The 288358-nt window shown below is 36.2% G+C and overlaps 11 protein-coding genes, 1 long non-coding RNA gene and 3 other non-coding genes across 18 annotated transcripts in view; 8 read left to right on the top strand and 7 right to left on the bottom strand.

Annotated features, from left to right (window-relative positions):
- Positions 1-1688, bottom strand: part of PpV (Protein phosphatase V) — a 1934-nt gene extending 246 nt beyond the window's left edge. The window contains exons 1-6 of the mRNA XM_028317288.1: positions 1437-1688; positions 903-1048; positions 649-790; positions 386-540; positions 129-241; positions 1-48 (exon numbers count right to left, since the gene is read on the bottom strand). The exon at positions 1-48 is cut by the window's left edge and continues 246 nt beyond it. Of these exons, the coding sequence (XP_028173089.1) occupies positions 1-48; positions 129-241; positions 386-540; positions 649-790; positions 903-1048; positions 1437-1601 (769 nt within the window). The 5' untranslated portion in view covers positions 1602-1688. The remainder of the gene's footprint in view (positions 49-128; positions 242-385; positions 541-648; positions 791-902; positions 1049-1436) is intronic.
- A 760-nt stretch (positions 1689-2448) lies between these two features.
- On the bottom strand, positions 2449-13090 carry LOC114362030 (60 kDa SS-A/Ro ribonucleoprotein). Of its 2 annotated transcripts, none has more exons than XM_028317281.1 (12): positions 13008-13090; positions 12434-12734; positions 12128-12302; positions 11705-11863; positions 11395-11606; positions 10844-11049; positions 10369-10505; positions 9850-9981; positions 9133-9297; positions 8137-8270; positions 6725-6972; positions 2449-5613 (listed from the first exon to the last, which is right to left on the bottom strand). In XM_028317281.1, the coding sequence occupies exons 2-12, from the start codon at positions 12626-12628 to the stop codon at positions 5478-5480; spliced, it is 1899 nt and encodes a 632-aa protein (XP_028173082.1). In that variant the 5' UTR covers positions 12629-12734; positions 13008-13090; the 3' UTR covers positions 2449-5477. The 2 variants fall into 2 exon arrangements, with proteins under 2 accessions (XP_028173082.1, XP_028173081.1); XM_028317280.1 differs by lacking the exon at positions 13008-13090 and adding an exon at positions 12897-13001.
- Positions 13091-17660: 4570 nt separating this feature from the next.
- Positions 17661-18566, top strand: LOC114362038 (uncharacterized). The gene has a single exon (XM_028317290.1). It carries the CDS (start codon positions 17831-17833, stop codon positions 18446-18448), a length of 618 nt encoding a protein of 205 aa, XP_028173091.1. The 5' UTR covers positions 17661-17830; the 3' UTR covers positions 18449-18566.
- An 11-nt stretch (positions 18567-18577) lies between these two features.
- On the bottom strand, positions 18578-22321 carry LOC114362037 (GATA zinc finger domain-containing protein 14-like). The gene has a single exon (XM_028317289.1). The coding sequence runs from the start codon at positions 22138-22140 to the stop codon at positions 19621-19623; it is 2520 nt and encodes an 839-aa protein (XP_028173090.1). The 5' UTR covers positions 22141-22321; the 3' UTR covers positions 18578-19620.
- A 1211-nt stretch (positions 22322-23532) lies between these two features.
- LOC114362029 (dynein-1-alpha heavy chain, flagellar inner arm I1 complex-like) lies at positions 23533-41067 on the bottom strand. The gene is made up of 22 exons (XM_028317279.1): positions 40922-41067; positions 40043-40341; positions 39609-39785; positions 39389-39412; positions 38876-39010; positions 38645-38700; positions 37984-38214; positions 37455-37586; positions 36993-37063; positions 36841-36916; positions 36451-36557; positions 35778-35955; positions 35481-35627; positions 33870-33962; positions 33134-33324; positions 32540-32738; positions 26138-26385; positions 25582-25726; positions 25344-25457; positions 24568-24748; positions 24062-24165; positions 23533-23547 (listed from the first exon to the last, which is right to left on the bottom strand). Exons 2-22 carry the CDS (start codon positions 40338-40340, stop codon positions 23533-23535), a joined length of 2922 nt encoding a protein of 973 aa, XP_028173080.1. The 5' UTR covers position 40341; positions 40922-41067.
- LOC114362043 (5S ribosomal RNA) lies at positions 34148-34266 on the top strand. Its single transcript, XR_003656648.1, has one exon. It is a non-coding gene; the product is annotated as a 5S ribosomal RNA (ribosomal RNA).
- Positions 35330-35448, top strand: LOC114362042 (5S ribosomal RNA). The gene has a single exon (XR_003656647.1). It is a non-coding gene; the product is annotated as a 5S ribosomal RNA (ribosomal RNA).
- Positions 41068-44385: 3318 nt separating the features above from the next.
- Positions 44386-46069, top strand: LOC114362028 (acetylcholine receptor subunit alpha-like). Its single transcript, XM_028317278.1, has 2 exons — positions 44386-44397; positions 45567-46069. Exons 1-2 carry the CDS (start codon positions 44386-44388, stop codon positions 45759-45761), a joined length of 207 nt encoding a protein of 68 aa, XP_028173079.1. The 3' UTR covers positions 45762-46069.
- A 1882-nt stretch (positions 46070-47951) lies between these two features.
- LOC114362039 (putative uncharacterized protein DDB_G0286901) lies at positions 47952-60302 on the bottom strand. The gene is made up of 4 exons (XM_028317291.1): positions 60216-60302; positions 51952-52122; positions 50725-51692; positions 47952-49293 (listed from the first exon to the last, which is right to left on the bottom strand). Exons 1-4 carry the CDS (start codon positions 60235-60237, stop codon positions 48013-48015), a joined length of 2442 nt encoding a protein of 813 aa, XP_028173092.1. The 5' UTR covers positions 60238-60302; the 3' UTR covers positions 47952-48012.
- A 1652-nt stretch (positions 60303-61954) lies between these two features.
- LOC114362040 (uncharacterized) lies at positions 61955-67349 on the bottom strand. 3 transcript variants are annotated; one of them, XM_028317293.1, is made up of 4 exons: positions 67095-67349; positions 66482-66720; positions 65780-66237; positions 65386-65475 (listed from the first exon to the last, which is right to left on the bottom strand). In XM_028317293.1, the coding sequence occupies exons 1-3, from the start codon at positions 67302-67304 to the stop codon at positions 65838-65840; spliced, it is 849 nt and encodes a 282-aa protein (XP_028173094.1). In that variant the 5' UTR covers positions 67305-67349; the 3' UTR covers positions 65386-65475; positions 65780-65837. The 3 variants fall into 3 exon arrangements, with proteins under 3 accessions (XP_028173095.1, XP_028173093.1, XP_028173094.1); XM_028317294.1 differs by lacking the exons at positions 65386-65475; positions 65780-66237; positions 66482-66720 and adding exons at positions 61955-62522; positions 62748-62992; XM_028317292.1 differs by lacking the exons at positions 65780-66237; positions 66482-66720 and adding an exon at positions 64409-64810 and having other exon boundaries at positions 65231-65475.
- A 340-nt stretch (positions 67350-67689) lies between these two features.
- LOC114362027 (glycine N-acyltransferase-like protein 3) lies at positions 67690-70240 on the bottom strand. Its single transcript, XM_028317277.1, has 4 exons — positions 70096-70240; positions 69466-69666; positions 69146-69378; positions 67690-68149 (listed from the first exon to the last, which is right to left on the bottom strand). Exons 2-4 carry the CDS (start codon positions 69664-69666, stop codon positions 67741-67743), a joined length of 843 nt encoding a protein of 280 aa, XP_028173078.1. The 5' UTR covers positions 70096-70240; the 3' UTR covers positions 67690-67740.
- A 10609-nt stretch (positions 70241-80849) lies between these two features.
- Positions 80850-252004, top strand: Ptp36E (protein tyrosine phosphatase 36E). The gene is made up of 17 exons (XM_028317276.1): positions 80850-80993; positions 167681-168185; positions 203990-204013; positions 218512-218630; positions 229900-229987; positions 234417-234493; positions 237189-237323; positions 239459-239596; positions 240255-240421; positions 241265-241400; positions 242021-242270; positions 242802-242878; positions 243508-243639; positions 244473-244601; positions 245968-246155; positions 251673-251808; positions 251981-252004. Exons 2-17 carry the CDS (start codon positions 167984-167986, stop codon positions 252002-252004), a joined length of 2022 nt encoding a protein of 673 aa, XP_028173077.1. The 5' UTR covers positions 80850-80993; positions 167681-167983.
- On the top strand, positions 83384-83455 carry TRNAP-CGG (transfer RNA proline (anticodon CGG)). The gene has a single exon. It is a non-coding gene; the product is annotated as a tRNA-Pro (tRNA).
- Positions 252005-252647: 643 nt separating the features above from the next.
- LOC114362023 (uncharacterized) lies at positions 252648-254010 on the top strand. Its single transcript, XR_003656646.1, has 3 exons — positions 252648-252727; positions 253190-253321; positions 253915-254010. It is a non-coding gene; the product is annotated as an uncharacterized LOC114362023 (long non-coding RNA).
- A 2901-nt stretch (positions 254011-256911) lies between these two features.
- Positions 256912-259602, top strand: LOC114362025 (uncharacterized). Its single transcript, XM_028317275.1, has 2 exons — positions 256912-256916; positions 257802-259602. Exons 1-2 carry the CDS (start codon positions 256912-256914, stop codon positions 259600-259602), a joined length of 1806 nt encoding a protein of 601 aa, XP_028173076.1.
- The last annotated feature ends 28756 nt before the right edge of the window (positions 259603-288358 follow it).

Here is a 288358-nt window from a genome sequence, read left to right as displayed (position 1 = left end):
GTGCTGACCAGACTGTGACTAATCGTTTATCAAACATATATTTGTACCCTGAAAAAAGAAAAATATGAATTAGCTAAGTCTTTCGAGTGGACTAACTTTGCTGTTTAATTATGGTATGAGAAGATTACCTTCATTCACTAGTTGATGTGCTCTGCAAATCAATGACAATTTATTGTAATCCATGAAAAGTTCTGTGACAAAGCTTCCAAATAACCACCCAGCTCCTCTAGGACTCACTGACCTGAAAAATCATATTTGACCATCAAAAACATACACTGCAGAAATAAAACTAAATAATTTTAGATTTCAAGGGTACAAATTGACAGTTTTTTTATTTGATTGAATCTATTTGTCCAATTTCAATTTGGAATGTAGTTTAACTCACCACATCTTAACATCAGCAGGGTCAGACCACAATAGATCACAGAATGCTCCTTTATGTGGTATCTGCTGGTTCCTGTCTATGCATCGGATCTGGTCTAACATGGATATCTCTGGTGATAGACCTCCATGGACACATAAAACTGTTTCGTCTATCAACTGCAATAATAACCATAGTTGAATAAACTGAACAATCAACTGCTATCATAGAAAGATAATTCGACTAGGAAACTGGGTTGGGGAAGAAACGAACAAAAAGTAACTTACAGCTGCCACTGTCAAAAGGTCAAACACCCTACAACAGTCCTTCCAAGCATTGGCATTTCCATATTTGTTGAGGCATTCATCATAAAAACCATATACTTTTGTTATTTGACAAGTTTCATGGTTTCCTCTGAGTAAAACAATTCTGAAATGATATTAAAAATCTATTAATTTGTACATAGCTTAAATAATTCTAGCTTGATTGAAAAAAATTCAAGATAATATTTACAAAATCAATTATGTATATTTCTGCTCACCTATCTGGATACCTGGCTTTGAGTGCCATGAGCAAAGTTAATGTTTCTAAGCTGTAATAACCACGATCGACATAGTCTCCCATGAATATGTACTTGGTGTGTGGAACTTGTCCCCCTATGTGAAACAATTCTTCTAAGTCATAGAACTGAAAACAAAAACAATTTTATTGGACACACTGAAAAATTATCAAGATGTTTGTTAACTAATTAGATAATCATTTAATTTTGTTTTTGCAATTTTATTTAATTTGATAAATGTTTCAGGTTTTGTTACATTAATTTATTTATTTATCACAAGTAAAAATATTATTTTTTGACAGTCACAATTCTAATTAGGACAAAGAGATAGACTCAATGTAACAACAAAGACATAGGGCTAGTAATTAACTTGATACTGGAGCGATACATAAATCAAATCAGGTGAAACGTGAGTGAAAATGAGTAGTAGTCACATTTCACAGACTAAACCCCAGGGCACCGTTGTTATTTTTGCTAGAGAAGATAAGTGTTCTATTTAGTCTTTTAAGACGTTACCTGGCCATGGATATCTCCACACACGGTGACTGGAGTCTGAACCGGCTGTACATTGGGCTCTTCCAACAGCAAATCGCACACGATGTTGCACAATTCCCGTAAATCATCTTCGGGTAAATATTTACACCTTTTAGCTATTTCAATCCACTTATCTACGTCACTCATTTTTAATAATTTTAGAAAAAGGCGTTTCTTGTATTTTTTTCTGTAAAAACCTTTTGAAGAAACCCAAAATGACGTTTGTTTGACGTTGACACATGACCTGACATTAGGTAGGGATGCCCGGTGATAACGATATTCGATGAACAATACTCATGCTCAGAAATAAACCATTGCATTGATATTGCATTTCAATCTTTGTAAAACTAATTGTTGTTGTGAACATTCACAGAGTACTGCGAAAAAAGCATTTCACTCTCAATTGTTTTTATCTTAGATGTTTTATTGTCATATTTAAGTCTTAATTATATGACGATTGCAAAAAAATGTTTTCTTTTTGATTCGATTTGAATTCATACCGTAATCGAGGTTTTTAATAATTCGAGCATGCCTAGCTTACATGTTTTTTTTTTAATTGTGATTGTGTTTTGCCAAGCGTGAAGTATTCTAAAAGAAAAAAAAGTATGCTTTGATCGAGATTGATGAGATTATTGGAGGAGACACTTTATGGCAAATTTAATTTGATATTTTTTTTGATGCACCTATTCTGCAGATTTCAATCATATAAGTATTGTTGATTTTATAGTTCGTCGTTAATTCCTCTATGGTTCTTCGGCATGGTTGCCGGAGGAAGCCACCATAGCAACGACGAAAGGAACTAATCGGGTACATATCAGTTGCGAAAAATATCTCACCCTTGTTTGGTGCGGATTTCATCACAGACGCGGGATTTCCGCGCTTGCGTTCCCTTGGTGTGTCCATAATGTCCTTTTCATACAAGTATTATTTTGTAACGCTCCGCATCTGTGTTTCTATTCAAATAAATGGGATTAGTAAATAAATAAAAAAGACATTTTATAGACAAGAGTTTATTAACGTGAAAACAAACATGCAAGTACATTTTTTAAATGTTATTACACTTTGTTATTCATATAAGGTGCTGTTGATATGCTGCTGTGAATGGGTTAAACATAATTATTATGACTACTAACTTAATGCTAAAGCATGTATTTCCAAAAACCAATTGCAAAAGGACGGATCTAAATTCGTTTTTTATTTAAAAAAAATGCACTAGCAAGCTTTTATTTTCCGCTGAAAAACCTTTATAATGAGACAAAACATAAAAATAAAACGTAGTATTTCATTGATAACAACAGATTGTTTTGCAACTATAATGATAGTGGGTAATGATGATATAATACTACGCTACAAATACTAAATCTAAGCTTGGCCGTTTACACAATAGGTGTCAAGCGGGAAAAGGAAACTCAGCCCGTTTTAACATAATATCACTAGGTCGAATTTGCAAGGCATCACCAAATCACAGAACGATATTTTAGACATTGGTACAGTTGGTACTGCGACATTACATGAAGTGACCAATTTACAAAAACATTCAACCTACAAGTCTCAAATTACTTTCGATAGGCCATCCAAATTAATCAAATGCAATAAAAAGCATTAAAATAAATTATTCTCGCGTGAACAAGGTAATAATACTTAAATAATTGCTATCCTAATTAATGATTCAACAAAACAACAGTAAAAAGCATGCCTTAGCAATTTCGAGTTATTTTGTCTAAGTTATGAAAATTTTCATCATTTTCAGCTATAAAAATACTTAAACCCGAGAGAGTACCAAGTGATCACAGATTCTGAAAGTCCGTTCATATCAGTACAAAAGTAACCAACACTTTAAAACGGATTAACCTATTACTACGCACAGTATGAAAGCTGATTCATGCCCATTCCAGGAGTCACATAACATTGGTGCACTTACCTACATTTATAGCTTACTCTCACAATATTATTAAATAATAGTCTATGTTAATAATCTACAACATTATTTCATTGTTAAATTGATGAGCATGTATCTGATTTCATTGCCTGTCATAAGGAAGATATGCTAATATTATATTGCTATGCTAACGACAGTCAAGGTTTGTCAGCCAGTACCCTGAATAAAAAAAAAACAAATGCAAATTACTTTGGCAAATAGAAAAGTTAATTTATTACACACAACCTTTCCCTAACTAACGACTAATTTCGATAGTTAAAACAGTAATAAATAAAATTTGAAACACAACAACTATTGAGTACTGGCGTTTAAACTCCGCGGAGGTGAAATGACATACTGTATAGAAATACGTTCTTTTATAAGATCTAAATAAAAGAAATATCCCCTATTGTCAAATGTTTGCCCCCCTTTTTATCGTCACAAAGAACACATAGCAGTGAATGAGCGCCAGGTGCCAAGTTTTGAATAACCAAAAAGACCCTGATAAGAACATTTCTAAGCTACGCATAATAAGCTTATCTTACCTAGAGATACACACTTTATACTTACGAATAAATATAAGCAGTACGAAACTACTTGCCAAAACTTATTTAACAAATCAATTGTGTACTGTTTACAAAATTCTCACATAAAAAATACATTGTATAATGTTAATAGGTAGATTGCAGAATCAGCTAAACCGTATAAACTGGATGGTTGCCTTGATTCTAAAACCTTCCTAAAATTAAGAGGTAATTTTAGACGCTGCCGCTTAACCCTGGTAATAATGTAAACTAAAATAATTGTCAAAAAGCTGTAGGCGTAAGCACGTATTAACGTGTCAAATGTAATCGACACCCTGTCACCTGCGTGGTAGCCTCTGTATATCCGACTATTGTGACCACAAGCAAAAATATGCAGAAACTCAATGGATTTCATTTCGATGCCGCGTTAGTTCATTACGCCTCGGCTCAACCGAAACTGATGAATAAGTTAACAATAATAAAAAAAACTACATTATTAACGTATGTTAAGATTCTAAAACTCCTCAACCATCAGACGTGACCTCAACGAGAAATGTACGTATAAAAACCGGCCACGTCCTAATAATAAAACAATCAAATACAAGCGGAGATCCGGTATTATAAGGATGATTAACAATCCCATTATATCGTAAGCAAAACGCTAAGCCTAACATAAAACTAAGAGAACATTTAGATTTTCGCCGTCAAATCTAGAGATGTGACTCAGTCACTAGAATTACGATTTTAAAATGTTAGTCAATATCGTTTTCGAAGTCTCTTAATGGAGGTCGGAACACATTTCGGTTACATCTATGAAACACTTCAACAATCAAATTATGAGGGTAGTAATAATTTTCGATTCGATCGTAGGTATTTGAAGTGAACTATTCACAGCGTAAATTTATAATACTAGACGTAATAAATAAAATGAGAAGTTAATTTTATTATTCGATGGAAGTTAAGAGACGTACTTATTTTCCTCTTGCAAACAAAAAAACTGTAACAGTGTATAAATACAGCACATTCTCAAGCAGTTAAAACAACAAAGTATGCAACAAAATTAACTTACAAATAAATAATTGTCTTGAATATGATATCTATACCATAGATTCTCTTACAGATAATAATTGAAGGTGTACGTATGTCTCCTAGCAATATTATTGACAGCTAGATACAGCATGGGTTGCTTAAGCCTCATATTTTTCCCAATGTTATGTGCGTAAATAGTTGATTTGCCAATCAAGCAAGCAACTACTATCCAGTAACGAATATTCACTTTTCTTGCGGTCTGATCCAGTGGACTGACAATCAATGTGAGCTACTTCTAGGTATTTTTTGATCTCACCATAATGACGGTTAAACTGACGCACACCCAAAAACTGACCGGGTATGCGAAATCTAAGTTGAAATTCATTGCACACGGTCAGTGATTTGATGTGCGTCAATTCAACCGTCCTTGACCAGAATAAGTGTATGACAATGTCAGCCCAAAAACCCACAACAAAGAGAGTATGAGGTTAAAAAGTATATGAATCAGTTTACGCTGTGATCGTAGTCTTTAAGTTTGGTCTTACGGGGGCCTCAGAGGAACTGGCCAAGCGTGAACGCGTCCAGCACCTTGGGGACGTGCTCGTCGATGCCCACGATGTCCAGCACGCCGGAATGCGAGCCGTCTGTGGTGCCCACGCGGTGGGAAGCCAGCGAGAGGACCGCCAATCTGAAAATATACGGGTTTTACATAAATATTTATAGTAAATTGATATATTTATAATGTTGGCCACATCATCGTAAAGGAGAATCAAAGACAAGTATTTTAGAAACCAGGACTAACTTAATCCAACCAGGAAACCAGGATTAACTGGATGGGTTTGATTCATCATCATCATCATTTCAGCCATAGGACGTCCACTGCTGAACATAGGCCTCCCCCAATGCTTTCCATGTTGATCGATTGGTAGCGGCCTGCGTCCTGCGCATCCGACGACATCGTAAAGGGTTTGTTTAGGTTAGAATTTTCTAGTTCCTTGGCGGCCACACTAGATCCTGGCTATGATGAGTGGGAATAAGATTTAGTATTAAGCACATTTTCACCATTAATCCCTATTTTTTCTGACCCCTATGAAAACAAAACACCTATTATGTGTTACCATAGAGGTCACTTCAAAATTAGGGATTGATGGTGAAAACGGGCATTAGACCCATCGACTTACTTGGCATCGCCGACGCCCTTCTGGCGGTATCTCTCGAGTAATGTGTATCTAATGTGGGCTATGTTGTAAAGGAGCAATCGGGGTCGAGTATTTTAGTAATCGGGACTATTGAACCATCACTGGATGGGTTAGATTAGGTTAGAATTTTTTAGTTCGTTGGCGGCCACACTAGATCCTAGCTATACCGAGAGGAAACAAAAGTGGAATGTGTCCCGTTAGGCCGTTAGGTCAACTTACTTAGCATCGTCAACACCCTTCTGCCGGTATCTCTCGAGCAATGTGTATCTAAATTTTGGCTATGTTTTAAAGGAGCAATCAGGGGCGAGTATATTAGAAATCGGGACTATTCAACCGTCACTGGATAAGTTAGATAGAATTTTCTAGTTCGTTGGCGGCCACACTAGATCCTGGCTATGATGAGTGGGAACAAGAGGTAGTATTTAGCACGTTTTCACCATCAATCCCTAATTTATAAGTGACCCCTATGAAAAGAAAATACCTATTATGTGTTACCATTGTATTTAATTGTAATGAATTGTATCTTAGTTTTCTCTATAAGTGGATTTTGTAAATGTCTTTAGCCGTAAAACGAGCATGAGTCCCGTTAGGTCAACTTACTTGGCATCGCCGACGCCCTTCTGGCGGTATCTCTCGAGCGCGCGCACAGGGCAGCGGTCGGCGAGCCCGCCGGGCGGCGGCGGCGGCCCGAAGCGCCCGCCCGGGCCGCGGCCCCCGCGCTCGCTTAGCTCCAGCTCCATATAGCGCGTGCATCGGTCCACCATGTTGATGAACACGTCCGCCTTGTAGTTGTTCTTGATCGCCCACTCGATGGGCGCGTCTAGCTGCACGCGGCCGAGGTTCGCTTTCTGTGATTATGGATTTTGGTTAGCATATTTTTTTTTTATGTGATAGAAGGCAAACGAGCAGACGGATCACCTGATGGTAAGCAATTTCCGTCGCCCATGTACACCCGCAACATCAGTGAAGTCACAAGTGCGCTGCCAACCTTTTAAATCCCATTCCCCCCCAATTGGCAGGCTATATGTAGAAAAAAATGATTTTTTCTTCTTTCTTTATTTCGGATTGCGCCGGTGCAAGCTTGTGCACTGCCTACATAAACTTTCTTATTGACAGAGTTGAGGTAAGGATCTTTAACTTTGAAAAAAAAAAAAACAGTGAAAAATGATTTACATAGGACCTGAACCCATTTTTTCAAATGCTGGGGGATAATTGAGCTTCAAAGATGTTAGTGATTGTAATCTTACACTGTAAGTCAAGTGACTTCGCTAGTTATTGTTAGTGTTAGGCCCAGTTTCAGTTTCGTTGCAGTTGCGTTTCACCGTCTGTTCTGGGCCTTACAGTTACTTCATCATATTTAGTAAACGTTAGAATTAATTACTCTTATGTAACATAAACTATTGTATGTTATTTTACCAAATAAAGTAAATTTTAACACTTATAAGTGTTCTACATCCGCCATTTGATTTCCGGAAGGCTGCTCTGCAAAACTATTTAGGCTTATGACTTAGCTTCAAAAATATTTGTATTTTTATTTATGCTATGAATAATTTCTGCACCTGTGATATGAAGTGCCAGGCAACGGTTTTGCTGGTGGCGCTCTTGGCACACTCAGACAGGCAAATTTTGAAATAACATCATCTAAATTTACCTTATATTAAGTATTATCATCTCTCCACTTCCACACTGATCCGTAATCAGTTACTAGTAGCTGAGAAAAATTCAAGATATTTGGATGAAATGGCTAACTATTTGTGCGGTGAATGATTTTTTTAAATACTGTTAAGCCATTGGAACAAATGGGAAACTACGGCTTTGATGAGCGCGTACACGCGATAGCGAAATGACTTATGATGACGTCGCAATGCAGTGTAATTTTTTGTACTAAAGATTTGTTGAATTGAAGTACCCATGATCTTTTTTTGTGACTGAAGAACCACGTTAAAGCGCTTTTCAAAGTGTTCGGGGCATAGTACCTACAAGGCCAAGCAGGTGAACATTATAACACTTACCCTGAGGATAAACTCTGCTTCATCCACACTGCTGAAGTTGCGTTCGAGATTCACCACTTGAACTCCGTCTTCACTGAACACCGCAATCTTCACGTTCTTTTCGCGCTTCAGAAGTTGCAGCGCCAATATAATAGCTGAAAATTTTTTATTCTTCAGAAAATGCCGAAGTACATAAAATATTCTCCATCTCTTAGTGGTTAGAACCCCGACGTTGTTAAATTATTATGGTTAACCCAAAAGTAACACAATCTTAATACATTTCGCTTATCATGAGGGGTTTACGGGACTATTAGTCATTTGAGCAATATAATTTATATCAGGGGTGGCCAACCGGTCGATCGCGAATATTAGTCCAGTCCTAGTGCAGTCCAGTGTACTAAATATGCTGTTTAATTTAAAATTTCAAGAAGTTTGTAAGTGATAGATCGCCCAGGGTTTCGTTAGTAAATAGTAGATATGTCTAATTAAGTCGACTACCCCTGATTTATATTCTTAAAAAAATACATTACAAAAAGTAACACAATTATTATCAATATATTGGAGTGATACTCATAATATGTTTTTATGGAATTGGTTTTTGTTTTATTAGTTAGGTGTTTTCATAAATATTAATCAGATTTAATTGTCTGTGAAGAGTTTAATCATATAATTAATAATTAGGTTAATTGAATTCATCATTAATTTAATATCTCTGTGATTAATCTCCTTAATATTGTATTCTCTCTCCATTTCAATCATCTAATGATTTATTATTTCACAATTATAAACCGCTGTATCCTAGGCTAGACATACATAAATAATTGAAAAGGAGACTGGTAACACCAGTCCATTAGATTTGACGTCTACTTGTAGTCTATCTATTTTTCGAAGTGACTTGCTGACTGAATGATTTTCAATAAATAAAAAATCGAAAATAAGTACGTTTACTACGTCTGTTATTATTTTATGGATTTTTTAACAGCCTCCAATTCCCTATGGAATATACATGTGACTCACCAGCGTGGCCCGGCGTGACGGTCTTGTGGTGGAAGCACTCCGCATACAAATGCTTCTTGCTTTTCTTCTCAGTGTCTGTGTCGCCGCCAGCGGCGGGCGCGGTGGGCTTGGGAGTTGTCTTCTTGCCCTTCTTCGGTACTGTATAGCCCTTGCAGAAGTGACGACCTGTTTGAATAAGAAAAACTTTTGACGCATGTATTTTGAGGGTACACATTACTGGATGACCCAGAAAGAGTTGATAAATAAATCAATATGAACAAATGAATCACAGCATTATGTTTAATTGTACACTGCTATACACATACAGTACATTTTAGAAAGACAAGTGAAAGACATTCATTTTAGTTGGAGAAAGCCTTAGGTACTTTCAGAGACTGATTTTTATCAGTTCTTTGAGTTTTTATCAATGAGGGTTTTCGCGATTGAAAAATCCGCCAGATGGCAATACGTAGACGTGAGGACCAAATGCTGCATGATTGGTTATTTTTGACATGACATTGACAGATATGTCAAAATCCACCAATCACGCAGCAGTCAGACCCTACATCCACGTCCCGCCATCTGGCGGATTTTCCAATCGCGTATACCCTCATTGAATGTGTCTCAATAAACACTGCTTATACAGATTGCAGTTACACCCTTGATAGACAACCGCGAAAGCAAAAAAATATATACAAAAAGAGAAACAGGTTTGGCACAACAGGATCGTAAACTGACCTTTGAACATATGGTGTCTCATGTCAAGGGTGATGAGGTACCGCTTATTGGTGGGCGGCGTGAGCAGCCACGTCTGGTCCATCAGCTTGCTCAGAGCGGCGATCACGGCTTGGTTCGGCGGCTGGTCAATGCCTGCAAATTACGTTTTGTTACTTTCAAGCAGTTAGGTCACTTTCTGGTTGAACAAATTAAGTTTGCTGCAATTACATTACTGGATAGATATTCCTTCTAGCTAAATAATGTTAGGAGTGGGTTTACAACTATAGTTTGGCTGTCGACGAGGACTGCACTAGCGACTCTCGAATCGGCTGTTCTAAAACAAAACCGTTGTACTGTTATCTATCTTCAATCACGCTGTAAGATGTAGGGACACACATTAATTTTATTGCCCAATATGTTAAAACACAGGTTTGAAACTGGTGAAATCTGAATCACGTTTTCAGCTTTATCCAATAATAGGTTTTCTCTGTGTTTATGTGGTTCAAGAATAGTTTTAAGCTTTAATAAATAATGCCTTACCCCAGTACTTGACTTCCTTGGGATGCCTTCTGGTGACGATCCACTCCCATAGCCCAGTGTTGGAGTCAAACATCTGGCGCGCGCGGCGACGTGTCTCCTTCTCACTCGCCACTTTCACTTTCTCGAACTTCATCGGCCTATAAATGTACTTTTGTTATAAATGTGTCTGCTTTGTTGTTCTTTATGAACGGCAGATTTGTTACAATCAAGTCTTCAGGAAAATGTTGAGAGCATATTATTATAAAGAAAATTATTATCTGCTATGAGAGAAGCTGTATGTTTAACAAGCTATAAAACTATAAAATTGTTACTATATTTTTCTTCTTTTTTTACAGCCAGGCTTGGGGTAATGGTCCACACAGTAACCTTCGCACTGAATTCCGCCAGTCACATTAATTAAAATCTACACAGTTAAGAAATTGAAGCCAAAAAAATTGATTATTACATTTTTATTGTGTACTGTTTTTAAACTTACTTGTACTTCTTTTTGTAGTTGCACATAGTGATGTACACTTCTAGCGGAGTGATGTTTGACTTCTTGATAATGTCTTGGTTGTTCAGCATTGACAACAGAATAGCTGTGGTGGTCGAATCATTTGTGAGGAAGCCCATATTGTGGATGCGCTGGATGTTGTATAGGAGCTCTTTCAGCGAAAACTGAGGTAAGACGGCATTCCATACCTGTGAAAATTTGTTTGTTATGAAATAACACAATGATAAAAATTACAAGTGGATTTTTATGTTAATAATATATGCTTTTTAATTTAACAGCAGCTGATTAGGTGCCTAATCTGAAATTGGGTGTACTTTTTTTTGTTTTTTTTTTTTATCCACAATGAGGTACATTAACTCTATTCAGTTATCAGATCCAAAATATGGTTCAATGAAACTGATTATTCATATTAAAGTGGCATGCAGAGGGGGGAGTTTCATAACAGTAGAACAGAAGTTTTACACCAGTCAACTTACTTTTTAAAAGTAGAAGTTTTTTTTTATTTCCTGCCATTCTATATTCAAATAACTTACTTCTTGTGACGTAATCAGGTGGCCAGGGATATGGTCCAGAGTGAACTGATGCTGCGTAACCATCGCCGCGGCCGCGACGGGATCTTCGCAGTGACGTATGTCTTCCACTTTCTGGATGTAGTCGAACACCTCCTTGGTTCCTGGCTTGTCACCCACCAGCTGTTTGGCCCGCTTATAGCCAAAGATTGCATATTTCACCACAGCGTCACGGGCTAAAATATGCAGTTAGGTTTTAGGTTTATTAGTTCAACTTGGTTCATAAAAAAGTCATTTTTATCTGAACATTGGGTAGAAAAAAAAAACAATATACCTTGATCAGTAGGTTCAATTTTGAGATGACATTTCCGCAGTAGAGTCTTATGAGAGCGTCCATGACGTGCCTTCACTCGGCTCATTTCCTTGGCCAACTCCATTGGGTCTTTCTCACTGTACCATTTCTTGAGATGCTTGCACCAACCTCGACCATTTCCTACACATGAGTAATAATAAAATAAATCAATCAGAACATAATTAATTATTTCAAAGAAATAAGTTATCCAGTTCCATGTTGTATGAAGCCAAAATGATAAAGCTAGTATTTTTTTTTATAATAAATGTTCCAAATCTACAAACATAATTTATTTTTCGTACCAGAATCTTTTGTTGGATCCATGTAGGTATGTAGCAAAAATATAAAAAAAAAAATTAAAACTATTTAGTAATAATACAAAAAGTACAATCCCAGTTCACCTACCAGTTTTCAGCAGTCGGGTGAACTTGTTAAATAGCATCATTTGTTCTGAAGTTCGGCACACCTCAGCGGCAGCCTTGTACGTGGCTTCTTTCACAGCTTGAGACCCTAGCATCAAACATTTGCCTAAAGCAAATGCTATCGTCTCAAAACGAGTATACCAGCCATCTTTATACGCCTGAAATTAATACAAATGTAGGGTATCTATCAACAACAACAAAGAATTTTATATAGCTATCACATCAAGCATTCATTGAGATGATGACCTAGAATGGTATTCTTAGGAATTTCATAGTTTAATTTTATTACCTTGAGTATGATGCTGACAACTTCAACATTGTTCACTCCATCGGCCAGGGCTACATTGAGGGCTGTAAGCCTGTCGGCTTCAAAGTATTTCTGAGCGCTCCAGCATCCAGGGAAGTACTTCGGAGCCTCATTGCCGGTGTGAAGGAAGCGCGTGATCTTGTTCCGCACACTGGTGTTGAGCGTCGGCGTACTCATTTTCAACAAGCAAAATATATTTGCTTGTCCAAATCAACTATTTAGCGACGCCTTCAGACGGCAATTTCATCAAGATCCACTGACGATACAGCGAAGAGAACACAAACTGAAAAGAATACAGTCAAAGGTAAATGCACCGCACGAGAAAGCTATTAATTTTTTGTCGGTATTCGAGCGAAACATGTGCCACAATAAATTGAGGATGTGGCCAGAAAAAATAGACAATGGAGGCCAATAAAATACCTCCCATAATATGTGTATGACTTACTGGTAAAGTTTGGATTTGTAAAAAGCACGGGTTTAATGTACAGTTATAGTGAACAGTAAAATAATTCTGGCGTGAGAGAGAAAATAGGAGACAAAAAATTCGTAAACCTACCTCGTTTCCCAAAACTTGTTTGATTTGACAAGTAGGGATGTGCTGTGCACAGCACAGTGCTGTGATTCCACGATAAGTGTATTTCAACAACGTTTTATTATAGACTAGGTTTTGGCCACGGCTTCACCCGCGTGAAATTTAGTTTGTCACATTAATATCGGCATAAATTATAGCTTATATGTTATTCTGGATTATAAATAATAATACTGTAAAGTTTCATCATAATCCGTTCAGTAGTTTTTGCGTGAAAGAATAACAAACATCCACACAAACTTTCGCATTTTTAATATTAGTAGGATAAAATATTGTTTTATTAGTATGACAAAATTAAAAAAAAAAATTATGATTTTCGTGGGTAAGTTAAGATCCCACCAAAAACAAAAATGTAAAAAAGGAGAGCCAAGTTCAATACAAAAAATATGCTTGGTTGTGGTGTGGGCTTCGCCGCAAAAAGAATGGAGATCTAGATGAGTGTCAAGTTCTATGCAAAATTCAAATAAAATATACACCACTAAATTTTTATCACCGAAAAAATTTTAACAGGTTATGTAGAAACGTGTGAAAAATTTAAAGCAAAAGAAAAAGAAATGTTTTTCATAAAGTTAATTTTTTTATTAAATTTTCTTTAGTCCGTATTTTACACGTCACAGCTGGGTCACTCCGCTGCTCGCTAGAGTAGTCGTACGCGCTCGCACGTTGCATCGATCTGTCTGTCTCGCTCACGCCTCGAACACGCTTCCAGTGTTATTATTACATACTTAGCTAACTTAGACCATTTTGAATTCTAATAAGTGTTACATTATCGTACGTTAATAGTGCTAGCGACGCGTGAGTCAATAAACTACCAATTTTAGGAGGATATTTTGAGTCACTTTATTTTACTTTTTTTTTTGCACAAATGGGATCAGTATCAACAACTCATTACCCAGAATTTTTTTTCCGGTGATTAAAATTTAGTGGTGTATAAAGATCTTAAAGGAGGTAAGATTTGACTTGGCCAGTTTTTATCAGAATTAAAAAATAGTAATTACTGATCGATAGGTGACATTATTTTGATGAATAAATATCATTAAAAGTTTTTCTCTAAAACTGATAGTTTGGCTGGGAAAGAAATATTTTCCATCCAAATATCCGTTACCGCGCCGGGCGGTCAGTGAACTTTTTTTTAGTAATTTGGCCATCATTTCGTCAATTTTTGTCGTAGAATAAAACATTTTTGACTGTACATTAAGGCAGGGTTTCCCAATTTTTTTTTGCCAAGGAACCCTAATTGATTATACTTTTCCTAGCGGAACCCCCGTACTACTCCGCCCGCACGCCCTGCCCCTCGCTTGTGCGTAAACGAGTCGGTGCGCGCGAACAACGTCGGTCACGAAACGTGGGATAATATTTTTACGGACCCTTGCGGCCTTTCCACGGAACCCCAGGGTTCCGCGGACCACCTTTCGGGAACCGCTGCATTAAGGATTTCTTAGCTCTATAAATCTGCATTAACAATTAAAATCGTAATGATGCTCATTATGCTTGGTAAAGACCAATAATATAATAATTATTATCATCAAATACAAAATAATGTTACAATACAGGGAGCATTTTAAAGTACCTAATTAAATCATCTAATGGAAAGAAACTTTTTTCATAAACGTGATCAAATTATACAGTGTGAGTCACGATTAAGTGTACATAAGAAATCAGGTGAAACTAGACCTATTTTTATCGACAAAAAAGAGGTCAAAAAAATTCTGAGTCGTTTTTTTAATTTTTTAGAAAAATTTTTTTCTTCCTATTATTGTAAAGAAAACGTAATAACTTTTAAACTAAGATGTATATCCTGATAAAATAAAAACAGTAATAATGATAAATAACAGGCAATTCTAAAAAAATACATAAAATACTCAGAAAATGCCAACAAATAATAAAAAATTATACTTTTTGAAAAAAAAAAACTGCTTTAAAATTCGTGTTTTTTTTTTGTTATTTGATTAATTTCTCCAAAAAATGTCCCTATAATAGGTGGTTTTTATTACTTTGTATTATTCTCTATCGTATTACCTTCGTAAAACCAAAAATTTCATGTCTCTATCCCTATCACAACGTTTGCAATGATCGTTTGCACTAAGCCTCTCCGGGCGCGCCATTCAACGCTTCGTTAACAACGAAACTGAAAATGGCTCTAGATTTGTAATTTTGATAAAGACAAGTTAGATTTCAAATAAAAACAAAAGATTTCGAAGTAAAATATAAGAATTTTAGTCAAAATTAAAATTGTCCCTACCTGTAGCCAAGAATAATGTTGTGGCAAGCCTTCGTTCAAACGGTCATAGCAAATGTTGTGATAGGGATAGAGACATACGATTTTTAATTTTACAAAGATAATACGATAGAGAATAATACAAAGTAATAAAAACTACCTGTTATAGGGGTATTTTTTGGAGAAAAGACAATGCCGGAAATTGGCGTCTTTTTTTTTCGCGCGGCCATCGACCAAACCTTGTTTTATGATTACAAAATAGTGTAATAAACCAAACTTACTATGACATGTATACCTCCAAACTCAGTCTGACTGAGTTACGAGTATTAGAAGTTTGATGATTTTCATACTATTGCGCGCAAGTTTTGTAAGAAATTGCAACAAAATAGTGACATTGTATGTATAAACAAACAATACCATCCATTAAAGGCTCCAGCCATCAGTATGGAGCAGAATCAGTACAATAAAAAAATAGCGCAATATTTTGTTGCAATTTCTTACAAAACTTGCGCGCAAAAAGCAAATCTAGTATGAAAGTCATCAAACTTCTAATGCTCGTAACTCAGTTCAGACTGAGTTTAGACATACATATCATAGTAAGTTTGGTTTATTACACTATTTTGTAATCAAAAAACAAGGTTTGGTCGATGGCGGTGCGAAAAAAAAAGAAGCCGTGCGAAAATCTGGCATTGCCATTTATCAAATAACCAAAAAAACACGAATTTTAAAGCAGATTTTTTTTCAAAAAGTATCATTTTTTATTATTTGTTGGCATTTTCATAGTACTTCTTGTATTTTTTTAGTATTTTCTGTTATTTAGCATTATTACTGTTTTTATTTTATCAGGATATATCTCTTAGTTTAAAAGTTATTACGTTTTCTTTACAATAAGTAATTGGAAGAAAAAAAATTCTATAAAAAAAGAAAAAAAAAAGACAAAAATTTTTGACCTATTTTATGTCGATAAAAATACGTCTAGTTTCAGTTTTCACCTAATTTAATATGTGCACTTTATCGTGACTCACACTGTAGACAATAAATATTATGTCGATAGTCGATATTTCTTGGTTTGCGCACATTTATTTTTGAAAGATACACAGACAAATCACGATGTTGCCAGAGTTATTATAGGCGGGTTAATAGCATGAAGCTACAGATAAAAATGGAGGCCACACTCCGTATACCTACTTGAAGCACAAACTAAGTATCACTATCTCGCTCTCCGTGGGCAGACTCGCTCTTTCTAAATAAACAAAAAATATAAAATTGCTCAAATTCAATGAAACCAATGTAAAATCTTTATTTCTTGACATAGGTATCATTAAAAATGATAAGTGTAATTACTGGTAAAACGTTTTAGGATGAAATTACTGTAAATAATGTGATTTAAATGTTTACAATGATCCAATGTCGGAAATCACGAAATAAACACTTACCCGTGGAATCTTATGTCACTTCCAGGATACCACGTACTACCGCAACCACGCATTACAAAATTTTGCACCAATTCTTGTGATAAAACAATGATTATTTCCTGTAAACAAACTCAAACGAAATTAACTGCTTAATAAACAAAATAGTAAACAACCGCCATGATGGGCCGGATTGGGCCGATGTTGCCACATGGTACCGATTACCCNGGGATTGTGATTCCCTGATTCGCCAACACATTAAGCCTAAATGGCCGACAATTTTGTGATTTTTTATTTAACTAGGTAATCTTAGTTTCAAATTTTAATTATTTATTTGTTTAACTTCTGATTTGGTTAGTGAATTGGCTATTTCGAAGAATTTACAAGGAGATTTAAATCAGAAGATAGCAATACTACAGTTCACACTAAAAAGAGAGGTATAAAAGGGCCGCAGAGAGCGAGATAGATATAAGTAGGTATTTGACTCAAGTTTGTGTTCCAATTTTGCCCTCCATTTTTATCTTTAGCTTCATGGTTAATAGGCATGGCATGGCCTGGCCACAGAGCGAATATTAAATCATGGAGAGGTCTTGTTGTTTTGGGTGTTGTGGGGGCGTTTGGCTGAATAGTGACGTTTTTCATACATTTTTATAGCAGTGATAGCAATTACCGCACATCGATCGCAATTTTTCATTGAAATAAGCGCAAATGAAGGTTTTCTTTCGCGATTGAAAAATCCGCCAGATGGCGGGACGTGGATGTAGGGTCTGACTGCTGCGTGATTGGTGGATTTTGACATATCTGTCAATGTCATGTCAAAAATAACCAATCATGCAGCATTTGGACCATGAAGCTACAGATTTTGGACCTCGCGTCTACGTATTGCCATCTGGCGGATTTTTCAATCGCGAAAACCCTCATTCATTTTCGGTTTTCGGCCACTTTGAGCAATAAAAAAAAATTGTCACTGTCAACTGTCAATGTCAGTTATAATTTATTTGTTTTGTTGTATTTCTCTCGAGTTCGAGTTCACGACGTTTTTTGTTCGTAGGTTTGTTGTTTTGAAAAAGAAAGCTGTAGAAATCAAAAGGACTAAACGCAGTAGAATTTATCATTTCATTATAATTATTATAAATGATAAACTTTTGAAACCTATCTACATGAGTTTAGATTTAGAAGAAGCTAACGAGACGCAGCAACTAATGCACAATGAGGGTGACGAAGAAGAGCAGAAAGTATCTCAAGCAGCGACTTCGCCAGTCGCCAGCAATAAAATGTCCAGTGGCGCAGCCAGTCTCACCTCTAAGACGCCCGGTCAGATACTCACAAGCACTGGAAACAATAGCGTGAATGACTCTACTAAAGTATCGTATGTCAATGAAAGACGTTTACACCGAGACTTGATGCGCTCCAATTATAATAATAGGCCTAAACACATTCCAAAAGAGGCTCCAGATGTGAAGCACATGGAGAAAGCATTGCTAGAGTTGTTAGATGATTTCCATACAGGCAAATTGAGTGCTTTTGGTACAGGATGTAGCATGGAACAGATGATCAATATAAGAGACCAACAGGAACATCTAGCTAGACTTCATTTTCGGTTGTATGCTGATGTAGAGAAACCCACAGATGATAATTTTGATAGTTCAGCTTCAAGAGATAAAATGGCTCAATTGGTTCAAAGCTTAGAGCAACTTTCTACATCTATTGAACACTTGCAGTCTGATGAAAATGTTAATGTAAGCAGTAGTGATAAAGCCAGTAGCCAAAATGTTTGAACCCTAATTTTATATAACAACATCCCTTTTTGTGTAGATATTATTTTTTGTATTTATCAAATCAATGTAATATTGTAATTTTAGGAATAGGTGAATTAAAGTCATTAAACAATCATAAAAGGCAGTTTTTATTTATAAATCTAATTTGAGTTTTGACCACAGTTGATGTGTTACCTAAACTTACCCTACATTAAAGTTATGGCATCATGAATCAATTATAATAATAATTATTTATTAATAAACATTCTCAATACAAATCAATAATAGAGTTCAATACAATGAAAGAGAAAAACCTTTCAAAGGTATTCTCATAAAAATCAAATTGGTTTACATAAAATACCATACATTTTAGGTTTGATTAAAAATTTAAACCTTTATTAGATTATAACTAAGTACAAACCACATTAACATAATATTGTCTTTGGTTGGATTGTTTAACAAACTATTAATATGTAAGAATTGGAATACATATATTGACCTTTATTTTGGTATAATCAACATTCACTGGGACTTATACCTACCTAATATTGGAATTTTAGCAACACTTTTAGTTTCCATACCAGTGTGATTAAGAGTTATTTTTAATTATATTAAATTGGAATGTATAAGACTAACAGTTTAAAATTACGAATAATAGATTTCAATTGACCAAATTAAAAAATTGTATTACAACATGTAATAAAAAGTCATTAGTGACTAAAGAGTCACCCCCAGCACAGGCACAGATCATAAGGTGCTGAGGATGACCTTAGGAGACTTATGATTGAGAAGTTGACATGTGCAAAGCCAACTCACTCAGGAACTGTGCCACTTGGTGTACCTATCAGATACAAAATTCACACACATAACACACCAAGTAAAATTAATTGTTAATGATCTTATAAAAATATAAGTCTCACTCATGTGCTGTAAATTTTAAAATCCCACAAAAGAAATATATTATAATTAATTTACTGCAACCAAAATAGAATACTGAAAATTGAAGTAGCGTTGTTATTTTGTAACCGATAAAAATAATTTGAAATTGCTTATAATTTTGTGAATAGAGGCAAAACATCTAATCACTGAATTGTTATCTCACTAAATTATTTAAATATTGATACATTTCTTTAATGACAATAATCTAAATCACAGATTGATACGTCAATACAAACAGAGCATTATTCAATATTTTACAAAAATATTTGATGGAAGCCACCCTTTTTAATAACTTTCCTGCAAGTAGGACATTTGCTACCATTTGAACGTATAGATAACTTAAGACAATTCATGCAAAATACATGACCACATATAGTTGAAGCTATTGGTTTGCTTGATAATGAGTCCATACAAATGGGGCAGTCACCAATTCGTTTACTAGGTTTATCAGGGGTATCATTATTTGATAATCCTGGACTTGGTAAATCATTATGTGTCTGTGTAATATTACTCTGACCATTTCTTGAGTTATCATTATTTGTCATAGATTCTAACCATGTCATAAAATGCTGAGACATATTTAGCATATTATTACCTTTTCTCCCCCTACGTGGCCGTCTGCCACCACGATTATTATCACCATAATCACGCCTCCTTTCAAAGAATTGACCAATTATTTGCAACTGTTCTTGAGACATAGGATTGTCATAGTCAGTGCTGGTTGGTGGATTATGACAATAATCACATCTGTCCCCTGGTGACCTGAGTACAGTTGTAAGTTGGTGTTGACATCTATTTTGTGATGCCAGAGGTCTTCTATTGTTATCAATAGTATTTATATGATTTGGTGCAGTGGTCCCTGATGGACAACCCACATTGTCATGGTTGATAGTGATGATAGTCTCATTTCGTCCTGGATTTCGATGAACTTCATCATTGGCTTGGTTTGGATAAGTACCAATAAACTCTAGTTCGTTATCAAACTCTTTATTTCTATTTCGAACAACTGTTGGTCTCTGTGTTACAGCAGTATTTGGAACAATTACTGATGGCAATTCAGAGTTATTTCTATTAGAGTTTGCATCATTATTATTTTGAGTAGTACTATCATTTCTATTTCTTTGTACACTACAATTTTTTTCATCACGTTGGTTATTCTGTGCCGCTGGACTCTGTATATTGGTTACATCAACCAAAGTCACAGTATCATAACTGTTGGTGTTACTGTATTTTTTAAGTATTGCATTATTTTGAGCTATAATGTCATCTACATCAATCACTTCATTGTCATTATCATCGGATATATCAATCTCAATATCAAGATTACCGTAGTAATCATCGACTAGTAGTACACTATCATCATCAGTGTTGGCAGTTGAATTATGAGTAAAATTTGTATCTACCACTTCCACATTATCATCATCAGTGTTGGGAGCTGTATTAGGAGCAGGATTTACATCTACTATTTGCACACTATCATCATCAGTGATGGGAGTTGTATTTGGAGAAGGATTTGCAGGTACTATTTGCACACTATCATCATCAGTGTTAGGGGCTGTATCAAGAGCCACGTTTACATCTGCTTTTTGTGTACTATCATCATCTGTGGTAGAAGCTGTAATATCATCAGTGTTAGAAGCATTATTATGAGCAACATTATCATCTGTTACTTGCACCTGATCGTCAGCTGAGTTAGTTGTGTTACTAGAACCTGACTTGTCATCTAAAATTTGTGTGGAGCCATCATCTTTAATTTCAATGATACTTCCATTCAAGTTAGAAGCTCGATTTGAAGTTGTTTCAATTATTTCAATTATCTCACAGGGTGCTTCTAAAATTTTTACTTCATCTACAGATTCTGTATTATTTTCAGAGATTAAGCTCTCATTAAAACGTTGATCGTTTTTCACAATCGTCTCATTGTCTGTGGACGTGCTTGGTAGTGGGGAAAATGACCGTGGCCTACCATTATTAATAGGAGTATAATATTCATAAGCAACAGTCTTATTACTATCTGAACTGCTATCACCATCCTTTTCACACTCTTTTAGACGTGCAGCAATTTCATCACTTTTAGCATTGAAAATTGATTTTGATAAATTTATCTTCTTGCCTCTTTTCGCCCGCTTTGTTGGAATATCCTCTTCACTCTCACTTGAATCTGGTCCGTATTTATCATCACCTTTGCAGAACTTTATTGTAGGTTTTTCTGGTACTCTTGGCCGGTCTTTGCAACCCACAATATAGGGTTCATCAGGCTTCTTTCGTTTCTTAGGTTTAATTACTCGTGGTGGAGGTGCATCTTCAAGCAATTCAGTGGGGTCCGAAATGTTTGATACTAAATGTAACATTCTATTTGCAATTTCAGTAATAGTGGTTGGGGACATGAGTTTCTCTTTGAGTTTTGGATTCTTTTTAGGAGTTGATGGTTTGACAATATCATTCGATGGAGTATCTTTGGTTGGTTCATCATCACCATCAGAGTCTTCAAACATTTTTTCTAGCTCGGATAAGGAAGGCATAGGCATCCCGTTGCCACAAAGTCTGGGTTCGTCATCTTTATTGGCGCTGCGAGTTTTTGGCCGGCCGTAGCTACTGGATCTAGTCGTTCGCAGTTTCTGTGCAAGTTGTTTCGATTTTGCGATGCCATCGTCAGGAACCCTCTTCGCAAATTTAAACTTTTTCGGAGGATTCACATTTGTGTTGTTGTTATTTGTAACTTTACGTTTAGATTTTTTGTTTTCGGGTTTTATTTTCTTCTTTGGTTCGGACATGATAACACAAGTATCAATAGAACACCACGAGAATGTTTGTGAGATTGTGTTAGCTGTTTATTTGATTCATATTTCATACACATGAATGTTTTTATGGTTAGAGGCAGGGATAAAAAATTCAGTTTTCCGCAAAAGAATCGCAAACTGAAATACACAGAGGCACTGAAAAATACGAAATCAAACCATACTCTCTAATCTGTGATCAAACCACAGACGGCACGGCGGCACGGGAAGCTGTCAATGTCAAACTTTTTTTTTAAATAATGGATACCTGCGTACAAAATAGCATTAAGTTTTATATGTCCCCCAGTAACTTCAGTCTTCACCGGAGAATCCGTTGCAATATTGGAGGCTATTCTGTACTCATTCTCCCATCGTTTTAACAGCTCTTTGATTTTCACCGATTCTCTAAGCTGTCTTCAATCTATTTTAGCTAACCCCTTTAAATCAAAAACCAAATTCCCTATCATCTTTAAAATCAGAGAAGCCCTTTTTAAATGTAAACAAGAGGGTTTAAATATCGTCTTGGCGTGGATCCCTAGCCATCGAGGTATCCCAGGCAACGAAACGGTTGATTCTTGCGCTAAACTTGCTACAACAACTGGCTCGCTTGAACACTATAAGTTATTTGCCCATGATGCCTCCTCTCTCCCACGTAACCACTTGCACAAGTCGTGGAACACCCATTGGGAAAACTCCAAAAGAATGGTTGGCAAATATTACGCGGATATACAAAAGGAAATTCCTTCAAGACCCTGGTTTTTTAAACATCAGAAATTACCAAAAAGAACCGTCTCCATCATATTATGTCGCCTGCGTCTTGGTCATGCGTGCACCCCTGTCCACCTTGCGAAAATGCGCATTAAAGATAGCTCCATCTGCGAGTGTGGCCTGGATGAAGGAACAACCAACCACATCTTTTTTAACTGTCCCAAAATTGGATCCTCACTGTTCGATTTTCTCCCTAAAACTATCCTCCGTCCCTCTAACATCAAATGCGTACTTAACACCAATAACTCCCCTATTTTAAATTCCCTTGTTAAATTCATCAATGTTAACAAAATTAATTTGTAGGTACTTTTAACTTGTCTTATCCAAATCTCTTAGCCTCTCCCAACAGTCCCAACCCTTTCCCTTATCCCAATCCATGCTGTACAAAATTTTTGTGTTTTGTTTGTTTTGTGATGTCTTTTTGTGATTGTGTGTGATGTCTTTTTTGTTTTTGGTACGATAAGTCCGCTTAGTTTTGCAGTATTGAATTATTATCTATTTATTTTTTTATTCATAACATTGTGTAAAAGCTGCGCACGTGACATTGGCGGAACAGTGTGCCCCCAGTGGCGAAAAAACACAAGTCCATCGCCATCAACAAATGAAGAAGAAGAAGAAGTTTTACGACTCTGGCCTCTGGGGGGCCCACAGATATGGATTAGAGTAGATACAGCAAGTTGCTAGTCAAAGCGTGCCATTCCGATATGTCCAAATGGACATACATGGTCGAGTGATGTTCATGTAATCCGATTACAACAATCGGATACGATGATTTTACGAGGACAGTAGTACGAACACGGTAGAGAGAAGAAATTATTTACGGATTGAGAATTGTAATTAACAGCAACGAGTAACAAATATGTAATTAAGGGCTGATTTTTCAACCGTCGGATAACTTTTATCTGAAGAATAAGTTTGGCACATTGACAGTTTTTGTATGGGAAATATGTCAAAATGACAAGGTTATTCTTCAGTTAAAAGTTATCCGACGATTGAAAAATCGGCCCTAATTAGAATAAAGTAGCAGTAGAAGAATTATAAAACAAGTTAGATCAGTGATCGCGGAAGACAGAGTGCACTGTATAACGTCGAAATATACAAATCAAGAAATTAGGTCAGTGATCGCAGTATACACTGTTACTAGTCTNACAATATCGGCGGGATGCAGCGAAGCCAGCGACGCCTTTTTCTTGGCCATGTGCGCTCTCCCCGCTGCCGTTACTTGCATGCCCCGGCCGCCGCTGGGTGGCGGCTCTGATATTACAAAAATTGTATTAAAACTTACAAACTAATTAAGATTGTCCGTATGTAAGTGCTATTGTGCGGTAGGTCGCCCATGTCCTGGACTGACCAGGTCAAAACCGCACTCAATGGTCCACTCCACGAGTGCACAAGAAAGGCTGCAGTGCGGGAGGAATGGCAACAGATTGTGAGGCTTGCCACCGGACCGGGTACGACCCAAAAATGTATGTGCCACAAATATAAAATAATTAATGCTTTTTATAAAAAGTGTAACTCACCTTCTACTAATTGCATAGATTGCATGAAATAAAACACAAATCAATTAAATAACTAAAAGAAGTTTAAACATTTTAGTAGACGACATTATGAACTTTTGCTAGTAAGTAGTTATTAAATTATTTTAAACCTACTAACCATCCTCCTTTTTGAACATGACCTTCAAAATGTTCCTCTTCATCATGTTATCTACGAATTCAGACGCGGTCTGCACCCATTCCTTGTATTTGTTGTCTTCGTACTCCTTGATGAGTTTGGAGAAAGCCTTGTATTGGATGAACGCTTCTTTCTTCTGTTCACATTCGTTCAGTTCTGGGACCTGGATATAAAACACAAGTTATAACTGAATGACCGAAGAAAAACTGGAATTATAAGGTATAAAGTTGTACACTAAGGTCTTATAAGACTCGTTACGATTAATGCTCATCCTCCTCACTCTTCGGCCCGGTTTCCACCAAAATCGGATCGGAGCGTTCAATTTTTCTATAGAACTAGCGGCCGCCCGCGACTTCGTACGCGTGAATCCCGTTTTTCCCGCTAATTCCCGTTCACGTGGGAATTTCCGGAATTCCTTTCTTAGTGCACTTCTACGGTGCCTAAGCTACGTCCCTTCCAAATTTCAAGTGCCTACGTTTAGCCGTTTAGGCTGTGCGTTGATCTGTCAGTCAGTCAGTCAGTTTCTCCTTTTATATATTTAGATTTGACAGCGCGCGGCGGCGTGGCGCAGAACGGAGCCGTGCGTGAAATCTGATTGGTTATCAAAAATACTTCTCCGCTTCGCTCCGCCCTGCTCCGCCTTGATGGAAATCAGGTCTTATGTGGGCATAATATGATCCAGTTCGGTACGCCATAAGAAAAATTTCTTGGCTTCACAAACTGCCACGTGACTAGATACTAAAATTCTCAGGACTTACCTTCTGGAACCTCATGATAGGTTGTTTCATCTTGTTGAACAAAGCTCGAGCCCAATAGATGGCGCCAGCGACCGGTGGGTGGTTCCGAAGTAGAGGTGGGTTTTTACGAAATCGCTGCAAAAACACACGATGTCAGAATAAAGACGGATTGTGAAATACTCCTTTATTGAAAGTTGATTTTTGATCAAAGATCAAAATAGTGGGATGGTCTTGTTATTGATAAGAAGTTGGTCCTTACTGTAAACTTGTCTTCGATAGCAGTGATCTCCTTGATAAACTGGCGCATGACGAGGTCAAACTTGGTTGACAGCTGCCGACGTATGGACTCGCGAGTGTCAAACTCCAGAAACTTGAGCAACACTGTCAAAGCTTCTTCTGACGACCTGAACAGAGTATTGTTTGGTATGGTTATGTATATTTAAAAAGACAACAATAAATAACAGGGAGTTATATTGCCAGATGACATTAAGAAGAAGGAATAAATATGCAAACATCAGGGTCAGGCCTCCCCAACCCATCTGGCCAGTGAGGAAGTGTAAGCTAAATTCTCTCTTTGCTTTTGCTAAATTTGATTTAGGCTAATTTAGGCACCACCCAACTTTGACTGTAACTATAACGATAACCGGTGGTTTTTGTATGGAGTTTGACAGATATTTGACGTTTGTTAAAGTTAAAGTAAGATGGTGCAACCCAGCCATAGTCATCTGATACATTTAGATGTCTTATGCAAATAAACTATTATCATTATCATCCTTTTGCATTGGATACTAAATAACCTAATGATGAAGGCTTACCTTAAGTTGCCGAAGCTTTGGTTAATATAATTCTTCGCTTCCTCCTCCAAATAGCGCACTTCGCTCCAAAAGTCTCCCATAATGACGTCCCAGTTTTCTTTATTGTCGAACACAAAGACGCTGAAGTCTATGGTGCGTATGGGATACACGAGGTTCTTGACGCGTTTGCGCACGTCATCGATCTGCGTTGGATCGCTGATGATCGATTTAAGTTCGAGACCGAAAATGCGCTCGAAGTCTATTAGGACCTGGGAAATGCCAATTTTTGATTAGGTGATGGGTTAAAGAAATAAATCAAGAGAAAAAAAGAGAGAGAGAGAGAGAGAGTCAGAGAGAAAAAGAGAGAGAGAAAGAAAGAGAGAGAAAGAGATAGAGAGAAAAAGAGAGAGTTTGTAAAGGGTGATAAAAACGCGAAACCACACTTCTAACTAAAGTTTTAGTGCACACTACGAATACCAGTGACTAACAGAATTCTCTGCGGAGGAACACGAGAGGGGGAAGCGAGCGATAGAAAGAAATAAAGAGAGAGAGGTAAATAATAAACCATTAACAAACCTGAACGACATCGCCCAAATCCCTAGCAACAGTCCCTATGTAGTCGGTACGCGTTGGTCGAATTCCCAGCGGGCGCCTTTTTCACTGAGTTCGATGTTCCGCCGGGTCTCTTTGTAAAGTATAGTGTCACATTTGCAACGTGTTTGAGAGAGAAGAGACTAATAATAGGTTAACAAACCTGAACGACATCTCCCAGGTCACTAGCAACAGTCCCTATGTAATCGGTACGCGTGAAGAGTAGTGGTTGGTCGAATTCCCAGCGTGCGCCTTTTCCACTGAGTTCGATGTTCCGGCGGGTCTCTTTGTACAATGTAGTGCCACATTTCCAACGTGTGTGAGAGAGAAAAGAGGTAAATAATACTTTATTTTCAAACCTGAACGACATCTCCCAGGTCTCTAGCAACAGTCCCGATGTAATCGGTACGCGTGAAGAGTAGTGGTTGGTCGAATTCCCAGCGTGCGCCTTTTCCACTGAGTTCGATGTTCCGCCGGGTCTCTTTATACAGTATGTGCCACATCTCCATTATTTTCTGACCCGCTCGTGCTAATGTTAGCACTTCTTCGTTTGGCTTGCTGAAATAAACAATCGAGTTGCTTATGAATATTTAATAGCTATTGCAATCATGTTTATAGTAAGTTGCACTTTACACTTTGATCTTAGCCAAAAGTCCAAGAAGCGGTTTTGTAGTAAGTTATTAGGTAGTTAAAATTAAATTAACGGTGATAATCGTTGTCATTCAACGCGCAAAGACGGTTTCCCTATTGCAGCTGCAGTTGGCGCCACTAGCGAGTCATATAGAACCTTACTCGTTACTTATGTTACTAGAGTGGTGCCAGTCTCATGATTGCAAATGCAGTAGCCCTCTTATCGATTAATTAGCAGACTTAACCACTGTCTTAGCCATAAGCAAGTGACAGTACCTTACTCGCCAGTGGCGCAGTTATTTTTTTTTTCTCTTTATTTGGGACAACAAACAATTACATTGAGGGCTTATGTAATAAATCTTAATAATTTGAAAATTTTGTAACAGTTATTAGGGAAACCCTTATAAAGTAACACACACACACACATATTGTTATTACAAAATCATACTCACTCAAACAACTTATGCACATTCAGGAACCGCTCAAGCTTGTCACAAAGAGCCCACGAGATCCTCGATAGAAGCGGCACCATCGTCTCATCGGTGCGGTAGCCCTTAGATAAGACCCACATCATGTATATGCTTTCCACCAGTTCTGGCAGCATTTCTATCACTTGCTGTAGAGGCGAGTCATCTTCGATTACCTGTATTGGAAAGTGAACTTTATGATATCTGTATTAAAGATGAAAATCAAAAACTAGCGATGCCTAAGAGTCATCGGTGCGGTAGCTTTTAGACAATACCTACATCATTTAGATGCGTGTTTAAAACATACGGACGTTGCTCGGCGTGCATCATGTAGAGGTCCCTCGCCATTACACCCTAGTATTATCACCCTAGACTGTGCGATTGAANAACCATTTTTCTTTCACGACTATAAAAATATTTTAGCAATTTAATTCATAAAACCAATTGCGCACATTTAAAATAAACTTTGTTTACACTTTGATAGCAATAGACTGACATGCAAGGTGACATGTCAATGAAGTTTTCAGTTACTGTTGCCATTAAAAGAAATTAGTACCATTAGTTTTCCGCAACATGGCGAGGGTTTTTATGTTCCTGGTCAGGCTATAATACAAAACCGTGCCGATTTTCGTCGCCAATTGAACACGGAAAGGGAAATACGCGGTTCGAAACAGATTCTTATGCCGAGAGGTGGCGAGTTCCAAATAATTATAATTCTATGTATAATAAGTATGTAGGTATTTACAAAAAAAAGTATTTAAGTACTAGTACCTACCTATTACAAGCTTTGCTTAATTTGGGACTAGAGGCCAAATAAAATATTTTCTTTCTTTCTCTCAATGTAAAATGTCGAAGGATATTAATTTATTTTATTTTAATTGAATTTAATTAATCACTAGCGGCCGCCCGCGACTTCGTACGCGTGAATCCCGTTTTTCCCGCTAATTCCCGTTCCCGTGAGAATTTCGGGAATTCCTTTCTTAGTGCACCTCTACGGTACCTAAGCTACGTCCCTTCCAAAATTCAAGTGCCTACGTTTAGCCGTTTAGGCTGTGCGTTGATCTGTCAGTCAGTCAGTCAGTTTCTCCTTTTATATATTTAGATTAAATTGACCTTTATATTATTGAATCCACGAAACGTCAAGTGGGAAAACCAAAAACTTCTCGTATTGATAGTAGCGAAAACATTCAACAAAATTGCCCACAAAATATTTTACTTATTTATTATAAGTTGTCTATTTACTAATATTAAGTACTTAGTAACACCCAGACCCGTCACATAAATTAAAATTCATAATTTCAATTTCTTCCCGACCGGGAATCGAACCCGGGACCTCTCGGCATAGTAGTCCGTTTCCGAACCACTACACCAAACGGCCGACAAATGAATGTTGATTGTGTAAAACAAAACAAAACACCCGCTGGATGGGGCTTTAGCTATGACCTAAGGCTAGTAGGACGGTAGTGTTGGACATCCTCACTCGACTCTCTTTCGAATGAGCGTTTCTGTGAGGGTTTAAGTAGAGACACTGGTCCTAACGCAACATTTTTAATGAGTTACTTACTTTATGTACTCACGGCTTGACGTTTTGGCTGCTGTGCTGCAGCCGTGGTCACAAGCAGACTGAATGGCGGCTCGTGGCGTCGTCTTTCTATTTAAGTCGAAATGGAAACGCGAAAGTTTAAAATCATAAAGTTCAAATTAAGTAGTTCCAAAAATCTGCTTGCCACACCTGGGAATCGAATCAACTAAAATCTGTTAAATATTACACCCTGTATGTATTTGAAATATCTCTGACAAACTTGGTAAATCAAATTAAAGGAAAACCATGAAAACTTAAATTATTTTAATTATTTACAGAAAATTTAATTGTGATTTCCGATAGTAAAAATATATACGTCACCGTAAAATTGTGATTTCCGTCAGATTATAATCTGACGTAGTTAAATTACAATCTAACCTATCCTAACCCACTGTTAGTTTACAATCTAACGCGTTATATTATAAACTGGCAGAGTTCACAATTTCACGTTGACATATATAAATAAAAATAAAAATAGGGGCGGAGCATTAAAAAAATGTTGCAAAAATGGGAAATCTTAAACTATTTTCACGCGTACCTACGTACAAGTCGCGGGCACAGCTAGTGAGTAAATAAAGTAAAAATGTACCGAATATTATCTGTTTTACAACAATTTACAGCAAACGAACGTGTGGTAGGTATGTTAAATGCGAAAGTAACTCTGTCTCACATTGACCTTTTTATACTTATGTACCGATTTAGATGAAAAGTAAAGAGTTAAGAGATCATTTTGACACCCAGGAAAAAATATTATCCCGATGGAGGAAGGAGGCTAAACAGAGGGAAAAATATCGTAGGTTTATCAATATAGGGGGATACACTCATGGTACACTATAGATACAACATAGTACCTACCTACTTACTTATGCCGCAATAGAATCGGGCAATATTTCAACATACCTAGACTTATAAATTTAAATAATACCTACTGTGATAATACTGACACTAAGTAAAGCTATTTACCTACTCTTTTAATGTAAGTAAGTATAGCATTTTGGACCTACGACACTCATAATTATGCAAAATATAAAAAAGGAAGTGTCATGTTTTGAATCGCTAAAATTATTTTTTTCAGCTGATTTAAGTGGTCACTATTTCATGTAATCTAATTGAATGTCACATCATGTGTTGCTGAAAGTTTGATGACGACGTAAGTCGATACCCGGCACGAAGTGGCTTATGTAAGCGAGGACACGGTGCTGTGGCGAGCGAGAGACCGCGGGCGCGTAGCGGCTACGGTTAGTCGCGATCTGCCTCGCTCTCTGTGTGAGCGTTCCCCGCGTTACGGCACGCGTATCCGAACGCATCCCGCCCGCGAAAAATAGAAAATAAACCAGCTGGTAACTTTTTTTTACTTTCAAAATTCGAATAAAAATATTTTTCTTTCATCTAGCCAGTAACAAATTGTTTGTTTTTTTTTTTGAACTTTGGAAAAGTTTTGAATATTGCATGAAGCGCGAAAGCTACAATCGTGGGAAATGTTGAATGGCCAATACGGCGAAAAGTTATCATACGGTGATACGGGCATTTAGCATACGGGTCGCACAGACGGTAAGAGGTTCGTTAAATTTTATTTGAATTCGTTGTTGACACAGAGACAATAAGAACGGTCGATTTTATTTGGCTGTATAATAAATTGCAGATTAATTCCGAACAAAAGATTGGCTCCACTGGGAGGAGAGGGATTTCGTTTAATCTTAGTGGAAGACGACATGAATACATTTCGTAAAATTGAAATACGTTTTTCCAATTCTTTACTTTTTGGTAGATAAGTCTTTCATATAGAAAAAAAAAGAAATCGGTCTGTGAATTTAGCTTACGATCAGTTTGTTTATTAAAATGTAATTAAAAACAAATAGATACATAAGTACTTATGTTAATTAAGTGAACACTGACACTAGATATTTTAATTAACCGCCTCTGTGGTCTAGTGGTAAGACCACCTGCTTCAGACGCAGAGGTCCCGGGTTCGATTCCCAGTGGGGGCAGATTTTTCTGTTCGGTTTGGTTGGTGGTAGGGCTTGTTCTAAGTCCGCCTGGCTAGCTACCACCATCTTACCTAAGTCTATCGCCATAACAACAATGTTAACAGCATTGTTGTGTTCCGGCAGTTAGAGGCAAGATAGCCAGTTCCTCCGTGATTGAGGATTCCGGGTGAAGCTCGCTTCCACCTTCGACCTGATCGTCATTTACCATCAGGTGAGATACAGGCCAAGAACTTCCTCGTTGTGGATAAAAAGAAGCGAGCTTCAAACTTATTATGAAAAAAGCAAATATTTAAGAATATTCTTCAGACTACTTCAGAAGAAGGGACAATGCATTTATAAGCTTTGAAAGGGTACTTATAAAAAGTTTGCCTTACTACCAAAAATATACAATATAATCTTAATGCAACATATAAAAACATGTTACAAAAATATTTTTCAATGAAAGCTAAAATAAATAGGTCCGATAAATACATAAAAGAAAAAATCTAGCATAAAGAAACATTAAAGCACGTTAGTACTACGAATTTTTACCAATGCTACGAAGTGCATCTCGTAGAAATCGTACTCGTAGTATATCGCTACTGNTCAATTTACAAACCTGAACGACATCGCTTAGGTCTCTCCCAATGTAGTAATGTCAGTAGCGACTGGTCGAATTCTCAGCGGGCGCCCTTACAACGCGAGTTTGGCTTTTCAGCGGGTCTGGTGGTACAGTATAGTACCACATTTCCAACGTGTGTGAGAGAGTAAAGAGATTAATAATAGGTTAACAAACCTGAACGACATCTCCCAGTTCTCTAGCAACAGTCCCTATGTAATCGGTACGCGTGAACAGTAGCGGTTGGTCGAATTCCCAGCGTGCGCCTTTTCCACTGAGTTCAATGTTCCGCCGGGTCTCTTTGTACAGTGTAGTGTCACATTTTCAACGTGTGTGAGAGAGAAAAGAGGTAAGTAATACTTTATTTTCAAACCTGAACTACATCGCCCAAGTCTCTAGCAACAGTCCCTATGTAATCCGTACGCGTGAACAGTAGCGGTTGGTCGAATTCCCAGCGTGCGCCTTTTCCACTGAGTTCGATGTTCCGGCGGGTCTCTTTGTACAGTATACGCTATATTTCCAATGTGTATGAGAGAGAAAGAGGTAAATAATACTTCATTTCCAAACCTGAACGACATCTCCCAAGTCTCTAGCAACAGTCCCTATGTAGTCGGTACGAGTGAACAGTAGCGGCTGGTCGAATTCCCAGCGGGCACCTTTTCCACTGAGTTCGATGTTCCGGCGGGTCTCCTTGTAAAGTATATGCCACATCTCCATTATTTTCTGACCGGCTCGAGCTAGGGTTAGCACTTCTTCGTTTGGCTTGCTGAAATAAACAATCGAGTTGCTTAAGAATATTTAATAGCTATTGCAATCATGTTTATAGTAAGTTTCACTTTACACTTTGATCTTAGCCAAAAGGCCGAGAAGCGATGTTATAGTAAGTTAGTAGTAAAATTAAGTTGACAATCGTTGTCGTTCAACGTAATGAGGGTTTCCTTATTGACCTCACCTGCAGTTTGCGCCACTGGCGAGTGATAGGACCTTACTCGACAGTAGTGCCAATCTCATGATTGTAAATGCAGTAGTCCTCCTATCGTTTAATCAGCAGACTTAACCACTGTCTTAGACATAAGCAAGTAACAGTACCTTACTTGCTATTAGGAAAACCCTTATAAAGTAACACACACACACATATTGTTATTACAAAATCATACTCACTCAAACAACTTATGCACATTCAGGAACCGCTCAAGCTTGTCACAAAGAGCCCACGAGATCCTCGATAGAAGCGGCACCATCGTCTCATCGGTGCGGTAGCCCTTAGATAAGACCCACATCATGTAGATGCTTTCCACCAGTTCTGGCAGCATGTCTATCACTTGCTGGAGAGGCGAGTCATCTTCGATTACCTGTATTGGAAAGTGAACTTTATGATATCTGTATTAAAGATGAAAATCAAAAACTAGCGATGCCTAAGAGTCATCGGTGCGGTAGCTTTTAGACAATACCTACATCATTTAGATGCGTGTTTAAAACATACGGACGTTGCTCGGCGTGCATCATGTAGAGGTCCCTCGCCATTACACCCTAGTATTATCACCCTAGACTGTGCGATTGACCGTTTGACGGATAAAGCCATGTACCTATTCACTAGACAACATTTGTTGATAAACACTGTTTATAAACTGTTCATAAACAATGTTTCATCATCTCTGTAAACAGTTTATAAACAATCCATAAACATAGGTGATGAAACATTGTTTATGATACATGTTGCCGTGCTCCCCGCTATGAGTGGACGGCCAAGTTTCAGAAACCTGTGTTTATGGTAAACGTGTTTCACACTAGTCATAAACAATTTATCAACAAATGTTGCCTAATGAATACATGGCTTAAAAATCATGGAAATATCTAAAAATGACTTCAATAAATGTACATGGCAACGATTACTTACAGTAAAAAATCTCATCAAGGTCGAGAGGAACTTCAGGTTGTCCCCAGCCAAATTGTATTGCTCTACAAGCACCTCTTTATAACTCCTAAACTCCTGCAACATGACAAATAAACACATTTACAAATAAAAATAATTAGCATACACAAGTTCAGGCATTGTAAATTAGGTTCGTATAGTTCGCCCCAACTCACAGCGCAAAAAAGCCACCTAGTGGTTTTCTCGCACAATAACTTTTGCTATCAAACATTATTGTGTACACATATTTCACTCATTCATTCGCCAACGTCCATACCACGTTGAAAACACCGGTTCTCGTCCGATCACCGAAGTTAAGCAACGTCGGGCGCGGTCAGTACTTGGATGGGTGACCGCCTGGGAACACCGCGTGATGTTGGCTTTTTGCTATCTTTTTTTCATTCCACACTAAATAATTGAGGAATACGATTTGAGTTCGAAATAAAACATACAATACGAAAAGTAGATTAGACAGAAAGTTATTTGCCAAAAATTTCCCCTGTTCATTTCTACGTGATGGAGATTGTGTGTTATTTAATATTATGGTGTCAATAAGTCGACAACAAGAAAATTGGCAATCGCAGTTATTTTACCATAATAATCTCCAAGTATAAAGCAAATGCAAATAATTGACATTATTGTAAAATTAATTTATTATTTAAACACCTAAGACGCTAGCGCCATCTACACAACATCAACTAAATCATTACCTATGTCATGTTTTGGGTGTATAAGGTTGAAGAAATTCACGGTGATATAATTTATTGAATTTTTACGATAATAGGTAATTTAGATGAAAATGCTATAATGTAAAAGTATTAAGCGACAAAAAAATAAGGAAGAGCATTTTACTCATTATGCAACACTTATGTTTATGTTACGGTTAATGTGATAAATTGAAAATTATTAATAATAACCGGTTATTATGAATAATTACCGACAGTCGCGGTAAAAGTGATAAATTAATCACATTTAACAGTGATTATTTTAATAATTCAACCTTAGTACTAACAAATTTCTTATAGGAGAACAACATCTTGTGTACGTGCTCGTGTACAGCCAAACTTTTGAACGTTTTGATATCATATATTAATATAATTTGGCATAATGAGTTTGGAATGTTTCTTGCATAATATTACTTTTCCATGATGCCTATAACATAATGTTTTGATTTAAAGTGAAAAATAGGTTAAGGTGCGGCGGGGGTGGCCCTTGGGCCACCCCTAAGCCGCCTATTTAGTTTTATACACACATAAATGACCTCATATTAATCACATTAACCAAATCATGCGGTAATTATTCATAATAACCGGCGATTATTCATAATTTTCACATTTATCACTTTGACCGTAACATTTATACAAACGTGATAGGCCACCTACCGACTTACTGACAAACTAACTTATTTGCTGCGTATTGTGTACGCATATTTCGCTAATCCATTCGCCAACGTCCATACCACGTTGAAAACACCGGTTCTCGTCCGATCACCGAAGTTAAGCAACGTCGGGCGCGGTCAGTACTTGGATGGGTGACCGCCTGGGAACACCGCGTGATGTTGGCTTTTTGCTATTTTGTACAATAATAATGACTTACATCCAAAGCGGGCGAGCCGGTTTTTTGCAGCATTGATAGTATTTTGACGACCATGGGTTGCTTTAGCTGTTCCACCAGTAGCGATATTTCGGCGTCTCTTTCACGCCAGTACTTGTATTCGGCAACAGGACCTTCGCCTTCTCGCGTCTAGAATAAAATAAGAAATATTTTTACAAAAGTTATAAAATATTTGTATTATGTTAAAGCAGAAAGCATTAGGGTGCTGACAATGCAGGGCGGTTGTCGTATAAATAAATCCATGGGTCAGTGGTCGACATGAAGTCGAAACGAACGTACCTTTCCCATCTGTTGCGTGAGGATGCCATCGATGTGCGTCTGCCACATAGCGACCGCCTCCTCAAGCTGAGCCGTGACCTCTGGGTCAGCGAAACCCACGTGGCCAGGTTGTTCCTCCATAAACGAATCCATATTCGGCATGGGCAGCTGGATTTCACCTTCTATGTGTTCTATTGTCCTGTAAACATAAGCATACATGAAGCTGTACCTAATAGGTAGCCAATTTTGTTGAGAAAAAAATGCATTTAAGGTTTTACCAAACTTAGTAAGTTCAGGTTCTCATAGTAAATCCAAGCTGTCTGTTATAGATCGTTTCATCCACTAAGACGCGCCCCACTAATTTTTGGTCGAGGGAAGCACGGGGTGCGGGGTACGTTTGATCCGAGCATCATTATTGCAGTGTGCACAGTGCACACTCATGGATATTATTTAGCGTGTACCGATAACACTCAAACATTAGCCGAAGAATGGTGGGGCGCGTCTTCGTGGATGAAATGATCTATATTTTAATACTTATTTGAAGTCAAGCTCTGGCTACACAAGAGTTACAGCTGTAGGCATCAGAGGAGATATTGCCAAGTAGAAAGAAGTGAATAATAGTCAATATACAAACACATTTAAATGCATTTTTTTTCTAAAGTAATAAAGGATTTAAGGCAGTTATTATACATACCAATCAACGATGGAAACAAGTTCTTTGATGTCAGTGGTGACTTCCTCTGCTGTGGATTTTTGTTCATCCGTTTTCACTACAGCACTATCAGGCGCCATGGCAAATTCCTGGAATAAAAAAGGATTTTATGCAACGAACCAGTGTTTCTTAATATATGTACAGTGTGTAGTCTACGTTAGACACCTACAGTAAATGCAATTTATTCCCGTATTCACAAACATTACTATGTGGTCTCACAGTGCGCGTGGACGCACAGGCTCACACGAACCAATCACAGAGCTCTATTCAACGCTGTGCGTTCGATTTGCTGCTTCACTTAAGCAAGCATCGTTTGTGAATACATACGAATGTGTGTTGCAGGTTTGAAGACAGATATATAAATATTAATACCGATTCAAACGCAGACGTCGGTCTCTTTGGTGATTTCCGCATTTCCGTCGCAGAGTCAGAGCGCATATTTTTAATTCTGAAACAAAACATTATCCCATTTTAAAATTAGGATGAAAGGTCAGACAAAAGGGTTCTATCAGAAATAAACTGACCTTTTTTCGGCATTTTCCCCTCTTGCTATATTTGACATCCGGCGGTAGTCAGACGGCCGAAGATAGTTGACCTGGTGGGTTCGCAAAAAAGGTTAAAAAATACAGTCCGCACCAATAAAATTTTACAGATTTCTTACAAAAAATATTAGGTATGATGCAATTATAACAATAATACACATAAGACCCGGGCGTCGTATTCATGCGACAGTGACCCATTTCTGTTATTGGGAGTTTGTCTAATCTATCTATTATATAAAAGAAAGTCGTGTTAGTTACTCCACTTATAACTCAAGAACGGCTGAACCGATTTAGCTGAAAATTGTCAGGGAGGTAGTTTAGAGCCAGGAGACGGACATAGGATACTTTTTATCCCGTTATTTATTGCCATTAAGGCGGAACAAAGTTCGCCGGGTCAGCTAGTAACATATATTTTTTAATGTGGATGAACTGTAGTTAGCTTACTTGAGAAGCAGTCTCGTCCATTTTGTGGTGTTTCCCGGCAAATGATATTTGCCTGGACAGCACAGACTGGCTGGAATCCGGCTCCCTAGCCGTTACCTCCCGGAATTGATTCTCAAATAGTGGTATAAACGACTGAAAATAAAAATGTGATCAAATATAGTCTTATTTATTATTGTGTATAAGGTTCACTTTATTTTGTACTATTGAAGATATTTTTGTTGCAGGCCCGTATTATCAACGACTTCCAAAACTGGATCAAACTCGAGCAAAGATTCTGTTCTATGATGTATTGTTATGATTGGTCGATATCAATATTTGGACCAATCACAGGAATCTATGACTGAGGTTGAATCGAGTTTGAGCATTGTTTTGTAATACATAATTAGAGATTTGAGAAGAGTAAAAGATATTGCTCAAGCCAATTTGAAACTTTTAATGTTTCGAGTAGGAAACAGTAGGTAACAAAAGAAAATAAATCAAGTCATTCTCATTCCGCATGCAGTAGCTAATTATAAACTTAGAATCTTACCTCTTTAAGTCGCATTCCCAAGCTCATCAACACTTTCCCAGTGGTGGACCCGATGAGTATAAACTTGGACATCATCAGCTGAGTGATCTCATCATTCTCCAGCAGTGGTATTCCGTCTTGCGTCTGCCTCAGAAAGTATATGTAGCGACGGTTGCGATGGGTGTTCTGAGGTGTGAACCCCCCGAATACCGGTATCAGTTTTGGGTACTGGATTATACGGGGTATGGAGCGCTGAAATAATTAAAGTAATATTTTAAAGTCGACCTTGAGACGCTAGAAATAGGCACTTCTTTCCCACTGGGCGGTCTGGGCACGTGCCCCTAAATGTGGGTTTCGAAGGGGGCTCCCGTCTCTTGCGCTCTCAAGTTTTAAACAGTGATTTGAACCTAGGGTCCAGGGCACAGAGGGCTCTGGTGGATTTTGTATTTACTGACTGTAAATGAGATAAGTGCAGTAATATGCGTGCATCACATTCTAGAAGTGCATAGGAATGTCAAATATTACCCATGAGAGATCAAGCCAAACAATGTGGTATCTTCTATCGCTGTATTAGGTGTCATTATTACACTACGAGAAGCCTACTGTGTGCTGGAAAGATGTATTGCCTAATTATTTTATTTTACGAATAGCTACAATAACTTATTATGGCGTGTGCTCTTACAATAACAGTATAGAATTCCAAAGTCCCGTCGACATCAGGATCCAGATCCTCAGGAGCTGAACAAATTAGACATTATTTTAAAAATATTTTCAGACTTAATATGGGGTCTTGGATAAGTCCTATAGATGTTACACACTTTTCAAACAAACGTAATGACTACTGAATGGCGTCAATTTGGTTTAAGATGATCTAGAACCATGGAATGGCTTATAGCAAATATAAAATACTTACGAGGCGGAAATGAATACTTCTCCTCTGTGATACGAGGTTTCTCTTCTTCCTCGACGTGTTCCAACTCATATGTACTTTTAGGGTCAACTTCCTCTTCCTCTGTTATCGTTCCCGCCGCAGTTTCAATGTCGAATTCTGTTGGAAACAATTATATTAAAATCTATCTGAGGATAAGAAGAATTGTACTAGTCAAATATACAGTGGGACAGAGCTAAGGGCTCATACCATACAAGGGTATACATAAAAGAAGAAAAGAGCAAAATAATAAATATATTTAAAAGTAAAAGAAAATAAATAATAACCATTTGGCAATCCACCATGCCATGGGATGCAACAGGAGTGGGTTAGGAGATGTGGATAAGGTAAATCCCAGGGTCAAGGTCAGGATCAGGATCACGATGAAAAAAGTTGAAATAAAACAAAATCAATAAAATTATAAATGGACAAGGATAAAATAGGAGTGGTTGTAGCTATAAAAATTACATCATCCGAAATATTTTAATAATTAATTACCTTCTTCCACTTCAGGTTCCATGTCTGTGAAAATAAAAAAAAAGATTTAATTTAAAAAACAAAAATAGAGGGATTTATTTGCAGTAAACTTTTGTTAATTTAATAAAATATACAAGTGCTACTCAGAACTACTACTACAGTTGAGTTGTTACAAGCGTACCCAGTCTCCCCTACTACTTTTATATTTTATTTAGGTAACGCTAACTGTATAAGGATTTACCTTTGACACTTTTCATACTTTTCATGCTTTTCATGCTCTTCATACTTTTCATACTCTTCATGCTTTTAGCGCTTTTCTTTGATAGTTCTTCTTCTGGCTCTGGAGGGGGTGGTTCTTTTCCTTTCTTCTTCTTCTTTTTAGGTGGAGGCGGTGGTGGTACAGGAGGGGGGATGATTCCTGAAGTCATAATTAGTTTTCACATCAAATAAATAGGACTCCCACCTTAGGCAGTTCGATTTTTTCAAGATATTTATAATTTTCAAGCTTAGCTATGGCCTGAATAATAGTTAAGTGAAGGTATCACTATATGACTTCTTCAAGTTATTTATTCTTATGATAATGTCAGACGTTTATGCAGGAAAACCTCAACACATAGATGTAGTTGAGTACTTGACAATTCAAACTTTGTAACAAATAATATAAAGAAAACTTACTCCATTCCGTAAATTCTATGTCCTCATGAATAAGTTTGTCGACAATTATCTTTGTGACATAAAATGTTCTTTTGTCCAACGATTGTTCGTTAGGCTTCAGCGGCTGAGTGAGGAACGTAGTTAGCTTCTCTTTAGCTTCGGGTGTGTCCATCATATTGTAGAACAACTCGTCATCGTCCATGCCAATGTATGAGAGGACTCGTTTCTTCAGCCATAGTACTCGAGGGTCGGTTTGGAGGTCCAGCACAGGCAGCTCTTCAGCTGTAGCATCAGACACTGAATCGACGTCTGCATCCATTCTAATTGGAATATAAATTGCTTTGAAAACTTGTCACATAGAGAAAGTAAAGAAGTAAGTAGGTACCTATGATAGTAAACAGTAATAATAACTAACGTAATTGAATACTCAGATTACCTACTTATTTGTATACTGAATCTTGTTGAAGAATAGGAGGACAAAGTAGTATACAATACATACCTTACTTATGTTGCCTACCAGATTGATCGCGTCCTCAGAATGTTCTGTATTCTGAGATCGCGTCTGAACATACAAATACAAATACAAAATACAAATATTTTATTATGAAACACATGTTACATTGTCATTACAAATTAGCCTTATCCATTTAAGTTTTTAAAAACTTGTCCTAGGATAAAGCTGCTCTTCACAATGTTTAAAATTTCTAACATGAGTAGGTAACTAATAATTTTACGTTTAACAATTCCACGAAGCTCAGCAATACATGTATTGTGAATAGCATGAACCTATGTTAAGTGCTAAGTTTTTGCTCTTTATCAATCAAGGTTACTTTCAACATTGAGTATGAGCTGCTGAAGTATTAAAACTTCTGCATGAAATTGTAATGTAAATGTACTTACTTGAGCAAATCAGTATTCCTTTGAATTGAATTCACAAGACTTATCACCTACTTTGCCATTTATAACGTAAACTCTAAATTAATGTTATTAAAACTAATCAATAAAATTAAGTTTAGTAGTAACCAAGTAGCAAAGAAACAACTGAACCGTTTATTTGTAAACAATCAAACAAGTTGTGGATGTCATGGAAACAATGTGACCACAGATATGGATTAGAGAATGTGACAGCTGTTTTTGACAGCTTCAAAATTTTGCGGTTGTTGTAATGATAGCACGACAGAGTGCACCACTGAAATAATTATTTGTTGAAAACTTTATTAACTTTATTGCATAATAATCAAGGAGTGCAAAAGACGAACTTAATTCCGTATGACATTATCTTCCAGTCAAACTTTGGGCGGCCAAGTAGATAGTTCTGTTCGCGGTGCATTATATAATATGGGTTAAGTAAAGACAATTTGTTTTTGTTTAGAACTAATAGATGGCACTGTATTATGAAATTAATGTTTCCGCTCACCAGCTGGCGCCACCGGCGAGTGATCATAGTGGCGCCACCTGATGAGGGAAATAAAATACCTCAGAAATTCAGAATATAACAGGAACATAAAAACCCTCGCCATGTTGCGGAAAAGTAATGGTACTAATTTCTTTTAATGGCAACAGTAACTGAAAACTTCATTGTCATGTCACCTTGCATGTCAGTCTATTGCTGTCAAAGTGTAAACAAACTTTATTTTAAATGTGCACAATTGATTTTGTGAATTAAATTGCTAAAATCTTATTATAGTCGTGAAAGAAAAGTGGTTTACAATGTGTTAAAGTATTTGTCGAAGAGAAATACTAAGGGTTCGGACAATATTTTCATTGAATAATGTTTCCGACAAAGGTTGTCAAATTGACTGACATGTTTATCGCATAGTACAGTCCACTATGAAAATTAGCTGTGGTTTGTTTCAACTACCTGTTTTAAAATTTTTTGTCAATTTAAGTGTTGAATTTTATGGAATTGGGAAAGAAGTACCGAGTTTGAAGCGTTCATGAGCAAAGTTCAAGTATTTCAAATCTATGGTTGAGAAACAGAAAGACAGGAAGATCCAAACTATCAGGACAGACAATGGAGGTGAATTCTGTAGTCTTGAGTTTGAGAGGTACTTAGCAGAGCAAGGAATAGTGCATCAGAAGACCAATGCTTACACACCACAACAGAACGGCTTGTGTGAACGAATGAACAGGTCAGTAGTGGAGAAAGCAAGGTGTTTGCTATTTGATGCCGGTCTTGACAAGAAGCTTTGGGCAGAGGCCGTGAACACCTCGGTTTACCTCAGAAATAGATCTGTTGTTTCGGGATTGAATGACAAGACACCCTACGAGATCTGGACAGGCCAGAAGCCAAACTTGAGCCATTTGCGAGTTTTTGGAAGTACTGTGATGACACATATCCCAAAGGAGAGACGCAACAAGTGGGACAAGAAGGCGAAGCAGCTAATTCTCGTCGGCTACGCTGAGAACGTGAAGGGATACCGGGTATATGATCCAGCTACTAACTCTGTGACCACAAGTAGAGACATCATTATCATGGAACATCCAGAGAAGAACACCGTGGACATAGTAGTTGAAAGTAAATCTTTACCAGAGGACGTGCCAGTAATACCAGAGTGCAGGCCAGATATGTCAGACGACCAGATTAGACCAGAGACTTCATATTCTGAAGAATATGACAGAGACAGCTCTTATGTACCAGATCTAGATGCTTCTTCGGTAAGTACTGAAGATGATTTTCATGATACTACCCCAGAAGTAGAGATGATACCAAGTACTGCATGTGAGAGACCAAGGAGAACTCGAAGAGCACCAGATAGATATGGTTTTAATAATCTGTGTTTTGTAGAGGACCAAACTGAAGTTGATGCAGGAGACATCACACTCGAAGAAGCTCTCAATGGACCTGAAAGCAAATTCTGGAGAGCAGCCATGCAGGAGGAGCTGAAATCTTTCGAAGACAACGACGCGTGGGAGGAAGTTGATCGCCCATATGACAAAACTGTGGTTCAATGCAAGTGGGTCTTTAGAAAAAAGTGTGACAGTACTAACAATGTGAGATACCGTGCAAGGTTAGTTGCCAAAGGATTTTCTCAAAAGGCTGGTATAGATTATCATGAGACATTTTCCCCTGTGCTTCGGTATTCCACATTGCGACTGTTGTTTGCACTTGCTGTAAAATTAGATTTAGATGTGTGTCACCTAGATGTGACAACTGCTTTTTTAAATGGTTTTCTGAAAGAAACAGTGTACATGAATAAACCTATTATTGCTGATGATTGTAAACAGTTAGATAACAAGGTATTAAAGTTAAAGCGTGCTATTTATGGCCTAAAGCAATCTTCCAGAGCTTGGAATGATAGAATTGATAATTATTTGCAGAGTTTAGGTTATAAAAATTCAAAGTATGAGCCATGTTTGTATACCAAATTTGAAGGAAATGTAAAAGTTATAATTGCTTTATTTGTAGATGATTTTTTTGTGTTCTACAATTGTAAATCAGCTATGGATTTATTGGTAGAAGAGTTGAGTAAAAAGTTTAAAATTAAAAATCTTGGCCAGTTGAAACAATGTTTGGGCATGAGAGTCAAAATTAGCAAAAATGTAATATCTCTTGACCAAGAACAGTATATTGAAAGTTTATTAGAGAAATTTAATATGTCACAATGTAAAAGTGTTTGTACTCCTATGGAGATTAATCTTAAATTAGATAAGGCAGAAAATGATTGTTATAAATGTCCTTATCAGCAACTTTTGGGTAGCTTGATGTATTTAGCAGTAATGACTAGACCTGACATTTCATACAGTGTGAGCTTTTTAAGTCAATTCAATAATAATTATAATGAAACTCACTGGAAACATGTAAAGAGAGTACTAAAGTATTTGAAACATACTAAAAACTATGGTCTTGTGTTTAGTAAAGATGATCTTTCTATTAAAGGTTTTGTAGATGCAGACTGGGGTTCAGATGTGACAGATAGGAAATCATATTCTGGGTTCTGCTTTACTCTGTCTAACTCAGTAATTTCTTTTGAATGTAGAAAGCAGAGAAATGTAGCATTATCAAGTACTGAAGCTGAGTACATTTCAATGTCAGAGGCCAGTAAAGAGGCTATTTATTTAAAGAATTTGTTGGCTGAAATTGTAGGAAGTTCAGAACCTATTATGTTGTTTAATGATAGCCAGAGTGCCCAAAAATTGGTATCGAATCCAATTTTCCACCGAAGGTCGAAACACATCGACATAAGGTACCATTTTGTAAGAGAGGCTGTACAGAATAAGATGATTGCTATATGTTATCTTCAAACAGCAGAAATGCCCGCTGACATTTTAACCAAAAGCTTAGGTACGATCAAGCATTACTATTTTATGAAAAAGTTAGGCATTTCTCCTGTTTCTTAATAGTAATTTAGTTTTTTAGCATAATGGTGTACTTGGTAATGTGTAACAAAGTGCCTTGTATGTATAGTTAAAGGTTTCTATTTTTTAACTTGATTATTTTGTTAAGGGCAGGTGTGAAAATAACAAAATAATCTATGGTCATTGTTTATTGTTTTTGTCTATGGCAATAAAAGTTAGTCTTAAAAAAACCGCCAACTGCGTTTTATTAACAAATATTATGTCCATAATAGTACGATAGTCGCTCACTGGCGACATATCCAATGAAATTAAGATATTTTACAATTGCAATGTGAACTGTAAAACTTTTTTAAGAAAGACATTTTAAATTATTTATCTTCATTGAAGACGGTCTGGTAAGTTATAGTTGGACAAACGTTAAAACCATTACTCGACGTAAGAGCATGTTGGCTGTCTGGCGTATATTTATTTATCCGTTCTTATTTACTCGCAGACACGGCATAAATGTTTAATTCTGTGGCCAACTGTTTTGCGGCACGTCGGATCTGCCGAGATGTGGCAAAATATTTATTGTTATAATTCCTATTGTTGGGAGATGAATTTTAAAATGCGTAAGGCTTAAAAGTACGAATGACCGGACAACTTATTTATTGTAGGTGTTAATCCATTTTACCCTGAATAAATAAACCGACCATGACAGAAAATACAACGCATTTTAAAATGTGTACCTACAATTAACCGCAGTAGATTCATTTACATTAATTCAATTTCATTGTTGGAATTATCGTATCATTTATTCATAGCATACAATGAGTGCAGTATCCTTTGCCATAATGTAATAGCTATTGTAATGGCAGAAATAAAACACATTGCTGCTCAAGAGCTTTGTATCGTAAACAGTAAATAGCCATAACGGGAAAGTAGAAAATAACGAGCGACAATAACAGTTACCATTACACTCGGGGCAGGCAGAAGGCAGTTTTTATACTCTTGACTTCACATCTCTCCTCGCTATCTTAATTTAATTATACTCACTGAAAACTTTTAGGGGTGATCTCTAATCTGATTTTGAAAGAAGCAGTAGAAACGAAAGAGCAGGGTTATTTGTTAGAGATAGAAATGAAATAGTTTATTCAGTAAATAGGCCCTTTCCAGAGCACTTATACGAATTCTTGTGGGTAAAGATTAGGTCCTAACTTTTCAATCTGGTGGTGACACCCAAACTCATACTTTGCGATCTTAACAGGTAAAAGAAGATTGGAAATACGTTGCAATGGTGCTCGACAGATTATTTCTATGGATATTCACGCTGGCCGTGCTAGTGGGCACGGCCGGCATCATCCTGCAGGCGCCCACGCTCTACGACGACCGGGTGCCCATAGACAAGCACTTCAACCAGTACGCCACCTCGTCTCTGGTGCGATGTCCGCCGCCCGCGTAATACCATACTCAAAACCCGACGATGCACTATGAACCAAAAGCCCAATCTAGCTGGACAAAAAGGGTCATCGCATATCTTTCATTCGTTTAGCAAAAACGATAGCTTAATAACCAGAGGTTACGATTCAGTCATTATTTTTAGCAACTATCCTCTGATAATTTAGTAATTTTAAGACGAACTTGAACAAGTGAGTATTTTACGATCAAATTATTCACTTTCTTGAGGTTGATATATCAGTGTCTCCTGATTAATTCTAATACAATTGTGAAAATTTTTGTTATGGATCGTGAAGTAGAAGGTACGTATTACATATTAAACCAAAAAAATGTTCCTAAAGCCTATTAATTAATTAAGATACATGTAGAAATAAAATGAAAATTATTATTTTTTCACGTTTTTCTGTATTTGCGAGACCAGGAACTACATGGCCCCTCATGTCCCCGGGCTGGATTTTTTATATGAAGTAGCCACATATGTGAGCTTCAAAAAATAGTAGGTTGTAGACAGCACACTGAAGCACAACTTTGATTTTTTTGCAGAAAACGTAGTGGCGGTGACCAGAAGCNGATATTAATTTGGACTAGCGATCCACCCTGGCTTCGGACGGACTTTTATGTGGGTCTTTTTAAGAAGAAAAGCCCCACAGTAACTTTTTTCTTATATCTCAAACAGATTAGGTAGCGTCCTCTATAAAAGGATCAAGACGGCTTAGTTTTTCCGACATCTTTAACTCGTTATATTTCAACCAATTAACACAAAAGCTTATCTATTTACCTGCATTGAAACCTTCCTCTTAAAATGTTTTATCTGTTCATGAAATCCACACTAAAATCCGTTGCGTAGCATACAAAAAGACGGAGTGATTTTGTTTTATACTTTGTAGAGATGATTTAATATAGAGCGGAAGTCACAAGGATATAAATTTCCTAAAGGTTATGCGATTTCACTGATAAATGAAAGTTAATTACTTATGGATTAAGATTCTTTAGTCTTTTACATCGAGTGTCCTAGAAGACAAAGCTATTAGAGGATGTCTTGGTTACTCGTANTGTTTAATGATAGCCAAAGCGCCCAAAAATTGGTATCGAATCCAATTTTCCACCGAAGGTCGAAGCACATCGACATAAGGTACCATTTTGTAAGAGAGGCTGTACAGAATAAGATGATTGCTATATGTTATCTTCAAACAGCAGAAATGCCCGCTGACATTTTAACCAAAAGCTTAGGTACGATCAAGCATTACTATTTTATGAAAAAGTTAGGCATTTCTCCTGTTTCTTAATAGTAATTTAGTTTTTTAGCATAATGGTGTACTTGGTAATGTGTAACAAAGTGCCTTGTATGTATAGTTAAAGGTTTCTATTTTTTAACTTGATTATTTTGTTAAGGGCAGGTGTGAAAATAACAAAATAATCTATGGTCATTGTTTATTGTTTTTGTCTATGGCAATAAAAGTTAGTCTTGAGAAAACCGCCAACTGCGTTTTATTAACAATGGAAACAATTGTGACAGCTGTTTTTGACAGTTACAAAATTTCGCGGTTGTAATGATACCACGACAGAGTGCACCACTGAAATAATTATTTGTTGAAAACTTTATTAACTTTATTGCATAATAATCAAGGAGTGCAAAAGACGAACTTAATTCCGTATGACATTATCTTCCAGTCAAACTTTGGGCGGCCAAGTAGATAGTTCTGTTCGCGGTGCATTATTTATTATGGGTTAAGTAAAGACAATTTGTTTTTGTTTAGAACTAATAGATGGCATTGTATCATGAAATTAATGTTTCCGCTCACCAGCTGGCGCCACCGGCGAGTGATCATAGTGGCGCCACCTGATGAGGGAAATAAAATACCTCAGAAATTCAGAATAATTATTGAATATTAAAATTAATTTAGTATAATATCGTTACAGAAATAAATTAATCCTTGGACATTACACTGTCCCATCTAGTCCCAAACTAAGCTGTACACCATTTTGTATTGTTCGGGGATTGAACCCGCGATCGACCGCGACCTTTTTAGGCCAGACGGCCCCGTTTTAAATAAAAAAAAGTTGGTGCTTACGAAAAGTTTTATGCACTGGAAACTTATACATGAATAGGAATTTGAATAAAAATACAATGAATATAATGATTTTTTAATATTATCATAACTTACAAAACTTAAATAATTTGATTTTATTTACAATAATAAAATATGTACTTATTAGATATTTTCTTAAATAAATAAATTGCTCACAACTATGTCTTAAAAAGTAAATTGGCGTGATGGGACAACTTTAGAATAACCATTGTTATTTTCTTCAAGCTCTAATCTCGCATTAACGTTGTCCTGTCTCGACTGTAGTTTCCCAACTGATGATTGAGGAGCCGAATATGACGAAGGACCGGCATATAAATTATTTACTTCATTAAACTGCCTATCAAATTGCTTAGCTGAAGGCGTGTGATCAACAGAATAATCTACACTAGAAGTTTGAACTAGCTTTTGCTTAGGACTTCCAAACTCATCAATCTGGAAAGCATTTAAAATTTTTTGTTGTTCCTTTTCATCTTCTAACTGATAGCTAACTGAAGGAATAAATTGGAATGCAACGACATTCGGAAAATCGTTTCCCTGAGTTAATTTAGCACTCTTTTGACTACCGTCAATATTCAGTTGCACTAGGTTTCCGTTAGTTTGTATATTTTGTGGAAATGAGTTGTCTAGTTTTGTATAGACATAGTACGATTCATCCTTTTTATAGGTCACAAGTTTATTGTCTGATAACGGATGGTTTATCGTCCCTACAATTTTATCTTGTAACTGAGCAGAGATGCCATTATTTGTACTTATGAATTTACTAAAGTTCTCTTGACTGTTAAATTCGTCTAATTCAGTTGTGGGAGATGCTTGTAGCTTTCCAGATGTGATGGGGATGGACTGTGATTTGATAATTTCCACATCACCATCAGGGGCTCTATTATTGTTATTACTACTTACAACATTGTTATTTTGGCTGGAAAAGTTTTCCTGTTGTTGGATTTTACTAGACTGTACATTTCCATTATTTTGTCCATTGTAATACTGATTAGTCACTTCGGGAACTGGAAGTTGGTATAACTGGCCACTGTATACTTGTTTAGAATTAGACTGTACTGTGTTATATTGCACGCCTGTGCCGCTTTGTAAGCGCGCGGACTGTGGTTGATTAGTGGTTTGTGTCGACCCATAATTATTCTGAACTCTTTGGCTTGATTGAATTTGGTTTTGTGACAAATTATTTGTTCCAGAATCTCTATACTGATAACCCTGATCTTTTGTTGTAGTTTGAACTGTGGATACAATGTTCGCAGATTTATATGCCTGATTATTTCCTGAATATTGTGAGGATGTGAGTTGAGATATTTTATTTGTGATATGCGCTAAATCATCATTATTAATGTTTTGAATTGGTGCTCGTAACTGTGCTGACTGTTCTTGATGTGCTGTGTTGCTGTATTCTTTGGCTACGTTGATTGAGTCGGCCAGGAGTGAAAACACCAGTGCCTGTGAATTAGAAATGTTGGTTGGTTTATCCACGACTATTTTTCCAATAGGTATAAAGCTTGCACCATTTTTCTTTGATTCTGCATTGTTAGTTAAAACTAGATAGTTACTGCTGCCAGTATTTAATATTTCAAGATGATCAAAATTGTTTTCGCTCTGATTTTTAAACAAATAAGTGGCAATTGTTTCGGGTATTGAAATTTTTAATGAAACAGTTCTTTCGATAGTGTTCGTGGGAACTAATGATTCTTTATAAAATGGCAAATTTGAAAGTTGATTAGAGTTTTGATTTTCGTTATTAAATGTTTCAACCGGAGGTTCTAGGTCAGTGGCTGGGGTAGCTACCAGACGAGCAGTTTTAAGCTCCGTTGTAGGAAGCTGAGAAGTTAATTTTTCCCCACTGTCAGTACTAGTAGGTTCGGGTGGTAAATAATTTTCATCAACATAATCTACGACATTTATATCACTTCGGTACTCCCCAAACTGGGGAGGAGATGCAGTTTTCAAGAATGTTCTAGTATCTTTTACAATATCATTGACTGTAAGATCTAATTTTTCTTTAGTAAGTATGTCAGTAAACGTAAGGTTTTTATCATTAGTAACGGTTTGAGATTGTTTTGATTGTGGGAAAGCTGAACTGTTTAATACTTCAGCATTTGGAACTGCATAAGTTGGCGATGGTGTAGTGGGAGCGGCTCTTAACTGCTCACTTTGATATGACTCTGGCTGCTGTAGAGTAGGTGGTGCTAGATATTGCCGAGATAGGACAGGTGAGCTTTGTAAAGGTGGCAGGTAAAGTCTTGAAGAAGGATTGTATGTTGTAGGAGCAAGGTAAAGTCGTGAAGCTTGCGTAGGTGGCAATGATGTCGGTGTTAGATATAAGCGAGATAAGGTTTGACGGGGTGTGGTCGGTGTTAGATAAGCCCGTGATGGTTCCTTAGATGGCGAAACTATCTGTTTTGCTGCTGTCGTAGGTTTATTATAAACATAAGGCTGTTCTGATTCTGTTACCAGTCTTGCTGTTGGCTTATTGTAAACATAAGCTTGTTCTTTTTCTGCTACAAGCCTTGCCGTAGGCTTGTTATATACATAAGGTTGTTCTGATTCTGATCTTAGTTTTGCTGTTTGTGTTGTTGGTTTATTATAAACGTAAGGTTGTTCAGCTTCTTTCGTTAATTTTGCTGACTGGCTAGTTGGTCTATTGTATACATAAGGAGTAGTGTCAATCAGCTTTTCCGCTGGAGGCTGCGTAGGTTTCTCATAAGTATAAGGTGTAGGGTTTATTAATTTAGCACTTTTAGATGGTTTCACTATCCAAGTCTTAACTGTAATTCTGGATTTAGGGCCACCACGTTTCGGTTCCTGAATGACTCTTTTAAGTGTTAGTGTTTTAGTAATAACTGTAGAAGGTATTTCGTTGTCTGCACTTACCAGGTTTTGTTTCGCCTCATTACCAACTTTACCATTAATTTCATTGGAAAATTGCAATGGTGGTTGTTGATATGTGTAGGGTTGTCGAACTTGATTTGAATTGTACTGTTGGTTTGTTAAAGGTTCACCAAATGACAATTGTTTCCCACTATTCAATCTAGCAGGATTTTGATAGTTTGTGTATTGTGAGTTTAGTTGATTCAGCTGTCCTCTCTGAATGTTTATTGCGTTTTGTGTGGAAATTGATGGAGTAGGTCGCGTATTACTTAATTGTCTTTGCCCGTATTGTACGATTCCATTGTTATAGCTCTGAGTAGGTCGCGTCGATAGTAGATTAGCGTTACTTATCATTTGTGTAAATTGTCCTGCATGCCCGTTAGAAATAACAGTTCCTGGAGCATTTTGGAGTCTTTGGTTTTGAGCGTATTGACCATATTGCCGTTGCCGTTGAAATACTTCAGCATCTCTTTGGCCATTATTGAATGCTGCGGGAAGGTATCGGGGATCAGGAGTGGAAGCAGCAAATGCGATATCATTGCCTCCGAAGTTATTTTGACTGAATTGCACTTGCTTTGCTGGCACGTAAATATTGTTGGGAGGTCTTTCGGGACCAGCTATTAGAGCTCCATTGGGGAACAATTGTCCAAAAGGTGGCTTGTAATCTTGCATCACGACAAGATTGCTCTTCATCGCAGTTTTATCGTAAGGATTTCGCATTGGATGCGTGAGCATTTTCTTGATGTCCTTCATGAGCTGGGGACCAAGTCTTAGGTTTCCAAATTTCTCATTGTTGTTATTGAAAAGTTGCGCTGACTCCTGGCACTTCACGTTCATCCACCAGTCGCAGACGAAGACAGCTTGGTTGAAGAGTGTTCCGTTCGGGCAAAGAAACGACTGGAATCCGTAAGTAGATCCGAGGGTGCAAACGCGGAACACTTGGCAATTGGTTTCCAAGTCAGCGTAGTATCCTGAAACAGTAGATATTGATACTTTTAGGTGTAGGTAAGTCACTTGCAAAAGGTGTAAAACAATACTAACATGGTGACAAAAACAATTTGCAGATTTCATAAGAATTAGCTTTATTAGGTTAACACGCAGTGGAGCTCGAAGGTGGTAAGGTAGTATAGCTAAGCCATTATTATTCAGCCACACTTTATTTGGTAGATTTAAGGTAACCATGAGATAATAAAGATCGACGACGCTAAATTGAACTCTAACAATACAAACCTGGTGCCTTTCCAGCGCAAGAGAAGGATGTCCTAGGAATAGCGCCGAGCGTAGGGTAGTCGCTTCCAGGTTCACCAGGCACCGCCAGTCGGATGTCCCAGCCATGCCCGTGCTCCTGATGAGCTGACGTTCTGCCGTTCTGAGCTGTGGCCCAGGAGATGGGTAGACACACTGGAAACAACACATCATCATCATTTCAGCCATAGGACGTCCACTGCTGAACATAGGCCTCCCCTAATGCTTTCCACGTTGATCGATTGGTAAACAACACAATCAAGTTATTGTATTCTTTCTAATTTATTAGTTCTTGATGTGATGGTCGTTCTAAAATGAGGTCAAAGTCTAGTATCTCTAAACTTTGGGCAGTTGTTTTGATATTCCTTTCAGGACGTATTTGTTAATAAGTTTAACTAGGTACCTACTTAATTAAGATCATGATAAAGTTAATTACGTCATTCTTAATCAAGTAAAGTAGGTTATTCAAGAACAGCGAAGTTCTGGGAATGAGATTTACCTACTCATTATAGAAATTAGAATTTGCGGAAGATAAACATCATTGCCTCTAGTCTTGCTCAAGAATAACAAGTAAGTAAAAAGTGCTCAACTCGCCTTATAATATAATCATTATATTAATTAGTTTGTCCTCAAACATAGTTCAATATATCGGCACGTAGTTTCCACAATGCGTACTATGTTGCAAACATGTGCCAAAGAGATAGTTCACATGGTTTTTGTGCGTTCAGTAATCAGGTGGCAAAAAGCGATTCAATATGCTACTTGGATACTTGCTTCGTGTCTTGGTAGAAAATCGTAATTATGGTTAACACTCAATAATATACCTACTTGGTTATGACTTTACCTAATTCTATTCATACGTAAAACGGGAAATCCAATGATAAATAGGCAACATAAACGTTTTGTTTATTTTAAAGGGCATAATAACCCATTGTTATTTATTGTTGCTCAAGCCACTTTATCCTAGGATTACAAGCTTCCCGAGGGTGTTGTGACAAATCATCATGTATCATCATAATGATGCTGCATGAAATGTTTGTTTTTGTAAATAGGAAGAATGTTTGTATTAAATTATTTCGCTAGGAAAATCATAGCAGAACTTTTCTGAAGTGTTAACTCACTGCCTGGTTATACTTATTCGTAGAAGTTTATAACTGACTTTAAATCTTAACTGTATGCATTTAGTACCAAGGGACTTGAGTTTTAAGTTCAATATCTTGTATTAAACTTGAAACACAAACGAGCAGAAGGGCGGGCAAATGTTAGCTTTCTATAGGTACTTAACTATTACTAAATCATTGCGGATACTTTCATAAAGCTTCAGCACTACCTACTTCAGCGCTTTTCGGAGGCTCATTTCTTGAGAACAATAAACGCAAAGCTAAGACAAATGGATAGATTTAGTAAAACATATTGTAGCATAATGTCCTAGATAGAAAGTAGTTACTTACGATACAATATTTCAGTGTTCTTCCAAAGTTTCAGCCCATATCGCTTGTAGGCCGGTAACTTTTATGTAGCATGATAGATAGCTGTAGTAACTTCGTATAGGGTGCGATTCTGAACTACATATTTAAGTACATAATAGATAAACTTCATGTGGCATTTCCTTTCTTTATTTACCTATACTTTTATACCTCTTTTAATCCAAGATCATTATTGTATTTTAACTGTATATGCCAGTTTTCACTATTAAATTAGAATGGTAGAGCTACTCATTCTAATTTAATAGTGAAAACTGGCATATACAGTTATACACATAATTTTACACTAGTATCAACCTATAGCAATGTACCTACATAGAAACAGTCTGGCAAATTGCATCAGACAATAATATTTTTTGAATAATCGCACGGTTTACAAAGTCTAGGTTATTTTTGAACTTGATGTGTTGATGTCCATATTATTTACTAAATACAAAATAGTGTTTTATGTAGACAGTAAAAATTCCCGGAATTGTTTCCCGTTGTTTGATATCCCCAAACGAATATTGAAAACGTGCTGTGCGGTTATTGCTCCATAGATTGGTTGTTGTGTGTAAGGTAATCCAATCAAACTAACTACAGGGGACCGTTGATGCGATCTGAAACCCGAATAAGCCATTTAATGAGGCTTTCATAGGATATACTGGGTTTAGATTGAGTTCGTGGAAGAGTTCACTATAAACGCGTTGTGCGTAGGTACCTTACACATCATCATATTGTTGTTAGGGATTATCTAAGTTCTGAAAATATGTTGCTATCCTGTCAAACTANATTTCGTTGCGGGTCCAATGACAGTTTAACTTTCCCCCGGGACAAACTTGACCTTCATTGGTTGGGTTTTTGTGGCGGTCAAGCTGTAGATCCTGGCTACACAGGAGTTGCAGTGGTGGGAACGAGAGGTGGGAATAGTCCCGTAGCAGTGCCCGCGACTTCGTACGGGTAAAAATCATTTTTTGCTCTGCACCTTTTACTCGTAGCGTGATGGTATATAGCCTATAGCCTTCCTCGATAAATGGGCTATCTAACACTGAAATATTTTTTTAAATCGGACAGGTAGTTCCTGAGATTAGCGCGTTCAAGTAAACAAACAAACAAACTAACTCTTCAGCTTTATTAGTAAGTATAGATTCCTTTCTTTATTTACCTATACTTTAATAGTTACCTCTTTTAATCCAAGATCATAATAAGTAGCTCTACCATTCTAATTTAGATAGCGTTTTAATAGTGAAAACTCTACACATAATTTTATACTAATATCAACATAGGTGATAGGAATGTATGAGTACATAGAAACGGACACAGTCAAGCAAATTGCAGCAGACAATAATATTTGTTGTATAATCGCACGGTTTATGATATCCCCAAACGAATATTGAAAACGTGCTGTGCGGTTTATGCTCCATATATTGGTTGTTGTGTGTAAGGTAATCCAATCAAACTAACTACAGGGGACCGTTGCCGTTGATGCGATCTGAAACCCGAATAAGCCATTTAATGAAGCCTTTATAGGATAAACTGGGTTTAGATTGAGTTCGTGGAAGAGTTCACTATAAACGCGTTGTGCGTAGGTACCTTACCTTACGCATCATCATATTTCATTGTTGTTAGGGATTATCTAAGTTCTGAAAATATGTTGCTATCCTGTCAAACTGTCAACTACTTATCTACTGACACGAAGACGACGTGAAAATCCTCTATGTGAAAATCTTTTAGGCCTAATTAAGAACTATCAGCACTTTGTAACTAAAATTCAGATACAAAGAATAAAAACTGGGAAAATATATTTTCACATTTACTATAATGCTAAAACTAGTAATTACCAGCATTACACTAATCTAGTTTGTAAATAAACAGAAAACACAATTTGTTTAACGTATTTTGCACTTTATTAGAAGCGTAACATTATGCGTATTGACCTACACAAGTAGGCATAACTATTATGTCTTACAAATTATGCCTATTATATTTTACGACAAATTCCGGCTATCTGTATTCATTTAATTACATAAGATGCGTAAACATAAACAGGCTCGGAATGCATTCATAATATTTAGTATTCATAGAGTGATAGACGTTTATTAGCCAGGTGATGGCAGCCACCGTGACCTGTGTCGACACAGTCACACCTTTATCTGGACCGAATTCTTAATTGTTATCTAACTTTGTCACAAATATGACGTAACGCTACAACACAGCTCGAAGAACTGATGGCTGTTGGGGTAGAAAAGTTCTCGAGTGGTGACCACGGGGATAATACACTAGGTAGACCGACGATCTGGTGAAGGTCGCTGGAAGAATCTGGATGCGGGCAGCGCAACACCGGCCGTTATGGAAATCCTTGGGTTTTGTCGAGATATGGATGTAATTTGGCTGAAACGACGTCAACGACGATGACGTAACGCTTTCCATTAATGACGGTGTGCAAACTCTCGCTCTTTAACAGTTTTTCTTGGCTATTGAATGAAAACAATTAGCCTTCCCATGAGTGTGGGCCGATGATCGCTTAAGCTGCTTTCTTAACGGATTAGGCTATTATTGACTGATATTTTTAGCACAAATTACGAAAAAATAAAAGCTTAACAAGAGATTATTATTATTGAAGATTTGTTGAAATAACACGTGTAAAGAACATGAAACAAAATAACGTTAGACCAAGCCGTTTCATTTGTATAATATGTACACTTGCAACGTTTTTGGCATAGCAGAATCAATTGGAAACCATAAGAAAAACAGTATGGTACCTATTAACTTCTGTTGAAAAGTCATAATGTAATAATTTTGATATTATTTAAAACCTGCATTCTGGGTTTTTTGTGAGTCGTCAATGTTCTAATTTAATTACACCTACTTGAAAAGCCACGATAAAAAAACTCTACTTAGGTATCAAGTAAAGCACGTATCGTTTTTAACACTTTCGCTGGCAGTACCAATAACACTTCTATTGTGTCTGGAATCTATTCCACAAATAAGAATAATTAATTGATTTGTGCATATCATTAATCAAATGCCATATGCCGCATATTTCAAAGATGGCGGCGATAAGCTAGCCTTTGTAGGTGACATCCGACTTTCGCCCAAACAACAGGCCTATTCGTTATTGTAATTTATACAGTCCACATTTCTTAATGGCGTGTGTTTTCGTGAATCACCCGATTATTTATCGGTGACGTAACAGTTCCTCAAGTTAATGGAATTCTTTTGATGTTGTTGCCGGTGGGAGTGCGTGATTTATTGGACGCGAAAAGTTTCGGTGTTAAGCACCTCCGACCTATGGATTAGGATATTAATTTTGACTAGCGATCCGCCCCGGCTTCGGACGGGATTTATAAGAGGAAAAGCCCCACCGTTACTTTTTTCTTATATCTCAAACAGATTTAATGCATCAAGCCGGCTTAGTTTTCCCGACCTCTTTAACTCGTCGTTATATTATTTCAACAAACTAAGCGGCCGCCCGCGACTTCGTGCGCGTGAATCCCGTTTTATCCCCTTAGGGGTGGAGTTTCGTAAAATCCTTTCTTAGCGGATGCCTACGTCATAAGATTTACCTGCATGCCAAATTTCAGCCCGATCCGTCCAGTGGTTTGGGCTGTGCGTTGATTGATCACTACGTCAATCAGTCAGTCAGTTACCTTTGAGTTTATTTAAGTAGATTAACACAAAACCTTATCTATTTACCTGCATTGAAACTTTCCTCATAAAATATTTTAAATAATTTATCTATTGATGAAATCCGCACTAAAATCCGTTGCGTAGCATACAAAAAGACGGAGTGATTTTGTTTTATACTTTGTAGAGATGATTTAATATAGAGCGGAAGTCACAAGGATATAAATTTCCTAAAGGTTACGCGATTGCACTGATAAATGAAAGTGAATTACTTATGGATTAAGATTCTGTAGTCTTTTACATCGAGTGTCCCAGAAGACAAAGCTATTAGAGGATGTCTTAGTTACTCGTAATTTATGAAGATGATTGGTTTTCTAAAACTGAAATTCACACGATAAAGATCTATTGTTAATATGATTAACTGGTTCCTATGCTGGTACACTGCCCGTTAGGAAGCTTTGATTTAACAACTTGATTTATCTTATTTTATTGAGTTATTTTACTTTTAGGCAATGTTATCCCCTAAGAGTAAGTTTAAGTGTTTACAGTTCAGTGTCAAGTTAATCTATATATAGGTAGGTACTTATAATAAATCTGTAGAGAGGTCAATTCTGTACATTAAATATATTTTCAAAATAACTATCAGGGTGTGATTAGTGATCGATACTGATGCCAAAAATGCAATCAGTAAAATGTTTGTCTGTCTGTCTGTCTGTATGTTCCTTATAGAAACAAAAACTACTTGACGGATTTTAACGAAACTTGGTACAATTATTTTTCATAGTCCTGGGCAGGTTATAGTATACTTAGGAATTCCCATGGAAACGGGAATTAGCGGGAAAATCCTTTTGTATGAAAAATCTAAACCGCTTAAATTAGACGCTTGAAATTTGGCATACAGGTACCTTAGTAAACTTAAAGATTAGTTACAACACGATATTGCAAAATTCCTACGGGAACGGGAGTTAGCGGGAAAAAACATTTGTATGAAAAAATCTAAACCGCCTAAGATAGATAAAGGGGGTAAAACGGGATCCACGCGTACAAAGTCGCGGGCGGCCGCTAGTTTCACATAAAGCTTTAGGAAGCTAGGTCTGACAGTTGAATACAGTCAGTATACAGTGTCAGCACAATTTAAAAATATATTTAACTAGCTTTCCGCCCGCGGCTTCGCACGCGTGAAATTTCGTTTGTCACAGATCGTCATAAATTATAGCCTATTATGTTATTCTGGATTATTAATAATAATACTGTAAAGATTCATCAAAATCCGTTCAGTGATTTTTGAGCCTATTCATTACAAACATACAAAAATAGGTAGGTACAATTCTTTCCTCTTTATAATATTAGTATAGATTAGCACATTAATTTGTAATAAGCCTGTGAGTACTTTATCATATTCATTTACCTATCTTATCTCACATAGCGGAGAACAATAAATTACATAAAAATATTCAAATAAGTAGGTCACATTAAACAGTGAAGAATTCCCTTTGGAATGGTATACATTCTTTACCTTGACAATCTCTGTGCCCCGGGCCACTGCGTATATTGATCAAAAGTTACTTACGAAATAATATGATTTTTGGCAGAAAAGATACGCGCATTTTCGTGTCAGTCGCAAATAAAGAAAATAATGACTTCCCTTTGAAGTTGATGAGCTTTGTTTATTAACTTTCGTTTGAACTGAAAGAATGATTATCATAATGCGGCTATATTTGATGTTTACTGGTTACTATTGATTTTATTTGATTTATTTTTGTGTTGCATAATTAGGCTATTAGAAAAAAACCAAGCAAATGTCTGGTATTAGTGGTAATCAGTAATTTGAATTTGGTATGCCACTAAACCAATTTCCACCACCACCAGTCCACCTTGTGGGTGGACCGACGAACTCATAAAGGTAGCAGGAAGGCGCTGGATACAGGCCGCTAACCAACCGAGCGATGTGAAAATTATAGGGGGAGAACTATGTTCAGCAATGGACATCCTGTGACTGAAATGATGATTATGATGCCACTAAATAAACAGCCTAGACTTGACACAATTCCGCAGATTGTCTGCAGATATAAAGAAAACTCAAACAGATTTTTTCCTGTAAAAATAAACAAAAACAAATGACGAATTTTGACTAATCTATTTTTGCAACTTGCTTCATATCGGCCCTTGTTATGTTGTTTCGGAGGCGTTCCAGGGCAAGCTTATTTGAAAAAGAAGTAAATAATGATACCTATGCTTAATAATATACCTACGTAGTAACATATTATTTAACATTAAGGCTTTGGGCCCGTCTAGTTCGGCAAAGTGCCATTCTTTCAGTTCAACTTTCGCGATAATGGTGCTTATTTACAGTTACCAAGACCCGTACGGGAACATACATGTATATACATAGGGTGCAATAATAAGATACAAACTTAACCCGTAAACTTCCATCATGTAGAGTGTGTAGAGAATGTGCAAACTTTTAATGGTATCCTTGGTAGAATCTTAGACTATTTTATACACTTAATATTTTTCGAATAATCAAGAAGAAATCGCTCTTTGTTTTACTCGTTTATATGATTTACGCTTTACTGTACAATGACTGTGAATTTTTCATAGGTTGTACCTATATTTGGGTGTAATTAAATGTAATTATTAACTAACTGTAGGAGTATACAATTCAGAAACTTGGAATTTGGTTTTTTGAATTTACGTAGTGAAGATGACATATCAACGCTGGTTCTAATGATTGCTATCTATTTTTCTACCCTAGTTTGTTCTGTTCAAGTATTCTGCTATCAAACCCTTTGCCTTGTTTGCAGTTGTGATTGTGATTGTTAGTTCTGTTAGGTAAGTTTAGGGAAGGGAATCAAAAGCAACAACTGTGCCAACAGAAACTGGACATAACAATCCGTTTGAATAATACCGGTAAAGTGTGAAGTAGTTATAAAGCAGATTTTATTTGTCCAAATTGTCTCGTGAAGCTTTTGGCTAGGCTTTGATAAAAATCAATACGATTGATTGTTTCGAAGCCGTGGTAGGGTTAAATACATTCAATACAATCTTTTTGCTTTTCATAACTGTTTTTTTTTTATTCGGCTTGAACCTTACTTATTGACTACTTGAACGTACTTTTTTCTAAAAATAAAGGTAATAAAGCTCCAATATTGAACTTACCGAAAACCACGTACTTCCACATTTCAAATGTCCATCCGGATTCCACAGCACACAAAAATTTTCAAAGTTTCACTGGCCACTGAACACAAAAAACAAAAAACTCAAAGGGGGTGCGACATAGTGACGCGAGCGTCGGCGTCGCGAGTGTTAGCGTTGCGCTGGCGCAGCTAAAGTCTTTCGGCAGCAAAACCCTACCAACGGGCGTGGGAGATGGTATTGCAAATTTCTGCTACGATTGTCAATTGTACGCTATCGGTAGGCTATCATCAGGAATTTTATGACGTTTAGTTAGGTGGGTTAGGTACTTAACAAAGATAATAGCTGGTGTCTTTGTATCATAGTAGCACCTACTGGGTTAATGCGTTTTCAAATTGTTATGACCGTTTTTGTTAGTCCAAGATACTATTGCATTTTGTAACGTAGACACTGAGAACTAAATCTTGCTGAAAAACACGAGTCTAGAAACCTTTGAAACACTTATCCCTCTCTCTTGACTCTCCCCATCATAGAGATTTAAGTATGCATTTTTCCTCCTGAAATATCGATTTTTAACTTCCCATTGCCTTCTTCAATAGATCAAAACTGATACAAATCACACACTCAAGAATCACATAGAAAAAAAATTGGTATTATTGTTTCCTATTAGGACATTGCATAATCTTGATTGTTTATTGAAAAATCTCTTAGTACATGTTGTTGCGGAGAGTAACCATTGTATCAACAACGCACGGTGTGGCACGGTGTAGCTGGAGCCATTTGACCGCGTCGTCCTAGTAAAGCTATAAATTTTGACAGTGTCTAATGCCCGTTTTCATCAACAATCCCTATTTTTTAAGTGACCCCATGAAAACAAAAGTCCTGTTGTTACCAAAATTAGGGATTGATGGTGAAAACGAGCAATAGCCTAGGTCTATGTAGGCCTTCTAAAATATGTAAAATATGTAGGTAATCTATGCAAATCACATCAAAATCAAGAATTTTACGTAACTTACCAACCTTTTTGCTAATTTACATGTCTAGTGGCGAAACACATTCCATACTATTATTTAGCGAAACCCAATTATTCAGATCAGCTAGAGTCGGTAAAAAGTGACGATCGGTAGTATAATAAGGCATACTTCAATAGGCAAGTGCGTGCGGTGTAGACCGATTTTGATTGTCATGAGAACTGAGGGAAAAACTCTTAACCAACGTGTCACAGATCTAGCAGGTGTGTACAATGTACATGACATAATTACATTAGTGAGATGTAAGTTTGTGCAATGATCGGCGTTTACGACACAGTGAGATGACGTGTAGGGAATATCTGACATAGTTTTAGGAGATTTACTATTTAGTCGCTCCACACAATCCATAAAAACTATAGGTAGAGTTCCATAATAATGGGTGCATTTTACCAGCTAGGATCTTTATAAAACCTAGCCAAAAGAGACTCAGAATTTCGCACCTTTTTCATCCAATCATTATCATGTGATAAGACTTCTTGCGATAAATTATTCAAAATCTTAATACACAGGCTCAGGTCCGTGTGAAACTGAGACGACAAGGCAGTAAATATTGATTGTGAGAATTTGATAAGATACACACGTAGAATGCACTGACAGAAAGCTGAATGAGTTATTCAGCCAGGCTTTTTACTCGGTCCATTAAGTGCCATAATGGGAGGTGACGAAATTGAATCCCTATTTCTAGCAACAACAGAATGAATGAGAAATTCTATTGATTATTTTATTTTCCTTGCCCGTTTTAAAGCATGAACATTTCCATGTTTTCTACTATGGAAAGCGTAAAAATGAAAGAGCTCTAGGATCAACTCATCGTTAAAAGATTATTCCCGTAGAATTAAAAATCTTATGCGGATGCAAATGGATCTAAATGGTAAGTTAATAAAACATGCTATTGATGTTGGCGGTTTATTTCGGCTTAACGACAGTATATCGAATATAATGAAGTTTTTCAAACCCAAGCTTTTCGTATAAGTTTAAAGCTTTTACATTTCTACTCTCGCAATATCCAAAAAGATCTCGTTTCTCTTCTAAAAACTTGTTGCAAAGAAGTTTTAGTAATAAGATTGCATAGCCCTTTCTTCTATATTCTTCAGGGGTGTGCAAATGGGCCATGTTTCCAACTTCACTGATAAAGATCCATGATATTAAAATATTGTCTTTATAAAGGCCATAACTAAGGTCAGCTTTTACCAAGAGCCTGAATAGGCTTTTCGAGCCATCGTAGCGTATTATCCATTTTGAATCAACCATATCGATGTCCTTTTCTAAGACCGACTTAAATTGTATGCCATCTGGTAAACTGCAAGGGAAGTTAATTAAAAGTAGGTTAGTTCGATAATAGAGCTGAATAAGGCGTACTACTAAATAAAGCAATTTATACTAGTAAGAAAGAGAGAGAGAGATTCAAATGATGAGACTGAAATTTTTTTTGTTGCTTTTGGAGTTAGGTTGCAACGTCATCAAGCCTACTATAAAATGACTGACTCATGTATCATTAGTAGTTATGTATACTAATCTATCTTACCAAATATTTTCAAAAGCAGGCTGTGTCTTTTGATAAATAATAACATCCAAGGTAGGCCAGTTTTCCCCTTCAAACACCACTCCAAGCTTTTTAGTCACTCTCAGAAGCATGTCATAAAGATGCTGAGGTATAAATGGCACTGTCATTTCTTGTGTCCAGTCTATGACATTTGTAGTTAAAAGTGCATTTTCAAGCGACTCTGTATCATCTTTTGGGCACTGAATCCAAACTTCATTAAAGTTGTGCTGAAACAAAAGTATCATATTTATTATTGCGTATGATTCAATTTTGCTAAACAGACGACCAGCACGTTAAGGTACACACCACATAGATCTTATGTAGTTGTTATAGGGGTCAATATGCAACAGAAATGTATAGTCTGATGTGTCTGTACCTACCTAAGGTAAACCGACTAGTACGCATAACCAGACACCCCGTATTTTTATGACATCAATCGGCTGTAGACAATGATAAGAATATTATTACCGACACTCGATCCCTGAAATCCCCGTAATTATTTACCCAATGAGCTGGAAAATGGAATGTAATTTTATACCTATCTGTTCAGGAGCGCTTCAGTTTCTTATTTTAGAATTAGTACCTAGTTACATTCGATTTATTGGATTTAGAATAACTGAAACTGTAACAGCTAATACCAAAGTAGTATAAATGTATTACAAATAGTGCTCACTTTGATATTTAAGGCGACCATACCGTTGCTAACGTCACCATAGGGACAGTATACTTCGAAGCCGTAGTTCAGTCCTTTGTCCAGTAGATTTCTTTGGGTTCGTAGTGCTGTGTAGGCCGATATTCCTCTGGGCCAGTCGGCCTCAAATACCGCTTCGAGGTCCCCCCATTTCTCCGGAGGTAGAAATTGTAGTGGGTCGCTTTTGCTATCCATTTTGCGACAGTAAGTAGTAATTCAACAGATTCTACTAAGGTTAATTGGTTTTATAAGTGTTATTTTGTTGTCATAATTATTTATATGGTCGTGATATCTTATGAAATTTATTTGTCAATGGTATCATTACGGCCTATCATAAGTTACGAGTATTTCCAAATAATGATAAGCGTTTATCTGAACTGCATCATCTTGGGCATCGGAACTGAGCACTTAAATGTATTTCAATTGGTTCTAGTATAATGTACACGAAGATTGTAGAGATGTTAGATAACTGCGTAAGAACAAATTAATTGTTATCACGAAATAAATAAAACTGTGTTATCAGTAACTGGCAACAGCTGGGACTGCATTATAGGTAGGTACAACAGGATAAAAACTGCGCTGTCTTCAACGTTTACCTCAAGTTAAAGCAGTATTGACTGCCAATCAAACCGCTTGCTAGAAGCTGTGTAGTACATAATAGTGTGGTTGATGTAATGATGATGGCCTAAATAGTGCTCTGCCGTAGTTTTAACTAATTATTACCTTGCTACTAACTACGTAGGTTCTATTATTGCGGTTATTAGGTTGATTTCAAATCTCAGGTGTTAGATTATTACTGATTTGTAACTAAGTAGGTTTGCTGTTCTCATTCTGCTTTTCTCTACTAAAAAATCCAGCTTTCCAGCAGAAATTAAATTATCTTGATGATGTTATTTTTATGCATACCTACGAGTAAAAAGTGAATACGAAGTAAAAATGCAATTGTTTTTTTAATAAGGTTTATTTTGGCGTTAACATGGTCCAGTTTACATGATAAAATTTCTCAAAACCTAGACTTTCGTACAGTTTTTCGGCACTAACATTTCCCCTCATACAGTACCCGAAAACAGGTTTCTTTTCTTCTAAGGATTTATTGCAAAGCAGTTTCATTACTGTTTTCCCGTATCCTTTATTTCTGTGATCGTCGTGAGTGTACAGATGTACCAAAGCACCTATTTCGTTGATAAAAACCCAGGCAAGCAATTCCTTGTTCTTGAAAAGACCGTAGCCGGTTTTGTTTTTTATTAGCAGTTTGAAAACCCACTTGGAACTGTCATAGCGGTTCGGCCACACGGCGTCTATAGCATCTACTAGGTCTTCTGTTAGAAGTTGAAAGGTTACGTCATCAGGTAAGCTGCAAAAAGATTATAGGTACTTGGGTATTTTTACAGATTTCTGTATTTGTCGTGCTACCACAGATTACTAATAAGTTACTTCTAATGTACGCAAGATGTCAAAAGCTGAGTTGTACCATCTTCCTTTAACTTTAACAAACGTATAGGGACAGTCAATCCATCCCAAAAAAAAACAAACGTCTAAATCTGTGAAACTCCATACAGAAAGCACCGGTTTTCGTTATAGTTACCCCAAAGTTAGGTGGTGCAACTCAGCCTACGTGTTAAATTACAAAACTTGATGGATTAACAACAATTGAAGACAAAAAAAACAAGAGATTTAACTTTCGTTTTTAAAGAAGATCGAAACAAAAGAAGGTGAAGTAGCTACTTACAACAAAAAGTTGTTCTTTTATTTTCTTTCTTACTGATGAACTTACCGAACATCGAATGCGGGCTTGTGTACATCATAAAGCACCAGATCATGAGGAGTGTGTTCATCATCTCCCTCGAAATTCAAGTTTAGTTTTTGGGCCACTTTCTTCACACATTCGTGGGTATGCGGGGGCAAGCAGGGAACTAGGATGGGTGTGGACCAATCTATTATTTTTGTTGATACTAGGGCCTTTTCAAGCTGGGTCGTGTCAAGCCGCGGACTATGAATTATAATCTCGTTTAGTGTATCCTGAAAAACCAATTATAAAGGTGTAATTAATTTCGAATAAGAGGAGGAAGGAAGAGATGTCCTGAATGACTTTTGTTTTAAATATGTATGAGAATATGTTACGTGCTATTTATTTATTAAATGCGCTACAGTGCCTAGGTAGGTAACTGTTTTTTTGCCAGTAGGTAGGTATGTTTATGGAACTCAGGCTAATTATAAAATTACGAGTATTTTTTTATCGAAGTTTTGCTATATCGTCTGGACTGCATTTCGATTTAAAATCGGAGAATAAAATGAAGGATGAAAAAGAAAAAGAAATCATTACCTTTAAATATTTATTATGGTAACCTTACATTTGATTAAAATAAGCAACACGATTTTTCCTAATTTTGTGGTTTTATAAAGCACCATCGCACTTCGTGGAATTTCTCGAAACCTAATTTCTCATATACTTTACAGGCACTTTTATTTCCTTTCCTGCAATAAGCGAAGACATCTTTGCCGTTTTTCAAGCAAAAGTTGCACAAATATTTGAGCACAATCTCTGCGTATTTATTATTCCTGTGTTCTTCTAAAGTAAAGAGATGAGTGAGAGCTCCCACTTCATTGAGGAGGACCCATGAGACTAGTTCATTGTTTTTGAAAAGTCCATAGCCGTAACCAGCTTTGATTAGAATTCCGAATAGCCAGAGAGAACCCTCGTAGCGGTTCCGCCAAGTGGAGTCGACGGTGGAGAGATGATCTTCCAAAAGTGACTTGATACCCAAGTCAGGATTTGAAGGGCTGCAAAATTACACGAGAAATAAACTATGCAGTCAATAAATAAGAAGAATTGAGTGAAACACGAGCCATGTGAATAATAATAGTTTTACATTTTGTACTAACATGTAGGTTCTTTCACTCGATGGATCGACGATCTGGTGAAGGTCTTGAAAATTGCCTGGATACAGGCAGTGCAGAACCGTCCAGCAGTTTGTCTTTTAGTTGAATGTAACGAACGTGTATAGACTTAGATTCTTCTGCTTACCTGGGATACATTGGTGTATGTTTAGGTAACAGAAACAGCTCATTCGGTTCCGTATCTTCCGCTTCTATATCTAAATTAAGGTTTTCTGCTATCCTACGAACACTTTCTAGAATGTGTTTTGGCATGAACGGAACCATTATTTTGTTTTTCCAATCAATGATCTTCGAGCATAATACGGCTGTTTCGAGCTGCGCAGTGTCATCACTTGGACATTGTATTATAACTTCATTGAGTGTGCCCTAAAATTGATCGGAATTCGGAATGATCTGTTTTTATGATTTTTATAAAAATTAACATAACAATAAAATTGTATTACATTCAATGTTTGTTCGCTTTGATGTCACATATTTTCCTTATCGCAATAAACAAACAGATGCTGGTACTTATCTCTTGTTGTATTCTTATTTGTCGTGTCAAAGATGTGCAGGCAATCACTATTTTGAAGGAAAATATTTTCATAATATTTTACTGGCATATGTACTTATTTTTCCGTTTAGAATGAGGTAGGTAGTAGGTAGGTACTCATAAGTCAATCAACATTCTCGTACCGTGTACAACTATTTCGCCATATTTAACGTCACATATTCAAACGATGAAACAAAAACATACTCACTTTCTTGTTCAAGGCCACCATACCGCTGGACACATCGCCGAAGGGGCAATAAACTTTGAATCCGTAGCCCAGTCCGCGGCTGACTAGATCCCGTTGGGTCCTCAATGCGGTGTAACCAGATATACCCCTTGGCCAGTCGGTCTTGAAAGCCTCTTCAAGCTCCCCCCATCTCTCCATTGGTAAATATTGCAAGGAGTCTGTATCACTCATTCTTGTTTATGATACTAAAATACAGTGCAAACTTTTTCCTGTTATGTCACGCTCACGTCGACTAAACGCAGTGGACGAGTCCGCCCGCTTTGTTATGATGCGCATGAGTCACCGAGTATTATTAAAATGGCCGATGTTGCTATATCTATCTGGTCAATATTTTACTGCTATAATGTTGCAAGTGTTTATTAAAATGTAATCTTATCTGTAATGTAACTTTGACTACGTGCTTTTACTAAGGCTTATAATAGATTTAAAAGTGCATAATTTAAAAAGTACCTTTTTACACTAGCGACATCTAATAAAGAATCAAAGTACTTTTCAAATCTTATTTTGATACTCTTGCATCAACAGGGTTTTTAAATAAAAGATTATTGTACTTTTCACTATTTATTTACACTTTAGGTACTTGAAAACATAACGAAGTACTTAGAAATTAATTTCCTTTATCCTTCGTCAAACGGATCCACCACACGTATCCAAGAAAATCAAAACCCAGCTTTTCGAATAATTTTTGAGGTTTGACGTTGTCCTCTAATGTGTATGCCAGTACATCTTTTCCTTGCTGGAGGAGGTCATTGACAGTCACCTTGGTAATATATTCAGCGTAACCCTTCCTTCTGTAAGCATCTAAGCAGTACAGATGTGTGAAGGCACCAGCTTCGTCCACAGTGATCCAGGAAAGAGGAGAATGGTCCTCAGAGGAGTACAGCATGTAGGTGAGACCGTTGTTCATTAAGGTTTCAAACAAGCTGTAAGAACGATCACTGTAGAACGTCCAAGTTTCATTCACTAGTTTTAGGTGCTCACGTTTCATAGGACCAACATATGTGTTTACTGGGTCACTGGAAGTAGGAAAATAATTTTAATAAGCACTTAAATTTTTTTTTTCTATAAATTAAACGTTAATGTCTTTTGATAAATTTAATATACGTCATTGAGACCCGAAATTCAACTCCCTCAAGGAGGAGAGCGTCTCCTCCTTGAACCGTGTAGATTTTTTAGTTTTCACAACAGTGACGTCGCGTCATCTGGATTAGATTAAACTTATTCGGCCTCAACATTAATTATTTTGTTTTTATTNTGACCAAAAATTCTGAGGGATTTCAAACCTCTGGAAAATGCTCCTCAAAGCGATTGAGCCCTGTTTTATACTGCTCGACCACTCAAGTGCAACTCCTAGTTTATGGGAATCAGGCGTGGGTGTTTGTATTGTGCGTTGTTTGTGATATAGGAGCACAAAAGTAAAAATCACGGAATTGAGGCACACACGTCGGACAAAATTTAAATGTGTTACTGTATTAAAACCCAAGGACTTACGATAAAGAAACTCATTTATATAGCTTTATTAACTATCCCTTGTTCTGTGAATGTGGGTTTCATAATGGGGAAGTTATTATTTCAAAAGTTATGAAGCAAAAACGAGTAAATTCTGGAAACCGGACACTCCATTTTAGGCCAAATTTCGCCCGTTTTTGAACTTTCGGATTTTGTCAAGGCGAGATGTAAAACCTGGCGGTCTTCTAAATATGCTCTCGCCTATCCATCAAGTCAAGAGTCCTATAAATACGTGTGATTTTTTTCAAGTCCGTACTTCAATTTTAAAGGTACTTTTTTCGCCCCAGTAGGTCGATCGGTCGTCCCCGTAGAAATGCCCATAAATGAAGTTTAGTGCCTTTAGAAGAAATTTTAAAAGTGCAAGAATAGTTGAGACCCGAGTGGAATGTCTTCTACAATAATTCCCGTATTGTACCGAATATTGATGTCAACGTAACTGTAACCTCACCACGTTAGATCTCAACTAATTAGCATACAAAAATTAGTGCNGTTTTTATAATTACCTTAAATCAAATGGTTTATTATCTCTGTCAAGTAGATGTTTACAGCATCGGTTTTCGTATATAATTTTTAAATCCAATCGACTACAAAGCCTTTTCAGGGCTGCCACAACATTGGCACTAGCTGAAGGCACAGTGACAACTCTATTCCAGTCAATGACAGATGTTTTATACAATGCATTTTCCATTATAGATACATCTTCTGTTACAGGACAAATATACACTTGGTAGTATTCCTAAAAAGATGAAATTAACTAGTCGTACGTAGATCTAAACAATGCAGCAATGTATGAAAAAATAATTTTTGAATGTCAGGATATTACCTTATCACTAATTGCAACCAATCCATTAGCAATCTTGCCGCCTGGGCAATAGAATTTGAAACTAAAAAACTCTGTAAGAGCAGGATATAAAATATTGGCGTTGAGGAGGCAAAAGCCCTCTACTCCATGCGGCCAGTGAGTTCGAAAGAGATCTCGTAGTTTTGGCAATTCACTGTTTGGTACTTCTAGTAAGGAATCCATCTGTTGAGGTACAATTTCTAATGAATAAGAGCATTAAGAAAAAAATAACCCTTTATTAGAAATATACAAACTTAAATTTTATTTGATTATAAAATTAAAACAATTTTTTTAGATCATAATTTATTAATTTATTCAATATTCTATTGCAAGCGGTTTTCTAATCTTAGGCAGAGACATCTACAGAATCTACACTGATGCTTATAAACGATTTTAGCAAATGGTACCAAAAGCATCCACCTTGAGTGAGCGCGCTACTGTGCGCAAACATAATATCAACAAAAATTCTCAAATATTATGTTTCTAAACAAAATTATCGTTATCATCACATAAAAAATAGTTACATGTATTATAGAATTAAAATTATTGTATCCAAAATAGAAATCAGGCATAGGAAATATTATAACACAGTATTTTTAATTTATTACTTACGGTAGTGAATACACGATTGGTTTAGTTTCACAATAACAATAATATCATTATAGAATTAAACTTTGATAAGTATTCTTATGCGAACATGACTAGTTTCATTCACAATTTTCTCATTTAAGATAAACTGATAAAAATAATCCTAGCTATTCATCAACCTACTAATTTAACAACTACTATTTTAACGTTTAATCGGACTCGTGTAATCGATTCTCCAAATATTTTTGTAGCGATAAAAGCTTAGAGGAAACAACAAATGTTAATTTTTTAAAGATCTTTGTGATCATCATCATCAATGGGTTTTCAAGCAAGGTAATTTTGTTATCTAATGTGCAGGGCAATGAAAGATTACATTCACAGAGTTATTTTTTTAAGACCGCTCTCATCGTTCACTAAACGTGCAAATAACGAGAACATAATCTGGAATAGGCGGGATATTTGATATTCCCGCGCTATTTTAAGATAGATAGTTTTCAATTCTCTACAAATAGCAATATTTTAACATACCTAGGTAGTAGGTATAAGGTATGAAAAATATACTTGTATTAGTATACTAGGTAGTGTAAATACGTTAGATTGATGTTGAGAATGATAATGAAAAATCGTCTAGACCCTCGATGAATTGGAGTTTGCTCACGTTAATGACATGACGTCACACAACTGGAGGGTGATGTCAGGGCTACGAAATTAAGATTAGGAGATCGGGTTGACCAAGGGCAAATACATAGTTGGAAGCTTGGACACGCGTTGTTAATTATAGTCATCTACATCTAAAGATTTCTCGATTAATTGACCAATATACATAACACAAAATACTTAACCCGACTGAAACTTATGAAGTTTATCATTATTTGATACGACGCGACATGGAAATATCTCAATTCTGTTTTCTGTATGATTGTAAGTTATTTACCTACTTAAAATCTATCTATGGACTGATAGAGTCATTGTAAAGTACCTACTTAAAAGGTTTTAGACAAAGTTACATGTATATAAGTAGGAGTCACTGAAAGTTTTTAACTAAATGTAATATACAAATTATAATAGAAAGCTCTATTTGCTTATTACGCATTATGCTAATTGGATTTGTAGTGTACAACTATGTTAATGAAAATGCTTTGACTCTGAAAATACAGCGTGTTTGTGGTTTTACGAGTATACTAGTTTTTTAACCTTTCAGTGTAAACATACTCGTTTTATAGCATTTAATTTTAACAGCAGCTGCTCGACAATTGTCTATAACGAATTCATGCTAAATGCATAACTACAAAATGCACTCAATAGATGTCATACTAACCTATCTAAAAGAAAACTATTCCATAGATCTAGGGCAATTATGTTGTACCTACTTAATTAGAGCAATTAGTTTGCTGAAGTGACATCGTTTTTTGCTGAAGTTATTTTCAGTTTTCATAAGAAAATATGAAACGTGTAAATTATTGTTCCAAATATTTACCTAACTAGTACCTATTATGTAATTTGTGCTTATAGCTTGCTATATAAAATCGAACTTACATTGCGCTAAGAATAAACTACCAAGTGTGCGAGGTCTGAAGTTAGTTCAATCAGACTCCTACATTTTTGTTTCAAAATGGTTCTATTATACTACTTGTATGACATGGTGTAGCTTAAACTGAGTTGCACCACCTAACTTAACGATAATCGGTGTTTTTTGTATAGGGTTCGACAGATTTTTGACGATTGTTAATGTAAGATGGTGCAACCCAGCCTTAATGTGCCGTGTGCTGTACTTTGATTAACGTCCAATTAGGAAGCCAGATGGAATGCTAATTTATTGTCCCACTTAGAGCAGTTTTCCTTCGTTCAAACTGCATACGGCACTACTGTGATACTGAGTTGTGAGGTCTTTGCATTTAAATGTAGCATTAAGGATAATTGTAGTAGCTTGGCAGAATGCAAAGTGGAAGCACGAAACAAATACCAAGACGGCTGAAAAAGGCGTTAAGGACGCTTTTTACTTCTCACTCGGATAGCAATGTGCGTGCAATCTTACCTACACGTAGCTAGTAGGTCAAGGATGGCGAGCACTCAAACTGATTCTGCAAAACGACTTTCTTCTCTGAATATTCAATATTTGTCGTAAGCATACCGATTGCTGCGATCATTGGCGACGGTCAAAGCCCTAATACTTAAATTGGAAAAAGATCAAGTTACCTCTACCTTATGCACATTCTGTCCCTTTTGTACAAGTCAAGTTACATTGGAAATTGGCATTTTTATACACTACATACAATTTAAATGAATGACTGTACTTTAAGTAGTGGTTTTCTGAATGCTGTCAAAACAAATAATTGGTCTGTAATTTTATTTGGTAAATAAATGAAAAAAGAACCATCTTTATTACTGCTTGGCACGACAATGTTAAGATCTTTCATCCCAACAGTGTTCAAACTGCCCGGTTCGTTGGCCCGGGCCCTCGGGGCGTATTCCCGGGAACACTTTACAGCAGGAAAATTTCCCAAACTAATAGCAGTAGATGACCCGTGAACGAGAAACTTTAATGAACATACAGATTACTGGGGAACACTGAGGACACTTTCGGCAATCGACTACAAAACGATGTAAATTGAGCCTTTGAGTGCTTATGGAACAATTTAAGCGAAAACTTTTGACATTTTGAGCAGGCTTGATTTTTAAATGTAAAGATCTTCGGTCCACCGATTGTGAAGCCTTGGACGTTTTTTAACGGTCATTAGTTTTATGATGGCATTCGGGAAGGAAGGCCTTTGTCGAACAATTAATAATATCAACGTAAAGTATCTACCATCGTGAATACACCATAGAGTAATGATTTTGGAGGTTCTGGAGTGGAGGCCACGTACCGGAAAACGCAGCGTAGGACGTCCACCCACAAGGTGGACCAACGACCTGACTATGTAGCAGGAGGGCGTTGGATGCAGGCCGCTACCAACCGTGCGATGTGGAAGTCATTGGGGGAGGCCTATGTTCAGCAGTGGACGTCCTGTGGCTGAAATGATGGTGATGAAGATGATAATGATTTTCAATATAAAATAACATTCTAGGCATCAGTCTAATCCTAAGTAAAAGTGGTAGAAAATACAGTTTGACTAGCAATACCCAAAAAATAACTTGACTATTATCTTATACAAAAAAAAGAGGGTCTTATGTGCTACCATAGGAATTCTGTTCATTGATTTACCTTGTACCTAACACGGATAATGTGGTCTGGCTGGATTAATTCCAAGTCGGTGCAATATGCTGGGGCTATGGTGTCGTGAGTCTGACCTACATTTAATTTTCTGAGACTAGCGATTTGTAAACTGCAAATGTAAACAGCAGCCTGTTTTTTTCGTAGGTATCCCATAAATCAAGCTGATCATAATATCATTTTGAATAAAAAGGTCGGTATTTTCGTACTTGTTAACTTATTCTCATAACCGCATCAATTGCAAATTATAAAGGCGTTTCAGGAATAATGAGAAAAAAATAATTTTGGTGTGATCAACACTTTATAACATTAGCAGATAGCCGAAAGATCGATGGCGATTGAAGCCCTGATTAAGCGATACATGCAAGAAGGAATATAGCTTCACTCAAGAATACTTTAAAGAAGCCTATGGATTAAGCCAAAGAATTTAGCCTATTATAGACTTAAATCTACAATTATCTTTAGGTAGGTTTTGAGCTTCGTTTCTAATTACAGGCCTGAGACTGAACTTTGAAGATATTTTAATAACGTGAAATAGTAGACACCTAGAACTTTTAATTACAAAGCTGGTTGATCTTGAAATACAAAATTGGCGTAGAAATTGATGTTACTTTAAGTTACTTGAATTACATAACCAGACGTCATAGTTTATCTTTTCTGATATAAGCAAATAGTGACGTCAATAGATGCAGTTTCAGACTTTAATTAGCGATTGCAAGCACTTTATGTAAATTCAACTGAAGTTATAAATTGAAACGAAACTTGTGAAGTAGGACAGCAAACTTCTTTGACGGCTCATGATCCGTTGCGATCGAGTTTGATCCTAGTGAGTAGTGAGAGAGACGTCGTGAGAACGGGAAAATCTATCTAAATGGGGAGAGGAACGTCGTCAGAACGGGAAAATCTATCTAAATGGGGAGAGGAACGTCGTCAGAACGAGAAAATCTATCTAAATGGGTTCGTTCTGAGATACAGCGTTATCAAACTATGTAAACGGAATTGCATACGAGTAAGTACAACTAGAGCTGTCAATTAAGAGCGAGATGCGATGTAATGACCTATACAGAAGACAAGATAAAAAATTACGAGAACTGTGTTTGCAATAGAAACTTAACTGAAAATAGTAGTATTGTGAATCAGTAATTAGACAGTGTTAGCATTATGTAGGATAAATCTTCAAAAGGAGTCATAAAGCTTATGGCAAAACGATGGAGGTGATAGTATAGATTGTACCTACTGCTCTTTACGTGAACTTAGGTACTATTAATTAATATTTTTGCTATCCTGGACTTTAGGTCTACTACTCAACGAACGCCTTCCTCAATAATTTCTCAAATATCGTAGCTACGCCGTGCTACGTGGTACTACTACGGCCGCTACATTGTCCGCGTAGCTACGAAAACTTTCAGCTTTTTTCTTGGTTACCCAGTGTGACCACCAATTAGTTTGAAAATTTAGTACAACTCTATTGTACAGTCGCGGAATGAAAAGGTTCGTCAGTTTTCAAATTGATTCCTTCAACGAATCGCGAGCACATATTACCTTTTCAAACTATGTTACAGAATAATCTCGAGTTAGAGAAAATAATCTTCGTTGTAAACACGTTGTATATTATAATTTTACGATGATGATTAGAATTGTAATTGAAGTCACATTTTAAATGGGTATGAAAATATTTTAATACTCAATCTCACATTAAGTAACTTGTGCCTTCTTCCATCATTTAGAAGGTATAAAAGGATGCCCCGCGAGGGTCAGGACAGCACGTGACGCATAACCTCGGCAATACAAGCGGGAATATGGTAGCCATCAACATGAAATATGGGGCTCGTGAACTCATTTATAAGCAGGAACTGGATATATCAACTTACGAGTAGAAAATGTATGTGAAAGTCAATTTGCGACCGCAATAAAGGTGTTTCTTACGATTTTTGGAGTGGGAAATGGTACGAGTACAGAGTATTTGTTTGAAAATGTCTCTGAATTATCAGCAAGCGTTGAAAACCTTTAATACAGGCACCTTTAATTGTCTTGATTCTGGGTCATAAGTGTAGCAAAATTATAACATGGATAGTACCAATTTGAAAGATTTCTATTCAGAGTCCTTAATAAATATTGGACTGAGTATAGCACCTAATTATAGTACTTTTTATTCGACTGTACGTACTCGTAAGTAATGTAGTAGGTATGCAGGACAATCACATATGAGGAAATGAGCAGTAACTATTATTTATTTAATCTTACGTTATAAAGCAATTAAGGCAGTCTCGGAGAAATTATCGGCGGGCAGCGAATTCCAATCCCTAGCTGTATGCAACCGAAAAGAGTGGTAACATACTTCACGCACTGAAAATTTTCCATCCAATATTTTCCGCCCTACCAATTTTTATAAACGCGCCATCCAGATTAGAGATTGATCATAAATTAGGTGTTCACATAAAAGGCTTACCTAATCTGTGGACACATTACGAAGGTTGCCATTCCCAAAAACTGCAAAGTAGGTTGGAAAAGTATTGAGTCACGGAGCATTAGGCAGCGTGTCGTGCCGCGTATGATATTTTAGCAAGCGTTAATCTCCAGTAAGGAATACGGGCAAAAAGGTCAAAGGGCGAGTGCAGGTCAACCGCAGCGGGCGGTCCTCTGGGTCCAAATTCCATAAATGGTATCACTACGAAAATAGCATACAGGGTGAGCTATCTTGGAGGGCGTGGTTGGTCAACAAAACTATTAGAAATCACGACAAATTGTTGAAGGAGTATCAGGGCCCTCGCCCACTGCAACTTTTTGTCGCGCGTTTCGTAAACAACAGCATCGCTACTAGCACGCGTTAGTCGCATTTGCAACGCACTACAGAAGTGATGCCAACGCGCTACTAACGAGTTACAGCAGCGCGGCTGCATCGCTACAAAAAGTCGCCGTGGACGAGGGCCCTCAGAGCCAGTTTTGGTCAATAACAATAGTACGAAATTGGAATTCCATAAAATGTTTTAGGTACCTACTTACTCAAACCGAGTAGAAATTATTGTGAAGATAGAGTCCTGGAGAATAGGTGTACAGGTAAACTAAAGAGCAAAAATATTGTTTTGGATTAAGGCAACAAAATAATTCAACTGCGTATTCAAGATTCTAGGAACGCTAGTTCAATCCCCGTCAATTACTGGACTATTGCGGTGAACCCACTCATAACACAATACATACTTACGTACACATTATTGTTTGCTTAGAGGAGTTAATTTGATTCGACAAATTGCTTGTTACACATTTGGTTGCCTAAATACGTATGGGATGCTTTTATGTATTTGCTTTATTGCGTAAAGGAGTAACAAATATCCTCATAAATACTCCTTTATACTTATTAAGCCACGAATACTTGAAAGATTCACCCTGTATACTATACACACTTGCTTATTATGGTAGCGTCTAAGTGCGACGGCCTCGCATCAAAAGGGACTCTTATAATGACATGGACATACTTACGCGCATTCTTCGTAGCGTAACCTTTTTTATTAGGTTCAAGATGTAATAGGTATTAGTATTTTTAGTTCTGGTGCTTGTCTGCCTGTGGGTAAAAAATCAAAATTTGATTACCTTACAACAATAATTGAGGTAAAAACTTCACTTAGGTTCTCTAGGCTTCATTAGTGCGGGAAAATTTGAGAGTCGAGGTCGTGAGGAAAAACAAAAGAAAAACGTTTTCGTAAATAAAAAAAAGAATGACGTTTCTCGGTGGCTAGTGGCCAAGGAATGCAGCTTTTAATGCAATAAAATCACAACCGTACTCATGAAAATTAATAAAACAAAAGATTATAAAAACAAATGTTTTATTTGAGTAAAAATTAATAACCAAGCAACTTTAAACGAAACTGAGCGAAATAATAATTAATTTTGTTCTGTTATACTAACACCAAACTATTAAATGGAAAGTTGGAACATGATTATGTGGAACAGTCCGTTTTGAAGGAAAAGTTTTAATGAGCAAAAGACGAGCTATTGAACTAGTCTAGAAGAAGGTACATACTTGTACACTAAACAAAGGTCGTCAAACTTTTAGATCTCATGAAATAACCAACATTTTACTAATTTAAGATTGCCATTAATACTTCCTTCACGCCCGTTTAATTTCCACAACTATGTCATTGATATGGATGTTTTTTAACGTAGGAAATCTTACGCCCGTTGTTAGCGACGCGATTAGCAAANCGATCTGGTAAAGGTCGCGGGAAGAGCCTGGATGCGGGCAGCGCAGGACCGTTCATTGTGGAAAACCTTGGGGGAGGCCTTTGTCCAGCAGTGGACGTCATTTGGCTGAAACGAACAACAATAATTGAGGTAAAAACTTCACTTAGATTCTCTAGGCTTTACGAGTATTAGCAGGCCTGTTCATCTCCGCGAGTTTACATCGAAAACATAACACGCACGATGGCCCACCTACAGGATACTATTCGACAAGGCCTCACATACGAGCGAACATTGACTCACGCACACGTATTCTTGTGTATGATGGAAGAAAATAAAGAAAATAGTGTATTAAATACTGTGCAGTATTTAACTGCCTAAATAATAATAAAAAAACACAATGTACTTTTTTAAGTTGCCTCAAGACACTGAGAGGTAAATAAGTAGTTTTATTCATGATAATTCATGCTAAATCATGTATTTCCTCCGCCATTTTCCGCAGTTTGGCACCTCACGTCACATCATTTTACCGAAGTCAGCCCTATAGCTTCGGCGCAGTGCCGATCACTACACCATATTGTTAATGACATTGAGCATACATTTTTTTAAATACCTTCGCGAAGTAAAACTTCTGTACGTAGTAGGTAGGTACCTACTTATTATTATTCTGTGGTATTAGTGCGGGATTTGAGAGTCGAGATCGAGAGGAAAAACAAAAGAAAAACGTTTTCGTAGATAAAAAAGAATGACATTTCTCGGTGGCCATAGTGTTGCGTGGCCAAGAAGTGCAGCCTTTAATGCAATAAAATCACAACCGTACTCATGAAAATTAATAAAACAAAAGATTATAGAAACTAAGCGAAATAATAATTAATTTTGTTCTGTTTTACTAACACCAAACTATTAAATGGAAAGTTCCGATTATGTGGAACAGTCCATTTTGATGGAAAAGTTTTAATGAGCAAAAGACGAGCTATTGAACTAGTCTAGAAGTAGGCACATACTCGTACACTAAACAAAGGTCGTCAAACTTTTAGATCTCATGAAATAACCAACATTTTACTAATTTAAGATTGTCATTAATACTTCCTTCACGCCCGTTTAATTTCCACAACTATGTCACTAATATGGATGTTTTTTAACGTAGGAAATCTTACGCCCGTATTAACAAAAAATACTATGAGGTCTCACAGTGCGCGTGGACGTACAGGGTGACACACGAACCAATCACAGAGCTCTATTCAACGCTGTGCGTTCGATTTGCTGCTTCACTTAAGCAAGCATCGTGAATACGGCTATCCCGTAGTACCCTAAGCATGAGACGGTCGCATGAGACCTTAGTAACAATCGATTTCTATTGTGTCTCGTTTCACTGGTACTTGAAGGGTGACATGTCTAAACAGGAGTAATTAAGCATGTTAGTATATCCGTTGACTAATATAAAATGTCCTAGGATAATTATTTAAATTGGCATCCATTACGATCCATTAGCACATTTTCTATGTAAGATACAGTTACCTAGATCTTCTTACTTAATCTGATAACACCAAAAGAAAAAGTCTACATAGAGTCTATTTTGGCTTAGACATCAATCGCAAGTCGTATCCAAAAAAGGTAACTAAGTACTCGAAACACATTAACAGTGATAAAACATGCAAAAGGTAGAGAAGTATAGTAACAATTGTGTAATAGAGCGACAGACAAACAAAAGGTTTCAACTAATCGTGGGTAAAACATTACTTTCTTTTGAATCATTTATTGACCAAAAAGCTCGTAAGTCAAGTTCTTTTTAAACTTGGACCAAAATAATACTACGACAATTTTTTTTTCAGAATATAAACTGTTTAATATCATTTATATAAAATATGCATTCATTATCATTGATCTTCAACTAATCACAGGACTGCAGCCATGCTTGAGTGTGAGTCGAGCTTTTATAATGTAACGACATAATAATCAACCTATTTCCCTATTGCTTATAAAAATAACTTTCATATACAGTTTCGTGATTGTTTTGATACTTTTTTGTGAACCCTACCTTATTCCACCGCCGCTATCAATCGATTAACATAGAATCATTGGGGGAGGCCTATGTTCAGCAATGCATGTCCTATAACTGAAATGATGATGATGATGATGATGACCTTTTTCCACCACGTGAAGCGATCACTAAATTCAATGGCACTTTGTTTACAGTGTGGACTCTACACTGTAACTTCCAACAAACAAAATGAAAAAAAAAAAAAAACCATTAAATAACAGTAGGGTAAGGACTGGTTGTAGATTCTAACTTGTACCCTTTATTTTATGAAAACTGAAAACATCACCGCATCCTGGGTGAAACGAGGTCGTTCAGGATATAACGAACTCTCTTGACTAATGGCACGCATTTTCATACAGAAAGTGTTTTGACCTTTTGCCTGAGATCTATACATGGTGTTAGGTAAATGGGTACATGAGCCGACACTAGCCCATGTTAACATGGGCATATAAATGGTATGGTGAAATTGGTGAAGTCAGAAATTTATTATCATCATTTATTTTTTTAAAATTTTCATACAAATTAATTTTTATAAAATCCGATTTGTATGAAAATTAAAATGAAGATATCAATTTTCTGACTTCACCATACCATTTATATGCCCATGTTAACATGGGCTAGTGTCGGCTCATATACCCATTTACCTAACACCCTGTAGAGGTAATAGTATGTCTACCCACGCCCTATCGTAGTAGCATCTACGTCTCAAAGGTAGGTAGTCGTAAATAAGTAGTAGTAAAAGATTTAGAGAACTATTTTACATGAATTTATAGCAGTGCAGGGGGAATGTGAGCTTAATTAATTATGAAGATATTTTAATAGCTTAATCTAAAACGAGATATTACTGTAAAATTTTCAGGTTGAGTAGGTACTTCCTAATAAATGTAAAATGAAATAGTTTCAGTATATTGAAAAATAATCTAATAAGCTCATGTTATTTTAAATCAATGTACCTAGTCTACCTACTTATTAAGCCTACCTCATGGTTTAATGTTCTTGAATTTGTAGGCATGAAAACTCTTGGCTTATGATTAATTTATAACCTAAATCTTTGTGTGCTGCTCTAAAGCAAAAATGCGGCCGATACCAAATTTCAATTTGAATTCAGCAATAAACGCCGTAGGCAAACACCCGTCCATAATCATAAAGGGAACGGATCGGAAAAAACATGCCAAACACCACTTAAGTCATTAATAATCGCGTCGTAAAACGGGAAAATTTCAATGGATATCCCATCGTCGGCCGGTTATCCATTAAATAAATTTTATTCGTGTGATAAGGCGCGGGGCGGGCGGGCGGCGGCGGCCGGGCGGGCGCCGGCGAGACGCCCTAGTAGTCTTCGGCCGTCGCTCGCGCCGCGACCACGCTCCGCGACAACGCGACAACGCGCTAAATTTACACGCCAGTGACTCTGATACACCACCGCTGACCCACTGATAGTGTAGTGCTAACCCAGTGTGAGTGACCCCCGCCCATTGCGCCCGCGACACACCAGTAAGTACACTCTCTGATCACTCTGACATGTTGTGTCTTAATCACCCGACAAGCTGTTACGGCCATTTTATAGAATGCGAACGTTCAACCTTGAATGTGTACAGTATTTTGGTCATAGTAACTTCTGCTGATATCTTCTTTCGTATGATTTAGTTTCGTCAGTTCAGAAGTTCGGATCGCTTCCGTTTTAAAAATAGCTGGGGAATTTCATTTGGTATGCACTTAGCTGTTGTTTGGATAAGGGCAGTGAGTCTGTTAATATTCTTGGAAGAACGAAAACAAACCACGGAATGATGTCAAGGTTTTGACACCTTGTTACTCACTTACTACTCGGTTTCTCTGCGACTCCGACTATCGTGTGCAGACGCTACGTCGCACTACAATGAGACGTTCGAGCGATTAAAAAACATTCGCCATTGCCAACAGAAGCCAATAAAACATGTCTAAGACTAATTATCTTTGAATGATCTAGGTTTAGGGCATAACATGTTTGCGTTCATACTGATCCAGTTAAGACGGAATCGATGCTTTAGAAAAGCTTTTTTATCATCTGCTGAATCTTAAACTAAAAGCATCAATATTATTTTAATTAATTTACACATAACAATAAAAGTAGGTACCTACTTAAAAGTTCCTTTATCTTCATCCTTTGGTAGTTAACTGGTAGATATTACACTTTAGCATCAAGTTTGAATTGCTATTTTTTCTTCGTTCATGTGCTTTAGATAATTTAAATTATTTGATAAATAACAATCATGTTCATTGATAGAAGAAGTGATCATCAGGTACCAAATTTTTTTTTAATAAAACGTTTAGAAGCCGTTTGTCTGATTTTTCTTAAAAAGATCACTGCCTAGCGATAAGATCGCCTAAATTGTATAATTTCTACTGATTGTCAGTACAGTGTGGTATACAATAACGATTCTATCTATAACAATTATACTTTACAATACGGACTTTAAAACTAATTAATATTCACTGAGGTTAAATACCAATTCGAAAATGCTCTCAAACCTCTGCTTTATTTCAAAGCTGAATAATTTCTTATTAATATGTATCTCGAATTAATTTTCAACCAAGTTCCTTAGAATTCGCTCACAAAGAGAATTAAAATATATTTTACAAGTTGGATTAGGTGCTGTATCTCTTTGTTCAAGTGTTTTTTTTAAACCTAGAATCGAGAAATAAATAATATTTTAATACAATTAACAATCCCTGAAAAAGCTCTGCATTAAATTAATTTGCTATAAGACTAGCTTTTGCCCGCGGCTTCACCCGCGTGAAATTTACTTTGTCACAGATCGTCATAAATTATAGCCTATAATGTTATTCTGGGTTATAAATAATAATACTGTAAAGTTTCATCAAAATCCGTATAGTAGTTTTCGCGTGAAAGAGTAACAAACATCCAGACACCCAAACTTTCGCATTTATAATATTAAAAGGATAGGAAGTAGGATTATTAACATTTTTATAATTTATCATTTCTTACTAAAATTAAATGTAATCCTGTGGATTACTATACTCGTACTCTCTATAAGGAAATACTACTGGTAAGCTTGACTTGATTGGTGGTAGAGCTTGATTAGTCCTCCTACTTATCATTGCTTTTATACAGGTGATATTAAAAACCTAATTCAATACTACGTACCTATTNTGCGTTCACTCTGATCCAGATAAGACCGGAATTGATACTTTAGAAAAGCTAAGCTTTTTATCATTTGCTGAATCTGAAACTAAAAGCATCACCATTATTTTAATGAATTAAGTAAATAATGCAATCCACATAACAATACATTACTTACTTAATTATATTTCTTTTATAGTCATCGTTTGGTGGTTAACTGGTAGATATTACTTTTTGAAATAGGGTTTGAATAATTATTGTAAAACGTTTAGCAGCTGTCTGATTGAGTTACGTTTTACAATACACTGTCAAAGAGATCACTGCCTAGCGATAAGGTCGCCTAAATTGTATAATTTATACTGATTGTCAGTACTGTGTGGTATACAATAACGATTCTATCTATAACGATTATACTTTACAATACGGACTTTAAAACTAATTAATATTCACTTTGAGGTTAAATACCAATTTGAAAATGCTCTCAAACCTCTGCTTTATTTCAAAGCTGAATAATTTCTTATTAATATGTATCTCGAATTAATTTTCAACCAAGTTCCTTAGAGTTCGCTCACAAAGAGAATTAAAATATATTTTACAAGTTGGATTAGGTGCTGTACCTATCTATTTGTTCATAGAGTATTTTTCTTATTCTTAATACGTAGAATCGAGAAATAAATAATATTTTAATACAATTAGCAATCCCTGAAAAAGCTCTTTGCATTTGATTAATTTAATACAAGATTAAGCTTTTTATAATTTAACCGCCTCTGTGGTCTAGTGGTAAGACTACCTGCTTCGGACGCAGAGGTCCCGGGTTCGATTCCCAGTGGGGGCAGATTTTTCTGTTCGGTTTGGTTGGTGGTAGGGCTTGTTCTAAGTCCGCCTGGCTAGCTACCACCATCTTACCTAAGTCTGTCGCCATAACAACAATGTTAACAGCATTGTTGTGTTCCGGCAGTTAGAGGTAAGATAGCCAGTTCCTCCGTGGTTGAGGATTCCGGGTGAAGCTCGCTTCCACCTTCGGCCTGATCGTCACTTACCATCAGGTGAGATACAGGCCAAGAGCTTCCTCGTTGTGGATAAAAAAAAAAAAAAAAAAAATCATTTCTGACTAAAATTAAATGCAATCCTGTGGATTACTATACTCGTACTCTTTATAAGGAAATACTACTGGTAAGCTCGACTTGATTGGTGGTAGAGCTTGATTAGTCCTCCTACTTATCATTGCTTTTATAAGAGTGTTTTATAACAGCATAGCTATTACTTGAACTACTATACAGGTGGTATTAAAAACCTAATTCAATACTACGTATTTTCCATCTCATTTCGCACCAAATATCATTGCGAGTGGTAAATTAATTACTTACGCAATAATTTTATTCTGAAACGCAAAACGAATATTTATTTTATGGCTTCAGCCATTGTTATCCATGAAAATATTTGAAATGAATATGGTTTTCCGTTTTATGTAATGCACATTATGTTTTTGTAGGTATGTGGGCAGTCGGATCTGATGATGATTTTTTCGGAATAACCCATTTTTCCGCAAGAAGAGCACTTTATTTTTGGAATAAAATTATAATTTTTAGATTGACTATCTCCTATCGTTTTGGTGACTGATATGACCCTGATAGAGGTATGACCCTGGAGTCAAACTCTAGACTAGAAGCCTCTGAATGCGTCTGATATCAGACAGTTTAATGTTTTTCATAACAAGAAGTTATTTTTTTTATTCATGCCTAATCTAGCTTAATTAAATCTACAACAAGTACGCAAATTTTTAAATTTGTTTGTTCCACCTGGGAACCGAATCCAGAGCCTCTCAATCGAGGAATTTAACATTGTAATCACTAGATCATGGAGACACCTCTTGAAGTGCCTTGGACCTTGAATCAAAGCTGAAATGTAATAAATATTTCTCTCTACATTGCTTGAAAGCCTTAATAATTGAAATGATTACTTGATTCCGTTAAATTGCTTTTAAAAGAGGGCGAATAAGGCTCTCTGTAATGTTATGAATAATTTATTCGTTCAAAATAATTTTATTTTATTTTATTTTTCTTTATTCAGAAAACCACAGCTCTTTATAATAATAATACAAACAGGTACTTTTGTTCTTACAGCCAATAATGGATTCTATATATTATTACAATCTCGTAAAAAACAGTCAAAGGGGCAAAAAAAAAAGAAACAGGCTTGCATGCAGGTTGTGTGTGTGTATGTGTGTGTGTGTGTGTGTGTGTGTGTGTGTGTGTGTGTGTAAACAAAATTTGTAGAGAATTTAGTATTCTACAATATTGATAATAAATACAAATAGCAAAAAACCCATAGGAAATGAGATATTTCCAAAAAAAGCGCAAAAAACCTATTTTTGTGACCTTTGACCTTAAAATTTAATAGTTGCTTACACCCTACCATATGTAGGTTTTGAGACAACTTTTAGGGTGTCAATATACAAGTATTTACAGACTTACAGCTGGGTATCTCTAATTCCGAGATTCTTACCTAATTTAAGCTTAAATGACTGGACTAATCTCATTTCGCACCAAATATAATTGCGAGTGGTAAATTAATTACTTACGCAATAATTTTATTCTGAAACGCAAAACGAATATTTATTTAATCGCTTCAGCCATTGTTATCCATGAAAATATTGAAATGAATATGGTTTTCCGTTTTATGTAATGCACATATGTTTTTGTATGTGGGCAGTCGGATCTGATGATGATTTTTTCGGAATAACCCTTTTTCCATTTTTTTTCCGTAAGAAGAGCACTTTCCTAATGATAAACTAACGCCCGTATTCACAAACATTACTATGAGGTCTCACAGTGCGCGTGGATGCACAGGGTGAAACACGGACCAATCACAGAGCTGTATTCAACGCTGTGTGTTCGATTTAATACCTACGGGCGTATTTTGGAACAAAATTATAATTTTCAGATTCACTATCTTCTATCGTTTTGATGACTGAGACGACCCTGGTAGAGGCATAAGCCTGTGTCAGACTCTAGACTAGAAACCTCTTAATGCATCTGATATCAGACAGTTTACTGTTTTTCACAACTCGAAGTCACATTTGATTGTTTCAAGCCTAATCGAGCTTAATTAAACCTACAATAAGTACCTACACAAATTATATTTTTTCGTTCCATCTGGGAACCGAATCCAGGGCCTCTCAACCGAGGAATTTAACATTGTAACCATTAGATCATGGAGACATCTCTTGAAGTGCCTTGGACCTTGAATCAAATCTGAAATGTAATAAATATTTCTCTCAACATTGCTTGAAAGCCTTAATAATTGAAATGATTACTTGATTCCGTTAAATTGCTTTTAAAAGAGGGCGAATAAGGCTCTCTATAATGTTATAAATAATTTATTCGTTCAAATTAATGATTAAAGAATTCTTTCGCAAAATATCAGATAGAAATACGGAGTAGATTCTTTATCTCCATAGAACATTAATGTAGTAGTTAGTTAAGTGTTTTTACTTTTATTTTTCTACAATTTCGTATTGCTTCTGGAGAATCCTTCCCGTATTAGATGGAAGAATCCGAATAGGTCATTTGGCGTATCGAGAAACCTTCAAGGAGAGTGTGATAGTGTATCTCTAGCCATACGTTACATGAGCGGCAATCCTGCTCTATCTCTCCACCAATCTCTTATCGGGCCTGATCAGACACGAAAAGGGCAAAGTACGACCAAAGAACCCCTCAGATAAACAGATCCACAAAAACCCGTTACGGTTTTTTCATGAGACGACTTTTCCCAAACTGAAACGGTTTTTTCACGACACGGTTAGCGGTTGTTGATCGAAACCCATTTACGACTGTTTTATGTTTTTCTACTTTCAAAATGAAAAAAACAATGACAATCGATAACTCAATGTCGCTTTTGGGAATGCTTATTTGGTAACCAAACTTTGCATGTTATTTAACAAACAAAAATATTTTTCAGCTAATGCATGCAAACCATCATTTCACATTTCCTTCTCTGTAACGAACCTCCGTTATTCTACGTATAATATCAGAGAGTATTTACCGAATCTCAATTACTCTATTAAATTATTATTCAGTTATACGTGATCAATTAGAAATCACTTGTACTATCCATCATCGCCAAATAAATTATGCATCCTCGTAAAGATTACAAGGTGTGATATATTGATTGATAGTCTAGGCGATTGCAGCCCGAAGATCGTAATTGAGTTGAGATTTTAATATATGTATACTTTCTGCAGTAATTTTATTTTCGATGCACTTGGGAGGTAAATAAAACAATAATTACTGTTCACTAATAAACTGCGAAAAATTATGGGATGTTAATGCTAAGTCAAAGTACATACCCAAAAGTCTGGTGGTGTAAATGCTTCCAGTTATTGATGGGTTGCAGGAAATTACCGAGCGGCGGCCGGCACGACTCTTCCGACCGCGGGGCCCGCTTAGTCCCGCGTGGAGGTCAGGCGCTGGGTACACGAAAGTCATTCATTACCCTTTCGAATTATATCGAATCAATAAATAGGTATTGTTCTTGGACATTTTTACACAGCGCCATTTAGACCTAATCTAAGCAAAGACTGTAGGTACTATGAGTATAATGGCCATACGTAATAAAATATGTTTGTTAACCATATGTGTAACCATTATGTTTGTTTTATGTTCTCATAGTAAGCGAAGTTTTGTAATTCTTAATGAGAATAAAGATCTTAAACCAGCTTATGCCCTTTTTTATAAACGTAAACGTTTATTTAAACGAATGTTACATAGCTCTCAAATGATATTTAATTTGAACATTCTTTTTGGTAGCAGTTTACATTATTTAATTGTTATGGTTAGATTAATTACATTTAATCAATCAATAAAGACCATACCTAAACACTATGCTAAGCTTTCTTTGAGAATCGACAGATCAACACCTTTGTTCTTCCACCGCCCGGCCTATAACCCACTGACTCTTATTTCGTGATATATAAAGCTCAAATCCTACCGACAGTCAGTCGGTGTAAAACGAGAACGGTTATCGTTTTACAATGACATTGGTGAGATTTTATTAGTTGGAGGTTTGGGGAAAAGTCGGGGATTGATTGAGAGGCTTCAGTCGGGTTGTTTGTTCAGGTTTGAGTTACGGATGTTGATAGATGGATTATACGGTCGACAGCACACCTGCTGACTAGGCATGAAATGTGTTGCAAAATTAGGTACTTACTATAACTAGATAACCTAACGTTTGTCACCTGTCATCCGCTTTGCAAAGGAGGGAAGTCGAACCTTAACTTCGAACTCCTCCTATGTGCTTCTGATCAATTTCGTTGCGGGTCCAATGACAGTTTAATTTTTCCCGGGACAAATTTGACCTTCACTGGTTGGGTTGTTATTGGCGGTTAAGCTGTAGATCCTGGCTACCCAGGAGTTGCAGCGGTGGGAACGAGAGGTGGGAATAGTCCCGTAACTCGATAACATGCCACGGATGACTTGATGGCTGTGCTGTATGTAGGTACACCACAAAACAGATCAATATATGTAGGTAAATTTTTGGTAATGTAGAAAATGTATTTGTTTGAATTGAATTTAGGGAAATGCAACCATTTGTTTGAAAAATCCAAAGCTCTTCAGAAATATCTTAACAATTCCAATAGAGATTTTCTATAGTATTTAATATGACATTAGGCCATTGAGCCCAAATAATAATATGATGTTTTATGTGCACGTGTGTAACGGAATTCGAGCTCTGAATCTTGTACGAGGAAGTAAAATATTTTACGCGTAGGCATAAAAAGTAAAAGGACAATAAATTCAAAAATGGCTACTTAACTCTGGTTATGGTGACATTAAAAATATTACCAGGTCTATTTCTAAAAGTATGCCTGGAATATAACCTACTTTTATCTTTGATAAATTATTTACTCGTATTAACAACTGTGAAGTAAATGTTATAAAGAGTGGATTCTACTAACTCTTACAAAGAAGTCCCAATCCTGTCTACGAAATCCAATCGAATATTAAAAAATATATTTGCCTTTGAAAAAGATCTCTCATAAAACTGGCCGGATAGAAAAAATATGCTATGAAATAAAAATAATTCACTTTACGACAATGAAAGTTGGGTAACCATGCTAACTGCAGCCTTATAACGCTATGATGAAATATTGTCAGGGAGAATATTTGGTTAGGTTCCGAATCACGTTGGTGTCATGGGCGGAGATGGACATTTATCAAGCGCGTAGAGCCGACATTGTTGGGCGGGCGGCGCCAATGACGACGCGATGGGCGGAAAACATGGCCGGGCACTGAAAGCTTTTTAGTGTGTGCAAATAGTTTTCACCCGACGGTAATACGAAACTAGATTCGAGTTCAGTGAATATTGTCGGTGATATTTACTGACAGTGTAATGTCTTGGTGTGATAAATTCAGTGGGATACCTTTTTGGTCGCTTAAATTATCTACGACGAATAATTCCATTTACGGATTAGTTTTTTTTTGTGAAGCACATTTTTATTTAATTTTTACATACATTTTGAACACACTGTTTCTTCATTTAGTTACAATAAATATTTGTCATAATTTAAGGCTAAGTCCTTCACCTATTCAAATGAGTTAAGGTGCGAGTATGTAGATAATTACAATCTTAATAAAGCCCAGTTAATATTTGGAAAGGGCCTAAGTACTCAATAAATGATTTAATTTGATCATTTTTGTCATTACAAATATTCTAAATTACTCACAGGACGTGCCCTATTCAGTAGACAACAGAAGTTTACAATCATTAATCATAACAGTCAACAAACATCTGAAACAATCACGACCGTGATTGTAACGTCTCACGTAGGTTATTTAGTAGATACCAGAATCATAATTCGTATATCAAATAGCAACAGGACGTAACCTATATTGAAGAGACAACAGAAGTTAACAATCATCAATCAAAACAGTCAACAAACAGCTGGAACAATGACGTTCACCGCCGTGATTGTAACGTCTCGTCTCACGTAGGTTATTTAGTAGATATCAGAATCATTTTCGTATAATAAATAGCTACTTTAACTTTCGCCACCCTAATTATTGTAAATTACTCGCAGGACGTGCCCTATATTCAATAGACAACAGAAGTTAACAATCATCAATCAAAACAGTCAACAAACAGCTGGAACAATGACGTTCACGGCCGTGATTGTAATGTCTCTGGATCGGGCCTAGCAACGACGCCAGTCGATATCAGCTGATACGCGGAATTAACTTGGTGAACGAAAAGCCGTAGAAAATGCTTTGAAAAAAGGTTTTGATTTTATAGCACTTATGATGCCAAAATGTTTAGCGTTTCAATAGGAACTCATATGTTTTACACAGCAACCAAACGACGTTTAAATAATCGCTTTACGTCTTCTCATTTAATATAATTAAGAGAACTTAAAATTTTATTTTAAAGCAAGAATCATTGGTTTAAAAATGTGTATACGTACTGCTGAGGTAGGCATACATAAAAAAATAGCAACACTTGTTCAATAGGGTACAGAAAAACATTAAACAGCTCATTAAATTAATTGTAAAGAAGCCCACTCCAGAGGTGCGATTGTGTAAAGTTGTTCATGGATGGACAATGAATACAATTGATCATCGATCGTATAACTAAATTCGAAGTGTATAGGCGTAANTAGTTCGCGGTAAAACGTCGCGCGCTATAAGTGTGTAATTTTGTCCATTCTATGAAGACCGAAAAGTAACCGGCCTTACACAATCGCACCACAGATTGTCGTGATATCAATTACGTTTGATTATTTTCTTGTATGCTGAGGATCTTATCTTCTTCTGAATTTATTTCGTTCACCAAATTAAAATGTCTGCGTGGGCGTGCCATCTGAACACACGGAGATGTTTCGGCGTTCACCTACTAAATTATATTTTATTAGTTGAAGCTGTAGAATATGCATTGAAAGAAAATAAACAAACGTGCGACATTTTACGATTTAAAAAGAATTGAGATAGGCCAGTTTTTGGCCAATTCTATAGTAGGAAATTTTTGTAAATAGAGCATAGAAAGAGAGAGCGCGTGAGAAACCATTTATTGTCACAACTGAGGATAATAATGTAGAAACCTATTTGTTGACAACCCATTACCTACCTGACAAGATATTCGGTGAAATGGAAGTTTCACCATTCCATGGTACCTATGATTTCGCAAACCTTAATTAATTTGTGGCGCTATAAAAATGCCATTAAAGCGGGCGGTAATTCCAGAGTCTTCATAAAAATGTACATTTATATTAGTTACGTGCGTTTCCTTTTTGCATTCGCTTTTGTTATTATTTTTATGCGTCATAATAAAACGTGATTAAGGGGTTATTTTCAGAACTTAAACGAATATACACACAGCGGTTTAAATGACACATCTTTAAAAAAGCTGAATATGGCTTTTTATGATCAACAACATAAGTGCCACTTGTGGTCTAAACTGAATAAATATTTTTGATTTTGATTTGATTTTTTTATTTTGAACATTTTTATCACCATTTCTGTAAAGTGCAAAAAATAAGTTGTATCATTGTACAGCTGTGTGTGCGGAATCCCTAAATAAGTAAAGGTTTATTTGGCACAATAACTTTAAGAGGATTTACCAAATTCAAAATTTAGACACACCAAGCGAATAAGTGGTTGGGAAGGGTAAAATTTATGACAATCACTAACTTTACATAATTCAAGTCACCCCAACCTGGGACGCGGTTTAACCACTATCTATCTATTCAATAGTTTAGATTTCGTGCTGTATTCGTTTTTTCGACAGTTTACTATAAAGAAATTGGATGTAGCTGATATTTTAAGTAAAAAATAACCTTTAAATCAGTGACGCTACCTACAAACAAACGGTCATGTCAAACATCAAGTTTGTATATTAATTTCATACAATTCCAATACTCCCATAAAAAGCTTTATTCCGATTCATCATTTGATTTTATAGACGTGATATTGACGGGGGCCCTCATACTGCATTTCCACTGCAAGTATGAAAAGTGCGATGCACCCGCAATTAAATGCATGCTTTCTTAATATTCATATCGCGAAGTTATTTGAGGCGTGAGTCTATTCTTCACTGCGCCGGCCATTATTTAGTTAGAGCGCGCCCTAAATTACTATACTTTGGGACAATACGAATTTAGATCTGACAATTAATAAGACGGGAATCGAGGGCGTCACGTCAGGATTTGGTTAATGTGCCGCCGGAATAATTTTAATAGCAAATTTTGTTTCTTGCTGTTAATTTCCACGATAAATTAAAATGCTGGGTTTAGTAGCGCATTGCCAAACAGTATAATTTAAATTAAGCTGACATAGGATCTCACACATCCGTTTAATGTTTGTTGGTTTCATAACGTAGCTTGGAGTAGGGTATAGATAGGTTAGTACCTAATAAACATCTACACTAGACAGACACGTAGATCTGATAAATCAAAACTAGCAAAAGAAATTGGATTTTTAGGCTTTCTTATTGCTGAAATTGCTTTTATGTAGATGAAAAAAGAAAAGAAATACAGATGTCTCTCTTTTTGCCTAAAAAAGTAAGGTACAATATCATAATATCTGACCAATGAAGGAGGTGCACCTTTATTAACGTTGTTTATGCCAATCCTTGAGAGGTAGAATCTAGCGCACTTTCTGCGAGAGAAGCTTCCTATCTTTGGATTAATTTTAGCCACTTAAGAGGCAGTAGAAAAAAAATTGGTTTTCATATTTGGTGATGAACAAGACGATTCTAATGAGTTGTACACGAGTCGTTATCAATTACTAAAGTAAGAAGATAGATAGTTAAGATACGAAAAAGTTTGTTAGCCGTCAGCAGTAAACTTGATACTGATGGAAATCGAAGCTCTATATCTTTCTACCTAGAACCCCAAACCGCTAACAGACAAATGTAGCAACTGTAGTGATCTACACCGGCCTCTGTCCAATTATACCATTCGCAGATACGAACATTCGGCATAACTCATGTTCGAAATGAACGAACGACTAATGTTCCAAACTATTTAGGAGTGCGCACTTGAACTATATTTATATTTTTAAGAAGCGTCTGAGTTCAGTTGAGCTTTGTTTTAACACAAAACCAGCGTTTGAAAACTTTTAATAATACTTATAAAGTGTTATTCAATCAATCTAATTCTAATTAAACATGGAGAGATGCTAAGAATTTCTAAGCTATCGTTGAAGTTTGGGGTCAAGTCCATTTTCCTTCGATTTCTGAGAAGTAATAAGTCTTCGCGTTCTTATCCAAAGATTGTGGTAACAATTAAGGTTATCCGAGAAGAAAGAAACTTAGCTGTCGAAAGACGGAAAGATAATTGTGGCGTTCCCCGGCTTTTTTCTTTGCCCAGCAGAGATTGAAATTGGGCAACTTGTGGTGTGTGATACATACTTCAAAACCTTAGTACTTAATTCATTGTCAACAAGCTCATGACTTATTTAAAGCACAATCACAAGGGCGAATAAAGGAAACAAGCCATGACTGATTTGATGATCCCAACTTTTATACAGGTTTGAATAAGTATTTCCTCCTTACTCAACAAAATTGCATTTTTTAACTTTAATAAAAGAAGCAAAGTTAATAAAAAATAAATGGTCGAATAAAGCGCGAAAAATTCACAAATGACCAGTGTTTTTCAGCTAAGACTGGTTTATTATTATTTTTTTATGAATAAGTAGGTCACTACCCCGCCTCAGATTAGTGATCTGTAACAGAACAGTTCCTCTGTGGCTCATCCGGCTTAATTGGACATAATCTGTGTCTGTAATTGAAATCGGCCATCAGAGAATACTCTACGCGTCCCTCCGAAGGCAACATCGTGTGAAGCTCAGAGGGACAAGGGATTAGGCGATTTGGGTACTCTGATTGAGGTTTAGTGGCTTGTCTGTGCTCGCCCGCGTCACAATTAGTCCCTCCGATGTCGCTAAAGACGTACGTTCAGATTTCAAGAGAGTTTTGCTTGGACTACGAAGCATTTCAGACAAGTTAGTTCTGAGGTAACAGTTAACATTACTCACGTGTTTCCATTATTACAGCGCTAACAACGACAGTAAAGTACCATACACACAGTCCTTTGACATAGATATTACAGGACTTTGATTTATCAAAGCGTAATATTATCCAGAACAATCAATACGATTCTCATTAGTCAGGAGCATATACTTTCATAACGAGATTTCTAAAGCTTTCGCCTTTCATCTTGACAATAATGTTCGTATATTAACGATCTTGATGCTACCCATACGTAGAGATACTTCGTATACATTTGTGTGTTTCCGTGCATTTCTCAATGGGTAACATATTTGAAATGGACTCGAGTTTTCTTTTGTTAAAGGCAACGAAATGTCTTTTAAATAGACTTATTTTTGCCAACGTTGAATTATAGGTACTTACAATATGTATTCATAGCGTTTGCACAACAAGACAATCGACCCTCGATGCACGTTTGATTCTAAAAACTCGATTACTATTGTTTCTCTAAAGTTAACTTCAGAATAAGTAGCGGCTTTGGTAACCCTAACCAGACGATGGTTAGGGTTAAATTGGAAGGCAGCTGCAAATACTCGTATCATTCGCACCATCGCTACAGCAGTCGGCCGCAGATGCTAGCTACACTGGCTTGTTCTGGACATTGATATCTTGATAAGCGTTTGGATAACATTCCAGTTGGATAATAATATGGTATAGGTACTATAGGCGATATGGTAACGACATTGTCAAAAGTATTTTACTAATAGCATTATAATGCATACGTACCTATAATGCATTTCCACACAAAAAGGTAGATACTAAGGCTGGGTCGCACCATCTTACTTTGACTTTAACAGACGTCAAAAATCTGTCAAATTCCATACAAAAAACATCGGTTATCGTTATAGTTACGGTCAAAGTTAGGTGGTGCAACCCAGCCCAACTAAAAAGCGTGAAGAGTGACAGTCTTAGGCTGAGTTGCACCATCTTATTTTAACAGTAACTATGACAATAACTGGTATGTTTTGTCCAGCCTTAATATTTCGTCTATTTTTGTCACATAAAATGACCGCAGTCTGTGGAGGAACACTAAGATACATATGGTCGCGATCATCATCAGTGAGGGGCCGAGGAAGAAGAAGAAACTACTTCTCGAAGGGCAAATATGTGAACATAAGGATTCTCTAACCCGTCTGACGAGGGTGCAGATGGGGAGTGTAGGACAAATCCTCCATTTGCCTGGTAATTGAGTTATGATTGACAGTGGAGACCAAGTGACCTGATGACAATAATGATGCCATTCTAAGTAATGTGTACGTAGCAGCCATCTGGTTAAATTAGCCAAGTAATTAGATTCCTAGGTCGATAGTTAATTGAACTAGAATCACTCAAACGTTCAGGCGTTGGCTTCCAATTAACTGGCAAATATAAACAGATGGCTGGGACATATACAATAGCATACAAAATTAATCTATAACATTAAGAGCGTTTACGTCTAGGGTGGCATGTCAAGTTTAGGTAATTTCGATGCTATTTTTATTCACACTAAAATAATTGTGACTGTGTGCGTGTTCTCACGCTCTATAGTCAAACCAAAATACTTTGATCCACCATCGTAAAAGTGTGCCAGGCTGTCAAGTGACAGCCCAAAAAAAACTATAAAATCTTCAAATCTTCCAACACCGACTCTATAATTATAAATAATGGTATAAATTAGTCCTAATCAATAATAAATACGTAAATTCTTTATCAAATAGTAAATTATCAAAGGTTTTTTACTATTTTGAGAATATTTTATACAGCCTATGTTCAGCAGAAAAAAAAAAGAATTTTAATGGTGAGAGATTTTTTCAAATCGGTTCTATTCAAAACAAACTTTTCCTGTTTACTATTCTTTTTTTATCCGGAAAATGCATACCATTTTTTTTATCCGGAAAATGTAAGTAAGCACACTATACCATAAGATTATTTGTCTCATCATATATTTTATACCTACTAATGTAGATATTGTTTCCGAAAGCGAGCAGGTTCATTCCGTACCTGTACGCTTCATGCGTTCTCCAGCAAAAGCTGAAAATCAGTGTTCTGCCCTTTTGAGGGTAGTGTTTATACTGAGCTCTTTGCTTTTTGCATCGCTGCGGCACACATCACTCTGACGCAGGGAATTATTTGAAACGCTAGTCATCTTTATCTTATGTTGTTTTGTCACTTTTGTTATGTTGCAACTGTTGAAATTATTAAAAACCTGTGTAACAAAATACCAGTGGTGTCACCTAGTGTGTTTCTTGACTAACTTTATTTCGATATTGAATTGAATTTCAATAGCAACTATACATAATGTGTGTGTTAAAAGCATTAAAAAAAGTGTGTTACAACAAATAAACAGTTTATCTATNGTTGCGGGTCCAATGACAGTTTAACTTTCCCCCGAGACAAACTTGACCTTCATTGGTTGGGTTTATATTGGCGGTAAAGCTGTAGATCCTGGCTACACAGGAGTTGCAGCGGTGGGATCGAGAGGTGGAAATAGTCCCATGCCAGAACAAATTATAGTAATACCAATTTGCGGTTAGCCGCCTCGCTCGCTCGCACCTCAGAAGGCCCTAAACACTGTAGTTGTGCGGACTTTGTTGTACGGATTTATGTTGTTGGTTCGTGTTTAGTACTACTATATTGTTCCACGAAACGTTGAGTCAAAAGTAGTTTGCTTACGTTCAGTTTATTGTCCCACAAAAGGTTGACGCAAAAGTAGTTAGCTTTCTCTACAAAGGCACTCTTGTCATTCTCATGCTTTTGTGGTTGACACTATCCTTTATATTTTGCTTTGAATTTGTACATAACTTATAACTTTCAGAATTTTACCTAAGTACCTAGGTATGCTTTTATTGGTATCTTACAGAGTAAGGTACCTAAGGTACGAGTATACAGAGTATAATGACACCCTGAAATACAAGCGAAACATTTCTCAATAACATTCTTTTATTATTAATGAAACATCAAATAAAAACATGTAAAGCAGTGACTTCAGATCGTGTCGAAAGAAAGTGTTGTAACTCTGACTCATCCGTTCTGAAGCAGCTATATCTCTGATATATCGCCTATTTAAAACAGTCACATTTTGTCGTGACTCGAGTTTGATATGTTTCGTACGTGAAGAATGCGAGTTCCGTGCCTTTCCGTTGCTTTTTCCGTTATTTTTGTTTTACAGTGGCATAAAAAAGTAAGTGGTCGTATCTTTTAGGGCTCTCTTTGCAACTGTGGGCCATAAACCGTTAGGTACTATGTTCCTGTTACAGCTAGAATTATGTGTTATGTGACGTATTATCCGGGGTTTAAATGATAACGGCGAACACTCAATACGGCTTTACATCTGCTTTTATATGGCTTGTTGTTCTTATGGCGTCCTTGAAACGTGTTATGAGAATGAATCTGCTTTTGGAGATATTAAAATCCTTTTTGTGGGCTTCGTAAAAAGGCTTATTAAGGCGCACAAATTCATTACTGTCCCTTTTGTGACTGCAAAGTAAGCCTTTATGTGTCCTATTGAATGACACTGGATTTACCCTTTACTAGGGGGTGGCTTAGGTCATAGGCACGTGGGTCTAGTACTTATTGGTAGAGTCGGCTGACAGTATGATTGAAATTAAATACTTTCAGTCTAATTATTTTTTTTATCTCATGGTATTTTAAAACAAAATTCCTTATTCCTTATGTATAAAAAATGTGTCACTGTTTTCTAAATATCTAGCTCCTATTCGTACTTAGTATGATTAAGTGATATTTATACAAACATGAATATGAAATATGTAGTAATCATTTGTCACGTCCTTATGTAGAGCTTATGCAATGTTGAAATCCCGGGAGCACTTCAAGTACGTGACAGTTTGTGACGAGGGGCGATAAAAGACTAAATCCTAACCTGAGGCTCTACACTTCACGATTTCAATGTCTTTCACCCTACTATCTCTCTCACTTTGAAGGGAAAGAATTCCCCCTTTTTGTTGTGCAATTTATTCACATTCATAGGATGAATCTCAATAAATTGCACAAGGTTGTTACAGCCCTTATAATGCGGTTTAATTATATTAGACGGAATCTGGAAAAATATTTCTACAGCAATTGGTGATGTAGTATGACGAAATTTTTCTTTAGTTTTGATGTTGGTATAATAGGAGGTTGCTGTGTTTTTCCATAATAGCCCACCTATACACATTTCGTTTGTGTTCTTTAGACAGAATATTATGTTGTGTGGGAAAGAAGATGGATGAGCCTCTTTATCTAAATTTTTCTAGTAGACCCTACGAAACCATTGTACCTAAAAGAGCAGAATATTCCTATCTAGATACATTAGTAATTTATGAAATTGTTTCAAAGTTTGACCACCACATACATTGTCCCAAACCAGTAGGTTTAAAGTGTACCCATGTCGAGTTCACTCACTCGAAACTATCAAAAAGGTTTTTATTGAAGTCATAAATACGTAATCGTATTAGGTAATTATGTTCATAAAATTAACGTAGAGTTTCTAATTCTTTCTAGATTCAGAAACAAAGGATTATGTCTGAAAAGCATGCGTGAATATTATATTGGTACATACTAGTTCGCAAACTATGTACCTAGTTGTTTGAGAAAAAATGCTTTCAAATCTCTTTCTATTTGAAATTTTATTCTTAATAATAATATAAAAGAGTAATTGAAATTCTTCTGTTTTAAGACAAGGTTAACAAACATAAACTATACGAAATCTCATGTTTTTATATTACAAATGAATTTTAATTGCTTTTTCTCACAGAAAAGAGCATTAATCTTGCAGTGGCAATCGGGTAAGAGCTCACATTTAAAATTAAATCAGTTGGCAAATGTAATTATTGTAGTAAACATTTCCACTACTGCAGCATTATTTGAAGAACAAAAACAAATTGGTACAGTCACAAATGAAAATACATAGATACAATAGATCCAAGTCACATTGGTTAGTTGGCAAATGATATAAGTGAATAACATTTATCTTTGAGGATTCCGTAAGTATGGAAGATTATGATTCAGTAAACCATGGATTTGTATCATGATTCGAGGGTTATTTTTTAGGCATTTATCCTAGCCTTTTTATATAATATTCAATACAAAATCTTAGTAACTACTTTTGTTATAGAATCATGTTTTTTAGTTACATGAAACTATGGTCGTGGCGTGGAATAGTTTTTAGAGTTCTGTTGCAAACGAAAACAACCTCCTAGAGTTCTTGTAAGAATCAAGTACTATATCACAGTTTGTCTTTATAAACCTATTTTTGCAGCGTAAAAAACGTTGGGGAGGGGTAAGAATACGGAACCCTCTGAGCCCGGACCGACTCGAACTTGACCAGTTTTTACTATCTACGAGTAGCATACAAAGCCTTGAATACTGCGAAATGTTGCAAGTCCTAGTTTCTCTTTGCCCTGTTATTCATTATCTTTTTCCCCTTCAGTTAATTTAAGATAAAAATCTCATCTGTATTCAAGAAATTCCTCTTCACATTAACACCCACTCGTTTCACTCATGTTTTGGGGCGTTTGAGATATTTTTATTATACGAGTACTCCAGAGCGTATGCATAAGATGAACGCCATCAAAATGTATTATTTAGACGCAGGGACTGGAATTTTCCCAAAGGAGAAAAGCGTAAATGTGGTGATACGAAATTATCTCCTTTTGTGTTGTCGTCAGAGCAGAGTGACGATGAATACTCGTAAAAGACTGTCTTCTTGACTCTTCAATACTCAATTCTTTATTGCTCCACAATTCGGAAAAACTTAGTGATATTGAAGTGTTTATTTACATCTCATCGCAAAACCTAAAATTTGATTTCTTTTAAAGAGCCTGCTTTAGTTACACTATTTGTATTCGTTAAAGACATAATTCACGCAATACGAATATTTACAGCTGAAAAGAAGCTACAGAATCCGCTGAAATTGCTGAAAAACAGTGTTGGAGTATTCTTTATGATGTCTTAATAACTAAGAGAGAGGCTTTCTGTGGGCTTTCCATATGGCACATTAACTTTTTATTTTCCTTCTGTTATTTGTGCAAATGAAATTACTCTTGCTGAGGAAATACGAGTATAACCTACTTTTATTATGTTACCTCAAACTATATATAGAAATCTATATCCTTCCCTTAAGTCGCTACAGGGTTGCTTGGTGTTACTCCAATCACAACAGTGTGGTGTAGCGTTCAGCAAAGTTTATTATACCGATACCAAGTTATGCCGCGAGCGACCGCGGATTTTGAACTTCGTCACAGTTCCCCGTTAATTTATGCTTAGCTGATAGTTGGTTGACTTTGGCTTAGAATATTAAAAGTGTGCTTAATTGGGTTCTTGACACCATATTATACTTAACAAAGAGGACTATTAAATCTAAAATTTTTGCGTACTTTTTCTTACAAAACTTCTTGCTTGTTAGAAGAAAAGTAAAGAAGCTGTTTCTTTTTATTTTTCTTATCAGATAAAAAATGACGAAACGCAATTGATTTTAAAACTTATTGAGAGTTCATATTTCATTGGGAAAATTAGTTTGGTCGTTTCATAGACCTGCTTTCGACTATTAAATACCTACAATAGAATCGGATTTCTTATCCTAAACCATTTTTAGCACGAATAAACATTAGTAAATATTATCACTAAGTGATGAACTTCTGTGAACTAACATTTATAAGTTCCAGACCTTTGATAACAAACTGAATTTACAATATTAATAGTAAAAGTTTTGCAATTACACAAGCAATTTCATCTTCGTTTCGCCTGCGGGCTGTTAGCCAGTGGAAAACAATACTCTACCTTCAAATAAGGAGTCGGAAGTTAGAATTTGAACACACTTTAGATTAAGTAAAGGGTAAATAATGATTGTTTGCGATATAATAATATTTATTTTTTGAATTGTGAAGGCCTTGGGGGATGCCACTGTCCAGCTGGCAGTGGAAGTATTTCGGCTGAAACGAACGAATGAACGAACGAATTGTGAAGGTGCTTTAGGGTTCTTTAACTATCTAACAAACAATATTGTTGTATTTCTAGCGAATTAAACTACTATTATAGCTCGTAAAAATGGGAATTAACTAAACAATACGTTGCTTCGTTTTCAAATATAATAATGACATGTATATTTACTCGTAATTACATACTTTTCTTCAAAATCTTGAAATTATTTTAGGATTTGTGTTCAACAGTGTTAACTACGCATTGCAGGTCATGTCGTCTAGTTCTATCGCAAAGAATCACCATTTGATGACAGCGAGAGCAAAAACGGAAATTAATAGTTAACACTATGCCCGTGTGTACGTCAAGCTAAATTCTGTGGTTTCTAATATAGTTGTAATAACTAGGTACTATTTCACAAAAATGTGTCTGTTATGCTGTCGACTGTACTAGTGCGAAATGTTCTACCACTAATCAAAGTCGTATTACAAGTCACAATGAGTAAAAGATAGCAGAGTAGGCTGGAAGTTTGATTAGAAAAGTATAGCAAATGAATTAGGTATCGGCAAAAGTTCTCTTCTGGGATTATCTGATAAGTAATCGGATTAAATGACGATCACTCACAAAGGATAGTATCATTTACTTACCTAGGTACATATAGGTATTTAAATTACGATATTTTAGGATACTGAAAAACAACAATTTTAAATAAAATATATTCGAATATAATTAAGACACAAATAATTTAAACTACCGTCCTTAGGCAAGAAAATATATGAAAGGTATCATCACTTGCTGATAAAGTCCCTGACGCTTGAAAATTATCTGTCAGATAATCTACATACAACTTATCTATTTGTGTAAGAAATCCCTGCCCCCTAGACAAAGTTACATTACGTGACGCTCCGGCGGTTTTTTTGCAGTTACTTCACTCTAGGAAACTATTTCGAAAATAAAACTGACACAAATGTTACTTTTTCTAGGAGAGTCTTGAATATAGCTTTTTAATTTCTTAATACTTAGACAATATTACTACAATCGTGTCTGTGCGCGGTTGAAACTTGGACCTGTACGGCTGTAATGTTATTCGTGATAGCACGACTTGCTTAAGCAGTAATTAGTTTGCACAGTGCATGTTCAGTGCTGTTATCAGTACCAGTATGAGGTTCCTGGAGACTTTTCTTGGAAATACAGACCGACTGATATTACATAGTTTTATGTTCAGTCTGCGATGACTTCTGTGGTTAAATGTGTACCTTCGCGTCACTATTCGTAAAGTCTTATTATACATGGGATGATAGTATAGATAGACTACTAAAGAGGTCAATTCTTACCAACGTAGATGAATACTACTAGATTACATAAAAAAGTCATAAAAGTCAATGAATGACATACATTAAAAACGGCAAGTGCGAGACGGATTCGTGTCCTAGAATTCCATAAGTAGCATAGAGCGGTCGTCTGATGTAAAAAAAGTAAAAATATGTTTTACATAGGTAATTGAATAAACCACATCAACAAAATTACGCTCTATATTGCTATAACGTTTGCAATATAGAACTTTACAACTAGGTACGTACCTCTACCAGAAATTAAGCTCCCTGGATATCTAATCGCACTATAGAATTATAGAAATCTAGAACCTATTCCGATAACAAAAGAGACCGCAGTTGTCGGAAGGCTAGACCCACTTTCAGGCCACACGCCCGATCTTGGGCGGGCGGAAATTAAACGAGAAATTAAGTTTCAGTGGATGCTGTAAAACTGAACAAAGGTACAGCAGACCACTGAGGTATCTTATTCAGTTGTTATAAGTGCGATTTTACAACAAACAGTTTAGACTATGGACTGTACGTTATAAACATTGGAAATAGGATTTGTACTAAATACTGCGAACATTTGCCACTCGTATTGTAGGTAGTGTAGAGAGATTATTATGTTTGTTTATATCCAGTAAATGAGATAAATTTTGCTAGAATTGGTTTTGAAACTTTAAATTAACAACTTCGTTAAGTCAATATGAAGTGGAAGGAATATTGTAGGAAAATGATTTCTAATAATTTTATGAAGCTAATATAGCTTAAAGTACTGAATCATAAATACGAGTATGTATGTATTTAAGGACTACGAGTATTTCTTTAGGGAAAATCATATGGACTCAATTCAGACTTCAATATCAAACCGGGAACGGATGCACAAAGTGTTATGTGTATGTCTTTCGGTATAAAAAAAAAATTAAAACCTTACAATATAATCACCATTTACAGCTATATTTTTAACGATAATAATCTCTCGCTCTTACTTTTTTGCAAAATTATACTGAAACTATCGTAAATATTGGGCAAATATTTTTCGGCTCAGTGATCCAAGGAGAGGCGTTGGGATACTTGGTCTAGTTGGCAGCACCGATTAAACATTATTCGAATGTCCAAGCTTCAGAAATTTGGACACGATCAAGTGTGAATTGAAATATCGACGGTTTTTGAAAACACCTAAAGCCTGGTCCGTGAGCACGTAAAATTTTGTCCAATGACCCCAAGCTACCCATCCTTATCACTCGCGCGTAATTATGTTGCTATCGCGCTCGCACACTCACTGCGGGTGCCAGTCGCACAGTCGCGACAGCAATATATTTACGCGCGAGCGATAAGGATGGGTAGCTAGGGGTCATTGGACAAAATTTTACGTGCTCACGGACCAGGCTTTAGGTGTTTTCAAAAACCGTCGATATTTCATCGATTGTTCTAAAATAAAATGGTACTTTAGGTATACTACTATAGGTAGTTGTCTAAATGTGCTTCAAAATCGTACGCGGATGAAGCATTGTCTTCAGAAATTTTACAGTGGTTAACTTGAATCGCATGGTTAGGGTTAGATTCTTTTAAACAATAGGATAAAAGAAAGAAGGAAACCGGATACGACCATCCTGACGCCTGCGGTGGCTTAAAATGTCTAAGAAGAAGTTGTTTCCCAAATAAGAAAAAATAATTAGTGAAGAACATTCATTAATTTTGTGTGATGCAGTGCCAAATTCGTAAATTCGTGGTGTTTGGCAAATGAGAGATTTGTTAAATAACAGACTTCAAAGAATGGAGGAGGTTCTCAATGCAACTGTATGTTTTTTGTATCTTTAAAAATGTAGACCTCTCTGGAAGGATACTTTCTATATACTATAACTATACTATTCTTGACCTTGACACAGTCCGAGAGGACATGATATACTGAGATAGCGACATATTTAGCAGATTAATTAATTATGAACATCCGTTGTTCGCAAGGCTCTTGCGACTTGCTTTCGTGCCAAATGAAGTATCTATTACTTAGCAAAACAGAATCTGACTTATATCTGATAGTTGGCGACAGACCTTCTTTTACTATTTTACTTTTACAGTTTTATACTGAAAAAAATCTACATTTACATCTATAACATAAGTAGAACCTACTCTAGCTTAAAGATTTAAGGCTCGTGAGGAATCATCCATACAACCCATATAACTGCATAGCAGTACACATTGCAATAAAGGACACGCCTGGCGTCCTCGGAGATTCCTCCACTCCTCCACTTGTAATCAAATAAACACAATAATTATTATAAGTTAAAACATACCTCACTTTTCTGCAGTCAGTTAAAAAAGACCAACGTGTCTTCACGTCACGCAGTGGCGTGACAAAAGACAAACTACAGCATGGTACACGTGCGTTGCAATAAAGGGCACGCGTGGCGTCCTCGCTCCTCGGAGATTCCACTAGACTCCCATTACATATCTTAATTTCGGTCCGACCTTGCATCGGACGTGGTCCACTGGTAGGGGTGGCAGAAAGGAAAATGGTTTTGTTACAATTAAATACCTATGTCAACCAAGAAAAAGTTGGTTCATACTCACACTTTCACAGTTTTTTCATCATTTATTTAATGTCATAAAACTTTTTTGTAAACATTTCTTCGTTTCTCTAGTTGCAAATCGAGAAACTAGATAGATTAAAATTGGCTGCTATCTACCATCGGAGTGGCACTGCGTTGCACTTGAATGTCAATTAGCTTTGTCTCCAATCTCTTATCAAAGAAACAGAGTTTGTTGCTGCGCTTCTCAGCACTTGCAAATGTTGGTCTCAAAGCGCTGCTAGGGCAAAAAGATTATGAGGCATGTGAAGGCTCTAAAGAGCAAAACTTTTTTTTTTTTAATATTTGACGATTTGTAAGCACTATTTTTAATAGTCCATGCAATTAAAGGAATTTTGACTTTGACTTTGAACAGTTTTAAAGTCAAAGTCAAAATTGCACCCAAGCAGCAGCCCTGACCAGAACGTGCCGGGACGCCATCTCCGGCGGGACACGATCTCTTTATTACACCCTCATACATAAATTAATCGGCTTTCTTTGCCCATTTGCAGGCGAAATTAGGGTTGGCTTGAGTTGCTTCACATCTGTCTTCTACGATATAGATCTGAAGATCAATCAAGCACGTTGCATGGGGATAGAGTTTTTTTTACAACTCTTTTTATTACACAAGGAGGCAAACTAAAATGTTCCGAGTCACGACATTTCAGCTGAATTTTGGTGATCGGGTAACGTCACCAGTTTTTATTAAAAAATACTATACGATTCAGTCGTGCTATGAAGCTATTGATTTAACTTGGTTTTTGAACTGCAAATCGTTGACCGTAAAACGAAAAGAAAACTGTAACTTCAGATAGGTCATAGGTAGATGCTATGTGCAACAAGTAACAGACAACAGTAGGTAGATACATACCACATATTTATTCTGTAACTGAAAGAAATTAGCGGTAGTCGTTTGTTTATGAACATTTGGAACGCATAACCGCAGCTGTAGGCTTTGGAAGGTGTACTATAGATTAGATGCTTGAGGCAATAAGTTTAAAAGCTTTGCTCATTGATAATGAATAGATTGCACCGCCTTAAAAACTGCCATCCCTGACTACGATAGAAAACCCAATCAGCATCGCATCCATATTGACCATCGCGTAATCCGCTGCAGTCAGTCAGCGCAATACAGCGCAATCGAGTTATTGACAGCGAAGAATATTCCGCTTTGTAATAAAACCCGATAGCCGATGGCCGCTCGTTTGTCGCTGCCAGGGCTGGGGCTTCAAAAAACACACTTTTCGTCTGTCAAAGAGAATATTGCGAACTTGTCAACTATATTTTGGTCGGACATTTCACTAAAATCAACAAAACGTTGAGAGATGTTAGTTTCACATTTTATTGGAATTGAAATAAAATAACATGCTCAGGAACAATGAAAAGTGAAAGAATGATAAAGTTGTTTACTGTTTGGGAATATTTTATTAGTTTGAGACTCAGAAAAACGTAGGATAGTTCTTATGCCGGTTTTTTATGCGGGAAAAAGTGTAATTACGAGTAATGTTTCAAGTACATTAACAGCCTAGTTGCTCTTACAGTAATTCTGCTGTAATCCCGCTAATATAACTGTTACTGGGAACNGTGTAGATAGGTTAAAATTGGCTGATATCTACCATCAGAGTGGTACTGCTTTGCACTTGAATGTCAATTAGCTTTGTCTCCAATCTCTTATCAAAGAAACAGGGTTTGTTGCGGCGCTTCTCAGCACTTGCAAATGTTGGTCTCAAAGCGCTGCTAGGGCAAAAAGATTGAGGCATGTGAAGGCTCTAAAGAGCAAAACTTTTTTTTTTAATATTTGACGATTTGTAAGCACTATTTTTAATAGTCCATGCAATTAAAGGAATTTTGACTTTGACTTTGAACAGTTTCCCAAGCAGCAGCCCTGACCAGAACGTGCCGGGACACCATCTCCGGCGGGACACGATCTCTTTATTACACCCTCATACATAAATTAATCGGCTTTCTTTGCCCATTTGCAGCCGAAATTAGGGTTGGCTTGAGTTGTTTCACATCTGTCTTCTACGATATAGACCTGAAGATCAATGAAGCACGTTGCATGGGGATAGAGTTTTTACAACTATTTTTAGTACACGTGAAGGTACTCTACTAAAATGTGCCTGGTCACGGACACGACATTTCAGCTGAATTTTGGTGATGTCGGGTAACGTCAACAGTTTTTTTAAAATACTAGACGAATCGTGCTACTAAGCTACGAATTTAACTTGGTTTTGAACTGGGAATCGTTGACCATAAAAGGAACAGAATACTGTAACTTCAGATAGGTCAAAGGTAGATGCTATGTGTAACAAGTAATAGCCTACAGTAGGTAGATACAGACCACATACTTATTCTGTAACTGAAAGAAATTAGTGATAGTCGTTTTTTATGAACAATCGGAACGCATAATCGCAGCTGGAGGCTTTGGAAGGTACTATAGATTAGATTCTTGAAGCAATAATAATGGTTTAAAAGCTTTGCTCACTGATAATGAATAGATTTCACCGCCTAAAAACTGCCATCCCTGACCACGATAGAAAACCCAATCAGCATCGCATCCATATTGACCATCGCGTAATCCGCTGCAGTCAGTCAGCGCAATACAGCGGAATCGAGTTATTGACAGCGAAGAATATTCCGCTTTGTAATAAAACCCGATGGCCGATGGCCGCTCGTTTGTCGCGGCCAGGGCTGGGGCTTCAAAAAACACACTTTTCGTCTGTCAAAGAGAATATTGGGAACTTGTCAACTATATTTTGGTCGGATATATCACGATAAAATCAACAAAGCGTTGAGAGATGATAGTTTCACATTTTATTCGAATTGAAATAAAATAACATGCTTTAGGAAGAATGAGAAATGAAAAGATGACAATTAGGATTATGTTGCTATGTTTCTAATAATCTCGGAGGTATATTTTTTAGTTGAGTACATATAGTTTGAGACCCAAATAAAAACGTGCAATTAGTTTTTATGCCGGTTTTAGGAAAAGCGATAAAGCATTTTTATTACAGAACGAAATTCTTGCTGACAAAACCGCGGGGAAAAGTGTAAATACGAGTAATGTATCAAGTGCATTAACAGCCTAGTTGTTCTTACATCAATTCTGCTGTAATCCCGCTAATGTAACTGTTACTGGGACACNCTGGGAACTTTGCCAAAATTAACAAACAGTATACAGTTTTTTCTTATCTCGAGTATCATTGGCAACCCTGTGCAGCGGTCGGCAAGCTGTCACTACGTCTGCTTGGAGACCGCATTTATTTCCTCGCTAGATTCTACATTGGGGACTACCATAGGGGACTACACACGGTCCAGTGCCTTGTGTGGTGGATTATTAATCCTACCCTGCCTCCCTGGGTACAGATTTTCATTGTACGATCCTCGTGCACAGTATTTTATTAACGCTCCATATGACTGACTTTTACTGTAGTTCTTTGTTTATCCGTCCCAGATGATAATAAATAAAAGTGCTTTTGTTCCCATTGATACATGGGTTTTGTTCTTCTGTTGCCCTATTTTAAATAATTGCATTTGTGTTCCTACACGATATCTATTCATAGTTACTTTATTGTGTAGGTGTGTGTAGCGTTTGTCAACAACAACAAACGAATATTTGCATTTTGGCTATCCCCGCTCCGTTATTCGATGCTATACCAAATTACCGAATGTGCAACGAGTAACAGAGGTGATAGAATAACCATCGTTTATAATTTTAAAAACAGAACGAGATTTTATTTTTAAATGGAATGTAAAAAATATTTACCAGTACGAGTGAGTTCACTTACTTCCAGACTCCAGTACCTCTAGTACGAAAAACTTTCGAGTTCGTTTCGTTGCGTATTCAAAGTGTCATCGAAAAATTTTGTATGAAAAATTAAACAGCGCCCCCTATATTATAGCCGCCCTAGGGGGCGCTGTTTAATTTTTCATACAACATTTTTCGATGACACTTTGAATACGCAACGAAACGAACTCGAAAGTTTTTCGTACTAGAGGTACTGACCTAGTAATGATTGAGTAAGGTTCGTGTACCTACCAGATTACAATATTGTAGAATCGATTCCCATGGCATGATAGTTTAACGAGCACGAGAATGAACTTTACTTTATTTGATGGTAGATAATATTTTGTACGCGTATGATATACCAAAAAAAGTTCACAATATAATGAACTCACATCGCAATGTTACGAATGATCACACAGTAAAAGAGGCCCGTTGAAACATTTGAAACGATTTGCCTCACCCCCTAGAAACTGATTTCGTTTCATCACAAAATGCTCATCTCCATGACAAAGGGTAGATACATGTTTGCAGAATTTCACGGGGATCGATCCGCAGCCGAGCGAGGACAGATAATATACTCGTACAAACAAAATGATTAATATATGCTAAAGGTTTGTCTAGCTGTCTAAAGCTCAATTTTGAAGCATTTAAATCTATTGGTTTTCGAGGTCTATGCATTTCAGTTTAATTTTAATGTCCTCAGATTCAATGCCATCCAAACTTAATATGCCTTTCTAAGGTACCTGATGTCAGTGATTCGACGCATCTATCATCATCTATCTTTTCATAAAGGTTACTAAACCTTTGTTTGTCACCTGTCATCCGCTTTGCAACGGAGGGAAGTCGAACCTTAATTTCGAACTCCTCCTATGTTCTTCTGATTAATTTCGTTGCGGGTCCAATGACAGTTTAACTTTCCCCCGGGAGAAACTTGACCTTCACTGGTTGGGTTTTTATTGGCGGTCAAGCTGTAGATCCTGGCTACACAGGAGTTGCAGCGGTGGGAACGCGAGTTGGGAATAGTTTTTGATGTCAGCGATTCATCAAAATAATTTTACTTTGCTTACAAAGATATAGAGAGCAGAGTCTTAAAACAGTTCAATATTTACCTCATTATTAAATATTTTCGTATTAGCTTTCCTATTATTTTCGTATTATTTCAACAAATAGAGTAGTAAAATCCAATGATCTTTTGAAACATCTTCTACAAGATTAGATTAAGCAACAATACAATTTTAATCATACCAAAAGCAAAACTCATTTATTTTGTCAAGATTATTATTTTTCATTCGTTCATTTTCTAATAGCATTCCATGAAACCTTTTCATTATAAAATATAAATTTTACAGTCGTAACATTTGTAGCACTCAACAATAAGTGCGGTGACTTGAAGCATTTCATTTCATTGCTTTATTTTGCTGGGACGTCGATATCGAGAAGTGGGTACTCAAAAGGAACTTACAGCTCTACTACATTGTCTTTTGTTTTAACTACATTGTTCGTTATGGGTTGTTTTTATCGATATTATGAGATGCGACTTCGTAATTTTATGTTTCAACTGAATATTATGCCGCAAGAATTTTATGTGCGTATAAATCTTAGAAAAACCGGTTAGGTATTTCACAGGTTTTTCTAAGGTTTTTTAATAAACGAAGTAGGTACTTAAGGAATCGATTCTATGATAAGTACGATTAATTTATTGTACAAAGTTTGTAAGAGGTATTTCTAACGTTTCCGTTGTTACGCGGACACGACAAAGGTTTCAAGGCCATTTACGACGGTTAAAATTATCTTTTGTTTTCATGATCTGATAAAACAAGATGACAATATTAAACAATGTTTTTACTTGTCATATTTTCTCAAGATTTACTTGTTGCAGAGAACAGGAATTACTGATACAAATCCTACTAATATTATAAATGCGAAAGTTTGGATGTCGGGATGTCTGGATGTCTGTTACTCTTTCACGCAAAAAGTACTGAACGGATTTTGATGAAACTTTACAGTAGGTATTATTGTTTATAAGCCAGAATAACATATAGGCTATAATTTATGACGATCTGTGACAAACGAAATTTCACGCGGGTGAAGAAGCGGGCAAAAGCTAGTTACATATCTATATTTATTAAGATCATTTAACCATACAGCTTACTCATAACAGAATTTGTTAGAAATACATTACACATTTCATGAATGCCCAGGCAAAGCCCCGTGTGTAGGCACAAACATAGGTGAACTAAAGCCTGGAGGTACGAGTAAATACTAAATCCTCTATGAAGAGATACTGAATAAGCTTCGGGCCAGTCGACCATACATAACTATAAATCTTAACATTATGCCATCAGTGTGCTTACCACGAGTTTACGTTAGGTGTTTTCGTTAGCGAGTACGTCAAAAATCTATGAAGATTTTATTTCTTGAAAGTAGCCGCCCTAGGGGCGCTGCACAATATGTCATTAGACTGAGTTGCACCACTTAACTTTGCCCGAAACTATGACGATAACCAGTGTTTTTGTATGGAGTTTGAAATTTTTGACGTTTGTCAAAGTTAAAGTAAGATGGTGTAACCCGGCCTTAATGTCATTTTTTCACAGTCGCTAGCGAGCACACCTAACGTAAACTCATGGTAAGCACACTGTACGACGGAACGTGTCGTATTTTAGCGGTATATTGGTAGCGTTTGAGAGGCAGCGGCTGGAGAAAGCACTCGAGTGCCGAGAGACGATTCTCAGCTTCGATAACACGCTATTCCTTCTAACCATAGGTACAAACGCATCCAAGGATTTTAGAAAAGTGATATTTGTAGGTTCACTTAAAGAAAAAAAGGTTATAACTCAATTTCAGTCATCATACCTACATTCTGCCGTAATGTCAAATAAGTATGTACTCTCATGTACCCAAAGTAAAAACTAGTTAAAATATTAGTAAAATTAATATTATTGTTTGAGTTTACTGATTGTGTCGTTAGAATTAGAATTTATAATAGAGTTGATCAAATAAACCCATTAGGTGCTGTAGGGGAACCTGTTGTACTTAGGCCAGTTTTTCGAATTTTGATTTTTTGAGAAATAATGGTGATAGTTAAACTTGTCTAGTGCACTTATATTTAAAGATCATTTAATTAACTACATAATTCATTCATAAAATTGTGTATAATTTTAAAAATTTGGGCATACTAGCTGCTAGAAAAAAAAAGGGAAAACTGTCCTAGGTACAACAAACCAGATGTACCTTGGACCGTGTACGTTGTACCTATTTAAATTTAAATAAATGCTTATATTCGTTTCAATTTGTTAATTTTCTGTTAAATTATTATTTGAAATACCAATTATTACAGTTATTAGCAACAATATCTAAGTAAAAGTATTTTTTTAAAAAGATCCTCATCCATATTTTTTGTACTAATTATTTTTCACAATTTTTTGACAACAAATCACTTAAGTTTAAGCCGGCTCTCCAGTCCATGTTTAGCCTTACACAATCAACAAAAATATGACAATATTCAACATTTTTTCTAGAAAATTTTGTTGAATGTTGATAATGTTATGTCGTGTAGAACAAAATACGCGCTGGAGTGGCTTTAACTTGCAATCTAGTTTTTTTTAATTCTTATCATTTAACATAAATTCTAGCAAAATATCCATTAAAACCGCTTTATCAACAAAAATAATGTTAAAAACGTCATATGATAAGTACATTAAACGTAAATTTAAAAAATATTAGAAATTAAAAAAATATATCAAAAACAGACTTTAAATTGCTATTTTCAGGTCTTCGGGGCATTGTTTCTATAACAGTATAACATGTTTTTTTTATTACAATAAAATTATCATTAAAACGTAATGAAAATCAGTGACCAAGGTACATCGCTAGTTGGGTGGTCAAGGTACAACATTACGACTACTTCACTTAATAAGCATAATAAACCCACTTCCATTTGAGCTTAGGATCTGAAACTCATATCGTCCAGTAGCTAGATATATAAAGATTATGTTCTAACTATAACCGTTTTGTCAAACATGCAACATTTTTCATAAATTGATATGAAGTAAACCTCCAAAAGCTCACTGCGTCAGTGTAAAATATTAAATTACCATTTTTTCTTGTACTTGCACGGCGTCGGCGAATCTTAGCTAACTTCACGTTAATGTTGACAAATAACGTATGTAATATCCTAGACAAATTTTCATAAAACCGCATAATTTAAAAAATATATACAATTGTTTTAGGTACAACTCTGTCCAAGGTTCAACAGGTTCCCCTAATAACGTCGGTTTGGCTGACTTAAGGTGAACAAAGGTTCGGCATTGTTTCTAATGTGTCGCCAGAGTATTTACGCGTCATAACCCTTTAGCATTTTGTCCCCATTTGTAGTTAGCCTTCAAACCACTATATGTACTTAATTTAATGGCACTATATAAGCGACTTCCTTCAGCTAACCTACAAAGTAAGATTCCTTATTTTATTACAACCAGTGTGCCTACCATGAGTTTACGTTAGGTGTGCTCGCTAGCGACTGCGTAAAAAAATGACATTTAAATGTATGACATATTGTGCAGCGCCCCTAGCGGCTACTTTCAAGAAATAAAATCTTCATAGAATTTTTTGACGTATTCGCTAGCGAGCTCACCTAACGTAAACTCATGGTAGGCACACTTGTCGAGTTAACTGCGCATCTGGCAGCCGTGACGTCACATGGACGGTCTGGTACGGACAGACGAACGCGGAGAGATGTGAGGGAGAGTCGTATTCCAACGAGGTGCGCAGTTAGCTAGATGGGGTTGTAGTTAGCGGGTCTAAAAAACATCACGATGCAGAAACACGCCCGTATTCACAAACATTATTATGAGATCTCACAGTGCGCGTGGACGCACAAGCTGACACACGAACCAATCACAGAGCTCTTTTCAACGCTGTGCTTAAGATTTGCTGCTTCACTTACAAGCATCGTTTGTGAACACGGGCGTTAGTCCCGTTGGAATGTACATAAGTTGTATATTTTTGTTTTAATTAAAAATTGTGATAAAATCCCAGAATGTATAACAATAATTCCCAATACATACTCAATAGATGAATCACGAGCAAAACGTTTCACCTTGGTCCGGGCTAAGCGTATACATTCCTGCTACGAACAATAAACCCACACGCGGCTACTAGGTATGGCTTGTTTACGAGTTTTGTACTTGTATAATTATACTATGGTAACGTCTCTGCCTGAAACTACGGTAGTAACATTATAAGCACTTAATTTTCGAGAGAGGGGTTTGGCGCAGAATTTGCACTTCGCAAAGTGAGCACTAGGCAAAATGCGTACTTTTTTTATGCCAAATGTAAGTATTATATGGCTTTAAATTAGTATGGAAAAGTGAAGATTTTGCGAAGTGCACATTCTGCATTAGTCCCGAAGAGAGGTCCAGTCATTAATGATGGTCCTACTGGGAAGTTTTAAACTATGAATTTATGCTATGCATTGTGTCCCATTAGACTATACCTACTTTTAATTTAAAAATAAATATCTTTGACATCTAGGTACATCTCGATATGCTTTCTGTACTTGACAATTACCATAATGGTAACAGTAACACAGTTCGAGTAATTAACTTGTCGAACAAACGTGCCGGTGTTTTATACTAATTAGCCAAACGATATTGCTAAGGCCGATCTTCAAATCCCCAGTCTCCGAACGGCTGTTGGAATGAGAATCGACTGGCATTTAGCAAGGATAGGGTTGTCGCTTCACAGGCTCAATTTGTTAACCAAATTATGGAAAGTATTTTTTTAAAGAATATTTATAATTTGTATTGCATAATTTACTAACAGTGCCGTTAACCCCTCGTACTAATCTAAATACGGTCGAGCGGCGCGGTGGTTATCATTGTGATTTAAAAAATAATCCTAATCTTTACGAGTTCAAAAATAATATTTTTTGTGACACCATTCTCTCAAGGTTAATAATAAAATTACTTCAACTAAGTATTGCTATGTTATGTCTAGCTAGCAATGCTTTTTCCAATTTCACGCTTCTTCAATATCTCCTTTTAGGATCACTATTAAAGTCTTAAAAGTAACAAAAGTTACATGCCATGTAAAGATTTTCCTAAATGCATTGAAAACAAAAATATGAACGGAATTGAAAAATCTCGGAAAGCGTATTTATAAAATGAAATTCACGTTATCCGGATATACTCGATAGCAACCCTATTCAAATGCATAGCCGCTTGGCTTTCATGAAGTCTAATGTGAAGTTTGAAATAAACGTGGCGTTTGCTTCGTTTAAGCGGTTTTAACGGTGGCTTTCGATTGTATTAAGAGTCACATAGAATTGATATTTAATGAAATAACTGACGCCACAAACTGATGGCGACTGACTGACTTTTTCATGTAAGCATCTACTCGTATACGATACTCTAAAGTCCAAAAATGTATACTATTTTTAGTCTTATATGCTGTTGACTGTATATATACTCAAAGTAAAGGTACAGTGGTTAAAATGAATAATACTTAAGAATAAGACTCGATTCACAGAATAGGACTGAAGTACAAAATTTCATTTTCAATGTAAAAATAAATAATTATACATTCCATTTCATTGATATTTAGAAGACATAAAACCTTTTCAAAAGATCTTCAAATTAAAAGAAGCAACTCAATCTGCTTCATTTTAATCAGATTTCGCTTCTTACAAAAGAATCAGTAGAATCATTATCGAGTTTCGGGTGATATTGAATTTTTGAAGCCATCTCGATGGTCTCAATTACAGATCGGCACTCAATACGCCAGAAATAATTATCTCAGTTCAATGGATTTGTTCAATTGGAGCAGCCATGGCGATGATCGGTTGTGATGACGCATTCATTTTACAGTAATTTGTTTTAAGAGGAATCAGGTGGTAGGTTTCAAAAATAGACATGTTTTTGTTACGATTATTCCAATTTATCTAAGAAATCTCAATTGATGACAATGTGAGTAGAAACTATGTAATACTTACTCGTAAATATAGGTACACACATTCTAATTCAAGCTTTCAGTGTTACTTTTTCTGTGCTTAATGTAACTAACTATATATCTTTTTTTTTCAGGTAAGTTTCCTGAAATATCGAACGTAACGTAACCGGGTAAGAATTTCGACTTCAATGTTCTTCTTAGTACAATTTTTCTAGGGTTTCTTACTTTCTGAAATAATTTTCATTTTCTTTTCTTTACTACAGGTTATTGAATTTGCATTAACTTTTAATTCCGCGACAGAAAGTCTAGTTTCCAACAGTTTTCTGCGATGAAATTGTGAAAAACGAATCCAGCTCTGTAGAATAGTTTAACATCTAATGGATTTTTCCACAGTATCAGTTTCTTGGTATGAAATTGAATTACAAGAGACTGAACACTTTTCGCTTTATCTGCGAGGATGACGCTTACACCGTTTCTTTCATTTTGCGTTTTACTACTGCTTTTACTGCTTTTGATCAAATAATCAGCAGAACAGAAGCAATTTTAGAAAATTTTGATAGATGGGACCTAGGAGACGGGTACGGGACCTAGATACAATTTTTGTATAGGAAGACCTATTATATAAATGATAGCGATATGAAAAATTAAGTATTTTTATATTTTAGTGATAAATGAAGTGCATTTTATTCGGAGGCTGTGGATTTTCGGTATCAAACTCAAATAGCAGACATATTTTTTTCATGAGTTATTTCCCTTATTTAAAAAGAAAAACGAGTAGGCACCATTGGTCTAGTCAATTTGTCAAAAAATAAATAATGAAGCTTTTTTTAATGCATAACAAGGCAATTGACCGCAATCGCACCTGGTGTTAAGTGAGATGCAATCTAGGATGGTTCATATCTACCCTAAAAGTGCCTATTCACTATCGCCTTGAAAAGTTTTCAGTTACTCATATTATAATATTACCTTTCGATCACAATTTTGGCTAACACCTGTTCGAATTTAGCTCTATTATACCGCTCTGTTATTTTACGTCACAATATCGTTACGTTGTGACACACAGCCGCTGCAACCAATATCATGGCGGGGTTGTTATGCAAATAGCCCCATTTGAATTCCCGCTAGATCGGTTTGCGTTGCGCGGTCGACCGTTGTGGCTGTATTATCGAATTTTGATCAATCAGTTTTTTATTGTTGAGAGTTTAAAATGATAAAAAGTATGAAGAATGATGAAGCATATAGCTATATAAAATACACAAATTGTGGGGGTAAAAAAATTTGGAGGCTTTATTACACTAAAGAAATCCTGAAACTACTTGTTATTGTTAAAAAAAAAACAAAAGAGCTTAAAAGCTTATTTGCAGGAAATAGTTATATTTTTTTATTATTTTTAAATTTTCCACGTGAATCATAAATTTTTCACCGATGTAACTCAATTTAATTATGTTTTGATATGTAAATACTAGGTGTCGATTATTTTAACAAACATAGCAACTTTGCAATCATGTTACTTTTCTAACTGCTTTTACATAAAGATGACTCGGTGAAAAAAATATCAGATATACCATGACACCTCAACCTACCACGTTTTCAATAATTTACTTTTAGAAACTACCTATTAATAATTTTGTGTGTATTGTGAATTCAAGTGGCAGTGGCAGTGGGCGGGGCACATAGCTCGTAGAGACGATGGCCGTTGGGGCAGGAAAGTTCTCGAGTGGCGACCACGCGGGCTGGAAGACGTAGCGTGGGCAGGCCTCCTACTAGGTGGACCGACGATCTGGTAAAGGTCGCGGAAAGAGCCTGGATGCGGGGAGCGCAGGATGGTTCATTGTGAAAAACCTTGGGGGAGGCCTTTGTCCAGCAGTGGGCGTAATTTGGCTGAAACGACGACGACGACTGTGAAATTAATTAGAGATAAGCAATTAATTATATAGCAATAAAACACTCACTCATTCACTTGATTTTATTTGCCAACTTTTTTCGAACTAAGATGCTATCGAAAATCTATCAAAAGCAACCTTTTGTGAATTTCAAGTAGATGTTTGGCATTCATGAAAAACGAAAGTTTTATTGTTTACAGACTAGATTTTTCACTTACTCAAGTTTACTGTATTAATGCTCTATAAACATAAACAATAATACCGTTAGGCAAAATAAAACTCTATTTAACTTACACAAGTATCTGAAAAAAATGTTTATTTTTTTTACTAAAAACTTAATTAAACTTATACGTTAAAGGTCGTTGCTCCGATTAACGTTATACCAGTTCAAGTATAACTTTGATGAATAATTTCATCAGCGAGCGAGAGAGCGCGATTTATCATTGACCACATTTAAAAGTGCTATTAAATTATCCTCCTGAAACTCCGGATCCGTCCTGCGGGAATGAAAGGGTGAATTATGAAGGATTGTCAGCGGCACTTCATTAACAGGAGAACATTCCTATTCGGTTGGTAAGGATGTCTGTAGAGTGCTTAATCTGTGTTATTTTTAAGTGCCTATTTTGTTATTTGAGTGAATGGCGACACACTCGGCTGCCTCCTTGGCCGCGCGACACTGGCCACCAAGAAAACTACGTTCTTTTCTCGACGACTAATATCGATGTTCTTTTGTTTTTCTTCTCTTGCTCGTCTCTTGATTTTTCTCACGTTTGCAATTCCACGACTCAAAATTTAAGAAAAACATCGTGGGTTCAATTCCCGCCTTAGGCAGATCGATTTTTTCAAGTTATTTATAATTTAAAAAAAAACCTTGTATCTCGAATATAGGTATCTACGATACCACGAAGCACATTTCGTAACACAAGACTTTTTTTTTAAAGATGAATGGGGAAAATGTCTATATCGGTATCGGTAAATCGGCCTTAAACAATACTTCAGGATAATATTTTTAATACGCCCACATTCTTCACCTCTATGGAACTTGAGATGGTTCTGTCTAGCGGCAAATAAACGAGACTCCTTTGTGCAATTCAAAACAATGCTCTGTGGTGAATAAATAGTTTCAGCAGACAGTCCTTTAAAGTTTCCGTTCTTGAATCAATCTTCAGTTTTTTTCTCATAAATCACTATGTATTGGTGAAAACTTCATGAAATTTTATCTCGACACTGGCAAGAGGCATAGCGTAGCTATAAAAAAAACTTCATGAAAATTCCTTTAGTAGTTTTTGAGTTTATCGCGAATAGACAAACATATGCGGTGGAGGACTGTTTGATGTGTTTAGGTAGAATTTTCCCTATTCAATTTTCTTGACGATGGTAGGTATACCCCTAGTTGGATTTCGGGTAATTTATCTCTTTCGAACACAAATTCGTGTTTCACCGGATTAAAAAAAAAAACAGATATTCAAAAGGAATTTCACGCCGCTTTTTAACAACTTAACCCGGCGCCAATGACGTGAAAATAATTGCAAAGACGATGACCCCGGGTCATATTGACCCATACTTCATCGATCATTTTTCAGGAAATGGTACAAGTAATCTTAATTTTAATTACTGTCTATGTTTATAGGGTTCTTTACTGAGCTAATTAAACAAAAATAAAACTAATACATAATATAAATCAATTTTTTATTAATTTTTAAACAAAACATGAAAAAAACATGTATAAAAACACAACGAGTCTATGTTTTTTGTTTTTGGTAAAGAATTTTAGTATTTATATGAATCAACAATGTTATATAGTGAAAAAGAGATAAAATCAACTTCTTATATGCAGATACAATGAGATCAGTCTTCTACTTCATCATTCAGAGCCATGGAACTGCTGCAACTGGTGCAGTATGTATTCGAATGGTCTGGGCATGTAAATGTGGCATGACGCACTTGCCGGCGTCGTACTAATGCAAGGTTGAGATTATCCGAAGACTGAGTCCACATAACTTGCGTCTTTTTCACATTCGTTGCCATTTCTAAGTTCTGGCTATTACAGCCTGAAATTCTTCAATCTCGGAATCCGACTCTTCTAGCAGCGCTTCATTCTTGCTGGGTCATTTAACAAAGACATTTTGACTAAAACTTTAAAAAGACAACATAAGCTAGCACTAATCACAAAATAAGCGAATAAATGTAAGCCACATAATCACCGCGCCACCGATGACGCCGGGTCATAATGACCCGTTTTAATTTGAAGCCTGTGTATCTTGCTACGCAAGCGGAGTCACACTGAGTTAACTAACGGAATGGACTTAGGGAGGTTGTATCTCCAGCTATACGAACGGTCGAACCACAAAATGGACGCAAAAAAAAATTATGAACGTTTGAAAATGCCTCGGGTCAATATGACCCAGCGTCATTGACGCCGGGTTAATAACAAAATAAACACATTACCACTCTTTTTCGTCGCGCAGTCGGGTAATAAAGAAGCAACAATCGCAAGTTAGTTTAAGCGGCTAAAAATCCGGTTATAAATCCTTTGCTTATCGGTGCCATATTCCGAATAAGTCATAAAATGTATTCAATAACTTATTGACTTAGAAGGGTTAACAACGCAATCCGTGAAAATGTGCGCAATCCCTTTTTATCGCGCGAAATGATTCTATCGATTCGAAATTAACCCCCATTCGAATAATGACAGCGTTCACAACAGACCGGCGTCAGTTATAAATCCTGAGTTCCATCTATCATCGGCGATAATGGGGTGAAGAGTGCGGCAATCAATGTGGAGACCCATTAGACGGGAGGTGGGAGATTTACCCCAGATTTACCCCATTTGGTGGCTCACACGAAATGGAAAGAGGACAAATCCAATTTTACAGCACGCGAAATCGGGACGTTTTTGAAACATAATAATCGTAATGCAAATATTGGATGTGTGAATATTTAACTCCTTTTGATGAAAAATGCTTTGCTGAAAAGCTTTTTTGGTGGATAAATTTTTAGCATAATTCGCACAATATGATCGAATTAAACTGTGTTTCACTTCCTAGTATTTATTACAATTGCGTGTAGACAGAATCAAATATGAAATACTTTTTGCGCCCTGGGGATTTTCAGTCGTTCATAAAGCTGGCTATAAGTACTTTTTTAAAATAACGTAACATCATTCTTATTATACCTACTGCAGAACAGAATTAACCCCACAAAAGCCTACTTACTCATCATTGTTGTCAACAAATCGATAGTGCTGAGTCGCGTATTTCCTATCTACGCTAAGACAAAAGCATGCTCTCCCGGAGGCACGTAAGCTCGAGTGGCGGGAATTTGTTTAAACGGGACAAGAGAGCATCGCCAATTACGAGGGCACAGCGTTGAGTATCTTAATTAAGGACCTCACTGTTTTATTTGCTTCGATGTATCGGGAATCGAGGTCGTGTTATTACAGGTTGAGTAGTGCGATGTAGCACTACTTATTACAGTGGTCTTTACATAACTCTATTTTTCTTTTTCTTTGCGAGAATTTTTATGTGTCTTTTACATCCTTTCTTTGTGACTCCAATAAGTTTAATGATTATTAATGCGTTGAATAAGAAATTGTTTGTTTATGGGTATAACAAGAGTGTTCCCATTTAATTTTAAAACTGTTGAATTTCACAGGAATTTGTTCATAAATTAGGTGAAGGTTATGGCAGTATAATTTGGCAGACAGCACTATACTATTTTGTTTGTTTGAAACTTAGATTAAAAAATTGACTAGCTCAGCAACAGACTAGCGCATATTAATATAAAAAATCAGTTACATTATTACATAATGTGTCGCTGTAATACGAGCAAATTCGCAAGCAAATCCCGAGAGAACTCGTGAAATAATACGGGAACCATATCCCTTATTGCGCGGTGATAAAGGCGATTAGGACGTGGCAAATTGTGATTTCATTCGACATGAAATCTATTTTATTTTATCCTTTTGATGCTCGTGGCCCAGTTCTCGTGTTTGAACATTCGTATGGATAAGGTAGTAAACAATTTCGTACCAAGTGTCTAAATGAAAGTAAAGTTATCAACACTTTCTCTTGAGATAGACATGTTTATTTCTTTATTTTGTAAGGAGGAATATTATAGCGTGTAAACAAATCTTGCGATAAACACGTTTAAGTAAAGTAAATAAGGCTACTTACTTCATAAACAATCATCATTTTTTTATTATTATAAGCATGTTTTTTGGATCAAAATCAGTGGATCAGTCACTTCAGTCGTTACAACTTACGCTACTAATGGAATGGTTAAGGTACTTATATGTATAAACAACTACTAAGTAGTTCTAAATGTGGGGACCTATGGATGTTATTAGTATTTTAGTTCCAAAGAAACATAAGTGTAACATTAATAATTTTATTTTGGGAGACCGAGGAGAGTTGAGACATTAAACATTTTTTGGAACTTATTAACTACTAGCGGCCGCCCGCGACTTCGTACGCGTGGATCCCGTTTTACCCCCTTCAGCTATCTTAAGCGGTTTAGATTTTTTTTCATACAAAAGGATTTTCCCGAGAATTCCCGTTCCCTTGGGAATTCCTTGTTGTAACTAAGCTTTAAGTTTACTAAGGTACCTACATACCGAATTCCAAGTGTCTAACTTAAGCGGTTTAGATTTTTCATACAAAAGGATTTTCCCGCTAGTTCCCGTTCCCGTGGGAATTTCGGGAATTCCTTGTTGTAACTAAGCTTTAAGTTTACTAAGGTACCTACATACCAAATTCCAAGCGCTAACTTAAGCGGTTTAGATTTTTCATACAAAAGGATTTTCCCGCTAATTCCCATTCCCGTGGGAATTTCGGGAATTCCTTGCTGATAGTTATTTTGGAAATATATTTCATGTACAGAATTGACCTCTCTACAGATTTATTATAAGTATAGACTAGCGAGCTCGTAACAGTGTGCGCTTTTTAGTTCAATTATATGTAAATGCGAAAGTGACTCTGTCTGTCTGTGTTGCTTTCACGCCTAAACCACTGAACCGATTTTGATGAAATTTGGCATAGAGGTAGTTTGAGTCCCGGGAAAGGCCATAGGATAGTTTATATCCCGGTTTTTGAAACAGGGACGCACACGATAAAGTTTTCCTGTGACAGAAAAAATTCCACGCAGGCGAAGCCGCGGGCGGAAAGTTAATAAGTTCCAAAAAATCGTCAATGTCTCAACTCTCCTCTGTTACAACTCTTCTCGGTCTCCCCTACATAATAATAAAATATTAATTTACTTTTAGAACATGTTCAGGTAGGTAAATAGCGGTTTTATGGGATTTAATTTTACAACGACAGCAAATAAATATGAATACGGAAAGCACTTAAGCTAATTGGTATACTTCAGATGGGAAATTATCGTAAAACACGATGAAATTCAATTTCCACGCGCAGGTTAAGTGCCACAAGTGATATTCATGATAAATATTGTGTTTTATTTCCCGTTTCCGGGGTTACGTTGACGGGTTTTGTTCTTTTGACAGCGTTGAGCATACTCCGTGCCAATAGACACCGGCAATTTTTGAAACAAATTAAATGGAATAATGAATGATCCCACCATAGAGATATAGAGAGATGCCAACTAATGCGATTCGAAACTCAGTGTCGCATTAAAAATTGACACAAACAAAGTAATCAAAATATGTGCTCATTATCCAATGCGGTATGAGTACTCGCTCAACGTTCGAATAATCTTTAGTAGGTACTACGCAAGCAATGACTTCTGCAGCAATGTGATCTGTTTTGGGAATATTGCTGCGAAACCGGTCCCGCCCCCTTTTTACATCTTCCTTTAGTTTGTGTAATATGTGGATCCCACCAATCATATTTTCATGTAAAATGTTGTCAAGAAGAAACCACATTCTTTATATATCTATAGAAAAAGTTAGTCAGATCTCATGTAGAAATAAGCTTCTAACTACAAGCCCTAACTAAACAAACTCTACGACTTAGTCAAAATATGTGGCACAGTCGTTTCGCTATCATCATTTTTGGGCCTAAGGTGTAAAATTATTAGTGACCGACCGAATATTCGTTTTCGTTTTCGTTTTCGGCCATTTTCGGCCAAAAAATAGACATTCGGCCATATTTTCGTTTTCGGCCAAAAACCAGCCGAAGCTTCGGCCAAACCGAATATCAGAAATACGTGAATAAGATGGTGACGTTTATCGTTCCGATATCTTCGGGAGTGAATCTGGTGCACTCATGGTTCCAATCAGACTTGAACGGACGCGGTATTGTCACACTCTTTTGAAGTTGTGAAGTGAGGTTACGTTGTAAAGGGTGTCCAGCGAGAATTTTCCAAGTTCAAAATTGAATACAAATAAAACCAAAGAGTTTTCATTAAGTTTAATTGTTTCAAAATAGAGTCTAATGCGGATTTGAAATACGTCATGAGTGGTCGGGAGCCTACGCAGAGCGTTCGCAGTTGAGCATTATTAGAGTATTTGAAATGTATTGTCGAATGATCAATGAATGTCTGATACCACAACTGCAACTGCATCCCGGTCAACTACGTAACTCTATTTCAGCAAAAAGGTGTCTCACCACACACGGAGAGTACCTCGATGGAGACACTGAGGACTATTTTTTTTTTTCAAATAAATGATCAGCAAGTACTGGGATATACCCTAGCCGCCTCGGTCACCAGATCTCACACCATGCGACTTTTTCTTGTGGAGATATCTCAAGTCAAAAGTTTACAGCAAACAATCCTTAAATAATTCAGGTTCTGTAAGAAAATATCCGCCGTGAAGTTGCAGGAAAATTATTAACGCGATTTGCTCTCGCATAGTTGCGAATGTAAGGGTCCGGCTGTGAGAGTGCCTATAGTAAAACGGGCATCATTTAAAAGACATTGCCTATAAAAAATTAAATCCGCATTGTTAAACTTCAGTTTGCATTAGTAATAAATAATAAAAAATCATTAATTTATTTGTGTCTTAATGCCGGTTTTCTTTAGTCAATCCTTATCAAAATCAACTGTAAAACGTCATTATGTTTTTGGTCAAAACATTAACGGTTTTCAAAGTTTTTACATAATTTCAGATTGAAATTTGAGAGTTGAAGGTCATTTTCGTTTTCGTTTTCGTTTTCGGCCGAAAATGAGACTGCAGCCGAAGCTTCGTTTTCGTTTTCGGCTGAAAATCCATATTCGGTCGGACACTAAAAATTATATGCACAGGTTGGATTACTTTGTTGTATAAACTATTTCTTACAGTAACAAACGGCCACATTTTTTTACAAGGGTTTAAAGTGTTTTTAGTTAGGTCCCCAAATATCAAACTGTCTATCTGTACTGAAATAATTAATGTTAATAGGGGTACGAGAGGGTTTAGTCTCTCTTTATAAATATGACAAAACTGTCAGTTTCTATGGGCACGGTATACGTTTCAGATGAGTGAGTTTTATTCTGTTTGAGATCCTTTATGAGGCAGTCTAGCATATTTTTATGCGGATGCTTGCTACGAAACAATACATTAAATTGCTTGTGACTACGGAGGCAGCCTGGCAGGTTGAGTGTTACAATGAACAAGGGTCCCGACACCTCACAAGTTATGATAACCCTTCATTTTTTATTTAACTGTTTATTTGGTAAACAATAACCAAAGTTGTAATACACGTTAAACAGTGTATAAAAATAATTAATGTTAAAAGCGCGTGTAAGTTTTATTAGTAACTTTCTTTTGCTTTTGCCAGGGACTTCGTCCGCGTAGAAGTCGAAAACGTTCTCATAGGATTTTTAAATGATTTTTTTTACACGCGGGGTTAATCTAACGTGATATCTATGTTACATCACACGTTTTACAAGCTTTTATTCCTAATAAACTTTTTAGAAGCATCATCCTCTAAAAGATCTATCAACCATTAGATTTATATCGGTTTTCATAATTACCAATCTAAGAAAATTTAGTTTCTTTTTCTTCAGCCAAGATGGCTGTTTATTGGAAAACAATCATTAAGTATTTTATAACTACCTACAACCCTGCTACCGACGTAGGCTAACTAACTCTAGATACTAATTCTAACAATCCGCTAAGTTCTGTGATGACAGCTCGAAACTTAGTTCTTTGAGTTTCACCTACTGCGAGTGTGGGTTAGAGGAACTTCATCGCTATTAAACCTTAACTCTATCATTTAATTAAATTTTGTGTAAAACGACAGACAAATACTTTTTTAATTACCTAAATTTTATTATCAGACTCGTCGCTACGTCAATCAGTTTTAAACCTGAGAGACGTAAATAGGTATAACTTTTAAGGTTTTAAATTTTTGCGTTCCATTTCAATTAAGTATAAAGTAGAGAAATACGGGTCATAACGCGACATTTTTATATGAGTTACATGCACTCACGGCTTGACTTTAACTTTATAACTTTTTATGATGAACCATCGTGTGTGGGGTCGTTCTAAAAGCCAGTTATCTACAAAGACGGGGCAAATTGTGATTAAAAAGGCAAAGCAAGTGACGTTTAATTTTTCAGCGCAGTTCACCGATACAAATAAGGCAATTAGCCGGTGCAGTCGCAACGTCCCTCCCAATCAGTTGACTTTACACTTAAATCGATACACTTGGCGCCAGTAAACTATCATTAATTTGAAAATTCTTTATCCAGTAGAATGCTAGGTTTTACGTGTGTGGCGTGTTGAGTATCATTCTGAGATAAGCTGAATATTAGCGGACGAAGCCGCGGGTACAAGTTAGATATTTACAAAGACAGGGTTAAAAGTGAAGATAATTTTTTTACTTCAGTACACAATACAAATAAGACTGGTTTTAGCCAGTACAGTCATGATGCCTCTCCTCCTCCTCCCAATCAGCCCACTTTGAACTCAAATCATTTCTGAATCGATTTTAAGAATTATTTCACGAAAAGAAAGTTACAATTGGCTACGTATATCTTTCTATGTGAGACCGAAATGTTCCCGTGCAAAGCCGCGGGTTAACAGTTATTTACAAAGACAGGGTAAAATTACAGAAAATGCTGTTTTTCTTAGCGCAAGGCTGGCTTCATTACCCGGTGCAGTCGTGCCGTCGCTCCCAATCAGTCCAGTTTACACTGAATCGATACACTTGGCGCCGACGGGACTGGGACGAAGACAGTCAAACGTTTAACGGCTTTAACTAAACAACTTTCAGAGTAGAAAGAGAGAGAGTGGTCCTGCCACTCTTTTCGTGGACGCCGTAAAAGGCATGACTAAGCGAAAGATATTGGAACATTCGAACGAAGGCATTATTTACTGAGCCATATCATTCTAGTCTGCATCTCAACATGAGGTGTGATTGCGGTCAAATACCTACCTGTAATAAAGTATTGAGTGTTGCTTGCATTAAAAAAATAATACACCATTCTCCCCAACTGGTCTGGCCTATGTAGCAAGATAAGCTTCTGCTTCTGCACTAAACCTGACCTGCAAGTAAAACACATTCAAACAAACAAAGCACGTAAATTCAGGTCGATTTAAGAGTAAAGATACTAGAGCTAGGAAATGACTCTCTTAAGTAAACATTAATGAAAAAAATCTATATTTGCTTAATATTCAGGCGCTATAAATAGTAAAGCGGTGACCGCACTAATCGACGTGAGAGCGAATTAACGACATTATTTTGACGACATTTTCGTTTTGGGATAGCGTGAGGCGCTTCACTGCAAAATTATCTTGATATTTTGGATCAATCTGTCTTTTTCACTCCCCTGGCGTCCTGACGTGAGCCAGATCGACAGATAGGGCAAAAAATGTTTAAAGGAAAAGAACCTCTACACTTAGATGGTACCATTATAAATTTGACAAATATTTTATTTGAATTTGATACGTGAATAAAGTCGCAAATAGAAAATAAATCCCACCAAAACATTTTCATCATTACATGTAGAGTCTAGCATTTAACTCTGCTCAAATATGTAATAAATAGTACAGTAATGTACCTAGTTTATGTCCATCTGAAAAAATAGTCCTTTTGATGAAATAATCTCCACGTGTTATTAATCTCCCTCACACATATCCACAAGACACTTAAAAATTCTTTTTATAATATTAGTTTCACTAGGTAGTAATTAATCTTAGCTGTTCAAAGAAAAGCCAAATTATCTCCACGTCCGCATCCACGAACGCGTTACTAAACCGTTTTTTCCCGTAAACTCGGGTTTACAGGTTCCAAAGCGGGGATGTTCAAAGCGCAACCTACGAGTATATCCCATGGCGTCCCAATTACCCAATCGTTTGTTCCGGCTGAGTGCATGCGGGGGAATTAGGAGCCGTGTGCCAAGGGACGTAGCTAACGCCGTATCAATGATACGGGGCCCCGGAATACAGGGGCCCCAGTGCCAGACTTTTTGAAATTAGACTTCTCGCAGATTATAGACTTTTAGTCCGATTCTAATTTGTATGAAAAATCGGCCGATACCAATGTGCGCACTTTTTACATGTCCATAGTGATTAACAGCCCGACCCAATGAGGGCTATCGTTTTTATACTTAACAGTTGGCACCCCTGGCGATTGACAGGACCTTACTCTACAGTGGCGCCAACTTGATGAGTGCAAATGCGATAGTCCTCTTACCACTTTAGCACTCACCAGTTGGTGCCACTGTCTTCGCTACTAGCAAGTGACAGGACCTTTACAGTGGCGCAAACTGGTGAGCGCTAAAACGATAGCCCTCATTAAAAGTCTGTTCTGCGGCTAGGCTTAGATAGAGTAGGCATCTACTAACCGCCTCTGTGGTCTAGTGGTACGACCAACCTGTTTCAGACGCAGAGGTCCCGGGTTCGATTCCCAGTGAGGGCAGATTTTTCTGTTCGGTTTAGTTGGTGGTAGGGCTTGTTCTAAGTCCGCCTGGCTAGCTACCACCATCTTACCTGAGTCTGTCGCCATAACAACAATGTTAACAGCATTGTTGTCTTTGTTGTGTTCCAGCAGTTAAAGGTAAGATAGCCAGTTCCTCCGTAGTTGAGGATTCCGGGTGAAGCTCGCTTCCACCTTCGGCCTGATCACCGCCAAGAGCTTCCTCGTTGTGGATAAAAAAAATCTCTATGAAAATTTTATAATCTTGCAATGACCTTCTTAGATGAATAGGGTCCTTTGATCTAATAGCATTTTTTACAATATAGAAGGGGCCCCCAACAAATATTTTTGCAGGGCCCGTAAAGGCACGCTATGCCACTGCGTATGTCTGAACAATGCCGCCGTGGAGGAGAAAATTTGAACGAGATTATCTATCGGGCGAATTAGTGTTTTGGCCTTTGAGGCGTTCTGGATACGATATCAAACCATTTACGAACGGTTACTTTAATGTTATGTCTAGTGGTTAGAGAATCGGACGATAAGTTTTGAATCAAAGTTATAGCAGAGCGGTAAAGTTTATAATATCGTAAAATTTTTGGTTTATGAGTTACCTAAAGTCATAATAGGAAAAATTTTTAAACTTATTCTGGTTGCACAAGATTAAAGTGTGTACAAATTGTGAATAGGTTAGTAAGTATTTAAAAATAAAGACGTTTTTTGAAAAGATGTTTAGTAGTAGGATTTACCTACATAAGTCTACCAATACCTCTATTGATGCTTACCTCTTTTAAGTAGAATTACTCAACTATGGCTGAGTTGCACCATCTTGCTTTAACTTTGACAAATGTCAAAAATCTGCCAAACTCCATACATAAAGCACCGGCTGGTATTGTTACGGTTATAAAAATAAGGTTATGCAANTATAAAAGAAAGTCGTGTTAGTTACTCCACTTATAACTCAAGAACGGCTGAACCGATTTAGCTGAAAATTGTCCGGGAGGTAGTTTAGAGCCAGGAGAAGGACATAGGATACTTTTTATCCCGTTATTTATTGCCATTAAGGCGGAACAAAGTTCGCCGGGTCAGCTAGTATTTTATAACTACAACCCTGCTACCGACATCGTCTCGGTCGGTGTTGACGTAGGCTAACTAACTCTAGATACTAACTAACAATCCGCTAAGTTCTGTGCTGACAGCTCGAAACTTAGTTCTTTGAGTTTCACCTACTGCGAGTGTGGGTTAGACGAACTTCATCGCTATTAAACCTTAACTCTATCATTTAATTAAATTTTGTGTAAAACGACAGACAAATACTTTTTTAATTACCTAAATTTTATTATCAGACTCGTCGCTACGTCAATCACTTTTAAACCTGAGAGACATGAGTAGGTAGAACTTATAAGATTTTAAAGTTTCGCATTCCATTTCAATTAAAATAGAGAAATAGGGGTCTTAACGCGACATTTTTATAAGAGTTACATGCATTCACGGCTTGACTTTAACTTTATAACTTTTTGTGACGAACCATCGTGTGTGGTCGTTCTAAAAGCCAGTTATCTACAAAGACAAATTGTGATTACAAAAGGCACAAAGTGACGTTTAATTTTGTCGGCGCAGTTAACCGATACAAATAAGGCAATTAGCCGGTGCAGTCGCAACGTCCCTCCCAATCAGTTCACTTTACACTTAAATCGATACACTTGGCGCCAGTAAACTATCATTTGAGAATTATTTATCCTGTAGAAAGCTAGGTTTTACGTGTTGTTTATATCATTCCGAAACAAGCTGAATATTAGCGGGCGAAGCCACGGGTAGGTACAGGTTAGATATTTACAAAGACAGGGCTAAAAATGACCTTTACTTTTTTAGCTCAGTACACAATACAAATAAGACTGGCTGCTTTAGCTGGTATAGTCATGATGCCTCTCCCTATCAGCCCACTTTACACTGAAATCGATAAGTACACTTAGCGCCGGATTTCTGAATCTATTTTAAAGAATTATTTCTCGAGCAGAAAGTTACATCAGGCTAAGTAAGTATGTATTATCTTTCTGTGTGAGACCGAAATGTTTTCAAGCAAAGCCGCGGACTAAACAGTTATTTACAAAGACAGGGCTAAAAATTCTGTTTTTCTTAGCGCAAGGCTAGCTTCATTACCCGGTGCAGTCGTGCCGTCGCTCCCAATCAGTCCAGTTTACACTGAATCGATACACTTGGCGCCGACGGGACTGGGACGAAGACAGTCAAACGTTTAACGGCTTTAACTAAACAACTTTTAGAGTAGAAAGAGAGAAACAGTGGTCCTACCAATCTTTCCAAATATGCCGTAAAAGGCAGCTGACTAAGCGAAAGATATGGGAATATTTGAACGAATAGGCATTATTTACTGAGCTATTATCATTCTAGTTTGTATCTCAATATGAGGTGTGATTTCGGTCAAATACCTACCTGTAATAAAGTATTCAGTATTGTCTGCATAAAAAAAAAACAATCGTCTTCCCCAACCCAACTGATCTGTCCTGCGTAGCAAGATAGGCTTCTGCTTCTGCACTAAACCTGATCTGCAAGAAATACACATTCAAACAAAGCACGTAAATTCAGGTCGGTTTAAGAGTTAGGTTACTAGAGCTAGGAAATGACTCTCTTAAGTAAACATTAATGAAAAAAATCTATATTTGCTTAATATTCAGGCGCTATAAATAGTAAAGCGGTGACCACACTAATCGACGTGAGAGCGAACGAAATAACGACATTATTTTGACGACTATTTCGTTTTGGGATAGCGTACGTGCCTGAGGCGCTTCACTGCAAAATTATCTTGATATTTTGGATCAATCTGTCTTTTTCACTCCCCTGGCGTCCTGACGTGAGCCAGATCGACAGATAGGGCAAAAAATGTTTTAAGGAAAAGAACCTCTACACTTAGATGGTACCATTATAAATTGGACAAATATTTTATTTGAATTTGATACGTGAATAAAGTCGCAAATAGAAAATAAATCCCACCAATATATTTTCATCATTACATGTAGAGTCAAGCTTTTAAATCTGCACAAATATGTAATAAATAGTAGAGTAATGTACTACCTAGTTTATGTCCATCTGAAATAATAGACCTTTTGAAGAAATAATCTCGACGTGTTATTTCTCCCTCACACATATCCACAAGACACTTAAAAATTATTTTTATAATATTAGTTTCATTAGGTAAATCTTAGATGTTCAACGATAAGCCAAATTATCTCCGCATCCTCAAACGTGAAATTACTAAACCGTTTTTTCCCGTAAACTCGGGTTTACAGGTTCCAAAGCGGGGATGTTCAAAGCGCAACCTACGAGTATATCCCATGGCGTCCCAATTACCCAATCGTTTGTTCCGGCTGAGTGCATGCGGGGGAATTAGGAACCGTGTGTCCAGGGACGTATCTGCTGCCGTACGTTGCCGTATCTGCCATATGATACGGGGCCCCGGAATACAGGGGCCCCAGTGCCTGACTTTTTGAAATTAGACTCCTCGCAGATTGTAGACTTTTAGTCCGATTCTAATTTGTATGAAAAATCGGCCGATACCAATAGGTATGCGCACTTTTTTACTTGTCCATAGTGATTAACAGCCCGACCCAATGAGGGCTATCGTTTTTATACTTAACAGTTGGCACCCCTGGCGATTGACAGGACCTTACTCTACAGTGGCGCCATCTTGATGAGTGCAAATGCGATAGTCCTACCACTTTAGCACTCACCAGTTGGTGCCACTGTCTTCGCTACTAGCAAGTGACAGGACCTTACTCTACAGTGGCGCTAACTGGTGAGCGCTAAAACGATAGCCCTCATTAAAAGTCTGTTCTGCGGCTAGGCTTAGATAGAGTAGGCATCTACTAACCGCCTCTGTGGTCTAGTGGTACGACCACCCTGTTTCAGACGCAGAGGTCCCGGGTTCGATTCCCAGTGGGGGCAGATTTTTCTGTTCGGTTTGGTTGATGGTAGGGCTTGTTCTAAGTCCGCCTGGCTAGCTACCACCATCTTACCTAAGTCTGTCGCTCTAACAACAATGTTAACAGCATTGTTGTGTTCCGGCAGTTAGAGGTAAGATATCCAGTTCCTCCGTAGTTGAGGATTCCGGGTGAAGCTCGCTTCCACCTTTGGCCTGATCATCATTTACCATCAGGTGTGTATCTCACCGCCAAGAGCTTCCTCGTGGTGGATAAAAAAAATCTCTAGGAAAATTTTATAATCTTGCAATGACCTTCTTAGATGAATAGGGTCCTTTGATCTAATGGCATTTTTTATAATATAGAAGGGGCCCCCCAAATATTTTTGCAGGGCCCGTAAAGGCACGCTATGCCACTGCGTGTGTCGGAACAATGCCGCCGTGGAGGAGAAAATTTGAACGAGATTATCTATCGGGCGAATTACTGTTTTGGCCTTTGAGGCGTTCTGGATACGATATCGAACCATTTACTTTAATGTTATGTCTAGTGGTTAGAGAATCGGACGATAAGTTTTGAATCAAAGTTATAGCAGAGCGGTAAAGTTTATAATATTTTTAAATTTTTGGTTTATGAGTTACCTAAAGTCATAATAGGAAAAAATTTTAAACTTATTCTGGTTGCACAAGATTAAAGTGTGTACAAATTGTGAATAGGTTAGTAAGTATTTAAAAATAAAGACGTTTTTTGAAAAGATGTTTAGTAGTAGGATTTACCTACATAAGTCTACCAATACTTACCTCTATTGATGCTTACCTCTTTTAAGTAGAATTACTCAACTATGGCTGAGTTGCACCATCTTGCTTTAACTTTGACAAATGTCAAAAATCTGCCAAACTCCATACATAAAGCACCGGCTGGTATTGTTACGGTTATAAAAATAAGGTGATGCAACTCAGTCTATGTGTGAACAAAGCTCACGGTCGTTGTTTTTCGTAAAATGTTATTCGCTGTCGTTCTTATCTTGTCAAACTTACACCACAAAGAATCTTGACACCGAATACTGATTGTACCAAAATAAATATTTATGTCACTGTTTTTCCGGTGAAACCTGAGTAAGTACTCAGAGGCTCTCGTGTCGGTATTGCCGTAATGGACTTCAGACGTAGACACTAAATTTAAAAGTTAAAACATTACGCCCCTCGAAGCAGCACGTCGGGTTGGGTTACTGGCCCATTACGTAAGTTTACATTATTATTTTCTGCTATATTCAGTTACGGGTTCACAAAGTTCTATGAAGAACGTAATAAAATATGACTAATTAGGTAGGTATTTATTAGAAGCGTGAAAATACATTTCTAATAAAACTGAACGATATAGGTACCTACCTACAGTCGATATCACATCAAACATAAAACGTTGGTTCCAGAATAACAACTGTAACTGCATCTGTAACAATTAAGGCTGGGTTGCACCATCTTACTTTAACTTTAGCAAACGTCAAAAATCTGTCAAACTCCATAATAAAACATCGGTTATCGTCAAAGTCACGGCCAAAGTTAGGTGGCGCAACTCAGCTTAAGTAAGGTGATGTTAAATTTTGTTGTATTATTGTCCTTACTTGCCTCGGGTAGAGAATGTAGTTCGCTAGCGTTCGCTGCTGGTCGTAATTATCTCTTCATAAATGTGATCTCATAACAAAACACCATTTATACATCACTTAGGCTGAGTTGCACCACCTAACTTAAACGGTAACTATAACTTTTTTAGATGCTTTTTGTATGGGGTTTGACATATTTTTGACGTTTGTTAAAGTTAAAGTAAGATGGGCAACAAAGCCTTACAGTATGATACCTGTATCAGAAACTGACTTAGTCGGGAAAGTCGGCAAAATATTGAGAAATCACGATGATTTTGCATCTCAACGCCTAGGCGCCTGAATGAAAAAATATCTTGTGACTTAATAATAAAATTATATCTAATGATAAACTCAGCGCCATGATCTGCAGTATTGTGTCGACAACATTAATCACAATTAACAAACAAATTAGCGGAGATAATGAACGTAGCAATTTAATCAGGTTAAGTTTGGGGCCGTCCGCCATTGTTGACGTCCTTAAGTATGCGGGGCTAATTGAGTTCTGAGAACTAAAGTTTGGGAAGGTTGGGACTATAGGTTTTGAGTAGTTTTGTGTTTTAGTGAAATGTCGGAATGGGAATATTTTCCCATTCAGTACTATTCTCCTAAAGATATTTAAGTTTATGGCTGTATAGCGTGATGGTTCGCATACTGAATTTGCGACTTTGTACCCAGACGAAGGGAGTGTAGGTTACCTAACAAGCACGGCGCCATACTGCTATAGATTTTGTATGGCATTCCAATGAAGTCACTATTTTGGTAACTGATTTTCTCACTATTGTAGTATTCTCACACAGTCAGAATAGACTAAAATATTATGTACTGTTTTCTTTCATAAAATGTGCAGGGATTATTGATAATGGTATCAGATACCCAATTACATTTGCCTGTGAACAGCGATATATCGTGAAAACTGGACTATAACTGCAAAAAAGGGCACTTCAAATAATTAATCCAGTCATCGTTCAAATTTTCATTCGTTTAAAATCGTCGATGAAAATTTTTACAGCATTTTCCTGAAAGCTTTTGGAATTATTAACGTTTGTCAAAAACTTTCACATGCGAGCATGTTTCAGTTTTTCAGTTTTAGCAAAGGCATTAATTTTGACATAACAAAAGCTTGTTTGCTAGTTATATTTAAAAAGTTCCGATGCTAACAAAGGATTTACGTGGAAATAACGTGAAATTGTGAATTAATTAGAAAGCGTCGCATATAAAATATTTTTAAAAGTTCTTTCATGTCGAATACCCAGAATTCAATTGAATATTGAATGCATTGGGAAGTTGGTATTTATCGAGTTCCCTGTAGGCCTAAGATGCGCGCCGTGATAACTTTTATCGACGTCAAAATGTATGGGGAAAATCGACAAAATGGCGTGATAACCGCTTATCGCGGCGCGCATCTTAGGCCTACTGGAATTTAATCATTCTTTATTAATGTGAAATATATTATTAAAAACCTCTTTATTAAAGAAGATAAAGGAAAAAGCAAATAAAAGAGCCGTTTATAAATTTAACCTAATAATATGTATTAAATTGGCGAAACCTGTTTATAAACCATATAAAAGTTTCTGGCGTTATAAAAAAATCCAATATAAAGATGGAGTTTTCGATTATGTTAAAATTCTTACAAAACGGGTCGATAAACATCTTCTGGGCTGGCTCGCTTTATCACAGATCGTATTTTACTTCATCATCATCATTACAGCCATAGGACGTCCACTGCTGAACATAGGCCTCCCCCAATGATTTCCATGTTGATCGATTGGTAGAGGCCTGCGTCCAGTGCCTTTCTTTATGATCCACCTTGTTGGCCGTCCCACGCTGCGTTTTCCGGTACGCGGCCTCCACTCCAGAACCTTGCTGCCCCATCAGCTGTCAGTTCTGTNAGTTCTGCGTACTATATGCCCTGCCCATTGCCATTTCAGCTTACTAATCCGTTGGGCTATGTCAGCTTTAGTTCGTTTACGGATCTCCTCATTTCTGATTCGATCTCGTAGAGAAACACCGAGCGTAGCCCTCTCCATAGCACGCTGTGCAATTTTGAGCTTATTTATAAGGCCTATATTGAGAGGCCACGTTTCAGATTTACTTACTAATAGGAAATTAAATTCCCCTTATCCCACCTTACCTGCTACTAAAAATAGTCGACAGTACATCAAACTTTTTGTTGCAATATAGAATCTATTACAAATACTTAAGGTACAATGTTTCGCTTGATACGCTGCCGTCTCTACCGAGTGTTTTACGGTCAACACCTACTAGTTTGCAAATATTGGCTTCCCCGGCTTATTCAAATTCCAACCGGATTTTTGTGCGTTTTGTACGGACGCCGAATTTCTGTTTGGCTTTTATTCGGTCAGCCGTGGAAAATACGACGATATGCTGGTTATTTTTTTAGAAAATCTCGTTTTCATTTTATCTATGAGTCGAATTGAATTTAAAAATATATGAATAAACCGAGTCAATGTTGATATTCTACTGTTTGTTTATACACTAACAGGAAATATTACACGATGTTAGTGCTTTGAAAGTTCATGTAAGTACTTACTATCTTGTCATTTTAATTTAAAAAAACATAATAGAGAAGATAAATGACATCTAGTAGTGAAGATCAGATACATACTTATTTTTGCAATGCAAGTTATTTTTTAAGCAGTGTTGTTTTTTAAGGGAATATTTTTTCGACTGAAAAAGGTTTAATCGCTACTAACTGTGTTTGTTGCTGAGCGCAAAGCTCGGGAACGACTGAAGAAATTTGGCAATTTATTTCTTTTCAAAAATTCCTTGAAGTTCGCGGATGATTTTTATGAAGGAAAAACTGGGAAAGTTCCCGGAATTTCATATTCAGGAAAAACTGCGTAATTTTTTATGGGTTATGGATTTCTATGTGCATATTTTAATGTAATGTCGTCTGCAGGGCAAGCTAATTCAATAAAGTAAGTAAATTATCTACAAATAACATTGCAGAATTAATTTGTACAAATAGCACATTATGCTACACATTTTTGTGGTAAAATCGTCCGTATGACATCTGCATAAGAATTTCTGTTTTTAGCTTGACGTGCTGTCGTCCTACACAATTTAACACTCGTTCCCGTAATTTACAAGAACCTTTATCTTCCCCAACATTTATGTGGCTACACCAATTACAGCGTGTACACATTTTATAACTCCGTGATTTTATTACCCTTTTCAAGGGAGATTAGGAATTGAAAAGGGTAAAGATCCCAAAGTCCCAAACGTCATGGCATCTCCGAGTCAGAAATCATGCAATCGTAATAGGGTCCGCCGGAATTCATTAGGGACACCCTTAAAGCTTCCTTTCCCATGAAAAATGTAGGAAGATTCCCGGATATTTATCACTAGTAGGATAGTTATTAAGAAGCCGAAGCAGAAGATTATAGTAGTCTTGGCTTCGGTTTTTTGACAACGTTGTGAATTAAACTGTGTAGTATTTTTTTAATATTCACTAACCCCTTATTAACTTAGGCAGTTCGATTTTTTCAAGTTGTTTATTTAAAATTCACTAACCTTGCCTTTAAATAAAAGCACCAATATCAATGGACGCCAAATTGCCAATGGACCTCCATCGGCAATTTTTGGATGGAAATCAGTACCTGCTAGAGCATTTTATCCAGCCTCCAGCATTTACAGTTTTCAAATTCTATTTGCTAATACATTTGAAAGAAATGTCATTATGTATATTGTTCTATCTTAAACACATACATAATGCATGTCCCAGAGGCGTCCCGAACAATAAATCATGCAATCGTAATCGGATCTTCCAAACGAAATTCATAAGGGACACTAAACGCCCCATCTATCAATCTCTACTCTACGTTATTTCGATTTCAGCCCTTAGCCTGGTAAATATTTGAAACCATTTTTATTTGTTTAACTAGCTGTGCCCGCGACTTCGTCCGCGTGGTATAATGACTTTGGGTCGGGCATTTTGCTTCATACATTTTTACATAATTATTAACAATTTTTCAAACTAAAGATCTTGACTGGATAAGCATTTAAAAATATTTTAAAGCGTTAGACTAGCTGCATACTAGACCGCATCTCACTTAACACCAGGGGCGATTGCGGTCAAATACCTGCCTTGTTATACTTAAAAATACAAAAAGGTATTGTAGGTATTTAGAAGATAATTTGTCTAATGCAACCCGTATAACTAATTTAAAAGCATAATCTCTAAAGTGTTGCTTAATCCTCCTTGAAGAGGGTCAAAAGCATGCAAAATTCTCCCGAATTCTTAATGACATAGCGGTAATCGCATCACCCACGCGGAATTCATTAGAGCACTCTAGACGCTACATCTATCAATCTGGGTGTACGCAGGTGGGCCCTTATTTATAACTCAATCCATGCCGCCCCAAGGCAAGCGGGGTGTAAATCCTCGATGTGGGAAAAAGTTTTCCCGAAATGAGATGGGTATCGTGGATATTACGGGACGGATAGGCTAGGTAAGTGCCTTAAGTTATATTCTTATTTCCATTTTAATTCTTTTCGGGCAAGTTTGATACATTTTTAGGGCACCATACGATTTAGGATATTTTTTGGCATGTTTACTACAAATAACCTGAAAAGTTTGTGTTCCTTTATCACCTATGATTTGACTAAAGAAAAGTAAATCACGATATTTACTTCAACTTACTTATTACATGTCATATTAGCTTGAGAGAGACTACTGAATATACCTACTCAAATAAAGATTTTTAAACTGCTTTGCGGTTCGGTTACAACTTGTTATAAGTAATATTGTTTATTTCACAAATCCTGGCACTACAGATAAAAAATGAACAGCCAATTTAAAAAATATACAGTGAAACAATAACACTCAAGTCGAATATTGGCTTAAAAGCTTGGAAAATCCAGTTAACATTTTACAGAACAAGTGTTAGGTTGATTTTATTTCTCAATTAAAAAAGAACACACAACTTTTTCATTTATTCCGAAATAAAGCCCGTTTATCTACACAGAAACCAGTGAATCGAAAACAAATGAACGTGAAATGTTTTTGTAGTGGTTCAACACAAAATTGGATCTGATAAAAATCCGAAGTAATTGATTGATTTTGAATGAAATCATTTTGCGTATTGGATTTCAACGGACGGTATTCTATAACCACTAATAGTAAAGCTAAATGTTTGATTTCCAGGTACCTATTGCAAGTATCCATCAAATCGGTTTCCAGTTAGTGCTTAAAACGTTACCTATATTAATATTGACGTTATGAGACTAAAACCTTAGATATAACATCAATTCGTATTTTCGCAGAACATAATATTCACTCCGATATTCAAGTATTTTATTAACGATTAACCAAAAAGTTCTTAAACAGGTATATAAATAATGCATTCGTCCCATGAATTCTGTGTTTAAATCAGTTATGATCAGTTAGCTGTAAAAGTTATTCCGACCGCCATTCTCGGATTTCATTCGGATATAGGTACCCAATGCGTTTTTTGTATGTTAAACAAAAATTACACGAATTTCAGGCATGCTAAATAAACTCATAATCACGCGTAACAACTTCTTAATGTAACTGTGGCTTGCCTCCCCGGGCGATAATCCGAAGTTTGTCAATTAAGCGTAGGTGTCGCTGCCGACAATTTGCGAATTTACATTAATTCTGTGTGCCGACAGCCATAGCGATTCCGTTAACGAGGTAACGATGGATCGAGCTGCCAATGGTGTATCAGATCAGCAGGTATAATGCGATGGCTCTACCCTTATAGTTGTTAACGACTAGGGCTTGCAATATCGGATGGTTTTCAATTCCGGAACTGATTTCCGATATTGGGCACTCAACTCCGGAATTCCAGTTCTAGTTCCGGAGTTGGTTAAGAAAANTATTCAAGCCCTATTAACGACTTTACAAAAAAAAAGTTTTTTTTAGAAATTAAAGCCAGTGTACCTATCCAAATATTTAAATTCAACTGATTTTAGGTTATAACTCGATAAATAAGTTGCATTATCATAGTACATCGAGTTTTTTTTTTTCAAATACACATACACAATTTATTGTCCTCGCTGTGCTAATAATGCACTTCAGCGCACCATATATTAGCCCCCGATCACCGATCGAACTACAATGCTGAAAAAAGAAATTGCACATAAGTATATTGGCGATATCTAAGTGACCTACTGAAACAAGTTTACGTCCGTATTCACAAACGTTGCAATTCGAACGCACAGCGTTGAATAGAGCTCTGTGGTTCGTGTTCGTGTGTCCACGCGCACTGTGAGACCTCATAGTATATGTTTGTGAATACGGACGTATGTACGTTTATGCTTAAACTTACATACTCGTAAGTGAAAACTACTACAATGATGTCATACAGCAAACCCACAATGGTTGCTATAATATAGTTACATTACAGCCGGCTAATCATTATGCACATTTGATTGATGACGCGAGCGTGTGCCGCTTAATCGACGCATAATAGGCTTGTGACGTCACCGCTGTCCACGCTCCATTGAATTGTAATAATCATTAATGGCATGGACGGAAATGATGTGAACTTGTTCAAAATATGTATTTTATATTAACTTGAGGAAACTTTACCTACACTACTCGTAATATAGTTGCTGTAATTCACAAAGGCGAGTGAGCTTTAAGTTTTCAAATGTTTTATTACACAATTTAACCGACTTCAAGAAAAAAAGAAAGGTCCCAATTTCGTTCGTATAATTTTTTTTCTAGTAAGTATACAAGTTCCACGTTCACAAAGGCAATATTTTCTCTCGAGATTTGAATGCTATTGAAAAATGTAATTAGCAAACCATCCTGTTAATAACTTTCTTATAACACAACTACTGATGTTAAATACGCATTAACATACATTTGATTGATGACGGACGCGAGCGTGTGCCGCTTAATCGACGGATAATAGGCTGTGCGATGACGTCAGTGATTTTCACGCTCCATTGAATTGTAATAATCATTATTAGTCAGTATATTGTTTGAAATGTGAATGTAAGAAGAAAGGAGAACAAATATGGTTAAGCCTGATATAAACTTTGTGGGCAACTAAATCTCACCATCACGATAAATTGTTAAACACATTGGTGATAGCAAGAGAAAGTCGCACTACAGTCATCATCCATAACATACTGATCATCACCCTTAATTTGTAGGTATGTATTTTTGTAATTAAGTTAAGTATTAAATAATTCACATCTAGCAAAGGCCAACAAAGAACATCTCACTATATTTTTTCCATTTTTTGTCTATAAAATAAAATTCTACGAAAAACGAGTCAAAGATTTTCCTGATAACTAAAACTTGTTCGCCGTTTTCCACAAAACGTAAATTAAGTATAGTGTCATGTCATAAACCCAGCAGCCAGCTTTATCCGTACACTCGCAATTTATGCATTAAATCTGAATAGTTCTTCCATTACACGGGGCTTACATAAGCTGCATGAAGGCAGCATAGTGCCGATGCGAAAGATTAAAATTTTCATAGATTTAGGCGGCGTTTACACCAAATACACTAAGGCTGGGTTGTACCATCTTACTTGAACTTTTTAAAAAACATCAAAAGTTTGTCAAACTCCGTTTGTTTAAATTTTATTTGTAGCCTATGGTACAGTTTCAACGATGAAATTATTTTTAAACAATAAAGTGTTAAGTGCTTTTTTTTTGCAAAGTTGTCTTATCTTGGGGATTTTGATAATGACAACACTCGAAGACCACTACTAAGAACCTAAAGGTTTAGCACCGCGGGATTTTGTTCCTAAAATAACTTTTGTACAAAAATTTAACACATTCACTCAGAAACTACTACAAACGACATACTGAAAACACAATTTTAGCGACCAGTGTCCATTAAGACCTGTGTGGACGTGGCTTTATCATCGTCCGAACTAAGCACGCGAGAATTGTGACGGAATTGGAACCAGTGGCTGCTCGCAAACTATTCATCTAGGACGAATTCCAGCCATGGTGCGTTCGTGGAAATTCCTTTCTTAGTTGAGGATGGATTTTTGGAACATCACTAGTTTCTCAGTTTGATGCGCGTTAATACATTTTTTCCAAATGAATAAGCTTTAACTCAAAGTTAAACCAGTGTCTTAAATTGTATAAATTAACTAAAACTAAAACTTTTTAAGTCCTTGGTAGTTTATTGATTTATTTATTAACACCAACAAGATATACACCATTTTAGACAATATTATACATGCTTATATAATAGGTAAAGTGCTATCTTAACACTAGAAGTGCCGAAGATTACGACCCCCCTAAAAGCGCCGCTGGGTCAATTTTGTCCCGGCATGTATTTTGTAACATTTTTTAAGTTTCAGGCATGAATATTATGGTTAAAACTATTTGTAGTATCCTTAAAAAAAGGTTTATCTATGTGGTTAAAACAATATGTACTTCTTTCTTTAAAAATATAAATATATTCAATTTTAATTTGGAATTATTAAAATTTAGATATTTTTGATTTCATTTAAAAATAGTCACATATTACGTGGTGGTATACTGTATTAAAATCATGAAATTACTGCTTTAACTAGTCATTATTATTTTTAAATAAAAAATAAATATCTTAAAAATAATAGTGCACATTTTGCACAAAGTTTTTTTGTATGGTTTTTTGTCTATCTGGTGTACTATGTGTTTAGGAATTTCTATATGTATGGTTTTTTTTTNCAACAAGATATACACCATTTTATACAATATTATACATGCTTATATAATAGGTAAAGTGCTATCTTAATTATAGGCGTTACACAAAAGAAATATAATAGTTAGGGAAATAGACATGTGAATTTGCACAAAAACACCTTTTGTTGTATTTGTAAGGAGTATTTTTTAAGTCTCTTGTTGATACTGAAACGTTAGTTACTTTTTACACAAAAAACGGATTTGCGAACCGAATGTTAAATAAACTTGTGTAAAAATTTCGGCAACAGAGATATTTAGAACATCAAGCCCACCACAAATATCTAGTTTTTCTATTTTACACAAAAAATAGTAAAACTATTACGAAATATGTATAATTCGTATTTGAAATATAGATCGACCATCCTTTTTAGCGTAGTCAAAAAGAAGCCAAAAAGAAAGTTCGAGTATTTTAGTCATAGTTTTAGTTGGTTATTATATTTTGTATAATAAACCAGAGATTGTCAAGATTTTCATTAGATTCTGTTGACAACAAACCCCTGTTAGCTCGGCTAGCAGTCGGCAAGTTTCTCGCAAATAATGGATTCTGAAGGGGCGCGAGTTGCGCTTGAATTTTTTATATCCATTCTGTTGCCGTCCCAAAGGCTAATTGGATATCTTTTTTACTCTCAGATCCTTGAGGACCTGGCTATAATAGGCTCAAGCTTCTCAACACGTATCATGGTGTATCTGTGAAGACTGGCTTTGAGCTAGGAGTTTAATAAGTACTTATGGAATCCAAGGAATCGTATCATTTTTAACCTGTAAATAGGTTTGAATTTCTAATTTTGAAATCAAATTAGATGGATCCTATGGATAAGGTATTAGAAGCTACTTCTACTTCACACCACTGTTTGCAACGTGTAGTCTTCGTATCGGGCTCTACCTTTGGCTTTTGCATAAGAAAAGATTATAGAGATGGGAGACGACATAGTAAATACATCATTCCACGGAGTGTGAAAGGCCAGAATATACGTAAGAATATCGTGGTAAGGAAAATCCTTGCCTAAAATCTCTGTAAAGCATGGCGAATGGATCCCAAAGACTTATTACCACCCCTATCTTTCTAGTTGAACCGTTCGGTTATTCCTGAACCAAGAAACCCACATAAAACTTTCATCTTTTGTTCTCAAGTCAAACGGAACGGGAAGCATTGGATTGAAAGTTTCGAACGCGATTTAAAACTTAAATCCCCCGCTAGTGTCTCTAAGGATTTGGTAAACACTGACATTGTACAGAAGAAATCGAAAGACGTAACGGGAATTCCAGCACGAATTGCTAAGAAACCTTTTCTTTGCAAATTTTTAAAAATCTTTTACTTATCTGGTGTGAAAAATAATAAACGTATGGAAAAATACTCATAAAATGTTTCGTGGAACTACAATACATTTCGCTCACAAATGCCTCCACATTGTGCCACCTATATGTCGCATGTTTTGTGATTTCTATATTTGTCTAGGAAAATTTTATTTGTTGTGGTGGCTGTCTCCTATGATAGCACGAAGGTGAAATGAAGGCCATTGTATACAAATAGATAAAATATCTACTTCTTACAGCAGCTCCAGATATTTTTTCACAACCACAAGTAATATATTAAATAGGCGAAGAAAATAATTAAGCGTATCGCAACGAAATGTATCTTCCGGACAACCAGAGAGAAGATCAGTTGATTGAAACAAAGGGGAAAATGGTGAAGATATAAAATGACAAAAAAAGGTATAACAATGTAAATTAATAAATGCAAAAAGAAAAGAATATTATTATTACAATAAATTAAATATTGCCAAATAATAATACCTATACCAGGGGTGGCCAATCGGTCGATCGCGAATATTAGTCCAGTCGATCGTGGCAAGGCAAAAACACTACATGATTGTGTACTAAATTATGCTGTTTCATTTAAGATTTCAAGAAGAATGTAAGTGATAGATCACCCAGGGTTTCGTTAGTAAACAGTAGATCTTATGTCTAATCAAGTTGGCCACCCCTGACCTATACAAACTAAGTACATGGTCTCTTCTTCCCTTAGTGCAGAATACAAAGTACCTGAAGGTAGTTTAACATGAACTTTGACACAAGTTTGTTTGACCGCAAACGTAACTACACGTACACAGGAGACGGCGACGTAGACTCTGATTGCTTGCGGTTGTTGTAATCAGAAACAATGTAGGTTTAGTAACACTTTAGAGGTGGTAGTCCTTAACTAAATCTAAATCTAAGTAGGTATAAGTTGTTTTTTTCCTTTTCCGTCGTTTTCTTTCTTTTACTTTTGTAATAACTTCACAGAAACTCCAACCTAGTTAAGTTTTTTCTCTTTAACAGTTAAGTTTTTTCTCTATAATAGTTAAGTTTTTTCTCTATAATAGTTTGAATATTTTTTGAAAAAAAAAATGCGTCACATTTTTTAAAAGGTAATTAAGCCCACAATAAACCACGTTTCTCTGGAAAACTCCCAAAGATCTTTTAATTAATAACGGTCGAATAGGCACGAGTAAGTCACATACAGAAAATTTATAATTAAGATCGTAATTTAATTAAGTTTTATTCAACTGGAAAATTCTATTAAATCCTTCTGTCCGCCCACTCGGCGCAAAAAATACCTTCTTCAGAAAATATGAGAAATATTTTAAAATTGTTTACGAACGAAATACTTAGTGAAACCTTTGAAAACGTAGATGAATAGAAGTCGAGAAAAGTCGCAGATGTCGAGAAGTCGAGTCCGACAAAACCTACCTACAAGAAAATAACTGGAGTTCCTTGCAAAAACTTTTAGTTCCAAGTATTTTTTTATTTAATACTTGTTGCTTTGAAATTACTTGCCAGTGTTTAAAGAATCTGACAGAAGAAGAGAAATGTTTAAACTATTCACAGAAGGTTTTTTCATAAAGCTTTTGATTTTTGCATCTAATTCTGAAATCCTGGCCGATAAGACAAATATATGCAAAAAACAAAAGCTTTATGACTTTTGTTTTTTGTATCTAATTGTCTTATCCGCCAGGATTTTATACAGGCATTTTAAAGAAAACAAAATGGTTTCCCTAGCTTTTTAGAAAAAAACAGGTACAGTCGAGTTCATAAATAATATACCTTTTGGCAGTGTCCAATCTTTACTGCGCTACCGGTGACATGGTAATCACCAGTTTATAAGGTTACATTTTATCATTGTATGAGTTTTTATTGAAATATAATATGGTCGTTAAAGGCTGGCAATATTTTGAAATTGCCAATATATTTACGAACCTGTCTGCTGTCTCATTTGCCTCCTGTCCCAAAAAAAGTAAATTAGATGCAAGGAACGAAAGCCTTTGTTATTTTTCCATCCAAATAGGTTACATAGTCTCATCAGCCAGGATTGGATGCTGGCATTTTTAAAGAAAACAAGATGGCTGTTCTTGCGTTTAAAAAAATAAGGCTATAAATAAATGAAGTGCAAGGATATAATGTTCGCAAAATATCCCGGCAACATTTAACCCGTGGCTGCACATTAAGGTTGCCAGGTCAACGCCGTATTTTCCGCTCGGACGCCGCTGCCCTGCCATCGCAGACATTAGGTACCGAACGAACAGCGTACTTGTAGTAGTACAATTTATTTTTGGAAATATTTTTAAAGTTAGAGACCTTGTTTGTTTTTTTTTACACGGATCAACTGCAACAACTGCAAAAGGCAATTAAGTAGTGCATAAAAAATAAAATATAAATGTGTATAAAATTAAAATAAGTCTTTAAAACACACATTTGAAAATTAGTGCTGACTTGTGTAAAAGAAATCCAACGATATTTACCATTTTTACGAGACCTTAATCTCCGACACTCCCTTTATACGGTTAATTTAAAGAACTTTTTGCAGGGGAGGGGTTAATAAAACGGGCAATTAGAGAATCTGACGGTTGGCAAGATTTGCGACAGTCTACAGAATTAACTCGCCTTAATGAAGACGGTTGCGTGTTAAACCCGCCGCATTTTATTACTACAAAAGATTCCTGAAATAAACGATTCGCAACCTTATCACTGGGTCATAAAACACCAAGCTGAATAGCCAGAACAGTTAATAAGAACCAGATTCTGATAATGTAATCAACTGTAAAATAATTCAATTGAGTCCCGTTTCGAGAATTAACTTTGGTAATTAAGCTGACTGGATATTTATCTAAAATACAATATATGCTAGGTTGTAGAAATCACTGTCTCGAGGACTTTCATGTACTTATACCTATTATATTGTCAAAGTCAAGAAAACCTGATTTTGTAGAATAAGTAAATATCCAATTTTACAGTTCAAACGTAATTGGCCTGTCTATATAGATTTTACCTACACATAAAAATGTGAAAGGCAAAGAAAAGGCATAGATGGATGTTATTTTAAATTTCTCTATCACGAAAAATAACTAAAGCTTGTACATACCTACATAAAAATAACAAAGCATATAGACGAGCGAGGCTGAAAGCAGAAGCTATAGCTTTTTTTATTTGCAATCAGAATGCAGCGGCCTCAGAGAAAATTTCTCAATAAAATGAGTTATGAAATTTTCAGTGGTGTGAGTGGTAAATCGTATGGAGCTGGAATATTCGAAATAGATTGTGTATTATTAATCAAATGAAAAGTTGTGTACAAATAAAAAAGATTGTGTGGACGCTGTGATAAATATCATAGCGAAATTAAAGCTTTTGTATCAGATTTGTATGGGCTGTCACTCGCTCTAACGAATGTGATTTAACTGGTGTTCGTTGGTGTTGCTATTTTAATTGTAACATGATTTGTTCTCTTCCTTATTCAAAATGGTAAAAAAAATAGCTTTCAGTTATAAAGTTCGTAGTGATTTCTTTGGCCATACGAATGCAAGCGCTTCCCGTCCAATTAGTTTCCCAGGGCTTCTTCCTAATCCGAATTATCAAATGTTCAATTAACGGGCAATGGCGCTCTTACTAAGGTCAATAATAACCAAAATAATTAGACAATTTACTTTCAGTTAACCCTAAAAATTCGATGGCTATTTTAAGGGACAAAAAACACTTCGTTTCGGCCAATAGTACCCCCGAGACTTTCCAAATCCATGTGCAATGCAGACACATCCAATTATCAGAGAGATACCAATCTGCGCAAACGAACTCTTACTACTGTGAATAATAAAATAACAAGAAACAGATTTCAGTTAACCCCAAAAAGTCGAAGGGTATTTTTTGGAAGCGGCCACTATTTCCCCCGGGCCGCTTCCAAATCCGTGTAACATGCATGACACAGCAAATTATCGCGGAAATTCTATTAAAGAGAGGCTATAGGAAAGACAAACGCGGAAGCGTTACTACACATAAATCTAGAGTGAGTTTTAATCGAATTCATCCAATGAATCAATTTTATATCATCATAATATTATTATTCATATTCCAAATCCATTCTCAAAAAATTACAATACGTGATATGTAAATTAATTATTATTGCACCTAAATCAATTATTATTTGGATCTATACAGGTTACGTACAGTTTGTTTTTTAACCCTTTCACTGTCCACTTAGACTATTTGAAAATAAAAAATATTGATTATCGCTCGCTCTTTCAATGTAAACCGTCCGTTACAGGCTCGCAGGGTTCATCATTTTTCGCGACGTTTGCGCTGCCCAAATTTTAATATTCTACCGGTCGGGGATAATTGAAATCCTGCGCGATTACTGCCCCCAGGGGATAATGAAGCTGTTAATACAGGATTACACATTAAAGGCTTAATGCCGGTGTTTTATTACTGTAAACAACAAATTTCTAGTTTAAATTATTTAATTAAGCGGTGACGAACGCTAGTACTGCTGCGGTTTTTATGCAGTTGTCATGGTTCATCAAGCTAAGCTATAGCATAGTATTATACTCATTTATTACGTGTCATTTTTGAACAAAATGCTATAATGTTGTTCAATAGTTTCAATATTTTAGTATAGGATATAAAATATTTTGCTAAAAATGTTTTCAAATCAAATCAAATCAAATGTTTTTTTAATGTTCATGATAGAGTTCCATAAATATATGTGTCTTAATAACAAATTAATAATTGATTCAATTAATCCGGTCATATCCGTCCCGAGTTCTACCGAGTGCGGGTTGCATGTAGCTGTCGACGGGTTAAGCCGGCGTTATTATGATAATCCCAACTTTGAATGACGTGATTCTTGCGGAGGTTTCGGGTTGAAACATTAATCGGTTGTATGAGATAATAAAGATTGCGTAAAATTATTTAATGTAGGTCTGGTGTTTAAGAATTTTACGAACACAAGTTTGAAAATACTAAGTTGACTAAAAAATTGGCATAATAGATATCCCCATAAATTCTGTACGGAAATAGAAAACTACAAAGGATTATAGCGTAAATAAATAACGCTTATTCGGCGATACGAAATACTTACTTTGATTTGTAATTTTGCTACGTTTTTCCCAAAATATACCTACTACCTATAATGGTGTGAAAATTGTAGGGCTAGATATTCCTAAAACTTTGCGACTATCTTTTATCATACGTCGATCAATAAAGTGTTGGCAACCCTTAATCCACGAAAGCGATGCCGAAAGTAGAGGCATAAACACATCAATTCACATCAGCAGACGATGTACACACATGCCATTTATGTGAGCTCTACGATTTCAGGTAAAGCACAAGCTCCAATCATGCACGAGTAAGCACGAATAGGCGAGACTATTCCAAGTAAGTGCCTTCGCCCACTCTCAACTCGTACAGTTAGATTTTAATCGCACTATTGTGAGTGATTCCAGGGGAGAATAAATTATTTGGTTTTTATTTTGAATCAAATAATCTCTCTACGACTATTCCCACCTCTCGTTCCCACCGCTGCAACTTCTGTGTAGTCAGGATCTAAAGCTTGACCGCTAAAGACCCAACCAGTGAAGGACAAATGTGGCCCGAGGGAAAGTAGAAGAACTTATATGAGGAGTTCGAAGTTAAATAAATGACTATTTTTCCCAGTACACGTTTATCTTTTGATGAATCTTTTTCTTCAAATTTACATACATAAGTATACAGACATTATATTATGTAGAGCCGGTGGCTCAGTTGCGATCGTTCTGACGAAATAATCTTATTATGCATTATCCTTCTCTATTACTAAACTTACTACAAAACCTAGTAAATATTACGGAGCAACTAAACTAGACTTACATATTTATGAGTATGTTAATAAAGAAAGTTCTAGAATATAGAACTATTTATTAACACAGCTAGTTCGCGACGCGTCGTTGAGACCCGCTGTTTCGCTATTCATGCCATGTGATAAAAATATGTTTTTCCGTCTATGAAAGAGCGACATGAAGGGTAATTTATGAGTGGAGAGATTCGCACACGGAGTGCCGTCGTTTGATGGTTGCCCCTTTGCATTCAGCACTTCGGCACACTTTTTTTTGTATTTTTGAGTAATGTATTACAGAATGTAAAACTTTTCATGGTAAGTTTTATTACCACTTATTTTTTGGATTACATTTTATTTAGGCTGAATTGCACCATCTAACTTTAACCGTAACTATAACGTTAACCGGTGTTTTTTGAATGGATTTGACCGATTTTTGCTGTTGGTCAAATATAAAGAAAGATGGTGCAAGCCTAAACTTTTTGCAACTGAATTACCTAATACGGGCACCTAATACCTAAAACAGATTTAACTCAAACAGCTGTGTTCTTAAAATTTGACTTAAGAGAGGGAAAACTAAAGCCAGACATAATTTTATATTCAAATTAGATAAGTTCCTGAAAATTGGCATATGAACAGAAAATTACAGATCCATTTGATGCTACACAAAATCATACTCTATGACAGTAGCTGGATAGCTTAGTTTCTAGTGTGGCCGCTCCAGTCATTCCCCTCTATGTATGAACCCCAATCACCTTTGATCTTTCATACGATTTACCCTCTCAGATTTGGCGGTCGGCAATTGTTTTACGGCACAAATTGGTTAGATTTCAAAGTAATTTGCTATATTGATTCAATTTGACCCTTTCAGGATCCGCTTGGCGTTTTTATGTCCCATTACTTCATGGTTCTTCTTATTTGGGAACCATTATACCATTTAGGGCATTACATTTTTGGCGCGGGCGATAAATTGACTGTTATGGAGGTAAGGAAGCAAGCAAGTAATGGACTACAAACAAAATTACCAGCTTCACTTTCTGGTATCGTAACTATAATGACGCACTTGTATATAATCGTGAGATATAAAACTCTAAGTTGGCCAAATAATTTTCCTTTGGCACAGATGTAGCGTGACTACAGCACAACTTGAATGTGGCGTTACGCGTCCATACTTTTACTGTCATTACGTCTGATGATCTGATGATGACGTAAACTTAGATACGTACTAAAACACGTAAGTATGAAAATTTAAAATGTATCCCCGTTTATAACAAAAATTATGATTCCTGGTAAAATGCTCATTAAAGTAACTATTATGAAACTTTTTCTCATAAAAATAAATTTCATTAATAAAGTATACAGTAAAATATTTCTTAAAATAACGTTACCCACTGACATTTAGGTACTATAATATATCAGAAGGCTTTGAATGAACCTCGAGAGTGGGGCCTCATGGCAGTTATGGTGTGTTTACGAGCTCGCCACGAGTTATTTTCCTCTTTATGATGGCTACTTTAATAATAGCTGTCTAGGTGATAAATTATCGTCCCCAAAATGTTATATTTATCTAAAAGATAGTTGGAAAGGTCTTTATCGAGGACAGAACAAGAAATTACGTTAATAGAACCCATACCTAATTTGAAACTTGTGTCTTATTTTTTATCTTTTTATTTGGCACTTTTAAGATTTTAGTGTTTGTAAGTAGTTCCTAATATGTGCTCGCAGTCTGTTGAACTTAGGCGGAAAACGTTTTTTTACTTATTTATTTTACTTTATTAGGAAAACAAAGTTCTGCGCTCAAGGGGCGTTTTACAATATTATGGTAATTTAATTGCAAATAATTGTCCCATTAATTAAACTTATAAAAGTAAAGCGACATCTATTTTAATAAATAGATATTATTGCATCTAAGAGTAAGTTATAAAAGGTGAACTTATTAGAAGCATCCAGTTTGAAGCTCACTTGTAAGCGTAACAGCAATTAAAAGTTGAGTTAGTGAGAAACAAACATTTTCAGTGTTTTGTTACTTAGGTAGGTACGTATTATAGATTGTGTTCTCGGTCTCTTTTGTTATTACTATGAATCTTCAACAAAACGCGTCAAATAATTCATCTCAGAAAGTTCTCGATAGTTCGATGTTACTTTCAATATAAAACGTCTACGTCAAAGGCTGACCATATTATTTGCATCGATCTACCTATTTAGGTAGACACGGGTCTCCACTCCAGCGTCCGCACGTGCCAACTGGGGTTCTATTCTAGACACTATATTTACGTCTTTACTTATTCTCTCTCTTTTATATCCACAGGGAAGTGAAAGAGATATAGAGTCGAATAATTCGAAATAGGTTTCCAGAGTGTACCCCCAGGAAACTAATTCCGTTGTGTAGCGGTGCGAGATGGCCACTATCTATCATAGCGCAACTAACCGAATGGTTTCTATATTTGTTATGTTATTTGTGTCAGTTTCTCGATTTGAACGCTATCGATATATCGACTGATGTTTTGTGTCTTATTGGAAAGATAATGATGTTTTGTTTCACTGAAATTAGAGTAAAGGCACAGAAACTATAAATCATTTTAGTTTACAAAGTACCTAATTATGTATAACTTTAATACCAGTAATAAATTACAGTCTTAGTCATAATTTTCCAAGTTATAACTAATAATTTATTATAATAACTTTAATCTTGAAGCTTTCTCGTGGATTAATTTCAGAAGCAAGTAGATGCCTTTAACAAAATAATGAAACCTAACTCAATGAGTGGTCTAAAATTTGAGTGCGATACACACAACAAAAACATTAGAGCTATAATTTTTCCCAGTAATAAAACTTGACATCTTAGCACGTCACTAAAAGTGTTTAAGTAAATAAATTGCAATTTCTCCAATAGGCACAGGAAATAAACAAAGAAAACTGTGTTATTAGAAGTTTTTCACTGAAGTTCTGACGAGTCCCGCAGGTAAATATAGGATCCGGGATCATTCCCGGGACCGAGTCCTGCCGCTGAATAGATTATCCCACTTGTGAGGTCTGATTAAATTACCCTGCACTTTTGTGAGATCGTCTTGTTTTCTGCAAAATATGAATTGCGAAGCTTTGTGGAAGGTTCTGGAAATTTTTAATATTGTTTGTCTATGCTTAATTATACTTATTATTTTAATCTTATGGCTCAACGAATAATAAAATTGTAATGTAAACCGTCAATTGAGTGAAACAAAGAAACCCTGGGACGAGTAAGTAATTTCGTCAAAATTGCAAAGTCTAATCAATTTTACATTTTTATTAAGATATAAATGTTGTAACCGTCGTTGCTCGTTGGAATTTTATTAGCGGCCTGTTAGTGAAATTCGTTGTGATTTGATGAGAAATTGTGTTTCAAAGTCAATTTCGATGGTAATCAACCGAGCGGGCCCCGGGCGCTGCGCCCTGCCACGTCACAACACTATTATGAGTTCAATTATGACGTCTAGTACTTAAGGGCTAAGGTTAAATACTACGAAGATAGTGTAGGCACTGTCATTATCAGAGGAAAGACGATAGAATCTCAAAAAAACCCAACATTTGTCATACCTATACATAAAAGAAAAATCTGAAAGTTAGGTAATTGTAGCTATTAATCAACAATTTTTTTTTATTTTAAAGTATAATTTGTGAAATCACAAATTACTAATACTCCCGTAACCCCTCTGTAACTCTTAGTACTAAGTTAAATAATGCTTGTGTCACGAGTGAGCTCACCACAATAGTCGAGCGGCGCGGCGGGGACTGAACCAACGTTCCCCGGTTCACGAGTCGGCCAGTCCGACCCCTTCACCGTTCGGCTATCGTGGCTTCAAAACTAACGTTAAGTACAGTAAAAAATATTCTAATATTATATGAATGAAATAAGATAAAGAATTACATAATTTTATAAACATTATCTTTTGAATCCACTTTATGATTCTTAGGTGGTGGTGGCGTCTATTGCCTATTTCCTTAATACGTTCTGTGTATACCACCCACTCCTACTTCAATTTAGCTTACCTATGTCGGTAATTCCCTTAAGAATTTGTATCTTCCCGCTCGTATTTTGCACGGTTCTCGCTGTGATAATCTACCTTTGACCGAGAAGCGTTGGGATAGGGATGTTTCAGCATCCACAGTAAAAAGGATCGAGTAGAACTTTTGGATTTATATTTAGTACTTATATTTTAATACTCCTTTTATTTTAACCCTGCCGACACAGGACACTAATTTTACACACATGCATTCTAAAGTAGATTTTTTTTATTTAAAGTTGTATTTGGACGCGAAACTTACTCTCATGCTTGTAAATACGAGTTTGTTGCGCGTTCGAATCCAGCTAACTAGAGACAAATGTTAGCTTGACAAACACGGAATTTAAGTACCTAGGTATAATAACTTTGTCGACACAGTATGCACTTTTGTGATTTTATTTGGCTTATGACGCCAAATCTTTGTCAAAAAATAAAGACATTCATTTCCAGATGGACCGGTCTCGGGTTCCTGATCTTCCCGCGGCGCTTCACTTAGGAATGTTCATGACGGGAGTGTACGTAGGTACCTATGTTATTAATTGGACGATTTTATTCCTAGCGTATTATACACTTTTTCCTAAAAAAAGTATTCACATCTTTCGGAGGACATACTTTAGTAGCAGTTGGGATGTGCTACGTCCCCTTGACTGTAGCCTCTGAATCATTGATGCCCGTTTAGGATCCCCGTTGATTTACAGAAGGGCGGTGTCTCGAATGAAAGTAAAACACCCTGAATATTTTAATAAGGCCAGATTAACTTAGGTAGTCGCCTGAGTTTCACTGGCCATAATAAATAAGTACCTCTATAGTACTCGCAATTATCCTTATTTCGATACCTACCCGTTTCATTTGATTACTTAGTCTATTTGTAATCGAGTTCCTTTAAGATTAATAAAAATATACTGTCTTATAAAAAAAAGTTGTAAGAACACTAAATAACATTTATTTTGGTAGTACTAAAAATTAACAGCGCAGTTTCTAAAGGTCAAATTATGGAATCAAATATTAAGTTTATTTTTTTGTCTGTCTGTTATGTTTTCACGTCTAAACCGCTGAACAAATTTGGATAAATTTTAAACCTAAGTACCTACTTAGATAGATGCTAGAGGGTAGGTTTTGGTGTAGAAATAAAACTAAAAGAGGTGGGAAAACATGCTTTTGGTCATAAATACCTAAGCAAGTGTATTTCATCGCGGATCGAACGCGGCAAATACACAGGAAAAGCTGTGGACAAAAGCTAGTATGTACAAGTATTTGTCGATTTGTCTACACGGTGATTACATTTTATAAGGTCTCCCATACTCGTTTAATATGTGCCGAGAAAAGAAGGAATAACGCGATTATCGCATAATCCATTTTTATGGCGGTACCTCTTAGACTTAACTGCACCGTTACTATAAGTCAGTTAATATAACGGTACATGATCTTTACGTCAAAATGAAACTTTATTGGATTCTCCTGAAAGACCTTACAAGCTTACAAGTACCTACTTGAGAAGGTTTTTCGGTTATTTTGGGCTTGGAAATTCTGTTTGATTATAATATGGTCTATATTCTTCAGAATCACTGAAGGAAAAACTCAGGTAGCCTGCATAATGGTCCACGTACTGCAAAACAGTAAACTTAAAATGATGATCCTAATATAGAATTTGCCCGCGGCTTCCTCCGCGTAAATTTTTGACTGTCACAGAAAAACATTATCGTGCGCATCCTCATTTCAAAAGCCGGGACAAAAATCTATCCGGGACTCTAACTATACCAAATTTCATCAGTCGGTTCAGTGGTTTAGGCGTGAAAGTGTAACAGACAGACGGATATTATAATATTTATAGAGATTAGTTAGGATTGAGGATTTATTTGTGATCTATTTAAAGAAATCCGCTCTAAATTTCCATCTTTCAAAGGTCACCTCAAATGCAACGAGTCTCTATTTCCTTCGGGAATTTTCCTGGAGACGCTGGTTTGTTTAACCTCTATCAAGAATACATTGAACCAGATCCGGGAAGGCCATTCAATCGTTCCGTGACTCAGTGTTTATCCGTTCATTCATTCACACTTCAGATATTCGGGTGATGGAAGAAGGCATCCTACTATTATTAGAAATGCGAAAGTTTGTGTTGATGTAAAGACTACTGAACGGATTTTAATGAAACTTTACAGTATTATTGTTTATACATCAGAATAACATACAGGCTATGATTTATGATCTGTAACAAGAGCTAAATTCCATGCAGGCGAAACCATGGGCAAAAGTTAGTAAACCATAAAATTAGTTATGAGGAAGCGGTTTTTGTTTACGAGTTTGAAGATTCTAAGGAAAATTATAAAGGAAGTGTTTTTGTGAATCATATTCGGTGTCAATGTAGACGATGATTCAAAATATTTATCGTGAAAGTCAGTGGAATTCCCCTTAGTAATTTAGGATGTTTACTCGTTTTCCAATTTAGTTTTTTCAAGTATTACTAAACTAACCCATAGAGTTACCTGCGTTACATTTTGCACAAACACATAAAATATTATTCATGTAAGCACGAAAATATTATAAAAAATGATTTAAATAAAACGTTCGGCTTTTGTTTCAGATTTTATTTCGGATAAAATATGATCTATATTAAATTCGTTATATTCATCCGAATTCAATGTAAAAATGTTTTTGTTAACTATCCTCACAATCTGTATCGAAATTAAGCTTAATGAACAGGAAACAATTAATTAATGGATGCTTTGTTCATTGATTTGTAATTAATTTAATTAAAGCCTGAGCTTCCCTTTGGGATATTTGATCCAGCAAAAAATATCTGTTCAAGTTACTACTGTTCAAAGCCCGAATTCAAAAGGCTCTATTTAGTTCTAGGAATGAGAGGTATTGGGTCTTAACAGGGCCGCCTTTAATCTACTAAGGGCCATTTAAGGATAAAGGATTGGTTACTGTTTAACAGCATACTGGGGCCCATCAATCGTGCGGCCCTGGGTACGTGCCTATAGTGCCCACCCATTGGGAAAATGAGACTTGAGTCTTTAAGGGTCTCTTTCAAAGACATGACGTATTTAAAGTATTTTTTGACAAAGTCATTTATGGTCCTCTGATAAATTAGGCATAGAGTCAGACATCTGTAGCGGGGACCATAAATGATCTGATGATGATGATGATGTATTATCATACTGAAATCATCAGTAGGTACCTACATAGAGCACCGTTAACACACTGTAATATACTTCGGTAGGCATGAAATCATCTTAATTACCATAATTTCTGCATTATAACGATCCACCGTACGGTGCATACGACGACAGAAAGTTATACTATGGCATCTTAATTATGTCATTGTAATAGGCGCGATTTTGCAACAAGAAAATGTAGTTTGTGATATGAGTAGGAAGTTAAACACCACGATACATCAATTTAATTAAGTTAATTAATTTGTAAGTTTATGTATCAGTATATTTTAGACAGAACAATCAGCGGATAGTATAATGTACTTACTCATAAAGTCCAATTCTCAAGCAAATCAGTTCACGTGCAGCATGAAAATATAACGCTGGATATGGAAATACTCATAGGTATTATTTACAGTTAAACATAAAATAAACCGACGCCAAAACGTCTGCTGTTATATTTCCCTACATTAAAAAGCAATAGACAAAAAATAAATGTGTATTATGTTCTCGCCGTTGAGTTATTTATAATTTCAGACCGGTACAAAATGTGTGCGCGCATAAATCACGAAAACGAGTCGTAATCGGAAGATTTACGGCTGGAAATCCAACGGCAACGATACCCAAACAAATCGTTTGACTGATCGCCGAATTAGTGTTGTGTAGTATGAAAATTTTGCAGTGAAGTGATGAAGCGAGTTATTGTTCTCTCAGTCGTAAAAGCTTTCATGTTGTTTGTATATTAATAAGGACGAGTCATTAGGTTTGCGGTATTAATTAGGTTACTTTGATGGGAACGGACTCATAATTTTCATCTTATGTAACTTCGTTAATTAATTAATTTAATTAAAAGCAAAAAAGATGTTTTTATTACTTAAAAGTGAATTTTAGGAGCCTGTAAAATGATCTTGCGTAGTATTTATTTACTACATGAAAATGTATAATACAGATTGTTCAATAAATGAAACAGACTGGAATTTAATTAAACTTATAGAGTTTATTTTGTATAATTATTCGAACAGATGAGAATTGCGTAAACCGACTATAGCTCTCTAAACTAACTAGGTACCTACTCTGCAGCACTTTCCACTTTTTTACGCAGTCAAATGTATTTTTTATCTGTAGTGTATACAAATTCCGCATCCCACAGATGACGCACCTGTGACGTCACGCGTTCCTGGCACGGGCGGCACAAATGGACATTATCCCGGGACAATTAGCGCGGGCAACATGCCCGGCACTTATCTTGTGATAATAACCGATCGGTGAATAGCTAAAGACTCTTTTGTTTACTAAAACATGAAATAGTTTTAAAAATTTTCAAAATTTAAATAAAGAACAAGTGACATTCTTAATTCAAAAGTGGACTAGAGAATTCGTGGAACAGTAAAACGTAAGTAAATTCAACAGAGTTGAAACCTCTTTACATAAAAATGTGAAAGAATGTAGCTGGCCAGTATAATGGAATCTTTCCGTTGACTGCATCGTATTAGATTTTTCTATTTCATTTGATATTTAATTTCCACTTTCAGCTGTGTTAATGCAAAGCTTCAAATTCATCGAACAGTTCTTGTATAATTTATTTTAAACCTTCCCTTTTTAATGTGGGTCAGATTCATAAAGCCTCACATGCTTTATTGCTACATGGATTAATTTCGACTATCAATACTGTAATTAAAGCGACATGTGGGAATTTTTACATGAGCATTTTATCTGAAAAGTATAATCGTGTTTTATTAAATATTGCAACAATTTATTGAAAACTATCATTGTGTAATTAAACGATTTATTCAAGTAGCTCTATATTTTTATATGATTCTAAATTGTTTTATGTAGGAAAATATTTCATTAACTGTCCAACTTTTGTAATTATTTCGAAGCGCACAGATTAAACAAAATAGCAAAAAAAGAAACAATTCATAAACAGTATGTTTTTAAACCAAACTATTCTGTCTTAAGACGCCACATTAAAGGAATAAAATTATAGTCGTTACTTACATACATAATACTTTTTTACTATCCGAATCATCCATTACAAAAATCCACCCTTTATACAGTCTATTACAAAATATTTTCCGACTATGTTTGTAGATTTTATCAATCGACAGACCCTAGGGGTCTTATTGCTGATTGCTAATAGTGAGACTTAGTCAAGTTTACACAATTAGAATTTCGTGGGTCTAAATAATTAGTAGCAGTACCAAATAAATGACTGCTGTTAATTCTAAAATCGAGTTTAGAATTAATACTGGATTAAATTACATTCTTCTCTAATGGATATTTTAGAGATCAAACGTAAAAGTCGCAAGGACTTTTTTATTAGACTATGTATTTGACATTAATCGCACCTTAAGTTAAATTTAGATGTAGAGTGGTACATGTCTGCCTTGTAATACTATTATTCATGTACATTACTTTTAAGTAAAAAAAAAACTAAATATGTGCCTTCTCTCAATATTATTCCACTTTTCAATTCAAGATCTGTACAGGGTGGAAACGATAAGTGATCTCACTCGATTATTTCTAAACTATACAAGATATCGAAAAACTGGTTACTGATCCTGAAAGTGCTTCACAAGCTCTATCAAACAGTATCAATAATAGAGTACAGAATAAACTAGATCTATCCGAAAATTCAACTGCTTGGGCTGTAGAGAGTTCTTTGTTCAAAATTGCTAAAGCGAGCATTAAGCTCATGATCTTTACCTGATATTATGAAAAAAATTACCTAGTCCCGTTAACCCCTCGTGGTAAGCTTACTAAAGTTCCCTACATTACCTCTGCTCTGTCGTCTAAACAAACTTAAAACATGAAGCTCTAGATCACTTACATGAATGTCATTAAAACTAAGGCTGGGTTGCACCATCTTACTTTGACTGTAACAAACGTCAAAAATCTGTCAAACTCCATACAAAAATCACCGGTTATCGTTATAGTTACGGTCAAAGTTTGGTGGTGCAACTCAGCCTAAATTCGCTGTACCTAACTGCTTCATTAAGTAGTTCTGTCGTCTAACCAAACTTAAAAGTTTAGTATGGAAATGTCATTTTAAAACAGTGTTCACCAAGCAAATGACGATTTGCGTAGTTTGGGCCTAACCTTCTAAAAGGCGGTGTTAAATGGCATTCCATGGAAACCCTCATCTGGCGTTGCGTCAGCGCTGTTTATGTTTCATTCATAAAGCTGGAGCGAGTTCAATAAACAAATTCTTTTGCTTACCGCAATATGGGTGTGTAATATGATTAGGCGGGGAGGAAAACTTTCAAATACATATCAGATATCAACATGAAGGTATTTTTAATGGGGGAAAGACCAAGTACTATTTATCTAATAGTCTATACGAAGGAATTTTGACTTTACAGTGCCAAAAAAATTCGTGAGCTTACAATTTGTTCTGAATTCGTTTGAGGACGTTTTGCGTTGATAGTCAGGACTCCAGACTATGATGAAAGCAAAGCGAAAACTGATCTAACTAAAATGTTGAAGAGTAGCCATAATTAAGGCATTCTTTGAGAAAATATTTTAAAGAACAACACCACGCAATTTAACACTAAGGCTGGGTTGCACCATTTTACTTTAACTTTAACAAACGTCAAAAATCTGTCGAACTCCACACAAAAACACCGATTCATGTCATAGTTACGGTTAAAATAAGTTAGTGTAACTCAGCCAAGTCTTTCTGTAATATTATTATGTAACTATATCACATTTCGAATACATAATGTATTACAGAAATACCATAAATATCTTCATAAAGTCAATATGCGTGTACCTAAACGAAATAGCGGCAAAATTCCAATTTAAATATGTTTAAAATGATGGAATACTACTTCCTATCTATTTTTGGGAGCTCGTCAGAGTTAAAACCGTCGCATGAATGAAAGGACGTCATCACTGTGGAATCAGTGACTTTCCATCACCTTATAACCCATTTATAATCAGAAACTTTTGCTGCCATTTCGACCCGGTTGGGCTTTGAAAGGGGTTTTGATTTCAGTCTTGGATAGAGTTAATGTTTAATGAATTGGCTTTGATTTCTTAAGAGAAGGTTGATTGGTGCTATGGATCTTTTATAACGGTCTGGCTTGGTAGTTAATGTTCTAAATTAACTACATTGCTTATTTTAGTTGTGGTTTTAAATCTCATGGGGACTAATCAATAGGCTGCGTTGCACCATCTTACTTTAACTTTAATAAACGTCAAAATTCTGTTGAACTCCAAACAAAAAGCACCGGTTATCGTTATAGTTACGGTTAAAGTTGGGTGGTGCAACTCAGCCACAGTAACGAGTATAGGTAGCCGAAGGAGTTAAATACAATGAGCGAGCAATCATAATGTATTAGTAGTAATTGTAGGTATTAGGTACTAACTAACACATGCGTTTGCAATTAGATATGATGTGGTCTGTGATGGTTGGTTGCTTATTTTTATCTATTTACGCATGCAGAACGAAGGAGTATGAATGGGCAATCAAAATAAAAATCATATTCACAAATTCATACAATCAGCGAACCCGCACGTAAACTCTATGCACTCTCAATCAGTAAATTATATCTCTTTCACGCAAATTTCATTCCACGACACACACGCGTGCGCCGCTTGTGTTTTGTTTTTTGCGGAATTCGAAAAACGAATTCGTCAGTGTTTTATTTCGATTGCAATTGAAGAGTCATTGTTTTCAAATAACGATTCGCAGAAAGCTATTTTTGTGCTAATACTAAATACTTTCGTTCCTACTGGGTCTCGCTTGGCACGGCCGGACTGAGCCGAGACAGATTCCGATGTATAAATTATGCTTGAAGACACCTGTCACTTAGTCGCACGAACGTGTCTGTTAGGAAAGTAGATTTCTAGATGTTAAGACCATAGTATGTTAATGAAGAGGTGTGCGAAGATGAAAGATTGAATGCCGAAGCAAAATCAAAGAGCACATCACTGTTTGTATTGTATTATTATATGATCAAACGAACTTACCAAGTGAAGTTCGATCTGAATTATCCTGTTTTCGCCGAAGAGATTTATTTTACCGTGTAGTACCCCTGTACGACAAGCCAATCCGCACACAATATTCAGCGTAGTAGTAGTAAAAAACAAAAGAGCGGGCAACCCCACCCCTACCACGCCGTGGGCTCGGTGTCCGAGCGGTCTCATTATATTTAGAGAAGAGATGACATTGANATAGAGTATAGAATAAACTAGATCTATCCGAAAATTCAACTGCTTGGGCTGTAGAGAGTTCTTTGTTCAAAATTGCTAAAGCGAGTATTAAGCTCGTGATCTTTACGTGATATTATGAAATAAAAATTACCTGGTCCCGTTTACCCCTCGTGGTAAGCTTACTAAAGTTCCCTGCAGCTGTTGCATTAATTCTGTCGTCTAAACAAACTTAAAACATGAAGCGCTAGATCACTTACATGAATGTCATTAAAAATAAGGCTGGGTTGCACCATCATACTTTGACTGTAACAAACGTCAAAAATCTGTCAAACTCCATACAAAAATCACCGGTTATCGTTATAGTTACGGTCAAAGTTTGGTGGTGCAACTCAGCCTAAATTCGCCACGTAGATTTTTGAACGTCAATACCTAAACAACCTTTTGAGGTGTATTTATGAAATTTGAAGCTGATGTTTATCTTGCAAGTCTCAACACATGAGCCAAATTTGAAGTGTTAATGCACAGTAGTTTTTCAGTGATGAGGAGTCAAAAGTGGCTCCAATTGGGTCATCTAAATATACGCACGGTGCAGTCCTCTCCCTGGAACTAGGCTTAACGTGCTCCCGCATGTCTAAAATATTTGCTTAATGTTGATTTAGTCGATTTTCTATTGATGGGAACATGTAAGACAAAAATAAAATTTCCAAAATTACAGACCTTCTAGAGCAGATGCCGTGAAAACTATAAAAGATATAGAAAAACTTTACTGTCTCACCTGTAGCAAATTGAATAAGCTTTTTTTGGTTTATAGTAGTCATGTTACTAGGACGCACAGTTTCCGAGGATTAAGAGAAAAACCGAAAAAAAGTACCTTTAAACCCCCCTCTCCCCGGCGGCTCAAGGGCTAAGGGCGGGGACTTTTGCTATGTTCACCTCCTAACTAGTCTAAATAAAGTCCCGAGGTCAGAAATTATGTTCCACGGATTTCTCTCTATACCGTCGTTAAAGCATTCATTGACTGGACTAGAGGAAAACTTTCAAATACATATCAGATATCAATGGTATTTTTATTGAATGAAAGACCATGGCAATGACTGAAACCATTGTTTTATAGATGTCTACAACTTCTTGAAAAAAGTGAGGCTTAGATACAATTCCAAAAAACATTCATGAGTTTACAATTTGTTTTGAGTCAGGACGTTTTACGTTGATAGTTAGGACTCCAGACTATGAACGCAAAACGAAAACTTATTTAACTAAAATGTTAAAAAGCAGTCGTAATTAAGGCATTCTTTAAGAAAATATTTTAAAAAACAACACCACGCAATTTAACACTAAGGATGGGTTGCACCATTTTACTTTAACTTTGACAAACGTCAAAAATCTGTCGCACTCCATACAAAAACACCGATTCATGTCATAGTTACAGTTAAAATAAGTTAGTGTAACTCAGCCTAGTCTTTCTGTAAAGCCTCTATGCGTGTACCTAAACGAAATAGCGGCAAAATTCCAAATTTAAATATGTTTAAAATAATGGAATACTACTTCCTATCTATTTTTGGGAGCTCGTCAGAGTTAAAACCGTCGCATGAATGAAAGGACGTCATCACTGTGGAATCAGTGACTTTCCATCACCTTATAACCCATTTATAATCAGAAACTTTTGCTGCCATATTTCGACCCGGTTGGGCTTTGAAAGGGGTTTTGATTTCAGTCTTGGATAGAGTTAATGTTTAATGAATTGGCTTTGATTTCTTAAGAGAAGGTTGATTGGTGCTATGGACGTTTTATAACGGCCTGGCCTGGTAGTTCATGTTCTAAATTAACTACATTGCTTGTTTTAGTTGTGATTTTGAATCTCATGGGGACTAATCAATAGGCTGCTTTGCACCGTCTTACTTTAACTTTAAAAAACGTCAAAATTATGTCTAACTCCAAACAAAAAGCACCGATTATATTATCGTTATAGTTACGGTTAAAGTTGGGTGGTGCAATTCAGCCATAGTGATGAGTATAAATAATCGAAGGAGTTATATACAATGTGCAATCATAATGTTATAGCCTGAACTAACACAATATGCGTTTGCGATTAGATATGATGTGGTATGTGATGGTTTGGTTGTTTATTTTTATCTATTTACGCATGCAGAACGAAGGAGTATGAATGGGCAATCAAAATAAAAATCATATTCACAAATTCATACAATCAGCGAACCCGCACGTAAACTCTATGCACTCTCAATCAGTAAATATCTCTTTCACCGCAAATTTCATTCCACGACTCACACGCGTGCGCCGCTTGTGTTTTGTTTTTTGCGGAATTCGAAAAACGAATTCGTCAGTGTTTTATTTCGATTGCAATTGAAGAGTCATTGTTTTCAAATAACGATTCGCAGAAAGCTATTTTTGTGCTAATACTAAATACTTTCGTTCCTACTGGGTCTCGCTTGGCACGGCCGGACTGAGCCGAGACAGATTCCGATGTATAAATTATGCTTGAAGACACCTGTCACTTAGTCGCACGAACGTGTCTGTTAGGAAAGTAGATTTCTAGATGTTAAGACCATAGTATGTTAATGAAGAGGTGTGCGAAGATGAAAGATTGAATGCCGAAGCAAAATCAAAGAGTAGAGTCGTGAGCACATCACTGTTTGTATTTCAATATCGCGCTTATTAATACTACATAACATGCTACAATGTTTAGTTTTTCCTTCATTCATATTTGGATTATTTCGGGAATTCCAGATTTCATTCAGAACAAACCTAAAAACAGTTTTTACTAACTGGAATTTCCCATCCCCAATACATATCTCCACTATGTACTTGTACTCTGAATAAATCTCAGATCATAGAAGGGAATAGATGTGAAACGGGGGCGTGGCGCGTGTCTCCGCGATATGCCCAGAAACGAACATCGGCCGCGACGCCAGGTCAGTCGCGATTCAGTCGTACTGAGGAAATGTTCTCCGATATTGTTGGATAATGCGTCGTAACGTGCAATAACATAAGTGAAACGAAGAACTACAGGAACAATGAAGTCATTTACCACATGTAAGTATTGCAAATCCATTGGTATTTTGCTTATAAATAAAAAAAACTAAACATTTTTACGAACGAATTCAGTGCCGTGACATTTACTGCGATATCGAAATTAGTGGTGATAAAAATTCAAACACGTTGTACATTGACGATTTAGTTAGCAACCACTTTATGTCATGCGTAACTACTGCGCAATGTATTTTATTTCTTCCGATATCCACTGACGCGTGAAAATACACAGTACGGCCGCATGTGCCGGTCGTAACATAGTGCAGGGCTCGTGTTCTAATACGGTTTCCTATTATCGATAAATAGAAGTAAATTATTATTTTCTATTTTCTAATTTTGAATGTATTAACGCTACTGGTTAAAAAATGACCCGCAAAAATGACCGAATATAAAGTGGTTGCTGGTTAATATCTCGTATTAACTCGCTAGAGCAGAAAATGGCTACTGGGTAACATCTCGCATTACCTCGGAGAAAAAAATGGCTACTGGGTAACATCTCGCATTACCTCGGAGCAAAAGAATGGCTACTGGGTAACATCTCGCATTACCTCGGAGCAAAAAATGGCTACTGGTTAACATCGCGCGTTAACTTGGAGCTAAAAATGGGTCAAAGTTACGCGTCGTGTCACAACGCTTATAATAAAAATGTACGAGCACTTGCACAAAATAGTTGTTACAACTAACCTTGTGTTGGGTCTAATTCTCGTCACTACACTGCACAACTTAAAATAATTACGTTTTTTGTCGGTAAAAACGTCCTGGTGACGTCACTTAAGCATTTTTCTTATACTGCGTGCGGTCGTTGCGCGTGCGCACAAAGGAATGAGACCGCTCGGACACCGAGCCCACGGCGTGGTAGGGGTGGGGTTGCCCGCTCTTTTGTTTTTTACTACTACTACGCTGAATATTGTGTGCGGATTGGCTTGTCGTACAGGGGTACTACACGGTAAAATAAATCTCGGAGGCGAAAACAGGATAATTACATAACATGCTACAATGTTTAGCTTTTCCCGTCATTCGTATTTGGATTATTTCGGGAATTCCAGATTTCATTCAGAACAAACCTAAAAACAGTTTTTACTAACAGGAATTTCCCATCCCAATACATATCCTCACAATGTACTTACTTGTACTCCGAATAAATACTTTTATGACTACAATTTCATTTCCGATATACAACACAACCAAAGCACAAATACAAATATTTCATAGCTCCAAAAGCTATTTAGCATTCGCGTAACCCAAATAAAATATTTAAACGTCGCTCTGCATTAAATAAAGGCGGAGTGACTTCATTATGAATGAATTAGGACATTCGTGAAACTCATAAATGTAAACACATTTAAACAACTCTGCGGTCACGGCTTGCGGTGACGTCGCACCTTCGCGAAGGCATTTCCTTACGTTCGCGTGAACTGAACATTATAAAAGTTATTTCTCTGATGTACGCTTTGTGTTGGTATTTAAATATAAGCTTTGTCCGTGTAGATTTCGGTCTCTCACAGGTTTAAGTCAATTATAAAGATAAATATTTTTTCGCGCGGATCTCTAATTCTATTTTCCTTTTTTCATTATTCTAAAATAAGCTTAGCTCAAATTGCTCCTAAGAACATCAATAACTGCCATTGCAAAGCCCGATCAAATCTATCAAGTCGTTTAGGAGATTAACCAGTCAAACATAATATATAATCGCACAGTGTGTTATGGGACTGTATAAACGGACATTCTCATTGATTTGATGAAACGTATAGAGCTCAGTTATACAAACATGATAGTAAAACTCCCGTTTGAAAATTCCACGTAGTTTTTGCGGTATAAAAATTCAAAGTTACCTATTTTTTTACTTCAAAATTATGCAAAAATATTCTCACTCGTTAACTAATAACATTTAATTCAGAATTGTTATAATACTTCATAGAGATCTTAAAACTACACGTAATAAGCGTATTAAGTGCTTCGTAAACGCATTCAGTTAATTAGGAAAAATGATTTTAGTGATTTTTGTTTTTATTTTTTTTCTCAATTATATCTTAATATATGCAAACATTTTTAAGTGCAAGATATAGTCTGATATTTAGTCTAATTGCATATAGTCTGATATTTAGTCTAATTGCAGCTTTAAATTCCGTGATATATTTGAGGAATATCAAATTGAAAATATGCGCAATATAGAATTGTAAATTTCCCATCACTTTTTAATAGCAATATTTCGTTTGGATGTTTAAANCGATTTACTCGGAAACTATAAGTACTACAGTGATGAAATTTGATGGGAATATGTGTTGTATGAACCGCTACAAAATTATGACACTAAATAGTAAAAAAAAGAATTGGGGGTGGGGCCCCCCATACATGTAACTGAGGGATGAAAATTTTTTTTCGATGTACATACCCGTGTGGGGTATCAATGGAAAGGTCTTTTAAAATGATATAAAGTTTTCTAAAAAACATTTTTCTTAAAGTGAACGGTTTTTGAGATATCAGCTCTCAAAGTCGTAAAAAGTATGTCCCCCCCCCTCTATTTTTATAACTACGGGGTATAAAATTCTAAAAAAAATAGAGGTGATGCATGCTAATTAACTCTTTCAACGATTTTTGGTTTGATCAAAGTATCTCTTATAGTTTTTGAGATAGGTTGATTAAATTGACATAATAAGTTTATTATATTTGCTGCTACGGAACCCTTTGTGCGCGAGCCCGACCCGCACTTGGCCGGTTTTTCATTATTCTCAAATAAGCTTAGCTCAAATTGCTCCTAAGAACATCAATAACTGCCATTGCAAAGCCCGATCAAATCTATCAAGTCGTTTCGGAGATTAACCAGTCAAACGAAGGGACAAAATATTTTACGAATATAATCATGGTGGACAAAAAAATACATTATTTAGTAGCAATATTCGTAACTTTCCACTATCAAGTAACGTAAGGAAAATTCTTGTTATCATAAACGATGTACGGTTGGCAAAAACATATAAAAATCGATTCAACTGAATCAGAATGTAATTTTAGATGTGTAATAGGTATTGAATAATGTAGATGTTTTCTCTCATTTGTTCCAGGTCGCGGGGTGACTTCCACCGAACAAAACATGTCCGGGCTATTATGATAGCGCACAACCCACCGCTTCCCGAATTCGCCAATCAACCGTAATGTGTTAGACTATAACATTGTGTCAAATTGTATAAAGTGTAAATATTAGTGTTTTGATATAATATTCATAGTTATAGTTAGTAGTTTCCGATGAAAATTTTCGGTTAAAAATATAAAAGTTTTGGTGTCGTAAAATGATAATGTGCAATTAATACCGTTGACGTCAGTTGATCGCGTTAAAACAGTGGCAGTTGGTAAATAGTGTAGTCAGCATGTCATCTCGCACGGGACAGCGCGGAACGTCTGTGGCTGCCAGCCAGAGGAACCGCCAGCGGTCGCGGTCTACCAACCGGTATGACGCGGAGAAGAAGCCGAAGAAGAACAAGGACCTTCGCACGAGCGGCACCACCAGCCTCGTCTCCATTCCTAACAGCATCAAGCTGACGATGCTCAACAGCGGCCTCATACCTATCAGTAAGTGTTTTGACCTCTCTTACTCTTAGAATAGTAAAAAGTCTGAAATCTGTAAACTATTTTATGTATTCTATTCGAAACATTTACCCTACTTATCAAAAGTTTACCGACGATTTAAAATTAATAATTATTTGCCATACTGGATTGAAAGGTTGTTTAATATTTCACTTCATAATGTGTATTTCATTTTAAATTATTGGGATTTATGATGTCCGTCTAGTGCTCGTAGTAGTCTTTGCTCAAAAATCTAATTTTTCTCATTGATTTCTAATTAAATTGCACTGAATAAAAATAGTTCGTACTTCCAAAGAAAACTACCATAACAAAAACTCAACGTAAACTCCATTAACACTACAAAAACTTGAACAACATTGGACAAGTGAATCATGGTGAAACAAGGTTCTCAAAGAACTTTCTCCTCCAGTTATTGAAACAAATCCAGAGTTGGATAAAGAGGACGGCGGAGGTCACCGTTTGCATATTTTATGCGGACATCGTTATATCCGCTGGCGATAGTGATGTGCTTTGCACCTACGATAAAATGAAACTTAGATCTTTGAAGAATAAACGAGTAATATGAGTACAAACGTGTACTCTACTGAGTCTTTACTGTGCACAATGTGGTGTTAAAATTGAGAAATAGTTAATCAATTTAATCTAATCAAGACATCATACTTATCATAATTAAATTATAAAAGTTTCTCACAAGCTTGTGTGAAAAACCATAAAAAATATTTGGGGTTGTTATGGTCCTAAAGAATAACAGTCAAAATACTTAAAAATATATCGAATTGATTGCTTTGTCTAAGGAACCATGTGTCAAATATAAATAAACAAGCTCTTAGGACGTTACAGCAAAAGTAGTCTAAAATTATCGAGTGGATATTTTCGAGTCGTTGTTTCCCATCACTAGCGAGTTGTTTTGTTTCCACGGCCGAGATTTCCACAGGATCGCGCTGGGAACAACAAAGGTGATGACAACGTTCAGTTCACGGGATGTATTAATTTATTATCACGGATACGGAGGATAAAAACACGAGTAAAGACCTTAAAATCTTTTTTGTTTACTCGTGTATAAATAATGCTTTGAAAATAATATTTTTAGGACGTTTTTACTTTGAAGGACAGTTGATTTTTGATGAAAGAAACAAAACTTTATTGACGCATTACATTGTGCTAACAGGCCCTCGTACAGTAGGTATTTATCGTAGGTACCTACTTGTAACACCCTCTCAGATGACTATAAAACTGAGATACTACATTTTTTGTTCAATAATTACGTGTTACAAGTGTTCTATTATGTCAATCTTCCTCCCCTTCATATTGGGCAAAATATACAAGTAAGCGAATTCGTAACTCTTATGCACAGAACTTCTTGCATGCATTTCAGAACTTTTTGCCAGTCTGTGAAAGAACTGATAAAGTTAAGACAAACAATACTGATAGGAACGTCTAAAAAATAGTCATAATAGCAGATGGGTAAGAAATCTATCTAGGTATATAAATAAAAATGAATTGATGTTCGTTAGTCTGATTAAAACTCGAGAACGGCTGGGCCGATTGAGCTGATTTTGGTTTTAAAATATTTGTCGTAGTCCAGGGTAGGTCTAAACAGTGAGCAATTACGCGCGCGATATTGTTTTTCTGTCACAGACAAAATTCCACGCGGGCGAAGCCGCGGGCGGAAAGCTACTAAAAAATAAATACAAGAAAAAACATAATAACAAAGAAAACGCAAATTCTAGCCTAAATTTTTTCAACGTTCGCAGCATCGGGCACAAAATGCCAATGTCCTCAGTTGCCTACATAAGTGGGTTGTCATAATTATAGACAAAAGAAAGATAAGAACGAGTGGTCGTCTATCATAACTTCGTATTATTTTATGTCGGAATGAATTGCCCAGCTTTTAATGTAACAGTAAATCTTTCAGTCTTTTGGTGGACATAAATCGTACTTTTGTTTGGATAATGTTTTATTTAGCAATATTTATTCACATTTCTAGGGTGCAATGACTTTGGAATATCTAAAGTGAGCCATTCAGAGTAAACGCGAACAACATAAATACCTATAATTATATATTTTTTTTAAACAAAATTTATGACCTATCGTCTTGGTTTTATGATTATTTATGGAAAACTAGTTCAGTAGTTTTTGCGTGAAAGAGTAACAAACATCCAGACATCCAAACTTTCGCATTTATAATATTAATTAGGAAGTAGGATAATTTAGACTTTGTAAAAGTCATCGTGAAAACTTATTAGTACCTACCTAAGTGTGTTGCTGTCTTTAAATCACAGGTTTCAAATAATCTTAAGTTTTGTATTTGCAAGTTTCTCGCTATAACTAGACTCAAAGTACTACGGTATTTTGTGAAAACACCAGTAAAATTGTTTGGGCATAAAACATTATTTCAATTGATGCTAACCGGACTTGCAAAAACTAAATTCGACCGGCATCGGCCGTACGTAGGCAAGCGTATACTCAAAACATTCCAGCGTTCGCGCGCACCTAAAAATAGTTCGTAGTGTTGGGAAAAGAAGCTAGATTTTTCAATCAATTCATCAATCATGACTGAAGAATTCGTTCTAAAGCATTATATTATAATCTTTTGAGTGATAATATTATTATTAAGCTCATGTTTAATATACTAGGTGTGTTGTAGATATAATAGTTTCATTAAAATTAGTAGATAACTTGAATTGAAAATCTTTACTAAAAAAGACACTTTCCTAACCAAGAATATATGTTGCGTTTACTATGACTATTAATTTAAGATGCTGAACTTTTCTAGTTAAAAAAACAAATGAATCATAATGGGTACTTAACTGTCTGAAATACCAAACTCCAGTCAATTATAATTTAACAACTGATTGAAATTAATGTTAGTGATTAATAACCAATCATAAAAATTCAACCATCAATCACGGTTGATTCATGAGATCAGATTAAATTTTGGCCCATCACTAGCTTTGCGGATGTACAGCTACTTTTCCACAGCAATGCATCCGATCGGAGCGAGCAATAAATAAGATAAGGACGAACAAAACAGACTGTGTTTACAATGTTGTGCTTTTCTATCTGTGGAATATCGAGCGGTAGAATACTGGCCGTATGGAAAATTTTGGACGTGGAACTTTATCTGAAGTACCGATAGTGTTATGTTTTTCTTTTTTATGAATATTTAAATTCGGAATGCATTTTATTTTTATGGCATATTATATTTCTGGCCAGTACAATGCCGCCACAGATATAAACTGTTTTTAGAACTCTTTTTTAAGAATTTTTCAAAGATCTTCAGCTTGTCTGGGAAATATTTCAATTGAGACTTAAAATTATAGGGTTTTTTCACTGATGTTTTTATAATTAAAATGACAAAGGTAATCCAAATCTCAAACTAATCATAACAAGCCAAGTCACTGCACAAATTGCGTCACACTTAACGTCAAATTGTGATTGATTGTAAGATGAACGCCACCGGAAAATAATTTCCTCGGCAGGCGCCGTTGTAAAAATCACAATAAGGCCCGGAATGATTGATAGCCCGCTAGAAGTAATAAATCAAAAAATTCATCGTCTAAGACTGAATCTACCTCGGATCTTGGCCAATGCACGCCTCTATGTATCGGCAGTAGATATACAAGCAATGTAAGTAGGTAAAACACCCTTTTATAAAACACCCAAAGTCTGTCTAGTAGGTACATTTCCATTTAATTACATAGAGATAGTTTGGGACCCAGAAAAAATCATATGATAGTTTTTATCCCGGTTTTTAGAACACAATTTTGGAGTCGAACACACGCCTCATAGTCTTCCTATGACAGACCTATATTATAGTAGGATTTAAATAGCCACGCAAGCCGGTTATTACATTTCATAGTAAAACACATATTTTCATGTAATATTACCATAGAGAGACGTATAGAGTCTCTACTTATAAATTATAAATTTTCTCTTTTTGGCTGAAATAGGTCAAATCTGGGCGGAAAACATCGTTTATGAAAATGTCTGGTATAAATTATTCTATCGTGCTGTGATTTACTGTTCAATCCAGTAGCATTTTAGCAGTAGGACTAATATTACGAACGGGAAAGGAAATTACATGTGCTTCTACTTAACGCAAAACTATTGAACTTAGATGTCGCGTGAAATCAAATTTGTCAAAAGTCATAAATTATACCCTTTAAGATATTCTGATGTACAATAAATAATACTGAAAAGTTTCGTCAAAATCTGAAAAGAAAAAGAGATTCTACGTGATAGAGTAACATAAGTACTTAGACATCCATACATCCTTACAAACTTTCGCATTTATAATTTTAGTAGGATAGATGTAAGATCATAATAATTTATTAGGTGTAATTGTTATAGGGCCAATTTTGCAATAAAAATGTGTAAAGGTATCGTCTACAGACGGGAGCACGTCAAACTAAGTATCAGTCTGTGGTCTTAATCAGTTTGTAATACAGGCGAGTTTGCAATAAACATGTATACCTAGCCTGTTTTGATGTCGTCTGTGCACGAGAATTCGTTTTCATATAATATCTTCACGCAAACGAAGTTATGTGTGGGCGTCTGCCAGTTAATCATAATAATGTTGCGGTTCAACTCTCGAGTCGTCATTGAATGGAATAATGTCAACAGCTCTGTCAAAAGGTTATTGACCGGCTCTTACCCTTACTCGGGGGACTCAGAGGGTCAAGTGGCCAATCCTCAAAGCTGAATATGGAAGTATTGGATTGCATTTTAAAAACTTTCAGTTTGAGGCATTTTCTTTGTTCATTAATTCTGAATTGTAATAATGGCTGTGTGTAACATAATGAGGGCTGTAAAAAATATTTTATTGTTAATATTTTTTACATAAAAGCATTTCAGTGGAGAGCAGTTATTAAGATTTCAAGTCATAATAGAATAGATAAGATAGAAAATGAGTTGCATTTTCTTACTATCCAATAAAACTAGGAATTTTCCAATCCTATTCGCTCAACAAAACGTGATCAACTTCGCGATTGACAGCTCCGCCAAAGTACACTCCGCCGAGTGGGGTTGGTCAATTCAATTGGCACACAATCCCGCCGATCGTACCCCGCAATAAAATAAGGGATTGAGATGAGAAATGGGTTTTGTTTATAAGTTTATCGGGCTGATGATATTGCATCAAGTTATTAGCCGTTCGAATATTGTCGGAATCAATTGTTTTCTGTATTCACTGGCTTTATTATTTGTTGCTGATAACAATAAAGACTCTTTTCGGAAAGAGTAAGCTCCTAAGTGATTGAGTCGAAATTTTGTAAACTAAGTAGAAAATCAAACTATGTTACAAAGCGCTGAATATTAATGACAAAGTAGTTTTGAAAAAATAATGACTTAGTAAATTAAAAACTTTTTTACCTACAATGATCTAAGTTAGATGGTTTTGCTGAACCTACTCTATTCTATTTCTACCTAACTGCGCCAGAAGAAGGGTTATTTGCTTTCTTTTTTATTACCGTCAATTTAATCGTGTTTTAAAATTGTGTCATTTATAATCCGTATCAAAGTAGATCAACAAAAATAAAATTAAGTTTGTATTTGAAAAAATCTAACTAAGTTTAGTAACATATTTTTTCCAGAGTAGTTACTAACGGTACAGAATTCGTTAAATCCTATCAATCCCATTACCTTTAGTGAGAAGATAAAGCCTAACGCGAATAATTTCTTTATCTCGACATAAAAAAAGCTATTCCCGATAAAATGTTGTCGAACAAAACCAAGATCAAAAGAGATACAGAACGTAATCCCTTTGAAGCTCTGATGATCAATACCTACTTTGTTTGTTCCGACCTACATTAGGAAGACATCAGCCAAATTAATTGGAAAGGCACAAAAGACTTTTATGGTCTTTATTCCACGATTCTATAAAAAAGAAATGGCGGAGATTAGGATTAAATGAGGCCTTTGGTTATCCATGTATGATGAAAGAAGGAAAAATAGGTTGTATATGTACGAGTATAAATATCCATTACCTACCTCTTTTCGTTAAACACATGTACATATTTGTCACCTGTAAACCTTTATATTGGAAAAAGAGTCGATCTTACGAGTATTTTTATTGGTATTCGACTTGATTTGATTTTGACGAGATTTGATTTGATTTGACATAGTTCAATCAGACCGGCGATTTAAATAATTTGATCCTTACTCCCTACATCTTATAGGTAGGTACTTTGCTTCGTTCGTTTCAGCCGAAAGACGTCCACTGCTGGACAAAGGCCTTCCCCAAGGATTTCCACAAAGACCGGGCCGCTCGCATCCAGGCACCTCCCGCATCCAGGCACCTCCCGCAACCTTCACCAGATCGTCGATCCACCTAGCGGGAGGCCTGCCCGCGCTAAGTCTTCCGGCTTTGCTTATCAAGAACCATTCTTCTTCACCGGTATCACCTAACACAGGCGTACACCTTATGCCTAAAGGGTGATTCCGTTGTCAAAGATTTTGTAAAAGGTTTATATTGAAATAAAAATTATTATTTTGAGTTGTTTTAAATTCTCAGCATTTTATGCTGGTATTATTATTATTATTTTTTATTTTTCGCATCTTTCCTCCACCTTTTTAAGATGGTTTGATTATTATTATTCTTCACTGGTTATCACCTTTACGAGCGATGTTTGTGTCTTCCCGTAGTAAAGTAGCCTCGTCAGGACCCGTGGGAGACCACTACACATCACCCCACTGTGGTGTACAAACATAAAGCTGCAACGTTTTATGTGATTGACCTGGCTTTATTGTGGACGCAAGATTGCTGGGCGTTTGTATCCAATCCGGTTCGATATGCCAAGTGATCGGGCCAAATCAATTTATTAGCGTACCTACTCTTGTTCAGACAACTTTACATGAATAAGAAGCACCTGTATTTAGGTACATTTTGATTCTCTTCTCTATTTCTTTAACAATGGTATTTTGTTCTTGACTTTTATTGCTGTAAGACCGTGAACAAAATCTTTTAATGAAGTCTCTGTGATTACGTACAAAATACTTAAAACCCATTCCTACACCTTTTTTAAATATTGTAAATTCTATGTAAAGTCATTCATAACTGAAATTTTGGAATTCCAAAAGTTATTAACCGACCAGATATGAATTGCATAAACACCTAGCCCATGTTAACATGGTCATATAAATGGTATGGTGAAGTCAGAAATTTGATGTCATCATTTTAATTTTTTCAATTTTCATATGAAATAAATTTCATAAAATCCGATTTGTATGAAAATTTAAATAATTAAAATGAAGATATCAATTTTCTGACTTCACCATACTATTTATATGCCCATGTTAGCATGGGCTAGTGTCGGCTCATACCATATACCCATTTACCTAACACCCTGTATACGTAACCTATCATTTACACACTGTGAGATTTGACCTTTTCCGACCCTGGGCCAACGCTGACTCTGTAGTCTGTTATGTGAACCACGACCAGACAGTATTCATCAAAGATCGATATCATCTGGTGACTTCAAGATAACCCCCTTTGTTTAACTTTACCATTCCACATTCTCATTCTATCAAGCCCTATTTCAGAGAAATCTGTCTGCCCGCAGCGTGGCTCACACAAACAATGCTTTGGCCGCAGACGCCGCGTGGCGTCACTCCTTGACCTAGACCCGACCAAACAGCCTTTGAGGCTATTTTCGTGCATCTCGAGCTGATGCGAGTAAGCAGACTGCAATTAAAAATGAACTGCAGTGTATTGGTTTAGAGGTGAAAGTGATTTGATAGTTATGTGATTGTAGTTACTCATTGCGCGTCTTCGTCATGCCAATCTCAACTCTATCACGATTTATAGTTAATTGTAATGTAAAGCGTCAACAATTTGTATTTTATTGATAATTACTTACGATTCAAATGCTAGTTTCATCTTGAAACAATAAACGCGTTGGGTTTTGTACGATGAACTTAAGGCCCTCATAGACGGCACGATTAGTCTTTACGATCCATCGTTTCAGCCTAATGACAAATCAGTAATTTATTGTAGATGATTTAAACTCGTACTTTAAATCATTAGAATATCGTATCGATAAATAGAAAATTAGATGACTTTGTGATCAATGTTTTGACTTTTGTCATGACATAGTAATTTACCTTGATGTATCTTCGTCTCGTCTGTACTTCTCGATAACTGCACGCACGCAAAATGCAAAATTAGGCATGCATTCTTGTACTTATTGTAATATTTTAGTTCCAATTTGTCAGGTTTCACAAAACCACACATACTTTGGGTCACTTTTACTTATGTAGTTCAGTTTCAAACAAGTATTTTTAAATGATTGCTTGAGATTGCCTTTCGTGTATGAATATGACCGATATTTTAAGCGCTCGATCGTCGCAATTTCTGAAATTGATAGAAAGCGCAAATCGTATCGTATATACAGGGTGTTTCTTGTAAGGTGTCAAGCCGAAGGCATGTGATAGGTGAGGACTAGATCTATCGATTTCACCCCCATGTATGTTCTACGATTTTTCGTAGTTTAGAAGTTATCGTTAATTTTGTGATTTTTTCAAATTTTATGACCTAGTGGCTTAATTTTTTTTTATCTTTTTTTTGGGTTGACTTTTCTCAGATTTCTTTTTTTTGACAGATTCCCTATTAGTTGCAGATATTTGTAAAAAATAATCATCTTCCTATCTTTGATGCAAGATACAAAATTTTTGCTAGAAACATAAAAAATATGCTTTTAGCAGAACATTCTAAAATTTTCAACTGAAATGTATGAGAAAAAAGAAGAATTTCCATAGGTCCAAAATAATTTTAAAAACTGCGCAGTTTTCTAAACTTTCATAATAACACAAAAAAACATGTACTTAATAGGCCATTATTTTCTGTAATCGCTCCACTAAAGTGGTAAGTCGGAGATTCCGTTACATGTTTTTGACTTTCTTAGGACTAAGTAATATTTGCAATCCCCTAAGTTTACGTTATGTAGAACACATTTAGAGACACTAACTGAAAAGATTTTTCTATCCACAACGTGGAAGCTCTTGCTCTTCATCNGATACTTTTCACGGCTTCGCTCTCATGAATGTTAACGACCGTCAAAAGCACGTCGATAGATGGCGGTCACTAATTTAGACTTTGATTTGCTCGTTTAAACACAGTGAATTATTCAATTACATAAAATATCTATAATGACTAAATTTTAAATATTATGAACAGTTCTATAAATGTAATATTTAGTTCCTAATTAGGACTAATGATACGTTTCACGGCTTCGCTCTCATGAATGTTTACGACCGTCAAAAGCACGTCGATAGATGGCGTTTTTAAGGATATTTCTCACCTCTTAACTATTTATTGAAATTTAGTTTGTCACATATCGTCATAAATTGTAGCCTATATATTAGCCTGGGTTATAAATAATAATACTGTAAAGTTTCAACAAAATCCGTTTATTAGTTTTTGCGTGAAAGAGGAACAAACATCCAGACATCCAGACAAAAAGGTTACAGTGAGCCAACCATAAAAGATAGACATATGCTGTAGCGGACTTTTTTGTAGAACTTTTAAAGGGGAAAATCCTATCATACATAATTTATGCGAAACTTTAACCGTTTACGCAGCGTCAGCTCTCAAAAGGAAAAAAATCACTGATTTGAAACATTCTTCATTGGTGCTCCGCTCCTAGTGGTCTTAGCGTGATGATATATAGCCTAAAGCCTTCAGGGATTAACGGACTATCCAACACAAAAAGAATTTTTCAAATTGGTCCAGTAGTTCCTGAGATTAGCGCGTTCAACCAAATAAACAAACTGTGATTAATAAATTGCGCCACTACAAACCGTACCAACAGATGGCGCTGTTACGATCTTACTATGGCAAACTCCACCGCGCATACAATCCTGCATCGCGGTGACGAAGTTTTTTACCCTGCCCAGTATATATAGACAAACCAAGATTGTGTAAATTAAATGCTTTAACTCCTTATGGTGGTTGAGCGTCATGTTCCACAACTTCAGCTTTATAATATTAGTATAGATATAGAAGTATAGATTACTTACGATTCAAATGCTAGTTTCATTTTTTTTTTCATTTATTCTCATAGGACCACAAACAGATTCACAATCAGAATTTATTTATAGAAGATAGTATAAAATAATGTACATTATTATTATGAATCCAACAGCGCTGGTCTCAGTTTACTTATGAACTAGTGTTAAGTGTTAAGGTGGAGTTCGTCTTTTACATAATTTTAACTAAGTATGCATGTAAAGTAACTTATACAAAGCAATATTTTGCACCTACATAATTTCAACAACCCAACCGTACATGTTGGTTGGTGATATGCAAGAGATACCACACACCTGTCCGCCCTACGGTGATCGAAGTGAAATCTTGAAACAATAAACGCGTTGGGTTTTGAACGATGAACTTAAGGCCCTCATAGACGGCACGATTAGTCTTTACGATCCATCGTTTCAGCCTTATGACAAATAATTAATTGATATCGTTAAAAATTTATTGTAGACGATTTAAACTCGTACTTTAAATCATTGGAATATCGTATTTGTCAGGTTTCACAAAACCACACATACTTACTTTGGGTCACTTTTACTTATGTAGTTCAGTTTCAAATAAGTATTTTTAAATGATTGCTTGAGATTGACTTTCGTGTACGAATATGACCGATATTTTAAGCGCTCGATCGTCGCAATTTCTGAAATTGATAGAAAGCGCGAATCGTATCGTATACATATAAGGCCCTTTACGCGAACGTTTCATATTTCCTACCGTTCAGATTTCATCCTCATTTTCCTCACTAGAGTGCTAACTCTCAAGCAATAACCCTATTCCCGACAACGTTGCTTTAAATAAACATAATAACATAGTTATTATTGTTACTTATAGCGTGCTTAACGACGTCGTCTTGTTCTCTCATAGCTTTCTGCACATTATACGAGTATACAATCAGTAAGCTTAGCACGTTCGTATAATACACGCCCTAGAAAAGTTGTTATTTGTAGTTACAATGTGTACGTTTTAAATTTAATAATACTCACGCGTATCTTCTCGACAGAGACACAGCTTTTGCAGTTGAATTTTGTTTTTAAAGCAGAGCGAACAAGGGCTTACCTATCTAAATTAAATTTTGAATATAATTTATGATTCAAAGGAAATCACAGTTTATAGAGACGCTAATTACAATCCGAACTAATTAGGTTATCGATACTATTACTTGTAATTTGTGATAATATTATACTAGATAAATACATATTATATTATGACCGTTCAGTTTTACTTCATACAAGTTTCATACAACATTTTGGAACCTCCAAGAATAGTTTCCCATCTTAAAATTTAAAGCTATCAGCGGCACTTTTTTTTTACTAATCATGAGAGCATTTTTAAATATTGTTCTAATATTTTCTTCGTTCTTTTGTTTTTACTAAAAAACAATTGAAATATCTGAAGACGCGCGCGCGCGTAGCATGAACGAGTTTAAATATTGATATAACATTTTCTCAAAAAACAAAAGCAAATTGGGCTGTATGAGGTAGGTAGTATGCCTTTGCCTTTTCCTGTAAAAGGAAATCACCAAACTACAAAAAAAAAACATGCGCATAACAAAATGAATGCTAGCGAGTACACTCAGATCCTCGCCCAAGTGGCGGCGTGTTGTCAAGTTGGAAGAGGTATCGACTTAAGATCTTATCGGAAGATGTGAACCGAAGACGCCGCTAAAACCTTTTAAGTAGACATTCAAGTTCAAAGACTTTGAGTGGACCTCGATACAGGTTAAGTAAGAGTCAAAATATTAATGAAATTAATCAGAAATTAAAATCTTCCCCTAACTTCATCTTTCTTTGAGTATATACAGTTGTTTACTCAAGTGATTACACTATTGTACGTAGAGTAATTAACGTGTTAAAAAAAATTTTAAAGCCTGCCTGTCCAAGGAAATCCGAATAAATCAATATTTTCTCAATGTCTAGATATTTTTGAATATTGTTGTACTTACAGTGATAAAAACATGAAACCGCTTTTCATTCCATGTCTGCCAGCTATTATTGTGTCAAAATGGTAAATCCCCACATAACTCTTAACCAGTTTAAGGTAGTTCTTTCTCATTGATTTTGAACCGTATTTTATCTGTACAAAGTCCAAAATATCGTGGAAGGGAATTCAGCAAAACGTTAAACTGTCCTGTCAATAAAGATTTCCACGTCGACGTGTATGGAGCCGACGCGACGGGTCGTCAACGCGCTGTTGTCGGCCGAATACCGCTTTTTTGTCCGTAAATTGTCACATACAACACTGTGTTCGGTGGAAACATGTCAACCAAAAAGGTACGGTATTGACATCAGAGAGCCTAAAAACTAAAGTTCGTTTAAACCTAACACGAGCGTTTTTAAAACACAAATATAAATAAAAATATCAAAGCCTGTGAAAGACAAATAGACTGATAGATAACTATGTGGATACGGCTTTTTCAAAATTTGGTCGAAAGATACTGTGGCCTCATTAATTTCTAATTATATAAAATAATCTTNCAGTGTGAGTCACGTTAAAGTGTACATATGAAAATAGATGAAACAAGACCGAAATTTATCGACAAAAAAAAGGTCAAAAAATTTTTGAGATTTTTTTTTAAAAAATTATCGAATTTTTTTTCCTCCAATTACTTATTGTAAAGAAAACGTAATAACTTTTAAACTAAGCGGCATATCCTGATAAAATAAAAACAGTAATAATGCCAAATAACAGGCAATACTAAAAAAATACATAAAATACACAAAAAATGCCAACAAATAATAAAAAATGATACTTTTTGAAAAAAATCTGCTTAAAAATTCGTGTTTTTTTTGGTTATTTGTAAATTTCTCCAAAAAATGCCCCCATAACCGGTGGTTTTTATTACTTTGTATTATTCTCTATCGTATTACCTTCGTAAAACCAAAAATCGCATGTCTCTATCCCTATCACAACATTTGCTATGATTGTTTGAACTAAGCCTCTCCGGGCGCGCCATTCAACGCTTCGTTAACAAAGAAACTGAAAATGGCTCTAGATTTGTAATTTTCATGTAGACAAGTTAGATTTCAAATAAAAACAAAAGATTTCGAAGTAAAATAAGCATTTTAGTTAAAATTAAAATTGTCTCTACCTGTAGCGGATAATAATGTTGTGGCAGGCCTTTGTTCAAACGATCATAGCAAATGTTGTGATAGGAATAGAGACATGCGATTTTTGGTTTTACGAAGGTAATACAATAGAGAATAATACAAAATAATAAAAACCACCGGTTATATGGGCATTTTTTGGAGAAATTTATCAAATAACCAAAAAAACACGAATTTTTAAGCAGATTTTTTTAAAAAAGTATCATTTTTTATTATTTGTTGGCATTTTTGTGTATTTTATGTATTTTTTTAGTATTCCCTGTTATTTGGCATTATTACTGTTTTTATTTTATCAGGATATGCCGCTTAGTTTAAAAGTTATTACGTTTTCTTTACAATAAGTAATTGGAGGAAAAAAAATTCGATAATTTTTTAAAAAAAAATCTCAAAAATTTTTTGACCTTTTTTTTGTCGATAAATTTCGGTCTTGTTTCATCTATTTTCATATGTACACTTTAACGTGACTCACACTGAATAAAATAATCTTTTCTTGTTTTAATTTTGACTACGGGCGCGAAAATTTATGTCTGTACGCTTTATGCTATCAAAGCTAACAGAATAGAAAGTGCAAGTCACTCTAATTAATTAATCCACGTAACATAACAGTTAATTACACCAAACGCGTTTCACGAGTAAAAAACATACCTAAGGCGTAAAATTCATGCAAGGATAAATGAGCAAAAAAAAAGGTTAAAAGTTATGACTAATCACAAATATTGCTTCTCAAATAAAATTCACAAAATGCTGAGTTATATTTCCACTAACGTATTCTCAAATAGAATACAAAATGAATACTGATTATGTCGATTTTATACATTCTAACTTATCTTTTGCTAAATTAATTTTTGTATTTTCCATTATGTTTCCTCGATAATCCCTTTGAGTGCTGATTAGGGATCGGACATCGAACAATAATCCTTCACGTTAGTTTCAAAAGCAGGACCCTTCAGTTATTAATATCGATTTAGATTAAATCCTCTATTTATGTTAGAACAGTTCCTTTAATTTGCTGTTTTATTAATGTTATAAGTTATAGCAATTAACAACGATGATAGCTAAACGCTGAAAGTTACGACGCTGGTAAATTTTATGAACAATAGTAGGTAAATAATAATGGAAACCCATCGAAACATTTATTTTTGTCCATCACTCCCGAATTTTGGCATGTCAGTCATGTATAAGTCGGCCCATGAAGGCTGTGAACCGCGGCAGCTAACGAAACCGGCCAAGTGCGAGTCTGACTTACACAAGAAAGGCTCTGAACCATTGAGTAATTGCACAATATTCATAAATTTTGATACTTCTTTATAACAAACAGAAACAAAAACTTTTGTAAGCACATTTTTGGTAGAGCCTACTCAAGGCTCTCTAGCTCCTCTTATATTTTTTTTATTTTTTTTATTATTGTTAGAGTGGCAAAAGTAATAAACTCCTAAAAACACGTTCCTTCTGTGAGGGCCTCCTTTTACATTTTATTTTATTAAAAATACCTTTCCACTATTGTAAATACACTTCATGTTAAAAATTTCAACTCACTACTTATACGATTTATTAACCCCTTTCAGCCCGCTAACGAATAGACGGTCATATTAATATGGCACCCTTTGAGTACGGAACCCTGGAAAAGAGTAAAAAGCCAGCTTAATCCTCTTCCTGTGCCGGCGGCGAAGCGGCGCGCGGTCTAATTGTCGCTGAATGTGCCGGATACCGCTCATAGCTTCCGCCCGCCCAGCTTTTGTACCTGGGCTTACATATTTTACATTTGTTTAAACGAATAGGGCGCAGTTGGTAGCGCTTACAAGCTGTTAATTCTTCTCGCCAAGCTTAATAAGAAGCTTGAAATTGACTTTAAAAGTTTCATGTCTTTTTGAAAGTTTATTAATTTGTTGAACATTTTGTGAATTGCTTTAGGTAAACTATGATATATTTTCATTTCTAAAAATAAAACCTTTTGTAGTCTACTCCTGCAATATTTAATGCATTAAGTTCCTGAATGAAGCCACTTCAAATAGTAAATATTGGCTTCGAGAACTTTGTTTGATGTAAAGAACATTCATTCATTTGAAATGAGCATAGAATTTACTTTACTATCAAGTTAATGAACTCTTGTACATTTAATTTTTTACTAGATGTTGAAAGATGTATTATTTTAACATCAATTTATTATAAAGATCAAACGTTTACTTTATATCATCATCAGGCAAGGTATTTATTTTTGTAGTTTTTGTTTGCAAGTTACAGAAAGATATCGAAACAATATTCTTTTTCTGGGCTTTGTTTTTTTTTTTTTTTTTTTTTTTTTTTTTAGAAAAGATTGTTAGTAATTTGTTATTACACAAATTACTAATATTCCCGTTAGCCCCTCGTACTAAGCTAAATATGCTTGTATCACGAGTGAGCTCACCACAATAGTCGAGCGGCGGCGGGGACCGAACCCGCGTTCCCCGGATCACGAGTCGGCCAGTCCGACTAACCTAAACGACTTTAGTACCTAATAGTCTCTCAAAATGAATATTGTCTCTCAATTGTCAATCAAAATGAATAACTAAAGAAGTAGCTTAAATAACAACTTCTCAAAACCGCACGTTTTCAATATTGGAAAATTCCATTTGGTTTTCAGGGTCTTGTGAAATGGGATTGCAAATTTTATCTGATGATACATAATATTTTATTACTCACATTTTCGATTCCATGCCTAATTTTGAATTCTATAGTCATGAAATGTGATATAAATTGTAATATCTGTTGCAATATTGTACCGTTTACAATAACCGCCTCTGTGGTCTAGTGGTAAGACCTTCTCCTCTGTGGTCTGCTTCAGATGCATAGACTTCCCGGGTTCGATTCCCAGTGGGGGCAGATTTTTCTGTTCGGTTTGGTTGGTGGTAGGGCTTGTTCTAAGTCTGCCTGGCTAGCTACCACCATCTCACCTAAGTCTGTCGCCATAACAGCAATGTTAACAGCGTGCCGTTACTAAAATCAACTTATTACCATACCATTCGTCATCGTCACTATACCGTTGAGCACTTACCTAAAGAAGCGATCAATTATACGGTTTGTCACGTGTCTAAATTCCCAACTCAAAGTTCCCGTCTAGAACTACTCGGAAACATTCCGTACTGTGCCCGGCAGGACTCCTAATTGCCGGGAACGGTCCCGGAAATCACCGGTTCACACCAACCTTACCTTTGTACTAGGGATGTTATGGATATGTAGTTTCGGTTATGGATACGGTTACGGATATAGGAATAATATTATACCGGTTTCGGTTACGGTTACGGATATTTTTTTATTTTGGATATCCGAAAGTTTTGGTTACGGTTACGGACATCTGTGCTTTAGAATACAATTTGCAATAGTTGTCCAACACGGTTCATTCATGGCCGCACACTTTACATAGAATAAAAAGTTAATAAAAAATAAAAATTAATATTAGATGTCATTATAAAGGTAAGTCAAGCTGTTATGCCTTTACATTGCTATATAAAAAACAATTTAAACTGCCTACATTCGAAACTATCCGAAACTTTTGAATCGGTTACGGTTACGGTTTCGGATATTTTTTTATTTCGGATATCCGAAAGTTTCGGTTAGGTTACGGATATCCATAACATCCCTGCTTTGTATAGTCGCTCATCAGACTGTACATTTTGTTGCAAAATAGCATCTATCACAAGTAGATAAGATACCACGGTGTTAAGTTGTATGTGCCGTTTTGCTTGGCCTTTGGACTATAAATATTGGATTCGAAGTCTTTTAAACGGACTCTTTGTTGAAGTGTTCAGTTCTATTAACGATCCATTGGAGAGAAATATTGCTTGAGTTGGCAGTCAGACAGAAAATGGTTTATTTAGTAGATAAGAAATGATTTTACTGACAGACCAAAGCCAACTCCAGACTAAAAATAAGTAAAATAACTACTAGTACCTAATATGCTGACTTATCGGCTATAGTTAAGTTATGGTTAAGCATAATAATATACCTACTAATATCTGTATACCTCGTGACACTAAAATTTGTTCCCAACGAATATTTAACCCATATTTGGAGCTATGAACCGCCATGCCAAGTCACTCTTTTTGCTCCAGCCAATATCTCCAAATAACTTGATGAAGCGTTTATTCGTCTCTTCTAGACTCTAAGCTAGACGATAAAATATAACAGCTATGAAAAAATATTTACTGCATTCGTAGCATCAAGTAAGCCATCTAATGAGAAACTATAACCGGTATTAACCGGTTAAGCCGCGAGCTCAAAGTCCCGATATAAAAGTTTTTATTGCTGTTCTGCGATACGCCCTTTGCCTAGAGATTACGGCGCGGTTACAGGCTGTTTCTGAGAATCGCCCAGCTCGATATCGAGTTAACTAGATTAAAACGTTCTAGGGATTTATTCGTGGCCTTTATTAATTAACTTATTAATTAGCCTCGATCGAGTTTTTACTGAATAAGCTTCATTACTAGGACAGTTATCCCTGCTCTTTCTGTAGCGAAGGCTACTACTACGGGAAAATTAAGCGAACATCATCAGCGTGGTTTCCTAACATGAAGGTCAAATTCTCCATATGCCTCTGGTCAATTGGAGAAAGTTGTGCTCCTGTAGCCTCCATAATCCTGATAATGACTATAACAGTCCAAACCATATTTTGTGAAACTTTAGGGATAATCACATTTCCTTTTATGGCTATCTCCATATTTCGATCACGACTTTAATTTATGAAATACAGTTGTTGCAAAATCAACTGATTCAGGTAACCCAATAAGACAAAACAACGAATCTATCGTAATATCAAATGTTTGCGAGGCACTGTTAAAAATCTATCATACTAATTACCTATATTCATATACGAAAAGTGACTTTCAAAAACCCCTCAAAAAGTGAATAAAAACTTTCCAATTAGCGATTAAAACAATCCGTAGCAGTGTCGCATGTCGGTCGAATTAGCGCCGGCCCCAAAGCCGATTTGCGAGCGATTACCGAGTACTCACCTACTCACTCGCTGAATCGAAATAACGGGTGTCGCTATATTCGTGTGATGTGCCTAGCTGATGTTTTGGAAAATTAAAATAAGCCGCTTTGCTGGAGTATACGCCGACTTAAGTTAATTGAGTCATGAATCTGTGTTTGAAATTAGAAGCCTATCTGAGTATTCTACCTTAGTCTGTCACATTTTTTCTTTCAACTGGCTTTAGAATAGTTTACTTAAAACGGCTAACTTGTTTGTTTTACGACAGATGTAACACACTATCTCACAGGTAGGTACTAAGTACGCTAAGTAGGAAATTATGTAAGAGAATTGGCTTCCATTTGTGAAGTAGTACCACAGAATAAAAAAATACTTTGGTAATATCTACATACAAAAATGCATACAAACCTTTACAGGAATTTCATAGGATCTGTAAGAATTCTATTTTAGAAAAAAGACTTCTATTTATTTACTTTTTGATGGCGATATTTTTATCCTCAACTCGGTTTCATTTGTAATATAAACGTGAAAATATGAAGCAATTTCTGCCTGTCCTTGTGAAACAATATGTAATACGCCAGGCCTTTCAGAACCAATTTGCGTTACACTGAGAAAAGGAAAATATAAAAAAGAAACATTGAAAAAAGTAAAAGCAAACATTATTACAATCTTCTTTATAGCCATCGTAAAGACGGCATTTTTAAAGATTATTTTCATGACAACCGGCTTACACGATAATATCCAGGTAGTTTTGCAGCTAACAAAGGATGGCAACTAAGCAAGAAAAATTATAAAAAATACAGAAAATACGCCCATGTAGGTACTGAATTCAAAACACTACAATTTTTTATGGCTTCATATAATGTCACGACCTGTAATTTTTAATGGCAGCAGTAACTTTAGGATACCGCATAACTTCAAAAAAACCTAAGTAGGATAAGCTTAAATAAAAATCTGCCACAAAGTTGTAGTTTGGTGATCTAAAGAAACAACAAATACCTAATATTGCATATTTTAATTGCATGATTAATTTATTAATCGTATAATCACTACAGAATAATTTAGCGCTAGATCTGTTTACTAAAATCTGTAAAATTATAACTCACGCTCTCACTAAACAGATCGACCAATACGACTTAAAGCACTCACTAAAATTTTCCATAAAATGTGGAGGATCCAACATTATACCTGTCACCGTGACTTTGTCCCTTAATAATGACGTCTCTATGACGGATCGCGTTATTCAATATGCAGCAAAGAGACCGCAGCACTCGGGCTAATTTGATTCGAGCGCAGTGTAATTTTCGTAAAGTTGGCAGCTGCCTGCTACTTCTTCTATTAGTCCATTTGCTCAGCATTCTGGCTGTGTAATTTGGGTTATGCATAATTAAGATAGAAGAAAATGGACCTACTTAGTCTTTAGGGATTTTTACATTTGTGTTTCTTAAGTCTGTTAAAGTTTTTTTACTATTCTATTTCGACTACTTTCACTGAATTACGGTATGAAACGTGTCGAAGTATATTTTATCGTGTGAGGCGGCGGTTTATCTATGCACTCTTAAAAGCTATTTAATTCTAGATATTATAAATAGCCCAAATCACAAAATAGTGGCAGTAATCGCACACATAGAAAAAGAGCCCATTCAAAACAAACCAACATTTAGGTATTGCGATTGTCAGAGTCTGCACCAAAAACTACGTGAACTAAGTACTTTGTGTTCCTGTAAAATTAAGTATTTTGAATTGTAGTATTCTTTATCTAGGTGTGCGGTATAGTGACAAATCGTGTGAATTTTTCTCCTTATTCAAAACACTACACTCGAGGATTTTCAAGAAAAGAAACAAGCATACAGGTTTCATTGAAACTGCAGTGTTGGGGCTTAAATTAAAAAGTCTTGCACGTAGTTTATATTGTGGGATTACAACCATTTCCCCGCTGTGAGAAAACAAGAAACTGTGCAAAGTCACAGCAGGGAAAGGAGAAGTAAGACCACATACATACTTAGTAATGACGGTCATTACAGATAAATATCGAATCAAAAAATTCCTGAATAAAACCAAAAATTATTAGCAGATTTTTTGGACGTTTGACTCATTTTTTGAGTTAGATTCTCTCTCAGGTAATAAAATTACTTAGTGCAAATGTTCCTAGTTTGGTGTAAACTTATAACTCTTCAAACTTATATTATGTAGGCAGTCTGACTATTCATTTTAATGGCTAAACCGCACCTATTAAAAGTATTTAATACGAGGACCAAATACTTTGAAAGAGACTACTGAATTTAATTTCATTGTAACAAAACTAATACATAGCCCGCGCTTGAAATAAACAGACCTCTAAGCAAACTTAATATTTTAAAATGTCCAAGTTTTATTTTGCTTAATACTTTGCTGCAATAAACCTCAAAGTTTTAGGGTCATTTCTTAGGAAAAAAAGTTTATTGTATTAATGTCAAATTTTATCGGCACCTGAATGAATGTAAACTATAATACGTAAGATTCAAGTAAGTATTAAAAGTTTCTTAGAGAAGCTCATTTCTTGGAAATGCTCGTCAATAAATTGTAAACACGCGTATTGCACTCAAATTCAGTAACTAATATCCCAACTAGTCCCAACTAATATTATAAATGCGAAAGTAACTCTGTCTGTCTGTCTGTCTGTCTGTCTGTCTGTCTGTCTGTCTGTCTGTCTGTCTGTTACGCTTTCCCGCTTAAACCTCGCAACCGATTTTGATGAAATTTGGCATAGAGATAGTTTGAGTTCCGGGAAAGAACATAGGATAGTTTTTATCCCGGTTTTTGAAACAGGGACGCGCGCGATAAAGTTTTTCTGTGACAGACAAAATTCCACGCGGGCGAAGCCGCAGGCGGAAAGCTAGTACTTAATAATTAAGACAAACCCTTTTAAAAGATTCCGCAAAAGTCCAATATAGCTCCAAAAGTGCTATAAAAATCACTACCCGTGCAGCAATCGTCGACAGTTCCTGTTGAAAAACCAACAAATTGTGAAAAGTCCAAAGACTTCTGAACTTTAAAGAACCATTAAGGACCCTCCAAAACAGCTAAAGTATTAGCCATTTTATATTGAATTTGAATATTGAAAGTCGCTACTCTAGCTTGATTTTATTACAACACTAGCTTTCCGCCCGCGGCTTCGCCCGCGTGGAATTTTGTCTGTCACAGAAAAACTTTATCGCGCGCGTCCCTGTTTCAAAAACCGGGATAAAAACTATCCTATGTTCTTTCCCGGGACTCAAACTATCTCTATGCCAAATTTCATCAAAATCGGTTGCGAGGTTTAAGCGGGAAAGCGTAACAGACAGACAGACAGACAGACAGACAAACAGACAGACAGAGTTACTTTCGCATTTATAATATTAGTTGGGATGGGATTTTCACCAATATTACAACATTTTCACCAACTTGCAAAATTTGCTGGAACGGAAAACGTGAATTATTCACGTTCAGATTTAAATCTGGTGCGAGTCGTTTGCGGTTAGCGGTACGAGGTTTATTACTTTATTGGCTTTTAAGTTGCTTTTCATTCAAATATCTTTTTGAAATTTTGACTCGTATTACGGAATGAGGTTTGAAGCTAGATTTAAGGCTGTGATTGGTTGAATTTTAATATTTAGACAAGTTTGAATTTATTTTTGGGTGTAGTTTGGTTGGAGTTTATAGTTCTTGACGAGACCTGAAACTTATATTATTACCTATTAGAGTTAGTTACACATAATTAATATGAATTAATAGACCTTGCCTACATAAAACTTGCTGTAATTGAATGTAGGTACACCCTTGGCCCAAAGGAAGTGTAGTTCAAAATTAAAAGTAAGTTTCTGCGGAATTGTTAATTTTATCTAAACTCATTAGTTAAAAGACATTACCACTCAAGTCTTTGCCATTTACATGTTTCAACGGTCGGGGTAAAAAAACGTCAAGAATTACTTCCCAGTTCTTATTACTACAGCGGCGAAAGAAAACTAATTTACATTGAAAAGGAAAAGTTTCGTTTTAATTGCGTCGGCGAGTTTTGTTTGTATCGAACAAAAACGGACCCGAGTGCAGAAGCTATTGTATGAGCGGGCCCTTTGATAGCAAGTCCATTGATTCGATGTCAACTGTCAGTACAATGGTTTGTTCTATTATGCGCCAAGTCGTTTGTCATCGGGTGATAGGGTTTGTTCCTTACATTTGATTCAGAATATTGGCCCAATTTATTATTACTACATTAGTTTATATTGGCAGTTGGCGACCAACAATTGACAACCTTAGTGTCGGAATTTCGTGGTTGGAAAGATAAGGAGTGCTCACGCATTAGCTCCCTATTCAGGTTGTTACTTTGTGTATAAAGAAACATCAAAGGATGTTGACGCTCAACTAATAGTGTTCACACATTCGCTTCCTATTCGTATCGTTGTTTACTTTTTATAGAAAGTTATTTTATAATCTAATTTAAACCAAACTAATAAAACAATCAATTTTTCTTAAACCACCAATACATAATAATCTATACACCTATAGTTCCAAAATACTGAACTGTCCTATGCATGACATTGACAGTGGGGCGCCACCGTCAATACCGGATCGCTGGTTTCGATTTTTGCCATGTTGGAAACCATATAGTTGAACGATGGTAGCGCCCCCCTGTCATTAAGTTTGGTGGGACAGTTCAGCGTGGGTCATCTATACCTACATCTTTGAGGCAATAACAGTCAAATCGTTCGGTGATTTGACATAGGCGTCACGAACTGACATCGCTGATATAATAGGTAGCTAAAAAGGATGTAACAATTTCGGCACGTGTACTTACACGTGTATAAGTCGTTTACAATAATAAGGTAAAAATATTGTAGGTTTATGGAGAATATTATTATTTCAAGAAGATTTTTCTCATCTTATTTCTTCATAATACTTTTTCTATTTTTACTTTTAATTCGCCTTTTTAAGACGATTACTTTTTTATCTTAGAACGATTCTTCATTATCTACGACCCACGTATTTACAATTGAAAACGATTGTTTGCCGAGTTAAAATTTGATAGCATTATATTGCCAGCGACTTGCGTGGGGGTAATCTACTTTCATTGAAGAAAATCAAATTTTGGAAATCCAATAATAATGTTCAAAGTTTGCCTTTTCGTCTGTAGACTTATTATTTGTGAGTATAATGTTTGGTACACTATTTATCATTAACATTCGTGAAGTGATCTATGACCACAAATATAACGCAAAGTTCATCATACTGATACAATTTTACCCCCGGCGAGGTTCGAATACGCTACTGCTGTAATTTTATACTCGAACGAATAAAATGTCCGTGGAAGAGAAAAAACAATTTAAATAATTTCATATTTAAATGAAAACAAACACTAAATAAAGCCTACTTTAGTTTCAGTAACAGTAAATTTTAGTAGAAATAATATTTCAAAAGATTACTCTTACATAATAGCTCTAAAATAATCAAAACTATCTCCAATAAGGCTTCATTAATACGTCGAGAAAACCCAATCAAAACAGTTCAAACAATATTGTTTGCACTGAAAGTATATTTGTCATTATTTCATCGCAATATCGCACAAATTGAAGATTCTTGTTCGCAATAACGAGGAGCAATAAAGCCTTCAAGAGAGTAAATAAGAGGGCAATAAAATTAGGTATTACTATAACCGAGTGCCAACCGCAGAATGTCGAATGCTTTTATTAATCTTTAACTTGCGGATATCGAGAAAGCGTTTGGATAAACTTATGATGGGAACACAAAATTACGTCATTAAGGCTGAGTTGCACCATCATAATTTACTTTGACAAACGTCAAATATCTGTCAAACTCTATAAAAAAAGCACCTGTTATTGTCATTATTACGGTTAAAATAAGGTGGTGCACCTCAGCCAAATTGTGATAAAATTTTCTCCGATTATTGACATCACTTTTAATGACAAAATATAGTCTCTTCTACAAACAGTTTGAAAATTCTTTTAAAAACCATTTTTTTTCTAAAAGTTTACTTTTTAGATTAGTTTATTCAATTTTATACCCCTTATTTGTCTATTTACTTTTAACTAACAAAAGAGTGACCACAATATTGTGTAGTACACTTTAGCTTTGCTACGAAATATGACCGCTTACGACTACGAACGAAATAGTATGACTACGAGACTACGAAAGACTACGAGTCGTAGCAGGTCTTGTTACGTGTTCTCAAGCAAACTAAAAACACATTTATTGATCTGTAATATTTCATTCCTTGAAAGCTGTTACATTAATTACTGTGAGTTTTAATTAATAAATGAGATACAATAATAACTTACCCTGAATTGACTGAAAATAAAGAATTTTTATTTTTGTAGCAATAAAACCGCCTTCGATATACTATAAGTACCTACCCATAGCATGAACATTTCAATAACCTATTTTCTCTTGATCCCAGGCTTATTTAGCATACCCGTTTTCACCATCAATCCCTAATTTTTAAATGGCCCCTACACGACAGGAATTTTGTGTTCATAGGGGTCACTTAAAAATAAGGGATCGATGGTGAAAACGGGCATAAGACTTCTCCAAAACACGTCTCACACGGATAAGGCTCTGTGCACACAGACGCAGGTGCCCTGTAATCTATTACAGGGCCATTTGTGGCACATAACTAATGTGTGTGAGAGCCCTGTCTTGCAATTAAGGGCATTAGCGGCTAGGCTCGCCATCAGAGCTAGGTAGTGCTTAGATATGTTATCCACAGTAGGTCTTGTGTGCCCAATGAGGCACACAAAAGGCTAAGTGCGTTTCGATTGCCCTGCAAAACTAACTAACTAAAGTCGAAAACAACGAAAAAAAATTACATGTAAAGTTCCTTCAGAGGCTGAAGCTGGTCAATAAACAGAAATGAGTTTGCAGTGAATTCATATTGAGAATAAAATAAAACGACGTGCCTCTAAAATAAATGGGTCAGTTCGGTCAGGGGAAACCATTTTAAACAAGCAGTCGATACTGTTTATACAGACAGATCAAAGGGTTTATTGCTTCAGCGACGGGTGTTGAAATATCCGTCAATCAATAATATATTTTATTAGAGGCTAATAAAATCGCATTTTTATAAATAGACCTTAAAACCTCTTAGCGACAGCGCATACTGGCCACTGGCATAAGTTTGACAAAAAACAAATGAATGATAAAAATAATTAGTATCTACTACAGCCCCCTTAGACAAAACGCACTTTTTGATCGAATCGAAAATCGAATCCGTCAAAACTCCATACAAAAAAGGGGCTTTTCGACCACTTTTCGACTGGTTTGCGATTATAATTTGCACTTTGTCTAGACCCACGGATTACTAAGTTTACGAAAAAACAAATGAATTAAGCTATGAAGAACACAGCTTTGCTTCACGATATTATTATTTAACTTTTCCGAAGACAACTTATGACAAAGGATTATGGAAAATATAGAGAAATGTAAAAAAAACAAAGTTAATGTGAAAAAAATAAAGGAGGCTACGAACAAGGCTTCACGATATTCAGCTTTTCAGAAGACACCTGTATTAAATCACCTGAAAGCTTAATCTTTATGCATCAAGCAGTGGGTGTGCTCAAATATTCTAGTACCACTTGCTTCGAGTAACTGGTACACTCGGATAGATAAGATTCTTTCAGTATGCATGAAGTTTATTTTCAATTCCGCCCATTTGAGATTTAGTTCAATCTGTACTGGACTTTAAAATACGAGTACTTACTTGGAGTCTTTAATATTTATTTATTTACATTTATTTGCTTTCCGATTGAAATGAAAACTCAAAAAATATGCCATCTAGGAATTGGAAATACATATCACAATATGTAAAGACAGAAAGGGGAATTGCTGAACGAATCAGTGTTAAAACTAGTGTAATTAAAAAGTAATTTAAATGTTCTTACAGTCGCACTTGACCTAATTCTTATCATTGACGCAAAATAATAGGACAGCTAGGGACCGGAATTCGCTGCCTGCTGCTGTCTTTCCCGAAGACTATAATCCGGGCATTTTCAAGGCGAGAGTGAATAGGCACTTACAGGGCAGATATGTACCATCCTAGACTGCATTCCACTTAACATCAGGTGCGATTGTGGTCAAATAACTGCCTTGTTATGCATAAAAAAAATATCACAATAATTTTACCTATAATTTGTGCTGACATTATCTTAGAAGCTTTAAAAAAATAGGGCAATGTTTCATAGAAGCCTTACTTCTTAAACCATCATAGAGTACCAAAAGGGCTGAAAAAGATGAAGAGTACCTGCACTGTAAATATACATATATTTTTGATGTGGACTGTACCGATACAGGTTGAACTCAAGACCGCCACTTGAGAAGCGAAGCGCCCGATCGACGGTGGTGGAGCCCTTTTGGTACTTGCGGAGTTCTTAGTCGGCAAGTACGGGTGAAAGTTCAATACAATACCTACGAGTACACTCTATTGGGTCTTATTGATGTTAATGAAGAATAGGGGTTCCTTGTCAGGACTACGCAACCCTAAAAAGGTACGGGACATGAAAAGGGGAACGAACTTGAATTCATACTTCAAAGTGCAAAGTTACGTTCAGCTTTTTTAAAGCTAATTCAATTGGTCATAATAACATTTATTTTGTGTATTTATCAGTATAATATTTGGTTTATAGTACGAGTACGTACCTAAATCTTCTTGCTTAGTAGGAAAGTTATAATCCACAAAAAGTATGAATCAGTAGTTATGTAAAATCTACTCAAATTATCTGTGTATTCTAAGTTTTATGTGAACACATGTATGGTTTAATTTTTTTTATGCATAACAAGGCAGGTATTTAACCACAATCGCACCTTAATTAATACATTAATTTACTTACTTATTGAAATGACAGTCTAATAAACTACTCAGACAAAGTTATTTTTGGTTTTCCAAGATACAGGCTTGGTATAGTTTGGAAACCTCTGTTTAATTATGTTTCTGTGTCTCATCAGTAATTCACAATCTATAAAAAATCTAAACTAATATTATAAATGCGAAAGTAACTCTGTCTGTCTGTCTTGCTTTCACGCCTGTTTAGGCGTAACTGAACCGATTTTGATGAAATTTGGCATAGAGATAGTTTGAGTTCCGGCAAAGAACATAGGAGTTTTTATCCCGGTTTTTGAACCAGAGACGCGCGAGTTAAAATTTTTCTGTGACAGATTAAATTCCACGCGGGCGAAGCCGCGGGCGGAAAGCTAGTAATAAATAAAAATCATTATATTAATTTTTAGAGAAGATTGAGCGATAAAGAAATTAGTATTTTAAAATCTTTTAAATGCATACAAATAGTTAATTTTATTTAAATCTCAATTGTTTTCTCTATTCTCTGAAAGGTTCGTTAGTACGCCCTTAAGTTCTAAAGGTTCATGTGCACTTAGCAAATGAATAGCAAAGTGGATAAATCCATTCAAGGTATGGTACCTCTTCGCTTTAATGTAGCATTTTGATTAATTGGAATCGTAGGCACTCTTCAAAATTAATGGAATGTAAACTCATAATGAAATTGCGGTTCTTGTCTTATGTGAGAGACGTTGCTTAATTTTTTGAGTGTATCTTATTAGTGTAAGTACATATTTGTTTTCCATTATGTTTAAAGAATATCTTTTCCATCACAATTTGCAAGATAAAAAGACATTAAATAAAATATGAGCCAACGCTATTCATGAAAAATTGGTATTTTTCACTCAATTGCGTCGCGNAATTTTAACCTACCTACTTTACATCAATTTTAATCTTTGGTATTTTCAGATTTCTGTTCGAATATACGAGTAGGTATACGAAGCTGGTTGCTATATGATTTTTCTAAATATCACTATTTTAGTAAGTAGTCTCTTAACATAGAGGATCTAGAATCGCGATTCTAGTAGAGAAGCGCGCTTCTCATGTGGTTCCTATGACATTTAAAGTTAGGACGATGTAGGTTTAAATAACCTGATTGTCCGAAAAAAATAATCATTTCGTGCTTTGGAAGAAATATTAATCCATTGGTCTGATCAAGCTGTGTCAGATAGATCAAAAAGTTCAGGACGACCTCAATGCGACATCCCACACGATAAAAGACTTAGGTTGGGTTACACCATCTTACTTTAACTTTGACAAACGTCAAAAATCTGTCAAACTCCATACAAAAACCACCGGGTATGGTTATAGTTACGGTCAAAGTTAGGTGGTGCAACTGAGCCTTATTAAACCAAAGTAACAGTAAAGAATGCATTAAATCTTCCACCGTCCTCCACAATCCGAGGTTTAAGGAAACAGCAGTGAAATAAAGGCAGTCCCACACAAAGGGCCCAATAACAGACACACACCCACTCAACGTCTACTCTAACCCTAATAAAACTGGAAAAGCACTTTAATAGCTGATACCGTAACTTGTCACCGGAATTTGTCTCAGCATACTGGTACGTAACAAATTCACAATTTACATAGAAACTGAGTGTTTATTTGAAGATGGCTCCGACCTCCTCTAAGTTAGAGGACTCGAGTCATGGACGAATCGAGGATATGAGGAGGACGTTCAGTCGATAGCATATCAGACTATACAGTTTTGTTGCAAAATAGCCTGTATTACAAAGAGATAAGGCTCCACCGTGTTTAGCTTGATGTGCTGCCGTCTGTACCTACCATATTAAAACTTCGATAAATAAAGAGAAAACCATCTAAATTANAACTTCCAAATGCAATGGTTGCTTCAATGATTGGTTTCGTGTATGGAAAAATGTGTCAAATTTCGCGGAGAATACTTTAAAAAGCAATAAATACATTTTTAAATAGTAATGTTGTTTCACTTCCTTGATTCCCGAAATTTTCAGTGCCGCCCTCGTATGTATAAAAATATGGCGGAAAAATATACATTATTAATGGAATTAAACCTGAATTGGCACACCGTGGAACATCACCTCAGTAATTGGGAGCTTCTTTATTACAAGCGTGAAATATTTAAGCATAGAGACGCGAGCGGTGGAGCGAGTTTAATACCCGTCTGGTGTCTGAATCTTTTACGACATTTGCATTCAAGGTAAAGAAATTGTAAAAATATAAAATCTACGTAAAATTTTACTCAGAAGTTACGGCTTTTCTCACATAAATGAGATTAAAAAGTACGCTAAATAAATTAAATTAGAAGCTACTTACACAATGTGTCTCCAAAAGAAGAACACAACTTAGTTTTCGGAGCATTTTTTGTGCAAACATAGCAAAGAAAAATGCTATATTTTTTATGGAATCATTTTTAAAAGGTGTGATTCAGCACCTTGTAAACGGCTCTACAAGTCTCGCAAACTATTTTTTTTTATTATTCTCATTGATGAACCCACAACAATTTCTTTGGGTGGAGTGCTGGACATCATAATCCATACTAACTTTAACCTAAAGGTGACATTAATTTACTTAATTAATTTCCAGCTGCCATTTACTAAACTTTACTTCGAATCGCTTCCAGTTTCACAAGAAGTTTACCAGCCTTAGTAACAGGTTATCCCAATTTTGTCTGAGTCTCAAATGATTGATTGATAACAAGTTAGTCCACCATCAATCTTAGCTGCCAAAGATGGAAGCAGTTTTTCGTTATTATTTCTGTGTCAAACTACCTACCGTTTTTAGAGACGTAAATTCGTCTCTATTTCGTACGTACGTAACGTATATTCGTAGGTAATCTGCCGACCAGTGAACTAAACATAAATTATGTAGATTCTGTATTCTAAAATCCATAAAAAATAATTACTAATTTTGACATGTAGAAAGCAAATAAGCCTTGCCTCTAACTGTGCTATTTTGTTTTTGTTTTAGATCTAACATATTCGTATTTAGCTATTAGTGAATAGAATAACACCTAGGTATCTTTACTTACAAAATAATTGCAAACATCACTCAAGGTAAAACATCGTGTAGGTATGTGGTCGCTGTACGAAAAGTCCCTTGTAGTTATTTCCTAGCACACTGATAATACGATAGGTTCCTTACTAAATATAACCTTGTGTGTAGTTTAGATTATAACGAAATATAAACAATAGAACTAACAGGAAATGTTATATAAATTTTGAAAAACACCTTTAAAACAGGCACAGTTTCATATAATAAGCATTTTAATATATCAATTATTTATTTCATTCACTACACCGTATATCATGCATCATTTTCTCGAATAAACTGAGTACCTACCCACCCATGTACTACTTTTTTGACATTTCATAATACCTAGTGGACCGCGGTAGTGTAGAACATCCTTTTTTAAATATAGGCACTCGTTGCGTACAGCTCGTAACACAGATTGATTTTACTTTATCTCTAGGGTTAAACTATTGTGTGGTGCATACCACACAATAGTTTAACCCCTGGCCTTTAAAATAGCAGGTCAACACTGATCGATACCACTGTCATACAGTTTTAACTGGATTAGTATAGATAGACTCAGCAACTCGGGCTCTAGGCGATTCTTCGGAGGCGAGTTTGGGATCATATTACGGGAACTTGGTAACTATATTAACTGGCTTTGGGAAGTAGTCGTGGAAAGATAAAGGGAAGAGAACAAGACTGGTGAAATAGAAGATTTTTATAATCCTTGTGCTTCATTCATAATATTTGTACTATAAAAAGAACAATAAAACACAGAATACGTCGATTATAAGGACTATCCCAAACTTCTGGGACAATCAATTTCATAACATTTTTAATTCTATGAATATTGCTTAAATTAAATTACTATAAAATTTTGCTACGCCATCGTGCCAATGGCATTCCAAATTGAACTCACCTGTCCTGGGTCTAAAACTTAAAGTATCCTAACGCTCACCTGCGTGGTCGTCGTCCCAGTGGACCTCACGAGTCGGATTCCACATCATCGATTCAATTCCGAACTTCAAACGTTTCTGCATTGACACGGAAATCCCTGAAGCTTCCATTTGTTCTACTAACTTGAATTCATGATAATAAGGAAATACTAGCTCAGCATATTTTTGAGCAATTACACACATTTTCAAAACGGAAAACTTTAATTTTGGAAGATGTGATTTCAAATGGCAACAAAAGAGTTGCAGTGGTGGGAACGAGATGTGGTAAAGTCCCGCTTTTATCCCTAAATAAGTAAAAAAATAAATAGTATTTTACAAACGTTTGCAATAAATCTGTGACAATGTTATCTGACGCCCCTCCCAAGGGACCTTGGGTATCAGGTTCCATCGATTTTGCTCCTTACCTCCTCTATACAAACAGGCGAGGTAATGTTTACACTCTTCCAGGGGAAAACTAATACAGCCAATGTAAATAAACAACAACACTAATATAAATCAACCTCGTGACCTAAAAAGTGGGAATGATACCAACTCTACCAACTTTATGGGAAGCGTTCGGGAAATTACGTAATGTTTGCGTCCACACAGCTATCTCTCAATACAAACTTATATTTTTCCAGAGATGACAAACGACAGGAAAATGAGTTTTCTTTTGTTTTATCTAAATAAAAAAATCTAAAAAAGGCAAAGGTATAGTGGCCGCCGAGCCGATGTTTTAAGTAAAGAGTTATATTTAGTAATATGTATAAAAATACATGCTAGTAATAGGTAGCTTCCAAGACTTAGTTCCATGGAAGCTGAAATTGATTGACATTTCCATGTTTTTCTATTTCCTTGGTATTTTTTTATAACAAGTAGATACTTTTTTCTTATCTAAAACTCTTTCCTTTTGTCATATTACAATGTTTCTTAACATCATTTAATTTTTACAGCATCGTAAACAAACACTGTCATGTTATGAGAACCCCACCTAAGTTTTAATCTTCTAAAATGGAACCATGAAAATAATCTTAAGATTTCTGTCCTTGTAAAATGACTGTCATGAATATGATAAATGATTCCGCTCAAAGAATTATTTACCATATTCATGACAGTCATTTTAGCGTCAACCGTGTGCGACGAGTCCATATTAAATGTATGAAAACTACAGGAAAGACGCCGGTGGTTTTGTGGCACGTGTGCAGCGACCTTTTAGGTTCTTCTGTTTACCCCAATCAGTGGCAGGGCCACTTCTTCGCCGACATCTAATAAGCCGGCTAATCAGCGCTAACTGGGCCATGCCCTATCTCGCATTCGTGACTATTCCCACCTCTCGTTCCCAGCTGCAACTCCCGTGTAGCCAGGATCTACAGCTTGACCGCCAATAAAAACCCAACCAGTGAAGGTCAAGTTTGTCCTAAGGGNAAAACCATCTAAATTAATTTTGAACTTTATTTCTTCTGATCGTAGTCCTAGTATGCGCGCCACGATAAAATCTTATCGAGGTATTTCATCGATTTTAGACGATATGCCGATACTTATGTCTAAAATCTAAGTGATGTGGTTTTGTAGTGGCGCGTATCCTAGCCTGGTTGGTATTAATGAGAAAAAAACACTCGACAAGAAAATAATTCATTTAAAAAATCGAGAACATTAGTCAAATACTGAATAAACATTTTTTCTTTCTTTTTTTCTTTCTTTCTTTCTTTCAAATCAACCAATCATGGTGTCTTTCCCAATATAGATCTTGTCTTCAGCATAAGGTTAACAAGTAAGCCATAGTATAGTATTCGTGCTTGTATAGCAATAATTTTTGAACAATAAAATATCATCTATTTCCATACTTTGAGCCAAACAATCGAGTCGAGTTTATCACAAGCGTATCGCTAAGAGGCATCTTGTTCAGATACAGAATAACAAGAACAAAGTTATTGTTCAGAAAATCTGAGGAATTCAAAGTTTTCGTGAGGTCTAAGACAGTGACTAAGTAGTTTGGAAAAGTGGGATACTATAATTTACTTAGGTTGAGTTGCACCACCTAACTTTGACCGTAACTATAACAATAACCGGTGCTTTTTGTATGGATTTTGACTTTGTTAAAGTCAAAGTAAGATGGTACAACCCAGCCTTAGTGTTTATTCTGTACAGGCTTAGGAATCGTACATCTACAAGCATAATATAGCAACGTCAGTAATAAGAATAACGTAATTCCAAATATTGATTAACTTTTCGTTTTCGATCACTTCGCTTCGTAGCCCATATTAATGGTATGGTTCGAAACGGACTACTGTGCCGAGAGGTCCCGGGTTCGATTTCCAGCCGGGCAGAAATTGAAAAGGTGAATTTTAATTTCTGTGACAGGTTTGGGTGTTACTATGTATGTAGGTATGTATTTAAAAAAGTATAATTAGTACTTAACACAAGCATACTTTGGGGCTAGATGGCACTGTGTGAAATTGTCAAAAGATATCTGTTTATTTATTTTACCCAATTTCTGTAGCTCAGAGGTCAGAGCAGTCGCCCGACAAGCGAAGTGTAGTAAGTTTGATAAGTCAGGTAATTCGATATTTTGAAATCAATAAATTTACCAATAGATCTTAAAACATACAGGGAAAACTGAGTTAAAAGTGTTTGAAATACGTAAAGTTGGAAATAGTTGCTCCTTTATACTTGTTAATCGAAATAAGTATTCTAATTCTTATCGTAGCAATAAAATGCAGTTTTCACCAATGTATTTCGTCTATTTTCCAAAGTTGACAGCCATAATAAAAAAACGAATATCGAAAATCAATAGATAATAAAAAAAACAGGCCAGGCCTCCTACTAGGTGGACCGACGATCTGGTGAAGGTCGCGGGAAGAGCCTGGATGCGGGCAGCGCAGGACCGTTCATTGTGGAAAACCTTGGAGGAGGCCGTCATTCGGCTGAAACGAACGAACGAACGAATAAAAAAAAACATAGCGTAAAAAAGTTCGTGTCCATTCATGGACAATACTTGTGCCTTGGACCACACACCGGGGAGGGATGAAGGGGCCGACTGGCGCCGGTGGGGCGCGCCGGATGACTGCGAAAAAACACAAGATCAAATTTCGGGGAATTCAAACATAATGAAAATAATCGTTACCATCATGGTTGAAGATGCCTTCGTGGCTTCCACGATGCAATAGCGGACGTGGATAATGAATGAACATTATGTTTCGATGAGCACTGGGTTTTTTGGAAGAAAACCGCGATCAAGAGGGATCCTGTGCTTTTGGACAGTGTTATGTGGTGTTATTCTCTACATTTCGGTCCGATAAGCTTCTATATTTCTTATACATAATATTTAGTACGTAACTTGGATGGAGTGACTTGGATGTTACATAATTTCTCCCTTTATCAAGAAGATTTATACTTGTAAAAAAGAAAACACAAATAGGCTGGGTTGCACTTGTTTGACAAACGTCAAAAATCTGTCAAACTCTATACAAAAACATCAGTTATCGTTAAAGTTAGGTGGTGCAACTCAGCCTTAGTTATGAAAGTAATTATTAATGAAATACAAGTACAAGTTAAACAAAATAGTATACATTACTATTATTAATTATAGCTAGTCTAAAATAACACCACATTTTAAACCGAATCAATCTTTGATAACTCACAAAGGATGAGCCATTAATATGTTATTTAATTATAAGCTTTTTTGGCGGTTTCATCTACCCCAAAAAGGATTAACTAATTTAATATCAAAGCAAAGTTATTTGTGGAGATATAAATTAGCATATTATGGAATTAATTGGAATTTGATTCGTCCATTATCGCAACGGTTATCCCGGGGGGGTAATAACATCGTAATGAGTTTCACTGGCTAATAATGTTTATCTTTTGTTTCATGTATTGGCTTTGATCCTGCTTCAACAATATAGGTAAGTGAAAGTTTGGTTTTTACAACAAATGTCAATTTTTTTACACAATAGATTATTTTTAAGACTACAATTTGTCAAGTTAGGGCCCTTGACCACGGCGACTTTTTGTAACGATGCAGTCGCGCTACTGTAGCGCGTTAGTAGCGTTGGAATCACTTCTGTATTGCGTTGCAAATGCGACTAACGCGCGTTAGTAGGTAGCAATGCTTGTTGCATCGCATGGCAAGAAGTCGCCGTGGGCGAGGGCCCTTAAATAGTTTCCTGAAATAGTGCATGTTTTATTAAATATCTTTAATTAGGTACTTTAGTAGGTATACTGTTAGGTGTACTTTTAGTTAGCTTACATGATGGTAGGCTTAGAAGTCATAGCTCCAACTCTTTCAAGGTATGTATAATTTGTTTATACATGTGAGAATGTAACGTTAACTTATCCCAAAACCAATATGAAATTGATATTTTAATGTTCTCTTCATAAAACGCTTTGGACATGCGTATAACCTTAACAAGTTCTCGGAATAGGTAATTAGGGATTTAAAACGAATTTGTACGCAAATGTTGGTAAAGAAATTAATTAGCGTTCGTTTGGGAATAAGTTCAGTACAAAGTTGGTTTATTACGCTGCGTAATTTCCTTCCTTACAATGTCAGCTGCCAAAAAAGATAAAGCTGTGTATTGAGTTTTGCTATAGGGCATAATAAGATATTTTAAATTCCATACTTATAGAGATTTTCCGAGAGATGATATTATAATCCAAGACAAAATAAAGATTTTCTGAACAACATTGATGAACTTACATAAATAAAGAATGCAATTGCCGAGATGTTTCTTACTACAGTTCGAACAACGCGGCAGTACCTGCCTCAATTATTATAAATCGGAGATTGACAAAAATTTTTTGACGTTTTTTGTCGATGAACTGTCAAACGTAGTTAGCGAAGTTGCCGAAAATGGCGCAGACGCAGGATTAATGTCTCATTTTGTTATTTCAGACCGAGTGACGTTTAAACCACAGAGTAAGTCAAGGTTTTGTGAAGCTCATTTGTGTTTAGAAGCATCACAGGCCTATTCTGGACCCATGAACGTATTGATGTCATTTTGATAATATTAATTTTACATTTATATTTTTATTAATTTTAATTCATGAAGTTAAATTACACTTCATGAATTACAATATGACCTATACATTTTAATTCTCTCTCCAGAAATCTTTAAACAGCAGAACAAATAATGTTTGGAAAATAAAATTAAATAGTTTGTTAGGAATAATTTTTTGTAGTTACACTAATTTAATGATTAATTGGGGCAAGATATTCTTTTTGTCCTTATATTCCGTTATTCGGTTACTTTAACCCGAGTTTTAGACCTAAATAAGCCTTGAAGCCAAGAGTGAAAAGGCACTAACCAAGCAGAACATCGTGACGTACCTAACTACATACGACTACGTACGACTGCATCTTTCCCTACACATTTAGAAAATGCCTTTAGGTAAAGTGTAGATCGATATTATACGTATTACAACAAGCCTAATTTTCATATGGCTTTAAAAACAAAACCTTTATATGTATCTTTAGCATCAAAATGACATTTCTAATTAGCGATGTTTAATTACAATCGTAATCATGGCGTCCTAGAATATGGCCGCTTAACCGAGCCTCTAGATTATTAGAACTAATGCTTCAACAGTTGCCTTCGTTAATAGATTAGTCTATGTTTAGCCTAGATCTAGTCGGTTAGAAATACAAATATTGGATTTTTCTATGTGTAACATCAGCCATCCATATTCATACAAGATACACGAAAATCATTTGTATGGACAAAAATCATGGTATCATATCTTAATACTTACTTTGACGTTATGGCAATATGATTTTAGTATGCAATGTGAATATTTTACTTATCATAAAATGTGTTATTACTTTCTCATACATTACATAATATTATGATAATAATTCATTTCTAATGCGATGTATAACCGCGTAACTGTAGTACGTGACAAGAGCAAAAGTAGACTATTATGAGACGAATAATCATATTGAGTTTATTTACGATTATTATTAATCACTTTAACATAATATTTATCTTTTAAGTTGGTTAATACATTTTAACACAAACAGTTACAGCATTTAAGCTCCTTGCTGTCGTAAATTAAAAAATATCAAAACCGTAAAAGCTTATTCAAAATTTTGTAGCAGTCATTTCACTTAATTACGGAGTTTGACTGCGATATTAAATGTACAACCCATAATGAATGTAGGTTTGTTATTTTTATACTCTCTATGTGACATTTACGAGAAATGTGAAGCTTTAATTATCGTTTTTATACAACGAAGGCAACAATAACTTGCTAAGAAAGTAGTACGCTGTTAGGAAGCGCTTTGAATTAGATAATACTAACATTGACAGATACTTAGTATCTGCTTGTAGAATTTGAATAGAAGCTAATTAATCACAAACAGGAACAGACCTTAAACTAGTTTTACAAAATATCAAGATATTTATTTCTCTACTTAGTTTTGTAGAAAAAAGTTAAAGTATTTTCAGTGTGATATGTATAAAAATATGGCGGAAAAATATACATTATTAATGGAATTAAACCTGAATTGGCACACCGTGGAACATCACCTCAGTAATTGGGAGCTTATTTATTACAAGCGTGAAATATTTAAGCATAGAGACGCGAGCGGTGGAGCGAGTTTAATACCCGTCTGGTGTCTGAATCTTTTACGACATTTACATTCAAGGTAAAGAAATTGTAAAAATATAAAATCTACGTAAAATTTTACTCTGAAGTTACGGCTTTTCTCACATAAATGAGATTAAAAAGTACGCTAAATAAATTAAATTAGAAGCTACTTACACAATGTGTCTCCGAAAGAAGAATACAACTTAGTTTTCGGAGCATTTTTTGTGCAAACATCGCTAAGAAAAATGATATATTTTTTATGGAATCATTTTTAAAAGGTGTGACCCAGCAGTGCCCAGCACTTGACAAGCGGCTCTACAAATCTCGCAAACTATTTTTTTTATTGTTCTCATTGATGAACCCATAAAAATTTCGTTGGGTGAAGTGCTGGACATCATAATCCATACTAACTTTAACCTAAAGGTGACATTAATTTAATCAATTAATTTCCAGCTGCCATTTACTCAACTTTAGTTCGAATCGCTTACAGTTTCACAAGAAGTTTACCAGCCTTAGTAACAGGTTATCCCAATTTTGTCTGAGTCTCAAATGATTGATTGATAACAAGTTAGTCCACCATCAATCTTATCTGCCAAAGATGGAAGCAGTTTTTCGTTATTATTTCTGTGTCAAACTACCCACCGTTTTTGGAGACGAATTTAGTAGGTAATCTGCCGACCAGTGAACTTAACATAAATTAAATAGGATACCTACTGCTTGTATTTTAAAATCCCTAAAAAAGGATTACTAATAATTTTGACATGTAGAAAGCAAATAAGCCTTGCCTCTAACTGTGCTATTTTGTTTTTGTTTTAGATCTAACATACTGGTATTTAGCTATTAGTGAATAGAATAACACCTAGGTATCTTTACTTACAAAATATTTGGAAACATCACTCAAGGTAAAACGTCGTCTAGGTGGTCGCTGTACGAATGTCCCCGTGGGTAGTTATTTCCTAACACACTGATAATACGATAGGTTCCCAACTAATATAACCTTGTGTGTAGTTTAGATTATAACGAAATATAAACAATAGAACTAACAGGAAATGTTATATAAATTTTGAAAAACACCTTTAAAACAGGCACAGTTTCATATAATAAGCATTTTAATATATCAATTTATTTATTTCATTCACTACACCGTTTATCATGCATCATTTTCTCGAATAAACTGAGTACCTACCCATGTACTACTTTTTTGACATTTCATAATAGGTACCTAGTGGACCGCGGTAGTGTAGAACATCCTTTTTTAAATACTCGTATAAGTAGGCACTCGTTGCGTACAGCTCTTAACACAGATTAATTTTACTTTACCTCTAGGGTTAAACTATTGTGTGGTGCATACCACACAATAGTTTAACCCCTGGCCTTTAAAATAGCGGGTCAACATTGATCGATACCACTTTCATACAGTTTTAACTGGATTAGTATAGACTCAGCAACTCGGGCTCTAGGCGATTCTTCGGAGGCGAGTTTGGGATCATATTACGGGAACTTGGTAACTATATTAACTAGCTTTGGGAAGTAATCGTGGAAAGATAAAGGGAAGGAAATAAAACTGAAGAAATAAAAAAAAATATTACTTTGAAGGGTGTAAGTTTGGATTTAATATTCTTTACTCGTATTTACGTGGAAAAGTATAAGTATTCTTGAGAAAAAAGTACTTACCTGACAATTTTTATATAAAATATTTTTTCATTGTCAGAAATGAGAGGATTTTACGTAACTTTTCAAAGATTGTGTGTGACAAACTACGACGGCTGCCGAGTAATAACTTAAAAAGATATCGTACAAGATTTCATAAGTACATAAGACAGTATACCTAGACGAGAAAATATTAAAGTGTTTTATTTCTTGTGCTTCATCATATTTTTACTATAAAAAGAACAATAAAACACAGAATACGTCGATTAATTATAGGGACTATCTCAAACTTCTGGGACAATCAATTTCATAACATTTTTAAATCTATGAATATACTTTCCAACAATTTAATAAGCTTAAATTAAGTAACTATAAAATTTTGCTACGCCATCGCGCCAATGGCATTCCAAATTGAACTCACCTGTCCTGGATCTAAAACATAAAGTAGCCTAACGCTCACCTGCGTGGTCGTCGTCCCAGTGGACCTCACGAGTCAGATTCCATATCATCGATTCAATTCCGAACTTCAAATGTTTCTGGATTGACACGGAAATCCCTGAAGCTTCCATTTGTTTTACAAACTTGAATTTAGGTTAAAGAAATGAAAAATACAAGATTTCCATTTTGACCAGTTTTTATAGCAAAACATAATGGATATTAGTATGGCCAAGTATCCTGTATTGTACAGGACATCCTGGTGAGATGACCCGATTCACCTTTGATCGGGATCCTTTGAGTTTTAATTTGACCGATTAATAGGTAAATCAAATATGTTACCTACATTTGTAAGCTATTATCGTACTTGTATTTATAAAATCATTTAGCTTTCAATGTTTTTGATGTTTTCTTACTACTTAAATAGTGATCTAAAATTTGAAATCTTAAAAGGAAAGTTTAAACACAATATGACTTTTTTTCTTCGTTAAAACTTATTTATTTTTTCTATGAACAATATTAGGTCAAAGCTGAGAGAAAAGGAGATCTTCATTGAAAGGTTCATAATTTTATTAACTCCACAGTATTTTCAAACGTTTGCAATAAATCTGTGACAATGTTATCTGACGCCCCTCCCAAGGGACCTTGGGAGTCAGGTTCCATCGATTTTGCACCTTACCTCCTCTATACAAACAGACGAGGTAATGTTTACACTCTTCCAGGGGAAAACTAATACAGCCAATGTAAATAAACAACAACACTAATATAAATCAACCTCGTGACCTAAAAAGTGGGAATGATACCAACTCTACCAACTTTATGGGAAGCGTTCGGGAAATTACGTAATGTTTACGTCCACACAGCTATCTTAATATTTTTCCAGAGATGACAAACGACAGAAAAAGTAGGTTTTCTTTTGTTTTATCTAAATAAAAAAATCTAAAAAGGCAAAGGTAGGTATAATGTTCGCCGAGCCGATGTTTAGTAAACATTTGTATTTAGTTATCTGTATAAAAATACATGTCAATAATTTATTTAGCTTCCAAGACTTAGTTCCATGGAAGCTGAAACCTATTGACATTTCCATGTTTTTCTACTTTTTTTATAACAAGTAGTTACTTTTTTTCTTATCTAAAACTCTTTCCTTTTGTCATATTACAATGTTTGATAACATCATTTAATTTTTACAGCATCGTAAACAAACACAATGTCATGTCATGAGAACCCCACCTAAGTTTTAATCTTCTTAAATGGAACCATGGAAAACATCTTAGGATTTCTGTCTTTGTAAAATGACTGTCATGAATATGATAAATGATTCCACTCAAGGAATTATTTACCATATTCATAACAGTCATTTTAGCGTCAACCGTGTGCGACGAGTCCATTTAAAATGTATGAAAACTAAAGGAAATACGCCGGTGGCGGCATTTTGTGGTTGTGGCCAGTGGCCCGTATGCAGCGACCCTTACGTTCTTTTGTTTACCCCAATCAGTGGCAGGGCACTTCTTCGCCGACATCTAATAAGCCGGCTAATTAGCTCTAACTGGGCCATGCCCTATACCGCATTCGGGACTATTCCCACCTCTTGTTCCCAACGCTGCAACTCCCGTGTAGCCAGGATCTACAGCTTGACCGCCAATAAAAACCCAACCAGTGAAGGTCCTGTCTGTCCCAGCCCCAGGGGNCCTAAGGGAAAGTTTAACTTTGGACTCGCGGCGAAATTAATCAGAAGAACTTAGGAGGAGTTGGAGGTTATGGACTCTACACATCAAGCCCGCCCATAGCCCGGCGGCCTGGTGTCGGCGGCTTTATTTCAAAAAAATCATCTAAACGATTTGTCTTTTCTTTGACGTGACAACATGTCAATAGTCGACAAGTCACGTCGGCGGGTTTGGGGTGTGTCAGCAGTTTTACAGAGAAATATCTGTGGCGGGCACACAAGCGGCACCGCAACGCATCGTGTGCTTTTGTTCTAAGGTTCTTTGTTTACCCCAATCAGTGGCAGGGCACTTCTTCGCCGACATCTAATAAGCCGGCTAATCAGCGCTAATTGGGCCATGCCCTATCTCGCATCTGGAACAATCTTGGCTTATAAGCAGCTTTGTGAGCAATATTTACGCTGGCACAGCAAGGAAATAATCAGTTTAGTATTATTATGCCAGTCTTGAAACTGAATAAAGCAAATAAAGTAGAAAAACCTTTAAAGAATCACATTTTACATTTTATAATTGCGATTTGTGTTTTTCTGTTTGTTTTGGTAGTGCGTAGACATCGACACATTATCGCAAAGGACCCTTCAATGTGTTACAGAATAACATTTTACAGGCGTGAGCAAACTTGAAAAACATTTTTTTACAAATAAAACATTCGAAAAATTAAATCCATAGTCAGGCATGTTCTTTCGTGAAAATTCGCTAGTAAAACATTGATCAAAAATAAGTACCTTACTTGTACCGTACTTTGATCAAAAATAACCCAATAACTGTAAAATATACTCAACATCAAATAAACCGCACCTTCCGCGACGCGAACTTTAACGATTTTCTTTTGACACAATCATGGTACCCCAATAATATTGGTGTTATTTGAAAGCCCAATAAATATCCTTAAAGAAAAACACATTTAATTTCTTAATAAATGATTAACATATACCATAAATGTGACTTGAAAAAATACCTCACTTTGGGCCCACCTATGGGATCAATTAGACCAATTTTTATGGTTATAAAACCAAATAATGATTTCACGTGTCCTCTTTAACAGATGGATAGCAATTAAACCCAACTTAACAGTTTTATAGCCATAAAAGTTGGCTCTAGCGTAACTACCTATTTTTTGAAGAAGTGACTCTGGATTCTTCTAAAGACACATTTTTGGGGTAAAAACCTTTCCTTTAATGAAATGAAGGTTAGAACTAGGCTTTTAAATGGTACCAATATTGGTGGGAAGTGGGGATGCATACGTTTAAATATGCTTGTCGCGGGAGGTGCGATTTATTTGACGTCGAGTGTATATATACCTCCTTTGCCTCCTTGACCCCTATAAGACGACATGCATCATATAAAAGTGCTCATGGAGCGACAAACACACATCACCATAAATTCAACGTGACTTTTATGAGGATATAAAATTATGAGGGTGGTTGCGGGAAAAATATGTAGTTTTGTAAACACATACAAAATGATTGGTTGAGCTGTGGATACATTTTGCTGCTTAAAAAAAACAGCTTCTGAATAAACTCTTGGCCAAAATGTAGAGCAGCAGAATAATTTTATGCAATGTTCTTTAGAGTTTTTGCTACACACCTAAAATCCATGATTATAATTCTGATCTTGGAATTTCAAAAACAAAAGTTTCATTCCGAAACTATTTTAAGAACTACTTTACCGTAGACAAACGTTATTAGTTATGCACTATGTTGATAACTTACCACAAAACTAGATGAACAAAATAATGATAACAATTGAAAATCGCATCCCGTTCTTGTCAACAAACTACGAGTAAATTGGCGGGATTGCACATCCCTGTCGTGTCCCTGTCAAACGCAAAACGTTCCATTTGAGCCGTTCGAAACTTGAAAATGGAACTCTAGATATGTCGCCACACCTCCGAGAAAATGGCGGGCAAACATGGCTGACGGCGGTAAACCGTCGGACGCATTACGTGCACGACACGTCGGAGCGAACGTCTAGAATATTGCAAGAACTAGGGCATTCAGTGGCGAGGAGCGAGCTGAGATAAACGCTCTATGGATGCCCATGTTGTTGTTTTAACGTCGCCATTAACGTATCAGTTGACGCTGGAAATGCACGACACATGATTCCGTTTCACGTGTTACGCGCGTAAATATTACAGTAATAGGTAGTTGAAACAAACCACAGCTAATTTTCATAGTGGACTGTACTATACGATAAACATGTCAGTCAATTTGACAACCTTTATTGGAAACATTTTCAATGAAAATATTGTCCGAACCCTTGGTATTTCTCTTCGACAAATACTTTAACACATTGTGAACCACTTTTCTTTCACGACTATAAAAAGATTTTAGCAATTTCATTCACAAAATCAATTGCGCACATTTAAAATAAAGTTTGTTTACACTTTGACAACAATAGACTGACATGCAAGGTGACATGTCAATGAAGTTTTTAGTTACTGTTGCCATTAAAAGAAATTAGTACCATTAGTTTTCCGCAATATGGCGAGGGTTTTTATGTTCCTGGTCAGGCTATACCTACCATGAGTTTACGTTAGGTGTGCTCGCTAGCGAGTACGTCAAAAATCTCTATGAAGATTTTGTTTCTTGAAAGTAGCCGCTAGGGGCGCTGCACAATATGTCATACAATTAAATGTCATTTTTTTACGCAGTCGCTAGCGTGCACACCTAACGTAAACTCATGGTAAGCACACAGTACTTGTTAAAGCAATAGATAATGAATGAGGTCATTTGTATCACTGCGCTTAATGCAAAACACGATACTTTCCTACATGGTTTCATAACAAAAAAATATCATGAAAATTATAGTACGAGACCGATTGTAGGTATTAGATATTTCAAGCACCATGAAAGAGTGATGACAGTTTGTTTTTCTTACATACAGAACGTTGGAGTGACTCTTAACTACTCAGTTTTAAAGATTCTTTCATTTATTAAAGTTTATGGCACTAACATAGAAAGTTTTATGTAAATAAATCTCCATTGAGTGTTCAGCATGTATTCTTCAGTTTGCAAAATTCTGATTGACGCTAGAATATGACATTAACTCAGTTGATCCCGCCGTAAGCGGCGCATGCATGATTCAGCCCTGCTCGTGAACTTACCCTGTTAAATATGAATAGCCTCACATTTTGGCACGCCAAGATGAACACGGTGACATCTTACTTATGTAGATTATAATAGGTGCGATTTTGCAACGAAATCTGATGTGCCAGCGATCGGAAAATCTGTAAGATAATTAGATTCAAAAATGTTAATAGAAAACCTTATGAAATGAAATTTAAATATCGGTTTTTTAACTGAAATGAATATGGATCTCGATCTTTGAAATATTAACACATCACTCCAATCACATCTCTTTATTTTTATAGCAATTTAAGTTGTTTATTATTACAGTCTCACCTTTAAGAAAGAAATAAGAAGAATTTCAACTAGTAGAGCCTTGCCACGACGTACAACTGGTCATTCTAATTGCTTTAATTAAACTAAGGTTTAAAGCCAGAATTAAATCAACCAAGCTTATAACCATAAACACGTAAACACATTAAATCACCCCGATCTGAAGTGCGCACATAATTACAGAATTAACCGGGGTATTGTGTCACTCTCACAGCTACGGCTGAATTATGGCCCACTCAATTCATTGTTTATGCACTCATTAAATACAGGGTTACCAAAATAGGTACCTACTTATTTACTTACCTTGGATGTTTTTGGAGAAAAATGACACGTAACTGAAAAAAAGAAAGATAAAACTTGAATCAACTTTTTTACTATTTTTTTTCTAAACCCTTTCCGTTGCGTGTAAAATTATGGTGATCTTCTGGGGCACAAATTGATAAAGACGCTTTTCTGATCCTAAATGAGAAGATTATTTTTAGCGTAACTTTTCCATTACAAAAAATCCATTAAAAGTAGCAATACCTACCATATTATCGTTTCAATATCAACATGTAAAAATCCTATCGCTGAATAAATCAAACATGTCAATACAAGGTTTGGTCAACCGCCAGCCGGCTCGCAATAATTTGGCTCGAGCGTACGAATAAAAGAATGCACCGACATAATACAGCTCGCATGCGATTTTGCATCCGCCAAACCCAACAGAGGGGAAATTGGAACATACCCTACGAAATGAAGTAACTTTCCGAGTAAGTATTAATGTTTGGAGAGATTCATTCCAGGGAAATTGTGTTGCGCTGCGAGACTCAGTTGTGTGACGGACTTTGGAACATTGTTTTCAGTTTTCGAATTACATTTTTCGTGTCAATATGGTAATTTTGCGCATGCATACGAAGTGGTTTAGTTGGCGATTTTGTGATCGCGCACTGATTCTCCTGTGATAGGTTTTTTCTGCGATACATGTTAGAACTTTTTTAGAAATGTCAATGATTTATTGCGCAAAAAGCAATGTAAAATTTAAAAAAAATGCTTTGTTTTTAATTCCGTGAAGTTTTGTTCACGAATTTTGGGCCTGCTATAGTCCGTTTCGTATTCATGGACATGGTCTAATTCCGACAGAAGTTAAATTTCCCAAAGAGAAGTATTTGACAACAGACGGAAAAAATGTGTATGAATGTCGCTATGGAATTTCTGATGTGAAAAGCGAAGGTTTTGTATTTTAAAAAGTCCCAAAAGCACGTTCTTTGTACAACATTATTAAAAGTTTTTCAGCTACCTCAAAAACATTTCGCACATTTATTACGTTAAATGCTTAAACTAAAAGCACTGGTTGTTAATTATTCACACATTTTTATCTTATTTTTCACTTGCTACTTTGTAATTTATACTACATTATTTAACTGAATTAAGTTTTTGATTCTATTTATTCCTACAGATACTTATTCATTCATTTCAAACATATTATACTTATTTTTTTTAAATGATGGCTGATTGAAATCAGTTGTACCTAAGTTATCACAAATAAATTCCTCGAACATTTTCGTCGTTCACGTTTATTCAAAATTCAATTGCTATTATGATTCAATAATGAATCGTATCGAACCTCCGCTTTTCGAATCTAACCTCCGAAAATATTGAAAACGTGAAATGTCACCTTTTTACTGCTCTGAAAAAGAATTTCCTTCGCCTACTCTCGTCATCACAGATAAGTTAGAGGTTGACGTGACATCAGCGGAGGGAAGTGAGCGTTATCTGTAGTCGCAAAATGGCGGTAAACGTTTTGGCGGTATCGAAACTCGTTCGATCGGATCATTGGGCCTGATAAATAAAATCGATAGGTTATTTTATCGTGTGGACGCAGTTAAATGTACCNTTGGCTTTGAAACGTCTGCTATGATGAAGTTCCAAGTAAAATCTCGCCTGAGTCCCAAGTTCAGGTGTAACAGTGCAGGTCCATAAGTGTGAATGACAGAGTTGTTCGCTGCGACGAGATCATACTTGGTCTTAGTACAGGGCGTCTTGATAGCAGATCGCGGGAAAACACACAGGTCTGAGCCAGTGTCCACGAGGAACTGCATTTTCGATGTGCGATCCGTAACGAAAAGACGGCCTGTTGCAGAGGGGCAGTCGTGGGCCGCTACTTCCGACCGCCCTTGAAGTTTTCCGACGGGAAGCTGCAAGGCTGCTTACACTTCTTCGCCTTCGTACCGTAGGTGTAGTGGTAGAAGCAGTGTGGATGGTCAGGCGGTGGTTGTTTTGGTTTGGAGCGGCTGCGTGAGCGATTGTACCGGTTATTTTGAGATCTCGCACTTGATCTATTCTCCGAATCCTCAATCCTGCTAGTCAGCATAGCCACTTGCTTGGTCAACTCTGCAATCCGGTGTTTCATGTCGCTGTAGGGAACTGCAGCAGAGGAAGTGCTGGCGACTTGCGGGGCTCGCACGCTGACTTTTAAAATATCCTCATTGCCCATTATTACAAATTCGAAAAATCGCTCACCGCTTATGACCACACCGCGGCCTTATCCTTTTGTAGACTTTTTCCAAACTTCGACTGCTTCGGAAATTCTCCTTCTCCGTCGTCGGGGTCACCAGATATGGGGGTTATTTGCCAACAACCCACCATAAATATAACTATGTAACACCTAAATGTACTATTAAGGAAGCAATAAACTTATTGAGTATTGAGTATTGAGTATTTATTTTCTCTAACTCGAGATTATTCTGTAACATAGTTTCAAAAGGTAATATGTGCTCGCGATTCGTTGAAGGAATCAATTTGAAAACTGACGAACCTTTTCATTCCGTGACTGTACCTGCTATCAAGAAGCCTTTCTGCAGCAATATTATAGTAATGCAAGAAGCAGAAAACACGTACAAGATATCTTTAGACTTTATCCTGAAAAATAAATTACTTAGACCTTTTCAGCTATATTTCGCCAGCAATTAATAACGCTTTTACAAACTATTTTCTTAGCAAGCTTAATTGGAAAGTCACTAACAACATTACCAAAATTTTTAATAATTTGCTTAGTTAGTAGAACATGAAATTATACCCTATTGAAGCAAAATATAAAATAATTACAATGTAGAATAAACAATCCATTTCCATCGTGTCGGCACCCTCCAAACATTCAGTGCAGACGTCTTTATAATTTCAAACGGCTGTTAACTACCTTCTCAAGCCCATTTATCAAAAAGCAAGCGCGACCTTCACGCCGTGACGGCCCTCAATAAAGGGCCCTTGGCTCGACAGCACTTCGGGGTCAACGACCTTTAACAACGGTCCTGATAATATCAATTCGGAACTCATTAGTCAGAATTCTTTTGATCACTGTTCAGTTTGACTTTTAATGCTTCAGTTAATACACGCGAAATTACTTTTAAAATTAATGCCCTTTTATAAGTTTTCTGTACTGGAACTGAGTAAGGTTTCTGTGATGCTTCAGGAACTTTAATTGAGCATCGCATGCAAATTTAATTTGGACGATTCGTTTGACGACCGCTTTGATATTTCAAATGGTACTGCCATTGTGCATTGCTGTGAAGTATTAGAATTTTGATTAAATGGTTCCACCAATTTGGAAATTATTGAAAAGAATAATCGACATGCGAGTAACTTTCGAAGATCAAATCAAATTAAGTAGCTATTTAATTACCAAGCCCAGAATATGTTTGCTATCAATATCTTGCGTACCTAAATCAAATAGAAGATCACAGTATGTTAATTAACTTAAAATAAATTCAATTATTAATAATATTTTAACTTGCTAGTCAGTCATGCCACAGAATAATAATATGGTTAATTGGTTATGCTTCAACTGCTAATTCAATACAGACTTGGAGCACAAACAACGTAAAGTTTGCAGTCTATTTTACTTAACAAGCTACCCAATCTTCGGCATCCCAAATTGATTACTTCATCCCAGACTCAGTTGATTAGGGCACAGAGTTGAATTTAAAACACGGGCTACCGATTGACAAAAGTGTAATACCACATATTTACATACAGGGTGGAAACGTTAAGTGATCTCACTTGATTATTTCTAAACTATACAAGATATCCATAATAAATGTATGCCAGACACACAATATTAGAAGTGTGTTTTTTTATTGAAAAATAAACTCGTAAATTGTATTCTTCTTTAAAATTATTCATGGAAAATATTAGTTTTAGGCTTTACTTGCTATAATATTGTCAAGAGATGAGTGTCATGACTGCGGTAGTACTAAATGTATGGAAGACGGAAACATTGAATTTTTTGATAGATCCCGTTTATTCTGTAACCTAATATTGATACCATTGGATAGAGCTTGTGAAGCACTTTTAGAATCAGTAATTAGTTTTACGATATCATGTGTAGTTAGTTTTTTGATATCTTGTATAGTTTAGGACTAATCGAGTGAGATCACTTAATCGTTTCCACTCTGTACCTATACATTTCCATACTAAAAGTCACTTTAAACAAGTGTTCAACGAGTGAATAACTTTTATTAGTAAGGGGGATAATAACTAAGTGCCTTTTTCCTGTGATGCTAATTACGACACGCGTGCGGATCTGGGTATCAATCAATCCAAATTTGTCAAACTCCATACAAAAAATACCGGTTATCGTCATAGTTAGGTACATACTAATAAAGTTAAGTGGTGCAACTCAGCCTAAGTTTTTTTTACTGAACAATGAAACTTATAATAATCGATACATTTATTGCTACTTCAAACTCATCTGACATAAAAACATTCAGCCACCTAAAATAACCATCATTTAATTTTGTTTGTTTTTTTTTCTACTAAGGCTTACATATTAAGAGAATAGCATCTGATTGTCTCACATATTCATACGAGTACAACATCATGGCCTCAACATCATCGCTACGAGTGAAAAGGCATTTTGAGCAAGCTCGTTCTATCTTAGGCAGCTTTCTGCAATTTAATTGTGCTCAAGAGCAAGGCTATTTAATGTTTAAAAAAAACCTTTTGAACCTTTGCTACATGCCTGGCGTAACAATTCAAGCTCAACGTGACGTTTCCATACAAATTGACAGCAGTGCGCGTGCGAGCGTTAGACAGCTGTTATACTGTATGGAAACGATACACAGGCTATTTAACCGTGTCTTTGCCTAACCATAAACAAAGAAAGACTAGTAGATAGCGAAAAGATGTTTGATGTTAAAACTGGGTCATGAAAAACTCATTCTTATTATAACAAATACATTTTATAATAGTCTGCATAATACCTAAATTGGATGCCAACATAAAGAGGATTTTTGATTCAAGTAGGTACTCTTAAATTTTCAGATAAATAATAAAAAAATCTGTGTAATTTACCTTTTAAATTTCCATGTTGTTGAATTAAGAAATAGTATCTTTGTAAATTTAACGACTGTATAGCCTAATTTATACATATAGCCTCGTATTCACAACATGTCGCCTGACATACCATCATAAAACCTGTCAATATACCATGATACTGGCCGGTTTTATGATGTCATGTCTGTCTCGTTCTTGTCAATACGAGGTTTTAACCACTTGTTGCACTACCTCTTTATGTCACATCCTTCGACATTCCCCACTATACCCCATTTATGACGGCAAATAACCTTGTTTATTATTCGCAGCCGACGAGAACGGGTCGATATGCGAGACCATACCGGACCGGCCCGTGGAGATCAAGAACTTCCCCAAACTGTGCGAGCAGCGGCGAAAGTTCCCGGTACTCTACAAACTAGAATTCCAGGTACGTGACCGCTACTGTTGGTTAAAGAGGACTTATGTCGTATACAGTCGAAAGTACGTAAGAGTAAACATTCTTGTCGACTTATGTTAGAAACAGTTCTAGCGCCGTTGCTATTGGCATCGCGGCATTATGCATTAAGTACAGACCGTTTAATGCATAATGCCAGACCAGCAATGCAGAGACCAGCTTTTTGACATGCTCGTAAGGGCATGACAAGATAAATGCTGAGGTTAAAAACAAAATAAACAGTGAAGTATTTATCATCATAACAAAATCGATATCAATAAAATAGCCCTCTTTATAACCCTTTCACAGCTGCTCTCAAACGAGACACAATACGAGTAGTAAAACCATAAGGAACGAACTATAAATGTATTAAGTGGACTGTTAGACTGTTAACATTACTAACACCAACAATAACAATAACATTCGTTTGTGGAAACATTTCATGAGGTCGAAATTCCTTTCAGCGGTTAAAATCAGATTTACAAGTCGTGTACTCCCGTACTTTAAACTCAAGCAGAAGTAGTTAGCACAAAACCAATTATACAAAGGCAAAATGGAATGCCCGTTATCCTCTGTTGCAATTTTAATTAGATTTTTGCATTCAGATCTTGAAGTTTCTTTTTGCAGTAAGAAATTATATCGAAATATCTGGTTTTAATTATTCGTTAGTCGAAAAGAATGTTTGTATGTTTATTGGACTTAAGTAGAAAAAATCTGTACATTCAGTACAACCAACCAATCAATAAAACCAGTTAAGTACCTACTTATGGGGTAAAATTATAGATAACATCATTTCAAGGCTGATGTTGCCCCAACTACTTCCTGTACGGAATTGGATTTCGTTGCCATAAAAAAAGGTTCAAATAAGAATAGTAAATAAAAATAGTACACATTGTACAACTGCCTGTGAACATCATGTGGCTGAAATGATGATGATGATGACACACTGTATAAAGTACAACTCAAACCCACACTCATGAAACTGACGCGACGTCATCCATAATTATAATATCATCAACGTACAGCTTATCAACACAAATAACCCACCACAATCTAAAGCCGCCGCGCGCCGTATTATTGAAATCACCACATCAAAAGCTTTGGTGGATAAATCAATATTTCCTAATTAATACGGTGTGTTCGATCAACAACGCTCGTCGCACTTGATTAATATTCAAACACAAATACTCAGCTCTAAAAGTCTTTGTAAGCCATTGACGTTTACAAATCAAGACTAAATCCAGGATTGGATAAATAATGGATCCAGCGTTTTCACTAATGGGGTCGTGTTTTTGTCTGGAGCTTTTAATTATTAATTTGAGTCTGACTAGGTATTTTTGTACAATCGATATTATCCCGCATGTGAAGAAGTGATTTTTACTATAAATAGCAGCAGAACCTGCACTTTCCTATTGGGGTGGTGGACTGCCCTTGACTGATGACTAGTTATGACTATAGCGTCGTCTTGATTTCCTTTTCAAAATGGATCTTATAATTTCAGTTATTTAACAGTCTCACACTACATTTTCACCAGAAAAGGCGAGCGAAGTAGGTTATACAGACATTAAGTCGTCAAACTACACGTAACTAATGCAGGTCTCTATTACATTGCAGCTCTGCTGTCTCCTCACTTTTGAGCCATAAACATTAACATAAATAACGCGACACCAACCAGCGGGGCTACTCCGAAAACGCTATCCGAAGTTTCTAATATTGCCATCCTACTCACGCAAAGCAAGACGCTAGTATGAGCGACGATGACAGATAGACCTGAAACTACGTTAACTTAGAGTAGCCCTCCTGAACTTAAGTGGCATCGTAACATGCGACCTAATCTCACAAGAGCAATATCAATTATCCCATAATTTCCATACAACAGACATTAGTGGCAGTGACACAGATAATCGCCACCACATTGTTTTATGCCCCTTTGGTCCCCGGCCAAGAGTCTCCATTACACAGACCTAATAACTCAGTGTAATGACTTCGGAGCCAATGGTGAGAGAATGCTGCTTTCTTCTTTGGAACCTCATTTGGAACGAACTGCAACTTCTTGTGGATGGGTTACCTACAACACGAAATGAAACACGAATCAATTGACACACTTTTTATGAGCTTTTATCTTTTATTTTACCTACAACACGAAATGAAACACGAATCAATTGACACACTTTTTATGAGCTTTTATAATATTTTGATCATAATATAGAAAATTGTTATTTCAGTCTGCAGTTGAAACTCTAAAAAAAAAAAACAAAAAATCTGGTAAAAAGATTTTAAAGTAACTCAAATCCCAACAACATACTGAAAGAAGTTACCAGAACATAAAATACTTAGCGAACTCCTTTTAAATTCACTTCCAGATGGTATCAACGTCAAATTGAACTTCTACAAAGTTAGTTAGACGGGCAAAGGGAATGTAGGTCAAGTGCTAATTCGCGATGCAGTTCGAAGTGCCGGGTATTCGTCAGTTGGAAGCTGCACTTTCTGGGCCCTACTTAAAGTTATAGTAAAACTATTCGACGACTGACCAGCATATTTCATAACTTAAGAGGGACTTTACTTTAAAAGCGACGAAAGAAGCGACAAATTAAGGTGTTATCTTCAAAATATAGAAAGTAGAAAACTTAATTGACACAACATTTGCAATAGAATCATAGTAAGTTCAGAATGTATGACAACGACACTATTTCCGTGAACACCCCTGTTGTTGACATTGCTCATCCCTTCGAATAAATACCTATCTCTGTCAAGTTCTATTTACTCTTAAGCAAGTTAGTGCGGTGTCGTTCAAAATAACTGATGAAACGTAGAAAGTATGACCAATAGATAGGTAATCATGAATCGTATTAGGTATATCATATTTTATATTTTTGTCAAATTGTACAGTCACGGAATGAAAAGGTTCGTCAGTTTTCAAATTGATTCCTTCAATGAATCGCGAGCACATAATACCTTTTGAAACTATGTCACAGAATAATCTCGAGTTAGAGAAAATAATCTTTAACTGTTCGTCAGTAAAGTTCAAAATTATTTAGATCAAAGTTGTTTGACGATTTAACTTGTCAAGAAGATTATTATGATTGATAAACTAAAACCTTGTTGGTTCAACCTGCCATATCTATTAAATAAAAAAAAACTACATTTTGTAACATTGCACTGATGGGATAGAAAAATAAACAAGCAAAACCTTATTTGTTAGCAAACGTCATATTATTTATTTAAATGTTAGCAGCACTGTTTCTTGCTGTTATGTTGGCAGGTTTGACTCTTACAGTACCTAGTGCAAGCGAAAACCGACACTAAGGTGACGAACCTTTTCATTCCGCGACNTGTCAAATTGTACATACACTCTGTGTCGCAATGTGGTCAAAATATTATTTTAGTATAATTTTAACATTAGAGCTCCAAGTTTAATCGTTATTGTTGTCGTTACGTGACCCCAAAAGTTTATGAAAAATAAGCTGCGATAATATACCAGAGAGGATTCAGAATGAGGGGTCAAAATTCATGCGTTATAATCTGTTAATTGTGTGCGAAAGGTCTGCTTCGCTAAAACGTTATTGCTCTAACCGCTTGCGAAAAATTGCTCATTTTATTCTGGCAATACCGGAGCCTTACTAGTCAGCTATTCAGCTTTGAGGTTTATCTCATTTATGCTCTCGTTTACGAGAGAAAATTAAATTTGAAAAAGAAACGAGCAGCGGAGTGGAATTACATGAAAACTTGCAGCCGGGATGGCGGCTAGCTCATTACTAGCGGCCGGTGTTGCCAGATGCACAGTATTAACTTGGATAAACTTGTATTTTCTTTTGTGGACAGGAATTCTATGTAATATTGTGGCGGTTGTTACTAAGATCGGAACCCTGGTATAGCTTTTTTTTTCTTGGCTTTCGCGGTTTGCGTTAGCCACAACGGTAAGGTATAGTTTTATGAGACGCCATTTCAAATCTATGAAACTGAAGGCTTAAGGTGCCAAATAAAGGACAAATTAAATTGACCTGCATTAAGTAATTGACTCGATGCTTCTTTATCTTAATTATACTGGAAATAATTGCGCAAAATCTATTGATTTGTGTGTCCCACCTGGAAATCAAATTCAGAACATCTGGGCAATCATAGCAGCTCATAATGCCAGCATCCCTAATTGACATTACTTGCGCAAAAATAAATCTGTAAAAAAATTACTGTACAATACGAATACATAGGTTTTTGATAGGAACAAACCGTCAATTTTATCAGCAAAAAGTGAAACCACCTGCATAAAATTACATAGAGCGCGGGCGATTCTGGTTCCAACACGTCAGAGACAGCTAATTTAATTAAGTAACGACAGTGTAACAGTGCGCACCTTGCCAGTTACCGCACTGTAATCATCATTAGGACTTGCTTGCATTATGCACTCTTTCAACGATCTGTAGCTGATAATAAAGACAGTGGCTTTATTATGCTGAAAGATGTTTTGAAGAAAATGTAGAGAGCATGATTTAGATTTGAATTTATGTAAGTGTACAAATTAGAAAATGGTTGAGTTGAAGAATATTTAATTTAAAGGTTACATTTTCGATCATTAATAGATATTTTCCTGACATTCTTGGGTCATCGAGGGAAAGCCTGGCGTTACAGTCAGACAAAGTAATTAAGTATTTGTACCCGTGTAAAAGTTTAACCTTAAAACGTTTTCTAAAAGTTTAAAATTTTTAACGAAATTACCATATCATGTGAGATAGATTTGTGGCTCGCCACAAAAACGGGCCAAGGGTTCAAACGCGGGTTTACGCCAATAAAACGACTGGGGCTGCCTTAATTAAAAGAAAGCAGTATGTGCGGTGAACACAGTAATTTTTAAGCCCGTTTCTGTTTTAATATAGAGCCAATTTTCCTAGGTATTTAGCGTCATTCAGTTCGTAAAATAACAATGGTTTTCAAGAATATTAGTACAATTTAATTTAGTTAAATTAATGTAGTTTTTGGAGTGGAAACAAATACATTTACTTATTCCGTTGTGTTTATTTCGCATTACGAGTACTTATGTGGGTCACAGTCCAAGACCTAAGTAAAGTTAGTTTGACTTAGCTCCCATAGTGTTATTACAGCTTGCAATTTGCACACAACTACATACATATAACTATTAGAAAACTGTGTCAAGCAATTTAAACTGACTTACCGTGAATTACACCGTGTTTGATGTAACCATTGATTGTATTTTACTAAAATTATCGAATATACTTTACATGAATTTGGCCTTTCAGAGAGCTGGTAGTCTCCGTGGCGCCATTAGCATCACGGAGGGGATGAATGCTGTAAGTATTTTCAAATATATATATATATATGTGTTGTGTGTATATATATATTTATGTTGTCCATCCCCGCCGCGATGCTATGGTGTCCAGGAGAATAACAGCATAAGGTCAAACTTATTATGTACTTACTATATTCGGAGCCCATTTTAATTTTCCTTCGATTTCAACAAGTCTGGAGAACGTTTTTACATTCATTAAATCCTTACAAATTGGCTTCGCAATAAAAATCCCACGTAAACAAAGCTCTTGTGAATTATATTCCACCTACGTTCAACGTCTAGGGGCATTACAGATTTACAGTATACTTTTTGTACACATGTAGGCGAATACATTGTATTTTGTGAACTAGATTCGACTCGCTATTTTTTTATGTTACTTATAAGATACATATTTGTCGCTTTTTATGTACTTACGATTAGAGCAAGTTATTGCTTTTTATGGGCTTCTTATTATTATTTTTAAGTTATTAACAATTTACTGTTGAAATCCTAACCGACCTTCTATTGATAAAATTTGGACAAATCAACTTAAGTTACTGATCTTTCTAGATTAAAATTGCTTCTAAAACGCGATCAGCGATCGTCATAATTCGGAATATTCCTAAAGGACAATGATACACAGCTCGTTGAAAGTTACAAAATTGGTACAAAATACGACGCTAAAAGTAGCTCGTCTGCGCTGGCCTTTTATCTAAATAAATATATAAAAAGGAGAAACTGACTGTCTGACTGACAGATCAACGCACAGCCTAAACGGCTAAACGTAGGCACTTGAAATTTGGAAGGGACGTAGCTTAGGTACCGTAGAGGTGCACTAAGAAAGGAATTCCCGAAATTCCCACGGGAACGGGAATTAGGTGGAAAAACGGGATTCACGCGTACGAAGTCGCGGGCGGCCGCTAGTCGAGTATAAATATAATTAGATATCTCCGATCTATATCCGATCAATAAGTGTTACTTTCACATATTATTTGCGAAAACAAAGTCTCATTTCATTCTTCGTAAAATACGAGGGCCATAATGTAGTAGGTATATTATGTATATGTAGGTATGTACAAATTACATATAGGTACACAATTTGTATCGTATGGAGAATTATTATCACAAAGACGCGATGATACGAGCTAGAGCTGACTATCCTACATAATAATTTTCATAAATAATAGTAGCTTTTTTTTGTTAAGATAAAAAAGATTAATTGCAACATAAAAACATTTTCATTAAGTTTCAAGTCTGCAACCGTTTCAGAGTTATCATTTCCGTCACGTATATCCTCTGATAGAGTTTCAGTTTCTCTCCAGCTTTGTGAAATTATTTTAGTCTGTCGTTGCTGCAAACTTTTCCCATTTTCAAACGCAAAACGCCCCAATGACTCGTTTGTAGAGTACGTCTGAAATGTAATTTCATTATGTAAGTATACATTTTATAACAAGCTTATTCGCGCCAGTAGACTCTAGCTTTACAAACAAAAAGCTTTACATTGTGATGGATTTTTATGTAATAAAATTGGCCATGCATCTATTTATAGGTACTGATAATTAAATTATGGTAGAAACGAAGAATGGAAAATTGTTTATCAAAATTCTTTCCACTGTTTGATGTCTGTTTGTATCATGAATACATATTAAAACTTAGCAGCCATAACATAAGTAGGTAGGTATATCGTTTTTCCTCCTAGTTAATTGAAATCACTCTTAATTAAGCTACTTACTTAAGTATTATCTTAATTATGTATATCAATATTTCCCATTGCCATCGCTAATCAAGCGTGCTTTACGAGTACATGAAGGTAGTTCTTACAATGATTTTACAGTTATGAATTTTGTTTATGAAAATCTGTGGTTTAAAATGTGTACTATTTGTCTCAAAATAAAAGTGTCTGTCCCTGATAGAATTTTGTTTCTTTATTAATCGTTACAATTACATAGTTTCCAACAACGTCCAGTGACTATCTCATCACAAAAATGAATCTAACAGCATCACATAAACTCCCTAGCAATTTCGGAACATAAATTATGTGGACTTAATCTCTAGCGACATGGCCCACTTAACGGAGCTTTATTTGGTCCAGGCTATTTTCAACCGACTTCAAAAAAGGAGGAGGTTCTCAATTCAACCCGTATGTTTTTTTTTTTTTTTTTNAAAGTAAATAACTATAAAGATCTATACATAATTATCTTTCTAATTTACATATTATAAATACGACTCGACATACATAACTATGCGAAATTATAGGTTTAATCGATATACATAAAACAAAGGGCTATCAAATTATACATTTCTATGGTTTTCTAAAATAAACTATGATTTATACATCTCCAACGTCCCACATACGCCTATTAATCAGTAATTAAGGACTCGACACATTACTAATTGAGAACCAACAAAGAGAAAGTGGACTGTATTACGAAGTTATCGACATTTAAACTATACAAACTTTATAAAACGAAATAAAAATGAAACAACTATGAAACAACTATGAAACAAAAACGAAACAATTATTTACAGCTATTTAAGTTTCTATTCGGGGCCGTCCGTCGTGCACAAATACCTATATTATTAGCTTTGTTGAGAGAAAATCTTTAAGCGAAATAATGCCTACCGTATTTTGCGTTTGTCCGTTGAATAACAATGGTTTTCAAGAATTTTAGTATAGTTTAATTTATTTAAATTAATGTAGTTTTTGGAGTGGAAACAAATTCATTTAAATTCCGTTGTGTTTATTTCGCATTACGAGTACTTATGCGGGTCACAGTCCAAGACCTAAGCAAAGTTAGTTTGACTTAGCTCCCATAGTGTTATTACAGTTTGCAATTTGCACACAACTATAACTATTAGAAAACTGTGTCAGGCAATTTAAACTGACTTACCGTAAATTACACCGTGTTTGATGTAACCATTGATTGTATTTTATTAAAATTATCGAATTTACTATACATAAATTTGGCCTTTCAGAGAGCTGGTAGTCTCCGTGGCGCCATTAGCATCACGGAGGGGATGAATGCTGTAAGTATTTTCAAATATATATATATGTGTTGTGTGTATATATATATATTTATGTTGTCCATCCCCACCGCGATGCTATGGTGTCCAGGAGAATAACAGCAAAAGGTCAAACTTATTATGTACTTATTATATTCGTAGTCTATTTTAATTTTCCTTCGATTTCAACAAGTCTGGAGAACGTTCTTACATTCAATTTTAATCCTTACAAATTGGCTTCGCAATAAAAATCTCACGTAAACAAAGCTCTTGTGAATTATATTCCACTTACGTTCAACGTCTAGGGGTATTACAGACTTGCAGAATACTTTTTGTGGGTACACATGTAGGCGAATACATCGTATTTTGGAAACTATGTAAATTCGACTCGCTATTTTGATGTTACTTAAAAGATACATATTTGTCGCTTTTTATGTACGTACGATTAGAGCAAGTTATTATTGCTTTATATGGGCTTCTCATTGTTATTTTTAAGTTATTGACAATTAACTGTTGAAATCCTAACCGATCTTCTATTAACAAATCAACTTAAGCTAATTTATCTTTCTAGATTACAAATAGCTTCTAAAACGCTATCAGCGATCGTCATACTTCGGATTATTCCTAAAGCACAATGATACACAACACGTTGCAAGTTACAAAATTGATACAAAAAACGAGTACGATGCTAAAAGTAGCTCGTCTGCGATGGCCTTTAATCGAGTATAAATATAATTAGATGAACCGATCAATAAGTGTTGCTTTCACATATTAATTATTTGCGAAAACAAAGGCCCATTTCATTCTTCTTAAAATACGAGAGCCATAATGTAGTAGGTATATTATGTACAAATTACACATACACAATTGTATTGTATGGAGAATCAAACACAAAGACGCTATGATACGACCTAGAGCTGACTGTCCTACATATAAAAAATATCATAAATGAAACAATTAGGTATACCTACATAAGTTTTTTTTTATGTAAGACAAGGGTATTTGACCGCAATCGCACCTGGTGTTAGGTAAGATAACTTTACTCATTTTCAAAATTAAAAGAACCGTTTTTATTTATTTCTAAAGATAAAAGAGATTAATTGCAACATAAAACCATTTTCATTAAGTTTCAAGTCTGCAACCGTTTCAGAGTTATCATTTCCGTCACGTATATCCTCTGATAGAGTTTCAGTTTCTCTCCAGCTTTGTGAAATTATTTTAGTCTGTCGTTGCTTCAAACTTTTCCCATTTTCAAACGCAAAACGCCCCAATGACTCGTTTGTGGAGTACGTCTGAAATGTAATTTCATTATGTAAGTATACATTTTATAACAAGCTTATTCGCGCCGGTAGACTCTAGCTTTACAAACAAAAAGCTTTACATTGTGATGGATTTTCTATGTAATAAAATTGGCCATGCATCTATTTATACTAATAATTAAATTATGGTAGAAACGAAGAATAGAAAATTGTGTATCAAAATTCTTTCCGCTGTTTGATGTTTGTTTGTATCATGAATACATATTAAAACACAGCAGCCATAACATAAGTAGGTAGGTATATCGTTTTTCCTCCTAGTTAATTGAAATCACTCTTAATTAAGCTACTTACTTAAGTATTGTCTTAATTATGTATATCAATATTTCCCATTGCCATCGCTAATCAAGCGTGCTTTACGAGTACATGTAGTTATAGTTCTTCAATGATTTTACAGTTACGATACGATTTTGTTTATGAAAATCAGCAGCTCAAATGTGTACCTACTATTTGTCTGAAAATGAAAGTGTCTGTCCCTGATAGAATTTTGTTCTTTTATTAATCGTTACAATTACATAGTTTCCAACAACGTCCAGTGACTATCTCATCACAAAAATGAATCAAGCAGCATCACATAAACTCCCAAGCAATTACGGAACATAAATTATGTCGACTTAATCTCTTGCGACATGGCCCACTTAACGGAGCTTTATTTGGTCCAGGCTATTTTTCTTTGCGTCATACCTGGCTTACACTGGTCAGGGCTTGATAAATTACACAATATAATGTATTAAATCACTAGCCCAGCTTAGGAACTGTGATAGTAAACCATAGCGCTTGTGCCAGATGCTACGAGATATGTTCTGCAATGATTTGATTCTTGAAATTATGAATGTTGTATTCAGACTCTTACGCCCGTATTCTCAAACATTACTATGAAGTCTCTCAGTGCGCGTGAACGCACAGGGTGACATATGAACCAATCACAGAGCTCTATTCAACGCTGTGCGTTTGATTTGCTGTTTTACTAGTCCAGCTTAGGAACTGTGATAGTAACCATAGCGGTTGTGCCAGATGCTACGTTATGTTTGCCACAATATGTTTTGCAATGATTAATTGATTCTTGGAATTATAAATGTTGTATTCTGACGCCCGTATTTTCAAACATTACTATAAAGTCTCTCAGTGCGCGTGAGGGCACTGGGTGATATATGAACCAATCACAGGGCTCTATTCAACGCTGTGCGTTCGATTTGCTGTTTTACTAAAGCAAGCATCGTTTGTGAATACGGGCGTTATACTTTGTTAAAATTTACTCAAGGAGCACCAGAATTTCATTTAAATATTGTCTCGCAACTATTACAATGACATTATGAGATGCCACATTATTAAAATGTGCCGTCGTCTGTTTATTTTCTTTAGGTAGTGTTTTTAAAGGCTCACATAGGTAATTGAAGAAAAATAGAAGCTGTTTTCACAAAATATCACAAAATTAAATCGCCCTGATTTAATTTTGTGTAAAATCATTGTTTGTGAAAATGGTTTCTCAAATCCTGACAATAATACCTCTTCCCTAAAATGCTTTTATTATTGGGAATTGTCTACCTTTCTTCTAAAACAGCGACGCCTAAAAATGATTCTACTCGTAACTTGAAGTCTTGAATTATTGGGTATGCGTAAAGCAGGTATTTTTTATTTAAAATTAATTTTGTTGTTGTTACAGACAGCAGTAAAAGTGGAGACACATTCATGTCGACACGCAACCAAGAAGAGTAACGCGCACAAGAACCAAAACCAGAAAGTAATACCTTGTAAGTACCATTAACTATATTTTATTTCCTTACTATTAGGAAAGCTAGGGTTTTACAGTAGATTATAGATACATACAGTTAAATCTATACAACATTGGCGTAAATACATCATAACTACCCATTTTCTCATAACTCCAGATTAAAGCAGTTTTCGTAAAAAATCCATTAAATCTGTCACTGTAGGTACTTGTACTTTCGGAAAAAGCTCTGTAAGATTTTCAGACCAAACTAATTTCGATCACAAAACTCTATCACCACATTATTCTTCTACTTTCATTGCCTACTGAAACTTTCCGTATCCACTAAATTGAATTTATAAACAGAGCGTTCCAAGCGCATAGACTTGAGACTAGAATTGGGGCAGCCTTCAAGATTTGTTCAGTAAACAAACAATATTGTAAATGCAAGTAAAATAACTGTTCCTAACTAGGGTTGCCAGGTGTCCAGCTTAAGCCGGACATGTTCAGACGGACGGACGGTCGTATCCGGTCAAATATTCTCTCCTCCGACCTGTCCTGCTTTTGTTAGGCTTTTTACGTGGAGCCCATAAACACTTGCTTTGGGCATCAGATGTTGAGGGGCACCAAAAAGAGCACGAAAAATTTGGTATCACATTCAACTAGGCGAATAAAAAAAAGGGGGGGGGGGACTGTAGCCTATGATTGTCCGGCCAAATTAAGCACCGAGTCCGGCTTTTGAGTTTTTGGACCTGGCAACCCTATTCCTAACCCTACATCATCCCGGCTTTCGTCAGCTCTCCCAGTCCCATCCGAAATGCATTTCGCTTGAAGCATTTTCATATTTGATGTTGCCGTAAGAGTGATTTTAAAAATGTGAAACAGAAAAACAGTACTGTGCTATTTCTAAAAGGAATCATTTAAGGAATATTTGGAGTTGGGAATTTTCAGTGTGCAATTTGGGTAAAATAGGCGTATCGTTATTTTGTGACGGAAAAGGTCGCAATTTCCGCGATAACGTAATTATTAGTACTTTGCATCATCGGAGCAGAACATTTTATAAAAATATATACTTATAATATCATATTTTCTTTATCATTCTGCAATAAAATTTATCAACAAATATCAAGAAACAGCAAATGAGGCGCCATTTGTTTATTTTCCCATTATTTCTTCTAGTTAGTTAAGAAATACTTTATCTTTATCTCCATAACTTTATTTTCCATATTTGTTAAACAAGCAAAGAAGCGCTCCTTGATATAAAGCTATGAACTCAAACAACCTAAATTCGGGGCTACAAATTTGAGTAGTGCGTTGGAAGTCTAAACACAAATCAACTTCAACTACTGGAGCTGGTAGGATACTTAATTAGATTTCTACTGCCAGCAACACGCCCGTCTCATGAGCAATCGCCTAACTTTATCTTCTTCGAGTAACATGTCGGGATTAATGAAACTTATTCATCTTATATCATTATTATAGACAATAATAGAGTAGTTAAGTAGACATAAACTATGCAACTTACAATAGGTCTTACCTACGAAATTGCCATTTGGAATAGCAGTTAGACGTCCAAAAAGCAATTACTTTTGGAGTCTAGGTATTAAGTCCTATTGATTTCAATAAAAAGTCCAACTTATTTAAATCTAGACATATTATAACAAAAGTCTATGTTAGGTATGTGTTACTCTATAGGTTCTAAGTCTTAGCCTTACCGTTTTCTAGACAAAGTCCCACATAAATAAGTGCCTTTATTGCACTGGACGTCCAAATACAAAACAATTACATTAACACGAAGTTGCAAACTGACACGTAATATTTTCGACTTCATCATACCTACTATACTGGAACTCCCCCTTTCCAGGTTAATGTTTCACAATATTTAGCTAAACGGTACCACAATTGCGTATCCCTGTGTTGTGTGTAACCCTCAAACGTCGTCTTATTTGTTCTCTGTACTAAAACAAGGAATTTCAGTCTCGTACATCCATTCTGGTTCATACCGCTAATTCTCTTCGCCGCAGTTACGTCTTCGGGGAATCTGAATAAAGTTGGGAGCCCTATTAGGGGTGTTACATTGTGCCACACATATTGCTACTTACATGTTACATATTATTTTATTAGTGTTTATTTGATTGCTCGAACAATCGGGGTTAAATGTAGTTTTTTTTAAACCAAATTATTTTTACTTAGCTTCTGCCCATGTAGATTTCGGTATATCACAAGTGAAATATTGGAGCTTTATCACAAATAAATTAACATGCCTTGACCACTTGATTTCCATAAACCTTAATTTATAATAGTGTTCAATGCGCGTTTAAAAAACTTTTTCTGATAACTCTATGTCTTAAAGTAGCTCTCTTTCAGATGTGTTTTAGTAAAAAGGCTGTAACTAATTACATTACTTTTACGCTGCGTAACGTGTCTCACATTTTATCCATATTCGGTTGTAGCAACTTTTTTAATTTATGGAAAGTACAGTCAGCAGCACCTCGTCTTAAGTTATATTTTTTTTTGTGAAATAGCACCTATAACATCTCCATCAAAGGTTCTATGTACCATCTTTTGTACTGTATTGTAAAATACCACTTAAAGCACATGGTTTAACTGGATGCCGCCTGTAGGTACTCCGTAAGTCTCAAGTAAGCCGGGTTCATACCTCCACAATTTATCCGCGCCTGTAACAAAAGCGCTGAATTTTGCCTCCTCTCGTTGAGTTTAAGATGTTTTTGTAATGAGAGCGCCAGTTTCAACGTCTTGAAGCTGCTCCTTTATAATAAGTTAATGGTACCTAATTACACAGGATATAAACAGCTTCAATAACTACGGTAAAGATAACTTCTTAGCGCGGATTTGCCCGCGTAGCCTGTATATCATCTTTATTTTATGATGACAAAAATTCACAGCTCTTAAGAACAAAATAATTTAAAAAAAAAAAATTTTAGCCCACCAATACACCCATCCCGTGCCTAAAAGGATTGTAAAATCCAAACCAAATGTAGGTAAACTATTCTCATAATTATAAAGTATGAAACTTGGTATCCCTAACTTTAAAGTTACGGGTCCCGCATACAATCAATTACTACATTGAAGTTATTCGATTAAAAATGGCCAATTCCTTCTCCGAAGTCCAATCGATCTCAATAAAAAAAACATTAAAATTGGTTCAGTATTTGTGAAAATTTTACAAACAAACGAACAGCTATTTTACTTTCCCATAAAAGTATAAAAGTTAATATCGTTTTAATTTTCATTAAAAGAGCATACCTACCTAGTATTTTATGAAAGCAACCAAAATATAAACTCGAATACCGTGTGTAAAATAACTTCATTAATTAACCCCTGCTAGTTTTACCTCAGAGCAAATAAATTCCAGTAAGCCAAGCGAAGTATTTAACATTAATTTGTGATGGCTACGTCGACATTGTTCACTTGCCAATTAATATTTAAATTACCTATCGATTTTAACTTCGGTTAAATGTAACTGATTTGCCATATTTGTATGTCGAAATAAATGGAATTGTAGTAACAAATTGTGTGTTAACTGTACGGTAGTGTAGTAACATAACAAGCAATGTGTGTAAATGGGAGGTATTGTAAGCGAGTTGATGCCTTTACACAATTGAATTAAATATTGGATGAAATTGCATGGTGTTTTCATTCGAAGCAAATTAAATCCGTATGTGAATGAGTTTACGCTTTATTTTGGCGTTAAAACCTTGAAATCAACATTCAGACATTAAAAGGAAATAAAAATAATAAGAATTTAATAAATACAAATAGTTAATAGGATTTATGTTCATGGGAAGGGAATCATGAAATAGTTAGGTACATAAGTAAATACTATCTAAGTTTGTTCACTATCCAAGTCATCACAATACAAATGACAGCACATCAAGCTAAATACGGTGGCACTTTTCTTGTTGTATCAGAGGCTATTTTGCAACGATTTTGTAAGGTCTAATGTGCTGTGGACTGTACATATTTAATGCAGTCTACACACCAAACCTTTTTTGACATGACTTTTAACATGTTGTTAAAGTACTTACCTTCGACAGGCTTTCGGCGGGCTTGGTGTGTAGAGTCCCTAAAACTAGCTCTGTTTCGTTTGAGGTTAAGTCATCACCATCATTTCAGCCATAGGACGTCCACTGCTGAACATAGGCCTCCCCCAACGATTTCCACAATGGCCGGTTAGTGGCGGCCTGCATCCAGCGCCTTCCCTCTACCTTTATGAGGTCGTCGGTCCACCTTGTGGGTGGACGTCCTACGCTGCGCTTTCCGGTGCGTGGCCTCCACTCCAGAACCTTCCTGCCCCATCGGCTGTCAGTTCTGCATACTAGTATATGCCCTGCCCATTGCCACTTCAGCTTACTAATACGCTATGTCAGTAGTAGAATGAGGCTAAGTAATTGGTATTAAAACAAAATTGTTCATATTACTGTTATTGCAATGTTCACTTTTGTTCGCAGACGACTACAACAGAGTGGTGCTAGATTCAGTGGACCGGGAGCCAGACTCCGATTACATTAATGCTTCCTATATAGATGTAAGTAACACAACATTAAAAGCCATTTTCTTTAACTATAAACATAGAAATAGGATCGTACTGCCAACGTTATCTTCTCTAAGTACTGTGGTACTGCATTAAAGGCTAATTTACACGTATTGTAGTTAAAAAGGTGACTAAATTTTAACCTCATTTTAAGTGATTGCATGTAAACACAGAATTTAGTAGCAATTTGCAAGTTAAAATTTAGTTGTTAACTAACTTGTGTTTACATGCAATTCAATCACTTAAAATTATGTTAAACAGTTACCTACGTAACTACTTAATACGTGTAAATCAGTCATATTATTAAGATAAACGGCTGGCAAGTAAGTCAACGCAAGTTATGAAAATATGTAGGAATTAGCAGCAGTTGATTCAAATTTCGAATAACCCAAAACAATTGAGGTGCGAAATATTTATTTAAGCGAATCAGTATTCGGACTTTTTGGAGGGGAAGTGAAACGTCAGGTTTTTTTTCCTCTTTCAATTTATGGCTTCCTGCGATTTGCACATAGCCAGTGTTCACTTTCCCGCCAAAGCGTCCAAGCGTCATGTTCATGATAAAAAGCGTTGAATCGAATTTCGAATTCGAGCACGAAAACAAGATGTGTGAAATTAATTTCTACAGTTTCGATTTTGCAAATCGGTATTCGATTTGGATTAAAAATGCCCTAAAATACGTTTCTTGAGGAACTCATTTAAAAACGTTTCCATATCTTCCTAAAAAGTCAGTATATTGAAAGGATTTATACAGTTATAAATCTATAGCCAAAGAGTACAAAAGATAAACGAAACGCCTATAATGATTTAGCATTGAACAATCCTACAGCTTTATTATGAAGAGGCTGCTTCCCAGTCGGGTCACGTACCGCCATAATAATTCCAGGAATGTTACTCAAGGGAACCAACGATAAATACGAGTCCCATGAACACCCGGTGGATACGATCGCATTTTAATACTGAAGAAGTAAATAAAGAAAATAAATCATTTGTATTTACATAACGTGCCCTGGATTGAAAAATAATCTGTGAACCTTGTCTTGACAATTATAAAAACGACAAAAAAATATTAACCACATTGACCTAGCCAAAGTCAAATCAAGTGATACAAGTTTACATTTTGTCGCTAGTAAGTACCATTTCACCATTGTATTTGTTAGTTTTGGAGTTCTCACTCTTCTCTCATCCTATTACCTCATATCACATGCATAAGGCCACTATGTTTTTAAATGCTTCAATGAATAAATCCACAATAAAAGAGGATAATCAACTAAAATATAAGGTGTCTGCCAGTGGTGAGAGACTGGTACCTAATGTAGATCTTTTAAAAAGATAAATAAAGCCCTTTCAAAATTATGTACCTAATACCCTCCCGAAAATGAGACCGCCCCGTGTTTCAAAGTGAGGCCGTAAGGAAATTATAAATTGAAAACAAGTCAATGTTTTTCCAGCGCCGGGTTGCGTTTACACTTCCTAATTGCTCAAAAAATGTTTGGGAATAAAAATAAACACCGTCCCCGTGGGTATAATCAGCGCCCTTCCGCTCAGCATTATTCTGAAAGGCCTGAAAGGTCCATGAACATAAAACTCGGCTAAAATTTTCGATTTGCGTCGAACATTTAACCTGGATACCCAATACTCTGAAATTACCTAGAACCTTTCTACAACTGTAGCTGTGCACAATACTCCCTTTGGAATTTAAATCTTACGACTATGTTAATAAAAGCTGATTGGGAAAATGATTACGTAAAGTAGAAAAATCATGATTTTGTGAATATCACTGTTGGTTATTTTCATATGGTGTATTTTTCTAACCTTTTCTACAATGTTTGTTGTCCTTGGTTGCCCCCTCAAGAACACCTGAATATTTTAGCGACGTTAAAGTAAATAAAAAATTAAATGGATTTTAGGTTACTTTTTTCGTTACTAAGTGAAGGTAAGTGCTAAGAAAGTGTTGGCAGAGTCTATAAAAAGTCTCATTTTAAAAGCATTTCGTATTTACATTCATCTACGTAGATACAAAATGACAAACAGTACAAATAGGTTGTTGCAAATGACAAGGGTCAAAGATCCAAGAAAGCCCTTGAGTGCAGGGCACCGGAACTTTCGTAAAGGGCCCAATTATAAACGGGGTCGATTCTGCTAAAGTGGACTGCTCTACGCATTATGTTCTAACGCCTTTGTCGGAAAAATAAACGGACCAACAACGATTGCAAATTAGAAAGTTAACGCGTTGTTAAACAGCAAAGTGGGGGTTTTGTTTGTAATACTGATTTTTAACATTAGACAATTGGAGCGGAGATTTTTCTCAGTAATAAAACATCAAATAAAAGCTTGACTTGTATTAGCAACAATAGAAAATATTCAAAATCTAAGGTCCTTTGGTTGGAAACCCCTTTCGTCAGCATCCAAAACCTGATAATGAAAGACAACTTATGTTGAGCTTCTGGGTAATCTCGCTGAAGTGAGATGCAGGCCAAGTGCTGCTCCGGTGTAGGTAAAAAATTAAATAAAATCTCAATGCACACATCCTAGTCGCCACGAGTAGGTCAATCTTTTAAAATATTGATGCTTTTAAATAACTGTTGGATAGTGCGGTGTGTACCGATACACCACGTTTCATCTTCTATAGGTAGGTAGGTACCTATTTAATATGTCACATGAAATGTAAACAAACTAATATTGTCCACAGAGTGTTTTAAAGCCGAACGCGTATATAGTGACGCAGGGGCCAACGGAGGACACGGTGGTCAGCTTCTGGCGGATGATCTGGCAGGAGCGCGCCGCCGCCATTGTGATGCTCACCAAGACTTTCGACTTTATCAAGGTAATTGTAGAGTGCACTGTCGAGACCTTAACAATATCTAAGATTCACTTGTATGAATGTCTGCTACTTGTATAGCAGAATTTAATGAAATGGCGATCAACATTATCGTGGACAGGGTATAAGAGAAGCACGAGTATAGGATATTTTTACCCTACCAATCAATTGGACGTACTTACCTATTTTTTATGAGCTGTACTAACTACTTTTCGCCTAACTTCAAAAATCAATTGAGTTGAAATAATGTTAGAATTAATGCTGTGCAACGGAGGAGACTTCAATTTAGAATTTTAAGAATTTCGGAAACTGCCCCTCTTGTCTTATTTAACTCATCATAACTATCAATATCAAGTTCACAAAAGTGTCTCGTGTTCCCGAACGACAATAACCCGAAAGGCATTATATACCTGCCTAACTTATGAAGATATTTGCTTCAACGATGGACCTTTGTCCAACAAATGGGCTAGTAATAACCGTTCCAATGTCAAAGGTACAGTCGGCGGCTCATCGTACCTACTAATCATTTTTGTTGCAAAGTCACCTTTATTGCGATGAGATAAGACGCCACTGCTTTAGCTTGATGTGCTGTAAGGGATATTACGTTCGTAAAAGACGGCGACCTCACAACTTTGTCACTGATACTTGAGAAGAAGCTTGAGAAAAACTTTATTACATCCACGGAGCTGGTATCGCGTTTCACAGGAGGCTATGGATTAAAGGCTTTGAACTTTATTTATCTGGATTACAAGTTATTTTCTTAGCAAAATATAATAATATGTAAAATATTGTAAACAATTTAACCCTTCAAGTACTCGCGAATCGAGACAATAGAAATCAATTGTTGCTGCGGCCTCAAGCGACCGCTTAGGATTTGATGGTTAATCAAAATTAAGTTTTTAAGCCGATTATAAATATTCATATATTTTTGGGTTGACAATATTGTTCTGATAATCTAACAGTGGACTGAAGCAGAATGACATTATGGCAGTAGGACGTAGGTTCAAATTTTGTACATACCAGGTTTTCTACCTTTAAAGCTCTACCTAGAATCCAAATCTTTGTCAATTAAATAAGTAAATAGTCAATAGAAAACAGCAGAATTTGATAAATGCGATGTCCATCTACCCAGATCAAATAACAAAACTCTATAAACATCAACGTAAATTGAACGGCGTATTTTCAACAATGCGGACTTACAAAATAAAAAGTGAATTGAATAAGGTTAACTTAAGGCGGGCTACTCATGAATATCCCCCAATATCCTTCAAAACCCATTGGCCGCCAAGAATGAAAGTGTAATTTTAAGTAAGTCCTCGTCAAACCCGCCGCCTTTTTTCGCTTTTGTTACGGCCGTGCGATGGCGGCTAACTTTATGACTCAGTGAGTCGAGGTGCCAAAATTTGGGAGATATTTTTCGCTCTATTTGTCGACGCAGACGCAAAATTTCCATTCGGTTATAAAAGCTACTGATAAAACTGTTGCAGAAAATATTATATTTTCTCGTTCGCTCTGAGCGATTGAATTGTGATATTTAAATATGGTATTGGATCTACCTCTGAATACAAGACTGAGTTTTCCATTCAACAATTTCGATAACGCTGAATGTGCAATATTTTATTGTCAAAATGGATTTGGAGCGTAGGTTTGAATTCTCGTATCTCTTTGTGGTATTTGTTTTCAAGTTGACATTCCTTCTAAAAGTCTTGTTAACGTGATCAAAGAAGTCTTGGATCCCTATAGCTATACCTTATACCTTGTAAAATACCTACACATAAGCTAGTAGGAAAGATTTATAACAAATTGTCATACGATATAAAATTAAAACAATCGACGATCAACAAAATTACAAATGTAACCAATTTGATATCATTAGTAACAGACGCTGTATGTTGTAAAATAGGCCTAGGCGCAGACCACCGACTTTTAGTTGACCGAATAGTTGGGTTGGGCCTGATTCTAATTTGTAGAAGAATCGGCCGATACCAAATCGGTGTAATGTGCTCACTTTTATACATCTCCGTACTGATTAACAGCCCTATCTAACTATCGGCCAACTAAAAGTCGGTGGTCTGCGCCTAGGCTAAAGGTTCCTTTCTACTTTGTCTTTTTATAGACTTAAACCGTTTTTCTTTGGACAGGTAATGTGTGTTCAATACTGGCCACCGAACAAAGAGAAAGACGAGACGTACGGCGACATCAGCGTGGGGATCGTCCAGGAAGAGGAGCTGGCCAATTTCCACATAAGAACTTTTAGACTTTACAAGACAGAAAAAGACGTAAGTACACGAGAACAACTGCATTTAACCATTAATTTGTGAGTTAAAGCTGATTTTTAGGGTCTGTATTTACTTACCAGAGCCTTTACTTACCAGGAGCAATATAGTTGCAAGCTTTCATTCATGAACGTTGAGGATACATTGCAATAAAATTCTAAATAGTTAATTGAGTTCACTTGCTAAATAATTATTCTTTGAAAGAATATGAATTTAACAAATAATCGCAAGTCATTTATTTAGTCTCCACTGCTGGAACACGACTCTTTGTAATTAACCAGAGGCATAGAGGATTTGTGGATTAAATTATTGTCTGAACAACATTTTTAATGCAGACTCTGATTTAGTGCAATAATTTAAATTTTCAACTTCATTATTTTTTCTGAAAGCTATAACAAAAGTTAGTAGGTAGGTACCTAGTTTAAAGCTCATAGCAGACTTATCAAACGTTACTGTGCGGATAAGTGGCAGTATAACTAAGGCTGGGTTGCACCATCTTACTTTAACTTTGACAAACGTCAAAAATCTGTCAAACTCCATACAAAAACCACCGGTTATCGTTAAATTTACGGTCAAAGTTACATGGTGCAACTCAGCCATAGAGTTTCGTACATAATATTATAAATGTGCGACGACCTTAAATCTTAACTTTTTGGTCCAGGTGGTGGTGGAGGAGCGGTTCATCCTTCAGTTCCACTACACCCAGTGGCACTCGCACACGTGTCCGTTCAGCAACGCACTCCTGGAGTTCAGGAGACGCGTCAGGGCGGTTGTGGGGAGACGACTGGCCACCAACCCGGCTGCTGGGCCAATGGTGGTACATTGCAAGTAAGTTCTTATATTTATTAACGTTGTAGGTACTATCGGCAACAGTGTTAACTACCCATTGCCGGTCATACCATCTCGTTCTATCGCAAAGAATCACCATTTGATAACAACAAGAGCAAAAACGGAAATAAATGAATAGTTAACACTGTGGCCGTGTGTACAGCTACTACTACTGAAAATAGCATCACACTTATGATGCTATATGTAGATGCCGTCGTCTAAATATTGCCTGCTAACGATCTCTTTTTCCTTAGTTATGGAAATTTAATCGCAATGTGACATGAAGATCACAGGTTTCCTAGAAATCCTTATTATAGGAAAATAAAAATACAGAGTGACAGAAATCATTCCTTGCTAGTCATTATAAACGGAGAAGACACTGAAATTTCCTACTGTTATTCTGACAAATCTTATCTTAAAATATTTTAATCATTAATACCAGCATTTGCTATTAATGCTGGTATTAATGATACCAGTGGTCGTGACGTGCTCTCTGCCGTCACGGCTTATACTGAGCAGATGCCATTTTGGTGCGTGTACTCTGTCTTTAGTGTTTAAGTTGTTATTTATTTGTAACGCTTTTAATACTCGCATCAAATAAATACTTTCTTTCTTTCTTTCTTTCTTTCTTTTATTCTTTATTATTATTTTATAAGGATTACTATCAAGATTTCCTAAAATCGTCTTGCATCGCAATAAAAATTTACCATTTTCCAGCTTAAGTTGTAATAAATTATAATTTATGGTGAACGACCCGTAAGGGGAATACAACTTATGCATTGTCATAGTTTATGNAGTTTATAAGAAAACGAACATTGTAACTGATAAAAATACTTGTTCCAGTGACGGAGGAGGTCGATCGGGCGTGTACTTGGCCATCGACGCCAACCTAGAGTTAGCTGAAGAAGAAGACTGCTTTGATGTTTTCGGGTATCTGAAGAAACTCAGACAATCAAGAAAAGGCCTTATTGAGAACGAGGTAGGTTCTTTTTGCATTTATTTATGTAGTGTAAAAAAATCTCATCGATGTTACATTTAATAGATCTTATAATACTCAAGGTATGTCTTTTATCTTTAGAGCTAAGATTTATGCAATGCTCAAAATATACGTGTAAATCATCACAACTAATTTCTAAAGGAGACTCGTAATTTCCAATTGCACTCAAAGGAAGCATTTCTCTTCACACTTTGTACGTTTTGACATTGACATACAGATAACATAGAGAACCTCGCTTGAGTGACAGGTCGCTTCATTCATCGCTACATTAATAGAAATCGACTTGTCGCTGTTTGTGTTGGGTGTCATTGACAAATTGGCCACTCGCCCGGCATTTACGGCATGTATATCATCGAATTTACATCTGAATTTTATTGTAAATCACATCTTATTTGTCAAGCTGTAAATCATATTTTTGCATGATTTTTAAATGTTTTTATTGTAGAAATGATGAGTAAAAGATCTCGTTTGAACGTTTCTGTCTCTTGTCTCAACTGAGTTTTAGAGGCATTTTTTGCAGAGGGTAGTTTACCTTGGGATTGGTACACTTGGCCTTTACTGAAGGTTATTTACAATTAAAACTGGACCTTATCTTCCCTCAGGAACAATACAAATTCGTGTACGACACGTTAGAAGAGCACGTGGTGTGTGGCATTTCCTGGTTCCCCGTCTCCGAACTATCTCAAAGACTGAAACAGAAATCGCAGAGGGACCCCTTGTCGAAACTCAACGAGTACCAGAAGGAGTACCAGCAGATATGCAAGCAGACCCCACGGTTTACTATCGGGGACTGCGCAGGGGGGCATAGGGGGGACAACAGAGAGAAGAATAGGGACGTGCTGGTTGTTCCACGTAAGTATAGATTAATCATCAGAATTTTAGCCTATGGCAGTCCACTGCTGAACGTAAGCCTTTAAGGTACTTAGTGTAACACCCACTTTTTGAGGTAGTCAGCTTATTAAACAGGAGGTCTCTATTTATTAGATTTTTGACTCCTTTTGAGAAAGCCACTTTCACTTTTTATCAGTTCTACAACTAATACTACTACAACTACAGCCAACTGTCACTTCAGCTTGCTACATTTTCGAAATATTCAACCTTTGCATAATGGCAAATATTTTGTTATAACTTCATAATATTTTGTGTTGTTTGCAAACATTTCTTATTTCTTTCAAGTTATCAAAAAGATAACATACTGTAAAATCTTTGACTTAATCAAATGAAATCAAAAAATATTTATTACCCTTCACAATAATTCAAGTACACAATAAGTACCTACAATCGAAATTAAGCCAAGGATTTAAATTAACGTCTTATATTTTCATCCCTAGCTTTGTTCTTGTACGTTCCACTGTGTAACCCCTGTTTATTCTGCCTCCTCAGCGGACAATTTCCGACCGTACCTGACGTCGTTCCAGGGCAACAGTTTTACGGACTACATCAACGCTGTCTTCGTGGACGTAAGCGGAATTTCCCTTTGTTTACTTTACTAACAGATGAACAAGATTTTAAATCTTAACCATTTAGGGTGGATTCGACCAAACAAGAGTAAATATTAATCTCAGAATAAATCGTCAGTTTTGACATATTTCCCATACTGAAACTGTCAATGTGCTAGTTATACCTACCAGGAGTTATTCTCGGATAAAAGTTTGGTCGAATCGGCCCTTAGTATAACGTTTAAAATCGATTAGTTATGTCAGCAGCATGAATGAGCACTGATAGTTCCTATAAATGTCATAAATGTTGCAATTTCTTACAAAACTTGCGCACAAAAAGCAAATCTAGTATGAAAATCATCAAACTTCTAATGCTCGTAACTCAGTTCAGACTGAGTTTAGAGGTATACATGCCATAGTAAGTTTAGTTTATTACACTATTTTGTAATCAAAAAACAAAGTTTGGTCGATGGCCGCGCAAAAAAAAAAAGACGCCACTTTCCATACAAAATCTGGCATTGCCATTTTCCGCAAAGGGTGAGTAGATTACTAGTAACAATTTTATTTTAAGTAGCAAGGAAGTTCAATCTTGACATTATGTAGGTAGGTACTTACTTAAGTACAGTATTTCATTTTTTTTTCCTTTTCAGGGATACACAAAACCTCGGGAGTACATAGTGACGGAATGGCCTCTAGTGAGGACACAGGGAGAGTTCTGGTCGCTAGTGTACGACTACGAGTGCGCGGCGGTGGTGGTGCTATGCGTACCACCCAAGAATTCAGTAAGTACATTTTAAAGAACGTTTAACACGAATTAGTAAATTAATTCTTTAGTATCATCATCATCATCATCAACAGCCCTTTACAGTCCACTGCTGGACTATGAGCCTCCTCCACTATAGTAGAGGGTTTTGCCATAATCCCCACGCTTGGCAGGCGGATTGGAGATCGCAGTTTAAAAGATTGATGTTTTTCAGAGAGCGCTGCTGCCCGTTCTCTGTTTGATGTGTAGTCCCTAAGTCGCCTCTTACGACACCCGCGGGAAGAGTAGGGGTTGGTGACAAATGTATTCTACTCTGCCGTCACCACACGGCAATTCTTTAGTATATGCAGCTCAAAACATTTAAAAATTCTACGTAAAAAGTTATTTAAAAATAGTTCATGAAATTAGTAATTTTTATTGACAAGTTGTAATTAAAATCAAAATAGATAAATCAAAATAAAATGTGATAGGTATTGCGACATTATTTTTATCAGCCAGGGCATTTTTAATTGTCAGCCAATAAAATTATCTCCGCTGGAAAAAGTTCGCATCATGGACTCCTTCGTCAAGGCCTTGGCTGCGCGACACTGGCCACCAAGAAAACTGTATTCTTTTTTTCATCGATGAATACCGTTACTCTATTGTTATTTTTTCTCCTCTTGACACGAATTTCCACGATTGTTTTTTTACGACCCGAGTTCGTTTGTTTCAATCAAATGATGTCCACTTAAAATCTACAAAACCATACAAGACTTAGGACCCATCGAGCCTCTCTATATTGAAGGTAAAAAAGGATTCGATTACATTCTCATTAAAATTGTAGCTCTTACATTTTTTATTTTTTTGTTGCAGCAACAATTTCCACCGTTCTGGCCCGAAGGCCGACATTCTAAGAAATACGGCCCCGTTTTCACGATAGACCACGTCTCGCACAACCACTACACAAACATCAAGACCTGGATCTTCAGAATCAACAAGAAGGTAAGGTCTAGGTCCTAGTATAAGGCTGGGTTGCACCATCTTACTATAACTATAACAAACGCCAAAAATCTGTCAAACTCCATACAAAGCACCGGATTATCGTTATAGTTACCTTTGGTTAAAATTGGGTGGCAAATCAGCCTAAGTAAATGAAAAATACGTTCTTTTTGCTCCCCAAAGTGAACAGAATAATAATGTATTTCGTTTAGCATTGTAGTAGGTATGTGCGCTAGGAAAATTCCATGCGGGTGAATTAACTTTACAATGAAAACACAACGCAACATACATGAAATCCTATAACTTAAGAATCTTTTAAGTTATAGGATTTCAAGTAACTTGAGTTAAAATCTCTTTAATTTTTATAGTCTCGTTGTTTCTTTACGACCACGTAGCTTTAGAGATTCAAATTATCAAAATTACTTTATGATTTTGCAGTGTTTTAATATATTTCATCATCAAAATGTGGTTTACATTTCGTTATTTGTACAAACTCAGACCTATCCTAGATTTATCTAGGATTATCCTGGTAATTTATTACTGGGAAACGGTCAATCCCTCTGATCAAATATGTATAAGGACGAGAATCCTATCAGCCACGGCGGAGCAAGGGGCTAGTTTCTATAAATATCTTAGTAACCGCTTGGTAACATTGATAAAGGCTGAAAAATGTTCTTATTGGTATAATACCAATACCTGTGAATCTACGACGTCAACCCACACCCCCTTTCAGTCATGCACATGTCACGGGGGTGAAATTAGTGTCATAGCTTACGAGTGAATTCTATCATCATCGTTTGCCCAACATCCTGATGCGTGCCAATAACATTTGTAATTATTTTTTGCCATTATTTTGTTACATGTTTCTCAGTAACTTGTGTAATTTTAGTTATGGTGTGGATGCTTCTTAAGACGTTACTATTGCTATTTATAGAACTAAAACTATTCCAGGCAGTTCTAGCTTACTGGAAAACAATTAACTTGTTGCTATTCGATCCACTGTTTCATCGTTACTCAATGCCGAGTCCAATAAGTATTGTGCTTTTATTGTTTTCCATTCATTCATCTTAACTAGGCAGTTTCAATCAATTAGTAATTTTGTACATCTCGAATTCTCGATGCTTTCAGGCATTAATTTGACATTCTTATCTCTTTCCTTAAGAACATAGGTTACATTCTTCTGCTTTCACGCATTAATGTTGTTCCCTGAACAACTTGACTTGTTCCCTGAAGTTTCAGCTAAGATACTTACATACTAATTATATTGGATGTACACGACCGGTAGAATCTATGGGGGTCGTTTTTGTCCAGCAGTGGACGGTCTTTAGCTGAAATGATGATGATACTAATTAAAATATCTTGTGCCCAGATCGTATCGCTCACGGAGCTGATGGCAGGAGTGAAGGCGCCGCCAAAAACAGTGCAGCTTTTCCAGCTGACCTGCTGGCCCATGGGCCACAAGGTGCCGTCGTCCACCAACTCACTGGTCGAGCTCATGAACATGGTGGAGCGATGGCGACAGCGAACCGACTACGGACCAGTTTGCGTCGTGTCACCGTGAGTTTTTATTCTGTTAAAGTGTTTTATATAGGAAAAGATATTGAAGCTGTTCCAGCTGACCCGCTAGCCCATGGGCCACAAGGTTCCGCCGTCGACCAACTCACTGGTCGAGCTCATGAACATAGTATAGCGATGGCGGCAGCGAACAGACTACGGACCAGTTTACGTCGTGTCACCGTAAGTTTAGCTACCAAATATTGGAGAAAAATTGTGTTAGCAGTGAAAACTTTCAGCTCGGGGAAAGCAATGGCTTGCAGTCAACTTGCAGTAGCTAGCCCATAGATCACAAGTTATGAATCATCCTAACTCACTTTAGATAATTACCTATGGAGCTCATGAACATGGCGATGGCGGCAATGTCAAGCAACATTTACCTATTGTACAGAAAAATTCAGGGTTAAATGCTTTCAATTAACTCGCTGACCCTTGGAGAATAAAAAGTAGTTCTTCCATTAACTTCTAGCTCATTAACATTGTGAAGCGGTGGCGGTAGCGGATCGACTACTGTATTTTCATATACTGTATTATTTGTATACCTGACATAAAAATAAATCGGATTACCAACAAGACTCTTGTCACTGACAAAACGAGCAGGATTTTACCTGATCCGTTCCCTAACATTTCTAATTCGCTATTAGGTTCAAGTTACTGAGCTCCTCAAGACTCTTGAGAGGTCAGCGAGCAACCCTTCCTAACCTCTTCCTTGAGATGGCGCTGACAGGGGTATGATAAAGGTTCCCTTGCATCGAATTATTTATTTACTTAATAGAGTTATGATAGTCGAGTCACGGTGATTTCACAAACTATAAGGTAGGCAAATTGGGTTCCGGATGGTGAAATAGAAACTCGATTGGGTGAGGTAAAATGTTTACACAATCTAAGGTAAAAAAATCAAGTTATTTTTATACTAAACACCCTAAAACTTTGCTTTAGAACCGATATAGACCCGACTCGATTATGTCATGACCGCTAAAAATAATTTAAGGCAAATTTTATTGTTGCGGAAGCTTTTTACTTAAAAAAGCAAGATACGATTTATTAACAAAGTCACAGTTAGAAGCACAATGCTTTTAACTTTTTTGTAATATTAATTGTGTAAGTAATACGGCGAAACACAATTATTGCTCGTGGTCCACTTTTAGAAAATAAACTCTGTTCTTGGTTCGTTTCTCATAGGATAGGTAGGTACTGTACCTAATCCTGGACCATCATAATTATCTTTCATTTGAATTTGAATTTATTAAAAAAATGATTTCAAAAATTTGAATTTATTTTGCAAACAATTAACCTACATAGACTAAATATTTACAAATATTTACAAATAAACATTTCAAAATAGTTGTTGCAAAAATAGCAGCTTAATGAGCTGATGTCTCCACCTAGTCTAATGCAATAACTGACAGAACCAGAACAGAGCCGTGTCTTGTTTTCGGCAATTTTTAAACCCACTTTGTTCATTAGCTTGATATGGTTTTGTATTGTAGCTACAGTTTTAGAGAGCTTGTTCGTTGAGTGCTATGTACAAGGTGGCCCAGAAAGAAATTCACTTTTGAAAATTCAAGGAAAAAAAATCTGTGTAATTTTGTAGAACTTTATTAATTACAATTCAAAGAAAATGAAATGGATTTTTTTATTAAATTTACCTTTATTAAATTACATCGTCTAGGAGATTTCCTTGACGCTTACAATATTCAATCAAAATGCATCAAAATCTTGAAATGCGTTCGTTAGAACTACCTACCTCGAAACTTATTTTCCATTTTTTGCCGAATGTTCAGCTTCAGTTGCTGCATGGTTGTTGGATTATAAAAGTATACAGGGTGTCCCGTAATGTAACGTCAAGCCGGAACTGGGTGTTGAGGCAAGTTATGCTGGTTATTAGAAAAATATAAAAAAAAATCTATATGGCATATTTTCAAAATAATGGGCATTTAAAAAATGCCCATTATTTTGAAAATAACGAGACAAAATTTTTATTTTGAAAATTTTAACAACGAGATTAATAACGAGACAAAATTTTTATTTTGAAAATTTTTTTGGGAATAATTTATTTTTTTTATCCAAGCTGGAGCAGCTGGTTTTGTAATTTTGATAACAATTTAGAGAAGCATTATTCAGGGTTACATAACAAAAAAAAAATTTGGAAAAAGTGAAGATTTGTGGCAACACGAGTAAAAAGACAGTCACCTGGAGTAGAAATTTTTGTTTTTTTTAAATGCCCATTATTTTGAAAATATGCCACATAGCTTTTTTTTATATTTTTCTGATAACCAGCATAACTTGCCTCAACACCCAGTTCCGGCTTGACGTTACATTACGGGACACCCTGTATAACACCACAAAAAGGAGTTTTCTGGGGTGAGATCAGGACTTTCTGGTCGCCAGGAGATTTCACCCCTGCCTGAAATTATTTTTTTGTGGGAACATGTCTCTTACCATCCAAATGCTCTCATTTGAAGTGTGACACGTAGCCCCATCTTGATGAAACCAAGTGCTATTGTTATAGCCTTGCGAATCTTGACACTTTGAAATCAAGAAGCCGTTCAGCATGCCAGTATAGCTCTCTCAAAAATTAATCATCCTTTCGATGCAACAAACCAATTAAGCAGGTATGAAATCTCATTGCCACTAAGAAGCCCTTATCTCATTCCAGCAGACTTCTTTTTGTGGGGTTACGTTATGAGCAGTGTATACTCTAATAATCCAAAAACTCTGGAGCATTCATCCATCCTAAATCCATTTAGAGGTAACTCTAACGAAAGTTTTCCAAAATTTTTATGCATGTTGGTTGACCGAATGTTGTAAATGTCAAGGGAATCACATGTACGATCAAATTAAAAAAAGAAAATAAATTTAAAAATAAATTGCATGAAATTTCCTTTAAATTGCAATAATTAAAGTTCTACAAAAATGTACAGTTTTCGTTTCCTTAAATTTTTAAAAGTGAATTTTCTTCTGGGCCACCCTGTATGTACTTGTACATACTCTTACTTACTTTACAGGCACTGTAGCTATGTAATCAAACATGTAAATACAGCCTTAACCTAAAATCTTCAGACCTTAATCCTTCATAAACTGAGGCAGCCCATTAGCATAACAAATTGTTATTCCATAGATAAAGCAACGCTCCGCGACTTAGTTAACCAACTCACGAACATGATCGATTCGCGGGTACCTACTTCGAACTAACGAACCTGAGACTTGTGCTCTGGAATATTTACCTGCTCAAATGTTTTGATGGTTTCTGAGAAGTACGCAAGCTTGTTTATTAACGACTAGCTCTAGCCCGCAGGTTTGCACGAGCGAAATTTGGTTTTTCACAAAAAAAATCGCGCGTTTCAAAAATCGGGTTAAAAACTATCCTATGTCCTTTCCCGGGACTCAAACCTCTATACCAAATTTAATCAAAATGAGTTCAGTGGTTAGGCGTCAAACCGTAACAAACAGAAAGAGCTACTTTCGCATTTAATATAGATAGTTAAAGTAGGGATTAACCTATATCGAATTAAGATTTATCCTAAACCTGAACATCTATCTGTCTTCTTACAACACATAATTGAGTTACACACAAACTAGTAAGATATCGTTAAATGTTCCTAAACAATCGTACCAATTCCGTTAATTTAGCTGTTAAGTCTTAAACGATCGTACACCACGTACGTAACTGAACCAATTAAAGTAATTTATTAATAGCTAAATCCCAGGAATCCGCACGAAATGCATTCCAGGTTTGCCAATTTACAACTTAGATCTATAGCCAGAACACTCAAGTTAATCCGGATTAGCATTGTGTTAAATTCAAATGGCACACAGTAACTAACTAAACACCTGGAGAGGGCTATATGCTCGGTGTTTCTTTACGAGATCGAATCAGAAATGAGGAGATCCGTAAACGAACTAAAGTCGCTGACGTAGCCCGACGAATTAGCAAGCTGAAGTGGCAATGCAAATGGGCATGTACACAGAACTGACGGCCGATGGGGCAGCAAGGTTCTGGAATGGAGGCCGCATACCTATGACTGAAATGATGATGATGATGAACTAAACACCTACGTAATATTACGAGTAAATACAATCTTGTTTTGCTATCTTAACAATGATTTTATATCGTGCGTAACTTTTAATGAATGCATGGTATTTGTGGTATTACTACGATAAAGTTAAATTCGTAGTATAGCTTATACTCTTAGTAATTTTCCCCAGAATCGTTTATTTGTTAGCAAATAATTTTACAGAAATAAGTTACATTTAGGTGCTTTGCTCAAATTTTGTAGCATAAGTGTTGGCCTGAAATGCCATTTACTCAGGAAAATTCTCTACCAAGGCATGGTATATTACATACAATCATTTATTACAATTAATCTGTAATTATTATTAGGCAGACTACGTCTACGACACATCGATCTAAACACTATCGTGACTGTGGCAACTTTTGAATAATGATAATACACATAAAATGTTATTAATCTGAGATATGGAAGTCATTGGGGGAGGCCTATGTTCAGCAGTGGACGTCCTATGGCTGAAATGATGATGATGATGAATCTGAGATATACCCAGGCTGCTTTTGCCTGCTAATCTGCTGTCGACTCTACAAAAATCAAATAGGTTTAAATATTGTCGATGCAGTTTGTCGTTAGCTACGTGAACCTCAGTGTAATGCTATGCATGCATTCACTTAGCTAGGTGCAACCAAGCGCATCGATGCGATGTTGATTGTCTCTATTAAAGCTTTGCCGGACTGTTCTTTGATTGGAGGCTGAGGCTCCCAATGGCTATAACATTAAATATCAATTTGGATAACACCAAAATTTAGCAGTTTGACTGGGGGGTACCTATACGGCACAAGAAAAATGCATTTGGTAGGCAGATACGATTCCTTTCCACGAAATTAAATTGTGGCCCAAACTTATCTGCTTTTTATAAGTACCATAATAGGCATAGATCATTGAAAGCTATATTGAATAATGACCGTGTAACAATTCACTCGTGTAGAATAATAATGAGAAAAGCAAAAGTTGGCGTCTTTTGCCAATACTGACACATGCGGATCTCGGTCAGAGTTATCCTTATAAGAAATCAAAGTTACTTCGCAGTTGAAGAAAAACAAGGATAATAAATGTTTTCGATATAAATAACGCAACTTTGGTAAATGTTGAAGTAAAGTAGAGTTGTCTATCCCCACTTACAGTTCGTGCCGAAACCTATAAAGTTCCAGATTACACTTTTACGGCTTTCTATTACAACAGTATTTCTCAAAGTGGGTGATAACACCCTTATGGGCGCTAGAGACCTAGAGAAGGTTTGTAAGGAATCCAGGTGGGCGATCTACTTAATATTTAGAAATCCACTGAAATGAAGACCTCCTAGGTAATGCACTATCAAAGATGTGGAAAAAAAATTGGGGGGCGCTGAAAAGTAATCAATTTTTAAAAGTGGGCGGTACAGGGAAAGTTTGAGAATCTTTGTATATATGTATTGTACATTTTGCCCTAACTGTGCCGTCTGCTGCAGGGACGGGCGCAGCCGCGCGGGCGTGTACTGCGCCGCCAACGCCTGCATCGAGCAGGTCATCCAGCACGGCGAGGTGGACGTGTTCCAGGCCGTCAAGACCGTGCGCCGCCACCGCCCGCAGCTCGTCGAGAACATGGTAAATAAAACTACAATCCAAAACGAATATCGGAATACCCATTTACATACAGTTTCAGAATTCCTAAATCCTTTGTCTATAAACTCGTTTTTCACAAACATTTTTCCCAGCGAGCACATCGTATCGAGGATAATGTTTTTCCACGTAACTTCCGTTCATTCAGCTTTTTCAGATTGGAATATCCAAAAACANGTAAGTTTAAATGATCGTCATCATCATTAGTCTGTGATAGTCCCCTGCTGGCTTACGTTCAGCCGCCTTTAAGGGACGCAACATAACACCTATTTCTTGAGGTAGTCGGTTTATTAAACAGGAGGTCTCTATTATATTACGATTGCCGAGAAGTTTGAATCCTTTTGAGAAAGCTTATACTTCACTTTTTATCAGTTCTACAACTACAGCCAACTGTCACTTCAGCTTGCTACATTTCGAATTATTCAACCTTTGCTGTCTTTGTCTGTTTGTTGTTTGACGTGTCTGGGTGTTACTATGTATAATATGTACAATTGTACATGTATTTACAAAAGTTTTTAACTATATTTATATCCATTGTCCAGTACCCATAGTACAAGCTTTGCTTAGGTTGGGACTAGAAGCGTAGTGTAAAATGTCCAAGGATATTTATTTATTATTTATTTATTTATTTTGCATAATGGCAAATATTTTGTTATGATATTTCTTATTAGATCATGTGAAAGAAGTAAATATGTTTAAATTATAACAAGTTATCAAAAAGATAACATGCTGTAGAATCTTCAAGTTAACGAACGTCTTATGTTTTCATTCCTAGCTTTGTTCTTATACGTTCCACTGTGTAACCCCTGTTTATTCTGCCTCCTCAGCGGACAATTTCCGACCGTACCTGACGTCGTTCCAGGGCAACAGTTTTACGGACTACATCAATGCTGTCTTCGTAGACGTAAGCGGAATTTCCCTTTGTTTACTTTACTAACAGATGAACAAGATTTTAAATCTTAACCATTTAGGGTGGATTCGACCAAACAAGAGTAAATATTAATCTCAGAATAAATCGTCAGTTTTGACATATTTCCCATACTGAAACTGTCAATGTGCCAGTTATACCTACCAGGAGTTATTCTCGGATAAAAGTTTGGTCGAATCGGCCCTTAGTATAACGTTTAAAATCGATTAGTTATGTCAGCAGCATGAATGAGCACTGATAGTTCCTATAAATGTGATAAGATTATGTTTCTTATTTTAAAAATGTATATCTACAAAATCTGTAACAACGACTAAATTTTCCGCAAAGTGTGAGTAGATTACTAGTAACAATTTTATTTTAAGTAGCAAGGAAGTTCAATCTTGACATTATGTAGGTACTTACTTAAGTACAAAGTATTTCATTTTTTTTCCTTTTCAGGGATACACAAAGCCTCGGGAGTACATAGTGACGGAATGGCCTCTAGTGAGGACACAGGGAGAGTTCTGGTCGCTAGTGTACGACTACGAGTGCGCGGCGGTGGTGGTGCTATGCGTACCACCAAAGAATTCAGTAAGTATATTTTAAGGAATTTTTAAGACGAATTATAAAATTATTTTTTTAGTATTAAGGTACATACGTAGCTCAAAACATTTGAAAATCTATGTAAAAAGTTATTTAAAAATACTTTTTTAATTAACTTAATTTTTATTGACAAGTTGTAATTAAAATCAAAGTAGGTAATCAAAATAAAATGTGATAGGTATTGTGACACTATTTTATCAAACAGGCCATTAATTTTTAATTGTCAACCAATGAAGTTCATTATCTACGCTAGAAAAAGTCCGCATCATGGACTCCTTGGTCAAGGCCTTGGCTGCGCGACACTGGCCACCAAGAAAACTGTATTCTTTTTTTCATCGATGAATATCGATACTCTTTTGTTATTTTTTCTCCTCTTGACACGAATTTCTACGATTGTTTTTCCATGATTCGAGTTAGTTTTCAATCAAATGACGTCTACATAATATAGTCTACGCCGTAGACTCTACGGAATCACACAAGACTTAGAGCCCATCGAGCCTCTCTATATTGAAGGTAAAAAAAGATTCGATTACATTCTCATTAAAATTGTATTTCTTACTTATTTTATTTTTTTGTTGCAGCAACAATTCCCACCGTTCTGGCCCGAAGGCCGACATTCTAAGAAATACGGCCCCGTGTTCACGATAGACCACGTCTCGCACAACCACTACACCAATATCAAGACCTGGATCTTCAGAATCAACAAGAAGGTAAGGTCTAGCTCCTAGTATGAGGGTGGGTTGTACTTTAACTTTAACAAACGTCAAATGCTGTCAAACTCCATACAAAAAGCACCGGTTATCGTTATAGTAACGGTTAAAATTGGGTAGTGGAACTCAGCCTTAGTAATGGAAATATAGTACGTACTTTTTTCTCACCAAAGTGAACAGAATAATAATGTATTTCGTTTAGCATTGTAACTAGGTATGAGCACTAGGAAAATTCCATGCGGGTGAATTAACTTTACAATGAAAACACAACGCTAGAACTTAAGAAGCTTTTAAGTTATAGGATTTCATGTAACTTGAGTTAAAATCTCTTTAATTTTTATAGTCTCGTTGTTTCTTTACGACCACGTAGCTTTAGAGATTCAAATTATCAAAATTACTTTATGATTTTGCAGTGTTTTAATTTCACATTAAGATACTATTAATATTATTGATATTTCATCATCAAATGTGGTTTACATTTCGTTATTTGTACAAACTCAGACCGATCCTAGATTTATCCAGGATTATCCTAGTAATTTATTACTGGGAAACGGTCAATCCCTCTGATCAAATATGTATAAGGACGAGAATCCTATCAGCCACGGCGGAGCAAGGGGCTAGTTTCTATAAATATCTTAATAACCGCTTGGTAACACTGTTAGCTGAAAAATGTTCTTATTGGTCAAAAGCAATAGGAAAGCTACGACGACGTCAACCGCAGAAAGTTATTTTACAGAACAGGTCAAGTGTTTGTGCCTTTCAGTAAAGGTGCATCCACACCACATATTAGGCCTGGTTTCCATCAAAGTGGAGCGGAGCAGAGAAGTGTGTGGAAATACCAATCAGATTTTATTATTTCCGCTTCTCGTCTTCGCTCCGCACAGCACCGCTCCGCGCCGCGCTGTGAAATCCTATAGGAAAATTTGACGGTCTTACATTCTCTACTCCGTTCCACCGTTTTTTTTTTGTTGAAANGATGCATACTTAAACGATAAAATCGGTCTTATAACCTCCTCTGTAACAAGAACAAGGGCTGCCAAAACGTTAAACTTGTTTAGTGTCTTTTCCATTAAAGAGAGAATGAAATTTTTTATAAGTTATCAAATTACATTAGCAAAACTTAAATCTAAAAAAAAATCGTAGTTCGGAGTGGGGTGGAGGGGTGGAGTTTCATAAAATTCGTTTTTAGTGAGCAACTGAGCACATACTTTCTAAAGGAACCTCCATGCAAAATTTTTAGTTTCTGAAATTTCGTGATGAGTGAGTGAGTGAGTCAGTCAGTCAATCAGTGTCCTTTCGCTTTTATAAATAAAGATTCATACACCCTCAATTTCATTTAACGTCAAAGTGAAACTGTTTTCTTGGCACTAACCAGCATCGATCTTGCGACTCTCCTGAGGTGTTGTATGTGGAATCCCAACTAATATTATAAATGCGAAAGTAACTCTGTCTGTCTGTCTGTCTGTCTGTCTGTCTGTCTGTCTGTCTGTCTGTCTGTTACGCTTTCCCGCTTAAACCTCGCAACCGATTTTGATGAAATTTGGCATAGAGATAGTTTGAGTCCCGGGAAAGAACATAGGATAGTTTTTATCCCGGTTTTTGAAACAGAGACGCGCGCGATAAAGTTTTTCTGTGACAGACACAATTCCACGCGGGCGAAGCCGCGGGCGGAAAGCTAGTAGTTCATAACTAAGCCGCTGGTCACGTCGGTGTTCCTAAGAAACTTGTCTTTGTAAATTAGTCTAGATTTTGCTATGGGACTCATGTTGAAGATAGATGTGTACTGCAAGAACTGTGTACATTACTATCACTACTTAGTTAATATAAAGTCGCTTAATTCGCTGTCTGTCTGTCCCTATGTATGCTTAGATCTTTAAAACTACGCAACGGATTTTGATGCGATGTTTTTTTAATAGATACTTAGAGATTCAAGAGGAAGTTTTTTGAGTATAATTGTACCTGCGCGAAGGAGGGGCGGGTTGCTGGTTACTTATTTCAGTTCAATAAGGGTTTATTTAGATTAAATGGTAAAGTTTCATTTAACTCGATATAATTTTTGTAGGTAGGTACTTATATTATTTTATTTGAATGTAGGTAGGCTGTCAGAAACAGACAACAGTCTTATTTTTCTTTCGCAAAATTTCATCTTTAATTATAGCAAAATTATTATGTAATTAATTGTTCACAAAAGATTTAAAGGTCCTGCTCGTGTTAATATATTGCTTAATGAATTAATTACAGCATGTGTTACAATGTCACGGTCCCGCGCCTGACATTGCCCTTTAAATTAATTAGTGTTTAAGCTGCGAGGGTGTAAAACAGCTTTCAAGGAGCTTTTGACCACAGGAAAAAGGTTTAATTAAAACTAGCACTAAAATTGCACGTACAAATATTATATTTATGTTAAAGGATCTATATTTATTATTTATTTAGGTATTCTGGTTTTTATTGTCATAAAAATCTTTTGTTCATATTAAGAATTAGGTATTCTAAAACTAACAAAATAATGTTTTGATTATTATAATTATGTTTTATATTAATGCAATTTATTCAAATAAATTTCAATCACCGCCTTGCTCTTATATTCTCAACAACTAGCTGTTCTTTCCCTGGGTTTTCTGCGAGAAATCGATTCCTAGCGATAAGAGCGCCTATATTGTACCGTTTTAATTTTGTATTTCTTTTGTTTTGTCAGTTTTGTGTGCCGTTTCAAATATTTGCATTCAAATTATTTTAATTGTCCCTTTTATGTAAAGAGCATATAGATAAAGAGTATATTCAATCCTATCTATCAAATGCTGCATACTCATATTTACCCCGGTTGAAGTTGCAAATATGTGCTTGAAAATATTCTCTCTTCATACATCAATGATGTGAGTGTCGTTCGCCAGATATTTTTCCCCGTCGGTCCGCGGAAAATTTTATTTCTTGTTGAGCCAGCAGGTTATGCTAGGGCATAACCTCGAAATTCAATAAAACGCGATCAGTTTAAGATGTTTGCTTGGATGATCGACTTTTATCGAATGTATGTTCATAATATGATCATAAAAGGTTAAGATTTTATTTTTGTTCATTATTTTGGTAATAACTTTTATATGCACCTTAATTATTAAGGCGAGAATCAAAATTTTGCGCTAACTTAGTTTTATAGTCAATACCGATCGTAAAAAAATCCATTGAAGCAAAAATATTTTAAAGTCAATCCAATTGGAAAGAAGTCATAGGCATCATCGATGGTAAAATTAGCTCACCACACCAAGCTTTCCCACAGTATCTTAGGTTACCATTTACATAAATTATCTTCAATCCCCAATAGCTAGAGATAGCAAAAAAATCCCCTGAATCAAGTAACATCGAGACATCTAAAATTCCCAATTTTAAAACTTTTAAAAGTTTAAGTTGGGGCGTCCATATCTTGATAGTTACTCGCAGACAATAACTAACGATGCGATATCAGCGCGGGTCACGTCGGCGTCGTGACGGATGGATACCTTGAAGATTATGAGATTTCAAGGGTTTCACAGTTTATTCTTGAATAGAAAATATCTCATTAAAAGTACTTGGCACAATACACCGGAATCTAAATAGGTAATTACTTTTTCTTTGCCGCGATTCAATTTCCTTTGCCTTTTAACGTTCAGTCAGAATTTAATTACATACTTTATAGACACAAAAGGCCCGGATACTATTTTTTCTAAAGTTTTTACCTACCCAGTTTGAACATTTCATAATTAATTAACATCAGCATAATTAAAAAGGTCGTCCNTCGGTCGCGGCGCCGCGCTGCCGACCACCCCGGAGGAGACGAGCCCGTCGGCGGCGCCGCGAGACGCGCGCCGGCAGGGCGCGGGGGTGGGCCCCGGCGGGCGGCCGGCGCGGCCCCGGCGCGGGCTGTCGCTCGACCGCCTGCTGCCGGCCGTGGCGCGCCCGCCCATCCCGCACGCCGCCACCGAGGAGGCCCCGCGCCGCCCGCGCCGCGACCGGCCCCCGCTGCGCCGCTCCATCCGCCTCGAGGACGACGAGGCGGCCGCCGAGGAGCGCCGCCGCGTCTTCCACCACGGCCCGCGCGCGCCCTCCTTCGACGAGGGCGACGCCAGCGACGAGCACGAGGAGTGCGAGTGCGCACGCCTCTCGCTCGAGCGCTCCGGGCCCTCCGCCGAGGAAACCGACTACGAACCGGAGCTCGCCGTCTCGCCCCCGTCCGTCGACCCCCCGCCGGACCCGCGGCCCGTGTCCTCGGACCGCGCGCTCGCCGACCGCCGCGACGGCCCGCTCGCACTTCGCGCCCCCTCGCGCGCTCACTCTCAAGGTGTCTTCGAACGCCGTCTCCCTAGAATTTATAAGTTTGGCCTTGACAAATCTAAACGAGCGAGTTCGAGCGCGTTGTACGACCGGACGGATCGCTCGCCGACCGAGGCGTTTTATAATGCGACCGGCTCAACGAGACTCAGCTCGCAGGAACTTTTTGAAAAATTCTGCTCAGAGGAATTTACGTCACTTTACGGGCGAGATGACGACCGACGTCGTCGTCCGCCGCACTCGAAATCGACGGGCAGCAGCGGCTCCGACGTCCGCCATGAGCGCGCCTGCTGCCGCCGCACTCCTTGTGGCTCGCAACCGGCTTTGACTCGGCGACACCTGTGTCAGGCTCCAAGGTCCGATCGGTCAACGGACTCGGAGGATACATCACCGAGGCGATCTGTGCCCCACAATTTACCCCTAGATCCTGATGTCCCCCAATCCGATGACTGCTCGCGATCGGCACCACTCCTCAGCCCGGACCGTTTTGAGGCTCGTTTCACGTTCGACATATCAGAGCGCAGCGAAGTGACCTCGAATCGTGACGAGACCCCCTCAGATGCGACTGAAACTCGCAACCTCACACTCTACGAGGAACCTCACTCGGACCGCACGAGTCTCTGCGAGTTGTATGACGCCGCGTTTACATCACAACGACCATCATTCCGACGTGACAGTTCGCGTCGAAGAGGTGGGCCTTTTGATCTAAGCGCCCTAGATTTTCGGGCGATCGACGATGAGAGCCCTCGAAATAGCCGTCGAACTTCCCAGCGGAGCGTCGATGATACGCTGCGGCAAAATTCAGAGTCGCGGAGTTGGGCCTCAGATTCCGTGTTCACGACTCCGGAACGACGGTATCATCCAGACGCATCGTCACCGTCCTCGGCTGACACCCGGCGTCTGGCGATACCGATCGATTCGCCCCGAGCTGACTCCGCCGCAGCGGATTCGACAGTAGCGGACACCACCGTGATCGAGGAGGAGGTGCCGAGTGTGATAGAGCGGGCGGAATACGCATTAGCTCTGAGACTGGGGAGGATCGATCTGGACGACGAGACGACGTCGGAAAAGACTGAGCCATCGGAACCGCGGATGTCCAGTCGGCCTTCGATGCACAAGCTGGAGCCGATTGAGCCGGCGCGGTTGTGCGGCGGCGGCAGCGAAGGGGACGCCAGCAGCGTGCGGTCGGCGGCCGTGGGCCGGCGGCGGCGGGGCACGAGCGAGCCGCCGCGGCGCTCGGCGCGCTGCTTCCCGCTCTGACTGCGGGGGGNGAGCGAGCCGCCGCGGCGCTCGGCGCGCTGCTTCCCGCTCTGACTGCGGGGGGCGGCGCCGGCCCCCCCGCCGCGCCGCAGCCGCCGCCGCGCCCCCCTCGTGCCTTCCCGCCGCCCCCACCGCGCGCTGCTGTCCCTGCTGTTCCTCCTCTCTTGACGAACTCGACGCTCGCACTAGTAGAGTTGCCACTTCTCTAACGTAAGACACTGTACTGTATTTTGGCTATGTGTATTTTACAGAATTAAACGTAAGTACGCTAAAATATTTTTATCGTGGGACGTACTTAAATCTTCATTAGCTAGTTAGTGTATGAATAATCTATTAAATTGATTAGGGAATAAAATATTTGTAAAAAGGTAGAGGTAAGGTAAGTAACATATTTTCATGAAACTTCATTTAGGCTTCCTTATGCGAATGTACTCGTACTTTTATCGATAGTATTAACGTGGCAACCCTAGCTAGGAGTACCCCGTAGTTGTAGCTTAGCGGCCCTTGGTATTGACGTCGCACCCTGGTAGATACTGAGCCTTCTTCTTCGCCCGTTCACCGAACCGTAACTGCCAAATTTCTAAATAATACTCGTGTAAGTTTAACTTTGGTAAGGAATAGCATAGCGCCGTTTATTCGGCATCGTTAGGTAGGCAGTGCCTAGTATACTACGTGCGTAGAGCGTAGATTCTAAATCTCGTAGATAGAAATTGATCCCGAGGATCGCTGGAGGCGCCTCGGTCGCAGTCCATGACTGACACAGGGTCAAATTTAGCTAAATAATACATTTTAATGTCTCGCATTGGAGCTTCCACGGGCAACATCCGCGGGTTGCTCCAATGGGAGTTTTAACCGTCGCTATTATAACGCGCGATGTAGACTGTCAACAGATCTTCATAACAACGGTGTAACTCCAAGTTTGAAACTCATAGAAATTTCAAAATTAACGTGACCGTTGTTGAAAAAATCTGATGAGGACTTAAGTATAGGTACCTAGTACGGAATACATTTTTTTTAAAGAATTATGTGTAATTTTATATCGTGCTTATATTAAACTACCAATTTGTGCAGTTTATTTAATTTTACAGAATTCTTGGCCAAAATTATGTCAATATTGAATTAACTAGACTGGGTTAGTTAGGTAGATAAAATTGAGGGACAAGCATTCTAATTAAATAACTTTTATGGCAGGCTCATCTTTACGCAAAATGATTATTAATAATAACATAAATAATATTTTGAACCTTTTAATATTTTAACAAATCGATTATGCATGGCGCATTCTATGCTAAAGTATTATTAGACGTTCAAAATTATGGATTTTATATTTATACGAAATTATTAAATTAGTATTAGTACAGAAAAATTACGATGAAATCTGCCAATAATGAACTATGCAAAAAAAAATTATGCGAGCCAAAGTGCACCCAGCAGTGTCATGTATTCCTTACCAGCATATACTTTCTATATTTATATAAATAAGTTAAATATTTTGGTGTCCATATATGTATTATATTGGTGTTATTGAATGTTTGTAGTTGATTCCAATACGTTAGTAGCTTATATTTGGTCTTGTCATGATATATTATTATTGTAGTTCGTATTTTGCTAAAATGTAAAACATAGCGTATTACTTTATACCAAGCTACTATGTATAAGTATAATTGCATATATTATACCTAGTTTTATATTGAAATTGTGCCAATTTTCCATAATTTGAGATGTTGTAGTGTTTATAAGTTGGTAATGTATAGACATTTATAAATTATTTTATTGTGGGCTTGAAGCTCTTGTTTTGTAGGACGATAAGTGAAACTTCCAATGTTTATTATCTTAGCAAAGATATTTAATAGCTTATATTATTGTTGGCCTTCCATTATGTAAGGGGCAGGTTTTGTTTACGAGTTTGATTTTATGTAATTTTTGTTAAAAGTTATTATTATTATTTTAGATATTTAGAGATATTCAGAAGTAACCGCAGTTGTTACTAGTCGTGCATTGTGGCAATTTTTTAAATACAGTTTTAATTTGTATTAAGTCTTTTTTGTGCCAAATATAACTAGTTATTGTGTTTTAAATAGAGTCAATATTAGCTCGATCCCTTTTTTACGTTTTGTGTGTTAAATGGAACAATAAAAGATTACTTTTTAAAGTTGAATGTACGATTAAGTAACAACATGAGACCGCGGGCGGCGATTTGCGGTTACCTCTTATTTTAACCGACTGCGAAGAAGGAGCGTTGTTTTTTATGTTTATCGTATCTTTATTGTCAACTGCACAATTGACCCTATTATTTTTCTAGGTGGAATAAATAAAATAGTCCATAGAGTAACTTTAAGATTCATCTATATGTATACATAAAAATATATGTTTTAACGAATAATAACGCACAGACCTACGTTTAAATAATTCTTAAATTTACATAAATATAAATAAATTGATGTTCCCTTCACCTGTGACTGCAAACATTTTTATAGTGTAACATTTAATATACTTACGATTATATTAGCGGCAAATACTTTAAAAAACTTTAAAAAATCATTGGTCGATTGTATTTACCTTTGTCCAAACGTTGCCCAGACAAAAAATATATTTTAATTTTTCCTCATTTTCGTGTTATTGACTGTGTTAACGACTGTACAATATTTTAAAAGACAATGTAAATTCCGTCAGCATGCAAGATAGAATATGGGTTTTTTCAGTACGATTTTATTTTTTTTACACAAAAAGCGAGAGCGCAACGGGTCGGATATACGGCAAACCAATATTTACACTATCAAAATACAGCAAAAGCTCAAAAAACCCGATGAAATGTATTAAAATTGATACAGTGTGATTTCACTGTGTAAAATACTTTCAAGATAAAATGATTTCATTTTATTGTTTTTCCTACAATAATAACAAATCATGTTCAATTCAATTCTTTATTGCTATTCCACACGCTAACTAAAGGATGTTCAATAATATTATGTTGCTGTATAACCGCCCCGTCCTGTTCTCTTTTTTATGTAAGAGCTTCCTCGTTGTGGATAAAAAAAAATCATAAGATATGATTTGCGTATAAAATAAATTAAGTTAATAACTACTTACCGTATTTATTAGCCACAAAGATAGAACTTTATGTTGAAAGTTTATCTTCCAATAATTTCTGTACTTCCATTTTAAATACCTCTGATTATAATGTGACGGATTCTATCTTAGTGCACTGTCTGAAGCCGTAGTTTTCCTATCCTATGTTTATACTTTATCTTTTATTGTGTAGGTACATAGTTATGGTGTTGTAAATGCTTTATTGTAAGTTAAAATTTCATGTGGACCATTATTCGATGTTTTTTTAGTAATAGAAAATATTTATAAACATATAAACAAAATAAATTTTCTTTGTAATTAAGTAAAAAGTTTTTACAAGTGAATTTCGCCGCACCGACAATTATATGTAAATAATAAACTAGAAAAAACTAAAGGAGCGTGTAGTCAATGTACTTACATTAAAATATACCAAATATTGAAATTATTGTATACCATATACTTATACATATTAATGAATTTGATTATATAGGGGGGAAAATTGTAACCTACTATAATAATTATATAGAAACATTGTGATTTCAAATTTTCAACTTCCAAAATAATTTAAAATAACATATTGAGATATTGTTGTCATGAATGTTATTTAAAAAGTAATTTTAATATTTATACATGGAACTTAATGGAAAATATATTTATTTGTTGTATAAAAACAATTTTTTATTAAAATTATCCTCAAATTCAAAGTACGTAAGTACCTATTATTAGAAGCTTAAAAAAATAAGTGAATAGGTACTTACCTAAATTAATAATTAAACGTATAAAGAAAGATAACAATTGAAAATGAAAGGATTATGAAGTCTGAAATAACAAAAGCTCGCTGAAATAATAGATAAATCTACTTTTATTATTTCTAAAACTTGAAATGTTAGAGAGTGCAATGCTAACTTATTCTGTTTTAGTATTGTATGTAGCACCCAATCCAAGTAACTTTTTCAGTTAAATACATTTATCAACAAACATTTTTCACCAGTCCATATTGGGTCAAACGTGTAATTTTTAATTAGGTATTTCTAATTACCTAGAAATAGAAATGTTTATCGTTTTAATCCTATTGTTCCCACTACTACACCTCTTGTAGCCAGGACTTAATAGTCCCAGGGGATAGCTGAGTTCCTTGGAAACCGCAATGAATTTAACACGAAAAATAAAGCAGTTCGAAGTTTGATATCGATATCAAACTTCGAACTTTTGAGTCGACTTCTCCGAATCAAATGGGTGACTGGAAGGGTATCTTCTAAGAATGAGAAATACCACAGACTAATGTGATACAAACTGATGGGTTACGTTATCTGTTAATGTGATGAAAAAGCCGGAAATCACGAAGTTTCCTTGTCGCGGCAAAATCGGTATAATAAAGAGCGGATATAGGCGTTTACTGAATTGAATCACACGTACGAGTATGATTACGTTCCCGATTCCAGAAATCATATTCCTACATAAATAATGGGTGGTAATGGTACAAATTTATTTTGGCATTAAAGTTTAAATAAATAAATAATTCTGACTCTGAGGATAAGTTTTGCTGACAAATAAAACAGAAAGTACTTATTTACTTTGGCCTTTAATATTCGACTTTACTCAACTGTAAAATAACAAGGACTTGCGTTACTCATTATTATACTGTGGTTATAATTAGATCCCCTAATTCAGTTAATTTTAGTAATACAGGGTGTGTAATGTGTTCTTGACACTGTTAGTGAAAAATATTGACGTACCTAATACCACAGAATATACACAGTAGAACAATACCATAAAACTTTCAGCTCTATTTTACACAAATACGGCTTAATACCGCTTAAAATTCAGTACAGCAATCAGATTTACTGTTTAAGTTCTCGCCTTACACCGTATCTCGTATGCATTGTGGCGGCGAGCTAATACTCGAGCACGGGAATTAATATCCGCGCATCCTCCACACTCGCTGCATTCAATTCCATTCCCGTAATTAAAATTTGAATTTAAGCTCTGAAGACAAATAAATGGGCTGACAAATGTACTTGCAGTCTTAATAAAGTGACTAGTATCTTTGTAGTGTGTAAAGTATCTATAAAAAATACTAGCTACGGGTACCTATTCATTTTTTAAAGTGAGAAATATTATTGCAGATACTATAGGTATTTTTGTTTAAATTACTTCGTTAATTCTTTGTAAAATCTTAAATAAGTAGGTACGTTTATTTGCATGTGAACTAATACCTTGTTACGTTGTATGTATAGAAGCTTAATATGGTAAAGTAGATTTTCTACACTAATATTAGGTAATTTATTTCCATTCTACAAATACATGTATACTGCAAATATGTTCCTTTAGCTACGACATCCGTTCCGCCCGAAGCAACTAGTTCGTAGTGAGATGTGAAACAACTAAGTAGTTTGAAATAATTACTCGTAAAAGCACTACCAAACAGTTCCACACACTTTAAAGTTAAACTAACAGCATTTGTAATAGGAATTTAATTTAAAGCTAAGCTGTGCAAAGCTTGCAGTTGCATTAGAGAGTCATCCACAACCTGTGGTCATACGACGGTCTCACACAGTACAATCGAAGCGGGACCACTTCAAAAAATACATTGTAAAATAGCAACTAAAAACAACTGAATAAGATGCCTCAGTGGTTTAAATGACCCAAACTGAACTGTCCCACCAAACTCATAGACAGAGGGGCGCCACCATCGTTCAACTATATAGTTTTCAACATGACAAAAATCGGAACCAGCGATTTGGTATTGACGGTGGCGCCCCACTGTCAATGTCACGGATAGGACAATTCAGTATAATTGGGTCTATAAGCAGGCCTGGCTCACTCCGCNAGTAATCCTTCTGTACCTATACTATTACTTATTCTGTGCTATAAGCTTGATGTGCGGCCTTGTACAGCAGCGTCAAATACCTATGTAGTTCGTGACACGAACACATCCAAAGTGGCTAAAAAGTTCGCAACACGTCTTTGTCAACTTTTTGGTCACTTTGGGTGTCACGAATTATTTGACGCTGACTGTACTTGCAGTTTGCACATGTTCCACCGGTCAGTGACCTCGTGTGTGGAGTTATGCTGAGAAATGAAACGTGGCAGAAATTTTGCATATCGTTAAAGGAACGCCGAGTCAGCTGATGCTTGGGGTGAGTGACATTTGTTTAAGCTCGTTGAAATATTATGATCTTGATATCAACAAAACGCTTACAAATAAAAAGGAGAGCTTATTTTTTTTTTTTTCAAATAAAAGATCGTCTATACCATGCAAATAAATTGTTTCTATTTGTCAATTACATATTATCTAAACAGTTTTTTACCAATTCAAAGCAGTGGGGAGCTACTCTCCTCGAAAAGGAACCACTGCATTCCTTCGATGTAACTGAAACTGAAGCAGCTTTCAGCATATTAACGGCTTGTGTATTGTTACGGTAGGCTTATTATCTTTAGTTGTTCAATATAACTTTTTAGGGCTAAATATATTCAGTAAATAAAAAACAATTATTTTTTACACAGATAAAGTCTTAAAATTACAGCTCCGAAGCAATCTAAAAAATTACTTACACAAATTGTTTTTCTTTGGAAGTTGCTGAATTTGTTACGCGCCAAAAAGTTTCGGAATAAACACGCTACAGATCGGCACGGCAAATAATATGTTTAGCAAAAATGTATTCATGTATGCCGCCATCAATCTTCCTGAAAGATTTATTTTCACGGTACACGGAACTCCGTGTCTGCCGAGTTATTCGTCTTAGCCAATGGAACTGGAGTAAATCAAAAGTATTAACAAATTAGAGTGAGAGTGCCTGAGAGTGCTATAGGTAAGTAGGTAGGTATATTTGCTTTAGGTATTTGTTTGAGAAAAAAAAATATGTAAGATTAATTTGTTTAGCCTATTTCTGTGAATTAACTATGTCAACATAGTTATAAGAGCCGTTGCAAAGATTTCGCCGTATCGAGAGACGCGCCGCCACAACGCATCGTGTGCTTTGGCTCTAAGTATATTATTAAGTTTCATTTCATGAACCATTTTTGTACATATAATATTTACTAATGTTGTATGTAAGTTTTTTGGGGTGGTCATTATGTAGGTAGGTAAGTAGCTAAATACTTACACAAAATCTCATAATTTAATCAAAATGTTTTCTTTGGATACAGATTCCACTATTGCCTGTATCTGCAAATAACTTAAACCTAGCATCTCGCAAATCTTCGCTTACCCTACACGTTTTGCTTCTGCCTAGCTTGCAGAACGCAGTGGACAAACAATTTATACGATTAGTCGCCGCGCGAGCACCAAACGTGTTCAAATAGGATTGTCAGGCCTGAGCAATGCATAGTAGACGAATCCAGAAATTCCAGACCCCTTCGAACCGAAGCAACTTCACCCTTTCGTTCACAAACTCAACAACAACAACGGGAAACGTGGATCTTGTAGCAATGGTCAATTTAACCAGCTTTGCTTTCTCGTGCATAACGCAGATCTAAACGCAAAAGAAAACTTTTTTTGATGTAAAGGCGGCGATATACATGCCAGTTGTACAGAGTTAGATTCGGTTTCTTTACTCATGAGTAAATGTGCCAGTAGATCGGAAAAGTAGCTTGCATGCTTGTTAACGGCATGTGCAAATAACTGGACTGGCGCAATGTGGATACACTTTACATGTAATTTGCGTCGTTAATCCATCTGTTTTCCAAAAAAAGATAATCTGAATGTAGGTATGTAATAATATGAAATTAATACCTTCTATTGACATTGCAATGCCCAAGCAGGGTTCATGTTTAGCTCTAAGATAGCTACAATATAACATCCAATGTTGGTACTTACTACATGATGCAATGAACAAATAAATTATGAAATTAACTCGCTTGCGAGATTAGCGTCAATAAAATGGCAGTTAGGGGCACGTGCAAGAAACTGATAGGTAGCTATACAGGTGTACCAATTACTGGCATGTGTACTGCCGCCTTAATTTCACTTGCGATTCTTTCCAGGTGAGAGAAGACGGGAGTGGACATTGATTGCGTTGGCTATTGTAGTCTCGCTAACCGCCTCAAATGCAATACCTTTCAAGCGGCCGCTCTCCCAAGTGCACTGACAACAGCAAGTAAAGCAATTAAGCGACATTGTGTGTTCTCGCGAAGAGACGTACGAGCTGAAAAACATAAAATACAACGAAATTTCCTTGCTTTTTTTAGGATTCCGTACCCAAATGGTAAAAACGGGACCCTATTACCACAGATAATATAATACTAGTACTATTACTCACGCTCGTATTCACAAACGATGCTTGCTTAAGTGAAGCAGCAAATCAAACGCACAGTGTTGAATAGAGCTCTGTGATTGGTTCGTGTATCACCCTGTGCGTCCACGCGCACTGTGAAACCTCATAGTAATGTTTGTGAATACGGGCGTAAGACTCCACTGTCTGTCACAAGGCTCTATCTCATGAACCATTATAGACAATTGAAATTTTCACAAACGATGTATTTTTGTTGCGACTATAACAAGAAGTAAGTACTAAAAACAGAATAAAATAAATATTTAAATAAATGGGGCTCCTTTACTGCAAATGTCATTTTTTCGCTGGAAATCTTTAATTGCAAAAACAAACTACATATTTACATACCTACAAGTTTGTACAGAACCCTCGGTGCGCGAGTCCGATTCATACCTACTTGGAAGGTTTTCTTTGAATTATGTATGTAACGGAATTATTATTTCCCCTGACAAAGCGTCGTTTAAGCCAGTTTACAGTTTTAAATTGAATTTGCGAGTTGGAAACTTCCCGTAAGTTTGTTCAAGGTTTTACCAAAATCTAAACTCGCAAGCTCTCGTTCGAGATAAAGGAACCCCGACAGTGAGTTCGGTGATTGAAATGTATTTAAAAATCAAATTGTAATATAGCAAGAAAAATGAGGCTATGAGAACTCGTGCAATTTAGGTAGGTACCTTGTTAACACATGGAAAAATCTTTGCACATTAGTGATTCTTGCATCAAATAGTGTCAATAAAATAATCGCAATATGTCAATTGATTGATGACCAAAATGTTTACTTTTTTCTATCCAATGATCTTTAGTTTTTCATATTTATGTAGGTACCTAGTTAATGTACGAGTAATGTCCAATTACTCAATATATTTTGTTGTGTAGGTACCTATGTATTACGTTCACGCTATCAGTTAGGTTATATGATACGAGTATAACAATAGACATTAGTATGTAAACAAGCAATTAGTAGGTATTAGTGGTAATAACTAACCATTATGTACCAATTTATGCAAACTACTACTCGTAGACGACTCAGGTCATATTACTGAAAATTAATTTCTCAGCAGTTTCTCCGTACAAACGGCAATTTGATTTCAAGCTTTATAACAGCTACAAAGAAGCATTAAACTGCTTAAAGCAGCATTATAGCCACCAAAATAGTTGAAGTAGCTCGCGGCTAATTCCTTAAGCTGTAATTCCGTCAGAGCGGCCACTCAATCCTGGCTGCAATCCACTTGACAAATGGACTCAGAAGACTGACGATCGAGAGATTTTCACCTTTTTAAAGACGGAGAAACGAGCTCGTTGCAGTTGAGATTCTTAACTTTAAAGATTAATGCGATAGTTTGTGAGAATGGGTTTGCTACTTCTTCAGGCAAAACCACAAATAATAATAGATGCTCGTAGATATTTACGTATGTTAAAGTCCTTTTTCTTTATTTAGTCTGCTATATAGAGTTGAATTCCCTTAACCCGAAGGTCTTGAGATACGAATATTACCAAAATAAAACACTCAGTGAGAAAACACTGTATAATCTTTCCATATTTTGCTAAGGATTTGAATCTTTGAGCAACGATATACGATTATGTTGTATGTAGTTCTTTAGATAATTCATAAGATATCAAGAAATATAATAAATCCTCTGTTTTATGAAAAAGTTCCCCGTTCTAATAAGAGTAATTTAAGAAAACTTATGACATGAATCGTCGAAAATAACAAATTAATAAAATTTGACACCAAGCTGTACTTTTTCTACCTGTTTTCAGTACGTTGCGATCTCGTTTTTATTTTCAGCACTCGCAGCGCAGAATACAGAGTAGTTACTGAGTTACGACCCGATATTTTTTATACGACTTAATCCCTGGAAATCTTAAGTTCTCACGTACATACAATGCACACAAGCTGAACAGTGATCTTATTTGGTAGCAATAAGTGCTATTTTGGTCTGTGCTGTCGACTGTACATTCGACTGGGGACTGTTCACGTAGGGGAACTGTGCCCTGCTGACACTTCACACAACTCACAGTGACATCAGAGACGTGTGTTACACATTAACAATACCGTATTAGCGCTCACTAAGTACGTCATTGGTACGTGAGAGAATCTTACTTGACAAGAGCTTTAATTTGGTAAAAAAGTGATAATCCTCCTACCACTTCAGCTGTTACCAGCAGGCGCCACAGTCTTTGCCCCTAGTGAGGCACCTTACTTGACAGTGGTTTATAATGATTTGGTATCTTTTTTTTAAAGATTTTTATAGCCTGCCCGAAAATTGGACTAACGCTATATTGGTATTATTTTGAAGAGCCAACATTAAATTACTGTTTTAAAGTCGAATCATATTTGCTCGCTCCCACAAGTATAGCTGACAATTAAAATGCGCCCACTATATCAAAATAGGTAGAGGCAGAGTCAAAATTGACGCCAATGAGGCGATGCAACTCAATTCCGTGCTCTAATGGATTCTAGGTTTAAAATCTATCTTTCTGTCTGGTAAATAGAGTAGGTAAGTAGAGTTCCTTAAATTAACATGCAATAAGTAAAAAAACTCAAAAAAAAATCAGCGTGAGTTATTCATACGATGAAACGAGTGTCACACAACCAACTTAAGATCACTGCAATTCGTATTCTTGAACCCCTGCAGGTTGTAATAAAACTGTACATTTAACTATTGACAGACCAAGTACCCTCTTCTCTAGTCTAGACTCAATTTGTTTTAGTACTTCTACATCAATCTTGTTTAACTATGGAAAAGGCGAATTGTTTATTTTTCACTTGTCTTCGTTCATTGTTTATTACGTAGTACCTAGTTACTGAAGCTAAACATAGTTTACGAGTATTTCGGCAGAATATCACTAAGAGACCGTTTACAGTCAATAAACAAGATTATCCTACTTATTTTAAAGTAATAACTGTCTGTCTGTTACGTTTTCACACTTAACCCACATTACTAAATAATACGTTTAAACCATCGATCCAATTTTGGTTTTAGGTGACACACTTTTCGAGACAGTCGCATGTAAGCATTTAGGCGGTTATCACACTGCGCCGCGCTCCGCCGCGGTACGCGGGACGACAGATTTAATCATTGTATGCAAGTACCTTAGTTGGTATAGAAAACACGCGCGGCACTTCACACTGACAGTTCCGTCTGCTAGTGTCTCCAAGGATTTTGTGCGGTGTATCATACTTTAAATACTCACTCTGAAACAGTATGTTATTAGGTACCGAAGCATTACCTTAATACCGACAATACGTAAAACAGATAATGAACGTCCAAGTAGGTACACGAATCACAGAAATGAATTCGTATTTTACAGCGATTTTCCATTTGCCTACAAAATCCATTTAAATACTTTCAAAAGCCGCAACTCGAAAATTCCTTTCCGTCCCTTATTATGCCGTTTATTACAACAGAGTAAAAATCCCTTCCCGTCCCCACAATATCCTCTCTCACAATCGATCACTGGGGTCCTATTTCCGACCGAAGAGTGATCGCGAAAGAAAATTCAGATTTTTCGTGTACCTACGCTAATGCCCAGTTTTCGTACTATGGCAAGTATTCATGTTTTTAGGTCCTTTCTTCTTTCTTTGTTCTTGTGTCCTACTTAATAGGCATCTGAACGGCTTAGGCCCGGTTTTTTGATTCGTAGTTAAAATAACCAATAGTCAAATTTGACAGATGTCAAATGACAAGTGGTTAAATATCAGAAAAAAATGTTTTTCGAACAATGGTTAGCTTGACTTTTAGTACATTTTTTAACTATTCGTTAACATTTTGTTAATATTTAACCATTAGTAGCAAAATTTAACAATTAGTTATTTTAACTATGAATAAAAAAACTGGGCCTTAGACCCGGTTTTTTTATTCGTAGTTATAATAACCATTGGTCAAATTTGACAGATGTCAAATGACAAGTGGTTAAATATCAGAAAAAAATGTTTTTCGAACAATGGTTAGCTTGACTTTTAGTAAATTTTTAAATTATTTCTTTACATTTTGTTAATATTTAACCATTAGTAGCAAAATTTCACAATTAGTTATTTTAACTAAGAATAAAAAAACTGGGCCTTAATCGACGTCTGAACGCGCTTTCTGAAGCACTAACACTGTAACACCCGTATTCACAAACGATGCTTGCTTAAGTGAAGCAGCAAATCAAACGCACAGTGTTGAATAGAGCTCTGTGATTGGTTCGTGTGTGACCCTGTGCGTCCACGCGCACTGTGAAGCCTCAAAGTAATGTTTGTAAATACGGGCGTAAATGTTATTTATAAGACAGGAATGTCAGGATCCCTAAAACTGGTTGGTAGCTGGCTAATTAAGTAATCCTTTCACTGGTAGAATAATACTTTCTACCTTGTTTTATCAGCTCTAGCCACTTTTTTTCTCGGAAGAGTTGAGATCTGCAGTGACTTACCGAACTACAGTAGGATAAAGTCACGTATCAAAGAACGTTAATGCCTCGAGGGTATTCATTTATGATTGGGGGGGTATTATACATATAAGGAAAAAATTGTACGTATATTATTACTTCCGTCTCAAAGAACTAGGTACCAATAGTTTTTATTACAAGGCGACCGACTTATTCCGTGTTTCCCCAACATACACTGAAATCATATCCAATTAGGTAGGTATATTGCATTTCAGGTTATTCAATTTCTCCCAGTCAACCTTACATTTACAATTGAATATGTAAGAGTTATTTAATAATTACGTACATAAAAAGCTGCCAAAAAAGCTCGGGTTTCATTTTAAAAAAAACGTCCTAGGCTTATTCTCCCACTTATTTATTTTAATCTAAAAGTTGGAGAGAAAATCAACACATCCCAACACGCGGCCTTACAAAAGTAAGCTTCCCACAATACCCTTCACAAATCGATCACTAGGGTCCGATTTCCGAAGAGTGATCGAACGAAGGATTTCAGGTGATTTTTCTCACAGCAAAAGTTACGTGGGATGCTGCGGGGCGATTACGATGGACAATGACGTAATAGCGTTGATTCGTCACGGAATGAGATAGAAATATTGCGGGGAAAATTGGACAGTTGAAGGTCTTCCGATAGTCCGATAACATGTTCTGTCCACCTCCACCTACTATCTGTAACTTGGATGTGTTTGAAACTCGAGTCAAAAGATTTAGGGAACAAAGACAGAAAAGATGTTTATTTGGAACCTAATGACACATTAAATAAAACTTTAGAACATTTGAAGAATACTTAGTCTTGTCATTCTTTCTTCACACTATCTTTCAATATCTCAAACTTATTCTGTAGATATTATGTCCTCCACCCGTCTATTTGATTAAGATATTCGCCATTTTAATATTGCATTAAGATACGTCAAGAATCCATCCTCGGGTGCAGTAAATGTATTCGCGCTCGTACATACTCGTACTATCAACAGCACATTTTTGTTGAAAAATCGCTTCTATCACAACTAAATAAGATGCCCCAGTTTTGAACTTCAGTCGTCTGTAATTGCATGTACATAGCAATTTCCCTAGTGCAATAAACTCCAGAAAACCCTTACTGTTGGATTTACAGATGGGAACGCGTCAAGCTAAGCACTGTAGGTTCTTATCTAATTGTAATAGATGTTATTTTGCTACAATAATGTATAGTCTGATGTGCTCTCGCCGTGTAGTCGCCGATAAAAGCAGTTTAACGTTTACGTCCATGTTGTGATGGGTATATTTTACTCGCACCGTTTGCTATAAGGTAATGAATGGCTAAACAACGTTTGATGCACAAAGCGTTTTTTTATTATATTCCATTAGCTTTATCGTTGATGGAACCAGCGAAACACGAATGAATTAAATTTTCTCATGACGTCACAGAAAGTGGAAAATGGGATGCATAAACGATAAAAATCGGTCTCCTAACCATGAGCTTTTTATCTCAAGTCTCAACCGAGTTAAAATGCTCTTTTACAAGCAAAAGCCGCCAAAGCTACAAACAATTTTGACATTATATTAAAGAGTAAAAGGATTTTTATAAACGTTACGAAAATTTCCTACATTAACAAAACTTAAATCTAATATTTATTTATTTATTTTTCTAAATTTTCTGATTTTTATTTTTTGTCTCTTGTAATTGACACCCAACGTGGACTGAAGACCTCATAAAGGTAGCAGGAAGGCGCTGGATGCAGGCCGCTACCAACCGGGCGATGTGGAAATCATGTGGCCTAGTTCAGCAGTGGACGTTCTGTGGCTGAAATGATGATGATGATGATGTAAGAGACTTGTGGATGTATCCTCAATTTCATACAACTAAGGCTGAGTTGCACCACCTAACTTTAACGGTAACTATAGCAATAACCGGTGCTTTTTGTATGGAGTTTCACAGATTTTTGACGCTTGTCAAAGTTAAAGTAAGATGGTGCAACCCAGCCTAAGTGAAAGTGGTCTTGGCACTAACCAGCATCGATCTTGCGACTCTCTTGAGGTGGTGTATGAGTAATAGTTCATAAACTTAACAGATTCTCGTCGATCTTACTGAGGAAGTTGTCTTTGTAAATTACTTAGTCTAGCTATTGATATGAGTGAGACCCATGTTGAAGAGAGATGTTTGCTGCAAGAACTGTGTACAATGTTGTAATATTTATACTATAGTTTTTAGGTTGAGTTTCACCACCTTAATTTAACCGTAACAATAACCGGTGCTTTTTGTATGGAGTTTGACAGATTTTTGACGTTTGTCAAAGTTAAAGTAAGATGGTGCAGCGCAACTCAGAGGGTTTAGAATAAATGATTTCATTGAACTCGATATAGAGGTAATAAAGAGCAAATTGGACAAACAATAGTTACATCTATAGCAGGCATTCACAATTATATAAAGTAAATTTATAAAATAAGTTGCCCTATATTTGCTAACACATAAAAATAATGAATTTTTAGGGCTCCATAGTCCTGACAAGGAGGGACCCTTATTTTATAACATATTTACTTTTAAAAAATAGGTAGGCTGTTAGTAACAGACAACGGTCATAATTTTCTTTCGCAAAATTTCATCTTTAATTATAGCAAAATTATTGTGTAATTAATTGTTCACAAAAGACTTAAAGGTCCTGCTCGTGTTAATATATTGCGTAATGAATTAATTACAGCATGTGTTACAATGTCACGGTCCCGCGCCTGACATTGCCCTTTAAATTAATTAATGTTTAAGCTGCGAGGGTGTAAAACAGCTTTCAAGGAGCTTTTCACCACAGGAAAAAGGTTTAATTAAAATCTAGCACTAAAATTGCACCCACAAATATTTACATTTATGTTAAACGAGATAAGGATCTGTATTTATTTAGATATTCTGGCTTTTATTGTCATAAAAATCTTTGGTTCATATTAAGAATTAGGTATTCTAAAACTAACAAAATAATGTTTTGATTATTATAATCATGTTTTATATTAATGCAATTTATTCAAATTAATTTCAATCACTCTAATTTCTCTTATATTCTCAACAACTAGGTCTTTTCCCTGGGTTTTCTGCGAGAAATCGATTCCTAGCGATAAGACCGCCTAAATTGTACTGTTTTTATTATTTATTTATTTTGTTTCGTCAGTTTCGTGTGCCGTTTCAATTTTGCATTTAATTTAATTGACCCTTTTATGTAAAGAGCATAATATAGATAAAGAGTATATTCAATCCTATCTATCAAATGCTGTACATACTCATATTTACCCCGGTTGAAGTTGCAAATATGTGCTTGAAAATATTCTCTCTTCATACATCAATGATGTGAGTGTCGTTCGCCAGATATTTTTCCCCGTCGGTCCGCGGAAAATTTTATTTCTTGTTGAGCCAAGAACGGGTTATGCTAGGGCATAACCTCGAAATTCAATAAAACGCGATCAGTTTAAGATGTTTGCTTGGATGATAGACTTTTATCGAATGTATGTTCCTAATATGATCATAAAAGGTTAAGATTTTATTTTTGTTCATTATTTTGGTAATACCTTTGAATTTGCACCTTAATTAGGTATTAAGGCGAGAATCAATATTTTGCGCTAACTCAGTTTTATAGTCAATACCGATCGTAAAAAAAAATTAAATATCTATCCATTGAAGCAAACATATTTTAGAGTCAATCCAATTAGAAAGAAGTCATAGGCATCATCGATGGTAAAATTAGCTCACCACACCAAGTTTTCCCACAGTATCTTAGGTTAACCATTTAAACATATTATCTTCAATCCCCAATAGCTAGAGATAGCACAAAAATTCCCCTGAATCAAGTGACATCGAGACATCTAAAATTCCCAATTTTAAACCTTTTAAAAGTTTAAGTTGGAGCGTCCATATCTTGATAGTTACTCGCAGACAATAACTAACGATGCGATATCAGCGCGAGCTACGTCGGTCGTGACGGATGGACATTTATACCTTGAAGATTATGAGAATTCAAGGGTTTTACAGTTTGTTCTTGAATAGAAAATATCTCATTAAAAGTACTTGGCACAATACACCGGAATCTAAATTATTACTTGTTCTTTGCCGCGATTCAATTTCCTTTGCCTTTTAACGTTCAGTCAGAATTTAATTACATACTTTATAGACACAAAAGGCCCGGATACTATATTTTTTCTAAAGTTACCCAGTTTGAACATTTCATAATTAATTAACATCAGCATAATTAAAAAGGTCGTCCAATTCGCTGCAAGGCAAATTCACTTTTATATCCTGCGGTTGACTACGCTGCGAGCCATTTTATAAACTATTTTCCAATACTTCATTTTGCGTAAAACTAGTATATTTTCATTTGAATCATAAACTTTATGTGAAATAATAGCAATATTACACATAATCGTATATAAGCTGAATGTGATCAAACGGCTATGATGGGTTATTTCTTTGCTACAATAGATAAGCCAGAACAGTACATGAAACAGGTAGATTAGATACACTGAGATTTTTTACTGTAACATAATGTCTCACTCTCTCATGTCATGTCCTAAATGTAGGTAAGAAAGATGTCTACACAGATTTTAAATGTAGAATATTCTGACTGAAATTGACATATAAATAATATAAACTTTCAGACCTCCGCTTTTACTTGCCCTACTTGTGGGCTGGCAGACAAGGCGAATTTTAGTTGGCCGATAGTTGGACCCGATTCTAATTTGTATGAAGAATCGGCCGATTATTGGCCAGCTAAAAATCGGTGGTTTGCGCCTAAGGCTAAGTCAAATTGGGCTTGCCCTTGATAACAATCTCATCCGAGGGATACCTACAGGCGAAATATTCTCCCATTACGACCCTTTTTTCTAAACCATAACTTGGAAATGACTGGTCATGAAGATTTGATGATGAAAGGATCTTTAAGTTAGTTGCGTAGGTATAAAGTTGAGAACTGTACAATTATTATTTCTGGAACAACAATAATTATTTTAACTGGCTGTTCTCGTCGAGTTGTAACTTTATAGAACCACACGGCTGATTGATCACACTAACGACCCTCTGACCGGTATTATACCTCCAGTGTATGATGGAGGGCCTTGGGACAAATCGCATAGTCATCGTAGTTAAAAAACTTAAAGAACTTTTAATTTCTAAACACTAAATTATGCTCTAAGTGAGTATCTCAACGATAAATTACTAGGCTCTAACTTCTGACATCTTTCGGTTGATCTAGGGTGGTCCTCCTCTCTCCTAATTGCCGTGCCCTACAGGGCCCATAATGTTCTAATTTTAAGTACATAATGGATGCAATAAAATATTGAGTATTGAGTATTGAGATCTGAAGAGTATAGATTTTAGATTGTCATTTCTTTGAGATGAAGTAAATTGCGAGATATTTTTCCAGATGAAATGTGATTAAAAATTCATTGACTTCTTAGATATAGAAGAAGATAAAACGACCTACGACATAATAAAAGCAATCTATCTATATGACGCTGCAACGTTGCCCATCCATATCGCCCAACATTTTGAAAACTGGGTCTCTGAAAGCGAGCGCATTTCGTACCTTAACTTAACCTAACTTTATATCGGACATTGTTGTTGAACTTCATATTTAATCAACTATTCGTTTCATTTGCCCCTTAATTCACGAGCAACATTTTCAGTTATTTATAATCGACACAATTGTTGTTGAGATAATTTTTGATCTAAAACAATCTTTATTTAGGAAAGCTACTTATACCACTTATACTTAGATACTGAGTAGGATGTCCCGCCCTTTATACGTGGGGACACAGCTCAGATGTGGCTCTTTGTATTGCGGATTGGATTAACCCAGGACAAAGAACAACGTGAACAATGTAAACAGGGACAGTAGACCGGTTTCCTATTTAATACATACCTACCGACCTCGGGGAAAAGTCCCGTTAGAAAAACATACTGTTCTTAGAGTAGGCGCACACCGTTGATTTTTCGTCGGCCGATAGTTTAGTCTGGCAGTTGATCAGTATGGGCATGTATGGGAGTGCGCACACTACACCGATTCGATTTGACCGATTCTTCATACAAATTAAAATCGGGCACAACTATTGGACTCGCAACGAAATTAATCAGAAGAACATAGGTATTCTTCTGATTAATTTCGTTGCGAGTCCAATGAAATGACAGTTTAAAACATTCCCCCGGGACAAACTTGTTGCAGTTGCAGCTGTAGGAACGAGAGGTGGGAATAGTCCCGTTGATTAATATTATAGATTCGAATCAATTAGAGACGCGATGGTTGATTAAGAGTAGGCGCACACCGTTGATTTTTAGTTAGCCGATAGTTAGAAGTTAAATACACTCGCGAGCAAAAGTATGGAATCACCCCATTCGTTTGAGTAATCTTTGTAGCTACAACTATGAAGATTAATTTAAAAATGGTACCAGTTTAAAGGTTACATTACAAACTTTATCTTGATACCATAGATGCATAGATAGTCATTGAGTTCTTCAGATCGTTGGAAATAAAACACAAGAGAGTGATTCCATACTTTTGCTCGTAAGTATAATATAATTCATCAAGTCTGACACCACCTCAGATCATAGAAGAGACACCACGGTTGTGACACCGATAGGAAAGAACCATAATGATAAGTCATTACAAACAAACGAGCCTTCTATATCCTCTAGTATGTATTCAGCCACTAAATTAATTACTCATATACAATGTTGCCATACGTAATTACTTTATGTCGGGAAAGTGTGTATAGGCACTTAGTGTAATAATAATGTACGCGTAATCTAATAACCTGGGATTATACATACACTTGCATCTAGTAAATCAGTTTGCTACCTAGATTCTCTTCTGTAGTAGCTTTACCAACAGTTAGACAAAGTTTTTAGTCTATTCATCGCGTAACGCACTAATTACGTCAAAAACATCATATTTTGCAGTACAAAATAGCCTTTATTGTAGAGTAGCAGTGTGAAATTTTGTCTGTCACAAAAAAGCTATTTTTTTTTTCTTTTATTAAAACCTTCTCCTGGCAATAACAAACAACAAAAAAACAATTAGCGAAATCGGTCCAGCCCTTCACGCGAGATGCGATGACCAAGGGAAAATAATAGACATTCATATTATACCTAAGAATAGGTAAACTGAAAGTAATTTCTTGTAATCAATTTAACTATGTAATTTGAACAGCTAAAAACATCTTGCCAAAACCATTTGAAATGAATTCTCATTTTACACCTTCAATTGATGGAGATCCATTATCCTACTTTCCTGGAAGTGAACACGCCTTTACCGTTTATTTTTTTGTCTTCCGAGAATGTTGAAACCGAAGATAGCACTTTACAATGCCAACAAAGGCGGCCATTTTGTCACTCCTGCAAAATTCGCGTCCAAGGAGCTCGAATTTTGCCGAATTCGTTGTTTACATAAACCTGACTTATCGGTCTTTACGTTATTTAACTATCTATGAAATCTGAATAATTTACTGGTTGTGTTTCATTTGAGGCCAAACTTAGATCCTGGAGTCCTGGTTAAAGAGGAGTTACAGTGGTGGGAACGAGAGTTTTAACATCTTCTACTATATAAAAATAAGTCAGGTTTTCCTCCCTGACGCTATAACTCCAGAACGCACGAACCGATTTCCACGGTTTTGCATTCGTTGGAAAGGTCTCGGGCTCCGTGAGGTTTATAGTAAAGAAAATTCAGAAAAATTTAAAGGGGATAAAACGGGATCCACGCGTACGAAGTCGCGGGCGGCCGCTAGTTAGGTATATAAATGTACTAGCGGCCGCTCGCGACTTCGTACGCGTGGATCCCGTTTTACCTCCTCAGGGGTGGTTTCGTAAAATCTTTCTTAGCGGATGCCTACGTCATAACATCTACCTGCATGCTAAATTTCAGCCTGATCCGACCAGTGGTTTGGGCTGTGAGTTGATAGAATCACTATGTCAGTCAGTCAGTCAGTCAGTCACCTTTGAGTATAGATTTAGATAATACTGAGAAACTTTTGATATGACCAAACAGTATTTAAAACCAGTCTCAAAGCTTTAGCAGCGAACTTTCATGTCGACATATTTAAAACCTTTTTGCAATACTGAAAATCTGTTTGTGTCGTTTAATGTAATGTTTTAAAGGATCAAAAACTAGGTTTTCTATTTTTATTGTTCCTGCTGCTGGTAACTATTAAATATCATGCAGTTAACTAGTAAAAAATACATTATGATACATTTATCAAAACACACAACAAGAAATTATAAAGAAAGGGTAATTTCATCTCCTCTAAGCGACAAGCNCGACAAGATTTCATCCTTCTCCATGCCAAAATTCATCAGCATTGTTACAGTTACCTTAACCCAAAACACTATAGAGATACTACCACCACAATAAACAGTATAGTTATTAAATACCGTTATCGGTAACTGCGCCAGGCTAGCTACCATTATTATATGCATCCCCTATTCAGGCTCCCATTGTCATTTACGTGTACGTATCCGAAGCGTAAAACAATTAACGGTCTGGTATTAACTGGTCTGTAGGGTAGTTACCCCGTTTGTGGTCACTGCGCCTTTTTTGGCTAAGGTTGAAATGGGTATCAAAAATACTGTAAAATGAAAATTGATTTCATAAATAAATGAAAATGTGATTTTTATTGTAATATTAATGTATTTTTTTAATGTTTGATATAATTTATTCAATGAAACCAAAAATGATGAAGACAGTTATTATCATTTCAGCCACAGGACGTGCACTGTTAAACATAGACATCCTCCAGTGATTTCCATTTTTATTTTTTTATTTTATTTATGAGGTCTCCTGTCCACCTTGTGGGTGTGCACAAAAACGGTGTGTAAAGATGGCCAAAGCTGGTACTTCTACTCTACACACAGCTCGATACGAGGTGAATAATTCTCGTGGTTTGCCGGGCAGAACGCGGAATATCCGGCTAAACACATTATCCTAAATGGCTAGTAGAGTATGAAACCTACTAGCTGTGATTAAATTATTGGGACATTGAAACGTAATTAGTTCTCAAATATTGGTGTAATTTGTTGACATGATTAATAATGCAGTCTAAATATTGTGTGTTTATTGGTACTGCGTGTTCTACATATTATCACAATGTACGTGTACAATCAAACTGTAGGGTAAAATAGCACTTTATGACAACAGACTACAAACGATGCCGCTGTGTTTAGTCAAATGTGTCGAGAAGAAGTAGTATACCTAATACTTAGAAAGGTAATTACTGACCCAAATGCCGAGTCATCATAAGTTTTCTCTTTCTCACCACGGACAATTTTTATTCGCACATTTGCAGAATTAGAAATGACACTGACTAAGGAGCTAAAAAAAACGTCGTAAAAAAACCAAAATATACAAAACGTTAAAAATATGCGGTGATGCGAAGCTAATGTACAAAATAAACTGCGATTATAAGCCACTAATCACCACAAAATATGTCTATGTCACAGTAAAATTGTGAATTGTGTCAGATTATAATCTGACGTAGTTAAAATACAATCTAACCTAACCTAACCCACTGTTAGTTTACAATCTAACGCGTTATATTATAAACTGACAGAGTTCACAATTTCACGTTGACATCTACATGACAAACAAAAACTGTCTACGCCGTAGCGCCGTAGTCTCTCGTAGCGTTACACACTACGAGCGGAGCTTTTCGTAGCAAGTAGCAGCTTATTATCGTAGCAAGCTGACGCAGTCCGAAACATGCAAAAGAAGGCCTACACCCTTGGGAGTTGGGATGTGCGGCGCCTTTTCATGAAAATAGACCACGTTTTAAAATGACAGTCGAGCTTAGTGGATTGCGACCAACCGTAAGCTTGTAATGACAATTAATATTATTCATATAAGACTATAATAATTATTGTGACCTGCTTTTGTTTAGTGTGTCCACACAATGTTAATAACTTTGTAGTTTTGTACTATATTCTATTTATAATGAACCAGCTTTTGACCGCGGTTCGCCCTATAAAATGAGCATTTAAATAAATAAATATTTGTGAGTCAAGTCGAAAGCCTTAGAGGGATTTCGAATTTTTCGTTGACTTTCAATAATGGTTGAGTCAATATTCCACCCACGATCAAAATTCCATCCACTAAAAGTTATTTTTCAATAAATGTTAAATGTATATTCAAATGAATAAAAGCATTCAAATATTTAATCGCAAAATGTTTCCATAAGTTTCGGCATTCAAATATTGATGGACCACAAATCGAAACCGATACTCCTATTAAAATAAAACGAGTTCGTTTCACAACTGTAAATTAATTTTGTAGAATTACCGGGATCTTACTATCGTTATGTGAGCAAAATTAATACGAAAGGAAGGAAATATATTAAAATAAGTTTCTTGACGAATTCATTATTAGTTTGATGATAAGATTGATCAGTACCTTATCCAAAACGCACAGTACCCGCTTAGAAATAGTCTACCCTACAGTTGAAGTAAGTAAGTGGAAGAATAATCGAACACAAATGGGATCTTACTTTTAATATAAAAAAAATGCAGTTGCAAGATTTGTCACCTACTAACTGACAAGCGAAGTCAATAGAAAGCTTGTAAAAAATATAAATCTTCCAAGTTGTGACGTATCTTTGAGATACGAGAGCTTTGACCACTGTCTATTCAATAAAAACAAATTAATTCTAGCATTCGTAGTAAGGGAAATACCTTGCCTTATTAATATTCCTGGCCCTCACAAATCCCTGGGTCTGTTCCTCGGTTTAGCCCAGAGGATTCGCGTAAGCCGTCAGCCAATTAATTACAGTATTTCAATATACCATAGGAAGGATGCTATTTAGACTAAATATTTACAAATCCCAACTAATATTATAAATGCGAAAGTAACTCTGTCTGTCTGTCTGTCTGTCTGTTGTTCCCGCTTAAACCTCGCAACCGATTTTGATGAAATTTGGCATAGAGATAGTTTGAGTCCCGGGAAAGAACATAGGATAGTTTTTATCCCGGTTTTTGAAATAGGGACGCGCGCGATAAAGTTTTTCTGTGACAGACAAAATTCCACGCGGGCGAAGCCGCGGGCGGAAAGCTAGTAAAAAATATGTCCAAACAACGCGATATGGTGCCCAGAATGCTGGCTGCATTTCCGCGCTGAATGGCCAAACTGATTCGTTGGCCAAGAAATGCGCCAGCTCTCCCATCACCACAGCCAACCAGCCGCTTGGCTAATTCCATAGGAAGGTAGTTATTAATTTAAACCAATATATTGTAGTCCGTTTTGTGTACCCCCACTTCAGTGTGGACAATGCAGGCTTGAATCCTGATTGTTAGCGATAAGGAAAGTAATTATGTGCTTCCGTGGGCACATTGTATGACATAGTGCCCTTATCATGCCTAGCAGTTAGGATTAGCTTAGTTAGTATAACTTTGGACGAGGAAAATGTTATATATTCATTGTCGTTAGTAATAGCACAGAATAAATATACATTAGTGGAAGAAATCGGGTGTTATTGACCACTTTTAAAAAACTAGAAAATCAAATGTTTTTAATCAGCTATAACTGGTGTTCACGCTATGACTATAAAACCAGCCATAGTGCGGCCATGACAACCTGTCCCGCAACTGACAAAAACATTCCAGCAATGTCCCGCTTGTCAGCTAGCGAATTGTGTGTTGTTTCAACGAACACGAATTTATAGTCTGTAAATGTAGGTGTATTGCTTTAGATACAAATTAATACTATAACGAAACTGAGATACATAAAGTTACAGAGATGTATATCTACTTGTTTTAAATATGAACATTATGTAAATTGAACAATAATTACACTCTACCAGTAACGGTAATCATAATATTAATACGAGCAAGTTATTTATCTTATAACATTATTGCTATTCTTAATCCTAAGAAAACTAAAGGGTTTTATAATAATTATGCTTTTATAATGTATCCATAATTAAACATAGAGGTACTTAGCTATTACAAATTACTCATGTGTAGTGAAGGTAGGTAACCTAACTACCTAACCTAACCTACTAGCAATAAGAGTTAAAGGATGGACCTTAGGTATTAGGCGAGCTTACATTAGTACCTAGATTATTTGTTTGAAAGCCTACCTACAATCTCTTTACCCACAAAAATATACTAAAACCTCACCGTTTTGGAAGCACATAAATAACAAAAAAAACAAGCTAACCATCCGCTAACTGCCAGTAGTAGCGGGAACGGAGGCAGAGATTTACGGGGTCCCGTGACCTTCCCGCATCGACCTTCAGCAATCCCGGGAATTTATCTACGGGGCATTCACCCCTGCACTACTTTGGATTGGCAATGGTGCAAATAAAACAAGGCCATTTAAGAAAATACTGCTTAGTATTTGTCTAATAGGTACTAGCTTTCCGCCCGCGGCTTCGCCCGCGTGGAATTTTGTCTGTCACAGAGAATCTTTATCACGCGCGTCCCTGTTTCAAAAACCGGAATAAAAACTATCCTATATCCTTTCCCGGGGCTCAAACTATCTCTATGTCATTTCATCAAAATGGGTTCAGTGGTTTAGGTGTGAAAGTAAGACAGACAGAGAGACAGACAGAGTTACTTTCGCATTTATAATATTAGTATAGAGTATAGACTAGTATAGATAGATGCTTGTAGATAGTAACAACCTATTTTTATGTAAAAAAAAAACAAGATTTACGAAGTCAGTGTATACAGGCGTGGACTTTATTTTCATGCCTTAGATTTTTTATCATGAAGCACTTCATTAAACACACGTGTTTTTTAAATGATTACTAACTCACTAAAATTTCCGTAATAATTACTTTACTGATATAACTAAAAGGTTTCATGTATAAAACAAAACGTTTTTTTCACTAAATTATGTCATATATTTTATTTGTTGCATGTTTCTTACCGACTTCAGTACCTAATACCTAAAATAGAATTTGTGTGTGAATGGATAGAGCCTAATTCATTGGCACAAAAAGCTTTCAAAAAGCTGTACCTGCAAAATACCTAATTCATGCAACCTTTACTGCAATCTATGTTGGTCAGCCATTGTGTACTATACGGATGAAGTATGACATGAGATATTTACGAGGTCTGCCCATGATCCCATTGCATATTGCAGTTTCATCTGTCCTGTGTTGTATGCTAACTAGATACCTCGTGCATGGTTAGCGAAATGGACCGTACATTTGGATAACTGTGTGGGTAAAACTTAGCTAGGTTGGTGAAATATGAGTTTCCTCGTAATTGGACAGATAAATCATGCAGTTTACTAGATCCAGTGCAAAATATTATGTCACAATGAAAAATCGCGAATATTTTCCAAAGGTTTTGAAGCATTAGAGTAGGCGCACACCTTTGATTTTTATTATTACAAGCTTTATATTGACTTCACTTGTTAGTATGTGTGGGACAAATCTTGCAACTGAATTTAAGACCAGTTCTCCTCAACCGATTGAGCTGAAATTTGGTATACTTATGTAAGTACGATGACAATGCAATATTATGGTACCATTGAGCTGGTCTGATGATGGAGTCAGGAGGTGGCCATAGGAACTCCTAAACGAAACGGCGGAAACTTATCGAGTTTGGGGTCGTTGGATTCGACTTCCCGAGCACTTTTATGCTAAATGGTGACCAGGTCCAGATATTGAGATAGTTACAACTAAAAAGTGTAAAATAAAATTATAATAAAAAAAAACTTTTTTAAAAACAAGCTTTATCCTGAAATGCAGTTGTACTAAAACGAAAAAAATAATTGTATGCTAGGTTCTAAGAATTTCGAAAGCTTGTAGCGCAAACAGAAGAAAGGGGGATAAATTCCATGCGCGATACAAGCTTTCGAAATTCTTAGAACCTAGCATACAATTATTTTTTTCGTTTTAGTACAACTGCATTTCAGGATAAAGCTTGTTTTTAAAAATTTTTAGTTGGCCGATAGTTGTGCCCGATTTCAAATTGTATGAAGAATCGGCCAAATCGAATCGGCGTAGTGTGCGCACTCCCATACATGCCCATACTGATCAACAGCCCGACTAAACTATCGGCCGACGAAAAATCAACGGTGTGCGCCTACTCTAAAGTTATTGAATAAAGAATTCATGTTATAGCGATATTATGTAATGTAATGCGACATAGTACTCGTATTATAACAAATCGATATTACACTTCTTTCATATTTTTGATTCTACAGGTCTCACTATGTGATTTATAAATGATTATAAAATGAATTTAAGTTTCTAAAATTATTTCCAAATAATTTTACCTAAATCATTTGGAAAATTTTCACTGGAAAAGACACCATGTAGGAAATAACATTGAAATACATAAGCAGGTTATGTTAACACTGATTGATAATGTAAATAAATGCTGCGCGGAGTAACTTCGTCATGGGGTGTGGCGTGTTAGGGGGCATCCATAAATTACGTGAGACAATTTTGGCTATTTTTCAACCCCCCCGCCCCCCTTGGTGAGATTTGGTGAGATTTTGCCTGACCCCCTCCCCCACCCCCTAATCTCACGTGATATTTAAAAAAATCCGCAATTTAATAGTTTTGGAGTAATTTAACTGAGAAAGTTTATTTTGGTGTGCTTAGTGCGAGTTTGCATTTAACNCTATGACATATCCATAATTATACAACATAGAGGTACTTAGCTATTACAAAATATTACAAATTACCTACAAATATTAATTTAATGATGATTAAAACTCATGTATAGTGTAGGTAGGTACCGGTAGGTTACCACCAATTAGAGTTAAATGATGAACCTTAGATATTAGGCGAGCTTACATTAATACCTAGATTATTTGTTTGAAAGCCTACCTACAATCTCTTTACCCACAAAAATATACTAAAACCTCCCCGTTTTGGGAGCACATAAATAACAAAAAAAAACAAGCTTACCATCCGCTAACTGCCAGTAGTAGCGGGAACGGAGGCAGAGATTTACGGGGTCCCGTGACCTTCCCGCATCGACCTTCAGAAATACCGGGAATTTATGTACGGGGCATTCACCCCTGCACTACTTTGGATTGGCAATGGTGCAAATAAAACAAGGCCATTTAAGAAAATATTGCTTAGTGCAGCGGTTCCCGAAAGGTGGTCCGCGGAACCCTGGGGTTTCAAATTGTATGAAGAATCGGCCAAATCGAATCGGCGTAGGTAGTGTGCGCACTCCCATACATGCCCATACTGATCAACAGCCCGACTAAACTATCGGCCGACGAAAAATCAACGGTGTGCGCCTACTCTAAAGTTATTGAATAAATAATTCATGTTATAGCGATATTATGTAATGTAATGCGACGTAGTACTCGTATTATAACAAATCGATATTACACTTCTTTCATATTTTTGATTCTACAGGTCTCACTATGTGATTTATAAATGATTATAAAATGAATTTAAGTTTCTAAAATTATTTCCAAAAAATTTTACCTAAATCATTTGGAAAATTTTCATTGGAAAAGAGCTCCACCATGTAGGAAATAACATTGAAATACATAAGCAGGTTATGTTAACACTGATTGATAATGTAAATAAATGCTGCGCGGAGTAACTTCGTCATGGGGTGTGGCGTGTTACCATCCAGCTGAGTTTGGCGCCAAAACAGGGTTATCACAAGAAAATTAAAAAGAAAAATAACAATAATATTAATAATTTGTATTTATTTTATTTTATTTTATTTACTTAGGACAACCAACAAGACAGACACAAGTACAATCAAAGGGGTTTACATACATATTTTGTCTTAGGACTAGGTGCTATATTAATTACAGGCTGCATGCAAAAGTGAACTTTTGTTAGAATTTTATTGAGAAAATTTAATTTTTAAACTTCTTTCACTCATTTTTTTTTTCAACAACAATGTTACTTTTATAATAAGGGAAACTTATTATTGGCTATACTATCAGTCTAATTCTTGCAACTAGTATTTTATAGGTTTCTATAAATAAATGTAAAGACATTAATATAAATGACCTATTGATCTGATCATCATTATCATCATCATCTCAACTTATGGCAGTTCACTG

The sequence above is a fragment of the Ostrinia furnacalis genome, unplaced genomic scaffold (genome assembly GCF_004193835.3).
Source record: "Ostrinia furnacalis isolate ACB-3 unplaced genomic scaffold, ASM419383v2 OfSCF6127, whole genome shotgun sequence".
NCBI lineage: Eukaryota > Metazoa > Arthropoda > Insecta > Lepidoptera > Crambidae > Ostrinia > Ostrinia furnacalis.
The sequence above is the reverse complement of the archived record's forward strand: the minus strand, read 5'-3'. Positions and strand labels throughout refer to the sequence as shown.

Excerpts from the sequence above, each read along its gene's own strand:
- LOC114362027 (XM_028317277.1), bottom strand. The coding sequence starts at position 69,666 with ATGGATTCCTTACTAGAAGTACCAAACAGTGAATTGCCAAAACTACGA. Across the intron at positions 69,379-69,465 it reads TGGTTGCAATTAGTGATAAG|GAATACTACCAAGTGTATAT; the intron begins GTAATATCCTGA and ends TCATCTTTTTAG. Across the intron at positions 68,150-69,145 it reads AATAAACCATTTGATTTAAG|TGACCCAGTAAACACATATG; the intron begins GTAATTATAAAA and ends TCCTACTTCCAG.
- LOC114362039 (XM_028317291.1), bottom strand. The coding sequence starts at position 60,237 with ATGTGGAAGTACGTGGTTTTCG. Across the intron at positions 52,123-60,215 it reads GTGGAAGTACGTGGTTTTCG|TGTGTCTACCCATCTCCTGG; the intron begins GTAAGTTCAATA and ends TGTTGTTTCCAG. Across the intron at positions 51,693-51,951 it reads TTGCGCTGGAAAGGCACCAG|GATACTACGCTGACTTGGAA; the intron begins GTTTGTATTGTT and ends CTACTGTTTCAG.
- LOC114362029 (XM_028317279.1), bottom strand. The coding sequence starts at position 40,340 with ATGGATGCAGACGTCGATTCAGTGTCTGATGCTACAGCTGAAGAGCTG. Across the intron at positions 32,739-33,133 it reads AATGTGCATAAGTTGTTTGA|CAAGCCAAACGAAGAAGTGC; the intron begins GTGAGTATGATT and ends TGTTTATTTCAG. Across the intron at positions 25,727-26,137 it reads CAAAGCTTCGGCAACTTAAG|GTCGTCAGAAGAAGCTTTGA; the intron begins GTAAGCCTTCAT and ends TACTCTGTTCAG.
- LOC114362030 (XM_028317281.1), bottom strand. The coding sequence starts at position 12,628 with ATGAGTACGCCGACGCTCAACACCAGTGTGCGGAACAAGATCACGCGC. Across the intron at positions 11,050-11,394 it reads ACCTGATTACGTCACAAGAA|GTATGGAATGCCGTCTTACC; the intron begins GTAAGTTATTTG and ends AAATTTTCACAG. Across the intron at positions 9,982-10,368 it reads CAAGGAAGTCAAGTACTGGG|GCATTGACCAGCCGCCGAAC; the intron begins GTAAGGCATTAT and ends CGTAATTTGCAG.
- LOC114362037 (XM_028317289.1), bottom strand. The coding sequence starts at position 22,140 with ATGTCCGAACCAAAGAAGAAAATAAAACCCGAAAACAAAAAATCTAAA.
- LOC114362038 (XM_028317290.1), top strand. The coding sequence starts at position 17,831 with ATGAGTTTAGATTTAGAAGAAGCTAACGAGACGCAGCAACTAATGCAC.
- LOC114362040 (XM_028317294.1), bottom strand. The coding sequence starts at position 67,304 with ATGAGTGATACAGACTCCTTGCAATATTTACCAATGGAGAGATGGGGG. Across the intron at positions 62,993-67,094 it reads TGGTGGCCTTGAACAAGAAA|CACAACTTTAATGAAGTTTG; the intron begins GTGAGTATGTTT and ends CTTTTGTTTCAG. Across the intron at positions 62,523-62,747 it reads CCTGCTTTTGAAAATATTTG|TTTACCAGATGGCATACAAT; the intron begins GTAAGATAGATT and ends CTTCCCTTGCAG.